We start from the raw sequence: 288358 nt of genomic DNA, 5'->3' as shown, positions 1-288358 counted from the left end.
ATCTCTCACTGTAGAGGAGACTGCATCAGGTGTAGGTGCTAGGGACGTCTTATCCCTCACTGTAGAGGTAACTGCATCAGATGTATGTACTAGGGCCATCTTATCTATCACTGTAGAGGAGACGGCATCAGATGTAGGTGCTAGGGACGTCTTATCCCTCACTGTAGAGGTGACTGCATCAGATGCAGGAGCTAGGGACATCTTATCTCTCACCGTAGAGGTGACTGCATCAGATGTAGGTACTAGGGCCAACTTATCTTTCACTGTAGTGAAGACGGCATCAGATGTAGGTGCTAGGGACATGTTATCTATTACTGTAGAGGAGACTGCATCAGATGTAGGAGCTAGGGACGTGTTATCGCTCACTGTAGAGGAGACTGCATCAGATGTAGGAGCTAGGGACGTGTTATCTATTACTGTAGAGGAGACTGCATCAGATGTAGGAGCTAGGGACGTGTTATCGCTCACTGTAGAGAATACTGCATCAGATGTAGGAGCTAGGGACGTGTTATCTCTCACTGTAGAGGTGACTGCATCAGATGTAGGATCTAGGGACGTCTTATCTCTCACTGTAGAGGTGACTGCATCAGATGTATGAGCTATGGACGTCTTATCTCTCACTGTAGAGGTGACTGCATCAGATGTAGGAGCTAGGGTCATCTTATCTCTCACTGTAGAGGAGACTGCTTCAGATGTAGGAGCTAGGGACGTCTCATCTCTCACTGTAGAGGACACTGCATTAGATGTAGGCACTAGGGACGTCTTATCTCTCACTGTAGTGGTAACTGCATCAGATGTAGGCGCTAGGGACATCTTATCTCTCACTGTAGAGGTGACTGCATCAGATGTAGGCACTAGGGACATCTTATCTCTCACTGTAGAGGAGACTGTATCAGATGTAGGAGCTAGGGACGTCTTATCTCTCACTGTAGAGGTAACTGCATCAGATGTAGGCGCTATTGACATCTTATCTCTCACTGTAGAGGAGACTGCATCAGATGTAGGCACTAGGGACACCTTATCTCTCACTGTAGAGAAGACTGCATCAGATGTAGGTGCTAGGGACATCTTATCTCTCACTGTAGAGGAGACTGTATCAGATGTAGGAGCTAGGGACGTCTTATCTCTCACTGTAGAGGTAACTGCATCAGATGTAGGCGCTATTGACATCTTATCTCTCACTGTAGAGGAGACTGCATCATATGTACGCACTAGGGACACCTTATCTCTCACTGTAGAGAAGAGTGCATCAGATGTAGGAGCTAGGGACGTCTTATCTCTCACTGTAGAGGTGACTGCATCAGATATAGGAGCTAGGGACATCTTATCTCTCACTGTAGAGGAGACGGCATCAGATATAGGAGCTATGGACGTCTTATCTCTCACTGTAGAGGAGACTGCATCAGATGTAGGTGCTAGGGACGTCTTATCTCTCACTGTAGAGGTGACTGCATCAGATGTAGGAGCTAGGGATGTCTTATCTCTCACTGTAGAGGAGACTGCATCAGATGTAGGAGCTAGGGACGTCTTATCTCTCACTGTAGAGGTGACTGCTTCAGATGTAGGAGCTAGGGACATCTTATCTCTCACTGTAGAGGAGACGGCATCAGATGTAGGAGCTAGGGACGTCTTATCTCTCACTGTAGAGGAGACTGCATCAGATGTAGGTGCTAGGGACGTCTTATCCCTCACTGTAGAGGAGACTGTATCAGATGTAGGAGCTAGGGACGTCTTATCTCTCACTGTAGAGGAGACTGCTTCAGATGTAGGAGCTATGGACGTCTTATCTGTCACTGTAGAGGAGACTGCATCAGATGTAGGAGCTAGGGACGTGTTATCTATTACTGTAGAAGAGACTGCATCAGATGTAGGAGCTAGGGACGTGTTATCGCTCACTGTAGAGAAGACTGCATCAGATGTAGGAGCTAGGGACGTGTTATCTCTCACTGTAGAGGTGACTGCATCAGATGTAGGATCTAGGGACGTCTTATCTCTCACTGTAGAGGTGACTGCATCAGATGTAGGAGCTAGGGACGTCTTATCTCTCACTGTAGAGGTGACTGCATCAGATGTAGGAGCTAGGGTCATCTTATCTCTCACTGTAGAGGAGACTGCATCAGATGTATGAGCTAGGGACGTCTCATCTCTCACTGTAGAGGAGACTGCATTAGATGTAGGCACTAGGGACGTCTTATCTCTCACTGTAGAGGTAACTGCATCAGATGTAGGCGCTAGGGACATCTTATCTCTCACTGTAGAGGTGACTGCATCAGATGTAGGCACTAGGGACATCTTATCTCTCACTGTAGAGGAGACTGTATCAGATGTAGGAGCTAGGGACGTCTTATCTCTCACTGTAGAGGTAACTGCATCAGATGTAGGCGCTATTGACATCTTATCTCTCACTGTAGAGGAGACTGCATCAGATGTAGGCACTAGGGACACCTTATCTCTCACTGTAGAGAAGACTGCATCAGATGTAGGAGCTAGGGACGTCTTATCTCTCACTGTAGAGAAGACTGCATCAGATGTAGGAGCTACGGACGTCTTATCTCTCACTGCAGAGGTGACTGCATCAGATGTAGGAGCTAGGGATGTCTTAGCTCTCACTGTAGAGGAGAGTGCATCAGATGTAGGAGCTAGGGACGTCTTATCTCTCACTGTAGAGGTGACTGCATCAGATATAGGAGCTAGGGACATCTTATCTCTCACTGTAGAGGAGACGGCATCAGATATAGGAGCTAGGGACGTCTTATCTCTCACTGTAGAGGAGACTGCATCAGATATAGGAGCTAGGGACGTCTTATCTCTCACTGTAGAGGAGACTGCATCAGATGTATGCTCTAGGGACGTCTTATCTCTCACTGTAGAGGTGACTGCATCAGATGTAGGAGCTAGGGATGTCTTATCTCTCACTGTAGAGGAGACTGCATCAGATGTAGGAGCTAGGGACGTCTTATCTCTCACTGTAGAGGTGACTGCATCAGATATAGGAGCTAGGGACATCTTATCTCTCACTGTAGAGGAGACTGCATCAGGTGTAGGTGCTAGGGACGTCTTATCCCTTACTGTAGAGGTAACTGCATCAGATGTATGTACTAGGGCCATCTTATCTATCACTGTAGAGGAGATGGCATCAGATGTAGGTGCTAGGGACGTCTTATCCCTCACTGTAGAGGTGACTGCATCAGATGCAGGAGCTATTGACATCTTATCTCTCACCGTAGAGGTGACTGCATCAGATGTAGGTACTAGGGCCAACTTATCTTTCACTGTAGAGAAGACGGCATCAGATGTAGGTGCTAGGGACATGTTATCTATTACTGTAGAGGAGACTGCATCAGTTGTAGGAGATAGGGACGTGTTATCGCTCACTGTAGAGGAGACTGCATCAGATGTAGGAGCTAGGGACGTATTATCGCTCACTGTTGAGAATACTGCATCAGATGTAGGAGCTAGGGACGTGTTATCTCTCACTGTAGAGGTGACTGCATCAGATGTAGGATCTAGGGACGTCTTATCTCTCACTGTAGAGGTGACTGCATCAGATGTTTGAGCTAGGGACGTCTTATCTCTCACTGTAGAGGTGACTGCATCAGATGTAGGAGCTAGGGTCATCCTATCTCTCACTGTAGAGGAGACTGCATCAGATGTAGGAGCTAGGGACGTCTCATCTCTCACTGTAGAGGAGACTGCATTAGATGTAGGCACTAGGGACGTCTTATCTCTCACTGTAGAGGTAACTGCATCAGATGTAGGCGCTAGGGACATCTTATCTCTCACTGTAGAGGTGACTGCATCAGATGTAGGCACTAGGGACATCTTATCTCTCACTGTAGAGGAGACTGTATCAGATGTAGGAGCTAGGGACGTCTTATCTCTCACTGTAGAGGTAACTGCATCAGATGTAGGCGCTATTGACATCTTATCTCTCACTGTAGAGGAGACTGCATCAGATGTAGGCACTAGGGACACCTTATCTCTCACTGTAGAGAAGACTGCATCAGATGTAGGAGCTAGGGACGTCTTATCTCTCACTGTAGAGAAGACTGCATCAGATGTAGGAGCTACGGACGTCTTATCTCTCACTGTAGAGGTGACTGCATCAGATGAAGGAGCTAGGGATGTCTTAGCTCTCACTGTAGAGGAGAGTGTATCAGATGTAGGAGCTAGGGACGTCTTATCTCTCACTGTAGAGGTGACTGCATCAGATATAGGAGCTAGGGACATCTTATCTCTCACTGTAGAGGAAACGGCATCAGATATAGGAGCTAGGGACGTCTTATCTCTCACTGTAGAGGAGACTGCATCAGATGTAGGTGCTAGGGACGTCTTATCTCTCACTGTAGAGGTGACTGCATCAGATGTAGGAGCTAGGGATGTCTTATCTCTCACTGTAGAGGAGACTGCATCAGATGTAGGAGCTAGGGACGTCTTATCTCTCACTGTAGAGGTGACTGCATCAGATATAGGAGCTAGGGACATCTTATCTCTCACTGTAGAGGAGACGGCATCAGATATAGGAGCTAGGGACGTCTTATCTCTCACTGTAGAGGAGACTGCATCAGATGTAGGTGCTAGGGACATCTTATCCCTCACTGTAGAGGAGACTGTATCAGATGTAGGAGCTAGGGACGTCTTATCTCTCACTGTAGAGGAGACTGCTTCAGATGTAGGAGCTAGGGACGTCTTATCTCTCACTGTAGAGGAGACTGCATCAGATGTAGGAGCTAGGGACGTGTTATCTATTACTGTAGAGGAGACTGCATCAGATGTAGGAGCTAGGGACGTGTTATCGCTCACTGTAGAGAAGACTGCATCAGATGTAGGAGCTAGGGACGTGTTATCTCTCACTGTAGAGGTGACTGCATCAGATGTAGGATGTAGGGACGTCTTATCTCTCACTGTAGAGGTGACTGCATCAGATGTAGGAGCTAGGGACGTCTTATCTCTCACTGTAGAGGTGACTGCATCAGATGTAGGAGCTAGGGTCATCTTATCTCTCACTGTAGAGGAGACTGCATCAGATGTAGGAGCTAGGGTCATCTTATCTCTCACTGTAGAGGTGACTGCATCAGATGTAGGAGCTAGGGACGTCTTACCTCTCACTGTAGAGGTAACTGCATCAGATGTAGGTGCTAGGGACGTTTTATCTCTCACTGTAGAGGTGACTGCATCAGATGTAGGAGCTAGGGACGTCTTATCTCTCACTGTAGAGGAGACTGCATCAGATGTAGGAGCTAGGGTCATCTTATCTCTCACTGCAGAGGTGACTGCGTCAGATGTAGGAGCTAGGGACGTCTCATCTCTCACTGTAGAGGAGACTGCATTAGATGTAGGCACTAGGGACGTCTTATCTCTCACTGTAGAGGTAACTGCATCAGATGTAGGTGCTAGGGACGTCTTATCTCTCACTGTAGAGGTGACTGCATCAGATATAGGAGCTAGGGACATCTTATCTCTCACTGTAGAGGAGACGGCATCAGATATAGGAGCTAGGGACGTCTTATCTCTTACTGTAGAGGAGACTGCATCAGATGTAGGTGCTAGGGACATCTTATCCCTCACTGTAGAGGAGACTGTATTAGATGTAGGAGCTAGGGACGTCTTATCTCTCACTGTAGAGGAGACTGCTTCAGATGTAGGCACTAGGGATGTCTTATCTCTCACTGTAGAGGAGACTGCATCAGATGTAGGAGCTAGGGACGTCTTATCTCTCACTGTAGAGGTGACTGCATCAGATGTAGGAGCTAGGGACGTCTTATCTCTCACTGTAGAGGTGACTGCATCAGATGTAGGTGCTAGGAACATCTTATCTCACTGTAGAGGTGACTGCATCAGATGTAGGAGCTAGGGACGTCTTATCTCTCACTGTAGAGAAGACTGCATCAGATATAGGAGCTAGGGACGTCTTATCTCTCACTGTAGAGAAGACTGCATCAGATGTAGGAGCTAGGGATGTCTTAGCTCTCACTGTAGAGGTGACTGCATCAGATATAGGAGCTAGGGACATCTTATCCCTCACTGTAGAGGAGACTGTATCAGATGTAGGAGCTAGGGACGTCTTATCTCTCACTGTAGAGGAGACTGCTTCAGATGTAGGCACTATGGACGTCTTATCTCTCACTGTAGAAGAGACTGCATCAGATGTAGGAGCTAGGGACGTCTTATCTCTCACTGTAGAGGTGACTGCATCAGATGTAGGAGCTAGGGACGTGTTATCTCTCACTGTAGAGGTGACTGCATCAGATGTAGGCGCTATGGACGTCTTATCTCTCCCTGTAGTGGTGACTGCATTAGATGTAGGTGCTAGGGTTGCCGTATCTCTCACTGTAGAGGACATTACATCAGATGTAGGTGCTAGGGACGTCTTATCTCTCACTGTAGAGGAGACTGGATCAGATGTAGGCGCTAGGGACGTCTTATCTCTCACTGTAGAGGAGACTGCATCAGATGTAGGAGCTAGGGACGTCTTATCTCTCACTGTAGAGGTGACTGCATCAGATGTAGGAGCTAGGGACGTGTTATCTCTCACTGTAGAGGTGACTGCATCAGATGTAGGCGCCAGGGACATATTTCTCACTGTAGAGTAGACTGCATGAGATGTAGAAGCTTGGGACATCTTATCTATCACTGTATAGGAGACTGCATCAGATGTAGGAGCTACGGACGTGTTATCTCTCACTGTAGAGGCAACTGCATCGGATGTAGAGGTGAATGCATCAGATGTAGGCATCACTCAATGTAGAGGTGAATGCATAAGATGTAGGCGCTAGGGAAATTTTATCTCTCATCGTAGAGGAAACTTCATCAGATGTAGGCGCTAGGGTCATCTTATCCCTCACTGTAGAGAAGACTGCATCAGATGTAGGAGCTAACGACGTCTTATCTCTCACTGTAGAGGAGACTGCATCAGATGTAGGAGCTAGGGACGTGTTATCGCTCACTGTAGAGAAGACTGCATCAGATGTAGGAGCTAGGGACGTGTTATCTCTCACTGTAGAGGTGACTGCATCAGATGTAGGATGTAGGGACGTCTTATCTCTCACTGTAGAGGTGACTGCATCAGATGTAGGAGCTAGGGACGTCTTATCTCTCACTGTAGAGGTGACTGCATCAGATGTAGGAGCTAGGGTCATCTTATCTCTCACTGTAGAGGAGACTGCATCAGATGTAGGATCTAGGGTCATCTTATCTCTCACTGTAGAGGTGACTGCATCAGATGTAGGAGCTAGGGACGTCTTACCTCTCACTGTAGAGGTAACTGCATCAGATGTAGGTGCTAGGGACGTTTTATCTCTCACTGTAGAGGTGACTGCATCAGATGTAGGAGCTAGGGACGTCTTATCTCTCACTGTAGAGGAGACTGCATCAGATGTAGGAGCTAGGGTCATCTTATCTCTCACTGCAGAGGTGACTGCGTCAGATGTAGGAGCTAGGGACGTCTCATCTCTCACTGTAGAGGAGACTGCATTAGATGTAGGCACTAGGGACGTCTTATCTCTCACTGTAGAGGTAACTGCATCAGATGTAGGTGCTAGGGACGTCTTATCTCTCACTGTAGAGGTGACTGCATCAGATATAGGAGCTAGGGACATCTTATCTCTCACTGTAGAGGAGACGGCATCAGATATAGGAGCTAGGGACGTCTTATCTCTCACTGTAGAGGAGACTGCATCAGATGTAGGTGCTAGGGACATCTTATCCCTCACTGTAGAGGAGACTGTATTAGATGTAGGAGCTAGGGACGTCTTATCTCTCACTGTAGAGGAGACTGCTTCAGATGTAGGCACTAGGGATGTCTTATCTCTCACTGTAGAGGAGACTGCATCAGATGTAGGAGCTAGGGACGTCTTATCTCTCACTGTAGAGGTGACTGCATCAGATGTAGGAGCTAGGGACGTCTTATCTCTCACTGTAGAGGTGACTGCATCAGATGTAGGTGCTAGGAACATCTTATCTCACTGTAGAGGTGACTGCATCAGATGTAGGAGCTAGGGACGTCTTATCTCTCACTGTAGAGGTGACTGCATCAGATGTAGGTGCTAGGAACATCTTATCTCACTGTAGAGGTGACTGCATCAGATGTAGGAGCTAGGGACGTCTTATCTCTCACTGTAGAGAAGACTGCATCAGATATAGGAGCTAGGGACGTCTTATCTCTCACTGTAGAGAAGACTGCATCAGATGTAGGAGCTAGGGATGTCTTAGCTCTCACTGTAGAGGTGACTGCATCAGATATAGGAGCTAGGGACATCTTATCCCTCACTGTAGAGGAGACTGTATCAGATGTAGGAGCTAGGGACGTCTTATCTCTCACTGTAGAGGAGACTGCTTCAGATGTAGGCACTATGGACGTCTTATCTCTCACTGTAGAGGAGACTGCATCAGATGTAGGAGCTAGGGACGTCTTATCTCTCACTGTAGAGGTGACTGCATCAGATGTAGGAGCTAGGGACGTGTTATCTCTCACTGTAGAGGTGACTGCATCAGATGTAGGCGCTATGGACGTCTTATCTCTCCCTGTAGTGGTGACTGCATTAGATGTAGGTGCTAGGGTTGCCGTATCTCTCACTGTAGAGGACATTACATCAGATGTAGGTGCTAGGGACGTCTTATCTCTCACTGTAGAGGAGACTGGATCAGATGTAGGCGCTAGGGACGTCTTATCTCTCACTGTAGAGGAGACTGCATCAGATGTAGGAGCTAGGGACGTCTTATCTCTCACTGTAGAGGTGACTGCATCAGATGTAGGAGCTAGGGACGTGTTATCTCTCACTGTAGAGGTGACTGCATCAGATGTAGGCGCCAGGGACATATTTCTCACTGTAGAGTAGACTGCATGAGATGTAGAAGCTTGGGACATCTTATCTATCACTGTATAGGAGACTGCATCAGATGTAGGAGCTACGGACGTGTTATCTCTCACTGTAGAGGCAACTGCATCGGATGTAGAGGTGAATGCATCAGATGTAGGCATCACTCAATGTAGAGGTGAATGCATAAGATGTAGGCGCTAGGGAAATTTTATCTCTCATCGTAGAGGAAACTTCATCAGATGTAGGCGCTAGGGTCATCTTATCCCTCACTGTAGAGAAGACTGCATCAGATGTAGGAGCTAACGACGTCTTATCTCTCACTGTAGAGGAGACTGCATCAGATGTAGGAGCTAGGGACGTGTTATCGCTCACTGTAGAGAAGACTGCATCAGATGTAGGAGCTAGGGACGTGTTATCTCTCACTGTAGAGGTGACTGCATCAGATGTAGGATGTAGGGACGTCTTATCTCTCACTGTAGAGGTGACTGCATCAGATGTAGGAGCTAGGGACGTCTTATCTCTCACTGTAGAGGTGACTGCATCAGATGTAGGAGCTAGGGTCATCTTATCTCTCACTGTAGAGGAGACTGCATCAGATGTAGGAGCTAGGGTCATCTTATCTCTCACTGTAGAGGTGACTGCATCAGATGTAGGAGCTAGGGACGTCTTACCTCTCACTGTAGAGGTAACTGCATCAGATGTAGGTGCTAGGGACGTTTTATCTCTCACTGTAGAGGTGACTGCATCAGATGTAGGAGCTAGGGACGTCTTATCTCTCACTGTAGAGGAGACTGCATCAGATGTAGGAGCTAGGGTCATCTTATCTCTCACTGCAGAGGTGACTGCGTCAGATGTAGGAGCTAGGGACGTCTCATCTCTCACTGTAGAGGAGACTGCATTAGATGTAGGCACTAGGGACGTCTTATCTCTCACTGTAGAGGTAACTGCATCAGATGTAGGTGCTAGGGACGTCTTATCTCTCACTGTAGAGGTGACTGCATCAGATATAGGAGCTAGGGACATCTTATCTCTCACTGTAGAGGAGACGGCATCAGATATAGGAGCTAGGGACGTCTTATCTCTCACTGTAGAGGAGACTGCATCAGATGTAGGTGCTAGGGACATCTTATCCCTCACTGTAGAGGAGACTGTATTAGATGTAGGAGCTAGGGACGTCTTATCTCTCACTGTAGAGGAGACTGCTTCAGATGTAGGCACTAGGGATGTCTTATCTCTCACTGTAGAGGAGACTGCATCAGATGTAGGAGCTAGGGACGTCTTATCTCTCACTGTAGAGGTGACTGCATCAGATGTAGGAGCTAGGGACGTCTTATCTCTCACTGTAGAGGTGACTGCATCAGATGTAGGTGCTAGGAACATCTTATCTCACTGTAGAGGTGACTGCATCAGATGTAGGAGCTAGGGACGTCTTATCTCTCACTGTAGAGAAGACTGCATCAGATATAGGAGCTAGGGACGTCTTATCTCTCACTGTAGAGAAGACTGCATCAGATGTAGGAGCTAGGGATGTCTTAGCTCTCACTGTAGAGGTGACTGCATCAGATATAGGAGCTAGGGACATCTTATCCCTCACTGTAGAGGAGACTGTATCAGATGTAGGAGCTAGGGACGTCTTATCTCTCACTGTAGAGGAGACTGCTTCAGATGTAGGCACTATGGACGTCTTATCTCTCACTGTAGAGGAGACTGCATCAGATGTAGGAGCTAGGGACGTCTTATCTCTCACTGTAGAGGTGACTGCATCAGATGTAGGAGCTAGGGACGTGTTATCTCTCACTGTAGAGGTGACTGCATCAGATGTAGGCGCTATGGACGTCTTATCTCTCCCTGTAGTGGTGACTGCATTAGATGTAGGTGCTAGGGTTGCCGTATCTCTCACTGTAGAGGACATTACATCAGATGTAGGTGCTAGGGACGTCTTATCTCTCACTGTAGAGGAGACTGGATCAGATGTAGGCGCTAGGGACGTCTTATCTCTCACTGTAGAGGAGACTGCATCAGATGTAGGAGCTAGGGACGTCTTATCTCTCACTGTAGAGGTGACTGCATCAGATGTAGGAGCTAGGGACGTGTTATCTCTCACTGTAGAGGTGACTGCATCAGATGTAGGCGCCAGGGACATATTTCTCACTGTAGAGTAGACTGCATGAGATGTAGAAGCTTGGGACATCTTATCTATCACTGTATAGGAGACTGCATCAGATGTAGGAGCTACGGACGTGTTATCTCTCACTGTAGAGGCAACTGCATCGGATGTAGAGGTGAATGCATCAGATGTAGGCATCACTCAATGTAGAGGTGAATGCATAAGATGTAGGCGCTAGGGAAATTTTATCTCTCATCGTAGAGGAAACTTCATCAGATGTAGGCGCTAGGGTCATCTTATCCCTCACTGTAGAGAAGACTGCATCAGATGTAGGAGCTAACGACGTCTTATCTCTCACTGTAGAGGAGACTGCATCAGATGTAGGAGCTAGGGATGTCTTATCTCTCACTGTAGAGGAGACTGCATCAGATGTAGGAGCAAGGGCCGTCTTACCTCTCACTGTAGAGGAGACTGCATTAGATGTAGGCGCTAGGGACATCTTATCCCTCACTGTAGAGGAGACTGCATCAGATGTAAGAGCTAGGGACGTCTTATCCCTCACTGTAGAGGAGACTGCATCAGATGTAGGAGCTAGGGACGTCTTATCTCTCACTGTAGAGACTGCTTCAGATGTAGGCGCTAGGGACGTGTTATCTCTCACTGTAGAGGTGACTGCATCAGATGTAGGAGCTACGGACGTCTTATCTCTCACTGTAGAGGTGACTGCATCAGATGTAGGTGCTAGTGACGTCTTATTTCTCACTGTAGAGGTGACTGCATCAGATGTAGGAGCTAGGGTCATCTTATCTCTCACTGTAGAGGAGACTGCATCAGATGTAGGTTCTAGGGACGTCTTATCTCTCACTGTAGAGGAGACTGCATCAGATGTAGGCACTAGGGACGTCTTATCTCTCACAGTAGAGGTGACTGCATCAGATGCAGGAGCTAGGGAAGTATTATCTCTCACTGTAGAAGTGACTGCATCAGATGTTGGCGCTAGGGAAGTCTTATCGCTCACTGTAGAGGAGACTGCATCAGATGTAGGAGCTACGGACGTCTTATCTCTCACTGTAGAAGTGACTGCATCAGATGTTGGCGCTAGGGAAGTCTTATCGCTCACTGTAGAGGAGACTGCATCAGATGTAGGAGCTAGGGTCATCTTATCTCTCACTGTAGAGGAGACTGCATCAGATGTAGGTTCTAGGGACGTCTTATCTCTCACTGTAGAGGAGACTGCATCAGATGTAGGCACTAGGGACATCTTATCTCTCACTGTAGAGGAGACTGCATCAGATGCAGGAGCTAGGGAAGTCTTATCGCTCACTGTAGAGGTGACTGCATCAGATGTAGGAGCTAGGGATGTCTTATCTCTCACTGTAGAGGTGACTGCATCAGATGTAAGAGCTAGGGACGTCTTATCTCTCACTGTAGAGGAGACTGCATCAGATGTAGGTGCTAGGGACGTCTTATCTATCACTGTAGAGGAGACTGCATCAGATGTAGGTGCTAGGGAAGTCTTATCGCTCACTGTAGAGGTGACTGCATCAGATGTAGGTGCTAGGGACGTCTTATCTATCACTGTAGAGGAGACTGCATCAGATGTAGGTGCTAGGGACATCTTATCTCTCACTGTAGAGGTGACTGCATCAGATGTAGGAGCTAGGGCTTCTTATCTCTCACTGTAGAGGAGACTACATCAGATGTAGGAGCTAGGGCTTCTTATCTCTCACTGTAGAGGTGACTGCATCAGATGTAGGAGCTAGGGCCATCTTATCCCTCACTGTAGAGAAGACTGCATCAGATGTAGGAGCTAGGGACGTGTTATCTCTCACTGTAGAGGTGACTGCATCAGATGTAGGAGCTAGGGATGTTTTATCTCTCACTGTAGAGGAGACTGCATCAGATGTAGGTGCTAGTGACATCTTATCTCTCACTGTAGAGGAGACTGCATCAGATGTAGGAGCTAGGGACGTCTTATCTATCACTGTAGAGGTGACTGCATCAGATGTAGGAGCTAGGGACATCTTATCTCTCACTGTAGAGGAGACTGCATCAGATGTAGGTGCTAGGGACATCTTATCTCTCACTGTAGAGGTGACTGCATCAGATGTAGGAGCTAGGGACGTCTTATCTCTCACTGTAGAGGTGACTGCATCAGATGCAGGCGCTAGGGAAGTATTATCTCTCACTGTAGAAGTGACTGCATCAGATGTAGGAGCTAGGGACGTCTTATCTCTCACTGTAGAGGTGACTGCATCAGATATAGGAGCTAGGGACATCTTATCTCTCACTGTAGAGGAGACGGCATCAGATATAGGAGCTAGGGACGTCTTATCTCTCACTGTAGAGGAGACGGCATCAGATGTATGTGCTAGGGACATCTTATCCCTCACTGTAGAGGAGACTGTATCAGATGTAGGAGCTAGGGACGTCTTATCTCTCACTGTAGAGGAGACTGCTTCAGATGTAGGCACTATGGACGTCTTATCTCTCACTGTAGAGGAGACTGCATCAGATGTAGGAGCTAGGGACGTCTTATCTCTCACTGTAGAGGTGACTGCATCAGATGTAGGAGCTAGGGACGTGTTATCTCTCACTGTAGAGGTGACTGCATCAGATGTAGGCGCTATGGACGTCTTATCTCTCCCTGTAGTGGTGACTGCATTAGATGTAGGTGCTAGGGTTGCCGTATCTCTCACTGTAGAGGACATTACATCAGATGTAGGTGCTAGGGACGTCTTATCTCTCACTGTAGAGGAGACTGGATCAGATGTAGGCGCTAGGGACGTCTTATCTCTCACTGTAGAGGAGACTGCATCAGATGTAGGAGCTAGGGACGTCTTATCTCTCACTGTAGAGGTGAGTGCATCAGATGTAGGAGCTAGGGACGTGTTATCTCTCACTGTAGAGGTGACTGCATCAGATGTAGGCGCTAGGGACATATTTCTCACTGTAGAGTAGACTGCATGAGATGTAGAAGCTTGGGACATCTTATCTATCACTGTATAGGAGACTGCATCAGATGTAGGAGCTACGGACGTGTTATCTCTCATTGTAGAGGCAACTGCATCGGATGTAGAGGTGAATGCATCAGATGTAGGCATCACTCAATGTAGAGGTGAATGCATAAGATGTAGGCGCTAGGGAAATTTTATCTCTCATCGTAGAGGAAACTTCATCAGATGTAGGCGCTAGGGTCATCTTATCCCTCACTGTAGAGAAGACTGCATCAGATGTAGGAGCTAGCGACGTCTTATCTCTCACTGTAGAGGAGACTGCATCAGATGTAGGAGCTAGGGATGTCTTATCTCTCACTGTAGAGGAGACTGCATCAGATGTAGGAGCTAGTGACGTCTTACCTCTCACTGTAGAGGAGACTGCATCAGATGTAGGAGCAAGGGCCGTCTCATCTCTCACTGTAGAGGAGACTGCATTAGATGTAGGCACTAGGGACGTCTTATCTCTCACTGTAGAGGTAACTGCATCAGATGTAGGTGCTAGGGACGTCTTATCTCTCACTGTAGAGGTGACTGCATCAGATATAGGAGCTAGGGACATCTTATCTCTCACTGTAGAGGAGACGGCATCAGATATAGCAGCTAGGGACGTCTTATCTCTCACTGTAGAGGAGACTGCATCAGATGTAGGTGCTAGGGACATCTTATCCCTCACTGTAGAGGAGACTATCAGATGTAGGAGCTAGGGACGTCTTATCTCTCACTGTAGAGGAGACTGCTTCAGATGTAGGCACTAGGGACGTCTTATCTCTCACTGTAGAGGAGACTGCATCAGATGTAGGAGCTAGGGACGTCTTATCTCTCACTGTAGAGGTGACTGCATCAGATGTAGGAGCTAGGGACGTCTTATCTCTCACTGTAGAGGTGACTGCATCAGATGTAGGTGCTAGGAACATCTTATCTCACTGTAGAGGTGACTGCATCAGATGTAGGAGCTAGGGACGTCTTATCTCTCACTGTAGAGAAGACTGCATCAGATGTAGGAGCTAGGGACGTCTTATCTCTCACTGTAGAGAAGACTGCATCAGATGTAGGAGCTACGGACGTCTTATCTCTCACTGTAGAGGTGACTGCATCAGATGTAGGAGCTAGGGATGTCTTAGCTCTCACTGTAGAGGAGAGTGCATCAGATGTAGGAGCTAGGGACGTCTTATCTCTCACTGTAGAGGTGACTGCATCAGATATAGGAGCTAGGGTCATCTTATCTCTCACTGTAGAGGAGACGGCATCAGATATAGGAGCTAGGGACGTCTTATCTCTCACTGTAGAGGAGACTGCATCAGATGTAGGTGCTAGGGACGTCTTATCTCTCACTGTAGAGGTGACTGCATCAGATGTAGGAGCTAGGGATGTCTTATCTCTCACTGTAGAGGAGACTGCATCAGATGTAGGAGCTAGGGACGTCTTATCTCTCACTGTAGAGGTGACTGCATCAGATATAGGAGCTAGGGACATCTTATCTCTCACTGTAGAGGAGACGGCATCAGATATAGGAGCTAGGGACGTCTTATCTCTCACTGTAGAGGAGACTGCATCAGATGTAGGTGCTAGGGACATCTTATCCCTCACTGTAGAGGAGACTGTATCAGATGTAGGAGCTAGGGACGTCTTATCTCTCACTGTAGAGGAGACTGCTTCAGATGTAGGAGCTAGGGACGTCTTATCTCTCACTGTAGAGGAGACTGCATCAGATGTAGGAGCTAGGGACGTGTTATCTATTACTGTAGAGGAGACTGCATCAGATGTAGGAGCTAGGGACGTGTTATCGCTCACTGTAGAGAAGACTGCATCAGATGTAGGAGCTAGGGACGTGTTATCTCTCACTGTAGAGGTGACTGCATCAGATGTAGGATCTAGGGACGTCTTATCTCTCACTGTAGAGGTGACTGCATCAGATGTAGGAGCTAGGGACGTCTTATCTCTCACTGTAGAGGTGACTGCATCAGATGTAGGAGCTAGGGTCATCTTATCTCTCACTGTAGAGGAGACTGCATCAGATGTAGGAGCTAGGGTCATCTTATCTCTCACTGTAGAGGAGACTGCATCAGATGTAGGAGCTAGGGTCATCTTATCTCTCACTGTAGAGGTGACTGCATCAGATGTAGGAGCTAGGGACGTCTTACCTCTCACTGTAGAGGTAACTGCATCAGATGTAGGTGCTAGGGACGTTTTATCTCTCACTGTAGAGGTGACTGCATCAGATGTAGGAGCTAGGGACGTCTTATCTCTCACTGTAGAGGAGACTGCATCAGATGTAGGAGCTAGGGTCATCTTATCTCTCACTGCAGAGGTGACTGCATCAGATGTAGGAGCTAGGGACGTCTCATCTCTCACTGTAGAGGAGACTGCATTAGATGTAGGCACTAGGGACGTCTTATCTCTCACTGTAGAGGTAACTGCATCAGATGTAGGTGCTAGGGACGTCTTATCTCTCACTGTAGAGGTGACTGCATCAGATATAGGAGCTAGGGACATCTTATCTCTCACTGTAGAGGAGACGGCATCAGATATAGGAGCTAGGGACGTCTTATCTCTCACTGTAGAGGAGACTGCATCAGATGTAGGTGCTAGGGACATCTTATCCCTCACTGTAGAGGAGACTATCAGATGTAGGAGCTAGGGACGTCTTATCTCTCACTGTAGAGGAGACTGCTTCAGATGTAGGCACTAGGGACGTCTTATCTCTCACTGTAGAGGAGACTGCATCAGATGTAGGAGCTAGGGACGTCTTATCTCTCACTGTAGAGGTGACTGCATCAGATGTAGGAGCTAGGGACGTCTTATCTCTCACTGTAGAGGTGACTGCATCAGATGTAGGTGCTAGGAACATCTTATCTCACTGTAGAGGTGACTGCATCAGATGTAGGAGCTAGGGACGTCTTATCTCTCACTGTAGAGAAGACTGCATCAGATGTAGGAGCTAGGGACGTCTTATCTCTCACTGTAGAGAAGACTGCATCAGATGTAGGAGCTACGGACGTCTTATCTCTCACTGTAGAGGTGACTGCATCAGATGTAGGAGCTAGGGATGTCTTAGCTCTCACTGTAGAGGAGAGTGCATCAGATGTAGGAGCTAGGGACGTCTTATCTCTCACTGTAGAGGTGACTGCATCAGATATAGGAGCTAGGGTCATCTTATCTCTCACTGTAGAGGAGACGGCATCAGATATAGGAGCTAGGGACGTCTTATCTCTCACTGTAGAGGAGACTGCATCAGATGTAGGTGCTAGGGACGTCTTATCTCTCACTGTAGAGGAGACTGCATCAGATGTAGGTGCTAGGGACATCTTATCCCTCACTGTAGAGGAGACTGTATCAGATGTAGGAGCTAGGGACGTCTTATCTCTCACTGTAGAGGAGACTGCTTCAGATGTAGGAGCTAGGGACGTCTTATCTCTCACTGTAGAGGAGACTGCATCAGATGTAGGAGCTAGGGACGTGTTATCTATTACTGTAGAGGAGACTGCATCAGATGTAGGAGCTAGGGACGTGTTATCGCTCACTGTAGAGAAGACTGCATCAGATGTAGGAGCTAGGGACGTGTTATCTCTCACTGTAGAGGTGACTGCATCAGATGTAGGATCTAGGGACGTCTTATCTCTCACTGTAGAGGTGACTGCATCAGATGTAGGAGCTAGGGACGTCTTATCTCTCACTGTAGAGGTGACTGCATCAGATGTAGGAGCTAGGGTCATCTTATCTCTCACTGTAGAGGAGACTGCATCAGATGTAGGAGCTAGGGTCATCTTATCTCTCACTGTAGAGGTGACTGCATCAGATGTAGGAGCTAGGGACGTCTTACCTCTCACTGTAGAGGTAACTGCATCAGATGTAGGTGCTAGGGACGTTTTATCTCTCACTGTAGAGGTGACTGCATCAGATGTAGGAGCTAGGGACGTCTTATCTCTCACTGTAGAGGAGACTGCATCAGATGTAGGAGCTAGGGTCATCTTATCTCTCACTGCAGAGGTGACTGCATCAGATGTAGGAGCTAGGGACGTCTCATCTCTCACTGTAGAGGAGACTGCATTAGATGTAGGCACTAGGGACGTCTTATCTCTCACTTTAGAGGTAACTGCATCAGATGTAGGTGCTAGGGACGTCTTATCTCTCACTGTAGAGGTGACTGCATCAGATATAGGAGCTAGGGACATCTTATCTCTCACTGTAGAGGAGACGGCATCAGATATAGGAGCTAGGGACGTCTTATCTCTCACTGTAGAGGAGACTGCATCAGATGTAGGTGCTAGGGACATCTTATCCCTCACTGTAGAGGAGACTGTATCAGATGTAGGAGCTAGGGACGTCTTATCTCTCACTGTAGAGGAGACTGCTTCAGATGTAGGCACTAGGGACGTCTTATCTCTCACTGTAGAGGAGACTGCATCAGATGTAGGAGCTAGGGACGTCTTATCTCTCACTGTAGAGGTGACTGCATCAGATGTAGGAGCTAGGGACGTCTTATCTCTCACTGTAGAGGTGACTGCATCAGATGTAGGTGCTAGGAACATCTTATCTCACTGTAGAGGTGACTGCATCAGATGTAGGAGCTAGGGACGTCTTATCTCTCACTGTAGAGAAGACTGCATCAGATGTAGGAGCTAGGGACGTCTTATCTCTCACTGTAGAGAAGACTGCATCAGATGTAGGAGCTACGGACGTCTTATCTCTCACTGTAGAGGTGACTGCGTCAGATGTAGGAGCTAGGGATGTCTTAGCTCTCACTGTAGAGGAGAGTGCATCAGATGTAGGAGCTAGGGACGTCTTATCTCTCACTGTAGAGGTGACTGCATCAGATATAGGAGCTAGGGTCATCTTATCTCTCACTGTAGAGGAGACGGCATCAGATATAGGAGCTAGGGACGTCTTATCTCTCACTGTAGAGGAGACTGCATCAGATGTAGGTGCTAGGGACGTCTTATCTCTCACTGTAGAGGTGACTGCATCAGATGTAGGAGCTAGGGATGTCTTATCTCTCACTGTAGAGGAGACTGCATCAGATGTAGGAGCTAGGGACGTCTTATCTCTCACTGTAGAGGTGACTGCATCAGATATAGGAGCTAGGGACATCTTATCTCTCACTGTAGAGGAGACGGCATCAGATATAGGAGCTAGGGACGTCTTATCTCTCACTGTAGAGGAGACTGCATCAGATGTAGGTGCTAGGGACATCTTATCCCTCACTGTAGAGGAGACTGTATCAGATGTAGGAGCTAGGGACGTCTTATCTCTCACTGTAGAGGAGACTGCTTCAGATGTAGGAGCTAGGGACGTCTTATCTCTCACTGTAGAGGAGACTGCATCAGATGTAGGAGCTAGGGACGTGTTATCTATTACTGTAGAGGAGACTGCATCAGATGTAGGAGCTAGGGACGTGTTATCGCTCACTGTAGAGAAGACTGCATCAGATGTAGGAGCTAGGGACGTGTTATCTCTCACTGTAGAGGTGACTGCATCAGATGTAGGATCTAGGGACGTCTTATCTCTCACTGTAGAGGTGACTGCATCAGATGTAGGAGCTAGGGACGTCTTATCTCTCACTGTAGAGGTGACTGCATCAGATGTAGGAGCTAGGGTCATCTTATCTCTCACTGTAGAGGAGACTGCATCAGATGTAGGAGCTAGGGTCATCTTATCTCTCACTGTAGAGGTGACTGCATCAGATGTAGGAGCTAGGGACGTCTTACCTCTCACTGTAGAGGTGACTGCATCAGATGTAGGTGCTAGGGACGTTTTATCTCTCACTGTAGAGGTGACTGCATCAGATGTAGGAGCTAGGGACGTCTTATCTCTCACTGTAGAGGAGACTGCATCAGATGTAGGAGCTAGGGTCATCTTATCTCTCACTGCAGAGGTGACTGCATCAGATGTAGGAGCTAGGGACGTCTCATCTCTCACTGTAGAGGAGACTGCATTAGATGTAGGCACTAGGGACGTCTTATCTCTCACTGTAGAGGTAACTGCATCAGATGTAGGTGCTAGGGACGTTTTATCTCTCACTGTAGAGGTGACTGCATCAGATATAGGAGCTAGGTACATCTTATCTCTCACTGTAGAGGAGACGGCATCAGATATAGGAGCTAGGGACGTCTTATCTCTCACTGTAGAGGAGATTGCATCAGATGTATGTGCTAGGGACATCTTATCCCTCACTGTAGAGGAGACTGTATCAGATGTAGGAGCTAGGGACGTCTTATCTCTCACTGTAGAGGAGACTGCTTCAGATGTAGGCACTATGGACGTCTTATCTCTCACTGTAGAGGAGACTGCATCAGATGTAGGAGCTAGGGACGTCTTATCTCTCACTGTAGAGGTGACTGCATCAGATGTAGGAGCTAGGGACGTGTTATCTCTCACTGTAGAGGTGACTGCATCAGATGTAGGCGCTATGGACGTCTTATCTCTCCCTGTAGTGGGGACTGCTTTAGATGTAGGTGCTAGGGTTGCCGTATCTCTCACTGTAGAGGACATTACATCAGATGTAGGTGCTAGGGACGTCTTATCTCTCACTGTAGAGGAGACTGGATCAGATGTAGGCGCTAGGGACGTCTTATCTCTCACTGTAGATGAGACTGCATCAGATGTAGGAGCTAGGGACGTCTTATCTCTCACTGTAGAGGTGACTGCATCAGATGTAGGAGCTAGGGACGTGTTATCTCTCACTGTAGAGGTGACTGCATCAGATGTAGGCGCCAGGGACATATTTCTCACTGTAGAGTAGACTGCATGAGATGTAGAAGCTTGGGACATCTTATCTATCACTGTATAGGAGACTGCATCAGATGTAGGAGCTACGGACGTGTTATCTCTCACTGTAGAGGCAACTGCATCGGATGTAGAGGTGAATGCATCAGATGTAGGCATCACTCAATGTAGAGGTGAATGCATAAGATGTAGGCGCTAGGGAAATTTTATCTCTCATCGTAGAGGAAACTTCATCAAATGTAGGCGCTAGGGTCATCTTATCCCTCACTGTAGAGAAGACTGCATCAGATGTAGGAGCTAGCGACGTCTTATCTCTCACTGTAGAGGAGACTGCATCAGATGTAGGAGCTAGGGATGTCTTATCTCTCACTGTAGAGGAGACTGCATCAGATGTAGGAGCTAGTGACGTCTTACCTCTCACTGTAGAGGAGACTGCATCAGATGTAGGAGCAAGGGCCGTCTTACCTCTCACTGTAGAGGAGACTGCATTAGATGTAGGCGCTAGGGACATCTTATCCCTCACTGTAGAGGAGACTGCATCAGATGTAAGAGCTAGGGACGTCTTATCCCTCACTGTAGAGGAGACTGCATCAGATGTAGGAGCTAGGGACGTCTTATCTCTCACTGTAGAGACTGCTTCAGATGTAGGCGCTAGGGACGTGTTATCTCTCACTGTAGAGGTGACTGCATCAGATGTAGGAGCTACGGACGTCTTATCTCTCACTGTAGAGGTGACTGCATCAGATGTAGGTGCTAGTGACGTCTTATTTCTCACTGTAGAGGTGACTGCATCAGATGTAGGAGCTAGGGTCATCTTATCTCTCACTGTAGAGGAGACTGCATCAGATGTAGGTTCTAGGGACGTCTTATCTCTCACTGTAGAGGAGACTGCATCAGATGTAGGCACTAGGGACGTCTTATCTCTCACAGTAGAGGTGACTGCATCAGATGCAGGAGCTAGGGAAGTATTATCTCTCACTGTAGAAGTGACTGCATCAGATGTTGGCGCTAGGGAAGTCTTATCGCTCACTGTAGAGGAGACTGCATCAGATGTAGGAGCTACGGACGTCTTATCTCTCACTGTAGAAGTGACTGCATCAGATGTTGGCGCTAGGGAAGTCTTATCGCTCACTGTAGAGGAGACTGCATCAGATGTAGGAGCTAGGGTCATCTTATCTCTCACTGTAGAGAAGACTGCATCAGATGTAGGTTCTAGGGACGTCTTATCTCTCACTGTAGAGGAGACTGCATCAGATGTAGGCACTAGGGACATCTTATCTCTCACTGTAGAGGAGACTGCATCAGATGCAGGAGCTAGGGACATATTATCTCTCACTGTAGAGGAGACTGCATCAGATGTAGGCACTAGGGACGTCTTATCTCTCACAGTAGAGGTGACTGCATCAGATGCAGGAGCTAGGGAAGTATTATCTCTCACTGTAGAGAAGACTGCATCAGATGTAGGCACTAGGGACGTCTTATCTCTCACTGTAGAGGTAACTGCATCAGATGTAGGCGCTAGGGACGTCTTATCGCTCACTGTAGAGGTGACTGCATCAGATGTAGGAGCTAGGGATGTCTTATCTCTCACTGTAGAGGTGACTGCATCAGATGTAAGAGCTAGGGACGTCTTATCTCTCACTGTAGAGGAGACTGCATCAGATGTAGGTGCTAGGGACGTCTTATCTATCACTGTAGAGGAGACTGCATCAGATGTAGGTGCTAGGGAAGTCTTATCGCTCACTGTAGAGGTGACTGCATCAGATGTAGGTGCTAGGGACGTCTTATCTATCACTGTAGAGGAGACTGCATCAGATGTAGGTGCTAGGGACATCTTATCTCTCACTGTAGAGGTGACTGCATCAGATGTAGGAGCTAGGGCTTCTTATCTCTCACTGTAGAGGAGACTACATCAGATGTAGGAGCTAGGGCTTCTTATCTCTCACTGTAGAGGTGACTGCATCAGATGTAGGAGCTAGGGCCATCTTATCCCTCACTGTAGAGAAGACTGCATCAGATGTAGGAGCTAGGGACGTGTTATCTCTCACTGTAGAGGTGACTGCATCAGATGTAGGAGCTAGGGACGTTTTATCTCTCACTGTAGAGGAGACTGCATCAGATGTAGGTGCTAGTGACATCTTATCTCTCACTGTAGAGGAGACTGCATCAGATGTAGGAGCTAGGGACGTCTTATCTATCACTGTAGAGGTGACTGCATCAGATGTAGGAGCTAGGGACATCTTATCTCTCACTGTAGAGGAGACTGCATCAGATGTAGGTGCTAGGGACGTCTTATCTCTCACTGTAGAGGTGACTGCATCAGATGTAGGAGCTAGGGACGTCTTATCTCTCACTGTAGAGGTGACTGCATCAGATGCAGGCGCTAGGGAAGTATTATCTCTCACTGTAGAAGTGACTGCATCAGATGTAGGAGCTAGGGACGTCTTATCTCTCACTGTAGAGGTGACTGCATCAGATATAGGAGCTAGGGACATCTTATCTCTCACTGTAGAGGAGACGGCATCAGATATAGGAGCTAGGGACGTCTTATCTATCACTGTAGAGGAGACTGCATCAGATGTATGTGCTAGGGACATCTTATCCCTCACTGTAGAGGAGACTGTATCAGATGTAGGAGCTAGGGACGTCTTATCTCTCACTGTAGAGGAGACTGCTTCAGATGTAGGCACTATGGACGTCTTATCTCTCACTGTAGAGGAGACTGCATCAGATGTAGGAGCTAGGGACGTCTTATCTCTCACTGTAGAGGTGACTGCATCAGATGTAGGAGCTAGGGACGTGTTATCTCTCACTGTAGAGGTGACTGCATCAGATGTAGGCGCTATGGACGTCTTATCTCTCCCTGTAGTGGTGACTGCATTAGATGTAGGTGCTAGGGTTGCCGTATATCTCACTGTAGAGGACATTACATCAGATGTAGGTGCTAGGGACGTCTTATCTCTCACTGTAGAGGAGACTGGATCAGATGTAGGCGCTAGGGACGTCTTATCTCTCACTGTAGAGGAGACTGCATCAGATGTAGGAGCTAGGGACGTCTTATCTCTCACTGTAGAGGTGACTGCATCAGATGTAGGAGCTAGGGACGTGTTATCTCTCACTGTAGAGGTGACTGCTTCAGATGTAGGCGCTAGGGACATATTTCTCACTGTAGAGTTGACTGCATGAGATGTAGAAGCTTGGGACATCTTATCTATCACTGTATAGGAGACTGCATCAGATGTAGGAGCTACGGACGTGTTATCTCTCACTGTAGAGGCAACTGCATCGGATGTAGAGGTGAATGCATCAGATGTAGGCATCACTCAATGTAGAGGTGAATGCATAAGATGTAGGCGCTAGGGAAATTTTATCTCTCATCGTAGAGGAAACTTCATCAGATGTAGGCGCTAGGGTCATCTTATCCCTCACTGTAGAGAAGACTGCATCAGATGTAGGAGCTAGCGACGTCTTATCTCTCACTGTAGAGGAGACTGCATCAGATGTAGGAGCTAGGGATGTCTTATCTCTCACTGTAGAGGAGACTGCATCAGATGTAGGAGCTAGTGACGTCTTACCTCTCACTGTAGAGGAGACTGCATCAGATGTAGGAGCAAGGGCCGTCTTACCTCTCACTGTAGAGGAGACTGCATTAGATGTAGGCGCTAGGGACATCTTATCCCTCACTGTAGAGGAGACTGCATCAGATGTAAGAGCTAGGGACGTCTTATCCCTCACTGTAGAGGAGACTGCATCAGATGTAGGAGCTAGGGACGTCTTATCTCTCACTGTAGAGACTGCTTCAGATGTAGGCGCTAGGGACGTGTTATCTCTCACTGTAGAGGTGACTGCATCAGATATAGGAGCTACGGACGTCTTATCTCTCACTGTAGAGGTGACTGCATCAGATGTAGGTGCTAGTGACGTCTTATTTCTCACTGTAGAGGTGACTGCATCAGATGTAGGAGCTAGGGTCATCTTATCTCTCACTGTAGAGGAGACTGCATCAGATGTAGGTTCTAGGGACGTCTTATCTCTCACTGTAGAGGAGACTGCATCAGATGTAGGCACTAGGGACGTCTTATCTCTCACAGTAGAGGTGACTGCATCAGATGCAGGAGCTAGGGAAGTATTATCTCTCACTGTAGAAGTGACTGCATCAGATGTTGGCGCTAGGGAAGTCTTATCGCTCACTGTAGAGGAGACTGCATCAGATGTAGGAGCTACGGACGTCTTATCTCTCACTGTAGAGGTGACTGCAACAGATGTAGGTGCTAGTGACGTCTTATTTCTCACTGTAGAGGTGACTGCATCAGATGTAGGAGCTAGGGTCATCTTATCTCTCACTGTAGAGGAGACTGCATCAGATGTAGGTTCTAGGGACGTCTTATCTCTGACTGTAGAGGAGACTGCATCAGATGTAGGCACTAGGGACATCTTATCTCTCACTGTAGAGGAGACTGCATCAGATGCAGGAGCTAGGGAAGTCTTATCGCTCACTGTAGAGGTGACTGCATCAGATGTAGGAGCTAGGGATGTCTTATCTCTCACTGTAGAGGTGACTGCATCAGATGTAAGAGCTAGGGACGTCTTATCTCTCACTGTAGAGGAGACTGCATCAGATGTAGGTGCTAGGGACGTCTTATCTATCACTGTAGAGGAGACTGCATCAGATGTAGGTGCTAGGGAAGTCTTATCGCTCACTGTAGAGGTGACTGCATCAGATGTAGGTGCTAGGGACGTCTTATCTATCACTGTAGAGGAGACTGCATCAGATGTAGGTGCTAGGGACATCTTATCTCTCACTGTAGAGGTGACTGCATCAGATGTAGGAGCTAGGGCTTCTTATCTCTCACTGTAGAGGAGACTACATCAGATGTAGGAGCTAGGGCTTCTTATCTCTCACTGTAGAGGTGACTGCATCAGATGTAGGAGCTAGGGCCATCTTATCCCTCACTGTAGAGAAGACTGCATCAGATGTAGGAGCTAGGGACGTGTTATCTCTCACTGTAGAGATGACTGCATCAGATGTAGGAGCTAGGGACATCTTATCTCTCACTGTAGAGGAGACTGCATCAGATGTAGGTGCTAGGGACGTCTTATCTCTCACTGTAGAGGTGACTGCATCAGATGTAGGAGCTAGGGACGTCTTATCTCTCACTGTAGAGGTGACTGCATCAGATGCAGGCGCTAGGGAAGTATTATCTCTCACTGTAGAAGTGACTGCATCAGATGTTGGCGCTAGGGATGTCTTATCCCTCACTGTAGAGGAGACTGCATCAGATGTAGGCACTAGGGACGTCTTATCGATCACTGCAGAGGTGACTGCATCAGATGTAGGCACTAGGGACATATTATCTCTCACTGTAGAGGTGACTGCATCAGATGTAGGTGCTAAGGCCGTCTTATCCCTCAAAATAGAGGTGAATGCATCAGATGTAGGAGCTAGGGACGTCTTATATCACTGGAGAGGTGACTGCATCAGATGTAGGTGCTAGGGCCATCTTATCCCTCACTATAGAGGTTACTGCATCAGATGTAGCCACTAGGGACGTCTTATCTCTCACTGTAGAGGAGACTGCATCAGATGTAGGAGCTGGGGCCATCTTAACCCTCACTGTACAGGTGACTGCATCAGATATAAGCGCTACAGATGTCGTATCCCTTACTGTAAAGGAGAGTGCATCAGATATAAGAGCTAGGAACATCTTTTCTCTCACTCTAGAGGAGATTGCATCAGATATAAGCGCTACAGATATCTTATTCCTCATTGTAAAGGATAAAGCATCAGATGTAGGTGCTAGGTAAGTCGTATCTCGCACTGTAGAGGAGACGGCATCAGACGTAGGAGCTAGGGACGTCTTATCCCTCACTGTAGAGGAGACTGCATCAGATGTAGGAGCTAGGGACGTCTTATCTCTCACTGTAGAGGAGACTGCATCAGATGTAGAAGCTAGGGACGTCTTATCTCTCACTGTAGAGGTGACAGCATCAGATGTAGGAGCTAGGTACGTCTTCTCTTTCACTACAGAGGAGACTGCATCAGAAATAGGAGCTAAGGACATCTTATTTTTCACTGTAGATGTGACTGTATCAGATGTAGGCACTAGGGCCATCTTATCTCTCAATGTAGAGAAGACTGCATCAGTTGTAGGCGCTAGCGCCATCTTATGTCTCACTGTAGAGGTGACTGCATCAGATGTAGGTACTAGGGCTTCTAATCTCTCACTGTAGAGTAGACTGCATGAGATGTAGGCGCTATGGACGTCTTATCTCTCCCTGTAGTGGTGACTGCATTAGATGTAGGTGCTAGGGTTGCCGTATCTCTCACTGTAGAGGACATTACATCAGATGTAGGTGCTAGGGACGTCTTATCTCTCACTGTAGAGGAGACTGGATCAGATGTAGGCGCTAGGGACGTCTTACCTCTCACTGTAGAGGAGACTGCATTAGATGTAGGAGCTAGGGAAATCTTATCCCTCACTGTAGAGGAGACTGCATCAGATGTAAGAGCTAGGGACGTCTTATCCCTCACTGTAGAGGAGACTGCATCAGATGTAGGAGCTAGGGACGTCTTATCTCTCACTGTAGAGACTGCTTCAGATGTAGGCGCTAGGGACGTGTTATCTCTCACTGTAGAGGAGATTGCATTAGATGTAGGAGCTATGGACGTCTTATCTCTCACTGTAGAGGAGACTGCATCAGATGTAGGTGCTATGGACGTCTTATCTCTCACTGTATAGGAGACTGCATCAGATGTAGGTGCTAAGGGGCGTCTTATCCCTCACTGTAGAGGAGACTGCTTCAGATGTAGGCGCTAGGGACATCTTATCTCTCACTGTAAAGGTGACTGCATCAGATGTAGGCGTTAGGGACGTCTTATCTCTCACTGTAGAGGAGACTGTATCAGATGTAGGAGCTAGGGACGTCTTACCTCTCACTGCAGAGGAGACTGCATTAGATGTAGGAGCTAGGGACATCTTATCCCTTACTGTAGAGGAGACTGCATCAGATGTAGGAGCTAGGGACATCTTATCCCTCACTGTAGAGGAGACTGCATCAGATGTAGGTGCTATGGACGTCTTATATTTCACTGTAGAGGAGACTGCATCAGTTGTAGGAGCTAGGGTCGTCTCATCTCTCACTGTAGAGGTGACTGCATTAGATGTAGGCGCTAGGGACATCTTATCTCTCACTGTAAAGGTGACTGCATCAGATGTAGGCATTAGGGACGTCTTATCTCTCACTGTAGAGGAGATTGTATCAGATGTAGGAGCTAGGGACGTCTTACCTCTCACTGTAGAGGAGACTGAATTAGATGTAGGAGCTATTGACATCTTATCCCTCACTGTAGAGGAGACTGCATCAGATGTAAGAGCTAGGGACATCTTATCTCTCACTGTAGAGGAGACTGCATCAGATGTAGGCGCTAGGGACGTCTTATCTCACTGTATAGGTGACTGCATCAGATGTAGGAGCTAGGGACATCTTATCTCTCACTGTAGAGGAGACTGCATTAGATGTAGGAGCTAGGGACATCTTATCTTTTACTGTAGAGGAGACTGCATCAGATGTAGGAGCTAGGGACGTCTTATCCCGCACTGTAGAGGAGACTGCATCAGATGTAGGAGCTAGGGACGTGTTATCTCTCACTGTAGAGGTGACTGCATTAGATGTAGGCACTAGGGACATCTTATCTCTCACTGTAGAGGTGACTGCATCAGATGTAGGCGTTAGGGACGTTTTATCTATCACTGTAGAGGAGACTGCTTCAGATGTAGGAGCTAGGGACGTGTTATCTCTCACTGTAGAGGACACTGCATCAGATGTAGGAGCTAAGGACATCTTATCTCTCACCATAGAGGAGACTGCATCAGATGTAGGCGTTAGGGACGTCTTATCTATCACTGTAGAGGAGACTGCATCAGATGTAGGTACTAGGGCTTCTAATCTCTCACTGTAGAGTAGACTGCATCAGATGTAGGCGCTATGGACGTCTTATCTCTCCCTGTAGTGGAGACTGCATCAGATGTAGGTTCTAGGGTTGCCTTATCTCTCCCTGTAGAGGAGACTGCATCAGATGTAGGAGCTAGTGACGTCTTACCTCTCACTGTAGAGGAGACTGCATCAGATGTAGGAGCTAGGGTCATCTTATCTCTCACTGTAGAGGTGACTGCATCAGATGTAGGAGCTAGGGACGTCTTACCTCTCACTGTAGAGGTGACTGCATCAGATGTAGGTGCTAGGGACGTTTTATCTCTCACTGTAGAGGTCACTGCATCAGATGTAGGAGCTAGGGACGTCTTATCTCTCACTGTAGAGGAGACTGCATCAGATGTAGGAGCTAGGGTCATCTTATCTCTCACTGCAGAGGTGACTGCATCTGATGTAGGAGCTAGGGACGTCTCATCTCTCACTGTAGAGGAGACTGCATTAGATGTAGGCACTAGGGACGTCTTATCTCTCACTGTAGAGGTAACTGCATCAGATGTAGGTGCTAGGGACGTTTTATCTCTCACTGTAGAGGTGACTGCATCAGATATAGGAGCTAGGTACATCTTATCTCTCACTGTAGAGGAGACGGCATCAGATATAGGAGCTAGGGACGTCTTATCTCTCACTGTAGAGGAGATTGCATCAGATGTATGTGCTAGGGACATCTTATCCCTCACTGTAGAGGAGACTGTATCAGATGTAGGAGCTAGGGACGTCTTATCTCTCACTGTAGAGGAGACTGCTTCAGATGTAGGCACTATGGACGTCTTATCTCTCACTGTAGAGGAGACTGCATCAGATGTAGGAGCTAGGTACGTCTTATCTCTCACTGTAGAGGTGACTGCATCAGATGTAGGAGCTAGGGACGTGTTATCTCTCACTGTAGAGGTGACTGCATCAGATGTAGGCGCTATGGACGTCTTATCTCTCCCTGTAGTGGTGACTGCATTAGATGTAGGTGCTAGGGTTGCCGTATCTCTCACTGTAGAGGACATTACATCAGATGTAGGTGCTAGGGACGTCTTATCTCTCACTGTAGAGGAGACTGGATCAGATGTAGGCGCTAGGGACGTCTTATCTCTCACTGTAGAGGAGACTGCATCAGATGTAGGAGCTAGGGACGTCTTATCTCTCACTGTAGAAGTGACTGCATCAGATGTAGGAGCTAGGGACGTGTTATCTCTCACTGTAGAGGTGACTGCATCAGATGTAGGCGCCAGGGACATATTTCTCACTGTAGAGTAGACTGCATGAGATGTAGAAGCTTGGGACATCTTATCTATCACTGTATAGGAGACTGCATCAGATGTAGGAGCTACGGACGTGTTATCTCTCACTGTAGAGGCAACTGCATCGGATGTAGAGGTGAATGCATCAGATGTAGGCATCACTCAATGTAGAGGTGAATGCATAAGATGTAGGCGCTAGGGAAATTTTATCTCTCATCGTAGAGGAAACTTCATCAGATGTAGGCGCTAGGGTCATCTTATCCCTCACTGTAGAGAAGACTGCATCAGATGTAGGAGCTAGCGACGTCTTATCTCTCACTGTAGAGGAGACTGCATCAGATGTAGGAGCTAGGGATGTCTTATCTCTCACTGTAGAGGAGACTGCATCAGATGTAGGAGCTAGTGACGTCTTACCTCTCACTGTAGAGGAGACTGCATCAGATGTAGGAGAAAGGGCCGTCTTACCTCTCACTGTAGAGGAGACTGCATTAGATGTAGGCGCTAGGGACATCTTATCCCTCACTGTAGAGGAGACTGCATCAGATGTAAGAGCTAGGGACGTCTTATCCCTCACTGTAGAGGAGACTGCATCAGATGTAGGAGCTAGGGACGTCTTATCTCTCACTGTAGAGACTGCTTCAGATGTAGGCGCTAGGGACGTGTTATCTCTCACTGTAGAGGTGACTGCATCAGATGTAGGTGCTAGTGACGTCTTATTTCTCACTGTAGAGGTGACTGCATCAGATGTAGGAGCTAGGGTCATCTTATCTCTCACTGTAGAGGAGACTGCATCAGATGTAGGTTCTAGGGACGTCTTATCTCTCACTGTAGAGGAGACTGCATCAGATGTAGGCACTAGGGACGTCTTATCTCTCACAGTAGAGGTGACTGCATCAGATGCAGGAGCTAGGGAAGTATTATCTCTCACTGTAGAAGTGACTGCATCAGATGTTGGCGCTAGGGAAGTCTTATCGCTCACTGTAGAGGAGACTGCATCAGATGTAGGAGCTACGGACGTCTTATCTCTCACTGTAGAAGTGACTGCATCAGATGTTGGCGCTAGGGAAGTCTTATCGCTCACTGTAGAGGAGACTGCAACAGATGTAGGAGCTAGGGTCATCTTATCTCTCACTGTAGAGGAGACTGCATCAGATGTAGGTTCTAGGGACGTCTTATCTCTCACTGTAGAGGAGACTGCATCAGATGTAGGCACTAGGGACATCTTATCTCTCACTGTAGAGGAGACTGCATCAAATGCAGGAGCTAGGGACATATTATCTCTCACTGTAGAGGAGACTGCATCAGATGTAGGCACTAGGGACGTCTTATCTCTCACAGTAGAGGTGACTGCATCAGATGCAGGAGCTAGGGAAGTATTATCTCTCACTGTAGAGAAGACTGCATCAGATGTAGGCACTAGGGACGTCTTATCTCTCACTGTAGAGGTAACTGCATCAGATGTAGGCGCTAGGGACGTCTTATCGCTCACTGTAGAGGTGACTGCATCAGATGTAGGAGCTAGGGATGTCTTATCTCTCACTGTAGAGGTGACTGCTTCAGATGTAAGAGCTAGGGACGTCTTATCTCTCACTGTAGAGGAGACTGCATCAGATGTAGGTGCTAGGGACGTCTTATCTATCACTGTAGAGGAGACTGCATCAGATGTAGGTGCTAGGGAAGTCTTATCGCTCACTGTAGAGGTGACTGCATCAGATGTAGGTGCTAGGGACGTCTTATCTATCACTGTAGAGGAGACTGCATCAGATGTAGGTGCTAGGGACATCTTATCTCTCACTGTAGAGGTGACTGCATCAGATGTAGGAGCTAGGGCTTCTTATCTCTCACTGTAGAGGAGACTACATCAGATGTAGGAGCTAGGGCTTCTTATCTCTCACTGTAGAGGTGACTGCATCAGATGTAGGAGCTAGGGCCATCTTATCTCTCACTGTAGAGAAGACTGCATCAGATGTAGAAGCTAGGGACGTGTTATCTCTCACTGTAGAGGTGACTGCATCAGATGTAGGAGCTAGGGACGTTTTATCTCTCACTGTAGAGGAGACTGCATCAGATGTAGGTGCTAGTGACATCTTATCTCTCACTGTAGAGGAGACTGCATCAGATGTAGGAGCTAGGGACGTCTTATCTATCACTGTAGAGGTGACTGCATCAGATGTAGGAGCTAGGGACATCTTATCTCTCACTGTAGAGGAGACTGCATCAGATGTAGGTGCTAGGGACGTCTTATCTCTCACTGTAGAGGTGACTGCATCAGATGTAGGAGCTAGGGACGTCTTATCTCTCACTGTAGAGGTGACTGCATCAGATGCAGGCGCTAGGGAAGTATTATCTCTCACTGTAGAAGTGACTGCATCAGATGTAGGAGCTAGGGACGTCTTATCTCTCACTGTAGAGGTGACTGCATCAGATATAGGAGCTAGGGACATCTTATCTCTCACTGTAGAGGAGACGGCATCAGATATAGGAGCTAGGGACGTCTTATCTCTCACTGTAGAGGAGACTGCATCAGATGTATGTGCTAGGGACATCTTATCCCTCACTGTAGAGGAGACTGTATCAGATGTAGGAGCTAGGGACGTCTTATCTCTCACTGTAGAGGAGACTGCTTCAGATGTAGGCACTATGGACGTCTTATCTCTCACTGTAGAGGAGACTGCATCAGATGTAGGAGCTAGGGACGTCTTATCTCTCACTGTAGAGGTGACTGCATCAGATGTAGGAGCTAGGGACGTGTTATCTCTCACTGTAGAGGTGACTGCATCAGATGTAGGCGCTATGGACGTCTTATCTCTCCCTGTAGTGGTGACTGCATTAGATGTAGGTGCTAGGGTTGCCGTATCTCTCACTGTAGAGGACATTACATCAGATGTAGGTGCTAGGGACGTCTTATCTCTCACTGTAGAGGAGACTGGATCAGATGTAGGCGCTAGGGACGTCTTATCTCTCACTGTAGAGGAGACTGCATCAGATGTAGGAGCTAGGGACGTCTTATCTCTCACTGTAGAGGTGACTGCATCAGATGTAGGAGCTAGGGACGTGTTATCTCTCACTGTAGAGGTGACTGCATAAGATGTAGGCGCTAGGGACATATTTCTCACTGTAGAGTAGACTGCATGAGATGTAGAAGCTTGGGACATCTTATCTATCACTGTATAGGAGACTGCATCAGATGTAGGAGCTACGGACGTGTTATCTCTCACTGTAGAGGCAACTGCATCGGATGTAGAGGTGAATGCATCAGATGTAGGCATCACTCAATGTAGAGGTGAATGCATAAGATGTAGGCGCTAGGGAAATTTTATCTCTCATCGTAGAGGAAACTTCATCAGATGTAGGCGCTAGGGTCATCTTATCCCTCACTGTAGAGAAGACTGCATCAGATGTAGGAGCTAGCGACGTCTTATCTCTCACTGTAGAGGAGACTGCATCAGATGTAGGAGCTAGGGATGTCTTATCTCTCACTGTAGAGGAGACTGCATCAGATGTAGGAGCTAGTGACGTCTTACCTCTCACTGTAGAGGAGACTGCATCAGATGTAGGAGCAAGGGCCGTCTTACCTCTCACTGTAGAGGAGACTGCATTAGATGTAGGCGCTAGGGACATCTTATCCCTCACTGTAGAGGAGACTGCATCAGATGTAAGAGCTAGGGACGTCTTATCCCTCACTGTAGAGGAGACTGCATCAGATGTAGGAGCTAGGGACGTCTTATCTCTCACTGTAGAGACTGCTTCAGATGTAGGCGCTAGGGACGTGTTATCTCTCACTGTAGAGGTGACTGCATCAGATGTAGGAGCTACGGACGTCTTATCTCTCACTGTAGAGGTGACTGCATCAGATGTAGGTGCTAGTGACGTCTTATTTCTCACTGTAGAGGTGACTGCATCAGATGTAGGAGCTAGGGTCATCTTATCTCTCACTGTAGAGGAGACTGCATCAGATGTAGGTTCTAGGGACGTCTTATCTCTCACTGTAGAGGAGACTGCATCAGATGTAGGCACTAGGGACGTCTTATCTCTCACAGTAGAGGTGACTGCATCAGATGCAGGAGCTGGGGAAGTATTATCTCTCACTGTAGAAGTGACTGCATCAGATGTTGGCGCTAGGGAAGTCTTATCGCTCACTGTAGAGGAGACTGCATCAGATGTAGGAGCTACGGACGTCTTATCTCTCACTGTAGAGGTGACTGCAACAGATGTAGGTGCTAGTGACGTCTTATTTCTCACTGTAGAGGTGACTGCATCAGATGTAGGAGCTAGGGTCATCTTATCTCTCACTGTAGAGGAGACTGCATCAGATGTAGGTTCTAGGGACGTCTTATCTCTCACTGTAGAGGAGACTGCATCAGATGTAGGCACTAGGGACATCTTATCTCTCACTGTAGAGGAGACTGCATCAGATGCAGGAGCTAGGGAAGTCTTATCGCTCACTGTAGAGGTGACTGCATCAGATGTAGGAGCTAGGGATGTCTTATCTCTCACTGTAGAGGTGACTGCATCAGATGTAAGAGATAGGGACGTCTTATCTCTCACTGTAGAGGAGACTGCATCAGATGTAGGTGCTAGGGACGTCTTATCTATCACTGTAGAGGAGACTGCATCAGATGTAGGTGCTAGGGAAGTCTTATCGCTCACTGTAGAGGTGACTGCATCAGATGTAGGTGCTAGGGACGTCTTATCTATCACTGTAGAGGAGACTGCATCAGATGTAGGTGCTAGGGACATCTTATCTCTCACTGTAGAGGTTACTGCATCAGATGTAGGAGCTAGGGCTTCTTATCTCTCACTGTAGAGGAGACTACATCAGATGTAGGAGCTAGGGCTTCTTATCTCTCACTGTAGAGGTGACTGCATCAGATGTAGGAGCTAGGGCCATCTTATCCCTCACTGTAGAGAAGACTGCATCAGATGTAGGAGCTAGGGACGTGTTATCTCCCACTGTAGAGGTGACTGCATCAGATGTAGGAGCTAGGGACGTTTTATCTCTCACTGTAGAGGAGACTGCATCAGATGTAGGTGCTAGTGACATCTTATCTCTCACTGTAGAGGAGACTGCATCAGATGTAGGAGCTAGGGACGTCTTATGTATCACTGTAGAGGTGACTGCATCAGATGTAGGAGCTAGGGACATCTTATCTCTCACTGTAGAGGAGACTGCATCAGATGTAGGTGCTAGGGACGTCTTATCTCTCACTGTAGAGGTGACTGCATCAGATGTAGGAGCTAGGGACGTCTTATCTCTCACTGTAGAGGTGACTGCATCAGATGCAGGCGCTAGGGAAGTATTATCTCTCACTGTAGAAGTGACTGCATCAGATGTTGGCGCTAGGGATGTCTTATCCCTCACTGTAGAGGAGACTGCATCAGATGTAGGCACTAGGGACGTCTTATCGATCACTGCAGAGGTGACTGCATCAGATGTAGGCACTAGGGACATATTATCTCTCACTGTAGAGGTGACTGCATCAGATGTAGGTGCTAAGGCCGTCTTATCCCTCAAAATAGAGGTGAATGCATCAGATGTAGGAGCTAGGGACGTCTTATATCACTGGAGTGGTGACTGCATCAGATGTAGGTGCTAGGGCCATCTTATCCCTCACTATAGAGGTTACTGCATCAGATGTAGCCACTAGGGACGTCTTATCTCTCACTGTAGAGGAGACTGCATCAGATGTAGGAGCTAGGGCCATCTTAACCCTCACTGTACAGGTGACTGCATCAGATATAAGCGCTACAGATGTCGTATCCCTTACTGTAAAGGAGAGTGCATCAGATATAAGAGCTAGGAACATCTTTTCTCTCACTCTAGAGGAGATTGCATCAGATATAAGCGCTACAGATATCTTATTCCTCACTGTAAAGGATAAAGCATCAGATGTAGGTGCTAGGTAAGTCGTATCTCGCACTGTAGAGGAGACGGCATCAGACGTAGGAGCTAGGGACGTCTTATCCCTCACTGTAGAGGAGACTGCATCAGATGTAGGAGCTAGGGACGTCTTATCTCTCACTGTAGAGGAGACTGCATCAGATGTAGAAGCTAGGGACGTCTTATCTCTCACTGTAGAGGTGACAGCATCAGATGTAGGAGCTAGGTACGTCTTCTCTTTCACTACAGAGGAGACTGCATCAGAAATAGGAGCTAAGGACATCTTATTTTTCACTGTAGATGTGACTGTATCAGATGTAGGCACTAGGGCCATCTTATCTCTCAATGTAGAGAAGACTGCATCAGTTGTAGGCGCTAGCGCCATCTTATGTCTCACTGTAGAGGTGACTGCATCAGATGTAGGTACTAGGGCTTCTAATCTCTCACTGTAGAGTAGACTGCATGAGATGTAGGCGCTATGGACGTCTTATCTCTCACTGTAGAGGAGACTGCATCAGATGTAGGAGCTAGGGATGTCTTATCTCTCACTGTAGAGGAGACTGCATTAGATGTAGGAGCTAGGGAAATCTTATCCCTCACTGTAGAGGAGACTGCATCAGATGTAAGAGTTAGGGACGTCTTATCCCTCACTGTAGAGGAGACTGCATCAGATGTAGGTGCTAGGGTTGCCGTATCTCTCACTGTAGAGGACATTACATCAGATGTAGGTGCTAGGGACGTCTTATCTCTCACTGTAGAGGAGACTGGATCAGATGTAGGCGCTAGGGACGTCTTACCTCTCACTGTAGAGGAGACTGCATTAGATGTAGGAGCTAGGGAAATCTTATCCCTCACTGTAGAGGAGACTGCATCAGATGTAAGAGCTAGGGACGTCTTATCCCTCACTGTAGAGGAGACTGCATCAGATGTAGGAGCTAGGGACGTCTTATCTCTCACTGTAGAGACTGCTTCAGATGTAGGCGCTAGGGACGTGTTATCTCTCACTGTAGAGGAGATTGCATTAGATGTAGCAGCTAGGGACGTCTTATCTCTCACTGTATAGGAGACTGCATCAGATGTAGGTGCTAAGGGGCGTCTTATCCCTCACTGTAGAGGAGACTGCATCAGATGTAGGAGCTAGGGACATCTTTCTCACTGTAGAGGAGACTGCATGAGTTGTAGAATCTAGGGACGTGTTATCTATCACTGTATAGGAGACTGCATCATATGTAGGAGCTAGGGACATCTTATCCCTCACTGTAGAGGAGACTGCATCAGATGTAGGTGCTAGGGACGTCTTATCCCTCAATGTAGAGGAGACTGCATCAGATGTAGGAGCTAGGGACGTCTTATCCCGTACTGTAGAGGAGACTGCATCAGATGTAGGAGCTAGGGACATGTTATCTCTCACTGTAGAGGTGACTGCATCAGATGTAGGCATTAGGGACGTCTTATCTATCACTGTAGAGGAGACTGCTACAGATGTAGGAGCTAGGGACGTGTTATCTCTCACTGTAGAGGACACTGCATCAGATGTAGAAGCTAGGGCTTCTAATCTCTCACTGTAGAGTAGACTGCATCAGATGTAGGCGTAGGCACTATGGACGTCTTATCTCTCCCTGTATTGGAGACTGCATCAGATGTAGGTGCTAGGGTTGCCTTATCTCTCACTGTAGAGGACATTGCATCAGATGTAGGCGCTAGGGACGTCTTATCTCTCACTGTAGAGGAGACTGGATCAGATGTAGGCGCTAGGGACATCTTTCTCACTGCAGAGGAGACTGCATGAGATGTAGAAGCTTGGGACATCTTATCTATCACTGTAGAGAAGACTGCATCAGATGTAGGAGCTAGCGACGTCTTAACTCTCACAGTAGAGGTGACTGCATCAGATGTCGGTGCTAGGGACGTGTTATCTATAACTGTAGAGGAGACTGCATCAGATGTAGGTGCTAGGGACGTCTTATATTTCACTGTAGAGGACACTGCATCAGATGTAGGAGCTCGCGTCGTCTCATCTCTCACTGTAGAGGTGACTGCATTAGATGTAGGCGTTATGGACGTCTTATCTCTCACTGTAGAGGAGACTGCATCAGATGTAGGAGCTAGGGACGTCTTACCTCTCACTGTAGAGGAGACTGCATTAGATGTAGGAGTTAGGGACATCTTATCCCTCACTATAGAGGTTACTGCATCAGATGTAGCCACTAGGGACGTCTTATCTCTCACTGTAGAGGAGACTGCATCAGATGTAGGAGCTAGGGCCATCTTAACCCTCACTGTACAGGTGACTGCATCAGATATAAGCGCTACAGATGTCGTATCCCTTACTGTAAAGGAGAGTGCATCAGATATAAGAGCTAGGAACATCTTTTCTCTCACTCTAGAGGAGATTGCATCAGATATAAGCGCTACAGATATCTTATTCCTCACTGTAAAGGATAAAGCATCAGATGTAGGTGCTAGGTAAGTCGTATCTCGCACTGTAGAGGAGACGGCATCAGACGTAGGAGCTAGGGACGTCTTATCCCTCACTGTAGAGGAGACTGCATCAGATGTAGGAGCTAGGGACGTCTTATCTCTCACTGTAGAGGAGACTGCATCAGATGTAGAAGCTAGGGACGTCTTATCTCTCACTGTAGAGGTGACAGCATCAGATGTAGGAGCTAGGTACGTCTTCTCTTTCACTACAGAGGAGACTGCATCAGAAATAGGAGCTAAGGACATCTTATTTTTCACTGTAGATGTGACTGTATCAGATGTAGGCACTAGGGCCATCTTATCTCTCAATGTAGAGAAGACTGCATCAGTTGTAGGCGCTAGCGCCATCTTATGTCTCACTGTAGAGGTGACTGCATCAGATGTAGGTACTAGGGCTTCTAATCTCTCACTGTAGAGTAGACTGCATGAGATGTAGGCGCTATGGACGTCTTATCTCTCACTGTAGAGGAGACTGCATCAGATGTAGGAGCTAGGGATGTCTTATCTCTCACTGTAGAGGAGACTGCATTAGATGTAGGAGCTAGGGAAATCTTATCCCTCACTGTAGAGGAGACTGCATCAGATGTAAGAGCTAGGGACGTCTTATCCCTCACTGTAGAGGAGACTGCATCAGATGTAGGTGCTAGGGTTGCCGTATCTCTCACTGTAGAGGACATTACATCAGATGTAGGTGCTAGGGACGTCTTATCTCTCACTGTAGAGGAGACTGGATCAGATGTAGGCGCTAGGGACGTCTTACCTCTCACTGTAGAGGAGACTGCATTAGATGTAGGAGCTAGGGAAATCTTATCCCTCACTGTAGAGGAGACTGCATCAGATGTAAGAGCTAGGGACGTCTTATCCCTCACTGTAGAGGAGACTGCATCAGATGTAGGTGCTAGGGACGTCTTATCTCTCACTGTAGAGACTGCTTCAGATGTAGGCGCTAGGGACGTGTTATCTCTCACTGTAGAGGAGATTGCATTAGATGTAGGAGCTATGGACGTCTTATCTCTCACTGTAGAGGAAACTGCATCAGATGTAGGAGCTAGTGACGTCTTACCTCTCACTGTAGAGGAGACTGCATTAGATGTAGGAGCTAGGGACATCTTATCCCTCACTGTAGAGGAGACTGCATCAGATGTAGGAGCTAGGGACATCTTATCCCTCACTGTAGAGGAGACTGCATCAGATGTAGGAGCTAGGGACGTCTTATCTCTCACTGTAGAGACTGCATCAGATGTAGGCACTAGGGACGTGTTATCTCTCACTGTAGAGGAGACTGCATTAGATGTAGCAGCTAGGGACGTCTTATCTCTCACTGTATAGGAGACTGCATCAGATGTAGGTGCTAAGGGGCGTCTTATCCCTCACTGTAGAGGAGACTGCATCAGATGTAGGAGCTAGGGACATCTTTCTCACTGTAGAGGAGACTGCATGAGTTGTAGAATCTAGGGACGTGTTATCTATCACTGTATAGGAGACTGCATCATATGTAGGAGCTAGGGACATCTTATCCCTCACTGTAGAGGAGACTGCATCAGATGTAGGTGCTAGGGACGTCTTATCCCTCAATGTAGAGGAGACTGCATCAGATGTAGGAGCTAGGGACGTCTTATCCCGTACTGTAGAGGAGACTGCATCAGATGTAGGAGCTAGGGACATGTTATCTCTCACTGTAGAGGTGACTGCATCAGATGTAGGCATTAGGGACGTCTTATCTATCACTGTAGAGGAGACTGCTACAGATGTAGGAGCTAGGGACGTGTTATCTCTCACTGTAGAGGACACTGCATCAGATGTAGAAGCTAGGGCTTCTAATCTCTCACTGTAGAGTAGACTGCATCAGATGTAGGCGTAGGCGCTATGGACGTCTTATCTCTCCCTGTATTGGAGACTGCATCAGATGTAGGTGCTAGGGTTGCCTTATCTCTCACTGTAGAGGACATTGCATCAGATGTAGGCGCTAGGGACGTCTTATCTCTCACTGTAGAGGAGACTGGATCAGATGTAGGCGCTAGGGACATCTTTCTCACTGCAGAGGAGACTGCATGAGATGTAGAAGCTTGGGACATCTTATCTATCACTGTAGAGAAGACTGCATCAGATGTAGGAGCTAGCGACGTCTTAACTCTCACAGTAGAGGTGACTGCATCAGATGTCGGTGCTAGGGACGTGTTATCTATAACTGTAGAGGAGACTGCATCAGATGTAGGTGCTAGGGACGTCTTATATTTCACTGTAGAGGACACTGCATCAGATGTAGGAGCTCGCGTCGTCTCATCTCTCACTGTAGAGGTGACTGCATTAGATGTAGGCGTTATGGACGTCTTATCTCTCACTGTAGAGGAGACTGCATCAGATGTAGGAGCTAGGGACGTCTTACCTCTCACTGTAGAGGAGACTGCATTAGATGTAGGAGTTAGGGACATCTTATCCCTCACTGTAGAGGAGACTGCATCAGATGTAGGAGCTAGGGACATCTTATCCCTCACTGTAGAGGAGACTGCATCAGATGTAGGAGCTAAGGACGTCTTATCTCTCACTGTAGAGGAGACTGCATCAGATGTAGGCGCTAGGGACGTGTTATCTCTCACTGTAGAGGAGACTGCATTAGATGTAGGAGCTAGGGACATCTTATCTCTCACTGTAGAGGAGACTGCATCAGATGTAGGTGCTAGGGACGTCTTATCTCTCACTGTAGAGGAGACTGCATCAGATGTAGGAGCTAGGGATGTCTTATCTCTCACTGTAGAGGAGACTGCATCAGATGTAGGAGCTAGGGACGTGTTATCTCTCACTGTAGAGGAGACTGCATCAGATGTAGGAGCTAGGGACATCTTATCTCTCACCATAGAGGAGACTGCATCAGATGTAGGCGCTAGGGACGTCTTATCTATCACTGTAGAGGTGACTGCATCAGATGTAGGTACTAGGGCCGTCTTATCTATCACTGTAGAGAAGACTGCTTCAGTTGTAGGCGCTAGCGCCATCTTATTTCTCACTGTAGACGTGACTGCATCAGATGTAGGTACTAGGGCTTCTAATCTCTCACTGTAGAGTAGACTGCATTAGATGTAGGAGCTAGGGACATCTTATCTCTCACTGTAGAGGAGACTGCATCAGATGTAGAAGTTAAGGACGTCTTATCCCTCACTGTAGAGGAGACTGCATCAGATGTAGGAGCTAGGGACGTGTTATTTCTCACTGTAGAGGAGACTGCATCAGATGTAGGAGCTAGGGACATCTTATCTCTCACCATAGAGGAGACTGCATCAGATGTAGGAGCTAGGGACGTGTTATCTCTCACTGTAGAGGTGACTGCATTAGATGTAGGCGCTAGGGACATCTTATCTCTCACTGTAGAGGTGACTGCATCAGATGTAGGAGCTAAGGACGTCTTATCCCTCACTGTAGAGGAGACTGCATCAGATGTAGGAGCTAGGGATGTGTTATCTTCTTACTGTAGAGGTGACTGCATTAGATGTAGGCGCTAGGGACATCTTATCTCTCACTGTAGAGGAGACTGCATCAGATGTAGGAGCTAGGGACATCTTATCTCTCACCATAGAGGAGACTGCATCAGATGTAGGAGCTAGCGACGTCTTAACTCTCACAGTAGAGGTGACTGCATCAGATGTCGCTGCTAGGGACGTGTTATCTATTACTGTAGAGGAGACTGCATCAGATGTAGGTGCTAGGGACGTCTTATATTTCACTGTAGAGGACACTGCATCAGATGTAGGAGCTCGGGTCGTCTCATCTCTCACTGTAGAGGTGACTGCATTAGATGTAGGCGTTAGGGACGTCTTATCTCTCACTGTAGAGGAGACTGCATCAGATGTAGGAGCTAGGGACGTCTTACCTCTCACTGTAGAGGAGACTGCATTAGATGTAGGAGCTAGGGACATCTTATCCCACACTGTAGAGGAGACTGCATCAGATGTAGGAGCTAGGGACATCTTATCCCTCACTGTAGAGGAGACTGCATCAGATGTAGGAGCTAAGGACGTCTTATCTCTCACTGTAGAGGAGACTGCATCAGATGTAGGCGCTAGGGACGTGTTATCTCTCACTGTAGAGGAGACTGCATTAGATGTAGGAGCTAGGGACATCTTATCTCTCACTGTAGAGGAGACTGCATCAGATGTAGGTGCTAGGGACGTCTTATCTCTCACTGTAGAGGAGACTGCATCAGATGTAGGTGCTAGGGACGTCTTATCCCTCAATGTAGAGGAGACTGCATCAGATGTAGGAGCTAAGGACGTCTTATCCATCACTGTAGAGGAGACTGCATCAGATGTAGGAGCTAGGGACATCTTATCTCTCACTGTAGAGGAGACTTCATCAGATGTAGTAGCTAGGGACGTGTTTTCTCTCACTGTAGAGGAGACTGCATCAGATGTAGGAGCTAGGGACATCTTATCTCTCACCATAGAGGAGACTGCATCAGATGTAGGCGCTAGGGACGTCTTATCTATCACTGTAGAGGTGACTGCATCAGATGTAGGTACTAGGGCCGTCATATCTATCACTGTAGAGAAGACTGCTTCAGTTGTAGGCGCTAGCGCCATCTTATTTCTCACTGTAGACGTGACTGCATCAGATGTAGGTACTAGGGATTCTAATCTCTCACTGTAGAGTAGACTGCATTAGATGTAGGAGCTAGGGACATCTTATATCTCACTATAGAGGAGACTGCATCAGATGTAGGAGCTAAGGACGTCTTATCCCTCACTGTAGAGGTGACTGCATCAGATGTAGGAGCTAGGGATGTGTTATCTCTCACTGTAGAGGTGACTGCATTAGATGTAGGCGCTAGGGACATCTTATCTCTCACTGTAGAGGTGACTGCATCAGATGTAGGAGCTAGGGACATCTTATCTCTCACTGTAGAGGTGACTGCATCAGATGTAGGAGCTAGGGACGTGTTATTTCTCACTGTAGAGGAGACTGCATCAGATGTAGGAGCTAGGGACATCTTATCTCTCACCATAGAGGAGACTGCATCAGATGTAGGTGCTAGGGACGTCTTATCTATCACTGTAGAGGTGACTGCATCAGATGTAGGTACTAGGGCTTCTAAACTCTCACTGTAGAGTAGACTGCATCAGATGTAGGCGCTTTGGACGTCTTACCTCTCACTGTAGAGGAGACTGCATCAGATGTAGGAGCTAGGGACATCTTTCTCACTGTAGAGGAGACTGTATGAGATGTAGAAGCTAGGGACATCTTATCTATCACTGTATAGGAGACTGCATCAGATGTAGGAGCTACGGACAAGTTAACTCTCACTGTAGAGGCAACTGCATTAGATGTAGAGGTGAAAGCATCAGATGTAGGCATCACTCAATGTAGAGGTGAATGCATCAGATGTAGGCGCTAGGGACATTTTATCTCTCATCGTAGAGGAGACTTCATCAGATGTAGGCGCTAAGGTCATCTTATCCCTCACTGTAGAGAAGACTGCATCAGATGTAAGAGCTAGTGATGTCTTATCTCTCCCTGTAGAGGTGACTGCATCAGATGTAGGTGCTAGGGACGTCTTATCTATCACTGTAGAGGAGACTGCTTCAGATGTAGGAGCTAGGGACGTGTTATCTCTCACTGTAGAGGAGACTGCATCAGATGTAGGCGCTAGGGACATCTTATCTCTCACTGTAGAGAAGACTGCATCAGATGTAGGTGCTAGGGACATCTTATCTTTCACTGTAGAGGTGACTGCATCAGATGTAGGCGCTAGGGACATCTTATCTCTCACTGTAGAGAAGACTGCATTAGATGTAGGCACTAGGGACATCTTATCTCTCACTGTAGAGGTCACTGCATCAGATGTAGGTACTAGGGCCGTCTTATCTCTCACTGTAGAGGTGATTGGATCAGATGTAGGCGCTAGGGACATCTTTCTCACTGCAGAGGAGACTGCATGAGATGTAGAAGCTTGGGACATCTTATCTCTCACTGTAGAGAAGACTGCATCAGATATAGGAGCTAGCGACGTCTTAACTCTCACAGTAGAGGTGACTGCATCAGATGTCGGTGCTAGGGACGTGTTATCTATTACTGTAGAGGAGACTGCATCAGATGTAGGTGCTAGGGACGTCTTATATTTCACTGTAGAGGACACTGCATCAGATGTAGGAGCTCGGGTTGTCTCATCTCTCACTGTAGAGGTGACTGCATTAGATGTAGGCGTTAGGGACGTCTTATCTCTCACTGTAGAGGAGACTGCATCAGATGTAGGAGCTAGGGACGTCTTACCTCTCACTGTAGAGGAGACTGCATTAGATGTAGGAGTTAGGGACATCTTATCCCACACTGTAGAGGAGACTGCATCAGATGTAGGAGCTAGGGACATCTTATCCCTCACTGTAGAGGAGACTGCATCAGATGTAGGAGCTAAGGACGTCTTATCTCTCACTGTAGAGGAGACTGCATCAGATGTAGGCGCTAGGGACGTGTTATCTCTCACTGTAGAGGAGACTGCATTAGATGTAGGAGCTAGGGACATCTTATCTCTTTCTGTAGAGGAGACTGCATCAGATGTAGGTGCTAGGGACGTCTTATCCCTCAAAGTAGAGGAGACTGCATCAGATGTAGGAGCTAAGGACGTCTTATCCCTCACAGTAGAGGAGACTGCATCAGATGTAGGAGCTAGGGACATCTTATCTCTCACTGTAGAGGAGACTGCATCAGATGTAGGAGCTAGGGACGTGTTTTCTCTCACTGTAGAGGAGACTGCATCAGATGTAGGAGCTAGGGACATCTTATCTCTCACCATAGAGGAGACTGCATCAGATGTAGGCGCTAGGGACGTCTTATCTATCACTGTAGATGTGACTGCATCAGATGTAGGTACTAGGGCCGTCTTATCTATCACTGTAGAGAAGACTGCTTCAGTTGTAGGCGCTAGCGCCATCTTATTTCTCACTGTAGACGTGACTGCATCAGATGTAGGTACTAGGGATTCTAATCTCTCACTGTAGAGTAGACTGCATTAGATGTAGGAGCTAGGGACATCTTATATCTCACTATAGAGGAGACTGCATCAGATGTAGGAGCTAAGGACGTCTTATCCCTCACTGTAGAGGAGACTGCATCAGATGTAGGAGCTAGGGACGTGTTATCTCTCACTGTAGAGGTGACTGCATTAGATGTAGGCGCTAGGGACATCTTATCTCTCACTGTAGAGGTGACTGCATCAGATGTAGTAGCTAGGGACATCTTATCTCTCACTGTAGAGGTGACTGCATCAGATGTAGGAGCTAGGGACGTGTTATTTCTCACTGTAGAGGAGACTGCATCAGATGTAGGAGCTAGGGACATCTTATCTCTCACCATAGAGGAGACTGCATCAGATGTAGGTGCTAGGGACGTCTTATCTATCACTGTAGAGGTGACTGCATCAGATGTAGGTACTAGGGCTTCTAAACTCTCACTGTAGAGTAGACTGCATCAGATGTAGGCGCTTTGGACGTCTTACCTCTCACTGTAGAGGAGACTGCATCAGATGTAGGAGCTAGGGACATCTTTCTCACTGTAGAGGAGACTGTATGAGATGTAGAAGCTAGGGACATCTTATCTATCACTGTATAGGAGACTGCATCAGATGTAGGAGCTACGGACAAGTTAACTCTCACTGTAGAGGCAACTGCATTAGATGTAGAGGTGAAAGCATCAGATGTAGGCATCACTCAATGTAGAGGTGAATGCATCAGATGTAGGCGCTAGGGACATTTTATCCCTCATCGTAGAGGAGACTTCATCAGATGTAGGCGCTAGGGTCATCTTATCCCTCACTGTAGAGAAGACTGCATCAGATGTAAGAGCTAGTGATGTCTTATCTCTCCCTGTAGAGGTGACTGCATCAGATGTAGGTGCTAGGGACGTCTTATCTATCACTGTAGAGGAGACTGCTTCAGATGTAGGAGCTAGGGACGTGTTATCTCTCACTGTAGAGGAGACTGCTTCAGATGTAGGCGCTAGGGACATCTTATCTCTCACTGTAGAGAAGACTGCATCAGATGTAGGTGCTAGGGACATCTTATCTTTCACTGTAGAGGTGACTGCATCAGATGTAGGCGCTAGGGACATCTTATCTCTCACTGTAGAGAAGACTGCATTAGATGTAGGCACGAGGGACATCTTATCTCTCACTGTAGAGGTCACTGCATCAGATGTAGGTACTAGGGCCGTCTTATCTCTCACTGTAGAGGTGATTGGATCAGATGTAGGCGCTAGGGACATCTTTCTCACTGCAGAGGAGACTGCATGAGATGTAGAAGCTTGGGACATCTTATCTCTCACTGTAGAGAAGACTGCATCAGATGTAGGAGCTAGCGACGTCTTAACTCTCACAGTAGAGGTGACTGCATCAGATGTCGGTGCTAGGGACGTGTTATCTATTACTGTAGAGGAGACTGCATCAGATGTAGGTGCTAGGGATGTCTTATATTTCACTGTAGATGACACTGCATCAGATGTAGGAGCTCGGGTCGTCTCATCTCTCACTGTAAAGGAGACTGCATTAGATGTATGAGCTAGGGACGTCTTACCTCTCACTGTAGAGGAGACTGCATTAGATGTAGGAGTTAGGGACATCTTATCCCTCACTGTAGAGGAGACTGCATCAGATGTAGGAGCTAGGGACATCTTATCCCTCACTGTAGAGGAGACTGCATCAGATGTAGGAGCTAGGGACGTCTTACCTCTCACTGTAGAGGAGACTGCATTAGATGTAGGAGTTAGGGACATCTTATCCCTCACTGTAGAGGAGACTGCATCAGATGTAGGAGCTAGGGACATCTTATCCCTCACTGTAGAGGAGACTGCATCAGATGTAGGCGCTAAGGACGTCTTATCTCTCACTGTAGAGGAGACTGCATCAGATGTAGGCGCTAGGGACGTGTTATCTCTCACTGTAGAGGAGACTGCATTAGATGTAGGAGCTAGGGACATCTTATCTCTCACTGTAGAGGAGACTGCATCAGATGTAGGTGCTAGGGACGTCTTATCTCTCACTGTAGAGGAGACTGCATCAGATGTAGGTGCTAGGGACGTCTTATCCCTCATTGTAGAGGAGACTGCATCAGATGTAGGAGCTAAGGACGTCTTATCCCACACTGTAGAGGAGACTGCATCAGATGTAGGAGCTAGGGACATTTTATCTCTCACTGTAGAGGAGACTATATCAGATGTAGGAGCTAGGGACGTGTTATCTCTCACTGTAGAGGAGACTGCAACAGATGTAGGAGCTAGGGACATCTTATCTCTCACCATAGAGGAGACTGCATCAGATGTAGGCGCTAGGGACGTCTTATCTATCACTGTAGAGGTGACTGCATCAGATGTAGGTACTAGGGCCGTCTTATCTATCACTGTAGAGAAGACTGCTTCAGTTGTAGGCGCTAGCGCCATCTTATTTCTCACTGTAGACGTGACTGCATCAGATGTAGGTACTAGGGCTTCTAATCTCTCACTGTAGAGTAGACTGCATTAGATGTAGGAGCTATGGACATCTTACCTCTCACTGTAGAGGAGACTGCATCAGATGTAGAAGCTAAGGACGTCTTATCCCTCACTGTAGAGGAGACTGCATCAGATGTAGGAGCTAGGGACGTGTTATCTCTCACTGTAGAGGTGACTGTATTAGATGTAGGCGCTAGGGACATCTTATCTCTCACTGTAGAGGTGACTGCATCAGATGTAGGAGCTAGGGACATCTTATCTCTCACTGTAGAGGTGACTGCATCAGATGTAGGAGCTAGGGATGTGTTATTTCTGACTGTAGAGGAGACTGCATCAGATGTAGGAGCTAGGGACATCTTATCTCTCACCATAGAGGAGACTGCATCAGATGTAGGCGCTAGGGACATCTTATCTCTCACTGTAGAGGTGACTGCATCAGATGTAGGCGCTAGGGACATCTTATCTCTCACTGTAGAGAAGACTGCATTAGATGTAGGCACTAGGGACATCTTATCTCTCACTGTAGAGGTCACTGCATCAGATGTAGGTACTAGGGCCGTCTTATCTCTCACTGTAGAGGTGATTGGATCAGATGTAGGCGCTAGGGACATCTTTCTCACTGCAGAGGAGACTGCATGAGATGTAGAAGCTTGGGACATCTTATCTCTCACTGTAGAGAAGACTGCATCAGATGTAGGAGCTAGCGACGTCTTAACTCTCACAGTAGAGGTGACTGCATCAGATGTCGGTGCTAGGGACGTGTTATCTATTACTGTAGAGGAGACTGCATCAGATGTAGGTGCTAGGGACGTCTTATATTTCACTGTAGATGACACTGCATCAGATGTAGGAGCTCGGGTCGTCTCATCTCTCACTGTAGAGGAGACTGCATTAGATGTATGAGCTAGGGACGTCTTACCTCTCACTGTAGAGGAGACTGCATTAGATGTAGGAGTTAGGGACATCTTATCCCTCACTGTAGAGGAGACTGCATCAGATGTAGGAGCTAGGGACATCTTATCCCTCACTGTAGAGGAGACTGCATCAGATGTAGGCGCTAAGGACGTCTTATCTCTCACTGTAGAGGAGACTGCATCAGATGTAGGCGCTAGGGACGTGTTATCTCTCACTGTAGAGGAGACTGCATTAGATGTAGGAGCTAGGGACATCTTATCTCTCACTGTAGAGGAGACTGCATCAGATGTAGGTGCTAGGGACGTCTTATCTCTCACTGTAGAGGAGACTGCATCAGATGTAGGTGCTAGGGACGTCTTATCCCTCATTGTAGAGGAGACTGCATCAGATGTAGGAGCTAAGGACGTCTTATCCCTCACTGTAGAGGAGACTGCATCAGATGTAGGAGCTAGGGACATCTTATCTCTCACTGTAGAGGAGACTGCATCAGATGTAGGAGCTAGGGACGTGTTATCTCTCACTGTAGAGGAGACTGCAACAGATGTAGGAGCTAGGGACATCTTCTCTCTCATCATAGAGGAGACTGCATCAGATGTAGGCGCTAGGGACGTCTTATCTATCACTGTAGAGGTGACTGCATCAGATGTAGGTACTAGGGCCGTCTTATCTATCACTGTAGAGAAGACTGCTTCAGTTGTAGGCGCTAGCGCCATCTTATTTCTCACTGTAGACGTGACTGCATCAGATGTAGGTACTAGGGCTTCTAATCTCTCACTGTAGAGTAGACTGCATTAGATGTAGGAGCTATGGACATCTTACCTCTCACTGTAGAGGAGACTGCATCAGATGTAGAAGCTAAGGACGTCTTATCCCTCACTGTAGAGGAGACTGCATCAGATGTAGGAGCTAGGGACGTGTTATCTCTCACTGTAGAGGTGACTGCATCAGATGTAGGAGCTAGGGACATCTTATCTCTCACTGTAGAGGTGACTGCATCAGATGTAGGAGCTAGGGATGTGTTATTTCTGACTGTAGAGGAGACTGCATCAGATGTAGGAGCTAGGGACATCTTATCTCTCACCATAGAGGAGACTGCATCAGATGTAGGAGCTAGGGACATCTTATCTCTCACTGTAGAGGAGACTGCATCAGATGTAGGAGCTAGGGACATCTTATCTCTCACCATAGAGGAGACTGCTTCAGATGTAGGAGCTAGCGACGTCTTAACTCTCACAGTAGTGGTGACTGCATCAGATGTCGGTGCTAGGGACGTGTTATCTATTACTGTAGAGGAGACTGCATCAGATATAGGTGCTAGGGACGTCTTATATTTCACTGTAGAGGACACTGCATCAGATGTAGGAGCTCGGGTCGTCTCATCTCTCACTGTAGAGGTGACTGCATCAGATGTAGGAGCTAGGGACATCTTATCTCTCACCATAGAGGAGACTGCATCAGATGTAGGTGCTAGGGACGTCTTATCTATCACTGTAGAGGTGACTGCATCAGATGTAGGTACTAGGGCCGTCTTATCTATCACTGTAGAGAAGACTGCTTCAGTTGTAGGAGCTAGGGACATCTTATCTCACCATAGAGGAGACCGCATCAGATGTAGGTGCTAGGGACGTCTTATCTATCACTGTAGAGGTGACTGCATCAGATGTAGATACTAGGGCTTCTAAACTCTCACTGTAGAGTAGACTGCATCAGATGTAGGCGCTTTGGACGTCTTACCTCTCACTGTAGAGGAGACTGCATCAGATGTAGGAGCTAGGGACATCTTTCTCACTGTAGAGGAGACTGCATGAGATGTAGAAGCTAGGGACATCTTATCTATCACTGTATAGGAGACTGCATCAGATGTAGGAGCTACGGACAAGTTAACTCTCACTGTAGAGGCAACTGCATCAGATGTAGAGGTGAAAGCATCAGATGTAGGCATCACTCAATGTAGAGGTGAATGCATCAGATGTAGGCGCTAGGGACATTTTATCTCTCATCGTAGAGGAGACTTCATCAGATGTAGGCGCTAGGGTCATCTTATCCCTCACTGTAGAGAAGACTGCATCAGATGTAAGAGCTAGTGATGTCTTATCTCTCCCTGTAGAGGTGACTGAATCAGATGTAGGTGCTAGGGAAGTCTTATCTATCACTGTAGAGGAGACTGCTTCAGATGTAGGAGCTAGGGACGTGTTATCTCTCACTGTAGAGGAGACTGCATCAGATGTAGGCGCTAGGGACATCTTATCTCTCACTGTAGAGGTGACTGCATCAGACGTAGGCACTAGGGAAGTCTTATCTCTCACTGTAGAGAAGACTGCATTAGATGTAGGCACTAGGGACATCTTATCTCTCACTGTAGAGGTCACTGCATCAGATGTAGGTACTAGGGCCGTCTTATCTCTCACTGTAGAGGTGACTGCATCAGATGAAGGCGCTAGGGACGTGTTATCTCTCACTGTAGAGGAGACTGCATTAGATGTAGTAGCTAGGGACATCTTATCTCTCACTGTAGAGGAGACTGCATCAGATGTAGGTGCTAGGGACATCTTATCTCTCACTGTAGAGGAGACTGCATCAGATGTAGGTGCTAGGGACGTCTTATCCCTCAATGTAGAGGAGACTGCATCAGAAGTAGGAGCTAAGGACGTCTTATCCCTCACTGTAGAGGAGACTGCATCAGATGTAGGAGCTAGGGACATCTTATCTCTCACTGTAGAGGTGACTGCATCAGATGTAGGCGCTAGGGACGTCTTATCTATCACTGTAGAGGTGACTGCATCAGATGTAGGTACTAGGGCCATCTTATCTATCACTGTAGAGAAGACTGCTTCAGTTGTAGGCGCTAGCGCCATCTTATTTCTCACTGTAGACGTGACTGCATCAGATGTAGGTACTAGGGCTTCTAATCTCTCACTGTAGAGTAGACTGCATTAGATGTAGGAGCTATGGACATCTTACCTCTCACTGTAGAGGAGACTGCATCAGATGTAGAAGCTAAGGACGTCTTATCCCTCACTGTAGAGGAGACTGCATCAGATGTAGGAGCTAGGGACGTGTTATCTCTCACTGTAGAGGTGACTGTATTAGATGTAGGCGCTAGGGACATCTTATCTCTCACTGTAGAGGTGACTGCATCAGATGTAGGAGCTAGGGACATCTTATCTCTCACTGTAGAGGTGACTGCATCAGATGTAGGAGCTAGGGATGTGTTATTTCTGACTGTAGAGGAGACTGCATCAGATGTAGGAGCTAGGGACATCTTATCTCTCACCATAGAGGAGACTGCATCAGATGTAGGCGCTAGGGACATCTTATCTCTCACTGTAGAGGTGACTGCATCAGATGTAGGCGCTAGGGACATCTTATCTCTCACTGTAGAGAAGACTGCATTAGATGTAGGCACTAGGGACATCTTATCTCTCACTGTAGAGGTCACTGCATCAGATGTAGGTACTAGGGCCGTCTTATCTCTCACTGTAGAGGTGATTGGATCAGATGTAGGCGCTAGGGACATCTTTCTCACTGCAGAGGAGACTGCATGAGATGTAGAAGCTTGGGACATCTTATCTCTCACTGTAGAGAAGACTGCATCAGATGTAGGAGCTAGCGACGTCTTAACTCTCACAGTAGAGGTGACTGCATCAGATGTCGGTGCTAGGGACGTGTTATCTATTACTGTAGAGGAGACTGCATCAGATGTAGGTGCTAGGGACGTCTTATATTTCACTGTAGATGACACTGCATCAGATGTAGGAGCTCGGGTCGTCTCATCTCTCACTGTAGAGGAGACTGCATTAGATGTATGAGCTAGGGACGTCTTACCTCTCACTGTAGAGGAGACTGCATTAGATGTAGGAGTTAGGGACATCTTATCCCTCACTGTAGAGGAGACTGCATCAGATGTAGGAGCTAGGGACATCTTATCCCTCACTGTAGAGGAGACTGCATCAGATGTAGGCGCTAAGGACGTCTTATCTCTCACTGTAGAGGAGACTGCATCAGATGTAGGCGCTAGGGACGTGTTATCTCTCACTGTAGAGGAGACTGCATTAGATGTAGGAGCTAGGGACATCTTATCTCTCACTGTAGAGGAGACTGCATCAGATGTAGGTGCTAGGGACGTCTTATCTCTCACTGTAGAGGAGACTGCATCAGATGTAGGTGCTAGGGACGTCTTATCCCTCATTGTAGAGGAGACTGCATCAGATGTAGGAGCTAAGGACGTCTTATCCCTCACTGTAGAGGAGACTGCATCAGATGTAGGAGCTAGGGACATCTTATCTCTCACTGTAGAGGAGACTGCATCAGATGTAGGAGCTAGGGACGTGTTATCTCTCACTGTAGAGGAGACTGCAACAGATGTAGGAGCTAGGGACATCTTCTCTCTCATCATAGAGGAGACTGCATCAGATGTAGGCGCTAGGGACGTCTTATCTATCACTGTAGAGGTGACTGCATCAGATGTAGGTACTAGGGCCGTCTTATCTATCACTGTAGAGAAGACTGCTTCAGTTGTAGGCGCTAGCGCCATCTTATTTCTCACTGTAGACGTGACTGCATCAGATGTAGGTACTAGGGCTTCTAATCTCTCACTGTAGAGTAGACTGCATTAGATGTAGGAGCTATGGACATCTTACCTCTCACTGTAGAGGAGACTGCATCAGATGTAGAAGCTAAGGACGTCTTATCCCTCACTGTAGAGGAGACTGCATCAGATGTAGGAGCTAGGGACGTGTTATCTCTCACTGTAGAGGTGACTGCATCAGATGTAGGAGCTAGGGACATCTTATCTCTCACTGTAGAGGTGACTGCATCAGATGTAGGAGCTAGGGATGTGTTATTTCTGACTGTAGAGGAGACTGCATCAGATGTAGGAGCTAGGGACATCTTATCTCTCACCATAGAGGAGACTGCATCAGATGTAGGAGCTAGGGACATCTTATCTCTCACTGTAGAGGAGACTGCATCAGATGTAGGAGCTAGGGACATCTTATCTCTCACCATAGAGGAGACTGCTTCAGATGTAGGAGCTAGCGACGTCTTAACTCTCACAGTAGTGGTGACTGCATCAGATGTCGGTGCTAGGGACGTGTTATCTATTACTGTAGAGGAGACTGCATCAGATATAGGTGCTAGGGACGTCTTATATTTCACTGTAGAGGACACTGCATCAGATGTAGGAGCTCGGGTCGTCTCATCTCTCACTGTAGAGGTGACTGCATCAGATGTAGGAGCTAGGGACATCTTATCTCTCACCATAGAGGAGACTGCATCAGATGTAGGTGCTAGGGACGTCTTATCTATCACTGTAGAGGTGACTGCATCAGATGTAGGTACTAGGGCCGTCTTATCTATCACTGTAGAGAAGACTGCTTCAGTTGTAGGAGCTAGGGACATCTTATCTCACCATAGAGGAGACCGCATCAGATGTAGGTGCTAGGGACGTCTTATCTATCACTGTAGAGGTGACTGCATCAGATGTAGATACTAGGGCTTCTAAACTCTCACTGTAGAGTAGACTGCATCAGATGTAGGCGCTTTGGACGTCTTACCTCTCACTGTAGAGGAGACTGCATCAGATGTAGGAGCTAGGGACATCTTTCTCACTGTAGAGGAGACTGCATGAGATGTAGAAGCTAGGGACATCTTATCTATCACTGTATAGGAGACTGCATCAGATGTAGGAGCTACGGACAAGTTAACTCTCACTGTAGAGGCAACTGCATCAGATGTAGAGGTGAAAGCATCAGATGTAGGCATCACTCAATGTAGAGGTGAATGCATCAGATGTAGGCGCTAGGGACATTTTATCTCTCATCGTAGAGGAGACTTCATCAGATGTAGGCGCTAGGGTCATCTTATCCCTCACTGTAGAGAAGACTGCATCAGATGTAAGAGCTAGTGATGTCTTATCTCTCCCTGTAGAGGTGACTGAATCAGATGTAGGTGCTAGGGAAGTCTTATCTATCACTGTAGAGGAGACTGCTTCAGATGTAGGAGCTAGGGACGTGTTATCTCTCACTGTAGAGGAGACTGCATCAGATGTAGGCGCTAGGGACATCTTATCTCTCACTGTAGAGGTGACTGCATCAGACGTAGGCACTAGGGAAGTCTTATCTCTCACTGTAGAGAAGACTGCATTAGATGTAGGCACTAGGGACATCTTATCTCTCACTGTAGAGGTCACTGCATCAGATGTAGGTACTAGGGCCGTCTTATCTCTCACTGTAGAGGTGACTGCATCAGATGAAGGCGCTAGGGACGTGTTATCTCTCACTGTAGAGGAGACTGCATTAGATGTAGTAGCTAGGGACATCTTATCTCTCACTGTAGAGGAGACTGCATCAGATGTAGGTGCTAGGGACATCTTATCTCTCACTGTAGAGGAGACTGCATCAGATGTAGGTGCTAGGGACGTCTTATCCCTCAATGTAGAGGAGACTGCATCAGAAGTAGGAGCTAAGGACGTCTTATCCCTCACTGTAGAGGAGACTGCATCAGATGTAGGAGCTAGGGACATCTTATCTCTCACTGTAGAGGTGACTGCATCAGATGTAGGCGCTAGGGACGTCTTATCTATCACTGTAGAGGTGACTGCATCAGATGTAGGTACTAGGGCCATCTTATCTATCACTGTAGAGAAGACTGCTTCAGTTGTAGGCGCTAGCGCCATCTTATTTCTCACTGTAGACGTGACTGCATCAGATGTAGGTACTAGGGCTTCTAATCTCTCACTGTAGAGTAGACTGCATTAGATGTAGGAGCTATGGACATCTTACCTCTCACTGTAGAGGAGACTGCATCAGATGTAGAAGCTAAGGACGTCTTATCCCTCACTGTAGAGGAGACTGCATCAGATGTAGGAGCTAGGGACGTGTTATCTCTCACTGTAGAGGTGACTGTATTAGATGTAGGCGCTAGGGACATCTTATCTCTCACTGTAGAGGTGACTGCATCAGATGTAGGAGCTAGGGACATCTTATCTCTCACTGTAGAGGTGACTGCATCAGATGTAGGAGCTAGGGATGTGTTATTTCTGACTGTAGAGGAGACTGCATCAGATGTAGGAGCTAGGGACATCTTATCTCTCACCATAGAGGAGACTGCATCAGATGTAGGCGCTAGGGACATCTTATCTCTCACTGTAGAGGTGACTGCATCAGATGTAGGCGCTAGGGACATCTTATCTCTCACTGTAGAGAAGACTGCATTAGATGTAGGCACTAGGGACATCTTATCTCTCACTGTAGAGGTCACTGCATCAGATGTAGGTACTAGGGCCGTCTTATCTCTCACTGTAGAGGTGATTGGATCAGATGTAGGCGCTAGGGACATCTTTCTCACTGCAGAGGAGACTGCATGAGATGTAGAAGCTTGGGACATCTTATCTCTCACTGTAGAGAAGACTGCATCAGATGTAGGAGCTAGCGACGTCTTAACTCTCACAGTAGAGGTGACTGCATCAGATGTCGGTGCTAGGGACGTGTTATCTATTACTGTAGAGGAGACTGCATCAGATGTAGGTGCTAGGGACGTCTTATATTTCACTGTAGATGACACTGCATCAGATGTAGGAGCTCGGGTCGTCTCATCTCTCACTGTAGAGGAGACTGCATTAGATGTATGAGCTAGGGACGTCTTACCTCTCACTGTAGAGGAGACTGCATTAGATGTAGGAGTTAGGGACATCTTATCCCTCACTGTAGAGGAGACTGCATCAGATGTAGGAGCTAGGGACATCTTATCCCTCACTGTAGAGGAGACTGCATCAGATGTAGGCGCTAAGGACGTCTTATCTCTCACTGTAGAGGAGACTGCATCAGATGTAGGCGCTAGGGACGTGTTATCTCTCACTGTAGAGGAGACTGCATTAGATGTAGGAGCTAGGGACATCTTATCTCTCACTGTAGAGGAGACTGCATCAGATGTAGGTGCTAGGGACGTCTTATCTCTCACTGTAGAGGAGACTGCATCAGATGTAGGTGCTAGGGACGTCTTATCCCTCATTGTAGAGGAGACTGCATCAGATGTAGGAGCTAAGGACGTCTTATCCCTCACTGTAGAGGAGACTGCATCAGATGTATGAGCTAGGGACATCTTATCTCTCACTGTAGAGGAGACTGCATCAGATGTAGGAGCTAGGGACGTGTTATCTCTCACTGTAGAGGAGACTGCAACAGATGTAGGAGCTAGGGACATCTTCTCTCTCATCATAGAGGAGACTGCATCAGATGTAGGCGCTAGGGACGTCTTATCTATCACTGTAGAGGTGACTGCATCAGATGTAGGTACTAGGGCCGTCTTATCTATCACTGTAGAGAAGACTGCTTCAGTTGTAGGCGCTAGCGCCATCTTATTTCTCACTGTAGACGTGACTGCATCAGATGTAGGTACTAGGGCTTCTAATCTCTCACTGTAGAGTAGACTGCATTAGATGTAGGAGCTATGGACATCTTACCTCTCACTGTAGAGGAGACTGCATCAGATGTAGAAGCTAAGGACGTCTTATCCCTCACTGTAGAGGAGACTGCATCAGATGTAGGAGCTAGGGACGTGTTATCTCTCACTGTAGAGGTGACTGCATCAGATGTAGGAGCTAGGGACATCTTATCTCTCACTGTAGAGGTGACTGCATCAGATGTAGGAGCTAGGGATGTGTTATTTCTGACTGTAGAGGAGACTGCATCAGATGTAGGAGCTAGGGACATCTTATCTCTCACCATAGAGGAGACTGCATCAGATGTAGGAGCTAGGGACATCTTATCTCTCACTGTAGAGGAGACTGCATCAGATGTAGGAGCTAGGGACATCTTATCTCTCACCATAGAGGAGACTGCTTCAGATGTAGGAGCTAGCGACGTCTTAACTCTCACAGTAGTGGTGACTGCATCAGATGTCGGTGCTAGGGACGTGTTATCTATTACTGTAGAGGAGACTGCATCAGATATAGGTGCTAGGGACGTCTTATATTTCACTGTAGAGGACACTGCATCAGATGTAGGAGCTCGGGTCGTCTCATCTCTCACTGTAGAGGTGACTGCATCAGATGTAGGAGCTAGGGACATCTTATCTCTCACCATAGAGGAGACTGCATCAGATGTAGGTGCTAGGGACGTCTTATCTATCACTGTAGAGGTGACTGCATCAGATGTAGGTACTAGGGCCGTCTTATCTATCACTGTAGAGAAGACTGCTTCAGTTGTAGGAGCTAGGGACATCTTATCTCACCATAGAGGAGACCGCATCAGATGTAGGTGCTAGGGACGTCTTATCTATCACTGTAGAGGTGACTGCATCAGATGTAGATACTAGGGCTTCTAAACTCTCACTGTAGAGTAGACTGCATCAGATGTAGGCGCTTTGGACGTCTTACCTCTCACTGTAGAGGAGACTGCATCAGATGTAGGAGCTAGGGACATCTTTCTCACTGTAGAGGAGACTGCATGAGATGTAGAAGCTAGGGACATCTTATCTATCACTGTATAGGAGACTGCATCAGATGTAGGAGCTACGGACAAGTTAACTCTCACTGTAGAGGCAACTGCATCAGATGTAGAGGTGAAAGCATCAGATGTAGGCATCACTCAATGTAGAGGTGAATGCATCAGATGTAGGCGCTAGGGACATTTTATCTCTCATCGTAGAGGAGACTTCATCAGATGTAGGCGCTAGGGTCATCTTATCCCTCACTGTAGAGAAGACTGCATCAGATGTAAGAGCTAGTGATGTCTTATCTCTCCCTGTAGAGGTGACTGAATCAGATGTAGGTGCTAGGGAAGTCTTAGCTATCACTGTAGAGGAGACTGCTTCAGATGTAGGAGCTAGGGACGTGTTATCTCTCACTGTAGAGGAGACTGCATCAGATGTAGGCGCTAGGGACATCTTATCTCTCACTGTAGAGGTGACTGCATCAGACGTAGGCACTAGGGAAGTCTTATCTCTCACTGTAGAGAAGACTGCATTAGATGTAGGCACTAGGGACATCTTATCTCTCACTGTAGAGGTCACTGCATCAGATGTAGGTACTAGGGCCGTCTTATCTCTCACTGTAGAGGTGACTGCATCAGATGAAGGCGCTAGGGACGTGTTATCTCTCACTGTAGAGGAGACTGCATTAGATGTAGTAGCTAGGGACATCTTATCTCTCACTGTAGAGGAGACTGCATCAGATGTAGGTGCTAGGGACATCTTATCTCTCACTGTAGAGGAGACTGCATCAGATGTAGGTGCTAGGGACGTCTTATCCCTCAATGTAGAGGAGACTGCATCAGAAGTAGGAGCTAAGGACGTCTTATCCCTCACTGTAGAGGAGACTGCATCAGATGTAGGAGCTAGGGACATCTTATCTCTCACTGTAGAGGTGACTGCATCAGATGTAGGCGCTAGGGACGTCTTATCTATCACTGTAGAGGTGACTGCATCAGATGTAGGTACTAGGGCCATCTTATCTATCACTGTAGAGAAGACTGCTTCAGTTGTAGGCGCTAGCGCCATCTTATTTCTCACTGTAGACGTGACTGCATCAGATGTAGGTACTAGGGCTTCTAATCTCTCACTGTAGAGTAGACTGCATTAGATGTAGGCGCTAGGGACATCTTATCTCTCACTGTAGAGGTGACTGCATCAGATCTAGGAGCTAAGGAAGTCTTATCCCTCACTGTAGAGGAGACTGCATCAGATGTAGGAGCTAGGGACGTGTTATCTCTCACTGTAGAGGTGACTGCATTAGATGTAGGCGCTAGGGACATCTTATCTCTCACTGTAGAGGTGACTGCATCAGATGTAGGAGCTAGGGACGTGTTATTTCTCACTGTAGAGGAGACTGCATCAGATGTAGGAGCTAGGGACATCTTATCTCTCACCATAGAGGAGACTGCTTCAGATGTAGGAGCTAGCGACGTCTTAACTCTCACAGTAGTGGTGACTGCATCAGATGTCGGTGCTAGGGACGTCTTATATTTCACTGTAGAGGACACTGCATCAGATGTAGGAGCTCGGGTCGTCTCATCTCTCACTGTAGAGGTGACTGCATTAGATGTAGGTGTTATGGACGTCTTATCTCTCACTGTAGAGGAGACTGCATCAGATGTAGGAGCTAGGGACGTCTTACCTCTCACTGTAGAGGAGACTGCATTAGATGTAGGAGTTAGGGACATCTTATCCCTCACTGTAGAGGAGACTGCATCAGATGTAGGAGCTAGGGACATCTAATCCCTCACTGTAGGGGAGACTGCATCAGATGTAGGAGCTAAGGACGTCTTATCTCTCACTGTAGAGGAGACTGCATCAGATGTAGGCGCTAGGGATGTGTTATCTCTCACTGTAGAGGAGACTGCATTAGATGTAGGAGCTAGGGACATCTTATCTCTCACTGTAGAGGAGACTGCATCAGATGTAGGAGCTAGGGACATCTTTCTCACTGTAGAGGAGACTGCATGAGATGTAGAAGCTAGGGACATCTTATCTATCACTGTATAGGAGACTGCATCAGATGTAGGAGCTACGGACAAGTTAACTCTCACTGTAGAGGCAACTGCATTAGATGTAGAGGTGAAAGCATCAGATGTAGGCATCACTCAATGTAGAGGTGAATGCATCAGATGTAGGCGCTAGGGACATTTTATCTCTCATCGTAGAGGAGACTTCATCAGATGTAGGCGCTAGGGTCATCTTATCCCTCACTGTAGAGAAGACTGCTTCAGATGTAAGAGCTAGTGATGTCTTATCTCTCCCTGTAGAGGTGACTGCTTCAGATGTAGGAGCTAGGGACGTGTTATCTCTCACTGTAGAGGAGACTGCATCAGATGTAGGCGCTAGGGACATCTTATCTCTCACTGTAGAGAAGACTGCATCAGATGTAGGTGCTAGGGACATCTTATCTTTCACTGTAGAGGTGACTGCATCAGATGTAGGCGCTAGGGACGTGTTATCTCTCACTGTAGAGGTGACTGCATTAGATGTAGGCGCTAGGGACATCTTATCTCTCACTGTAGAGGTGACTGCATCAGATGTAGGAGCTAGGGACGTGTTATTTCTCACTGTAGAGGAGACTGCATCAGATGTAGGAGCTAGGGACATCTTATCTCTCACCATAGAGGAGACTGCTTCAGATGTAGGAGCTAGCGACGTCTTAACTCTCACAGTAGTGGTGACTGCATCAGATGTCGGTGCTAGGGACGTGTTATCTATTACTGTAGAGGAGACTGCATCAGATGTAGGTGCTAGGGACATCTTATATTTCACTGTAGAGGACACTGCATCAGATGTAGGAGCTCGGGTCGTCTCATCTCTCACTGTAGAGGTGACTGCATTAGATGTAGGCGTTATGGACGTCTTATCTCTCACTGTAGAGGAGACTGCATCAGATGTAGGAGCTAGGGACGTCTTACCTCTCACTGTAGAGGAGACTGCATTAGATGTAGGAGTTAGGGACATCTTATCCCTCACTGTAGAGGAGACTGCATCAGATGTAGGAGCTAGGGACATCTTATCCCTCACTGTAGAGGAGACTGCATCAGATGTAGGAGCTAAGGACGTCTTATCTCTCACTGTAGAGGAGACTGCATCAGATGTAGGCGCTAGGGACGTGTTATCTCTCACTGTAGAGGAGACTGCATTAGATGTAGGAGCTAGGGACATCTTATCTCTCACTGTAGAGGAGACTGCATCAGATGTAGGAGCTAGGGACATCTTTCTCACTGTAGAGGAGACTGCATGAGATGTAGAAGCTAGGGACATCTTATCTATCACTGTATAGGAGACTGCATCAGATGTAGGAGCTACGGACAAGTTAACTCTCACTGTAGAGGCAACTGCATTAGATGTAGAGGTGAAAGCATCAGATGTAGGCATCACTCAATGTAGAGGTGAATGCATCAGATGTAGGCGCTAGGGACATTTTATCTCTCATCGTAGAGGAGACTTCATCAGATGTAGGCGCTAGGGTCATCTTATCCCTCACTGTAGAGAAGACTGCTTCAGATGTAAGAGCTAGTGATGTCTTATCTCTCCCTGTAGAGGTGACTGCATCAGATGTAGGTGCTAGGGACGTCTTATCTATCACTGTAGAGGAGACTGCTTCAGATGTAGGAGCTAGGGACGTGTTATCTCTCACTGTAGAGGAGACTGCATCAGATGTAGGCGCTAGGGACATCTTATCTCTCACTGTAGAGAAGACTGCATCAGATGTAGGTGCTAGGGACATCTTATCTTTCACTGTAGAGGTGACTGCATCAGATGTAGGCGCTAGGGACGTGTTATCTCTCACTGTAGAGGAGACTGCATCAGATGTAGGAGCTAGGGACATCTTATCTCTCACCATAGAGGAGACTGCATCAGATGTAGGCGCTAGGGACGTCTTATCTATCACTGTAGAGGTGACTGCATCAGATGTAGGTACTAGGGCCGTCTTATCTATCACTGTAGAGAAGACTGCTTCAGTTGTAGGCGCTAGCGCCATCTTATTTCTCACTGTAGACGTGACTGCATCAGATGTAGGTACTAGGGCTTCTATTCTCTCACTGTAGAGTAGACTGCATTAGATGTAGGAGCTAGGGACATCTTATCTCTCTTTGTAGAGGAGACTGCATCAGATGTAGGTGCTAGGGACGTCTTATCTCTCACTGTAGAGGAGACTGCATCAGATGTAGAAGCTAAGGACGTCTTATCCCTCACTGTAGAGGAGACTGCATCAGATGTAGGAGCTAGGGACGTGTTATCTCTCACTGTAGAGGTGACTGCATCAGATGTAGGAGCTAGGGACGTGTTATCTCTCACTGTAGAGGAGACTGCATCAGATGTAGGAGGTAGGGACATCTTATCTCTCACCATAGAGGAGACTGCATCAGATGTAGGAGCTAGGGCCGTCTTATCTCTCACAGTAGAGGTGACTGCATCAGATGTAGGCGCTAGGGACATCTTATCTCTCACTGTAGAGGAGGCTGCATCAGATGTAGGAGCTAGGGACGTGTTATCTCTCACAGTAGAGGTGACTGCATCAGATGTAGGCGCTAGGGACATTTTATCTCTCATCGTAGAGGAGACTTCATCAGATGTAGGCGCTAGGGACGTCTTATCTCTAACTGTAGAGGAGACTGCATCAGATGTAGGTACTAGGGACGTGTTATCTCTCACTGTAGAGGAGACGGCATCAGATGTAGGCGCTAGGGACGTCTTATCTCTCACTGTAGAGGAGACTGCATCAGATGTAGGCGCTAGGGACGTCTTATCTCTCACTGTAGAGGAGACTGCATCAGATGTAGGAGCTAGGGATGTCTTATCTCTCACTGTAAAGGTGACTGCATCAGATGTAGGTGCTAGGGACATTTTATCTCTCATCGTAGAGGAGACTGCATCAGATGAAGGAGCTAGCGACGTCTTATCTCTCACAGTAGAGGTGACTGCATCAGATGTAGGTGCTAGGGACGTGTTATCTATTACTGTAGAGGAGACTGCATCAGATGTAGGAGCTAGGGTCGTCTCATCTCTCACTGTAGAGGAGACTGCATCAGATGTAGGAGAAAAGGACGTCTTATCTCTCACTGTAGAGGTGACTGCATCAGATGTAGGAGATAGGGACATCTTATCTCTCACCATAGAGGAGACTGCATCAGATGTAGGAGCTAGGGACGTCTTATCCCTCACTGTAGAGGAGACTGCATCAGATATAGGAGCTAGGGACGTCTAATATTTCACTGTAGTGGAGACTGCATCAGATGTAGGAGCTAGGGACGTCTAATATTTCACTGTAGAGGAGACTGCATCAGATGTAGGAGCTAGGGACATCTTATCCCTCACTGTAGAGGAGACTGCATCAGATGTAGGTGCTAGGGACGTCTTATCTATCACTGTAGAGGTGACTGCATCAGATGTAGGAGCTAGGGACGTCTTATCTATCACTGTAGAGGAGACTGCATCAGATGTAAACGCTAGGGACATCTTATCTCTCACTGTAGAGGAGACTGCATCAGATGTAGGTGCTAGGGTCGTCTCATCTCTCACTGTAGAGGTGACTGCATCAGATGTAGGTGCTAGGGACGTCTTATCTCTCACTGTAGAGGAGACTGCATCAGATGTAGGTGCTAGGGACGTGTTATCTCTCACTGTAGAGGAGACTGCATTAGATGTAGGAGCTAGGGACATCTTATCTCTCACTGTAGAGGTGACTGCATCAGATGTAGGAGCTAGGGACATCTTATCTCTCACCATAGAGGACAAATATACACACAAAAAGTAGACAATAGAATGCGTCCTAGGTGCTTACAAGGTGACTAAACAAAAAATAATGTATACAATACGTTCCTTTGAAAGAAGGGTGATCTCGAAGTTGATTCACTCAACAGGGAAGAATTGTGATTTCATCCAGTAACAACATTACGTAGTTATCGGTACATGTAGAAAAAAATAATAATGACATACAATGTGTGATATTGTTTAAAGATGCAATATTCACAAGAAATATAGACAAATGGTATATTTGGTATGTTTTATGGATAATAGGGATCTTGTGATGTCTTGCGTACCCCACTCACACTGGAATAAGTGTCGATGTGTCCATAAAGGTATCTTTTAAATAGTGGTACGCACAACTTTCAGGTTATCAGACATCAATTTGAAGTGAACTAATCAAGCACAGGCGTACCCCAGACTCACACAAAAGGTATGGTGGGCACTCCTTGAAAGGTATCTTTGTGTTTGATATAGATGAAGCGTACCCCAACTCACACTGGAACTAGATGATCTGCTCCTATCAAGGTATCTTTATTCAATCGTGGAGCTCCTATCCAAACTTTGATGGTTTGACTCGATAGCTCACAAATATGCAGAAAAAAGAACACAATGGCGGACAATGTGTAGTATTATTATTGCAATTCCGAGTGCGCCAATTGAGAGGCACTGTTATCTTGGTGAATGATAGTGGATAGCCAATATCTCGCATACCCCACTAACACCACAGGATTTAGATGGTGATGTGCCCGTGAAGATGTCGACATTATCTGGACTGTGAGTAGCCTTATTCCATATTCTTTCTTGGAAGGATTCTTCTCGATAGAGAAAAAAAATTTTTTCACAGTGTTTTGATTTTTTTATGATTTTTTAATGCATTTTTCATGTATTTTATGCATTTTTTAAACTTTCTTTCTGGAATGGATTAAAAGCTTTTTTTATACTACCGTACATTTTTGAATTTCTTGGATATAATCACGCATTGGCATCAGTGAATATTACCAGATTTCCCTCATTGCCATGCACTGATTGATGAAATCTTTAAAAGACCGGGTAACCACACCAGTGCTAAAGATACCTTGATAGGATTCATCCGTACCCATCCAACGTGAGTTTGGGTACGCCTACTACTAAGAAATTTGGTGTAAAGATACCTTGATAGGAGTGTCTGACATGTATTTCTTGTGAGTTCGGTACGCCTGGGGGAATTAATACATTTTGGATATACTGTAATGTAAAGAACATCTTCACGTGCACATCATCATCTAAATCCTGTGGTGTTAGTGGGGTATGCGAGATATTGGCTATCCACTATCATTCACCAAGATAACAGTGCCTCTCAATTGGCGCACTCGGAATTGCAATAATAATACTACACATTGTCCGCCATTGTGTTCTTTTTTCTGCATATTTGTGAGCTATCGAGTCAAACCATCAAAGTTTGGATAGGAGCTCCACGATTGAATAAAGATACCTTGATAGGAGCAGATCATCTAGTTCCAGTGTGAGTTGGGGTACGCTTCATCTATATCAAACACAAAGATACCTTTCAAGGAGTGCCCACCATACCTTTTGTGTGAGTCTGGGGTACGCCTGTGCTTGATTAGTTCACTTCAAATTGATGTCTGATAACCTGAAAGTTGTGCCTACCACTATTTAAAAGATACCTTTATGGACACATCGACACTTATTCCAGTGTGAGTGGGGTACGCAAGACATCACAAGATCCCTATTATCCATAAAACATACCAAATATGCCATTTGTCTATATTTCTTGTGAATATTGAATCTTTAAACAATATCACACATTGTATGTCATTATTATTTTTTTCTACATGTACCGATAACTACGTAATGTTGTTACTGGATGAAATCACAATTCTTCCCTGTTGAGTGAATCAACTTCGAGATCACCCTTCTTTCAAAGGAACGTATTGTATACATTATTTTTTGTTTAGTCACCTTGTAAGCGCCTAGGACGCATTCTATTGTCTACTTTTTGTGTGTATATTTGTGTTTCATAAATGTGGTGACATTTATTCTTGACATTAGAAGTGTACAGGCGGGGCGTGGTTTGGCTAGCAGGGAAGGTGGCTGTGTTTCACCTCAGCTCCCTCGGTGATCACACAGACAAAGCCTAAAAAAACCCTTTACCTGCCTCACACACAGCCAAGAAGCTACCCAGCAGACCCTTTTTCCCCACAGCCAAGACCTTGGGAGACCCGCGGAGTCGGGAAGCGCTTTTAAGCGCTTCCTCGGACTGCGGCCCTCTCCCCGGGAGGAAGCCGGGGCCTGGAGTAGGAGGGGAGCCCGGATCGCATCACCCGGAAGCGGAGCTCCATTACGCGAAGGCGCCTGGAGGCTATCACCACGCCACTCGGACCCACTAAGCCTCGGTCGAGGTACAGAAGACGGGCCCTGCATCTGGGGGTAAGTCCGCTCCACGCTCGGAGCTCGAGCCTTGGACGCCGCGACGACTCCCGCCGGCCGTGACCCCCGTGATCCGGCTGTCACATACGCGGCCCCGCAGCGCAGCAAAGAACCCTCCGCTACGCAGACCGCCCGGCGGCTCCACTGAACGGACAGTGGTACCTGCTCCCCCTGAGTCCTGCGGACGCTGGCACTCTCCCCCCGGCCCTCAGTCACACCGCTCCAGGAGACCTCACCCTGCTTCCTGAGGCAACAGCCCCAGTGGGACTGACACCATTCCCACAGGCATATACTCCCTTCCCTTCAGTGCCCACCCATATTCTACTACTGAAGGGGTACCATTAATCGGACTCGCGGAGCGGGGGGAAGCCCTGACACCCCATCGCAGGTTGCGGCCTAGCCTCACCTTTGAAGCCGGGGACTCAATTAATCACTGAACCTGAGAAAGGCTCTCTTGTACACCCAGAATCTCTGCTCACACAGAAAACTCCCCCTGGTGGCTACTTCAAGTTAATTCACCACCGAAGTGCATTTCAACCCTCTCAAGGGAAATCACCTGAATGTTTTCCTGTATCCCTGAGTAATTGGTGATACCACCTATACACCACTTCTGGCTGTTGTAGCTACTGATACCGTAATATATTGCGGATACTAAACCGTGGGGAGCTGCTTTGCTGAAGGCATTCTTAAACTACTGGTGGTCATCCTAAGATAATGCACCAAAGACGTGCACTTAAACCCATCCAGGAGAAATCACCTAAACGTCTTCCTGCAATACTGTGTGAATGATGCCATCAACCATATATTCCATCTACCTGTCGATGCCACTAATACCGTAATGCACCGCTGAAGCCAACCCGAAGGGAACTGCTCTGCTGACGGCACTCATATGCGAGCTACATAAATAAATCTAAACGTCGTTGATCTGATTCCAGGAAACTAGATCCCCCTCCGCTGGCCAAGTGATGACCAGGAACAAAAGACCTATTAAAAAAGCCGACACATCAACCCCTCGAGGAAATATGTCACAATCCGCTTTAAGACCCTTCCTACAACCCACCCCGCCTGCCCAGACCGATAACACACCAGAGACAGATCATCCCGCACCCCCGCGGACACCTCATCCATCTCCCTCAGGCTCGGAAACACCACTTGAGAGCCCCCCAAGAAACAAAGATCTGCAAGAAATTCTGGCCTATATGAAAAACCTACCCACTAAGAAAGACCTGCAGGACACGGTGAGGCGTGAACTGGCGGCTGTGAGACAAGATATCTCCCACGTTTCAGACCGGGTGACGAGCTTAGAACACCATGACTCCTCAGATACATTTTTAATGTCAATGGCAACCATCATTGAAGCTCAATCTACAGAGATTCGTTCACTCCAGACCCGACTAACGGATTTAGATAACAGAGGGAGAAGAAATAACATCCGAGTACGGGGCCTGCCGGAAGATGTTACCCAAACAGGCCTAATAGATGCACTTACAAAAATCTTTAACGAGATCCTGGGCAACGACCCCGACGACAATATTACTTTCGACAGGGCCCACAGGGCCTTGAAGCCAAGGGGCCTCTCTTCAGATAGCCCACGTGATGTAATTTGCAGATTGCATTACTTCTCCCAAAAAGACGACATCATGCGCAAGGTCCGACAGCTCGATGGGGTTGACTTCAACGGCACATCAATCCAAATATATCAAGATCTGTCCTGGTTCACTCTCCAACAGCGGAAGGCCCTCAAACCCCTAATGGATGAACTCCGCAAACGCCAATTAAAATACAGATGGGGTTACCCTTTTAATCTCCAAGTCTCCTTGTCGGGGAAAACCCATACCCTCAACACGTTCACGGACCTCTCGGAATTCTGTGTGGGATTGGGTATCCCGAAACCCAACCTCCGCGACTGGGACTACCACATTCCGGAGCTACCACCTTTTCAGCCTTTGCACACTGGAGCCCCTTGGACAGAGGTACGAAAGAACGGGAAAAGAAACTCCAAAGGGGTCCCCCCAGACGAGGATTCACGAATCACCTGATGAAACACCAACGGAGGGTCACAGTTTCCTGCACACAGCGTGAGATTATCTTACACCTCTGGTGGACCTTTATTTGACATTTAGCAGTTGTGGGGTCTCGACCCCTCACCCCACCTCGAGGTGCGGCCTGCAAAATGAATCTCACTGGACATGAGACTTACTGCAACCAAACACTCGATGCAACTTACAGTTTAACGAGGTTTACAGTTTACAATTTATAGATTATACTTAACAGTTTACGACTAGCTAACATTATGTATGTTTAGTTACTTTAGCTCTACCTTTGATTAATAACCAGACGCCCTAGGCGGGAGTTCCCTTATCCGCCCTACACCCGCTCATGGCAGGATTGCCTCTTAGGTCTCCAACCCTTAATTGGCTTGGTGACCTCAATGCGGGTTATTCAAATGTTATTGTTATTGTTTACATTTTTTCCATGTTTTACCCTTCTCATGCCTCCCCCATACCTCCACTCCTTCCCTTCCTTGACCATTCCAGGAATGCAACCCCCCTTCATGACCCACATCCACCATGACGTCCCCCGGAAGAATTAAAATAACATTACTTAATGCGAAAGGCCTCAATGTCCCAGAGAAAAGATCATCTTTACTGCGGTCCCTATGGGCTGACAGAGTGGATGTTGCACTAATCCAAGAGACACACTTTAAAATTTCCGCTAAGAACCCACCCTTGACAAACTTCCGCTTCCCCCAGGCCTACTACAACAACAACCCAGATACCAAATCCAAGGGAGTAGCGATAATGTTCTCCAGGACTCTCCAACTGTCGGACATATCAGTCCACAAACCGATCCCAGGCCGCCTCCTGGTAGTCAATTGCAAAATTTGTATGTGTCCGTACACATTTGTGGTCCTGTATGCCCCAAACAAAGATCAGATCACATTCTTCCGCTCTGCCCTTTCCCTAATCGAGCCTTTACTTTCGGGGGTTGTGGTTGTAGGGGGTGACCTGAACTGGACAATGGACCCATCCCTAGACTCATCCTCTGGCTCACCCCGAACTTCCCAACGTCAACACCGACAGGCTAAGCGACTATTTCACGATCTGCAGTTGGTAGACTCCTGGAGAATACTCCACCCCTCTGACAGGGATTACTCCTTTTACTAGAACCCACACAATGTTTACTCACGTCTTGATTATATATTTTTGAGCCATAGGCACCTCCCTCAACTAATAGACTCCTCCATTGGCTCGATAACCTGGTCAGACCATGCCCCAATACATATGACCCTCTCAACCCCCCAAGCAGCTCCGGGCTAATGGACCTGGCGCCTAAATGAGTTACTTTTGCAGGACCAGTACTGCAAAGGCGAACTAGAAAAGGCCCTGACAGAATATTTTTCCCTTAATGACACCGACGAGGTCTCCAAGGTTACCCTGTGGAAAGCACACAAATGCACCATAAGAGGCAAACTCATCCAGCTGGGGACTTTCATGAAAAAACAGAGGTCAGCTCATATCACTAAACTACTAGAACGTCTCCACCGCCTCGAGGCCTCACACAAAAAATCCCTTTCAAAATCCGATTACCTTGACCTGATAGATACTCGTGCCCAATTGAAAAAAGCCCTCACAGATAGTATCCAGCTTTCTGTCCGCAAGTGTAACTCCAAATACTACCAGTGGGGTAATAAGCCCGGCCGCCTTTTGGCCCAAGCACTCAAAGCACAACGCTCATCCCTGTACATCAATAGCATAAAAGACGGAGGCGGAACTCCCCGATTTAAGTCCCCCGAAATAGCCGCGTGCTTTAAACAATACTACTCCCTCTTATACAACTTAGAGAACCAAGCCGACAACACATCCACCCCTTACAACCTCCTACAAGCAAAAGCATACCTAGAAAAAGTATCCTATCCAGTTCTAACCCTAGCAGATAGAGAATCACTAGAGCAACCCTTCACTCAGTTAGAGTTGGAAAGTGCCCTAGCCTCGACCCCTATTGGTAAAAGTCCGGGGCCAGATGGATTTACACTTACATATTACAAACAATTCAAAGACCTCCTCTCCCCCTTTCTCCTCCAGGCCTTCAACTCAATTTCTGCGGACTCCCATTTCTCGACCCAATCCCTGGAAGCCCACATTTCGGTGCTGCCTTAGCCCGGTAAGGACCCCTTGGTGTGCTCCAGCTACAGACCCATATCACTACTAAACATTGATGCCAAACTATTTGCAAAACTAATGGCAAACAGACTAAACGTACTCCTTCCATCCCTGATCCATAATGACCAGGTGGGCTTTGTCTTGAACCGCGAAGCCAAAGACAATACCACTAAGGTCCTAAGCCTAATCCATATAGCGTCTCAAGGAGGCCCCCCTACTGTGCTACTGTCCACTGACGCTGAAAAAGCCTTCGACAGAGTCAGCTGGGGCTTTATGAGGTCTGTTCTGGGGCACATAGGATTGGGTCCCCTGGCACTTGGCAGAATCATGGGACTCTATAGATCGCCCACAGCCCGAGTCCGAATTAACGGGACATTATCCGAGCCCTTTTGCATAAACAACGGGACACGACAGGGTTGCCCATTATCACCTCTACTGTTTATCCTATGCATTGAGGCTCTTGCAAGGGCCATTAGAGCTAATGGACACATCACGGGCCTGACAGTAGGAGATACAGAGCATAAACTCTCCCTTTTTGCTGACGACCTACTGGTCACAATAACACATCCGATCACCTCCCTTCCCCATTTCATGCAGGAACTGACCCACTTTGGACAACTTTCCAACTTTAAAATAAATGTGTCTAAGTCCTGTGCCTTGAACATATCCTCACCCCCCGACACTGTGAATAAACTTAAGCGATCCTTCCCATTCACCTGGAACACATCACACCTGCCCTACCTGGGCATACTGCTGCCGAAAGACTTATCCCGTTTGTTTACCCTGAACTTCACTCCCCTCCTCCAGACGATCAGAGCTGATTATAGTAGATGGTACCTTAAGCCACTATCATGGTTGGGGAGAGTGAACGTTGTAAAAATGAATACACTCCCTAAATTACTGTACAAATTACAAACCCTCCCAATACAAATCCCGGACTCTTGGTTTAGGTCCATACAACTCCTGACACAACAATTCATATGGTCTAGGAGAAGACCAAGAATTAGCAGATCCACAATGAGCCGCTCCACCCGGAGTGGAGGCTTTCAATTGCCAGACATCAAGGGCTATTACTGGGCGATATTGCTCAATAGAGTTTTGGACTGGACGAGGAGTCGGGACACTAAACAATGGGTGGCACTACATGCAGCAATTCCCGGAGATCTTTCCGTGGATCCCCTCCCTACCCAAGACCCATACCACCCACCCAACTATTAACGCGACCCTCTCTTTCTGGAAAAAAGCACGCAGTTGGCCAAACATTTCATCCGCTTTTGGCCCAATGACTTCTTTTCTAGCCAACCCCGACTTCCAACCCGGCTTAACGCCATCACATTTCGGTAACTGGGCCCTCACGGGTCTCTTCAGGGTAGGACAAATAGCAACCTCCACGGGGGTTAAGCAGTTTTCAGAAGTAAGACTAAAGTGGGACATCCCACAGTGAGATTTTTGGAAATACCTACAACTAAGACACTACATACACTCCGGACATAGACACCCCCAAGCCTCAAGGGAACTTACACAGTTTGAGAGGCTGTGTGATTCCAGATACACCCCCCAACATACAATCTCTACACTCTACAAACTAATACAAGACACTGAAGTCCAATCACCCACATCCTTCCAAAAGGCATGGGAGAGGGACCTGGAAATTCGACTGACGGATAAAGAGTGGCGAATGATATTTCTCAAAGCCCACAAAAGCTCAGTGTGCATACAAGTCAGGGAAACCCAATACAAACTGATAATGCGATGGTACAGACACCCCTCCCTCCTCCACCACATGTATCCGGGAGTGACGAACAAATGCTGGAGATGCCTTGTCACAATCGGTTCCCTAATGCACATTTGGTGGTCATGCCCCTTAATACGCCCTTTCTGGACAGAAGTCATCTCCATCTCTCAGGATATTGTCACAACTGAGTGCCCGAGCTGACGGGAGGCAGCCTCAGTTGTAGGGGCTGAGATGTAACGGAACCTGGGAGGTTGTATCAGACCCCTAGACATGTAAGTAACATGTAGAATAACTGCCCGAAGGCGTGACCACGACAACCAGGATAAAAGTCAATGATGTTTATTATGACAAACTCCGTAACACAGCAGCAGTAAAAGGAAACATAAAAGTCAACAGAGGATAAATACAATTCCTGGGTACTACAGGGTGGCAAGGGCCACAGGCACTGGTAGTGTGAGACAGTTCTTATAATCTTCTAGTTGGAAAGTCCTTACCAGGCCTGACTGTAGCAATGGAGAGAACCCAGGATCGTACCAGCTGATGTTCCAGGAAAGGCTGGGCTGCTGAAGGTAAAACGGCTGCTGTGGATACTGGCTGGAACCAGACTGTTGTTGGTACGGAGTGAATACTGGCTGGAACCAGTTAAATAATAAACGAACTTGAGAGCGATGAAATAATAATGAAGTTTGGAGTTTGAGAGCGGTGAAATAATAATACCGGTGGAGAGTGGTAAACTGCAGAAAAGGACACCGGCCCTTTAAGAGAAGCTATACACTGCTGGAAGCTAGGCTGGAAGCAGGTGATTGTTTGAGAGCGGTGAAATAATAATACCGGTGGAGAGTGGTAAACTGCAGAAAGGACACCGGCCCTTTAAGAGAAGCTGTACACTGCTGGAAGCTGGGCTGGAAGCAGGTGATTGTTGTAGCTGGAAACAGGTGAGTCCAAAATGGATCGGAGAGTCAGGCTACACCGCAGATGGAATGCTGGTGCGGGTCTCTATAGCAGAAGTCTGGAGACAGGAGCTGGAACCTGGAAGACAACCACAGGAGAGAGACAAACTGGAACTAGGTTAGACAACCAAAGCACTGACGCCTTCCTTGCTCAGGCACAGCTTACTTATACCTGCAGCAAGGAAGGGGTTGGCTAGGCAATTATGCAAATCAACAATACAGACAGCAGATTGGTGGAAATGATCAGATGACAAAATCCAAGATGGCTGCGCCCATGCAGACACTTGGAGGGAAGTTTGGTTTGTAATCCATGTGAGAATTGAAACAGTAATGGCGACGCCGGCCACAGGAGACAGGAGACGCCAGACTGACAAGCGCACATTTAACCACGCGGGCACAGCGGAGGCCGCGGCTGATGAAATCACCACTCTGACATTCTGCATGTGGAAACTCAGGAACAGCGGGATCCGGTCCTGGAACGCTGAGCCAGCCTTAGGAGGCATCTGAAGGGTAAGTAATGGCGTCCAGATACCCGGATCGTGACAGCACCCCCCCCTTTAGGAGTGGCCCCAGGACACTTCTTAGGCTTTAAAGGAAACTTTGCGTGGAAATTTCGGACCAAGGCAGGAGCATGGACGTCTGAGGCATTGGTCCAAGAGCGTTCTTCAGGACCATAGCCCTTCCAGTCAATGAGGTATTGTAACTGACCGTAACGGAAACGTGAGTCCAAAATCTTGGTCACCTCGTACTCGACTCCCCGTTGAGTCTGAACTTTGGGAGCTGGAGGAAGTGCGGAATGAAACCGATTCAGGATCAGCGGTTTCAACAAAGAAACATGAAATGTCCTGGGTATTTTCAAGAAGGATGGTAACTAACCTGTAGGCAACAGGATTGATGACTTGTTCAATCTTGAAGGGTCCGATGTAGCGAGGTGCAAATTTCATGCTGGGAACTCTCAACCTCAAATTCTTCGTGGACAGCCACACACGATCACCCACCTTGAGAGCAGGAACCGCTCTACGCTTCCTATCGGCAAACTTCTTATACCTGAATGAGGCTTTAAGCAGGGCTGCGCGGACGTTCCTCCAGTTATTTGAAAACTGACGCAAGGTGACATCCACTGCTGGAACAGAAGTTGCGGGAAGCGGTTGGAATTCTGGGACTTTAGGGTGGAATCCATAATTAATGAAGAATGGTGTAGAAGAAGATGAGGAATGGTATTGATTGTTGTGGCTGAACTCGGCCCAAGGAAGGAGTTGAACCCAGTCATCTTGAGAGGAAGACACATATATACGGAGGAAGGCCTCCAAGTCCTGATTCACCCTCTCGGTTTGACCATTGGTCTGAGGATGGTAAGCCGTGGAAAACTTTAACTTGACTTGGAGGGCTTGACACAAACTTCGCCAAAATTTGGCTACAAATTGTACTCCACGATCCGAGATGATCTCTTCAGGAAGACCGTGAAGTCGGAAGATCTCTTGTATAAACACTTGAGCCAACTTGGAAGCTGACGGAAGACCGGTGAGAGGGATGAAATGTGCCATCTTGGTGAACCGGTCAACTACCACCCAGATGGTATTAAACTTGTTGCAGATAGGTAGATCGGAAACAAAGTCCATCGACAAATGGGTCCAAGGTCGACGGGGAACAGATAATGGAACCAGTTGCCCCGCAGGCGACTGGCGGGAGACTTTGTGTTGGGCACACTTTGGGCAGGAGGCAATAAATTCCATAACGTCCTTCTTCAGAGTTGGCCACCAGTAGGACCTAGAAATAAATTCAAGGGTTTTCTGAATGCCTGTATGTCCAGCAAAACGGGAAGCATGGGCCCAATGCATGAGCTTCTTCCTTAGAACTGGCTTAACAAAACTTTTCCCTGGTGGAGGCGTAGAGTCCATCCCTACCGTGGAGAATGCCAACGGATTAATAATAGGATGCTTGTCTGCAGACTCGGACTCATTTTCTTGCTCCCATGAGCGGGAAAGGGCATCGGCCTTACGATTCTGAGAACCCGGACAGAACTGGAGTTTAAAGTCAAACCTAGAGAAGAAAAGTGCCCATCTGGCCTGACGAGGATTCAGACATTGTGCGCCTTTGAGATATAAAAGATTTTTGTGGTCGGTAAGTATGGTGATTGAGTGGGAAGCTCCCTCCAACAGGTATCTCCACTCCTCCAGAGCGAGCTTGATGGCTAGCAACTCCTGATCGCCAATGGCATAGTTGCGCTCAGCTGGGGAGAACTTCCGGGAGAAGAAACTGCAAGGATGTAGATGTCCATCTTTGGCCCTCTGGGATAACACTGCTCCTACTCCAACGGAGGAGGCATCTACCTCTAAGATAAAAGGAGAGTCGGTGTCGGGCTGTTTCAGAACTGGTGCAGAGATGAACCGTTGCTTCAGAAGGTGAAAGGCCTGTGTAGCTTCCTCGGACCACTTGGATGGATTAGCACCTTTCTTGGTTAATGCAGTGATAGGCGCCACAATGGTGGAAAAGTCTCGTATAAATTTTCTATAATAATTGGCGAACCCTAAGAACCTCTGGACCCGTTTGAGGCTTAAGGGTATAGGCCAATTCTGGATTGCTTGGAGTTTCTCAGGATCCATCTCTAGTCCGGAACCGGACACAATGTAACCTAGAAACGGAATGGTTTTAACTTCAAACACACACTTCTCCAATTTACAATAGAGGTGATTGACACGGAGACGGGAAAGAACCTCTTTTACCCAGAAACGATGATCTTCGAGATTATTAGCAAAGATGAGGATGTCGTCTAGATAAACCACGACATGGCGGTACAAGATGTCCCTGAAAATCTCATTCACGAAGTGCTGGAAGACTGCTGGAGCGTTGCTCAATCCGAAGGGCATGACGAGGTACTCATAATGTCCGTCACGGGTGTTAAAGGCGGTCTTCCACTCGTCACCCTCACGGATTCGGATGAGATTGTAGGCACCCCTCAAGTCCAGCTTTGTGAAAATAGTTGCACCACTAACTCTATCAAAGAGCTCGGTAATCAGGGGTAAAGGGTATCGGTTCTTGACGGTAATGTCGTTCAGACCTCTGTAGTCGATGCACGGACGCAGACCACCGTCTTTCTTCTTAACGAAGAAGAAGCCTGCGCCGGCTGGAGAAGAAGATGGTCGGATGAAACCCTTCGCCAGGTTCTCTTTGATGTACTCTTCCATGGAGTGTGTCTCAGGCAGAGACAACGGATAAGTTCGACCTCGCGGTGGAACCTTCCCTGGAATGAGGTCGATTGGGCAGTCCCATTCTCTATGAGGAGGAAGGATATCAGCAGAGGCTTTACTGAACACGTCCGTGAAGTCTTGATATGGAGGAGGCGGAACATCAGATGACCTGGGGAAGGAAGAACAAACAGGAAGAACTTTGGCTAAACAAGTCTCAGCACAGGAGGGACCCCATGCCAGTATTTGCGTAGTCGTCCAGTCAATTGATGGGTTGTGGAGACGGAGCCATGGAAGGCCTAAAACCACTGGATGTGTGGCTTTTGGAATCACTAAAAAAGAAATATACTCAGAATGAAGAACTCCCACTCTCAGACGAACTGGAAGAGTCCTTAAGGAAATGACTGCGTCAAAATTCTTGCTGCCATCCACGGCAGTCAAAGAGATGGACGAGGACAGTCTCTCGGTGGGTAGGGACCACCGTTTAACATAAGCTTCGGTTATGAAATTCCCAGCTGCTCCGGAATCAAGGAGGGCAATGACGTTCCTGTAACGTTGAGCAATTTGGAGCGACACTGGGAGGTTACAGTCATGAGGAGATGGAGAGGAGATCATTACTCCTAGCCGGCCCTCTCCTTGGCGAGCTAGGATCTGGAGTTTCCCGAACGTTTGGGACAGGCATTGATAGTGTGCGACGGAGCTGCACAGTAGAGACAGAGAGACTCAGAGAGACGTCTTCGGCGCTCAGCGGGAGATAGACGGGAACGACTAATTTGCATAGGCTCATCCTTGGATGGAGATGGTTGACGAGGAGGAGGAGCAGAAGATTTAGGAGTAGATGATCTTCCTCGCTCGGTTGCTCTCTCTCTGAAACGTAGATCAACCTTCGTGCAAAGAGAAATTAGCTCATCCAACTTAGAGGGCAAGTCTCTGGTAGCTAACTCATCCTTGATGCGTTCTGATAAGCCATGCCAGAATGCAGCATACAGGGCCTCGTCGTTCCATGCCAGTTCGGATGCCAGGATTTTAAACTGTATAAGATACTGTCCCACAGTACGTGTTCCCTGGCGTAAACGGAGAATCTCAGATGAAGCAGATGTTATCCGGCCTGGCTCGTCGAAGATGCGCCTGAATGTAGCTACAAAGTCAGTATAGGAGGATAGCAGGGGATCAGACTTCTCCCATAAAGGTGATGCCCAGTCAAGGGCTGAGCCACTGAGAAGGGAGATGATATAGGCAATTTTAGTACGGTCACTGAAGAAATTGCCAGGTAGAAGCTCAAAGTGGATTTCACATTGATTGAGAAATCCCCTGCAGAACCTTGGAGATCCATCAAATTTTGCTGGCGTTGGAAGATGAAGATATGGACTGGAAATGGGTAAGGTGGGTGGGGTTACGGCTGGTGTCACTGTAGTGGACGCACCGGACGTGCCAGGTCCACGGAGGGTCGTTTGAATCCCATCCAGCCGTGTAGAGAGATCCTGGAGACAGCGGATGATGTGGCCCTGTGCAGCCTCCTGATGTTCAAGTCGGGCTGCCAGTTCTTGCATCGGCCTGGCCGCTTGATCCTGGTCTCCGGCTGGATTCATTAGGTCAGTGCTTACTGTCACAACTGAGGGCCTGAGCTGACGGGAGGCAGCCTCAGTTGTAGGGGCTGAGATGTAACGGAACCTGGGAGGTTGTATCAGACCCCTAGACATGTAAGTAACATGTAGAATAACTGCCCGAAGGCGTGACCACGACAACCAGGATAAAAGTCAATGATGTTTATTATGACAAACTCCGTAACACAGCAGCAGTAAAAGGAAACATAAAAGTCAACAGAGGATAAATACAATTCCTGGGTACTACAGGGTGGCAAGGGCCACAGGCACTGGTAGTGTGAGACAGTTCTTATAATCTTCTAGTTGGAAAGTCCTTACCAGGCCTGACTGTAGCAATGGAGAGAACCCAGGATCGTACCAGCTGATGTTCCAGGAAAGGCTGGGCTGCTGAAGGTAAAACGGCTGCTGTGGATACTGGCTGGAACCAGACTGTTGTTGGTACGGAGTGGATACTGGCTGGAACCAGTTAAATAATAAACGAACTTGAGAGCGATGAAATAATAATGAAGTTTGGAGTTTGAGAGCGGTGAAATAATAATACCGGTGGAGAGTGGTAAACTGCAGAAAAGAACACCGGCCCTTTAAGAGAAGCTATACACTGCTGGAAGCTAGGCTGGAAGCAGGTGATTGTTTGAGAGCGGTGAAATAATAATACCGGTGGAGAGTGGTAAACTGCAGAAAGGACACCGGCCCTTTAAGAGAAGCTGTACACTGCTGGAAGCTGGGCTGGAAGCAGGTGATTGTTGTAGCTGGAAACAGGTGAGTCCAGAATGGATCGGAGAGTCAGGCTACACCGCAGATGGAATGCTGGTGCGGGTCTCTATAGCAGAAGTCTGGAGACAGGAGCTGGAACCTGGAAGACAACCACAGGAGAGAGACAAACTGGAACTAGGTTAGACAACCAAAGCACTGACGCCTTCCTTGCTCAGGCACAACTTACTTATACCTGCAGCAAGGAAGGGGTTGGCTAGGCAATTATGCAAATCAACAATACAGACAGCAGATTGGTGGAAATGATCAGATGACAAAATCCAAGATGGCTGCGCCCATGCAGACACTTGGAGGGAAGTTTGGTTTGTAATCCATGTGAGAATTGAAACAGTAATGGCGACGCCGGCCACAGGAGACAGGAGACGCCAGACTGACAAGCGCACATTTAACCACGCGGGCACAGCGGAGGCCGCGGCTGATGAAATCACCACTCTGACATTCTGCATGTGGAAACTCAGGAACAGCGGGATCCGGTCCTGGAACGCTGAGCCAGCCTTAGGAGGCATCTGAAGGGTAAGTAATGGCGTCCAGATACCCGGATCGTGACAGATATACTCCACACACCTGTCCATACTGATCCGGCCTTCTGGCTGCTTTCCCATTCCCCTACCCCACTGGCACAACACAAAACGTCACTGCTACGCCACTTATCCAATGCAGCACGGGCAATCATCCCCACACTATGGAGGTCCCCAAACCCACCCACAAGAAAACTTTGGTTTGAGAGGATTAACCACTACATGAATATGGAGAACATTCTCCTGAGCTCTAGAGACAAACTCTCTGAGTTCATGGCTATGTGGCTACCATGGATAGATTATACTACCTCCAAAGAGTACAGGGAGTACCTCTATGCAACCAAGTGAACTAGCAATATAATCAGCTCTCCATAATGAAGGCATCCCACCCTTCTTTTAACCTACGAATCCCCTGGTACTGGTCAACCCCCGACCCCTGTCCTTCTCACCCCCCCATTCCTTACCTCGCCCAATCCCCCTTCTTCTAATTACTTCACTATCTTTACCTAGATGTTATGATTAGGTTTCTTGTATAAACAGAAGGCGGATAGATAGCGTATTAAACGTTACAGGATGATAAATCAACGACTATACTTGTAATAACCCTCAGAACTTGTGACAACTTACTATTTTGATACCATAGATTGGATTGTACCTGATTCTAACCACATTTATAACTGCTTTCTGAACTTAAATGTGATGTAATCTTTGAATTTTCTTAAATAAAAACAGAATATACAAAAAAGAAGTGTACAGGCAGCTTTTGCGCCAAGAGAACTCGCTTTACTATTTTTTCTTACTTACCATAGAGGTGACTGCATCAGATGTAGGCGCTAGGGACTTCTTATGTATCACTGTAGAGGTGACTGCATCAGATGTAGGTGCTAGGGCCGTCTTATCTATCACTGTGGAGAAGACTGCTAAGTTGTAGGCGCTAGCGCCATCTTATGTCTCACTGTAGACGTGACTGCATCAGATGTAGGTACTAGGGCCGTCTAATCTCTCACTGTAGAGGTGACTGCATCAGATGTAGGTACTAGGGCCGTCTTATCTATCACTGTAGAGAAGACTGCTAAGTTGTAGGTGCTAGCGACATCTTATGTCTCACTGTAGACGTGACTGCATCAGATGTAGGTAATAGGGCTTCTAATCTCTCACTGTAGAGTAGACTGCATCAGATGTAGGCGCAATGGACGTCTTATCTCCCACTGTAGTAGTGACTGCATTAGATGTAGGTGCTAGGGTTGCCATATCTCTCACTGTAGAGGACATTGCATCAGATGTAGTCCTAGGGACGTCTTATCTCTCACTGTAGAGGAGACTGGATCAGATGTAGGCGCTAGGGACGTCTTATCTCTCACTGTAGAGGAGACTGCACCAGATGTAGGAGCAAGGGACATCTTTCTCACTGTAGAGGAGACTGCATAAGATGTAGAAGCTAGGGACATCTTATCTATCACTGTATAGGAGACTGCATCATATGTAGGAGCAACGGACGTGTTATCTCTCACTGTAGAGGCAACTGCATCAGATGTAGGCATCACTCAATGTAGAGGTGAATGCATCAGATGTAGGCGCTAGGGAAATTTTATCTCTCATTGTAGAGGAAACTTCATCAGATGTAGGCGCTAGGGTCATCTTATCCCTCACTGTAGAGAAGACTGCATCTGATGTAGGAGCTAGCGACGTCTTATCTCTCACAGTAGAGGTGACTGCATCAGATGTCGGTGCTAGGGACATCTTACCTCTCACTGTAGAGGAGACTGCATCAGATGTAGGAGCTAGGGATGTCTTATCTCTCACTGTAGAGGAGACTGCATCAGATGTAGGAGCTAGTGACGTCTTATCTCTCACTGTAGAGGAGACTGCTTCAGATGTAGGAGCAAGGGCCGTCTTACCTCTCACTGTAGAGGAGACTGCATTAGATGTAGGAGGTAGGGACATCTTATCCCTCACTGTAGAGGAGACTGCATCAGATGTAGGAGCTAGGGACGTCTTATCCCTCACTGTAGAGGAGACTGCATCAGATGTAGGAGCTAGGGACGTCTTATCTCTCATTGTAGAGACTGCTTCAGATGTAGGCGCTAGGGACGTGTTATCTCTCACTGTAGAGGAGACTGCATTAGATGTAGGAGCTATGGACGTCTTATCTCTCACTGTAGAGGAGACTGCATCAGATGTAGGTGCTATGGACGTCTTATCTCTCACTGTATAGGAGACTGCATCAGATGTAGGTGCTAAGGGGCGTCTTATCCCTCACTGTAGAGGAGACTGCTTCAGATGTAGGCGCTAGGGACATCTTATCTCTCACTGTAAAGGTGACTGCATCAGATGTAGGCGTTAGGGACGTCTTATCTCTCACTGTAGAGGAGACTGTATCAGATGTAGGAGCTAGGGACGTCTTACCTCTCACTGCAGAGGAGACTGCATTAGATGTAGGAGCTAGGGACATCTTATCCCTTACTGTAGAGGAGACTGCATCAGATGTAGGAGCTAGGGACATCTTATCCCTCACTGTAGAGGAGACTGCATCAGATGTAGGTGCTATGGACGTCTTATATTTCACTGTGGAGGAGACTGCATCAGATGTAGGAGCTAGGGTCGTCTCATCTCTCACTGTAGAGGTGACTGCATTAGATGTAGGCGCTAGGGACATCTTATCTCTCACTGTAAAGGTGACTGCATCAGATGTAGGCATTAGGGACGTCTTATCTCTCACTGTAGAGGAGATTGCATCAGATGTAGGAGCTAGGGACGTCTTACCTCTCACTGTAGAGGAGACTGCATTAGATGTAGGAGCTATTGACATCTTATCCCTCACTGTAGAGGAGACTGCATCAGATGTAAGAGCTAGGGACATCTTATCTCTCACTGTAGAGGAGACTGCATCAGATGTAGGCGCTAGTGACGTCTTATCTCACTGTATAGGTGACTGCATCAGATGTAGGAGCTAGGGACATCTTTTCTCTCACTGTAGAGGAGACTGCATTAGATGTAGGAGCTAGGGACATCTTATCTCTCACTGTAGAGGAGACTGCATCAGATGTAGGTGCTAGGGACGTCTTATCTCTCACTGTAGAGGAGACTGCATCAGATGTAGGAGCTAGGGACGTCTTATCCCGCACTGTAGAGGAGACTGCATTAGATGTAGGCGCTAGGGACATCTTATCTCTCACTGTAGAGGTGACTGCATCAGATGTAGGCGTTAGGTACGTTTTATCTATCACTGTAGAGGAGACTGCTTCAGATGTAGGAGCTAGGGACGTGTTATCTCTCACTGTAGAGGACACTGCATCAGATGTAGGAGCTAAGGACATCTTATCTCTCACCATAGAGGAGACTGCATCAGATGTAGGCGTTAGGGACGTCTTATCTATCACTGTAGAGGAGACTGCATCAGATGTAGGTACTAGGGCTTCTAATCTCTCACTGTAGAGTAGACTGCATCAGATGTAGGCGCTATGGACGTCTTATCTCTCCCTGTAGAGACTGCATCAGATGTAGGAGCTAGTGACGTCTTACCTCTCACTGTAGAGGAGACTGCATCAGATGTAGGAGCAAGGGCCGTCTTACCTCTCACTGTAGAGGAGACTGCATTAGATGTAGGAGCTAGGGACATCTTATCCCTCACTGTAGAGGAGACTGCATCAGATGTAGGAGCTAGGGACATCTTATCCCTCACTGTAGAGGAGACTGCATCAGATGTAGGAGCTAGGGACGTCTTATCTCTCACTGTAGAGACTGCATCAGATGTAGGCGCTACGGAGGGACGTGTTATCTCTCACTGTAGTGGAGACTGCATTAGATGTAGCAGCTAGGGACGTCTTATCTCTCACTGTATAGGAGACTGCATCAGATGTAGGTGCTAAAGGGCGTCTTAATCCTCACTGTAGAGGAGACTGCATCAGATGTAGGAGCTAGGGACATCTTTCTCACTGTAGAGGAGACTGCATGAGATGTAGAAGCTAGGGACGTGTTATCTATCACTGTATAGGAGACTGCATCAGATGTAGGAGCTAGGGACATCTTATCCCTCACTGTAGAGGAGACTGCATCAGATGTAGGAGCTAGGGACGTCTTATCTCTCACTGTAAAGGAGACTGCATCAGATGTAGGCGCTAGGGACGTCTTATCTCTCCCTGTAGTGGAGACTGCATCAGATGTAGGTGCTAGGGTTGCCTTATCTCTCACTGTAGAGGACATTGCATCAGATGTAGGCGCTAGGGACGTCTTATCTCTCACTGTAGTGGAGACTGGATCAGATGTAGGCGCTAGGGACATCTTTCTCACTGCAGAGGAGACTGCATGAGATGTAGAAGCTAGGGACATCTTATCTATCACTGTAGAGAAGACTGCATCAGATGTAGGAGCTAGCGACGTCTTATCTCTCACAGTAGAGGTGACTGCATCAGATGTCGGTGCTAGGGACGTGTTATCTATTACTGTAGAGGAGACTGCATCAGATGTAGGTGCTAGGGACGTCTTATATTTCACTGTAGAGGACACTGCATCAGATGTAGGAGCTCGGGTCGTCTCATCTCTCACTGTAGAGGTGACTGCATTAGATGTAGGCGTTAGGGACGTCTTATCTCTCACTGTAGAGGAGACTGCATCAGATGTAGGAGCTAGGGACATCTTATCTCTCAATGTAGAGGAGACTGCATTAGATGTAGGAGCTAGAGACGTCTTATCCCTCACTGTAGAGGTGACTGCATCAGATGTAGGCGCTAGGGATGTCTTATCTATCACTGCAGAGGTGACTGCATCAGATAAAGGCGCTAGGGCCATCTTATCACTCACTTGTAGAGGTGACTGCATCAGACATAGGCACTAGGGACGTCTTACCTCTTACTGTAGAGGTGACTACATCAGATGAAGGTGCTAGGGACGTCTTATCTCTCACTGTAGAGGAGACTGCATCAGATGTAGGAGCTAGGGCCGTATTATCTCTCACTGTAGAGGGAACTGCATCAGATATAAGTGCTACGGATGTCTTATCCCTCACTGTAGAGGTGACTGCATCAGATGTAGGTGCTAAGGACGTCTTATCTCTCACTGTAGAGGAGACTGCATCAGATGTGTCAGGAATCGGCGTTCAGCTGCGTCTCACTTACCAGCGCGCTGGTGTGCAGGCCTCCGGAGGTTATGGCCCCAGTTGCGGCTGCATGGATGCGCTGACCGCGAGTGTCATCTCCCATGTCGCTAAGTACCCCTTAGTCTGGTCCTGTGTGTGTATTCTGCTGTGTGCTGGCATCCGGCCTGTATGGACGCTGCCATGACATCTGCACTCAGTTGATCCCGGCATCCAATCCTGCGCTGTGCTTCCAGCCAGAGTTCAGTGACCAATCACTGCAGAGCAAGGGGTATAAGTTCCAGTCCGTGGCTCACTCACATTGCCTCAGACAATGAGTCACATACGGTGTGCCTAGTTCTCCTGGGTCCTGTTTCCAGCCTTCCCCTGTGGTTATCTTCATTGTTACAGTTACCATTTCTACAGCTCTCCTGTTACTCCAGACTCCAGCCACAGCCAGCCACAAACTCATCAGCAGTAAGAGACTCTCCTCAGGTGTTCATTTCATTACCTTACCTGTGCCCTTCATTATCAGCATACCATCTGTGCTTCTCAGCAGTTATACCAGCTTATTGCTTAGAGACTGTCTCCTGCTTAAGCCTAGTGTGGCTATATGGACTTGTGCTATATAGAGACTGTGTGTTTCTCAAATATAACGGAGTTCTGCTTTTCCAGACTGCTTCAGATGTAGGAGCTAGGGACGTCTTATCTATCACTGTAGAGGAGACTGCATCAGATGTAGGAGCTAGCGACGTCTTATCTCGCACAGTAGAGGTGACTGCATAAGATGTACAAGCTAGGGACGTCTTATCTATCACTGTAGAGGTGACTGCATCAGATGTAGGAGCTAGGGACGTCTTATCTCTCACTGTGAGAGGAGACTGCATCAGATGTAGGTGCTAGGGACGTCTTATCTCTCACTGTAGAGGAGACTGCATCAGATGTAGGTGCTAGGGACGTCTTATCTATCACTGTAGAGGTGACTGCATCAGATGTAGGAGCTAGGGACGTCTTATCTCTCACTGTAGAGGAGACTGCATCAGATGTAGGTGCTAGTGACGTCTTATCTATCACTGTAGAGGTGACTGCATCAGATGTAGGAGCTAGGGACGTCTTATCTCTCACTGTAGAGGAGACTGCATCAGATGTAGGTGCTAGGACGTCTTATCTCTCACTATAGAGGTGACTGCATCAGATGTAGGAGCTAGGGACGTCTTATCTCTCACTGTAGAGGTGACTGCATCAGATGTAGGAGCTAGGGACGTCTTATCCATCACTGTAGAGGTGACTGCATCAGATGTAGGAGCTAGGGACGTCTTATCTCTCACTGTAGAGGAGACTGCATCAGATGTAGGTGCTAGGGACATCTTATCTCTCACTGTAGAGGTGACTGCATCAGATGTAGGAGCTAGGGACGTCTTATCCATCACTGTAGAGAAGACTGCATGAGATGTAGTAGCTAGGTACGTCCTATCTCTCACTGTAGAGGAGACTGCATCAGATGTAGGAGCTAGGTACATCTTATCTCTCACTGTAGAGGTGACTGCATCAGATGTAGTCAATAGGGATGTCTTATCTCTCAATGTAGAGGCGACTGCATCAGATGTAGGTGCTAGGGACGTGTTATCTCTCACTGTAGAGGAGACTGCATCAGATGTAGGTGCTAGGGACGTGTTATCTCTCACTGTAGAGGAGACTGCATCAGATGTAGGCGCTAGGGACGTGTTATCTCTCACTGTAGAGGAGACTGCATCAGATTTAGGCGCTAGGGACATCTTATCTCTCACTGTAGAGGAGACTGCATCAGATGTAGGAGATAGGGCCATCTTATCTATCACTGTAGAGAAGACTGCATCAGATGTAGTAGCTAGGTACGTCTTATCTCTCACTGTAGAGGTGACTGTATCAGATGTAGGAGCTAGGGACGTCTTATCTCTCACTGTAGAGGTGACTGCATCAGATGTAGGAGCTAGGGACGTGTTATCTCTCACTGTAGAGAAGACTGCATCAGATGTAGTAGCTAGATACGTCTTATCTCTCGCTGTAGAGGTGACTGTATCAGATGTAGGAGCTAGGGACGTCTTATCTATCACTGTAGAGGAGACTGCATCAGATGTAGGTACTAGGGCCGTCTTATCTCTCACAGTAGAGGTGACTGCATCAGATGTAGGCACTAGCGATATATTATCTCTCACTGTAGAGGACACTACATCAGATGTAGGAGCTAGCGACGTCTTATCTCGCACAGTAGAGGTGACTGCATAAGATGTACAAGCTAGGGACGTCTTATCTATCACTGTAGAGGTGACTGCATCAGATGTAGGTGCTAGGGCCATCTTATCCCTCACTGTGGAGGTGACTGCATCAGATATAAGCGCTACGGATGTCTTATCCCTCACTATAAAGGAGACTGCATCAGATGTAGGAAGTAGGGACGTCTTATCTCTCACTGTAGAGGAGACTGCATCAGATGTAGTCGATAGGGATGTCTAATCTCTCACTGTAGAGGATACTGCATCAGATGTAGTTGAAAAGGATGTCTTATCTCTCACTGTAGAGGAAACTGCATCAGATGTAGGAGCTAGGGCCATCTTATACCTCACTATAGAGGACACTGCATCAGATATGGGCACAAGTGACATCTTATCTATCACTGTAGAGGTGACTGCATCAGATGTAGTAGCTATGGCCATCTTATCCCTCACTGTAGAGGTGACTGCATCAGATGTAGGCACTAGGGACGTCTTATCTCTCACTGTAGAGGAGACTGCATAAGATGTAGGCCAAAGGTTCTCAAACTCGGTCCTCTGGGGCACACATGGTGCATGTTTTGCAGGTAACCCAGCAGGTGCACAGGTGTATTAATTACTCACTGACACATTCTAAAAGTTCCACAGGTGGAGCTAATTATTTCACTTGCGATTCTGTGAGAACTGCAAAACATGCACTGTGTGTGCCCCCGAGGACCGAGTTTGAGAACCTCTGATGTAGGCACTAGGGACGTCTTATCTCTCAATGCAGAGGTGAATGCATTAGATATAGTCGCTAGGGACGTTTTATCTCTCATCGTAGAGGAGACTGCATCAGATAAGTGCACTAGGGACGTCTTATCTCTCACTGTAGAGGTGACTGCATCAGATATAGTCAATTGGAACGTCTTATCTGTCACTGTAGAGAAGACTGCATCAGATGTAGGCACTAGGGACATCTTATCTCTCACTGTAGAGGTGACTGCATCAGATGTAGGTGCTAGGAACAACTTATCTCTCACTGTAGAGGAGACTGCATCAGATGTAGGTGCTAGGAACAACTTATCTCTCACTGTAGAGGAGACTGCATAAGATGTAGGCGCTAGCGACGTATTATCTCTCAATGCAGAGGTGAATGCATCAGATGTAGTCGCTAGGGACGTTTTATCTCTCATCGTAGAGGAGACTGCATCAGATGTAGGCACCAAGGACGTCTTATCTCTCACAGTAGAGGTGACTGTATCAGATGTAGGTGCTAGGGACGTGTTATCTATAACTGTAGAGGTGACTGCATCAGATGTAGGCGCTAGGGACATCTTATTTCTCACTGTAGAGGTGACTGCATCAGATGTAGGTGCTAGGGACGTGTTATCTATAACTGTAGAGGTGACTGCATCAGATGTTGGCGCTAGGGACAACTTATATCTCACTGTAGAGGAGAAAGCATCAGATATAAGCGCTATGGATCTCTTATCTCTCACTGTAGAGGAGACTGCATCAGATGTAGGTGCTAGGGACATCTTATCTCTCACTGTAGAGGTGACTGCATCAGATGTAGGCACTAGGGACATCTTATCTCTCACTGTAGAGGTGACTGCAGCAAATATAGGCGCTAGGGACATCTTATCTCTCACTGTAGAGGAGACGGCATCAGATGTAGGAGCTAGGGCCATCTTATCTCTCACTCTAGAGGTAACTGCATCAGATTTAGGCGCTAGGGCCATCTTATACCTCACTATAGAGGACACTGCATCAGATATGGGCACAATGGACATCTTATCCCTCACTGTAGAGGTGACTGCATGAGATGTAGGCACTAGGGACGTCTTATCTCTCACTGTAGAGGAGACGGCATCAGATGTAGGAGCTAGGTACATCTTATCTCTCACTGTAGAGGTGACTGCATCAGATGTAGTCAATAGGGATGTCTTATCTTTCACTGTAGAGGTGACACTATCAGATGTAGGAGCTAGGGACGTCTTATCTCTCACTGTAGAGGAGACTGCATCAGATGTAGGTGCTAGGGACGTCTTCTCTTTCACTGTAGAGGAGACTGCATCAGAAATAGGAGCTAGGGACGTCTTATCTCCCTGTAGATGTGACTGCATCAGATGAGGTGCTAGGGCCATCTTATACCTCACTGTAGAGGTGACTGCATCAGATATAGTCAATTGGAACGTCTTATCTCTCACTATAGAGAAGACTGCATCAGATGTAGGCGATAGGGACATCTTATCTCTCACTATAAAGGTGACTCCATCAGATGTAGGCGCTAGGGACATTTTATCTCTCACTGTAGAGGTGACTGCATCAGATATACGAGCTAGGGCCATCTTATCAATCACTGTAGAGGAGACTGCATCAGATGTAGTAGCTAGGTACGTCTTATCTCTCACTGTAGAGGTGACTGCATCAGATGTAGGTGCTAGGGCCATCTTATCTATCACTGTAGAGAAGACTGCATCAGATGTAGGCGCTAGGGACGTCTTATCTCTCACTGTAGAGGTGACTGCATCAGATGTAGGAGCTAGGGACGTCTTATCTCTCACTGTAGAGGTGAATGCATCAGATGTAGGAGCTATGGACGTGTTATCTCTAACTGTAGAGAAGACTGCATCAGATGTAGTAGCAAGGTACGTCTTATCTATCACTGTAGAGGTGACTGCATAAGATGTACAAGCTAGGGACGTCTTATCTATCACTGTGGAGGTGACTGCATCAGATATAAGCGCTACGGATGTCTTATCCCTCACTATAAAGGAGACTGCATCAGATGTAGGAGCTAGGGCCATCTTATCTCTTACTCTAGAGGTAACTGCATCAGATTTAGGCGCTAGGGCCATCTTAAACCTGACTACAGAGGAGACTGAATCAGATATGGACACAAGGGACATCTTATCTATCACTGTAGAGGTGACTGCATCAGATGTAGTAGCTATGGCCACCTTATCCCTCACTGTAGAGGTGACTGCATCAGATGTAGGCACTAGGGACGTCTTATCTCTCACTGTAGAGGAGACGGCATCAGATGTAGGAGCTAGGTACATCTTATCTCTCACTGTAGAGGTGACTGCATCAGATGTAGTCAATAGGGATGTCTTATCTCTCAATGTAGAGGCGACTGCATCAGATGTAGGTGCTAGGGACGTGTTATCTATAACTGTAGAGGAGACTGCATCAGATGATGGCGCTAGGGACAACTTATATCTCACTGTAGAGGAGAAAGCATCAGATATAGGCGCTAGGGACATCTTATCTCTCACTGTAGAGGAGACGGCATCAGATGTAGTCAATAGGGACGTTTTATCTCTCACTGTAGAGAAGACTGCATCAGATTTAGTCGATAGGGATGTCTTATCTCTCACTGTAGAGGAAACTGCATCAGATGTAGGAGCTAGGGCCATCTTATCTCTCACTCTAGAGGTAACTGCATCAGATTTAGGCGCTAGGGCCATCTTATACCTCACTATAGAGGACACTGCATCAGATATGGGCACAAGTGACATCTTATCTATCACTGTAGAGGTGACTGCATCAGATGTAGTAGCTATGGCCATCTTATCCCTCACTGTAGAGGTGACTGCATCAGATGTAGGCACTAGGGACGTCTTATCTCTCACTGTAGAGGAGACGGCATCAGATGTAGGAGCTAGGTACATCTTATCTCTCACTGTAGAGGTGACTGCATCAGATGTAGTCAATAGGGATGTCTTATCTCTCAATGTAGAGGCGACTACATCAGATGTAGTCGATAGGGATATCTTATCTTTCACTGTAGAGGTGACACCATCAGATGTAGGAGCTATGGACGTCTTATCTCTTACTGTAGGAGAGACTGCATCAGATGTAGGAGCTAGGGACGTCTTTTCTCTCACTGTAGAGGAGACTGCATCAGATGTAGGTGCTAGGGACGTCTTCTCTTTCACTGTAGAGGAGACTGCATCAGAAATAGGAGCTAGGGACGTCTTATCTCACTGTAGATGTGACTGCATCAGATGAGATGCTAGGGCCATCTTATACCTCACTGTAGAGGTGACTGCATCAGATATAGGGGGTCATTCCGAGTTGTTCGCTCTCAAGGCGATTTTAGCAGTATTGCACACGCTAAGCCGCCGCCTACTGGGAGTGAATCTTAGCTTCTTAAAATTGCGAACGAAAGATTTGCAACATTGCGATAAGACATCTCTGTGTAGTTTCTGAGTAGCTCGAAACTTACTCTGCCAGTGTGATCAGTTCAGTGCTTGTCGTTCCTGGTTTGACGTCACAAACACACCCAGCGTTCGCCCAGACACTCCTCCGTTTCTCCAGCCACTCCCGCGTTTTTCCCAGAAACGGTAGCGTTTTTTCCCACACGCCCATAAAACGGCCTGTTTCCGCCCAGAAACACCCACTTCCTGTCAATCACATTACGATCGCCTGAGCGATGAAAAAGCCGTGAGTAAAAATCCAAACTTTTTTGCAAATTTACTTGGCGCCGTCGCAGTGCGGACATTGCGCATGCGCACTAAGCGGAAAATCGCTGCGATGCGAGGAAATTTTCCGAGCGAACGACTCGGAATGACCCCCATAGTCAATTGGAACGTCTTATCTCTCACTATAGAGAATACTGCATCAGATGTAGGCGATAGGGACATCTTATCTCTCACTATAAAGGTGACTCCATCAGATGTAGGCGCTAGGGACATTTTATCTCTCATCGTAGAGGAGACTGAATCAGATGTAGGTGCTAGAGACGTCTTATCTAACACTGTAGAGGAGACTGCATCATATGTAGGAGCTAGGGATGTCTTATCTATCACTGTAGACGTGACTGCATAAGATGTAGGTGCTAGGGACGTGTTATCTATAACTGTAGAGGTGACTGCATCAGATGTAGGAGCTAGCGACGTCTTATCTCACAGTAGAGGAGACTGCATCAGATGTAGGTGATAGGGACGTGTTATCTATAACTGTAGAGGTGACTGCATCAGATGTAGGCGCTAGGGACATCTTATCTCTTACTGTAGAGGAGACTGCATTAGATGTAGGCACCAGGGACATCTTATCTCTCACTGTAGAGGACAAAGCATCAGATTTAAGCACTACGGATGTCTTATCCCTCACTGTAAAGGAGGCTGCATCAGATGTAGGAGTTAGTGATGTCTTATATCTCACTGTAGAGGAGCTTGCATCAGATGTAGGAGCTAGGGACGTCTTATCTCTCACTGTAGAGGAGACTGCATCAGATGTAGGTGCTAGGGATGTCTTATCTCTCACTGTAGAGGAGACTGCATTAGATGTAGGAGCTAGGGATGTCTTATCTCTCACTGAAGAGGAGACTGCATCAGATGTAGGCGCTAGGGACGTGTTATCTCTCATTGTAGAGGAGACTGCATTAGATGTAGGAGCTAGGGCCATCTTATCCCTCACTGTGGACACGGCATCAGATGTAAGAGCTAGGGACGTATTACCTCTCACTGTAGAGGTGACTGCATCAGATGTAGTCAATAAGGACGTCTTAATTCTCACTGTAGAGGTGACTGAATCAGATGTAGGAGCTAGGAATGTCTTATCTCTCACTGAAAAGGTGACTGCATCAGATGTAGTCGATAGGGAAGTCTAATCTCTCACTGTAGAGGAGACTGCATCAGATGTAGTTGAAAAGGATGTCTTATCTCTCACTGTAGAGGAGACTGCATCAGATGTAGTCGATAGGGATGTCTTATCTCTCACTATGGAGGACACTGCATCAGATGTAGGAGCGTGGGCCATCTTATCTCTCACTGTAGAGGTAACTGCATCAGATGTAGGCGCTAGGGACATTTTATCTCTCACTGTAGAGGTGACTGCATCAGATATACGAGCTAGGGCCATCTTATCAATCACTGTAGAGGAGACTGCATCAGATGTAGTAGCTAGGTACGTCTTATCTCTCACTGTAGAGGTGACTGCATCAGATGTAGGTGCTAGGGCCATCTTATCTATCACTGTAGAGAAGACTGCATCAGATGTAGGCGCTAGGGACGTCTTATCTCTCACTGTAGAGGTGACTGCATCAGATGTAGGAGCTAGGGACGTCTTATCTCTCACTGTAGAGGTGAATGCATCAGATGTAGGAGCTATGGACGTGTTATCTCTAACTGTAGAGAAGACTGCATCAGATGTAGTAGCAAGGTACGTCTTATCTATCACTGTAGAGGTGACTGCATAAGATGTACAAGCTAGGGACGTCTTATCTATCACTGTGGAGGTGACTGCATCAGATATAAGCGCTACGGATGTCTTATCCCTCACTATAAAGGAGACTGCATCAGATGTAGGAGCTAGGGCCATCTTATCTCTTACTCTAGAGGTAACTGCATCAGATTTAGGCGCTAGGGCCATCTTAAACCTGACTACAGAGGAGACTGAATCAGATATGGACACAAGGGACATCTTATCTATCACTGTAGAGGTGACTGCATCAGATGTAGTAGCTATGGCCACCTTATCCCTCACTGTAGAGGTGACTGCATCAGATGTAGGCACTAGGGACGTCTTATCTCTCACTGTAGAGGAGACGGCATCAGATGTAGCAGCTAGGTACATCTTATCTCTCACTGTAGAGGTGACTGCATCAGATGTAGTCAATAGGGATGTCTTATCTCTCAATGTAGAGGCGACTGCATCAGATGTAGGTGCTAGGGACGTGTTATCTATAACTGTAGAGGAGACTGCATCAGATGATGGCGCTAGGGACAACTTATATCTCACTGTAGAGGAGAAAGCATCAGATATAGGCGCTAGGGACATCTTATCTCTCACTGTAGAGGAGACGGCATCAGATGTAGTCAATAGGGACGTTTTATCTCTCACTGTAGAGAAGACTGCATCAGATTTAGTCGATAGGGATGTCTTATCTCTCACTGTAGAGGAAACTGCATCAGATGTAGGAGCTAGGGCCATCTTATCTCTCACTCTAGAGGTAACTGCATCAGATTTAGGCGCTAGGGCCATCTTATACCTCACTATAGAGGACACTGCATCAGATATGGGCACAAGTGACATCTTATCTATCACTGTAGAGGTGACTGCATCAGATGTAGTAGCTATGGCCATCTTATCCCTCACTGTAGAGGTGACTGCATCAGATGTAGGCACTAGGGACGTCTTATCTCTCACTGTAGAGGAGACGGCATCAGATGTAGGAGCTAGGTACATCTTATCTCTCACTGTAGAGGTGACTGCATCAGATGTAGTCAATAGGGATGTCTTATCTCTCAATGTAGAGGCGACTACATCAGATGTAGTCGATAGGGATATCTTATCTTTCACTGTAGAGGTGACACCATCAGATGTAGGAGCTATGGACGTCTTATCTCTTACTGTAGGAGAGACTGCATCAGATGTAGGAGCTAGGGACGTCTTTTCTCTCACTGTAGAGGAGACTGCATCAGATGTAGGTGCTAGGGACGTCTTCTCTTTCACTGTAGAGGAGACTGCATCAGAAATAGGAGCTAGGGACGTCTTATCTCACTGTAGATGTGACTGCATCAGATGAGATGCTAGGGCCATCTTATACCTCACTGTAGAGGTGACTGCATCAGATATAGGGGGTCATTCCGAGTTGTTCGCTCTCAAGGCGATTTTAGCAGTATTGCACACGCTAAGCCGCCGCCTACTGGGAGTGAATCTTAGCTTCTTAAAATTGCGAACGAAAGATTTGCAACATTGCGATAAGACATCTCTGTGTAGTTTCTGAGTAGCTCGAAACTTACTCTGCCAGTGTGATCAGTTCAGTGCTTGTCGTTCCTGGTTTGACGTCACAAACACACCCAGCGTTCGCCCAGACACTCCTCCGTTTCTCCAGCCACTCCCGCGTTTTTCCCAGAAACGGTAGCGTTTTTTCCCACACGCCCATAAAACGGCCTGTTTCCGCCCAGAAACACCCACTTCCTGTCAATCACATTACGATCGCCTGAGCGATGAAAAAGCCGTGAGTAAAAATCCAAACTTTTTTGCAAATTTACTTGGCGCCGTCGCAGTGCGGACATTGCGCATGCGCACTAAGCGGAAAATCGCTGCGATGCGAGGAAATTTTCCGAGCGAACGACTCGGAATGACCCCCATAGTCAATTGGAACGTCTTATCTCTCACTATAGAGAATACTGCATCAGATGTAGGCGATAGGGACATCTTATCTCTCACTATAAAGGTGACTCCATCAGATGTAGGCGCTAGGGACATTTTATCTCTCATCGTAGAGGAGACTGAATCAGATGTAGGTGCTAGAGACGTCTTATCTAACACTGTAGAGGAGACTGCATCATATGTAGGAGCTAGGGATGTCTTATCTATCACTGTAGACGTGACTGCATAAGATGTAGGTGCTAGGGACGTGTTATCTATAACTGTAGAGGTGACTGCATCAGATGTAGGAGCTAGCGACGTCTTATCTCACAGTAGAGGAGACTGCATCAGATGTAGGTGATAGGGACGTGTTATCTATAACTGTAGAGGTGACTGCATCAGATGTAGGCGCTAGGGACATCTTATCTCTTACTGTAGAGGAGACTGCATTAGATGTAGGCACCAGGGACATCTTATCTCTCACTGTAGAGGACAAAGCATCAGATTTAAGCACTACGGATGTCTTATCCCTCACTGTAAAGGAGGCTGCATCAGATGTAGGAGTTAGTGATGTCTTATATCTCACTGTAGAGGAGCTTGCATCAGATGTAGGAGCTAGGGACGTCTTATCTCTCACTGTAGAGGAGACTGCATCAGATGTAGGTGCTAGGGATGTCTTATCTCTCACTGTAGAGGAGACTGCATTAGATGTAGGAGCTAGGGATGTCTTATCTCTCACTGAAGAGGAGACTGCATCAGATGTAGGCGCTAGGGACGTGTTATCTCTCATTGTAGAGGAGACTGCATTAGATGTAGGAGCTAGGGCCATCTTATCCCTCACTGTGGACACGGCATCAGATGTAAGAGCTAGGGACGTATTACCTCTCACTGTAGAGGTGACTGCATCAGATGTAGTCAATAAGGACGTCTTAATTCTCACTGTAGAGGTGACTGAATCAGATGTAGGAGCTAGGAATGTCTTATCTCTCACTGAAAAGGTGACTGCATCAGATGTAGTCGATAGGGAAGTCTAATCTCTCACTGTAGAGGAGACTGCATCAGATGTAGTTGAAAAGGATGTCTTATCTCTCACTGTAGAGGAGACTGCATCAGATGTAGTCGATAGGGATGTCTTATCTCTCACTATGGAGGACACTGCATCAGATGTAGGAGCGTGGGCCATCTTATCTCTCACTGTAGAGGTAACTGCATCAGATGTAGGCGCTAGGGACATTTTATCTCTCACTGTAGAGGTGACTGCATCAGATATACGAGCTAGGGCCATCTTATCAATCACTGTAGAGGAGACTGCATCAGATGTAGTAGCTAGGTACGTCTTATCTCTCACTGTAGAGGTGACTGCATCAGATGTAGGTGCTAGGGCCATCTTATCTATCACTGTAGAGAAGACTGCATCAGATGTAGGCGCTAGGGACGTCTTATCTCTCACTGTAGAGGTGACTGCATCAGATGTAGGAGCTAGGGACGTCTTATCTCTCACTGTAGAGGTGAATGCATCAGATGTAGGAGCTATGGACGTGTTATCTCTAACTGTAGAGAAGACTGCATCAGATGTAGTAGCAAGGTACGTCTTATCTATCACTGTAGAGGTGACTGCATAAGATGTACAAGCTAGGGACGTCTTATCTATCACTGTGGAGGTGACTGCATCAGATATAAGCGCTACGGATGTCTTATCCCTCACTATAAAGGAGACTGCATCAGATGTAGGAGCTAGGGCCATCTTATCTCTTACTCTAGAGGTAACTGCATCAGATTTAGGCGCTAGGGCCATCTTAAACCTGACTACAGAGGAGACTGAATCAGATATGGACACAAGGGACATCTTATCTATCACTGTAGAGGTGACTGCATCAGATGTAGTAGCTATGGCCACCTTATCCCTCACTGTAGAGGTGACTGCATCAGATGTAGGCACTAGGGACGTCTTATCTCTCACTGTAGAGGAGACGGCATCAGATGTAGCAGCTAGGTACATCTTATCTCTCACTGTAGAGGTGACTGCATCAGATGTAGTCAATAGGGATGTCTTATCTCTCAATGTAGAGGCGACTGCATCAGATGTAGGTGCTAGGGACGTGTTATCTATAACTGTAGAGGAGACTGCATCAGATGATGGCGCTAGGGACAACTTATATCTCACTGTAGAGGAGAAAGCATCAGATATAGGCGCTAGGGACATCTTATCTCTCACTGTAGAGGAGACGGCATCAGATGTAGTCAATAGGGACGTTTTATCTCTCACTGTAGAGAAGACTGCATCAGATTTAGTCGATAGGGATGTCTTATCTCTCACTGTAGAGGAAACTGCATCAGATGTAGGAGCTAGGGCCATCTTATCTCTCACTCTAGAGGTAACTGCATCAGATTTAGGCGCTAGGGCCATCTTATACCTCACTATAGAGGACACTGCATCAGATATGGGCACAAGTGACATCTTATCTATCACTGTAGAGGTGACTGCATCAGATGTAGTAGCTATGGCCATCTTATCCCTCACTGTAGAGGTGACTGCATCAGATGTAGGCACTAGGGACGTCTTATCTCTCACTGTAGAGGAGACGGCATCAGATGTAGGAGCTAGGTACATCTTATCTCTCACTGTAGAGGTGACTGCATCAGATGTAGTCAATAGGGATGTCTTATCTCTCAATGTAGAGGCGACTACATCAGATGTAGTCGATAGGGATATCTTATCTTTCACTGTAGAGGTGACACCATCAGATGTAGGAGCTATGGACGTCTTATCTCTTACTGTAGGAGAGACTGCATCAGATGTAGGAGCTAGGGACGTCTTTTCTCTCACTGTAGAGGAGACTGCATCAGATGTAGGTGCTAGGGACGTCTTCTCTTTCACTGTAGAGGAGACTGCATCAGAAATAGGAGCTAGGGACGTCTTATCTCACTGTAGATGTGACTGCATCAGATGAGATGCTAGGGCCATCTTATACCTCACTGTAGAGGTGACTGCATCAGATATAGGGGGTCATTCCGAGTTGTTCGCTCTCAAGGCGATTTTAGCAGTATTGCACACGCTAAGCCGCCGCCTACTGGGAGTGAATCTTAGCTTCTTAAAATTGCGAACGAAAGATTTGCAACATTGCGATAAGACATCTCTGTGTAGTTTCTGAGTAGCTCGAAACTTACTCTGCCAGTGTGATCAGTTCAGTGCTTGTCGTTCCTGGTTTGACGTCACAAACACACCCAGCGTTCGCCCAGACACTCCTCCGTTTCTCCAGCCACTCCCGCGTTTTTCCCAGAAACGGTAGCGTTTTTTCCCACACGCCCATAAAACGGCCTGTTTCCGCCCAGAAACACCCACTTCCTGTCAATCACATTACGATCGCCTGAGCGATGAAAAAGCCGTGAGTAAAAATCCAAACTTTTTTGCAAATTTACTTGGCGCCGTCGCAGTGCGGACATTGCGCATGCGCACTAAGCGGAAAATCGCTGCGATGCGAGGAAATTTTCCGAGCGAACGACTCGGAATGACCCCCATAGTCAATTGGAACGTCTTATCTCTCACTATAGAGAATACTGCATCAGATGTAGGCGATAGGGACATCTTATCTCTCACTATAAAGGTGACTCCATCAGATGTAGGCGCTAGGGACATTTTATCTCTCATCGTAGAGGAGACTGAATCAGATGTAGGTGCTAGAGACGTCTTATCTAACACTGTAGAGGAGACTGCATCATATGTAGGAGCTAGGGATGTCTTATCTATCACTGTAGACGTGACTGCATAAGATGTAGGTGCTAGGGACGTGTTATCTATAACTGTAGAGGTGACTGCATCAGATGTAGGAGCTAGCGACGTCTTATCTCACAGTAGAGGAGACTGCATCAGATGTAGGTGATAGGGACGTGTTATCTATAACTGTAGAGGTGACTGCATCAGATGTAGGCGCTAGGGACATCTTATCTCTTACTGTAGAGGAGACTGCATTAGATGTAGGCACCAGGGACATCTTATCTCTCACTGTAGAGGACAAAGCATCAGATTTAAGCACTACGGATGTCTTATCCCTCACTGTAAAGGAGGCTGCATCAGATGTAGGAGTTAGTGATGTCTTATATCTCACTGTAGAGGAGCTTGCATCAGATGTAGGAGCTAGGGACGTCTTATCTCTCACTGTAGAGGAGACTGCATCAGATGTAGGTGCTAGGGATGTCTTATCTCTCACTGTAGAGGAGACTGCATTAGATGTAGGAGCTAGGGATGTCTTATCTCTCACTGAAGAGGAGACTGCATCAGATGTAGGCGCTAGGGACGTGTTATCTCTCATTGTAGAGGAGACTGCATTAGATGTAGGAGCTAGGGCCATCTTATCCCTCACTGTGGACACGGCATCAGATGTAAGAGCTAGGGACGTATTACCTCTCACTGTAGAGGTGACTGCATCAGATGTAGTCAATAAGGACGTCTTAATTCTCACTGTAGAGGTGACTGAATCAGATGTAGGAGCTAGGAATGTCTTATCTCTCACTGAAAAGGTGACTGCATCAGATGTAGTCGATAGGGAAGTCTAATCTCTCACTGTAGAGGAGACTGCATCAGATGTAGTTGAAAAGGATGTCTTATCTCTCACTGTAGAGGAGACTGCATCAGATGTAGTCGATAGGGATGTCTTATCTCTCACTATGGAGGACACTGCATCAGATGTAGGAGCGTGGGCCATCTTATCTCTCACTGTAGAGGTAACTGCATCAGATGTAGGCGCTAGGGACATTTTATCTCTCACTGTAGAGGTGACTGCATCAGATATACGAGCTAGGGCCATCTTATCAATCACTGTAGAGGAGACTGCATCAGATGTAGTAGCTAGGTACGTCTTATCTCTCACTGTAGAGGTGACTGCATCAGATGTAGGTGCTAGGGCCATCTTATCTATCACTGTAGAGAAGACTGCATCAGATGTAGGCGCTAGGGACGTCTTATCTCTCACTGTAGAGGTGACTGCATCAGATGTAGGAGCTAGGGACGTCTTATCTCTCACTGTAGAGGTGAATGCATCAGATGTAGGAGCTATGGACGTGTTATCTCTAACTGTAGAGAAGACTGCATCAGATGTAGTAGCAAGGTACGTCTTATCTATCACTGTAGAGGTGACTGCATAAGATGTACAAGCTAGGGACGTCTTATCTATCACTGTGGAGGTGACTGCATCAGATATAAGCGCTACGGATGTCTTATCCCTCACTATAAAGGAGACTGCATCAGATGTAGGAGCTAGGGCCATCTTATCTCTTACTCTAGAGGTAACTGCATCAGATTTAGGCGCTAGGGCCATCTTAAACCTGACTACAGAGGAGACTGAATCAGATATGGACACAAGGGACATCTTATCTATCACTGTAGAGGTGACTGCATCAGATGTAGTAGCTATGGCCACCTTATCCCTCACTGTAGAGGTGACTGCATCAGATGTAGGCACTAGGGACGTCTTATCTCTCACTGTAGAGGAGACGGCATCAGATGTAGCAGCTAGGTACATCTTATCTCTCACTGTAGAGGTGACTGCATCAGATGTAGTCAATAGGGATGTCTTATTTCTCAATGTAGAGGCGACTGCATCAGATGTAGGTGCTAGGGACGTGTTATCTATAACTGTAGAGGAGACTGCATCAGATGATGGCGCTAGGGACAACTTATATCTCACTGTAGAGGAGAAAGCATCAGATATAGGCGCTAGGGACATCTTATCTCTCACTGTAGAGGAGACGGCATCAGATGTAGTCAATAGGGACGTTTTATCTCTCACTGTAGAGAAGACTGCATCAGATTTAGTCGATAGGGATGTCTTATCTCTCACTGTAGAGGAAACTGCATCAGATGTAGGAGCTAGGGCCATCTTATCTCTCACTCTAGAGGTAACTGCATCAGATTTAGGCGCTAGGGCCATCTTATACCTCACTATAGAGGACACTGCATCAGATATGGGCACAAGTGACATCTTATCTATCACTGTAGAGGTGACTGCATCAGATGTAGTAGCTATGGCCATCTTATCCCTCACTGTAGAGGTGACTGCATCAGATGTAGGCACTAGGGACGTCTTATCTCTCACTGTAGAGGAGACGGCATCAGATGTAGGAGCTAGGTACATCTTATCTCTCACTGTAGAGGTGACTGCATCAGATGTAGTCAATAGGGATGTCTTATCTCTCAATGTAGAGGCGACTACATCAGATGTAGTCGATAGGGATATCTTATCTTTCACTGTAGAGGTGACACCATCAGATGTAGGAGCTATGGACGTCTTATCTCTTACTGTAGGAGAGACTGCATCAGATGTAGGAGCTAGGGACGTCTTTTCTCTCACTGTAGAGGAGACTGCATCAGATGTAGGTGCTAGGGACGTCTTCTCTTTCACTGTAGAGGAGACTGCATCAGAAATAGGAGCTAGGGACGTCTTATCTCACTGTAGATGTGACTGCATCAGATGAGATGCTAGGGCCATCTTATACCTCACTGTAGAGGTGACTGCATCAGATATAGGGGGTCATTCCGAGTTGTTCGCTCTCAAGGCGATTTTAGCAGTATTGCACACGCTAAGCCGCCGCCTACTGGGAGTGAATCTTAGCTTCTTAAAATTGCGAACGAAAGATTTGCAACATTGCGATAAGACATCTCTGTGTAGTTTCTGAGTAGCTCGAAACTTACTCTGCCAGTGTGATCAGTTCAGTGCTTGTCGTTCCTGGTTTGACGTCACAAACACACCCAGCGTTCGCCCAGACACTCCTCCGTTTCTCCAGCCACTCCCGCGTTTTTCCCAGAAACGGTAGCGTTTTTTCCCACACGCCCATAAAACGGCCTGTTTCCGCCCAGAAACACCCACTTCCTGTCAATCACATTACGATCGCCTGAGCGATGAAAAAGCCGTGAGTAAAAATCCAAACTTTTTTGCAAATTTACTTGGCGCCGTCGCAGTGCGGACATTGCGCATGCGCACTAAGCGGAAAATCGCTGCGATGCGAGGAAATTTTCCGAGCGAACGACTCGGAATGACCCCCATAGTCAATTGGAACGTCTTATCTCTCACTATAGAGAATACTGCATCAGATGTAGGCGATAGGGACATCTTATCTCTCACTATAAAGGTGACTCCATCAGATGTAGGCGCTAGGGACATTTTATCTCTCATCGTAGAGGAGACTGAATCAGATGTAGGTGCTAGAGACGTCTTATCTAACACTGTAGAGGAGACTGCATCATATGTAGGAGCTAGGGATGTCTTATCTATCACTGTAGACGTGACTGCATAAGATGTAGGTGCTAGGGACGTGTTATCTATAACTGTAGAGGTGACTGCATCAGATGTAGGAGCTAGCGACGTCTTATCTCACAGTAGAGGAGACTGCATCAGATGTAGGTGATAGGGACGTGTTATCTATAACTGTAGAGGTGACTGCATCAGATGTAGGCGCTAGGGACATCTTATCTCTTACTGTAGAGGAGACTGCATTAGATGTAGGCACCAGGGACATCTTATCTCTCACTGTAGAGGACAAAGCATCAGATTTAAGCACTACGGATGTCTTATCCCTCACTGTAAAGGAGGCTGCATCAGATGTAGGAGTTAGTGATGTCTTATATCTCACTGTAGAGGAGCTTGCATCAGATGTAGGAGCTAGGGACGTCTTATCTCTCACTGTAGAGGAGACTGCATCAGATGTAGGTGCTAGGGATGTCTTATCTCTCACTGTAGAGGAGACTGCATTAGATGTAGGAGCTAGGGATGTCTTATCTCTCACTGAAGAGGAGACTGCATCAGATGTAGGCGCTAGGGACGTGTTATCTCTCATTGTAGAGGAGACTGCATTAGATGTAGGAGCTAGGGCCATCTTATCCCTCACTGTGGACACGGCATCAGATGTAAGAGCTAGGGACGTATTACCTCTCACTGTAGAGGTGACTGCATCAGATGTAGTCAATAAGGACGTCTTAATTCTCACTGTAGAGGTGACTGAATCAGATGTAGGAGCTAGGAATGTCTTATCTCTCACTGAAAAGGTGACTGCATCAGATGTAGTCGATAGGGAAGTCTAATCTCTCACTGTAGAGGAGACTGCATCAGATGTAGTTGAAAAGGATGTCTTATCTCTCACTGTAGAGGAGACTGCATCAGATGTAGTCGATAGGGATGTCTTATCTCTCACTATGGAGGACACTGCATCAGATGTAGGAGCGTGGGCCATCTTATCTCTCACTGTAGAGGTAACTGCATCAGATGTAGGCGCTAGGGAAGTCTTATCTATCACTGTAGAGTTGACTGCATAAGATGTAGGCACTAGGGACATCTTATCTATCACTGTAGAGTTGACTGCATAAGATGTAGGCACTAGAGACGTCTTATCTCTCACTGTAGAGGAGACTGCATAAGATGTAGGCCAGAGGTTCTCAAACTCGGCCCTCAGGGGCACATACAGTGCATGTTTTGCAGGTAACCCAGCAGGTGCACAGGTGAATTAATTACTCACTGACACATTTTAAAAGGTCCACAGGTGGAGCTAATTATTTCACTTGCGATTCTGTGAGGAGACCTGCAAAACATGCACTGTGTGTGCCCCCTATGACCGAGTTTAAGAACCTCTGATGTAGGTGCTAGGGACGTTTTATCTCTCAATGCAGAGGTGAATGCATTAGATGTAGTCGCTAGGGACGTTTTATCTCTCATCGTAGAGGAGACTGCATCAGATAAGTGCACTAGGGACGTCTTATCTCTCACTGTAGAGAAGACTGCATCAGATGTAGGCACTAGGGACATCTTCTCTCACTGTAGAGGTGAATGCATCAGATGTAGGCGCTAGGGACATCTTATCTCTCACTGTAGAGGTGACTACATCAGATGTAGGTGCTAGGAACAACTTATCTCTGTCACAACTGAGGTTTTAGGCTGACAGGAGGAAGCCTCAGTTGTAGGGGCTGAAATGAAATTAAACTTAGGTGGCTTAATCAGACCCCTGGACATGTAAGTGTAGGAGGATTACCCGAAGGTGTGACCATGACAACCAGGTTTAAAAGTCAATAAAAGTTTTATTAACAGATTCCGTGCAGAAACAACAGCATTCACAGTTGATAAAAAGCAGTGGCAAATAATACAGTGCCTGGATTACTTTAACCATAGAAGGTATCACAGAGCACTGGTAGGTTGAGGAACAGATGTAAAAGTCCTTTGATGGAATAACCTTACCAGGCCTGGCTGTAGTAGTGAAGAAAGCTGAGGAACACGCCAGTAGATGTATTAGATGAAGCTGGTAACTTGAATAGACTGTTGTAGATGCTGGATGGAACCAGCCAGGTGATGAATACACGGAGTGGATGCCGGATGGAACCAGCGAGGTGATGAAGACACGGAGTGGATGCTGGATGGAACCAGCCAGGTGATGAAGACACAGAGTGGATACTGTAAGATGCTAGGGAGCGTGGTAACTGGAGATTTGAGAAGAAATTACCGGTGGTTAGTGGATACTGCTGGTAAGTAAGGATCCGCTGGAACAACACTGGCACTTTAAAGAAACTAGATACTGCTGGAAGCTGACCGCTGGAAGCAGATGGATAATAGCTGGAAGCTGGAATAGCCACGGAGGACTGCAGAGTCAGGCTGCACCGCAGGATGGAAGGCAGTTGCGGGTCTCTTAGTGGATGCTGGAGACAGGAGCTGGAACCTGGAGAAACAACCACAGGAAAGAGAGACTGGAACTAGGTTTGACAACCAAAGCACTGACCATTTCCTGGTTCAGGCACAGGATACTTATACCTGCTGCAGGGTAGGCATTGGCTGGCCAATCGTGCAGATTCACAGTGCAGCGGATTGGTGGAGATTGAACATGTGACTGGAACCAACATGGCTGCGCCCATGTTAGTACTGGAGGGAAAGTTGGTTTGGAAAACCATGTGGAAACATAACAGCAATGGCGGCGCCGGCCACGGAGGACAGGAGACGCCAAACTGACAACTGCACACTGAGACACATGGATGACAGCGGAGGCCGCGGCAGGCATGTGACACCACTCTAACAACCTGCACACTGGAACACAGGAGCGGCGGCGGAGGCTGCGGAGGACGGGAGACGCCACACAGGATTCAAGCATGGCGCCGCTGCGACAGCGTCTCAGCGAGACAGGAGGGACATGCGGAGTGTAGACACAGATGAGATCCGGCCTTGGAATGCTGAGCCAGCCTTAGGAGACATCTAAAAGGCAAGTAATGGCGTCCAGATACCCGGATCATGACAGCACCCCCCCACCTTTAGGAGTGGCCCCAGGACACTTCTAAGGCTTTTGAGGACACTTCGAGTGGAAATTCCGGACCAAGGCAGGAGCATGGACATCTGGCGCATTGGTCCAAGAGCATTCTTCAGGACCATAGCCCTTCCAGTCAATAAGATACTGCAACTGACCGTAACGGGAACGTGAGTCCATAATCTTGGCAACTTCATACTCAACTCCCCGTTGAGTCTGGACCTTAGGAGCCGGAGGAAGTGCAGAATGAAACTGATTCAGGATCAGCGGTTTCAACAGGGAAACATGGAATGTCCTGGGTATTTTCAAGAAGGGAGGTAACTGGAGTCTGTAAACAACAGGATTGATGACTTGTTCAATTTTAAAAGGACCGATGTAACGAGGTGCAAATTTCATGCTGGGAACTCTCAACCTCAAATTCTTCGTGGACAACCACACACAATCACCCACTTTGAGAGCAGGAACCGCTCTACGCTTTCTATCTGCAAACTTCTTGTACCTGAACGAGGCTTTGAGCAGGACCGCTCGCACATTCTTCCAGTTATTTGAAAACTGACGCAAGGTGACATCCACTGCTGGAACAGAAGTTGCTGGAAGCGGTTGGAATTCTGGAACTTTAGGGTGGAATCCATAGTTGATGAAGAATGGTGTTGAAGAAGATGAGAAATGGTATTGGTTGTTGTGGATGAACTCGGCCCAGGGAAGGAGTTGAACCCAGTCATCTTGAGAGGAAGACACATAAATGCGGAGGAAGGCCTCCAAGTCCTGATTCACCCTCTCAGTTTGACCATTGGTCTGAGGATGGTAAGCTGTAGAAAACTTCAACTTGACTTGGAGGGCTTGACACAAACTTCGCCAAAATTTGGCTACAAATTGTACTCCTCGATCAGAGATGATCTCTTCAGGAAGACCGTGGAGTCGGAAGATCTCTTGAATAAACACTTGAGCCAACTTGGAAGCTGACCGGTCAACTACCACCCAGATGGTATTAAACTTGTTGCACGTAGGCAGGTCTGTAACAAAGTCCATCGACAAATGGGTCCACGGTCGACGGGGAACAGATAATGGAACCAGTTGCCCCGCAGGCGACTGGTGGGAGACTTTGTGTTGGGCACACTTTGGGCTAGAGGCAATAAACTCCATGACGTCCTTCTTCAGAGTTGGCCACCAATAGGACCTAGAGATAAACTCAAGGGTCTTCTGAATGCCTGTGTGCCCGGAAAAGCGGGAAGCATAGGCCCAATGCATGTGCTTCTTCCTTAACACCGGCTTCACAAAACTTTTCCCTGGTGGGGGCGTAGAGTCCATCCCTACCGTGGAGAATGCCAACGGATTAATAATAGGATGCTTGTCTGAAGACTCCGACTCATTTTCTTGCTCCCATGAGCGGGAAAGGGCATCGGCCTTGCGATTCTGAGAGCCCGGACAGAACTGGAGTTTAAAGTCGAACCTGGAAAAGAAATGTGCCCATCTAGCCTGACGAGGGTTGAGACATTGTGCGCTTTTCAGATATAAAAGATTCTTGTAGTCGGAAAGGATACTGATTGAATGAGAAGCTTCCTCCAACAGATATCTCCACTCCTCTAGAGCGAGCTTGATGGCTAGCAACTCCTGGTCGCCAATGGCATAGTTGCGCTCAGCTGGGGAGAACTTCCGGGAGAAGAAACTGCAAGGATGTAGATGACCATCTTTAACCCTCTGAGATAACACCGCTTCTACTCCAACGGAGGAGGCGTCCACCTCAAGGATGAAAGGAGAGTCGATGTCGGGCTGTTTCAGAACCAGTGCAGAGATGAACCGTTGCTTTAATAGATGAAAAGCTCGCGTAGCTTCTTCAGACCACTTGGACGGATTAGCACCCTTCTTGGTTAACGCAGTGATAGGCGCCACAATGGTGAAAAAGTCTCATATAAACTTTCTGTAGTAATTGGCGAACCCTAGGAACCTCTGGACCCCTTTGAGGGTTAGGGGTATCGTCCAATTCTGGATTGCTTGTAGTTTCTCAGGATCCATCTCTAGTCCGGAACCGGACACAATGTAACCTAGAAATGGAATGGATTTGACTTCAAAAACACATTTCTCTAATTTGCAATAGAGATGATTGACACGGAGACGGGACAGAACCTCCTTTACCCAGAGATGATGTTCCTCTAGATTACTGGTGAAGATAAGGATATCATCTAGATAAACCATGACATGGCGGTACAAGATGTCTCTGAAGATCTCATTCACGAAATGCTGGAAGACAGCTGGAGCGTTGCTCAAGCCGAAGGGCATGACGAGGTACTCATAATGTCCATCACGGGTGTTAAAGGCGGTCTTCCACTCGTCACCCTCACGGATCCGGATGAGATTGTAGCACCCCTCAAATCCAACTTTGTAAAGATGGTTTCTCTGCTAACTCTATCGAAGAGCTCTGTAATCAAGGGTAAAGGATAACGGTTCTTGATGGTAATGTCGTTCAGAACTCTGTAGTCGATGCACGGCCGCAGGCCACCGTCTTTCTTCTTAACGAAAAAGAAGCCTACGCCAGCTGGAGAAGAGGAAGGTCGAATGAAACCCTTCGCCAGGTTCTCCTTGATGTACTCCTCCATGGAATGCGTCTCTGGTAGAGACAATGGATAAGTTCTGCCTCGAGGTGGAACCTTCCCTGGGATGAGATCAATTGGACAGTCCCATTCTCTATGAGGAGGAAGGATATCAGCGGAAGCTTTACTGAACACGTCCGTGTAGTCTGGATATGGAGGAAAAAATAGAAAGAGACAATGGGAGGCGCAAATTTAATCTGTTTGTAGATTTTATTATATGATTATTGTATATTAAAACACAAATTCATACCGGCCAGTATGCGTAAATTACATATATTTAGAAATCTCAATAAAAATAACCTTAAAAAAACACAATATATAGTCTTCTCAAGCCTATATAAGATTAAATATACTTCAGGTGATACTTTATATTGCCTCTACTAGTATCTCACTTGCTATCTAGTGAATATATACCATGGTATCAAATAAGAAGTGCACTTCAGCGACTCTTTCCTGTGTATTTGATATTAGTCTGTGATTTAAATACTGCAATCGAATGTCTTGTTACCAAACACTTCAAATGTTCCATGCAATAATTATATGTATTCCTGTATGTCCATACAATATATTTATGGAAAGTTCCAAGCTCTTATGCAAACATCCAAATCACAGCGTGATGGTACTATTGAGCAAACCTATCACGACTCCCAGCAGGGTAAGCTATTCGTCCTCCCGGCTATTGGTCTCATTTTCAGCCTTGTCTGGAGTTCATGGAAAACTCACTTCGGATGTTGTCCCTCCCGGCTGTTTGTGTAGCCTTAGCCTTATCCGGAGTATGAGTACACTTCTGCTCCTCTGATATTTTTTAAGAGCTATAGATCACTCGTCAGCCGGCCGGCTAATAATTATGCAGCACTCGATCCCGTCAGTGGGAGAAAAACACAGACGCGTTTCCCCGCCTTCAAACCTCGGCGGCTTCCTCAGTGTGAATGGCTCTCCCTGACCGCACGGCTTTTTAAACACAGATATTTAATTAATAGAATTAATAGAAAATATCTGTGTTTAAAAAGCCGTGCGGTCAGGGAGAGCCATTCACACTGAGGAAGCCGCCGAGGTTGGAAGGCGGGGAAACGCGTCTGTGTTTTTCTCCCACTGACGGGATCGAGTGCTTCATAATTATTAGCCGGCCGGCTGACGAGTGATCTATAGCTCTTAAAAAATATCAGAGGAGCAGAAGTGTACTCATACTCCGGATAAGGCTAAGGCTACACAAACAGCCGGGAGGGACAACATCCGAAGTGAGTTTTCCATGAACTCCAGACAAGGCTGAAAGTGAGACCAATAGCCGGGAGAACGAATAGCTTACCCTGCTGGGAGTCATGATAGGTTTGCTCAATAGTACCATCACGCTGTGATTTGGATGTTTGCATAAGAGCTTGGAACTTTCCATAAATATATTGTATGGACATACAGGAATACATATAATTATTGCATGGAACATTTGAAGTGTTTGGTAACAAGACATTCGATTGCAGTATTTAAATCACAGACTAATATCAAATACACAGGAAAGAGTCGCTGAAGTGCACTTCTTATTTGATACCATGGTATATATTCACTAGATAGCAAGTGAGTTACTAGTAGAGGCAATATAAAGTATCACCTGAAGTATATTTAATCTTATATAGGCTTGAGAAGACTATATATTGTGGTTTTTTAAGGTTATTTTTATTGAGATTTCTAAATATATGTAATTTATGCACACTGGCCGGTATGAATTTGTGTTTTAATATACAATAATCATATAATAAAATCTACAAACAGATTAAATTTGCGCCTCCCATTGTCTCTTTCTATTTTTTCCTGGTAATAAGGGTTTTTTAAACCAATTACCCCTGGGAAGGCTGTTAGATTTTTTCTGAGCAATAAAGGCGCCGGGATTTTGCTGTGTCGTTTTTTTGGATATGGAGGAGGTGGAACATCAGACGACCTGGGGAAGGAAGAACAAACAGGAAGCACTTTGGACAAACAGGTCTCAGCACAGGAAGGACCCCATGCTAGTATTTGCGTAGTCGTCCAGTCAATCGATGGATTATGAAGACGGAGCCATGGAAGGCCCAAAACCACTGGATGTGTGGCTCTTGGAATCACTAAAAAAGAAATAAATTCTGAATGAAGAACTCCCACTCTCAGACGAACTGGTAGAGTCCTTAGAGAAATAACTGCGTCAAAAATCTTACTGCCATCCACGGCAGTCAAAGAAATGGACGAGGAAAGTCTCTCGGTGGATATGGACCACCGTTTAACATAAGCTTCGGTTATGAAATTCCCAGCTGCTACGGAATCTAGGAGGGCAATGACGTTCCTATAACGTTGAGCAATTTGAAGCGAGACTGTGAGAGTACAATCATGAGGAGATGGATAGGAGATCATTACTCCTAGCCGGCCCTCTCCTTGGCGAGCTAGGATTTGGAGTTTCCCGGACGTTTGGGACAGGCATTGATGGCGTGAGATGGAGCAGCACAGTCGAGACAGAGAGACTCATAGAGACGTCTTCGGCGCTCAGCGGAAGATAGACGAGAACGACCAATTTGCATGGGCTCATCTTTGGATGGAGACGGTTGACGAAGAGGAGGAGCAGAAGATTTTGGAATACATGATCTTCCTCGCTCAGTTGCTCTTTCTCTGAACCGTAGATCAACTTTTGTGCATAGTGAAATTAGCTCATCCAATTTAGAGGGCAAGTCTCTGGTAGCTAATTCATCCTTGACGCGTTCAGATAAGCCATGTCAGAATGCAGAATACAGGGCCTCGTCGTTCCATGCCAGTTCAGATGCCAGGATTTTGAACTGCATAAGATACTGTCCCACAGTACGTGTTCCCTGGCGTAAACGAGAATCTCAGATGAAGCAGAGGTTACCCAACCTGGCTCGTCGAAGATGCGCCTGAATGTTGCTACAAAGTCAGTATAGGAGGACAGCAGGGTATCAGACTTCTCCCATAAAGGTGATGCCCAGTCAAGGGCTGAGCCACTGAGAAGGGAAATAATATAGGCAACTTTAGTACGATCACTGGGGAAAATGCCAGGCTGTAGCTCAAAATGGATTTCACATTGGTTGAGGAATCCCCTGCAGAATCTTGGAGATCCGTCAAATTTTGCTGGCGTTGGAAGATGAAGACGTGGAGTAGAAATGGGAAAGGTGGGTGGGGAAACAGCTGGTGTCACTATTATACAGGGGAAGTGGCCCGTGGCGTCCTGTTATTATTATACAGGGGAGCAGCCTGTGGTGTCCTGTTATTATTATTACACAGGGGTAGCAGCTTGTGGTGTTCTGATATTATTATTATACAGGAGGAGCAGCCTGTGGTGTCCTCTTGTTGTTATTATACAGGGGAGCAGCCTAGTGGTATACTGTTGTTGTTATTATTATACAGGGGGAGCAGTCTGTGGTCCTGTTTATTATTATTAGTATACAGGGGGAGCAGCCTAGTGGTATCCTGTTGTTGTTGTTGTTGTTATTATTATTATTATACAGGGGGAGCAGCCTGTGATGTCCTATTATTATTACTATTATTATACAGGGGGAGAAGCCTGTGGTGTTCTGTTGTTATTATTATTATACAGGGGGAGCAAGCTGTGGTATCCTGTTGCTATTATTATTATTCAGGAAGAGCAGACTGTGGTGTCCTGTTGTTATTATTATTATTATACAGGGAGAGCAGCCTGTGGTATCCTGTTATTATAATACAGGGGGAGTGGCCTGTGGTATCCTGTTATTATTATTATTATTATACAGGGGGAGCAGCCTAGTGGTATCCTATTATTATTATACAGGGGGAGCAGCCTAGTGGTATCCTGATATTATTATTATACAGGGGGTGCAGGCTGTGATATCCTGTTGTTATTATTATTATACAGGGGGAGTGGCCTGTGGGATCCTGTTATTATTATAATACAGGGGGAGCAGCCTAGTGGTATCCTGTTATTATTATTATACAGGGGGAGCAGCATGTGGTGTCGTTATTATTAGTATTACACAGGAGGAGCAGCCTGTGGTGTCCTGTTATTATTATACAGGTGGAGCATCTGTGGTGTCTTATTATTATTATTATACAGGAGGAGCAGCCTGTGATGTCGTTACTATTATTATACAGGGGTAGCGGCATGTGGTGTCCTGTTATTATTATACAGGTGGAGCAGTCTGTGATGTCGTTACTATTATTATACAGGGGTAGCAGCCTGTGATGTCCTATTATTATTACTATTATTATTATTATACAGGGGGAGAAGCCTGTGGTGTTCTGTTGTTATTATTATTATACAGGGGGAGCAGGCTGTGGTATCCTGTTATTATTATTATTCAGGAAGAGCAGACTGTGGTGTCCTGTTATTATTATTATACAGGGAGAGCAGCCTGTGGTATCCTGTTATTATAATACAGGGGGAGCGGCCTGTGGTATCCTGTTATTATTATTATACAGGGGGAGCAGCCTAGTGGTATCCTGTTATTATTATTATACAGGGGGAGCAGCCTAGTGGTATCCTGTTATTATACAGGGGGTGCAGGCTGTGATATCCTGTTGTTATTATTATAATTATACAGGGGGAGTGGCCTGTGGGATCCTGTTATTATAATACAGGGGGAGCAGCCTAGTGGTATCCTGTTGTTATTATTATTATACAGGGGGAGCAGCATGTGGTGTCCTGTTATTATTATTATTACACAGGAGGAGCAGCCTGTGGTGTCCTGTTATTATTATACAGGTGGAGCATCTGTGGTGTCTTATTATTATTATACAGGAGAAGCAGGCTGTGATGTCGTTACTATTATTATACAGGGGTAGCGGCATGTGGTGTCCTGTTATTATTATACAGGTGGAGCAGTCTGTGGTATCATTATTTTTATTATTAGTAGTATACAGGGGTTGGGCCTGAGGTGTCCTGTTGTTATTATTATACAGGGGGAGCAGCATGTGGTGTCCTGCTATTATAATTATTATACAGGGGGAGCAACCTGTGGTGTTGCTATTATTATTATTATTATTATACAGGGGTAGCAGCCTGTGGTGTCGTTATTATTATACAGGTGGAGCAGTCTTTGGTTTCATTATTTTTATTAGTAGTATACAGGGGTTGGGCCTGAGGTGTCCTGTTGTTATTGTTATTATACAGGGGGAGCGGCCTGTGGTGTCCTCTTATTATTATACATGGGAGATGCATGTGGTGTCCTGTTATTATTATACAGGGGGAGCAGTCTGTGGTGTCCTGTTATTATAATTATTATACAGTGGGAGCAGCCTGTGGTGTTATTATTATTATACAGGAGGAGCAGCCTGTGGTGTCATTATAATTATTATACAGGGGGAGCAGCCTTTGGTGTCCTGTTATTATTACACAGGGGCCTTCATTCCGAGTTGATTGCTAGCTGCCGTTGTTCGCAGCGCAGCAATCAGGCTAAAAATTGGCACTTCTGCGCCTGCGAACGGGCTGCAGTACGCACGAGCGAAGTACTTTCACACAAAACTATGCAGTTTTACACAAGGGTGAGTGACGCTTTTCTGTCGCTCTGCTGATCAGTGAGTGATTGACAGGAAGTGGGTGTTTCTGGGTGGTAACAGACTGTTTTCTGGGAGTGTGCTAAAACATGTAGGCGTGATAGGTGAAAACGCAGGCGTGCCTGGGGAAACGGGTGGCCGAACGCAGGGCGTGTTTGTGACGTCAAAGCAGGAACTAAACAGATTGAAGTGATCGCAAGGTAGGAGTAGGTCTGGAGCTACTCAAAAACTGCATGGAAATTTTTACGAGCACTTCTCACTTCTGCTAAGCTAAGATACACTCCCAGAGGGCGGCTGCTTAGCGTTTGCACTGCTGCTAAAAGCAGCTAGCGAGCGATCAACTCGGAATAAGGGCCATGGAGAGCAGCCTGTGGTGTCCTGTTATTATTATACAGTGGGAGCAGCCTGTGGTGTCCTGTTATTAATATTATACAGGAGTACTCTGTGGTGTCGTTATTATAATACAGAGGGAGCAGCCTGTGGTGTCCTGTTATTATTATTATACAGTGGGAGCAGCCTAAGGTGTCCTGTTGTTATTATTATACAGGGGGTGCAGCCTGTGGTGTCCTTTTATTAATATTATACAGGGGGAGCAGCCCATGCTGTCCTGTTATTAATATTATCATACAGGGGAAGCAGCCTGTGGTGGACTGTAATTATTATTATACAGGGGGAGTGGCCTGTATCATCCTGTTATTATACAGGAGACGCAGCCTAGTGGTATCCTGTTATTATTATTATAAAGGGCAGCAGCCTATGGTATCCTGTTGTTATTATTATAAAGGGGGAACAGCCTATGGTATCCTGTTGTTATTATTATAAAGGGGGAGCAGCCTATGGTATCCTGTTGTTGTTATTATTATTATACAAGGGGAGCAGCCTAGTAATATCCTGTTGTTGTTGTTATTATGTAGGGTGAGCAGCTTGTGGTGTCATTATTATTATACAGGAGGAGCAGCCTAATGGTATCCTGTTGTTGTTATTATTATACAGGGGGAGCAGCCTGTGGTGTCCTGTTGTTATTATTATTATTATACAGGGATAGTGGACTGTGGTATCCTGTTATTATTATTATACAGGGGGAGGGGCCTGTGGTATCCTGTTATAATTATACAGGGGGAGCAGTGTGTGGTGTCCTGTTATTACACAGGTGAAGCAGCCTGTGGTGTCCTGTTATCATACAGGTGTAGCATCTGTGGTGTCTTGTTATTATTATTAGAAATACAAAAGGGATTTTTCCCACGCACTCTGCTGGCTGTTAGTAAGAAGAACTGTATACACTATGTAATAATATAAAATTTAGAGCTCTTCGTTACATATGTTTTGCAAAAGATATGATAAGCCTCCAGGCCACTTCACGGCTGCTCTATTACTGGAGGTCCCTAACTAAGCATAAGTCCAGGGCTAGGACCCCACAAAGTCGGCTCAGGCCCGACCACCCTAGGGCAGCACACCATTGAGATACTAAAGTGTTAATATGTGTTAAGAAAGAAGCAGAAGCTATGGGTTAGAAAGTGCTACAAAAATAAGGGTGTTAATAAAATACTCAAAAGAGTAATATTAGTGAAAAAATAGGAGTGTTACATAAGTGCTAAATAAATAATATGGTGTGCTACCCCAAGGTGGCCCAGCCCCACCAGACCCAGGGGGTACCACTCCCCAAACCCATACACAGCATAATAATAATAACATCCACTATGGGTCATACAATTGCTTAATGTATGGCCACATGATAATAGCACATACAAAACATATCCAGATTGAGAGCTAGTTTACCTGGAGACTACCCCTGTATCCTCCAAATGGCACCACAGGACCCAGCATGCCCTCCTAATGCTGGCTCCATCTATGCCTCACTGAACTGCAATAAATAGTGGAAACCCCCTCCCGCAGCACCTGGGGATTGTTACCAGCTTGATCAGAGCAGTTTTCCACTATTTTTTATTATTATTATTATTATTATTATACAGGTAAAGCAGCCTGTGGTATTATTATATACAGGGGTAGCGGCCTGTGGTGTCCTGTTATTATACAGGTGGAGCATCTGTGGTCTTGTTGTTGATATTATTATTATACAGGAAGAGCAGCCTGAGGTGTCGTTATTATATTATACAGGGGTAGCAGCCAGGGGTGTCCTGTTATTATTATACAGTAGGAGCAGCCTAAGGTGTACTGTTGTTATTATTATACAGGGGGTGCAGCCTGTGGTGTCCTTTTATTAATATTATCATACAGGGGGAGCAGCCTGTGGTGGACTGTAATAATTATTATACAGTGGGAGTGGCCTGTGGCGTCCTGTTATTATTATACAGGAGGAGCAGCCTAGTTGTATCCTATTATTATTATACATGGGGAGCAGCCTGTGGTGGTGTTATTATTATTATTATACAGGAGGATCAGTCTAGTGCTATCCTGTTGTTATTATACAGGGGGAGCAGCCTGTGGTGTCCTATTATTACTATTATTATACAGGGGGAGCAGCCTGTGGTGTCTTGCTATTATTATACAGGGGGAGCGGCCTGTGGTATCCTGTTATTATTATACAGGGGGAGCAGGCTGTGGTAGTATCCTGTTGTTATTATTATACAGGGGGAGCGGCCAGTGGTATCCTGTCATTATACAGGGGAGCAGCCTGTGGTGTCGTTATTATATAGGGGGAGCAGTGTGTGGTGTCATTATTACACAGGTGAAGCAGCCTATGCTGTCCTGTTTTTATACAGGTGGAGCATCTGTGGTGTCTTATTTGTATACAGGAGGAGCAACCTGTGGTGTCCTGTTATATACAGGGGTAGCGGCCTGTGGTTTCCTGTAATTATTATACAGGTGGAGCAGCCTGTGGTGTTGTTCTTATTATACAGGGGTAGCTGTCTGTGGTGTCCTATTACTATTATACAGTGGGAGCAGCCTGTGGTGTTATTATACAGGAGCAGCCTGTGGTGGTTATTATTCAGGGGAAGTGGCCTGTGGTGTCATTATTATTATACAGGAGCAGCCTGTGGTGTCCTGTTATTATAAATGAGCAGTTTGTGGTGTCCTGTTATTATTCAGGTGGAGCATCTGTGGTGTCTTATTATTATACAGCGACCTGTGGTGTCCTATTATTATTATTATAAAGGGGGAGCTATTGAGGATGTTCTTGCCCTTGATAAAAAGAAAGCTAATGTGATTGCTTTGCATGAGATAAAAAAAAGTCACCTCTTGGGTGTGGGATTATTTTTACCAAAATCCTGACAATGTTTGTAAAGGCATCTGCTCCAAAGTTAGTAGAGCTAGGGATGTTAACCATCTAGGCATCATCTCCATGTTTTGTCATTAGCGGCGTATTCATGAAATGTATTTTTAAAAATTAATGTAATAAACAGCCCCATCATCAACCTCCTCATTAGTGATCGGAGATTGTCCATTCAAAAAATTGGTTTGTGGGGCCTACACAATCGAAGCACTTCAGCCACAAAAGTAGCAATCCATATCGCTGAAGTGCTTGGTTTGTTAAACTGTGCATGACCTTCATAAAAGTGGGTGGACAGGCCCAAGGACACTTCTATTTTTCACCACTTTTCTTTACAAAGTCTTATCATTACCAATTTTCAACAAGAAATTGTGATGCCTCACACATTTTAATTTTAATCAATCATTCAAACGATAATTCTTTTACTTGACTTCTACTACATACTCCACCTCTATCTTCCTGTTCTGACCTCAGACCTCTGATCTAGTTCTTGATTAATGAAACATTCTTTGTAACTTTCTATAGGGTCATATAGTTTATTAATCTGCCATCTTTAATACTGCAGTGCCACTCCTAGGTATGCCATGTATGAAGTTAAACAACCATGTGTTTGTACCCACTACTGGTCACCTCTGACAAGTTCAAAAACATACTGGTAGATTAAGTGGTTTCTGACAAAAAATTATACTTGGTGTGTGATATGAAAGTTAGATTCTAAGCTTCATGGATTGTTGTAAATGCTTGGCTTCCTCACCTTAAACAAAAACGCAAAGTGCTTTTAATCCTATTGGGAGATAGGAACTAAATACACAAATTCTCTTAATACAGATTTATTATACGTAAACTATTAATGCAACCTTGTTTCATGTCTACCAATCAAGTCAATTCAACTGTGACTTTTCTGATATCTTACAATAGCTGGTACTCTCCTGTGTGACTTCTCTGATGTCTAAGAAGAGATGATTTCCGTGTAAAACATTTCCCACACTCACATGTGAATGGTCTCTCACCTGTGTGATTTCTCTCATGTATAACAAGATCTGATTTACTTGTAAAACATTTCCCACACTCAGAACATGGAAATGGTTTGTCACCTGTGTGTATTCTCTTATGTATAACAAGAGCTGAATTCTGTGAAAAAGATTTCCCACACTCAGAACATGGAAATGGTTTCTCACCTGTGTGACTTCTCTCATGGATAACAAGGGATGATTTGCGTGAAAAAGATTTCCCACACAGAGCATATAAATGGTTTCAAACCTGTGTGACTTCTGTCATGAATAATAAGATCTGATTTCAGGTTATAACATTTCCCACACTCTGAACATGTAAATGGTTTTTCACATGTATGACATTTCTCATGTCTAACTAGAGCTGATTTGTGTGAAAAACTTTTCCCACACTCAGAGCATGGAAATGGTTTCTCACCTGTGTGAATTATCTCATGTATAACAAGATCTGATTTCATTGAAAAACATTTCCCACATTCAGAACATGGAAATGGTTTCTCACCTGTGTGACTTCTCAGATGTACGACAAGAGCTAATTTGTATGTGAAACATTTCCCACACTCAGGACAGGTAAATAATTTCTCACCTGTGTGATTTCTCTTATGTATTACAAGATCTGATTTACATGTAAAACATTTCCCACACTCAGAGCATGGAAATGGTTTCTCACCTGTGTGTCTTCTTTCATGTATGACAAGTGCTGATGTGTGTGAAAAATATTTCCCACACTCAAGAGCATGGAAATGGTTTTTCACCTGTGTGACGTCTTTGATGCGTAACAAGATCTGATTTCTTTAGAAAACATTTCCCACACTCAGAACATGGAAATGGCTTCTCACCTGTGTGCCTTCTCTCATGAATAATAAGGGATGATTTGTCTGTAAAACATTTCCTGCACTCAGAGCAGGTAAATGGTTTCTCACCTGTGTGACGTCTCCTATGTATAACAAGAGCTGATTTCTGTGTAAAACATTTCCCACACTCAGAACATGAAAATGGTTTCTCACCTATATGAGTTCTCTGATGTCTAAGAAGAGATGATTTCCGTGTAAAACATTTCCCACACTCACATGTGAATGGTCTCTCACCTGTGTGATTTCTCTCATGTATAACAAGATCTGATTTACTTGTAAAACATTTCCCACACTCAGAACATGGAAATGGTTTCTCACCTGTGTGTATTCTCTTATGTATAACAAGAGCTGAATTCTGTGAAAAAGATTTCCCACACTCAGAACATGGAAATGGTTTCTCACCTGTGTGACTTCTCTCATGGATAACAAGGGATGATTTGCGTGAAAAAGATTTCTCACACTCAGAGCATATAAATGGTTTCAAACCTGTGTGACTTCTGTCATGAATAATAAGATCTGATTTCAGGTTATAACATTTCCCACACTCTGAACATGTAAATGGTTTTTCACATGTATGACATTTCTCATGTCTAACTAGAGCTGATTTGTGTGAAAAACTTTTCCCACACTCAGAGCATGGAAATGGTTTCTCACCTGTGTGAATTATCTCATGTATAACAAGATCTGATTTCATTGAAAAACATTTCCCACATTCAGAACATGGAAATGGTTTCTCACCTGTGTGACTTCTCAGATGTACGACAAGAGCTAATTTGTATGTGAAACATTTCCCACACTCAGGACAGGTAAATAATTTCTCACCTGTGTGATTTCTCTTATGTATTACAAGATCTGATTTACATGTAAAACATTTCCCACACTCAGAGCATGGAAATGGTTTCTCACCTGTGTGTCTTCTTTCATGTATGACAAGTGCTGATTTGTGTGAAAAATATTTCCCACACTCAGAGCATGGAAATGGTTTTTCACCTGTGTGACGTCTTTGATGCGTAACAAGATCTGATTTCTTTAGAAAACATTTCCCACACTCAGAACATGGAAATGGCTTCTCACCTGTGTGCCTTCTCTCATGAATAATAAGGCATGATTTGTCTGTAAAACATTTCCTGCACTCAGAGCAGGTAAATGGTTTCTCACCTGTGTGACGTCTCCTATGTATAACAAGAGCTGATTTCTGTGTAAAACATTTCCCACACTCAGAACATGAAAATGGTTTCTCACCTATATGAGTTCTCTGATGTCTAAAAAGAGCTAATTTATGTGTAAAACTCTTCCCACACTCAGAACATGGAAATGGCTCCTCACCTGTATGACTTCTACCAAGTCTAGCAAGAGCTGGGTTAGGTGTAAAACATTTTCCATATTCAGAAGAGGAAATGACTGTATCACAGCTATGATCTGTCCTATGTGCAGCAATCTGTGAGTTGCAAGGAGAACATTCCTCAGCAATACAGGTATCCGATGATATATCTGCACTATGAAGTGCTGGATGTATATTTAGGGTGATGCAGTTTTCTTCTGGAGACCCTCGTGTGATATTCTTATCTTCTAATTTAAAATCTGGAGACCAAACAAGATGTCCCTCCAAGGTATTCCTTGTATTACGTCCATCTGGTAGAAATAAAATAGTTAAGCAAATATCCCACAGCAAAGACATCATTAATTAACTAGTAACAAACCCGTCAAAATGACGGAACAACATAACAGTAATGTCAGAGCTGGAGGCTGTGCGAGCCGGAACAAAGCAATACTTAAATTGATCCATTGGGCACCATCTAGTGGCTGTTGGCATGCAAAACACTTGAATTCCAGAGTTAGTCTTTTATTATACAGGTTGAGTATCCCTTATCCAAAATGCTTGGGACCAGAGGTATTTTGGATATCGGATTTTTCCGTATTTTGGAATAATTGCATACCATAAAGAGATATCATGGTGATGGGACCTAAATCTAAGCACAGAATGCATTTATGTTACATATACACCGTATACACACAGCCTGAAGGTAATTTTAGCCAATATTTTTCATAACTTTGTGCATTAAACAAAGTGTGTGTACATTCACACAATTCATTTATGTTTCATATACACCTTATACACACAGCCTGAAGGTCATTTAATACAATATTTTTAATAACTTTGTGTATTAAACAAAGTTTGTGTACATTGAGCCATCAAAAAACAAAGGTTTCACTATATCACTCTCACTCAAAAAAGTCCGTATTTCGGAATATTCCGTATTTCGGAATATTTGGATATGGGATACTCAACCTGTATAGGCTGTTTGATCTCACTCATATTCCCATAGCTCTGTGGTTAGTACAGCCTCATGTGGAACACTCTGGGTGTGTTGCATTCCACACCCGATAAACATAATACTGGAGAAGAATGGAATCAAGGGTACCCATCAGAGTCCCCATGTAGCCAAGCAGATGCAAATGTTGGATCTAACAGTAAAATTCTCAAGTGTACTCCTCTCACACACAGGAACGCTCATCTAAACCAATCCTGTTCATGTGAATTTGTCAATACCCCTCTTTCACCAACCACACTTTCTATCAAATCATTATTTTTCAATGCGGACTCTCATCAGTGATTCCAGGGTCCACACACCCTATGGCGAAGGTATGAGTGTATACACACAAACCCCGGTCTAACGCTGACAACAGATACACGTACTACTGCCTTCTGCCTGGAGGAATACCCTACTCCAGTCCTATTTTCTCAACAACAAAAAAAAAATTATTCTGGTTTTCTCTTCCTCTTTACTTTTAACTTTACCTAATTCTTGCTAGAAACCTGCTAAGTGAACTCTCATCAGTAATCCCAGAGGAACGGACAATTGGAACTTTATAATCTACTACTACAGCACATGTAAACACCCAATACTGTCCGATCTTGGAAGCTAAGCAGTTGTGGGCTTGGCCAGTACCTGGATGGGAGACCTCCTGGGAAGACCAAGTGTTGTAGAAATCTGTGGGGACTTGGAACATTGTGCCTTACACCGACAGCAGAATCACAATTCCTTCCTACTAGGAACTACTACAAACAAAAGGCCTAGGAGCCTTGGACACCAACTAACTTCGTACATATCTTTTGCCTGTAATTCTCCAGCATCGCCATTATCCTATGCCAATATCTTTTTGCCCAGGTGTAACGAATGAACCTATAAAAAAGGGTATATAAGCAAGCACCATATATGCCCTACCTGAGGCTTTAAACTCATCAACCCAATATGAGTAACGATAGACTGTTATACTATTAATTTATCTAAGCAATGACCTCTCCATTAATGGTACACTGATAGAGATAGTAATATCAAACCGCAGATCATGGGGTTCATGAATATTTATTAATATTGACTGATACTCTTGTTACATAAATGTTGTTAGTCTTTGTTGAATACACCAATATATTAAATAACCAAATAAAAGTTATGTTTTAATAAATTCCATCTTTGATCCTTAAGAGTGCACCCAAAAGGAGTCTTCTTTTTCTTCCTGCTTTGTATGTTGCATGGAAGCTCGGCTTGTTTTGTAGTTGCTAGTAATGGATAATGGAGGGGTGGCTGAGCTTCTATCCCCCTGAAGGCACCACTGGGAACAGGTTTTATGTTAGGAGAGGCATTCTCTCCCCCGTGCACTGAGTACACTCTTTACATTTAATCATTTTGATTAATTAGGTTTACGCGGCATAGTGTTTAGAATTGCTTCTACACTGCACTGGATTCTCAGCTATGGTTCCCAAGGCCTATTTCTGTGGACTTTGCATGTTCTCTCCATACTGCCACAGGTCACCTCCCACAAGTTCAGACTGATAGATTAAGTGGTTTTTGGCACAATTGAAACCTGTCATCTCATATGGAAGGTAGATTGTAAGCTCCAATGGAGCAGGGATTGTTGTGAATGCTTTCTCAGAATAAAAACTGCACATACACAAAATTGCTGCCTCACCTTATACAATAATGCAAAGTGCTTTGAATTCTATTGGAAGGAACGAAATACACATTCTTATTACAGATTTATTATACAATTATTAATGCAACATTGTTTAATCAAGTCAATTCAACTGTGACTTGTCTTTCAATAGCTGGTTCTCTCCTGTGTGACTTCTCTGATGTCTAAGAAGAGATGATTTCCACATAAAACATTTCCCACACTCACATGTGAATGGTCTCTCACCTGTGTGACTTCTCTGATGTGTAACAAGATCTGATTTCTTTATAAAACATTTCCCACACTCACAGCATGTAAATGGCCTCTCACCTGTGTGACTTCTCTGATGTCTAACAACAGCTGATCTGCGTGAGAAACATTTCCCACACTCAGAACATGTAAATGGTTTTTCACCTGTGTGACTTCTCTCATGTCTAATAAGATCTGATTTGTGTATAAAATATTTCCCACACTCAGAGCATGGAAATGGTTTCTTACCTCCATGCATTATCTCATGTATAACAAGATCTGATTTGAGTGAAAAACATTTCCCACATTCAGCACATCTAAATGGTTTCTCACCTGTGTGTATTCTCTCATGCATAACAAGAGTTGATTTGCGTGAAAAACATTTCCCACACTCAGAGCATGTAAACGGTTTCTCACCTGTGTGATGTCTATGATGTGTAACAAGACCTGATTTATTCATAAAACATTTCCCACACTCAGAACACAGAAATGGCTTCTCACCTGTGTGACTTTTCTCATGTATAACAAGAGCTGCTTTGCATGAGAAACATTTCCCACAGTCAGAGCATGGAAATGGCTTTTCATCTGTATGGCATCTCTCATGTCTAACAAGAGCTGATTTGTGTGTAAAACATTTCCCACAATCATGGCATGGAAATGGCTTTTCACCTGTGTGAATTCTCTCATGTATAAGAAAACCTGATTTATGTGTATAACATCTTCCACACTCAGAGCAGGTAAATGGTTTCTCACCTGTGTGACGTCTCCTATGTATAACAAGAGCTGATTTCTGTGTAAAACATTTCCCACACTCAGAACATGGAAATGGTTTCTCACCTATATGAATTCTCTGATGGTTAACAAGAGCTAATTTATGTGTAAAACTTTTCCCACACTCACGGCATGGAAATGGCTTCTCACCAGTGTGAATTCTCTCATGTATAACAAGACCTGATTTATCTGTAAAACATTTCCCACACTCAGAACAGGTAAATGGTTTCTCACCTGTGTGACGTCTCCTGTGTATAAGAAGATCTGATTTCTGTATAAAACATTTCCCACATTCAGCACATTGAAATGGTTTCTCACCTGTATGACTTCTTTCATGTATAACAAGAGCTGATTTCTGTGTAAAACATTTCCCACACTTAGAGCATGGAAATGGTTTCTCACCTGTATGAGTTCTCTGATGTCTAACAAGAGCTAATTTATGTGTAAAACTTTTCCCACACTCAGAACATGTAAATGGCTTCTCACCTATGTGACTTTTACCATGTCCAGCAAGAGCTAGGTTACGTGTAAAACATTTTCCATATTCAGAAGAGGAAAGGACTGTATCACACCTATGATCTGTCCTATGTGCAGCAACCTGTGAGTTGCAAGGAGAACATTCCTCAGGAATACGGGTATCCGATGATATATCTGCACTATGAAGTGCTGGATGTATATTTAGGGTTATATTGTTTTCTTCTGGAGACTTTTGCATGATGTTCTTATCTTCTAATTTAAAATCTGGAGACCAAACAAGATGCCCCTCCGAGGTATTCCTTGTATTGCGTCCATCTGGTAGAAATAAAATAGTTAACCAAATATCCCACAGCAAAAGGCGTCATGAATTAACTAGTTACCAGCCTGGTAATGACAGAACAACATAACAGTAATGTCAGCACTGGAGGCTGTGCGCGCCGGAACAGAGCAATACTTGAATTGCTCCGTTGGGCACTATCTAGTGACTGCCAGTATGCAAAACATATAGGATATTTGGTCTCACTAATATTCCCCTAGCTCTGTGGTTAGTACAGCGTCATGTGGAACACTTTGGGTGTGCTGCTTTGAAACTAAAGATAAGCCAATCAGTGCCTCCAATTTCAAACATAGCATCCCTGGTTTGAAATAAGAGGCACTGCCAAGTAGACAGCTAATCTAGAGCAGTAGTGGTGAGCCATGACTGAGGAGAGAGCTCAGTTAAGGTATAGTGATTCAAGAAAGAAGAGTTTGTGGGAGGAAGAGTTCTGAGAGGCAAGAGAGGCCAGAAAAGGGCGAGGTCAAGAACAAGCAGCTAAGCATTGAGAACAGTGGGGTAAGGACCAGAGTGGTCAGTAGATGTGGGAAGCAAGAGAGAGATACAATGCTTCCCACTGCACCCTCTCCCTCTTGATCAGGTAGGCACCCTTGGAACCCCTCTAATTACTTTCAACTCCCTAGACTACCAGGAAGTATTGACACTGGTCAGTTTCTCACACTAAATTTACACTTGCACAGTTTTTGAAGGAACTTGGCAGGGAGGTTGTTCCAAACATCTTGGAAAACCACAGATCTTTTGTGATGTAGGATGGCTGAAATCCTTGTGTCTCTTCATGTAATCCCAGACAGACTTGATGATGGTGAGATTAGGGCTCTGTCATATCATCCCTTCCAGGACTCCTTGTTCTTCTTTTTGCTGAAGGGAATTTTTAATGACATTGGCTGTATGTTTGGGGTCGTTGTTCTGCTGCAGAATAAATTTAGAGCCAATAAGAAGCCTCCCTGATGGTACTGCCTGATGGCTAAGTATCTTCATGTATTTCTCAGCATTGAGGACATCATTAAACCTGATCAACAGGTTTATTCAGAGTTGTTAGCAACCCAAAAAGTAAGCATATGGGCAAAACCATGTGCACTGCAGTTGGGGCAGATGTAATATGTGCACAGGGAGTTAGATCTGAGTTGGGTGTGTTCAAACTGAAATCTAAATTGCAGTGTAAAAATAAAGTAGCCAGTATTTACCATGCACAGAAACAATATAACCCACCCAAATCTACCGCTCTCTGCACATGTTACATCAGCCCTACCTGCAGTGCAGCATGGTTTTGCCTAATTGCTAACTTTTTTAGTTTGCTAACTACTCTGAACACCCCCCTTCCAAATCCCCAACTCCATTTGCTGAAATGCAGCCCCAAACTTGCAAGGCACCTCCACCATGCGTCACTGTGGGTGTGGTATGGAAGGTCGACAGTAACTAGGTCAACAGGGTCTTTAGGTCGACATGTTCTAGGTCGACAGGTCAAAAGGTCGACATGAGTTTTTAATGTTTTTTTTTTGGTGTCGTTTTCTTCGTAGAATGACCGGGAACCCCAATTAGTGCACCGTGTCCCCTCACATGGCTCGCTTCGCTCGCCATGCTTCGGGCAAGGTGCTTCGCTCGGCACCGATTACTGTACCAATCGTAGTCCACATGGATCGTTAAGTATGAAAAGATTCAAAAAAAGGTAAAAATTGTGAAAAACTCATGTCTACCTTTTGACCTGTCGCCCTAGAACATGTCGACCTAAAGACCCTGTCGACCAATAGTGGTCGACCTAGACATTGTCGACCTAGTTACTGTCGACTTTTAGACCGGATCCCGTCACTGTTGCCTGCAGACACTCATTGTACCTCTCTCCAGCCATTCCGGTGAACAAACTGCCTTTTGTTACAGCCAAATATTTCACATTGTGACTCCGCAGTCCAGAGTACCTGCTGCTATTTTTCTGCACACCAGTTCCTATGTTTTTGTGCATAGTTGAGTCGCTTAGCCTTGTTTCACATTGCAGGTATGGCTTTTCTCTTACGTCCTAGAGGATGCTGGGGACTCCCTAAGGACCATGGGGAATAGACGGGCTCCACAGGAGACATGGGCGCCAAAAAGAACTTCAGGTATGGGGTGTGCACTGGCTCCTCCTTCTATGCCCCTCCTCCAGACCTCAGTTTAATACTGTGCCCAGAGGAGACTGGGTGCACTACAGGAAGCTCTCCTGAGCTTCCTGAAAAGAAAGTATATTTGTTAGGTTTTTTATTTTCAGGGAGCCTGCTGGCAACAGGCTCCCTGCATCGTGGGACTGAGCAGAAGCAGCCCTACTTATGCGAGTTTCAAGGCTCTGCTTCTTGGGCTACTGGACAATCATTAGTTCAGGAGGGAGTCAGAACGCAGGTCTCCCCTAGCGGTTCGTCCCGGAGCCGTGCCGCCGTCCTCCTCGCAGAGCCGGAAGATAGAAGCCGGGTGAGTATAGGAAGGCAGAAGACTTCAGAGGTGGCAGACGACTTCAGATCTTCACTGAGGTATTGCGCAGCGGTATCACTGCGCGCCATTGCTCCCACAGAACACAAACAGCGCACACTGTTGGGTGCAGGGTGCGAGGGGGGCGCCCTGGGCTGCAATGTATTCCTCTAGGGCTGGCTGTAAGTAAATATACACTTATTTGTGTGTTTTGGTATCCCCGCCAGTTTGTTCAAAGAGCAGGAACGAAGCCCGCCACTGAGGGGCGGGGCTTCTCCCTCAGCACTCACCAGAGCCATTTTCTCCACAAGCACATGCTGAGAAGCTGGCTCCCCAGACTCTACCCTGCTGATCACCGGTGACAGAGGGTTTTTTTTTTTTAAAGTTAGATTTTTTATTGAGAGTGATCGATAACCAAAACAGTAACAGTAACACAGTTGTACAGATTAAGGTATTGAACATAAGAACATGCAGTGTACATATTATACCATACCAATAAAGACAATTTTGTGGTGATATAGGCTAACAGGTAATAGCAATATGTGTTCTGTGTAAATCCGAGTGTGTACTTGATCAGTCTCATTTTATTTTTTCAAATATCGGATCTAGTCTATATCAAAACAGAGTATAATCCTGTGGTGAGTGGAAGCAAGAGAGAGAAAGAGGAGGAAAGGAGAGAAGAAGCAAGAAAACAAATGTTAATAAAGGAGGAACGTAATGAATGTTACCTATAGGGAAGTAAGAGGTTGGGAACAGTCCTCTGTATTGATAACAGAGGGAGGGACAATTGAAGTGCTAGAGGAAATAGTATTGTGAGCAGTGTTGGCAATGTTAGCAGAGTCCGGGCATCAATAAAGAGCGTGCGAGGTACCAAGGAGTCCAAACGTTGTGGAACTGAGCCACAGTATTATTCCTTAGGCTTGTAATATATTCCATATTGGCTATGTGGTTAATCTTGGTCAACAGTACAGCCTTTGAGGGTGGTTTCTGATCTTTCTAGCATTTAGCAATCAGTGATTTAGCCGCCATGCAAATTTGCATGGTAAGCTTGTCTTGGGTTTTGGGTAGTGACGGTGTGAGGGCGTGAAGCAAAGCGATTTCAGGGGAGAGGGCAAGGTTATGCCCGCAGGTTTGAGCAACAAGTGCTCCAACAGTGTTCCAGAAGGGGCGGACAGAGGGGCATGTCCACCATATGTGAAAAAAGGTGCCCTCCTCTCCACAGAGTCTCCAACACAAGTTTGATGTCGTAGGGAAAATGGAGTGAAGTCTGGAGGGAACCAGATACCACCTGGTGTAGACCTTATAACATGTTTCCCTAAGTGCCACACTCATAGAAGCTTTCGCTATGCGCGTTCTAATTTCCTCCCATTGATCATCTTCCAACGGATGGGAGAGATCTGATTCCCAAGCTAATTCATGGGGTTCACGGGTCGGGGGATCTGGAGCCAAGATTGAGTTGTATATTGTTGAGATATTCCCCTTTTTGCCAATTGAAAGTAGACACATATGTTCAAAGGAGGTGGGTGATTTCAAAGGGGTAGTTTTAAGCTGAGATTTGAGGAAGCTAAGAATTTGGACATAATGGTATTGACACGAGGAACGGATACCAAAGCGCTCTTGAAAATCTCCAAAAGAGGTCGGTGCTGAGTGGCCTTTAACATGGATAAATCTCGTGACACCCTGGGATTACCATGGGGCCGCTATTCTACGATCGCAGCCTGGGGGGAAGGCAGGGTGTCCCCAAATGAGCGATAAAGGTGAGGGGTATGAAGATAGGTTGTGAGTACTGCAGAGTTTGTCCCACAGCCCAAGGGTGAATTTAATCGTGGGGACTGAATAGGCCGAGGCTGGTCTGCAGGACCTGGGGAGCCATGGAAGAGAGTCGAGGGGTATACCCTGATATATTGAGTTCTCAATATCGACCCATTTTCTGTTCCCTTGGGGGGAATGCCAGGACACTATATGATTGAGGTGACAGGCGTTAAAGTAAGCCTGAAGGTCAGGGTATCCCAAACCACCTGAGGAGGCACTCTTAGTCAACAGTGTTCGTCTCAATCGAGATTTACGATGAGCCCAAATAAATTTGTTGCACATTGATTGTAGGGAAGCCAAAGTCACTTGGGGTACCATTATTGGAATGGTCTGAAACAGGTAAAGAATACGTGGTAGGAAATTCATTTTTAGGGCATTGATCCGTCCGATCCATGAAACAAATAAACGGTCCCATTTATCTAGATCTTGAGTGAGAGTTTTAATCATGGGAACATAATTAGCCTGGTATAGGCTGGTGTAGGATTTAGTAATAAATATGCCACGGTATTTAATAGCCGAAGGTCTCCAAAGAAAGGGAAAGGAGGAAGTTAAAATCAAACGGGTATGGGATGGAATATTAAATGTAAGGGCCTCAGATTTGGTGTGGGTTATTTTGTAACCAGATAGGGAACCATATAAGAGTAATACTTTCTGTAGATTAGGGAGAGAGATCAGAGGGTTAGAGAGAGTCAAGAACACGTCATCTGCAAACAAAGATATTTTATACGAGTTCTGTCCCACTGGAACACCCCCAATGTCAGTATTAAGTCTAATTCGGGCCGCAAGAGGTTCAATGCATAAGGCAAAAAGTAGGGGCGAGAGGGGGCAACCCTGCCGAGTACCATTCTTCAGGCTAAATCGAGGTGAGCTCAAGCCATTGGTCAAGACCGCAGATGAGGGGTTAGAATAGAGAGCCGCTATTGCAGTGATGAAATGACCGTGGAAGCTGAATGTAGATAAGGTAGAAAACAAAAAGGGCCAAGAGATGCGATCAAATGCCTTTTCGGCGTCTAGCGCCAAAGCAATCGCTGGTGTTTTCGTCAAGTTTATTTGATGAATCAAATTAACTATGCGTCTGGTGTTGTCCGAGGCCTGGCGGCCAGGAACAAATCCTACTTGATCAGGATCTATTAATGATGGCAGCACAGTGTTTAGACGTGATGCCAGTACATTGGCAAAAAGTTTGAGATCGGTATTTATCAAAGATATGGGTCTATAATTTGAGCAGTGCGAGGGATCCTTTCCGGGTTTCGGGATTACTATAATGCGGGACGTCGTGGAGTCAGTGTGAAAAGGTGTGCCCTGTAGTATTTTATTAAACAGAGAAACCATGTGAGGAATGAGTTGAGGGGCGAAGGTTTTATAGTACACCATCGGATAGCCATCCGGGCCAGGTGCTTTAGAAGGTTTCTGGGTTTTTAGTGCAGCTTCAATTTCCTCTACAGAGATTTCAGCATTAAGAGCTGAATTAGTCTCCTCGTCTAACCGAGGGAGAGCGCTCGAGTCTAGATATTGTTTTGCCTGGTCGGCTTGTGCTAAAGGGTCAGACGGGGGGTTCAAGATTATAGAGTGTCTTATAGTAATCAAAAAAGACACTATTAATTTTTTTGGGGTCGTAGGTAATGTTACCTGAGGGTTGTCTTATAGAATGGATGCATTGGTTAGCCTTTTTGGCACGTAAGCGATTGGCCAACAATGTGTGTGCTTTGTTACTTTTGTCATAAAACGATTGATTAGCCCATCGAAGCGAGCGCTCGATATTTTCCGCCAAAAGTGAGTGTAGGCCATCACGTGCTTTAGAAAGTTCGGCTAAAGTTTTTTTGGAGCGTGTACGTTTGTGTTCCTGATCCAATGTTGCAATGTTATTTGTTAACAGAGTAATTTGGTTTTCCTGGTTTCTCTTACTGCGGGATGCAAATTGGATAATGGATCCTCTGATGACCGCCTTATGGGCTTCCCATATAGTGGCTATACTGCAGTCACTTTCTACATTAACCTCAAAATATTCCCGAAGCTCAGTTTTAATTAGGTCTTGGAACTTAGGGATCTTCAATAATGTCTCGTTAAGTCTCCATGTCGGTCTACCGTCAGGGATATCAAAAATGTCAAATGTCGCAGCTAATGCTGCGTGGTCAGTCCAGGTAAGCGGAGTTATCGAGGAAGAGCTAGCGGTCCGGGAAAGAGGTGCACAACTCAAAAACATGTCAATGCGAGAGTACACATCGTGTGGATTGGAATAAAAAGTGTAGTCCCTGGTGGTCGGATTAAGAAAGCGCTATACATCGAACAAACCAGCCTCGGCCATGCTCCTGTGTAATACTGAGGAGTTTAGGGTTTGACTACTACGCAAGGGGCCGGATCTGTCCAGGTTTGTGAGAGCCATATTGAAGTCTCCGCAGACAAGTGTTTTGCCTCGCCTATATGAGTAAAGGTTGTGAAAAAAATTGCAGAAGAATTTGGACTGGGCAGTGTTTGGAGCGTACAGATTAGCGAAGGTCACCTCCTCGTGTCCAATTTTGCCTCTCACCATTATATAGCGACCTTCAGTGTCGCATTTACAGTCTAGGAATTGGAAAGGGACCGACCCCCTTACCAAGATGGCCACACCATGTCTTTTTGCTGTGTGATTGGAGTACCAGGCCATGGGAAATTGTTTAGATGTCAGGGAGGGATGGGAGTCTGATTTCAGGTGTGTCTCCTGTAAGAAAATTACGTCACCATTTAATGTTTTAAGAGACCTGTGGAGATGAGAGCGCTTCTGGGGAGTAGTCAGTCCCTTGGCATTAATGGACAGGCATGTCAACGGCATGGTTGAAGCAAGAGAGGGAGTAGTTTGCTGGAGATCTCTAGGGTCCCGGACTCTGCTAGGGTGTACGAGAAAAACAGAAAGGAAGAATAGAAAGGGAAAAATGGAAATGTATATTACTGTATACGATCAATATTTAATAAATAGGTCTATCTGTCTGTGAATACAGAGATGTCAACTTGCAGGTGTACTGTAACAGGGGTCTAAGAGAGGAAGAGAATAGAAGAAAGAGAAACAAATAAGAAAAAAGCAGACGTAGTATCCAATAGGCAGGATACTCGGCTGCCAAGATTGAGCTCTAGTAGAAAGAAAGAGCTCACTGGCGGGATACAAATGCACTATAGCAAGAGGGTATTAACCCACTATGTTTGAATGTAACTTTGATCCCTATGAGTCGGGGGAGGATGTATCAAGACAGGGCACTGACAACCCCCACCCGAAACCACTAATAAACAAAAAGAATGGACCGTCTTGTATCTAAGACCCAACACTGGGGCGGAACATCCTAGATACAGAGCGCTGTAGAAAAAGTGATCATATTACAGCTAGGATCAATAACATAATAACACTAGAGCATACAGTAAAGTCGCCGAACAGGCCGGCGCCCCGAGACAGGCCCCACGGCAGCGGCAAAGGAGTCAATCCAGAACCCCAACCATAAGGCCGTGCCCCCGACCTGCCGACCATGCCAGCGAAACAACAACGCAGCAAATTGTGAGGTATAAAGGTCCGCCAACAAGAACATTGTGGGAAAAAAGTAAAAAGGTTGTTAGTGTACAAAAATGGTATCTAAAACATGGATTACATAGCAGTTGAGCAAAGTAGAGAACAAAATCAAGTATACTAAACGTTCCAAAAACACAGAATTTAAACGTAACCGTAGGGAGCATCACATCTATGAAGTGGCAACTGGGGATAGCTGCAATTTTCGAAGAAGCTTGTCCCCTTCATCAGGAGAGCGGATGGTGTGAACTTTGCCATCAATCTCCACCATGAGGCGAAAAGGAAAACCCCAGCGGTACTTGTAACCATTGTCGCGCAGTGTTGAGGTAACGGACCGTAGATCACGCCGTTTGGCAATGGTCACCGGCGACAAGTCTTGGTAGATCTGTATCTGGGAGTCTTCGAATAAAATTGTGGTTGAATTCCTGCACGCCAGTGTGATGCTGTTTTTAATCATGAAGGACAGAAACCGGAGGATAACATCGCGGGGAGGGTCCGAGTCCTTCGGTTTAGGTCTCAGGGCGCGGTGTGCTCTCTCTATCGAGATGGCAGAATCCGAGAGCGACGGGACCAAGTGAAGAAACAAGCGTCGAAGGTATGCTTCCAGTTCGGAGGCAGAGACAGATTCGGGGATATTGCGGATGCGTAAATTATTCCGTCTCTCGCGATTTTTGCTGTCCTCAACTTTATCTTTAAGGAGTTCCGGCTCGCTGGATAGGTAGCTCATGTCCTCGCCCACTTGCTTACGGAAATTTTGTTGGTGGTCTTCCCGTGATTCCAGCGCGGTTGTGCGGGAGTCTAGAGCCGCCATATCAGATTTTAATTCCCCGATCGCTGACTGGAGAGCTGTCGTGAAGGAGTTCTTAAGGTCTAAGATCATGTTCTGAAGGGATTGAATGTCCGCCTTAGTTGAGGGTGCATCCGTCTGATCCATAATGGGGGTAGGCATCGGTGAGGGTGGAGATGAAGTTTCAGACAGTTTTTCCCGGCGTGAGAAATGTTGCGAGATATCTTGTGAAGCTCCCGGTTTTTTTGCTCTGGTGTTTGCTCTGCTCATAATATCTGGTAGGATTAAAACGACCGTTTAAGGAGTGGTAACAAGAATGATCCACTTGGATGTTACGTGTTCAACAGTTGGTCCGGGTGAGGGGGAAGTCAGGCATCCGCAGTGTTACATCATTTACAGGACCTGGGTCCTATTTATCCGTTAAATCAGTGAGAGGGATCACCAGGAGAGCGACCTGATCTATCACACGTCTGTCCGTGAGTGTATGGAAAGGTATATCCTCAGCTGTAGGGTTCAGGTTCTGGACTTATAAAACAATTAAAATAAGCCTGATAGAGCGATGAGCTCGTTTCCATTCAGCTCCAGCAGGGGCAGCACAGCTCAGAGTAGAGGGGTCTGTCCTGCCACCTCCAAGATGGCTGCCGTCAGCAATGTGTGAGGTGTGTCCCTACGGGATTTCACAACATTGATGCTCCTGGTCTCCCCAGCGCCCCCAGCTAAATTGCCCCCGCTGTTTTTGCGGCCAGCCGGCTGATCACTGTGATGCAGCGCCTGATTCCCTTCAGACGCCACATCCAAGATGGCGCTGCCACCGGACCTCCGCAGCGCTGCTCGGCTCCGACCCTGCAGTTTCCGCGGCACCCGGGCTTACTTCAGCCTCACGTCCCGTCCTTCCCAGGTGAGGGGCACACAGCTGGACAGCGGGGCAAGTTCCTGCTTGTTTTTTAAAGCGGCCGGGGGATGATCGTTCTCGGGCGGGGGTGGAGGCTAATTGAGGTCCCGGCTTCACTGCACAGGGAGGGCCGCAACCTGCAAGCACGGGGCAAGCCCGTGCTCTGGCTCCGCAACTCGCTCCCCAGGTGCCTCTAGTCGTAGGAGTTGGTGTAGGACAATATAGAGGGGGTTTAGGCAATGTGAGGGCTAATTTAATGAGCAGGAGCTCTCCAGGGACACGTCCTCTCAGTCAGGCCACAAGCCACGCCCCCCCGTGACAGAGGGTTTTAAAGAAGGGGGGGCACATAATTTGGCGCTGTCAATATACAAATAGCACTGTATCTGGGTAATTTTTTTCCCCCATGGTTATTGGCGCTGGGTGTGTGCTGGCTCTCCAAAGGGCATTGTGGGGAAACTGTCTCCAGATGGAGTCTTCCCTGAGTGTGTGGTGTGTCAGTACGTGCGTGTCGGCATGTCTGAAGCGGAAGGCTCTCCTAGGGATAAGGTGGAGCGCATGAGTGTGGTGTCTCCGTCGGCAACGCCGACACATGACTGGATGGAAATGTGGAATATTTTAAATACAAATGTGAATTTATTGCACAAACGTTTGGACAAAGCAGAGTCCAGGGACAGTGCAGAGGGTCATACCCTGCCTTTCCCTATGTCACAGGGGCCTTCGGAGTCTCAAAAACGCCCACTTTCTCCAGTAGTTGACACCGATATCGACACAGATTCTGAAACCAGTATCGATTATGATGATGCGAGGTTGCAGCCAAAATTGGCAAAGAGTATTCATTATATGATTATTGCTAATAAGGATGTGCTGCATATTATAGATGACCCCGCGGTGCCGAATCCAAAAATCCACATTTTTAAAGAAGCCTGAGGTTACTTTTCCGCCTTCTTTTGAATTAAATGAGTTATTTGAAAGTGCTTGGGAAACTCCAGACAAGAAACTGCAGATTCCCAAAAGGATTCTTATGACGTATCCTTTCCCGATCAAGGATAGGATACGGTGGGAATCCTCCCCAAGGGTGGACAAAGCGTAGACGCGCTTTTCCAAAAAGGTGGCACTGCCGTCTCAGGATACCGCTGCCCTCGGGGATCCTGCTGACCGCAAGCAGGAAACTACCTTGAAGTCAATTTACACACATACCAGTACATTGATCGGACCGGCAATAGCATCTGCTTGGGTTTGTAGCGCTGTAATAGCGTGGACTGATACCTTATCTGCCGACATGGATACAATGGATAAGGAAACTATTTTATTTACCCTGGGCCATATTAAGGATGCGGTCCTTCATATGAGATAGGCTCAGAGGGATGTAGGCATACTGGGGTCCAGAGCGAACGCTATGGCGATTTCTCTGTGAGCCTGACAGTGGACGGGTGATGTCGATTCAAAACGGTATATGGAGGTTTTAGCTTACAAGGGTGAAGAATTGTTTGGGGAAGGTATCGCGGACCTAGTTTCCACGGCTACTGCAGGTGAATCAACTTTTTTACCTTATGTTTCCTCATAGCCTAAGAAAGCGCCACATTATCAGATGCAGTCCTTTCGGTCGTATAAATCCAAGAGAGCTCGGGGATCTTCCTTTCTTGCCAGAGGTAAGGGCAAGGGGAAAAAGCTGCCAGCTACATCCAGTTCCCAGGAACAAAGGTCCTCCCCGGCTTCTACTAAATCCACCGCATGACGCTGGGGCTCCGTGGGAGGAGTCCGCTCCTGTGGGGGCACGTCTTCGTCTTTTCAGCCAAGTATGGGTTCACTCTCAGGTGGATCCCTGGGCAATAGACATTGTTTCCCAGAGGTACAAGCTGGAATTCGAAGAGGTGCCTCCTCGTCGGTTTTTTCAAATCGGCACTGCCGACTTCTTCCCCAGAGAGGGAGGTAGTTCTGGCAGCAATTCAAAAGTTGTGCCTTCAACAAGTGGTGGTCAAAGTTCCCCCGCTACAGCAGGGGATGGGCTATTACTCAACCCTGTTTGTGGTCCCAAAACCGGACGGTTCGGTCAGACCCATTCTGAATTTAAAATCCTTAAACCTATATTTGAAGAGGTTCAAGTTCAAGATGGAATCGCTCAGAGCGGTAATCGCAAGTCTGGAGGGGGGAGATTATATGGTGTCCCTAGACATAAAGGATGCATACCTTCATGTCCCCATATATCAACCTCATCAGGCGTTCCTGAGATTTGTGGTGCAGGATGGTCATTACCAATTTCAGACGTTGCCGTTTGGGCTTTCCACGGCCCGGAGGATTTTTACCAAATTAATGGCAGAGATGATGGTGCTCCTGCGCAAGCAGGGTGTCACAATTATCACATACGATCTCCTGATAAAAGCGAGATCGAGAAAACGATTGGTGGACAGCGTATCACTCTCCCTGAGGGTGTTGCAACAACACGGTTGGATCCTAAACCTACCAAAGTCACAGTTAGTTCCAACGACCCGATTGCCTTTCTTAGGCATGATTCTGGACACGGAACAAAAGAGGGTTTTTCTTCCAAAAGAAAAGGCCCAGGAATTTCAGAGCTTGGTCAAGGACGTGTTGAAGCCACAGGGTGTCGGTACATCACTGCACTCGAGTGCTGGGAAAAATTATGGCGTCTTACGAGGCCATTCCATTCGGCAGGTTCCATGACAGGACTTTTCAGTGGGACCTTCTGGACAAGTGGTCCAGGTCACATCTACAGATTCATCATATGATCCGCCTGTCCCCCAGGGCCAGGGTGTCTCTCCTGTGGTGGCTGCAGAGTACTCACCTTCTAGAGGGTCGCAGGTTCGGCATCCAGGACTGGGTTCTGGTGACCAAGGACACGAGACTCCGAGGATGGGGAGCAGTCACACAGGGAAGAAACTTGCAAGGTCTGTGGCCAAGCCAGGAGGATTGTCTACACATCAACATTCTGGAATTAAGGGCAATATACATCGGCCTTCGGCAGGCGCAGACCTTACTTCAAGGTCTACCGGTTCTGATTAAGTCAGACAACATCACAGCAGTGGCTCATGTAAACCTGCCAAGGCGGCACAAGGAGCAGAGCGGCAATGGCAGAAGCCTCAAAGATTCTTCGATGGGTGGAGAGTCATGTAAGTGATCTGACAGCAGTCTTCATTCCGGGAGTGGACAACTGGGAAGCAGACTTCCTCAGCAGACACGATCTGCATCCAGGAGAGTGGGGACTTCCTCAGCAAGTCTTTGCAAAGATTGCAAGTCAGTAGGGACTGCCCAAATAGACATGATGGCTTCACGTCTCAACAAGAAACTTCCGAGATATTGCGCCAGGTCAAGGGACCCTCAGGCGGTTGCAGTGGACGCACTGGTGACACTGTGGGTGTTTCAGTCGGTCTATGTGTTCCCTCCTCTTCCTCTCAAAAATACTGAGAATCATAAGACGAAGAGGGGTTCAGGCAATTCTCATTGTTCCAGATTGGCCTCGAAGGGCCTGGTATCCGGATCTGCAGGAAATGCTCACAGAAGATCCGTGGCCTCTTCCTCTCAGGGAAGACCTGTTACAACAAGGGCCCTGTCTGTTCCAGGACTTACCGCGACTGCGTTTGACGGCATGGCGGTTGAACACAGGATACTAGGGCATTCCGGAGGAGGTCATTCCTACTCTGATTAAGGCTAGGAAGGAGGTGACATCGAAACATTATCACCGTATCTGGAGGAAGTATGTGTCTTGGTGTGAAGCCAAGACTGCTCCTCCGGAAGAATTCCATCTGGGCCGTTTTCTACACTTCCTGCAAACTGGAGTGAATTTGGGCCCAAAGTTAGGCTCCATTAAGGTTCAGATTTCGGCCCTATCCATTTTCTTTCAAAAGGAATTGGCTTCTCTTCCGGAACTCCAGACTTTCCCCATAGTGTGTCCCTGCTCCCCCCATACTGTGTTTGTTCATTCCCCATAGCGTGTCCCTACTCCCCCCATACTATGCTTGTTCATTCCCCATAGCATTTCCCTGCTCCCCCGATACTGTGCTTGATCATTCCCCATAGCATCTCCCTGCTCCCCCCATACTGTGCTTGTTTATTCCCCATAGTGTGACCCTGCCCCCCCATACTGTGCTTGTTCATTCCCCATAGCATGTCCCTGCTCCCCCCCATATTGTGCTTGCTCATTCCCCATAGTGTGTCCCTGCCCCCTCCATACTGTGCTTGTTCATTCACCATAGCATGTCCCTCCTCACCCCCCATACTGTGCTTGATCATTCCCCATAGCATGTCCCTGCTCCCCCCCCATATTGTGCTTGCTCATTCCCCATAGTGTGTCCCTGCCCCCCCCATACTGTGCTTGTTCATTCACCATAGCGTGTCCCTCCTCACCCCCCCATACTGTGCTTGATCATTCCCCATAGCATGTCCCTGCTCCCCCCCATACTGTGCTTGTTCATTCACCATAGCGTGTCCCTGCTCCCCCATATTGTGCTTGCTCATTCCCCATAGTGTGTCCCTGCCCCCCCAATACTGTGCTTGTTCATTCCCCATAGCATCTCCCTGCTCCCCCCATATTGTGCTTGTTCATTCCCCATAGCATGTCCCTCCTCACCCCCCCATACTGTGCTTGATCATTCCCCATAGCATGTCCCTGCTCCCCCCCATACTGTGCTTATTCATTCCCCATAGTGTGTTCGTGCTCCCCCCCACTGTGCTTGATCATTCCCCACAGCGTGTCCCTGCTCCCCCCATACTGTGCTCGTACATTCCCCATAGCGTGTCCCTGCTCCCCCCATACTGTGCTCGTACATTCCCCATAGCGTGTCCCTGCTCCCCCCATACTGTGCTTGTTCATTCCCCATAGCGTGTCCCTGCTCCCCCCATACTGTGCTTGTTCATTCCCCATAGCGTGTCCCTGCTCCCCCATACTGTGCCTGTTCATTCCCCATAGCGTGTCCCTGCTCCCCCCATACTGTGATTGTTCATTCCCCATAACGTGTCCCTCCTCACCCCCCCATACTGTGCTTGCTCATTCCCCATAGTATGTCCCTGCTCCCCCATACTGTGCTTGCTCATTCCTCATAGTGTGTCCCACCCCCCATACTGTGCTTGCTCATTCCCCATAGTGTGCCCCTGCTCCCCCCATACTGTGCTTGTTCATTCCCCATAGCATGTCCCTGCTCCCCCATACTGTGCATGTTCATTCTCCATAGCGTGTCCCCGCTCCCCCCATACTGTGCTTGTTCATTCCCCATAGCATGTCCCTGCTCCCCCATACTGTGCATGTTCATTCCCCATAGCGTGTCCCTGCTCACCCCCATACTGTGCTTGCTCATTCCCCATAGCGTGTCCCTGCTCCCCCATACTGTGCTTGCTCATTCCCCATAGCATGTCCCTCCTCACCCCCCCATACTGTGCTTGCTCATTCCCCATAGCGTGTCCCTGCTCCCCCCATACTGTGCTTGATCATTCCCCATAGCATGTCCCTCCTCACCCCCCCATACTGTGCTTGCTCATTCCCCATAGCGTGTCCCTGCCCCCCCCCCATACTGTGCTTGTTCATTCCCTATAGCATGTCCCTGCTCACCCCCATACTGTGCTTGCTCATTCCCCATAGCGTGTCCCTCCTCACCCCCCCATACTGTGCTTGTTCATTCACCATAGCGTGTCCCTGCTCCCCCCATACTGTGCTTGTTCATTCCCTATAGCATGTCCCTGCTCACCCCCATACTGTGCTTGCTCATTCCCCATAGCGTGTCCCTGCTCCCCCCATACTGTGCTTGCTCATTCCCCATAGCGTGTCCCTGCTCCCCCCATACTGTGCTTGCTCATTCCCCATAGTGTGTCCCTGCCCCCCCCCAATACTGTGCTTGTTCATTCCCCATAGCGTGTCCCTGCTCCCCCATACTGTGCTTGTTCATTCCCCATAGCATGTCCCTCCTCACCCCCCCATACTGTGCTTGATCATTCCCCATAGCATGTTCCTGCTCCCCCCCATACTGTGCTTGATCATTCCCCATAGCATGTTCCTGCTCCCCCCCATACTGTGCTTGTTCATTCCCCATAGCGTGTCCCTGCTCCCCCCATACTGTGATTGTTCATTCCCCATAGCGTGCCCCTGCTCCCCCCATACTGTGCTTGCTCATTCCCCATAGCATGTCCCTGCTCCCCCCCAAACTGTGCTTGTTCAATCCCCATAGCGTGTCCCTGCTCCCCCCATACTGATTGTTCATTCCCCATAGCGTGTTCCTGCTCCCCCCATACTGTGATTGTTCATTCCCCATAACGTGTCCCTCCTCACCCCCCCATACTGTGCTTGCTCATTCCCCATAGCGTGTCCCTGCTCCCCCCATACTGTGCTTGCTCATTCCTCATAGTGTGTCCCTCCCCCCATACTGTGCTTGCTCATTCCCCATAGTGTGCCCCTGCTCCCCCCATACTGTGCTTGTTCATTCCCCATAGCATGTCCCTGCTCCCCCATACGGTGCATGTTCATTCTCCATAGTGTGCCCCTGCTCCCCCCATACTGTGCTTGTTCATTCCCCATAGCATGTCCCTGCTCCCCCATACTGTGATGTTCATTCCCCATAGCGTGTCCCTGCTCCCCCCATACTGTGCTTGCTCATTCCCCATAGCGTGTCTCTGCTCCCCCATACTGTGCTTTCTCATTCCCCATAGCATGTCCCTCCTCACCCCCCCATATTGTGCTTGCTCATTCCCCATAGCGTGTCCCTGCTCCCCCCATACTGTGCTTGTTCATTCCCTATAGCATGTCCCTGCTCACCCCCATACTGTGCTAGCTCATTCCCCATAGCGTGTCCCTGCTCACCACCATACTGTGCTTGATCATTCCCCATAGCGTGTCCCTGCTCATTCCCCATAGCGTGTCCCTGCTCCCCCCCCATACTGTGCTTGTTCATTCCCTATAGCATGTCCCTGCTCACCCCCATACTGTGCTTGCTCATTCCCCATAGCGTGTCCCTGCTCACCACCATACTGTGCTTGATCATTCCCCATAGCGTGTCCCTGCTCCCCCCACTGTGCTTGATCATTCCCCATAGCGTGTCCTTGCTCCCCCCCCATACTGTGCTTGCTCATTCCCCATAGCGTGTCCCTCCTCACCCCCCCCATACTGTGCTTGCTCATTCCCCATAGCGTGTCCCTGCTCCCCCCATATTGTGCTTATTCATTCCCCATAGCATGCTTGCTCATTCCCCAGTGTGTCCCTGCTCCCCCCATACTGTTTGATCATTCCCCATAGCATGTCCCTGCTCCCCCATACTGTGCTTGTTCATTCCCCATAGCGTGTCCCTGCTCCCCCCATACTGTGCTTGATCATTCCCCATAACGTGTCCCTCCTCACCCCCCCATACTGTGCTTGCTCATTCCCCATAGCATGTCCCTGCTCCCCCATACTGTGCTTGCTCATTCCTCATAGTGTGTCCCTCCCCCCATACTGTGCTTGCTCATTCCCCATAGTGTGCCACTGCTCCCCCCATACTGTGCTTGTTCATTCCCCATAGCGTGTCCCTGCTCCCCCCATACTGTGATTGTTCATTCCCCATAACGTGTCCCTCCCCACCCCCCCATACTGTGCTTGATCATTCCCCATAGCATGTCCCTGTTCCCCCATACTGTGCTTGTTCATTCCCCATAGTGTGTCCCTGCTCCCCCCATACTGTGATTGTTCATTCACCATAACGTGTCCTCTTCACCCCCCCATACTGTGCTTGCTCATTCCCCATAGCATGTCCCTGCTCCCCCATACTGTGCTTGCTCATTCCTCATAGTGTGTCCCTCCCCCCATACTGTGCTTGCTCATTCCCCATAGTGAGCCCCTGCTCCCCCCATACTGTGCTTGTTCATTCCCCATAGCATGTCCCTGCTCCCCCATACTGTGCATGTTCATTCCCCATAGCGTGTCCCCGCTCCCCCCATACTGTGCTTGCTCATTCCCCATAGCGTGTCCCTGCTCCCCCATACTGTGCTTGCTCATTCCCCATAGCATGTCCCTCCTCACCCCCCCATACTGTGCTTGCTCATTCCCCATAGCGTGTCCCTGCTCCCCCCATACTGTGCTTGCTCATTCCCCATAGTGTGCCCCTGCTCCCCCATACTGTGCTTGTTCATTCCCCATAGTGTGTCCCTGCTCACCCCCATACTGTGCTTGCTCATTCCCCATAGTGTCCCTGCTCAGCCCCATACTGTGCTTGCTCATTCCCCATAGCGTGTCCCTGCTCCCCCCATACTGTGCTTGTTCATTCACCATAGCGTGTCCCTGCTCACCCCCATACTGTGATTGTTCATTCCCTATAGCATGTCCCTGCTCCCCCCCTACTGTGCTTGCTCATTCCCCATAGCATGTCCCTGCTCCCCCCATACTGTGCTTGTTCATTCCCCATAGCGTGTCCCCGCTCCCCCCATACTGTGCTTGCTCATTCCCCATAGCGTGTCCCTGCTCCCCATACTGTGCTTGCTCATTCCCCATAGCATGTCCCTCCTCACCCCCCCATACTGTGCTTGATCATTCCCCATAGCGTGTCCCTGCTCCCCCCATACTGTGCTTGTTCATTCCCCATAGCATGTCCCTCCTCACCCCCCCATACTGTGCTTGCTCATTCCCCAGTGTGTCCCTGCTCCCCCCATACTGTTTGATCATTCCCCAAAGCATGTCCCTCCTCACCCCCCATACTGTGCTTGCTCATTCCCCAGTGTGTCCCTGCTCCCCCCATACTGTTTGATCATTCCCCATAGCATGTCCCTCCTCACCCCCCCATACTGTGCTTGCTCATTCCCCAGTGTGTCCCTGCTCCCCCCATACTGTTTGATCATTCCCCATAGCATGTCCCTGCTCCCCCATACTGTGCTTGCTCATTCCCCATAGCATGTCCCTGCTCCCCCCATACTGTGCTTGCTCATTCCCCATAGCGTGTCCCTGCTCCCCCATACTGTGCTTGCTCATTCCTCATAGTGTGTCCCTCCCCCCATACTGTGCTTGCTCATTCCCCATAGTGTGCCCCTGCTCCACCCATACTGTGCTTGCTCATTCCCCATAGCATCTCCCTGCTGCCCCCATACTGTGCTTGTACATTCCCCATAGCGTGTCCCTGCTCCCCCCCATACTGTGCTTGCTCATTCCCCATAGTGTGCCCCTGCTCCCCCATACTGTGCTTGCTCATTCCCCATAGCATCTCCCTGCTCCCCCCATACTGTGCTTGCTCATTCCCCATAGCATGTCCCTCCTCACCCCCCCCCATACTGTGCTTGCTCATTCCCCATAGCGTGTCCATGCTCCCCCCATACTGTGCTTGCTCGTTCCCCATAGCGTGTCCCTGCTCACCCCCATACTGTGCTTGCTCATTCCCCATAGTGTGTCCCTGCTCCCCCCATACTGTGCTTGCTCATTCCCCATAGTGTGTCCCTGCTCCCCCTATACTGTGCTTGCTCATTCCCCATAGTGTGTCCCTCCTCACCCCCCCCATACTGTGCTTGCTCATTCCCCATAGTGTGTCCCTGCTCCCCCCATACTGTGCTTGCTCATTCCCCATAGTGTGTCCCTCCTCACCCCCCCATACTGTGCTTGCTCATTCCCCATAGTGTGTCCCTGCTCCCCCCATACTGTGCTTGCTCATTCCCCATAGTGTGTCCCTGCTCCCCCCATACTGTGCTTGCTCATTCCCCATAGTGTGTCCCTCCTCACCCCCCCATACTGTGCTTGCTCATTCCCCATAGCGTGTCCCTGCTCTCCCCATACTGTGCTTGCTCGTTCCCCATAGCATGTCCCTCCTCACCCCCCCCATACTGTGCTTATTAATTCCCCATAGCATGTCCATGCTCCCCCCATACTGTGCTTGCTCATTCCCCATAGCGTGTCCCTGCTCACCCCATACTGTGCTTGCTCATTCCCCATAGTGTGTCCCTGCTCCCCCCATACTGTGCTTGCTCATTCCCCATAGTGTGTCCCTCCTCACCCCCCCATACTGTGCTTGCTCATTCCCCATAGCGTGTCCCTGCTCCCCCATACTGTGCTTGCTCGTTCCCCATAGCATGTCCCTCCTCACCCCCCCACATACTGTGCTTGCTCATTCCCCATAGCGTGTCCCTGCTCCCCCCATACTGTGCTTGATCATTCCCCATAGCATGTCCCTCCTCACCCCCCCCATACTGTGCTTGCTCATTCCCCATAGCGTGTCCCTGCTCCCCCCATACTGTGCTTGATCATTCCCCAAAGCATGTCCCTCCTCACCCCCCCATACTGTGCTTGCTCATTCCCCATAGCGTGTCCCTGCTCCCCCCATACTCTGATCATTCCCCATACTGTGTCCCTGCTCACCCCCATACTGTGCTTGCTCATTCCCCATAGTGTGTCCCTGCTCCCCCCCCATACTGTGCTTGTTCATTCCCTATAGCGTGTCCCTGCTCACCCCATACTGTGCTTGCTCATTCCCCATAGCGTGTCCCTGCTCACCCCCATACTGTGCTTGCTCATTCCCCATAGCGTGTCCCTGCTCCCCCCATACTGTGCTTGCTCATTCCCCATAGTGTGTCCCTGCTCACCCCCATACTGTGCTTGCTCATTCCCCATAGTGTGTCCCTGCTCCCCCCATACTGTGCTTGCTCATTCCCCATAGCGTGTCCCTGCTCACCCCCATACTGTGCTTGCTCATTCCCCATAGCGTGTCCCTGCTCACCACCATACTGTGCTTGCTCATTCCCCATAGCGTGTCCCTGCTCACCCCCCATACTGTGCTTGCTCATTCCCCATAGCGTGTCCCTGCTCCCCCCATACTGTGCTTGCTCATTCCCCATAGCGTGTCCCTGCTCACCACCATACTGTGCTTGTTCATTCCCCATAGCGTGTCCCTGCTCCCCCATACTGTGATTGTTCATTCCCCATAACGTGTCCCTCCTCACCCCCCCATACTGTGCTTGATCATTCCCCATAGCATGTCCCTGCTCCCCCATACTGTGCTTGTTCATTCCCCATAGCGTGTCCCTGCTCCCCCATACTGTGATTGTTCATTCCCCATAACGTGTCCCTCCTCACCACCCCATACTGTGCTTGCTCATTCCCCATAGTGTGTCCCTGCTCCCCCATACTGTGCTTGCTCATTCCTCATAGTGTGTCCCTCCCCCCATACTGTGCTTGCTCATGCCCCATAGTGTGCCCCTGCTCCCCCCATACTGTGCTTGTTCATTCCCCATAGCGTGTCCCTGCTCCCCCATACTGTGATTGTTCATTCCCCATAACGTGTCCCTCCTCACCCCCCCATACTGTGCTTGATCATTCCCTATAGCATGTCCCTGCTCCCCCATACTGTGCTTGTTCATTCCCCATAGCGTGTCCCTGCTCCCCCCATACTATGATTGTTCATTCCCCATAACGTGTCCCTCCTCACCCCCCATACTGTGCTTGCTCATTCCCCATAGCATGTCCCTGCTCCCCCATACTGTGCTTGCTCATTCCTCATAGTGTGTCCCTCCCCCCCATACTGTGCTTGCTCATTCCCCATAGTGTGCCCCTGCTCCCCCCATACTGTGCTTGTTCATTCCCCATAGCATGTCCCTGCTCCCCCATACTGTGCATGTTCATTCCCCATAGCGTGTCCCCACTCCCCCCATACTGTGCTTGTTCATTCCCCATAGCATGTCCCTGCTCCCCCATACTGTGCATGTTCATTCCCCATAGCGTGTCCCTGCTCCCCCCATACTGTGCTTGCTCATTCCCCATAGCGTGTCCCTGCTCCCCCATACTGTGCTTGCTCATTCCCCATAGCATGTCCCTGCTCACCCCATACTGTGCTTGTTCATTCCCCATAGCGTGTCCCTCCTCACCACCCCATACTGTGCTTGCTCATTCCCCATAGCGTGTCCCTGCTCCCCTCATACTGTGCTTGCTCATTCCCCATAGCGTGTCCCTGCTCCCCCCATACTGTGCTTGTTCATTCCCCATAGCATGTCCCTGCTCACCCCCATACTGCGCTTGCTCATTCCCCATAGCGTGTCCCTGCTCCCCCCCATACTGTGCTTGCTTATTCCCCATAGTGTGTCCCTGCTCCCCCCCATACTGTGCTTGATCATTCCCGATAGTGTGTCCCTGCTCCCCCCATACTGTGCTTGCTCATTCCCCATAGCATGTCCCTGCTCCCCCCATACTGTGCTTGATCATTCCCCATAGCATGTCCCTGCTCCCCCCCATACTGTGCTTGCTTATTCCCCATAGTGTGTCCCTGCTCCCCCCCATACTGTGCTTGATCATTCCCCATAGTGTGTCCCTGCTCCCCCCATACTGTGCTTGCTCATTCCCCATAGCATGTCCCTGCTCCCCCCCCATACTGTGCTTGCTCATTCCCCATAGCATGTCCCTGCTCCCCCCATACTGTGCTTGTTCATTCCCCATAGTGTGTCCCTGCTCACCCCCATACTGTGCTTGCTCATTCCCCATAGCATGTCCCTGCTCACCCCCATACTGTGCTTGTTCATTCCCCACAGCGTGTCCCTGCTCCCCCATACTGTGCTTGTTCATTTCCCCATAGCATCTCCCTGCTCCCCCCATACTGTGATTGTTCATTCCCCATAACGTGTCCCTCCTAACCCCCCCATACTGTGCTTGCTCATTCCCCATAGCATGTCCCTGCTCCCCCCCATACTGTGCTTGTTCATTCCCCATAGCATGTCCCTGCTCACCCCATACTGTGCTTGTTCATTCCCCATAACGTGTCCCTCCTCACCCCCCCATACTGTGCTTGCTCATTCCCCATAGCATGTCCCTGCTCCCCCATACTGTGCTTGCTCATTCCTCATAGTGTGTCCCTCCCCCCATACTGTGCTTGCTCATTCCCCATAGCATGTCCCTGCTCCCCCATACTGTACTTGTTCATTCCCCATAGTGTGTCCCTGCTCCCCCCATACTGTGATTGTTCATTCCCCATAGCATGTCCCTGCTCCCCCCATACTGTGCTTGTTCATTCCCCATAGTTTGTCCCTGCTCCCCCCATACTGTGCTTGTTCATTCCCCATAGCGTGTCCCTGCTCCCCCCATACTGTGCATGTTCATTCCCCATAGTGTGTCCCTGCTCCCCCCCATACTGTGCTTGCTCATTCCCCATAGCATGTCCCTGCTCCCCCCATACTGTGCTTATTCATTCCCCATAGCGTGTCCCTGCTCACCCCCCATACTGTGCTTATTCATTCCCCATAGCGTGTCCCTGCTCACCCCCCATACTGTGCTCGATCATTCCCCATAGCGTGTCCCTGCTCACCCCCATACTGTGCTTGCTCATTCCCCATAGCATGCCCCTGCTCCCCCATACTGTGCTTGTTCATTCCCCATAGCATGTCCCTCCTCACCCCCCCATACTGTGCTTATTAATTCCCCATAGCATGTCCATGCTCCCCCCATACTGTGCTTGCTCATTCCCTATAGCGTGTCCCTGCTCCCCCCATACTGTGCTTGCTCATTCCCCATAGTGTGTCCCTCCTCACCCCCCCATACTGTGCTTGCTCATTCCCCATAGTGTGTCCCTGCTCCCCCCATACTGTGCTTGCTCGTTCCCCATAGCATGTCCCTCCTCACCCCCCCATACTGTGCTTGCTCATTCCCCATAGCGTGTCCCTGCTCCCCCCATACTGTGCTTGATCATTCCCCATAGCGTGTCCCTCCTCACCCCCCCATACTGTGCTTGCTCATTCCCCATAGCGTGTCCCTGCTCCCCCCATACTGTGCTTGCTCATTCCCCATAGCATGTCCCTGCTCCCCACATACTGTGCTTGCTCATTCCCCATAGCATGTCCCTCCTCACCCCCCCATACTGTGCTTGCTCATTCCCCATAGCGTGTCCCTGCTCCCCCCATACTGTGCTTGATCATTCCCCATAGCATGTCCCTCCTCACCCCCCCCCCATACTGTGCTTGCTCATTCCGCATAGCGTGTCCCTGCTCCCCCCATACTCTGTTTGATCATTCCCCATAGCGTGTCCCTGCTCCCCAAAACTCTGTTTGATCATTCCCCATAGTGTGTCCCTGCTCACCCCCATACTGTGTCCCTGCTCACCCCCATACTGTGCTTGCTCATTCCCCATAGTGTGTCCCTGCTCCCCCCCCATACTGTGCTTGTTCATTCCCTATAGCATGTCCCTGCTCACCCCCATACTGTGCTTGCTCATTCCCCATAGCGTCCCTGCTCCCCCCATACTGTGCTTGCTCATTCCCCATAGCGTGTCCCTGCTCACCACCATACTGTGCTTGCTCATTCCCTATAGCGTGTCCCTGCCCCCCCCCAATACTGTGCTTGCTCATTCCCCATAGCGTGTCCCTGCTCCACCCATACTGTGCTTGCTCATTCCCCATAGCGTGTCCCTGCTCCCCCCATACTGTGCTTGCTCATTCCCCATAGCGTGTCCCTGCTCACCACCATACTGTGCTTGTACATTCCCCATAGCGTGTCCCTGCTCCCCCCATACTGTGCTTGCTCATTCCCCATAGCATGTCCCTACTCCCCCCATACTGTGCTTTCTCATTCCCCATAGCGTGTCCCTGCTCACCCCATACTGTGCTTGCTCATTCCCCATAGCATGTCCCTGCTCCCCCATACTGTGCTTGCTCATTCCCCATAGCATGTCCCTGCTCCCCCCATACTGTGCTTGTTCATTCCCCATAGTGTGTCCCTGCTCCCCCATACTGTGCTTGCTCATTCCCCATAGCGTGTCCCTGCTCACCCCATACTGTGCTTGTTCATTCCCCATAGTGTGTCCCTGCTCCCCCATACTGTGCTTGCTCATTCCCCATAGCGTGTCCCTGCTCCTCCATACTGTGCTTGTTCATTCCCCATAGTGTGTCCCTGCTCCCCCCATACTGTGCTTATTTATTCCCCATAGCGTGTCCCTGCTCACCCACCATACTGTGCTTATTCATTCCCCATAGCGTGTCCCTGCTCACCCCCATACTGTGCTTGCTCATTCCCCATAGCATGTCCCTGCTCCCCCCATACTGTGTTTGTTCATTCCCCATAGCGTGTCCCTACTCCCCCCATACTATGCTTGTTCATTCCCCATAGCATTTCCCTGCTCCCCCGATACTGTGCTTGATCATTCCCCATAGCATCTCCCTGCTCCCCCCATACTGTGCTTGTTTATTCCCCATAGTGTGTCCCTGCCCCCCCATACTGTGCTTGTTCATTCCCCATAGCATGTCCCTGCTCCCCCCTATATTGTGCTTGCTCATTCCCCATAGTGTGTCCCTGCCCCCTCCATACTGTGCTTGTTCATTCACCATAGCATGTCCCTCCTCACCCCCCATACTGTGCTTGATCATTCCCCATAGCATGTCCCTGCTCCCCCCCCATATTGTGCTTGCTCATTCCCCATAGTGTGTCCCTGCCCCCCCATACTGTGCTTGTTCATTCACCATAGCGTGTCCCTCCTCACCCCCCCATACTGTGCTTGATCATTCCCCATAGCATGTCCCTGCTCCCCCCTATACTGTGCTTGTTCATTCACCATAGCGTGTCCCTGCTCCCCCATATTGTGCTTGCTCATTCCCCATAGTGTGTCCCTGCCCCCCCAATACTGTGCTTGTTCATTCCCCATAGCATCTCCCTGCTCCCCCCATATTGTGCTTGTTCATTCCCCATAGCATGTCCCTCCTCACCCCCCCATACTGTGCTTGATCATTCCCCATAGCATGTCCCTGCTCCCCCCCATACTGTGCTTATTCATTCCCCATAGTGTGTTCGTGCTCCCCCCCACTGTGCTTGATCATTCCCCACAGCGTGTCCCTGCTCCCCCCATACTGTGCTCGTACATTCCCCATAGCGTGTCCCTGCTCCCCCCATACTGTGCTCGTACATTCCCCATAGCGTGTCCCTGCTCCCCCCATACTGTGCTTGTTCATTCCCCATAGCGTGTCCCTGCTCCCCCCATACTGTGCTTGTTCATTCCCCATAGCGTGTCCCTGCTCCCCCATACTGTGCTTGTTCATTCCCCATAGCGTGTCCCTGCTCCCCCCATACTGTGATTGTTCATTCCCCATAACGTGTCCCTCCTCACCCCCCCATACTGTGCTTGCTCATTCCCCATAGTATGTCCCTGCTCCCCCATACTGTGCTTGCTCATTCCTCATAGTGTGTCCCACCCCCCATACTGTGCTTGCTCATTCCCCATAGTGTGCCCCTGCTCCCCCCATACTGTGCTTGTTCATTCCCCATAGCATGTCCCTGCTCCCCCATACTGTGCATGTTCATTCTCCATAGCGTGTCCCCGCTCCCCCCATACTGTGCTTGTTCATTCCCCATAGCATGTCCCTGCTCCCCCATACTGTGCATGTTCATTCCCCATAGCGTGTCCCTGCTCACCCCCATACTGTGCTTGCTCATTCCCCATAGCGTGTCCCTCCTCACCCCCCCATACTGTGCTTGCTCATTCCCCATAGCGTGTCCCTGCTCCCCCCATACTGTGCTTGATCATTCCCCATAGCATGTCCCTCCTCACCCCCCCATACTGTGCTTGCTCATTCCCCATAGCGTGTCCCTGCTCCCCCCCCATACTGTGCTTGTTCATTCCCTATAGCATGTCCCTGCTCACCCCCATACTGTGCTTGCTCATTCCCCATAGCGTGTCCCTCCTCACCCCCCCATACTGTGCTTGTTCATTCACCATAGCGTGTCCCTGCTCCCCCCATACTGTGCTTGTTCATTCCCTATAGCATGTCCCTGCTCACCCCCATACTGTGCTTGCTCATTCCCCATAGCGTGTCCCTGCTCCCCCCATACTGTGCTTGCTCATTCCCCATAGCGTGTCCCTGCTCCCCCCATACTGTGCTTGCTCATTCCCCATAGTGTGTCCCTGCCCCCCCCCAATACTGTGCTTGTTCATTCCCCATAGCGTGTCCCTGCTCCCCCATACTGTGCTTGTTCATTCCCCATAGCATGTCCCTCCTCACCCCCCCATACTGTGCTTGATCATTCCCCATAGCATGTTCCTGCTCCCCCCCATACTGTGCTTGATCATTCCCCATAGCATGTTCCTGCTCCCCCCCATACTGTGCTTGTTCATTCCCCATAGCGTGTCCCTGCTCCCCCCATACTGTGATTGTTCATTCCCCATAGCGTGCCCCTGCTCCCCCCATACTGTGCTTGCTCATTCCCCATAGCATGTCCCTGCTCCCCCCCAAACTGTGCTTGTTCATTCCCCATAGCGTGTTCCTGCTCCCCCCATACTGTGATTGTTCATTCCCCATAACGTGTCCCTCCTCACCCCCCCATACTGTGCTTGCTCATTCCCCATAGCGTGTCCCTGCTCCCCCCATACTGTGCTTGCTCATTCCTCATAGTGTGTCCCTCCCCCCATACTGTGCTTGCTCATTCCCCATAGTGTGCCCCTGCTCCCCCCATACTGTGCTTGTTCATTCCCCATAGCATGTCCCTGCTCCCCCATACGGTGCATGTTCATTCTCCATAGTGTGCCCCTGCTCCCCCCATACTGTGCTTGTTCATTCCCCATAGCATGTCCCTGCTCCCCCATACTGTGATGTTCATTCCCCATAGCGTGTCCCTGCTCCCCCCATACTGTGCTTGCTCATTCCCCATAGCGTGTCTCTGCTCCCCCATACTGTGCTTTCTCATTCCCCATAGCATGTCCCTCCTCACCCCCCCATACTGTGCTTGCTCATTCCCCATAGCGTGTCCCTGCTCCCCCCATACTGTGCTTGTTCATTCCCTATAGCATGTCCCTGCTCACCCCCATACTGTGCTAGCTCATTCCCCATAGCGTGTCCCTGCTCACCACCATACTGTGCTTGATCATTCCCCATAGCGTGTCCCTGCTCATTCCCCATAGCGTGTCCCTGCTCCCCCCCATACTGTGCTTGTTCATTCCCTATAGCATGTCCCTGCTCACCCCCATACTGTGCTTGCTCATTCCCCATAGCGTGTCCCTGCTCACCACCATACTGTGCTTGATCATTCCCCATAGCGTGTCCCTGCTCCCCCCACTGTGCTTGATCATTCCCCATAGCGTGTCCTTGCTCCCCCCCATACTGTGCTTGCTCATTCCCCATAGCGTGTCCCTCCTCACCCCCCCCATACTGTGCTTGCTCATTCCCCATAGCGTGTCCCTGCTCCCCCCATATTGTGCTTATTCATTCCCCATAGCATGCTTGCTCATTCCCCAGTGTGTCCCTGCTCCCCCCATACTGTTTGATCATTCCCCATAGCATGTCCCTGCTCCCCCATACTGTGCTTGTTCATTCCCCATAGCGTGTCCCTGCTCCCCCCATACTGTGCTTGATCATTCCCCATAACGTGTCCCTCCTCACCCCCCCATACTGTGCTTGCTCATTCCCCATAGCATGTCCCTGCTCCCCCATACTGTGCTTGCTCATTCCTCATAGTGTGTCCCTCCCCCCATACTGTGCTTGCTCATTCCCCATAGTGTGCCACTGCTCCCCCCATACTGTGCTTGTTCATTCCCCATAGCGTGTCCCTGCTCCCCCATACTGTGATTGTTCATTCCCCATAACGTGTCCCTCCCCACCCCCCCATACTGTGCTTGATCATTCCCCATAGCATGTCCCTGTTCCCCCATACTGTGCTTGTTCATTCCCCATAGTGTGTCCCTGCTCCCCCCATACTGTGATTGTTCATTCACCATAACGTGTCCTCTTCACCCCCCCATACTGTGCTTGCTCATTCCCCATAGCATGTCCCTGCTCCCCCATACTGTGCTTGCTCATTCCTCATAGTGTGTCCCTCCCCCCATACTGTGCTTGCTCATTCCCCATAGTGTGCCCCTGCTCCCCCCATACTGTGCTTGTTCATTCCCCATAGCATGTCCCTGCTCCCCCATACTGTGCATGTTCATTCCCCATAGCGTGTCCCCGCTCCCCCCATACTGTGCTTGCTCATTCCCCATAGCGTGTCCCTGCTCCCCCATACTGTGCTTGCTCATTCCCCATAGCATGTCCCTCCTCACCCCCCCATACTGTGCTTGCTCATTCCCCATAGCGTGTCCCTGCTCCCCCCATACTGTGCTTGCTCATTCCCCATAGTGTGCCCCTGCTCCCCCATACTGTGCTTGTTCATTCCCCATAGTGTGTCCCTGCTCACCCCCATACTGTGCTTGCTCATTCCCCATAGTGTGTCCCTGCTCAGCCCCATACTGTGCTTGCTCATTCCCCATAGCGTGTCCCTGCTCCCCCCATACTGTGCTTGTTCATTCACTATAGCGTGTCCCTGCTCACCCCCATACTGTGATTGTTCATTCCCTATAGCATGTCCCTGCTCCCCCCCTACTGTGCTTGCTCATTCCCCATAGCATGTCCCTGCTCCCCCCATACTGTGCTTGTTCATTCCCCATAGCGTGTCCCCGCTCCCCCCATACTGTGCTTGCTCATTCCCCATAGCGTGTCCCTGCTCCCCCATACTGTGCTTGCTCATTCCCCATAGCATGTCCCTCCTCACCCCCCCATACTGTGCTTGATCATTCCCCATAGCGTGTCCCTGCTCCCCCCATACTGTGCTTGTTCATTCCCCATAGCATGTCCCTCCTCACCCCCCCATACTGTGCTTGCTCATTCCCCAGTGTGTCCCTGCTCCCCCCATACTGTTTGATCATTCCCCAAAGCATGTCCCTCCTCACCCCCCATACTGTGCTTGCTCATTCCCCAGTGTGTCCCTGCTCCCCCCATACTGTTTGATCATACCCCATAGCATGTCCCTCCTCACCCCCCCATACTGTGCTTGCTCATTCCCCAGTGTGTCCCTGCTCCCCCCATACTGTTTGATCATTCCCCATAGCATGTCCGTGCTCCCCCATACTGTGCTTGCTCATTCCCCATAGCATGTCCCTGCTCCCCCCATACTGTGCTTGCTCATTCCCCATAGCGTGTCCCTGCTCCCCCATACTGTGCTTGCTCATTCCTCATAGTGTGTCCCTCCCCCCATACTGTGCTTGCTCATTCCCCATAGTGTGCCCCTGCTCCACCCATACTGTGCTTGCTCATTCCCCATAGCATCTCCCTGCTGCCCCCATACTGTGCTTGTACATTCCCCATAGCGTGTCCCTGCTCCCCCCCATACTGTGCTTGCTCATTCCCCATAGTGTGCCCCTGCTCCCCCATACTGTGCTTGCTCATTCCCCATAGCATCTCCCTGCTCCCCCCATACTGTGCTTGCTCATTCCCCATAGCATGTCCCTCCTCACCCCCCCATACTGTGCTTGCTCATTCCCCATAGCGTGTCCATGCTCCCCCCATACTGTGCTTGCTCGTTCCCCATAGCGTGTCCCTGCTCACCCCCATACTGTGCTTGCTCATTCCCCATAGTGTGTCCCTGCTCCCCCCATACTGTGCTTGCTCATTCCCCATAGTGTGTCCCTGCTCCCCCTATACTGTGCTTGCTCATTCCCCATAGTGTGTCCCTCCTCACCCCCCCATACTGTGCTTGCTCATTCCCCATAGTGTGTCCCTGCTCCCCCCATACTGTGCTTGCTCATTCCCCATAGTGTGTCCCTCCTCACCCCCCCATACTGTGCTTGCTCATTCCCCATAGTGTGTCCCTGCTCCCCCCATACTGTGCTTGCTCATTCCCCATAGTGTGTCCCTGCTCCCCCCATACTGTGCTTGCTCAATTCCCATAGTGTGTCCCTCCTCACCCCCCCATACTGTGCTTGCTCATTCCCCATAGCGTGTCCCTGCTCTCCCCATACTGTGCTTGCTCGTTCCCCATAGCATGTCCCTCCTCACCCCCCCCATACTGTGCTTATTATTTCCCCATAGCATGTCCATGCTCCCCCCATACTGTGCTTGCTCATTCCCCATAGCGTGTCCCTGCTCACCCCATACTGTGCTTGCTCATTCCCCATAGTGTGTCCCTGCTCCCCCCATACTGTGCTTGCTCATTCCCCATAGTGTGTCCCTCCTCACCCCCCCATACTGTGCTTGCTCATTCCCCATAGCGTGTCCCTGCTCCCCCATACTGTGCTTGCTCGTTCCCCATAGCATGTCCCTCCTCACCCCCCCACATACTGTGCTTGCTCATTCCCCATAGCGTGTCCCTGCTCCCCCCATACTGTGCTTGATCATTCCCCATAGCATGTCCCTCCTCACCCCCCCCATACTGTGCTTGCTCATTCCCCATAGCGTGTCCCTGCTCCCCCCATACTGTGCTTGATCATTCCCCATAGCATGTCCCTCCTCACCCCCCCATACTGTGCTTGCTCATTCCCCATAGCATGTCCCTGCTCCCCCATACTGTGCATGTTCATTCCCCATAGCGTGTCCCTGCTCCCCCCATACTGTGCTTGCTCATTCCCCATAGCGTGTCCCTGCTCCCCCATACTGTGCTTGCTCATTCCCCATAGCATGTCCCTGCTCACCCCATACTGTGCTTGTTCATTCCCCATAGCGTGTCCCTCCTCACCACCCCATACTGTGCTTGCTCATTCCCCATAGCGTGTCCCTGCTCCCCTCATACTGTGCTTGCTCATTCCCCATAGCGTGTCCCTGCTCCCCCCATACTGTGCTTGTTCATTCCCCATAGCATGTCCCTGCTCACCCCCATACTGCGCTTGCTCATTCCCCATAGTGTGTCCCTGCTCACCACCATACTGTGCTTGCTTATTCCCCATAGTGTGTCCCTGCTCCCCCCCCATACTGTGCTTGATCATTCCCCATAGTGTGTCCCTGCTCCCCCCATACTGTGCTTGCTCATTCCCCATAGCATGTCCCTGCTCCCCCCATACTGTGCTTGATCATTCCCCATAGCATGTCCCTGCTCCCCCCCATACTGTGCTTGCTTATTCCCCATAGTGTGTCCCTGCTCCCCCCCATACTGTGCTTGATCATTCCCCATAGTGTGTCCCTGCTCCCCCCATACTGTGCTTGCTCATTCCCCATAGCATGTCCCTGCTCCCCCCCCATACTGTGCTTGCTCATTCCCCATAGCATGTCCCTGCTCCCCCCATACTGTGCTTGTTCATTCCCCATAGTGTGTCCCTGCTCACCCCCATACTGTGCTTGCTCATTCCCCATAGCATGTCCCTGCTCACCCCCATACTGTGCTTGTTCATTCCCCACAGCGTGTCCCTGCTCCCCCATACTGTGCTTGTTCATTTCCCCATAGCATCTCCCTGCTCCCCCCATACTGTGATTGTTCATTCCCCATAACGTGTCCCTCCTAACCCCCCCATACTGTGCTTGCTCATTCCCCATAGCATGTCCCTGCTCCCCCCCATACTGTGCTTGTTCATTCCCCATAGCATGTCCCTGCTCACCCCATACTGTGCTTGTTCATTCCCCATAACGTGTCCCTCCTCACCCCCCCATACTGTGCTTGCTCATTCCCCATAGCATGTCCCTGCTCCCCCATACTGTGCTTGCTCATTCCTCATAGTGTGTCCCTCCCCCCATACTGTGCTTGCTCATTCCCCATAGCATGTCCCTGCTCCCCCATACTGTACTTGTTCATTCCCCATAGTGTGTCCCTGCTCCCCCCATACTGTGATTGTTCATTCCCCATAGCATGTCCCTGCTCCCCCCATACTGTGCTTGTTCATTCCCCATAGTTTGTCCCTGCTCCCCCCATACTGTGCTTGTTCATTCCCCATAGCGTGTCCCTGCTCCCCCCATACTGTGCATGTTCATTCCCCATAGTGTGTCCCTGCTCCCCCCCATACTGTGCTTGCTCATTCCCCATAGCATGTCCCTGCTCCCCCCATACTGTGCTTATTCATTCCCCATAGCGTGTCCCTGCTCACCCCCCATACTGTGCTTATTCATTCCCCATAGCGTGTCCCTGCTCACCCCCCATACTGTGCTTATTAATTCCCCATAGCATGTCCATGCTCCCCCCATACTGTGCTTGCTCATTCCCTATAGCGTGTCCCTGCTCCCCCCATACTGTGCTTGCTCATTCCCCATAGTGTGTCCCTCCTCACCCCCCCATACTGTGCTTGCTCATTCCCCATAGTGTGTCCCTGCTCCCCCCATACTGTGCTTGCTCGTTCCCCATAGCATGTCCCTCCTCACCCCCCCATACTGTGCTTGCTCATTCCCCATAGCGTGTCCCTGCTCCCCCCATACTGTGCTTGATCATTCCCCATAGCGTGTCCCTCCTCACCCCCCCATACTGTGCTTGCTCATTCCCCATAGCGTGTCCCTGCTCCCCCCATACTGTGCTTGCTCATTCCCCATAGCATGTCCCTGCTCCCCCCATACTGTGCTTGCTCATTCCCCATAGCATGTCCCTCCTCACCCCCCCATACTGTGCTTGCTCATTCCCCATAGCGTGTCCCTGCTCCCCCCATACTGTGCTTGATCATTCCCCATAGCATGTCCCTCCTCACCCCCCCCCCATACTGTGCTTGCTCATTCCCCATAGCGTGTCCCTGCTCCCCCCATACTCTGTTTGATCATTCCCCATAGCGTGTCCCTGCTCCCCAAAACTCTGTTTGATCATTCCCCATAGTGTGTCCCTGCTCACCCCCATACTGTGTCCCTGCTCACCCCCATACTGTGCTTGCTCATTCCCCATAGTGTGTCCCTGCTCCCCCCCCATACTGTGCTTGTTCATTCCCTATAGCGTGTCCCTGCTCACCCCCATACTGTGCTTGCTCATTCCCCATAGCGTCCCTGCTCCCCCCATACTGTGCTTGCTCATTCCCCATAGCGTGTCCCTGCTCACCACCATACTGTGCTTGCTCATTCCCTATAGCGTGTCCCTGCCCCCCCCCCCAATACTGTGCTTGCTCATTCCCCATAGCGTGTCCCTGCTCCACCCATACTGTGCTTGCTCATTCCCCATAGCGTGTCCCTGCTCCCCCCATACTGTGCTTGATCATTCCCCATAGCGTGTCCCTGCTCACCACCATACTGTGCTTGTACATTCCCCATAGCGTGTCCCTGCTCCCCCCATACTGTGCTTGCTCATTCCCCATAGCATGTCCCTACTCCCCCCATACTGTGCTTTCTCATTCCCCATAGCGTGTCCCTGCTCACCCCATACTGTGCTTGCTCATTCCCCATAGCATGTCCCTGCTCCCCCATACTGTGCTTGCTCATTCCCCATAGCATGTCCCTGCTCCCCCCATACTGTGCTTGTTCATTCCCCATAGTGTGTCCCTGCTCCCCCATACTGTGCTTGCTCATTCCCCATAGCGTGTCCCTGCTCACCCCATACTGTGCTTGTTCATTCCCCATAGTGTGTCCCTGCTCCCCCATACTGTGCTTGCTCATTCCCCATAGCGTGTCCCTGCTCCCCCATACTGTGCTTGTTCATTCCCCATAGTGTGTCCCTGCTCCCCCCATACTGTGCTTATTTATTCCCCATAGCGTGTCCCTGCTCACCCACCATACTGTGCTTATTCATTCCCCATAGCATGTCCCTGCTCACCCCATACTGTGCTTGCTCATTCCCCATAGCGTGTCCCTGCTCACCCCATACTGTGCTTGCTCATTCCCCATAGCGTGTCCCTGCTCACCACCATACTGTGCTTGCTCATTCCCCATAGCGTGTCCCTGCTCACCCCATACTGTGCTTGCTCATTCCCCATAGCGTGTCCCTGCTCACCACCATACTGTGCTTGCTCATTCCCCATAGCGTGTCCCTGCTCACCCCATACTGTGCTTGCTCATTCCCCATAGCGTGTCCCTGCTCACCACCATACTGTGCTTGCTCATTCCCCATAGCGTGTCCCTGCTCACCACCATACTGTGCTTGCTCATTCCCCATAGCGTGTCCCTGCTCCCCCCATACTGTGCTTGCTCATTCCCCATAGCGTGTCCCTGCTCACCCCATACTGTGCTTGCTCATTCCCCATAGCGTGTCCCTGCTCACCCCCATACTGTGCTTGCTCATTCTCCATAGCGTGTCCCTGCTCACCCCATACTGTGCTTGCTCATTCCCCATAGCGTGTCCCTGCTTCCCCCATACTGTGCTTGCTCATTCCCCATAGCGTGGCCCTGCTCACCCCCATACTGTGCTTGCTCATTCCCCATAGCGTGTCCCTGCTCACCCCATACTGTGCTTGCTCATTCCCCATAGCGTGTCCCTGCTCACCCCATACTGTGCTTGTACATTCTCCATAGCGTGTCCCTGCTCCCCCCCATACTGTGCTTGCTCATTCCCCATAGCGTGTCCCTGCTCACCCCATACTGTGCTTGCTCATTCCCCATAGCGTGTCCCTGCTCACCACCATACTGTGCTTGCTCATTCCCCATAGCGTGTCCCTGCTCACCACCATACTGTGCTTGCTCATTCCCCATAGCGTGTCCCTGCTCCCCCCATACTGTGCTTGCTCATTCCCCATAGCGTGTCCCTGCTCACCCCATACTGTGCTTGCTCATTCCCCATAGCGTGTCCCTGCTCACCACCATACTGTGCTTGCTCATTCCCCATAGCGTGTCCCTGCTCACCACCATACTGTGCTTGCTCATTCCCCATAGCGTGTCCCTGCTCCCCCCATACTGTGCTTGCTCATTCCCCATAGCGTGTCCCTGCTCACCCCATACTGTGCTTGCTCATTCCCCATAGCGTGTCCCTGCTCACCCCCATACTGTGCTTGCTCATTCTCCATAGCGTGTCCCTGCTCACCCCATACTGTGCTTGCTCATTCCCCATAGCGTGTCCCTGCTCCCCCCATACTGTGCTTGCTCATTCCCCATAGCGTGGCCCTGCTCACCCCATACTGTGCTTGCTCATTCCCCATAGCGTGTCCCTGCTCACCCCCATACTGTGCTTGCTCATTCCCTATAGCATGTCCCTGCTCACCCCCATACTGTGCTTGCTCATTCCCCATAGCGTGTCCCTGCTCCCCCCATACTGTGCTTGCTCATTCCCCATAGCGTGTCCCTGCTCCCCCCATACTGTGCTTGCTCATTCCCCATAGCGTGGCCCTGCTCACCCCATACTGTGCTTGCTCATTCCCCATAGCGTGTCCCTGCTCCCCCCATACTGTGCTTGCTCATTCCCCATAGCGTGTCCCTGCTCACCCCCATACTGTGCTTGCTCATTCCCTATAGCATGTCCCTGCTCACCCCCATACTGTGCTTGCTCATTCTCCATAGCGTGTCCCTGCTCACCCCATACTGTGCTTGCTCATTCCCCATAGCGTGTCCCTGCTCCCCCCATACTGTGCTTGCTCATTCCCCATAGCGTGGCCCTGCTCACCCCATACTGTGCTTGCTCATTCCCCATAGTGTGTCCCTGCTCCCCCCATACTGTGCTTGCTCATTCCCCATAGCGTGTCCCTGCTCCACCCATACTGTGATTGTTCATTCCCTACAGCGTGTCCCTGCTCACTCCCATACTGTGCTTGCTCATTCCCCATAGCGTGTCCCTGCTCACTCCCATACTGTGCTTGCTCATTCCCCATAGCATGTCCCTGCTCACTCCCATACTGTGCTTGCTCATTCCCTATAGCGTGTCCCTGCTCACCCCCCCATACTGTGCTTGATCATTCCCCATAGCATGTCCCTGCTCCCCCCCATACTGCTTGCTCATTACCCATAGCATGTCCCTGCTCCCCCATACTGTGCTTGCTCATTCCCCATAGCATGTCCCTGCTCACCACCCCATACTGTGCTTGCTCATTCCCCATAGCGTGTCCCTGCTCCCCCCATACTGTGCTTGCTCATTCCCCATAGCGTGTCCCTGCTCACCACCATACTGTGCTTGCTCATTCCCCATAGCGTGTCCCTGCTCCCCCCATACTGGGCTTGCTCATTCCCCATAGCGTGTCTGTGCTCACCCCCATACTGTGCTTGCTCATTCCCCATAGCGTGTCCCTGCTCCCCCCCATACTGTGCTTGTTCATTCCCCATAGTGTCCCTGCTCCCCCATACTGTGCTTGCTCATTCCCCATAGCGTGTCCCTGCACCCCCATACTGTGCTTGTTCATTCCCCATAGTGTGTCCCTGCTCCCCCCATACTGTGCTTATTTATTCCCCATAGCGTGTCCCTGCTCACCCACCATACTGTGCTTATTCATTCCCCATAGCGTGTCCCTGCTCACCCCCATACTGTGCTTGCTCATTCCCCATAGCGTGTCCCTGCTCACCCCATACTGTGCTTGCTCATTCCCCATAGCGTGTCCCTGCTCACCCCATACTGTGCTTGCTCATTCCCCATAGCGTGTCCCTGCTCACCACCATACTGTGCTTGCTCATTCCCCATAGCGTGTCCCTGCTCACCCCATACTGTGCTTGCTCATTCCCTATAGCGTGTCCCTGCTCACCCCATACTGTGTTTGCTCATTCCCCATAGCGTGTCCCTGCTCACCACCATACTGTGCTTGCTCATTCCCTATAGCGTGTCCCTGCTCACCCCCCCATACTGTGCTTGTTCATTCCCCATAGTGTGTCCCTGCTCCCCCCCCATACTGTGCTTGTACATTCCCCATAGTGTGTCCCTGCTACCACCATACTGTGCTTTCTCATTCCCCATAGCGTGTCCCTGCTCCCCCCCATACTGTGCTTGCTCATTCCCCATAGCGTGTCCCTGCTCCCCCCATACTGTGCTTGATCATTCCCCATAGCATGTCCCTCCTCACCCCCCCCCCATACTGTGCTTGCTCATTCCCCATAGCGTGTCCCTGCTCCCCACATACTCTGTTTGATCATTCCCCATAGCGTGTCCCTGCTCCCCAAAACTCTGTTTGATCATTCCCCATAGTGTGTCCCTGCTCACCCCCATACTGTGTCCCTGCTCACCCCCATACTGTGCTTGCTCATTCCCCATAGTGTGTCCCTGCTCCCCCCCCATACTGTGCTTGTTCATTCCCTATAGCATGTCCCTGCTCACCCCCATACTGTGCTTGCTCATTCCCCATAGCGTCCCTGCTCCCCCCATACTGTGCTTGCTCATTCCCCATAGCGTGTCCCTGCTCACCACCATACTGTGCTTGCTCATTCCCTATAGCGTGTCCCTGCCCCCCCCCCCAATACTGTGCTTGCTCATTCCCCATAGCTTGTCCCTGCTCCACCCATACTGTGCTTGCTCATTCCCCATAGCGTGTCCCTGCTCCCCCCATACTGTGCTTGCTCATTCCCCATAGCGTGTCCCTGCTCACCACCATACTGTGCTTGTACATTCCCCATAGCGTGTCCCTGCTCCCCCCATACTGTGCTTGCTCATTCCCCATAGCATGTCCCTACTCCCCCCATACTGTGCTTTCTCATTCCCTATAGCGTGTCCCTGCTCACCCCATACTGTGCTTGCTCATTCCCCATAGCATGTCCCTGCTCCCCCATACTGTGCTTGCTCATTCCCCATAGCATGTCCCTGCTCCCCCCATACTGTGCTTGTTCATTCCCCATAGTGTGTCCCTGCTCCCCCATACTGTGCTTGCTCATTCCCCATAGCGTGTCCCTGCTCACCCCATACTGTGCTTGTTCATTCCCCATAGTGTGTCCCTGCTCCCCCATACTGTGCTTGCTCATTCCCCATAGCGTGTCCCTGCTCCCCCATACTGTGCTTGTTCATTCCCCATAGTGTGTCCCTGCTCCCCCCATACTGTGCTTATTTATTCCCCATAGCGTGTCCCTGCTCACCCACCATACTGTGCTTATTCATTCCCCATAGCGTGTCCCTGCTCACCCCCATACTGTGCTTGCTCATTCCCCATAGCATGTCCCTGCTCACCCCATACTGTGCTTGCTCATTCCCCATAGCGTGTCCCTGCTCACCCCATACTGTGCTTGCTCATTCCCCATAGCGTGTCCCTGCTCACCACCATACTGTGCTTGCTCATTCCCCATAGCGTGTCCCTGCTCACCCCATACTGTGCTTGCTCATTCCCCATAGCGTGTCCCTGCTCACCACCATACTGTGCTTGCTCATTCCCCATAGCGTGTCCCTGCTCACCACCATACTGTGCTTGCTCATTCCCCATAGCGTGTCCCTGCTCCCCCCATACTGTGCTTGCTCATTCCCCATAGCGTGTCCCTGCTCACCCCATACTGTGCTTGCTCATTCCCCATAGCGTGTCCCTGCTCACCACCATACTGTGCTTGCTCATTCCCCATAGCGTGTACCTGCTCACCACCATACTGTGCTTGCTCATTCCCCATAGCGTGTCCCTGCTCCCCCCATACTGTGCTTGCTCATTCCCCATAGCGTGTCCCTGCTCACCCCATACTGTGCTTGCTCATTCCCCATAGCGTGTCCCTGCTCACCCCCATACTGTGCTTGCTCATTCTCCATAGCGTGTCCCTGCTCACCCCATACTGTGCTTGCTCATTCCCCATAGCGTGTCCCTGCTTCCCCCATACTGTGCTTGCTCATTCCCCATAGCGTGGCCCTGCTCACCCCCATACTGTGCTTGCTCATTCCCCATAGCGTGTCCCTGCTCACCCCATACTGTGCTTGCTCATTCCCCATAGCGTGTCCCTGCTCACCCCATACTGTACTTGTACATTCTCCATAGCGTGTCCCTGCTCCCCCCCATACTGTGCTTGCTCATTCCCCATAGCGTGTCCCTGCTCACCCCATACTGTGCTTGCTCATTCCCCATAGCGTGTCCCTGCTCACCACCATACTGTGCTTGCTCATTCCCCATAGCGTGTCCCTGCTCACCACCATACTGTGCTTGCTCATTCCCCATAGCGTGTCCCTGCTCCCCCCATACTGTGCTTGCTCATTCCCCATAGCGTGTCCCTGCTCACCCCATACTGTGCTTGCTCATTCCCCATAGCGTGTCCCTGCTCACCACCATACTGTGCTTGCTCATTCCCCATAGCGTGTCCCTGCTCACCACCATACTGTGCTTGCTCATTCCCCATAGCGTGTCCCTGCTCCCCCCATACTGTGCTTGCTCATTCCCCATAGCGTGTCCCTGCTCACCCCATACTGTGCTTGCTCATTCCCCATAGCGTGTCCCTGCTCACCCCCATACTGTGCTTGCTCATTCTCCATAGCGTGTCCCTGCTCACCCCATACTGTGCTTGCTCATTCCCCATAGCGTGTCCCTGCTCCCCCCATACTGTGCTTGCTCATTCCCCATAGCGTGGCCCTGCTCACCCCATACTGTGCTTGCTCATTCCCCATAGCGTGTCCCTGCTCACCCCCATACTGTGCTTGCTCATTCCCTATAGCATGTCCCTGCTCACCCCCATACTGTGCTTGCTCATTCCCCATAGCGTGTCCCTGCTCCCCCCATACTGTGCTTGCTCATTCCCCATAGCGTGTCCCTGCTCCCCCCATACTGTGCTTGCTCATTCCCCATAGCGTGGCCCTGCTCACCCCATACTGTGCTTGCTCATTCCCCATAGTGTGTCCCTGCTCCCCCCATACTGTGCTTGCTCATTCCCCATAGCGTGTCCCTGCTCACCCCCATACTGTGCTTGCTCATTCCCTATAGCATGTCCCTGCTCACCCCCATACTGTGCTTGCTCATTCTCCATAGCGTGTCCCTGCTCACCCCATACTGTGCTTGCTCATTCCCCATAGCGTGTCCCTGCTCCCCCCATACTGTGCTTGCTCATTCCCCATAGCGTGGCCCTGCTCACCCCATACTGTGCTTGCTCATTCCCCATAGTGTGTCCCTGCTCCCCCCATACTGTGCTTGCTCATTCCCCATAGCGTGTCCCTGCTCCACCCATACTGTGATTGTTCATTCCCTACAGCGTGTCCCTGCTCACTCCCATACTGTGCTTGCTCATTCCCCATAGCGTGTCCCTGCTCACTCCCATACTGTGCTTGCTCATTCCCCATAGCATGTCCCTGCTCACTCCCATACTGTGCTTGCTCATTCCCTATAGCGTGTCCCTGCTCACCCCCCCATACTGTGCTTGATCATTCCCCATAGCATGTCCCTGCTCCCCCCCCATACTGCTTGCTCATTCCCCATAGCATGTCCCTGCTCCCCCATACTGTGCTTGCTCATTCCCCATAGCATGTCCCTGCTCACCACCCCATACTGTGCTTGCTCATTCCCCATAGCGTGTCCCTGCTCCCCCCATACTGTGCTTGCTCATTCCCCATAGCTTGTCCCTGCTCACCACCATACTGTGCTTGCTCATTCCCCATAGCGTGTCCCTGCTCCCCCCATACTGGGCTTGCTCATTCCCCATAGCGTGTCTGTGCTCACCCCCATACTGTGCTTGCTCATTCCCCATAGCGTGTCCCTGCTCCCCCCCATACTGTGCTTGTTCATTCCCCATAGTGTGTCCCTGCTCCCCCATACTGTGCTTGCTCATTCCCCATAGCGTGTCCCTGCACCCCCATACTGTGCTTGTTCATTCCCCATAGTGTGTCCCTGCTCCCCCCATACTGTGCTTATTTATTCCCCATAGCATGTCCCTGCTCACCCACCATACTGTGCTTATTCATTCCCCATAGCGTGTCCCTGCTCACCCCCATACTGTGCTTGCTCATTCCCCATAGCGTGTCCCTGCTCACCCCATACTGTGCTTGCTCATTCCCCATAGCGTGTCCCTGCTCACCACCATACTGTGCTTGCTCATTCCCCATAGCGTGTCCCTGCTCACCCCATACTGTGCTTGCTCATTCCCTATAGCGTGTCCCTGCTCACCCCATACTGTGTTTGCTCATTCCCCATAGCGTGTCCCTGCTCACCACCATACTGTGCTTGCTCATTCCCTATAGCGTGTCCCTGCTCACCCCCCCATACTGTGCTTGTTCATTCCCCATAGTGTGTCCCTGCTCCCCCCCCATACTGTGCTTGCTCATTCCCCATAGCGTGTCCCTGCTCCCCCCATACTGTGCTTGCTCATTCCCCATAGCGTGGCCCTGCTCACCCCATACTGTGCTTGCTCATTCCCCATAGCGTGTCCCTGCTCACCCCCATACTGTGCTTGCTCATTCCCTATAGCGTGTCCCTGCTCACCCCCATACTGTGCTTGCTCATTCCCCATAGCGTGTCCCTGCTCCCCCCATACTGTGCTTGCTCATTCCCCATAGCGTGTCCCTGCTCCCCCCATACTGTGCTTGCTCATTCCCCATAGCGTGGCCCTGCTCACCCCATACTGTGCTTGCTCATTCCCCATAGTGTGTCCCTGCTCCCCCCATACTGTGCTTGCTCATTCCCCATAGCGTGTCCCTGCTCACCCCCATACTGTGCTTGCTCATTCCCTATAGCATGTCCCTGCTCACCCCCATACTGTGCTTGCTCATTCTCCATAGCGTGTCCCTGCTCACCCCATACTGTGCTTGCTCATTCCCCATAGCGTGTCCCTGCTCCCCCCATACTGTGCTTGCTCATTCCCCATAGCGTGGCCCTGCTCACCCCATACTGTGCTTGCTCATTCCCCATAGTGTGTCCCTGCTCCCCCCATACTGTGCTTGCTCATTCCCCATAGCGTGTCCCTGCTCCACCCATACTGTGATTGTTCATTCCCTACAGCGTGTCCCTGCTCACTCCCATACTGTGCTTGCTCATTCCCCATAGCGTGTCCCTGCTCACTCCCATACTGTGCTTGCTCATTCCCCATAGCATGTCCCTGCTCACTCCCATACTGTGCTTGCTCATTCCCTATAGCGTGTCCCTGCTCACCCCCCCATACTGTGCTTGATCATTCCCCATAGCATGTCCCTGCTCCCCCCCCATACTGCTTGCTCATTCCCCATAGCATGTCCCTGCTCCCCCATACTGTGCTTGCTCATTCCCCATAGCATGTCCCTGCTCACCACCCCATACTGTGCTTGCTCATTCCCCATAGCGTGTCCCTGCTCCCCCCATACTGTGCTTGCTCATTCCCCATAGCTTGTCCCTGCTCACCACCATACTGTGCTTGCTCATTCCCCATAGCGTGTCCCTGCTCCCCCCATACTGGGCTTGCTCATTCCCCATAGCGTGTCTGTGCTCACCCCCATACTGTGCTTGCTCATTCCCCATAGCGTGTCCCTGCTCCCCCCCATACTGTGCTTGTTCATTCCCCATAGTGTGTCCCTGCTCCCCCATACTGTGCTTGCTCATTCCCCATAGCGTGTCCCTGCACCCCCATACTGTGCTTGTTCATTCCCCATAGTGTGTCCCTGCTCCCCCCATACTGTGCTTATTTATTCCCCATAGCGTGTCCCTGCTCACCCACCATACTGTGCTTATTCATTCCCCATAGCGTGTCCCTGCTCACCCCCATACTGTGCTTGCTCATTCCCCATAGCGTGTCCCTGCTCACCCCATACTGTGCTTGCTCATTCCCCATAGCGTGTCCCTGCTCACCACCATACTGTGCTTGCTCATTCCCCATAGCGTGTCCCTGCTCACCCCATACTGTGCTTGCTCATTCCCTATAGCGTGTCCCTGCTCACCCCATACTGTGTTTGCTCATTCCCCATAGCGTGTCCCTGCTCACCACCATACTGTGCTTGCTCATTCCCTATAGCGTGTCCCTGCTCACCCCCCCATACTGTGCTTGTTCATTCCCCATAGTGTGTCCCTGCTCCCCCCCCATACTGTGCTTGTACATTCCCCATAGTGTGTCCCTGCTACCACCATACTGTGCTTTCTCATTCCCCATAGCGTGTCCCTGCTCCCCCCCATACTGTGCTTGCTCATTCCCCATAGCATGTCCCTGCTCCCCCCATACTGTGCTTGCTCATTCCCCATAGCGTGTCCCTGCTCCCCCCCATACTGTGCTTGCTCATTCCCCATAGCGTGTCCCTGCTCCCCCCCATACTGTGCTTGCTCATTCCCCATAGCATGTCCCTGCTCCCCCCATACTGTGCTTGCTCATTCTCCATAGCGTGTCCCTGCTCACCCCCATACTGTGCTTGCTCATTCCCCATAGCGTGTCCCTGCTCACCCCATACTGTGCTTGCTCATTCCCTATAGCGTGTCCCTGCTCACCCCATACTGTGCTTGCTCATTCCCCATAGCGTGTCCCTGCTCACCACCATACTGTGCTTGCTCATTCCCCATAGCGTGTCCCTGCTCACCACCATACTGTGCTTGCTCATTCCCCATAGCATGTCCCTGCTCCCCCCATACTGTGCTTGCTCATTCCCCATAGCGTGTCCCTGCTCACCCCATACTGTGCTTGCTCATTCCCCATAGCGTGTCCCTGCTCACCCCCATACTGCGCTTGCTCATTCTCCATAGCGTGTCCCTGCTCACCCCATACTGTGCTTGCTCATTCCCAATAGCGTGTCCCTGCTCCCCCCATACTGTGCTTGCTCATTCCCCATAGTGTGGCCCTGCTCACCCCATACTGTGCTTGCTCATTCCCCATAGCGTGTCCCTGCTCACCCCCATACTGTGCTTGCTCATTCCCTATAGCATGTCCCTGCTCACCCCTATACTGTGCTTGCTCATTCCCCATAGCGTGTCCCTGCACCCCATACTGTGCTTGCTCATTCCCCATAGTGTGTCCCTGCTCCCCCCATACTGTGCTTGCTCATTCCCCATAGCGTGTCCCTGCTCCACCCATACTGTGATTGTTCATTCCCTACAGCGTGTCCCTGCTCACTCCCATACTGTGCTTGCTCATTCCCCATAGCATGTCCCTGCTCACTCCCATACTGTGCTTGCTCATTCCCTATAGCGTGTCCCTGCTCACCCCCCCATACTGTTCTTGATCATTCCCCATAGCATGTCCCTGCTCCCCCCCATACTGTGCTTGCTCATTCCCCATAGCATGTCCCTGCTCCCCCATACTGTGCTTGCTCATTCCCCATAGCATGTCCCTGCTCACCACCCCATACTGTGCTTGCTCATTCCCCATAGCGTGTCCCTGCTCCCCCATACTGAGCTTGCTCATTCCCCATAGCGTGTCCCTGCTCACCACCATACTGTGCTTGCTCATTCCCCATAGCGTGTCCCTGCTCCCCCCATACTGTGCTTGCTCATTCCCCATAGCGTGTCTATGCTCACCCCCATTCTGTGCTTGCTCATTCCCCATAGCGTGTCCCTGCTCCACCCATACTGTGCTTGTTCATTCCCCATAGCGTGTCCCTGCTCACCCCATACTGTGCTTGCTCATTCCCCATAGCGTGTCTGTGCTCACCCCCATACTGTGCTTGCTCATTCCCCATAGCGTGTCCCTGCTCACCCCATACTGTGCTTGCTCATTCCCCATAGCGTCCCTGCTCACCCCCATACTGTGCTTGCTCATTCTCCATAGCGTGTCCCTGCTCACCCCATACTGTGCTTGCTCATTCCCCATAGCGTGTCCCTGCTCACCACCATACTGTGCTTGCTCATTCCCCATAGCATGTCCCTGCTCCCCCCATACTGTGCTTGCTCATTCCCCATAGCGTGTCCCTGCTCACCACCATACTGTGCTTGCTCATTCCCCATAGCGTGTCCCTGCTCCCCCCATACTGTGCTTGCTCATTCCCCATAGCGTGTCTGTGCTCACCCCCATACTGTGCTTGTACATTCCCCATAGCGTGTCCCTGCTCCCCCCATACTGTGCTTGCTCATTCCCCATAGCGTGTCCCTGCTCACCCCATACTGTGCTTGCTCATTCCCCATAGCGTGTCCCTGCTCCCCCATGCTGTGCTTGCTCATTCCCTATAGCGTGTCCCTGCTCACCCCCCCATACTGTTCTTGATCATTCCCCATAGCATGTCCCTGCTCCCCCCCATACTGTGCTTGCTCATTCCCTATAGCATGTCCCTGCTCACCCCCATACTGTGCTTGCTCATTCCCCATAGCGTGTCCCTGCTCCCCCATACTGTGCTTGCTCATTCCCCATAGTGTCCCTGCTCACCCCATACTGTGCTTGCTCATTCCCCATAGCGTGTCCCTGCTCCACCCATACTGTGATTGTTCATTCCCTACAGCGTGTCCCTGCTCACTCCCATACTGTGCTTGCTCATTCCCCATAGCATGTCCCTGCTCACTCCCATACTGTGCTTGCTCATTCCCTATAGCGTGTCCCTGCTCACCCCCCCATACTGTTCTTGATCATTCCCCATAGCATGTCCCTGCTCCCCCCCATACTGTGCTTGCTCATTCCCCATAGCATGTCCCTGCTCCCCCATACTGTGCTTGCTCATTCCCCATAGCATGTCCCTGCTCACCACCCCATACTGTTCTTGCTCATTCCCCATAGCGTGTCCCTGCTCCACCCATACTGTGATTGTTCATTCCCTACAGCGTGTCCCTGCTCACTCCCATACTGTGCTTGCTCATTCCCCATAGCATGTCCCTGCTCACTCCCATACTGTGCTTGCTCATTCCCTATAGCGTGTCCCTGCTCACCCCCCCATACTGTTCTTGATCATTCCCCATAGCATGTCCCTGCTCCCCCCCATACTGTGCTTGCTCATTCCCTATAGCATGTCCCTGCTCACCCCCATACTGTGCTTGCTCATTCCCCATAGCGTGTCCCTGCTCACCCCATACTGTGCTTGCTCATTCCCCATAGCGTGTCCCTGCTCCCCCCATACTGTGCTTGCTCATTCCCCATAGCGTGTCTGTGCTCACCCCCATACTGTGCTTGCTCATTCCCCATAGTGTGTCCCTGCTCCCCCATACTGTGCTTGCTCATTCCCCATAGCGTGTCCCTGCTCACCCCCATACTGTGCTTGTCATTACGCATAGCATGTCCCTCCACACCCCCATATTATATAGTGGTCACTGTGCTGGTATCTGTATTACATGTTGGTAACTGATCCTCTCTGTATTATATGGATGTCACTGATCCATTCTCCACTATATGGCAGTGTGACCGGACGGTCCCGTACGTAAACCCTCACCGCCTTTTGCGTTCCGCCCTCAGTCACTGTATGGAGTTTAGGTCACACGGGACCTGGCCAATTAGGGGATTCCCGCTTACCATCAGTAACTACCTGTTACTGGCTCCACCCAATACGCAGTGGGCAGGTACTACGCTGCCACCCCCATACTCCTCCGTGGCATCTGGAACAATGGTTCTGCTCTGTATGCGTCAACACGCTGTCTTACCACACCTGTGAGGTGTTGACGAGTCCCCAATAGTCACTTGACTAGGCCTCTGCCGGTAGCTGCCTGGAGGCGGACATTGGAGACGCTGGCTGTATCCTGGACAGCTGGAAAACGGATCTAGGTTTCGCCTAGCCCTGCAGGTCACAAGATGAAGCGGTCTTCTTGAGGCAGATGATGTTTATTCGCCCAAACAGTTCTAAAGAGAACTCTTCCCTGTTGCTAGGGGAAACAGCAATACAGCAAGAGGTAACAGCAGAAAGTAGTTGGTATAATACAACTCTGAAGCTCACAGGCCTCCTCTTTTTATACAGTAAAACCAGAATGCATCTCAGGGGGTAGTAGTACCCCCCCCCCCCCCCTCCTCCCAGAGTATTTTCCATCCAATCAGGACATCTTACAAAATATAAATAAATTACATTTTAAAAAGGATATAAGTACATGAAGCAATTTCCTCCTTCCTGTCACACACAAAGTTTGGTCTCCTTTAAAGTCCAGTCCTTACCACCAGGGAGTTTACAATTCGCCTATGATACATTTATCACATAGCTTCAAAATACGGTTTATATTTGATTGCCCAAACAAATGTTCCTCATCCTTCCTGCATCTACCATTCAGGATTTGTATATCACTCAAACCAGCTACATAAATAAATACAGGTTCCAAACCCAATCTGACACTTGACTTTACATATGTAATAAGGAAACCACCAGTGATTAACGCCTTTGTCTAAGGAACTCACACTCTCTGCCATTACCTGCCGTGACCTGTCCAACATCAAAAAGGTTTTGTCATTCACCCGATCTGCTAGGAGAGGGCAATTAGCATCCCATTTCCTAGTCACAGAAGATAGGGGACCCCTATTCAGTTTATATATACACACACATATATATATATATATATATATATATACACATACACACACTGCATTTTTCCCTTTAAGATATATTTGACCACATCTTAAATATATACATTTGAAACATGCAATCCTACAACTGTGCACAGAGCACTACATATGACATGTTAGAACACACCATTAAACAGTCCGCGCCTGGCGCCGTAAGTACATTTAACAGTGGTGCCAAGCACCTATTGTCATTAAAACATCGCCATGCACTTAAGGGTTAACCCTTTACGTGCCTTGGCTGCCAGGGTCTCTGGCCACAGGCAGTCACTGTGATGGTGTCTGTATTATTTACCAGTCACTGATCCTATCTTTATTATGTGTCAGTCACTGATTCTTTATGTATTTTAAATGTTTACATCTACATTCAAATAAGCCATGGGTGACTACTAATTACGGTGGTGGAGGTGGTATGTGGGGGAGTGCACCTCTGTAGACGAGTCCCACAGGTGCCTGTCTACCTAGGTTCAAAAGACTTGTTTCCACCCCCCCTCCTGTAAGTGTAGGGCCTCAGAAAAGGGCTCTTTGGAAAGACGGGGTCTACCAGCTGTAATAAATTACCAGCTAATCCCTGGATAGTAACTTTGGGTTCAATTTCCTGGGTGACCACTAAGACTAGAAAAAAAAAGCTTCTAAATGTCTGCCATAGAGGGGTTTTCAGGACAAAAAAAATCTGCATTTTTGGGGTCCAGCATCATTCTGTGCACACCCTGGATTTTAATCTGGCTAAGGGTGATTTCTTTGCTTCAAAAGGTTTCTTCTACTTGTCTAAGATATCATAGGTCATGGATTTTGTGTTCAATTTTATACGGTCTCACTAAGACTAAAACTTAATACTATCAGGCCCCTAAATTTCTCGAATATTGGGGTCTACCATCATTAGTAGGCCACTCAGGATTCAAATCCAGGTAGTACTCCCCAACTTTGTTTATGTAGGGTTTAAAGGTTAGATATTCTACTTTCATCTGGTCTACAGGATGGGCCAAGCATGGCTTATGCAGAGGTAAAAGGCCACAGACTTCATCACTATCAAATTGGATCAAGATGGGATTCAAAGCTGTCAAGGGGCAAACTGGTACCCAATGGCCTAGAGATTGTATCTGACATACTGCCGTTGGGGAGCTCTAGCTTCCCCTGGTAGTGGCATAAAGACTCCGCAAAGGAGGTACCTAGCTACTAGGATCCAAGGAACCGAATGTACCAGGTGTCCAAATTTCTAAACTTTAAACACCATTCTATCTTGGGGTGGCTGGGGTCAAAATACTAATGGGATCTGTCAACACTAAAAATGCAGTGGAGTTCAGGAACCACCAACCTTGTTGCTGGTCCCAATTTTAAGGTAGGTGGTACCACTTTTATTTGGAGTCTAATTGGGGGCAGATAGTTTGCACTGACAGATGAGGGAATAGAATCAGAGATTGATGTAGCGACTGAGCAAGGAGGTCTAATCAATGGGTGTAGAGGTAAGAGAGCCCTGCTCGTAAGCTTACAATCTATAGGGAATTAGGCAATGATACACAAGTATAGATGTTACTTATTGCATAAGGGTCCCCCAGATTGCAAAGGTTCTTGGTGGGCTGTATGATATGGTCACCCAGCAATGCTGGCCAAGGGTGTAAAGAAAGACAAAATATGTGAGGTTATGTGTACTATACAGAGGTTGTAATTAGATAGGGAGCTTATGTGGGCAGGTCAGGAATGTGATGGGCTTGTCTGAAGAGGTCAGATTTCAGAGAATGCTTGAAGGTTTGGAGACTAGAGGAGAGTCTTATTGTGCGTGGGAGGGCATTCCACAGAGTGGGTGCAGCACAGAAAAAGTCCTGTGATTTTAAGTGAGAGCAATTAATGCATGTGGATGAGAGACGTAGATCTTGTGAAAAGCAAAGAGGACGGGTTGGGAAATATTTTGAGATAAGATTGGTGAAGTTTTGTTATTAGCCTTGTGTGTAAGTATTTTATATTGGATACGGTAGAACACCGGCAACTAATGAAGGGACTGACAGAGCGGATCGGCAGACGATGAACGTCTAGCGAGGAAGATTAGCCTCGCCACTGCATTCAGAATGGATTGTAGTGGTGAGAGTCTCATTTTGATAAGACCAGTTAGGAGACTAATGCAGAAGATAATGAGAGCGTGGATAAGAGTTTTAGCAGTGTCTTGTGTAAGGTATGGGTGTATTTAGGATATGTTTCTTACATGCATGTAACAGATTGCATGTGGTGAACAAATGACTAACATTTGTAAGGGCTACATGCAAAAACCAGCCAGTATTTACCCTGCATAGAAAAAATTACATGGCAACATGGTTACTTGCTTGTTTTGCTTTACATACAAACATGAATTCCGCCCAGTATTCTGTAATAAGTGATTATTACTCACCTGTGCTGATATCTGTAGGGATTTCTTCATCCTTACACTGCTGATCACCCCTCACATACGTCTCTTCTTCTCCGTCTATATCTTCTGCCTTTATAACAGTTATATACGTCTCCTCTTCTCCCTCTATATCTTCTGCCTTTATATCAGTCACATACGTCTCTTCTTTTCCCTCTGTATCTTCTGCCTTTATATCAGTCACATACGTCTCTTCTTTTCCCTCTGTATCTTCTGCCTTTATATCAGTCACATACGTCTCTTCTTCTCCCTCCATATCTTCAGCCTTTATATCAGTCATATACGTCTCTTCTTCTCCCTCTGTATCTTCTGCCTTTATATCAGTCACATACGTCTCTTCTTCTCCCTCTATATCTTCTGCCTTTATATCAGTCACATACGTCTCTTCTTCTCCCTCTATATCTTCTGCCTTTATATCAGTCACATACGTCTCTTCTTCTCCCTCCATATCAGTCACATACGTCTCTTCTTCTCCCTCTATATCTTCTGCCTTTATATCAGTCACATACGTCTCTTCTTCTCCCTCTATATCTTCTGACTTAATAGTATTCAAGTGGTCAACACCCTACATAAAACAGCAATAAAATAAGACATTACTCATTTTTTATTCAAGTAAAAGCTTAGGCAACAAAAATAATTGGATACACACACAGCATCTCTACAATTTACACCTACCTGATCCTCCTGTGGGATCCTGTGATTCTCCTCTGTACAGTCCTGGGAATACAGAGGACGGGGACATCTCTCTGGGGTATCTCTGTTACTGGGTCCATCTGTAGGAGACACACAGTGACTAAGTACAGTGTATATATGTGATTATCAGATGATGTGTGTATATAGGGGGCCCCCATACCTGCTCTCCCCTGTACAATACATGACAGTCTCCTCTTACCCAGTGATGTGAGGGGCCGGTGATTCTCCATCATCACGTCCTTGTACAGACCCCTGTGTTCCTCTATATACTCCTCCTCCTGCATGGAGACATAGACAGTGACATCCTGACACCTTATAGGAACCTGACACACACAGTGATACAGTCATCACCCAGACACATCCCCTGGTGTTACTGTATAATGCCCCATTCCCAGCAGTCACCTCTCCAGTCATCACCCAGACACATCCCCTGGTGTTACTGTATAATATCCCATTCCCAGCAGTCACCTCTCCAGTCATCACCCAGACACGTCCCCTGATGTTACTGTATAATGTCCCATTCCCAGCAGTCACCTCTCCAGTCATCACCCAGACACATCCCCCAGTGTTACTGTATAATGCCCCATTCCCAGCAGTCACGTCTCCAGTCATCACCCAGACACATCCCCTGGTGTTACTGTATAATGCCCCATTCCCAGCAGTCACCTCTCCAGTCATCACCCAGACACGTCCCCCGGTGTTACTGTATAATGTCCCATTCCCAGCAGTCACCTCTCCAGTCATCACCCAGACACATCCCCTGGTGTTACTGTATAATGTCCCATTCCCAGCAGTCACCTCTCTAGCCATCACCCAGACACATCCCCCAGTGTTACTGTATAATGCCCCATTCCCAGCAGTCACCTCTCCAGTCATCACCCAGACACATCCCCCGGTGTTACTGTATAATGTCCCATTCCCAGCAGTCACCTCTCCAATCATCACCCAGACACGCCCCCGATGTTACTGTATAATGTCCCATTCCCAGCAATCACCTCTCCAGTCATCACCCAGACACGCCCCCCGGTGTTACTGTATAATGCCCCATTCCCAGCAGTCACCTCTCCAGTCATCACCCATACACGTCCCCTGGTGTTACTGTATAATGTCCCATTCCCAGCAGTCACCTCTCCAGTCATCACCCAGACACATCTCTGGTGTTACTGTATAATGTCCCATTCCCAGCAATCACCTCTCCAGTCATCACCCAGACACGCCCCCCGGTGTTACTGTATAATGCCCCATTCCCAGCAGTCACCTCTCCAGTCATCACCCAGACACGTCCCCTGGTGTTACTGTATAATGCCCCATTCTCAGCATTCACCTCTCCAGTCATCACCCAGACACATCCCTCAGTGTTACGGTATAATGTCCCATTCCCAGCAGTCACCTCTCCAGTCATCACCCAGACACATCCACTGGTGTTACTGTATAATGCCCCATTCTCAGCATTCACCTCTCCAGTCATAACCCAGACACGTCCCCAGGTGTTACTGTATAATGTCCCATTCCCAGCAGTCACCTCTCCAGTCATCACCCAGACACATCCCCTGGTGTTACTGTATAATATCCCATTCCCAGCAGTCACCTCTCCAGTCATCACCCAGACACATCTCCTGGTGTTACTGTATAATGCCCCATTCGAAGCAATCACCTCTCCAGTCATCACCCAGACACGTCCCCTAGTGTTACTGTATAATGGCGCTCATTCCGAGTTGTTCGCTCTGAAAATTTCTTCGCATTGCAGCGATTTCTCACTAAGTGCGCATGCGCAATGTCCGCACTGCGACAAGTAAATTTGCTAAGAAGTTTGGAGTTTTACTCACTGCCTTTTCATCGCTCAGGCAATCGGAGTGAGATAGACAGGAAGTGGGTGTTTCTGGGCGGAAACAGGCCGTTTTATGGGCGTGTGTGAAAAAACGCTACCGTTTCTGGGAAAAACGCGGGAGTGGCTGGAGAAACGGGGGAGTGTCTGGGCGAACGCTGGGTGTGTTTGTGACGTCAAACCAGGAACGACAAGCACTGAACTGATCGCACTGGCAGAGTAAGTCTCGAGCTACTCAGAAACTGCACAGAGATGTCTTATCGCAATATTGCGAATCTTTCGTTCGCAATTTTAAGAAGCTAAGATTCACTCCCAGTAGGCGGGAGCGAACAACTCGGAATGACCCCCCATGTCCCATTCCCAGCAGTCATCACCCAGAACATCCCCTAGTGTTACTGTATAATGTCTCATTCCAGGCAGTCACCTCTCCAGTCATCACCCAGACACATCCCCTGGTGTTACTGTATAATGTCTCATTCCAGGCAGTCACCTCTCCAGTCATCACCCAGACACGTCCCATGGTGTTACTGTATAATGTCGCATCCCCGGCAGTCACCTCTCCAGTCATCACCCAGACACGTCCCCTGGTGTTACTGAATAATGGCCCTCATTCCGAGTTGTTCGCTCGGAAAATGTCATCGCATTGCAGCGATTTTCCGCTTAATGCGCATGCGCAATGTCCGCACTGCGACTGCGCCAAGTAAATTTGCTAAGAAGTTTGGATTTTTACTCACGGCTTTTTCATCGCTCAGGCGATCGGAGTGAGATTGACAGAAAGTGGGTGTTTCTGGGCGGAAACAGGCCGTTTTATGGGCGTGCGGGGAAAAACGCTACCGTTTCTGGGAAAAACGCGGGAGTGGCTGGAGAAACGGAGGAGTGTCTGGGCGAACGCTAGGTGTGTTTGTGACGTCAAACCTGGAACGACAAGCACTGAACTGATCGCAGATGCCGAGTAAGTGTCGAGCTACTCAGAAACTGCACAGAGATGTCTTATCGCAATATTGCGAATCTTTCGTTCGCAATTTTACTATGCTAAGATTCACTCCCAGTAGGCGGTGGCTTAGCGTGTGCAATGCTGCTAAAAGCAGCTTGCGAGCGAACAACTCGGAATGACCACCAATGTCCCATTCCCAGCAGTCACCTCTCCAGTCATCACCCAGACTCGTCCCCTAGTGTTACTGTATAATGTCCCATTCCCAGCAGTCACCTCTCCGGTCATCACCCAGACACATTGCCGGTGTTACTGTATAATACCCCATTGCCGGCAGTCACCTCTCCACACATCACCCAGACACATCCCCTGGTGGTAGTACTGTATAATGCCCCATTTCCAGCATTCACCTCTCCAATCATCAACCAGACATGTCCCCCGGTGTTACTGTATAATATCCCATTCCTGGAAGCCATCTGTCCAGTTATCACCCAGACACGTCCCCTGGTGTTACTGTATAATATTCCATTCCCGGCAGCCACTTCTCCGGTCATTACCCAGACACGTCCCATGGTGTTACTGTATAATGTCACATTCCCAGCAGTCACCTCTCCAGTCATCACCCAGACACATCCCCTGGTGTAACTGTATAATGCCCCATTCCCGGCAGCCACCTCTCTGGTCATCACCCAAACACATTCCCCAGTGTTACTGTATAATGCCCCATTCCCAGTAGTCACCTCTCTAGTCATCATCCAGACAAATACCCCTGTGTTACTGTATAAATGTCACATTCCCGGCAGTCACCTCTCCAGTCATCACCCAGACACATCCCCCGGTGTTACTGTATAATGTCCTATTCCCAGCAGTCATCACCCAGACACACCCCCTAGTGTTACTGTATAATGCCCCATTCCCAGCAGTCACCTCTCCAGTCATCACCCAGACACATCCCCTGGTGTTACTGTATAATGTCCCATTCCCAGCAGTCACCTCTCCAGTCATCACCCAGACACATCCCCTGGTGTTACTGTATAATGCCCCATTCCCAGCGGTCACTGTATAATGCCCCATTCCCAGCAGTCACCTCTCCAGTCATCACCCAGACACATCCCCTGGTGTTACTGTATAATGCCCCATTCCCAGTAGTCACCTCTCCAGTCATCACCCAGACACATCCCCCGGTGTTACTGTATAATGTCCTATTCCCAGCAGTCATCACCCAGACACACCCCCTAGTGTTACTGTATAATGTATCATTCCAGTCAGTCACCTCTCCAGTCATCACCCAGACACGTCCCATGGTGTTACTGTATAATGTCCCATCCCCGGCAGTCACCTCTCCAGTCATCACCCAGACACATCCCCTGGTGTTACTGTATAATGTCCCATTCACTGCAGTAACCTCTCCAGTCATCACCCAGACTCGCCCCCTGGTGTTACTGTATAATGTCCCATTCCCAGCAGTCATCTCTCCAGTCATCACCCAAACACATCCCACGGTATTACTGTATAATGTCCCATTCCCAGCAGTCACCTATCCAGTCATCACCCAGACACATCCCCCAGTGTTACTGTATAATGTCCCATTCCCAGCAGCCACCTCTCCGGTCATCACCTAGACACATTCCCTGGTATTACTGTATTATGACCCATTCCCAGAAGTCACCTCTCCACACATCACCCAGACACATACCCCGGTGTTACTGTATAATGTCCCATTCCCGGTAGCCATCTGTCCAGGCATCACCCAGACACATCCCCTGGTGTAACTGTATAATGCCCCATTCCCGGCAGTCACCTCTCTGGTCATCACCCAGACACGTTCCCCCGGTGTTACTGTATAATGTCCCATTCCCAGCAGTCACCTCTCCGGTCATCACCCAAACACGTCCCCTGGTGTTACTGTATAATGCCCTATTCCCAGCAGTCACCTCTCCAGTCATCACCCAGACACATCCCCACGGTGTTACTGTATAATGTCCCATTCCCAGCAGTCACCTCTCCAGTCATCACCAAGACACATCCCCTGGTGATACTGTATAATGCCCCATTCCCAGCAGTCACTGTATAATGCCCCATTCCCAGCAGTCACCTCTATAGTCATCACCCAGACACATCCCCCGGTATTACTGTATAATGTCCCATTCCCAGCAGTCACCTCTCCGGTCATCACCCAGACACGTCCCCCGGTGTTATTGTATAATGCCCCATTCCCAGCAGTCACCTCTACAGTCATCACCCAGACACGTCCCCTGGTGTTACTGTATAATGTCCCATTCCCAGCAGTCACCTCTCCAGTCATCACCCAAACACATCCCCCGGTATTACTGTATAATGTCCCATTCCCAGCAGTCACCTCTCCATTCATCACCCAGACACATCCCCAAGTGTTACTGTATAATGCCCCATTCCTGGCAGCCACCTCTTCGGTCATTACCCAGACACGTCCCCTGGTGTTACTGTACAATGTCACATTCCCAGCAGTCACCTCTCCAGTCATCACCCAGACACATCCCCTGGTGTAACTGTATAATGCCCCATTCCCGGCAGTCACCTCTCCGGTCATCACCCAGACACATCCCCCAGTGTTACTGTATAATGCCCCATTCTCAGCATTCACCTCTCCAGTCATAACCCAGACACATCCACTGGTGTTATTGTATAATACTCCATTCCCAGCAGTCACCTCTCCAGTCATCACCCAGACACATCCCCTGGTGTTACTGTATAATGTCCCATTCCCAGCAGTCACCTCTCCGGTCATCACCCAGACACATCCCCCAGTGTTACTGTATAATGCCCCATTCCCGGCAGCCACTTCTCCGGTCATCACCCAGACACATTCCCCGCTGTTACTGTATAATGCCCCATTCCCGGCAGTCACCTCTCCAGTCATCACCCAGCCACGACCCCTGGTATTACTGTATCATGCCCCATTCCCAGGAGTCACCTCACCGCACATCACCCAGACACATCCCCCAGTGTTACTGTACAATGTCACATTCCCAGCAGTCACCTCTCCAGTCATCACCCAGACACATCCCCTGGTGTAACTGTATAATGCCCCATTCCCGGCAGTCACCTCTCCGGTCATCACCCAGACACATCCCCCAGTGTTACTGTATAATGCCCCATTCCCAGCAGTCACCTCTCCAATCATCAACCAGACATGTCCCCAGGTGTTACTGTATCATGCCCCATTCCCAGCAGTTACCTCTCCACACATCACCCAGACACATCCCCCGGTGTTACTGTATAATGTCCTATTCCCAGCAGTCACCTCTCCAGTCATCACCCAGACACATCCCCCGGTGTTACTGTATAATGTCCTATTCCCAGCAGTCACCTCTCCAGTCATCACCCAGACACATCCCCTGGTGTTACTGTATAATGTCCTATTCCCAGCAGTCACCTCTCCAGTCATCACCCAGACACATAACCCTGGTGTTACTGTATAATGCCCTATTCCCAGCAGTCACCTCTCCAGTCATCACCCAGACACATAACCCTGGTGTTACTGTATAATGCCCTATTCCCAGCAGTCACCTCTCCAGTCATCACCCAGACACATCCCCCGGTGTTACTGTATAATGTCCTATTCCCAGCAGTCACCTCTCCAGTCATCACCCAGACACATCCCCTGGTGTTACTGTATAATGTCCCATTCCCAGCAGTCACCTCTCCAGTCATCACCCAGACACATCCCCCGGTGTTACTGTATAATGCCTCATTCCCAGCAGTCACCTCTCCAGTCATCACCCAGACACATCACCTGGTGTTACTGTATAATGTCCCATTCCCAGCAGTCACCCCTCCAGTCATCACCCAGACACATCCCCCAGTGTTACTGTATAATGTCCCATTCCCAGCAGTCACCTCTCCAGTCATCACCCAGACACATCCCCTTGTGTTACTGTATAATTTCCCATTACCAGCAGTCACCTCTCCAGTCATCACCCAGACACATCCCCCGGTGTTACTGTATAATGCCTCATTCCCAGCAGTCACCTCTCCAGTCATCACCCAGACACATCACCTGGTGTTACTGTATAATGTCCCATTCCCAGCAGTCACCCCTCCAGTCATCACCCAGACACATCCCCTGGTGTTACTGTATAATGTCCCATTCCCAGCAGTCACCTCTCCAGTCATCACCCAGACACATAACCCTGGTGTTACTGTATAATGTCCCATTCCCAGCAGTCACCTCTCCAGTCATCACCCAGACACATACCCTGGTGTTACTGTATAATGTCCCATTCCCAGCAGTCACCTCTCCAGTCATCACCCAGACACGTCCCCCGGTGTTACTGTATAATGTCCCATTCCCAGCAGTCACCTCTCCAGTCATCACCCAGACACATACTCCGGTGTTACTGTATAATGCCCCATTCCCAGCAGTCACCTCTCCAGTCATCACCCAGACACGTCCCCTGGTGTTACTGTATAATGACCCATTCCCAGCATTCACCTCTCCAGTCATAACCCAGACACATACTCCGGTGTTACTGTATAATGCCCCATTCCCAGCAGTCACCTCTCCAGTCATCACCCAGACACGTCCCCTGGTGTTACTGTATAATGACCCATTCCCAGCAGTCACCTCTCCAGTCATCACCCAGACACGTCCCCCGGTGTTACTGTATAATGCCCCATTCCCAGCAGTCACCTCTCCAGTCATCACCCAGATACATCCCCCGGTGTTACTGTATAATGTCCCATTCCCAGCAGTCACCTCTCCAGTCATCACCCAGACACGTCCCCTGGTGTTACTGTATAAATGCCCCATTCCCAGCAGTCACCTCTCCAGTCATCACCCAGACACATCCCCTGGTGTTACTGTATAATGTCCTATTCCCAGCAGTCACCTCTCCGGTCATCACCCAGACACATCCCCCGGTGTTACTGTATAATGCCCTATTCCCAGCAGTCACCTCTCCAGTCATCACCCAGACACATAACCCTGGTGTTACTGTATAATGCCCTATTCCCAGCAGTCACCTCTCCAGTCATCACCCAGACACATCCCCCGGTGTTACTGTATAATGTCCTATTCCCAGCAGTCACCTCTCCAGTCATCACCCAGACACATCACCTGGTGTTACTGTATAATGTCCCATTCCCAGCAGTCACCTCTCCAGTCATCACCCAGACACATCCCCTGGTGTTACTGTATAATGTCCTATTCCCAGCAGTCACCTCTCCAGTCATCACCCAGACACATAACCCTGGTGTTACTGTATAATGCCCTATTCCCAGCAGTCACCTCTCCAGTCATCACCAAGACACATAACCCTGGTGTTACTGTATAATGCCCTATTCCCAGCAGTCACCTCTCCAGTCATCACCCAGACACATCCCCCGGTGTTACTGTATAATGTCCCATTCCCAGCAGTCACCTCTCCAGTCATCACCCAGACACATCCCCTGGTGTTACTGTATAATGTCCCATTCCCAGCAGTCACCTCTCCAGTCATCACCCAGACACATCCCCTGGTGTTACTGTATAATGCCCCATTCCCAGCATTCACCTCTCCAGTCATAACCCAGACACATACTCCGGTGTTACTGTATAATGCCCCATTCCCAGCAGTCACCTCCCCAGTCATCAGCCCCACACGTCCCCTGGTGTTACTGTATAATGTCCCATTCCCAGCAGTCACCTCTCCAGTCATCACCCAGACACATCCCCTGGTGTTACTGTATAATGTCCCATTTCCAGCAGTCACCTCTCCAGTCATCACCCAGACACATCCCCTGGTGTTACTGTATAATGTCCCATTCCCGGCAGTCACCTCTCCAGTCATCACCCAGACACATCACCCGGTATTACTGTATACTGTCCCATTCCCAGCAGTCACCTCTCCAGTCATCACCCAGACACATCCCCTGGTGTTACTGTATAATGCCCCATTCTCAGCATTCACCTCTCCAATCATAACCCAGACACATCCACTGGTGTTATTGTATAATACTCCATTCCCAGCAGTCACCTCTCCAGTCATCACCCAGACACATCCCCTGGTGTAACTGTATAATGCCCCATTCCCGGCAGCCACCTCTCCAGTCATCACCCAGACAAATACCCCTGTGTTACTGTATAATGTCACATTCCCGGCAGTCACCTCTCCAGTCATCACCCAGACACATCCCCTGGTGTAACTGTATAATGCCCCATTCCCGGCAGCCACCTCTCCAGTCATCACCCAGACAAATACCCCTGTGTTACTGTATAATGTCACATTCCCGGCAGTCACCTCTCCAGTCATCACCCAGACACATCCCCTGGTGTAACTGTATAATGCCCCATTCCCGGCAGTCACCTCTCTAGTCATCATCCAGACACATCCCCCGGTGTTACTGTATAATGTCCTATTCCCAGCAGTCATCACCCAGACACGTCCCCCTGTGTTACTGTATAATGTCACATTCCCGGCAGTCACCTCTCCAGTCATCACCCAGACACATCCCCCGGTGTTACTGCATAATGTCCTATTCCCAGCAGTCATCACCCAGACACACCCCCTAGTGTTACTGTATAATGTCCCATTCCCAGCAGTCACCTCTCCAGTCATCACCCAGACACGTCCCCTGGTGTTACTGTATAATGGCCCTCATTCCGAGTTGTTCGCTCGGAAAATGTCATCGCATTGCAGCGATTTTCCGCTTAGTGCGCATGCGCAATGTCCGCACTGCGACTGCGCCAAGTAAATTTGCTAAGAAGTTTGGATTTTTACTCACGGCTTTTTCATCGCTCAGGCGATCGGAGTGAGATTGACAGAAAGTGGGTGTTTCTGGGCGGAAACAGGCCGTTTTATGGGCGTGCGGGGAAAAACGCTACCGTTTCTGGGAAAAACGCGGGAGTGGCTGGAGAAACGGAGGAGTGTCTGGGCGAACGCTAGGTGTGTTTGTGACGTCAAACCTGGAACGACAAGCACTGAACTGATCGCAGATGCCGAGTAAGTGTCGAGCTACTCAGAAACTGCACAGAGATGTCTTATCGCAATATTGCAAATCTTTTGTTCGCAATTTTACTATGCTAAGATTCACTCCCAGTAGGCGGCGGCTTAGCGTGTGCAATGCTGCTAAAAGCAGCTTGCGAGCTAACAACTCGGAATGACCACCAATGTCCCATTCCCAGCAGTCACCTCTCCAGTCATCACCCAGACTCGTCCCCTAGTGTTACTGTATAATGTCCCATTCCCAGCAGTCACCTCTCCGGTCATCACCCAGACACATTGCCGGTGTTACTGTATAATACCCCATTGCCGGCAGTCACCTCCCCACACATCACCCAGACACATCCCCTGGTGGTAGTACTGTATAATGCCCCATTTCCAGCATTCACCTCTCCAATCATCAACCAGACATGTTCCCCGGTGTTACTGTATAATATCCCATTCCTGGCAGCCATCTGTCCAGTTATCACCCAGACACGTCCTCTGGTGTTACTGTATAATATTCCATTCCCGGCAGCCACTTCTCCGGTCATTACCCAGACACGTCCCCTGGTGTTACTGTATAATGTCACATTCCCAGCAGTCACCTCTCCAGTCATCACCCAGACACATCCCCTGGTGTAACTGTATAATGCCCCATTCCCGGCAGTCAACTCTCCGGTCATCACCCAGACACGTCCCCCGGTGTTACTGTATAATGTCCCATTCCCGGCAGCCACCTCTCTGGTCATCACCCAAACACATTACCCAGTGTTACTGTATAATGCCCCATTCCCAGTAGTCACCTCTCTAGTCATCATCCAGACAAATACCCCTGTGTTACTGTATAATGTCACATTCCCGGCAGTCACCTCTCCAGTCATCACCCAGACACATCCCCTGGTGTTACTGTATAATGTCCTATTCCCAGCTGTCATCACCCAGACACACCCCCTAGTGTTACTGTATAATGCCCCATTCCCAGCAGTCACCTCTCCAGTCATCACCCAGACACATCTCCTGGTGTTACTGTATAATGTCCCATTCCCAGCAGTCACCTCTCCAGTCATCACCCAGACACATCCCCTGGTGTTACTGTATAATGCCCCATTCCCAGCAGTCACTGTATAATGCCCCATTCCCAGCAGTCACCTCTCCAGTCATCACCCAGACACATCCCCTGGTGTTACTGTATAATGTCCCATTCCCGGCAGTCACCTCTCCAGTCATCACCCAGACACATCACCCGGTATTACTGTATACTGTCCCATTCCCAGCAGTCACCTCTCCAGCCATCACCCAGACGCATCCCCTGGTGTTACTGTATAATGCCCCATTCCCAGCAGTCACTGTATAATGCCCCATTCCCAGCAGTCACCTCTCCAGTCATCACACAGACACATCCCCTGGCGTTACTGTATAATGTCCCATTCCCAGCAGTCACCTCTCCAGTCATCACCCAGACACATTCCCCGCTGTTACTGTATAATGCCCCATTCCCGACAGTCACCTCTCCAGTCATCACCCAGCCACGACCCCTGGTATTACTGTATCATGCCCCATTCCCAGGAGTCACCTCTCCACACATCACCAAGACACATGCCCCAGTGTTACTGTATAATGTCCCATTCCCAACAGTCACCTCTCCAATCATCAACCAGACACATCCCCTGGTGGTACTGTATAATGCCCTATTCCCAGCAGTCACCTCTCCAGTCATCACCCAGACACCTCCCCCGGTGTTACTGTATTATGTCCAATTCCCAGCAGACACCCCTCCAGTCATCACCCAGACACATCCCCCAGTGTTACTGTATAATGTCCCATTCCCGGCAGACACCTCTCTGGTCATCACCCAAACACATTCCCCAGTGTTACTGTATAATGCCCCATTCCCAGTAGTCACCTCTCCAGTCATCACCCAGACACATCCCCCGGTGTTACTGTATAATGTCCTATTCCCAGCAGTCATCACCCAGACACACCCCCTAGTGTTACTGTATAATGTATCATTCCAGGCAGTCACCTCTCCAGTCATCACCAAGACACGTCCCATGGTGTTACTGTATAATGTCCCATCCCCGGCAGTCACCTCTCCAGTCATCACCCAGACACGTCCCCTGGTGTTACTGTATAATGTCCCATTCCCTGCAGTAACCTCTCCAGTCATCACCCAGACTCGTCCCCGGGTTTTTCTGTATAATGTCCCATTCCCAGCAGTCATCTCTCCAGTCATCACCCAAACACATCCCCCGGTATTACTGTATAATGTCCCATTCCCAGCAGTCACCTATCCAGTCATCACCCAGACACATCCCCCAGTGTTACTGTATAATGCCCCATTCCCGGCAGCCACCTCTCCGGTCATCACCTAGACACATTCCCTGGTATTACTGTATTATGACCCATTCCCAGAAGTCACCTCTCCACACATCACCCAGACACATACCCCGGTGTTACTGTATAATGTCCCATTCCCGGTAGCCACCTGTCCAGGCATCACCCAGACACGTCCCCTGGTGTTACTGTATAATATTCCATTCCCGGCAGTCACCTCTCTGGTCATCACCCAGACACATCCCCCGGTGTTACTGTATAATGTCCCATTCCCAGCAGCCACCTCTCCGGTCATCACCCAGACACATTCCCCGCTGTTACTGTATAATGCCCCATTCCCGGCAGTCACCTCTCCAGTCATCACCCAGCCACAACCCCTGGTATTACTGTATCATGCCCCATTCCCAGGAGTCACCTCTTCGCACATCACCCAGACACATCCCCCAGTGTTACTGTATAATGTCCCATTCCCAGCAGTCACCTCTCCAATCATCAACCAGACATGTCCCCAGGTGTTACTGTATCATGCCCCATTCCCAGCAGTTACCTCTCCACACATCACCCAGACACATCCCCTGGTGGTACTGTATAATGCCCTATTCCCAGCAGTCACCTCTCCAGTCATCACCCAGACACATCCCCTGGTGTTACTGTATAATGCCCTATTCCCAGCAGTCACCTCTCCAGTCATCACCCAGACACATCCCCCGGTGTTACTGTATAATGTCCTATTCCCAGCAGTCATCACCCAGACACACCCCCTAGTGTTACTGTATAATGCCCCATTCCCAGCAGTCACCTCTCCAGTCATCACCCAGACACATCCCCTGGTGTTACTGTATAATGTCCCATTCCCAGCAGTCACCTCTCCAGTTATCACCCAGACACATCCCCTGGTGTTACTGTATAATGCCCCATTCCCAGCAGTCACTGTATAATGCCCCATTCCCAGCAGTCACCTCTCCAGTCATCACCCAGACACATCCCCTGGTGTTACTGTATAATGTCCCATTCCCGGCAGTCACCTCTCCAGTCATCACCCAGACACATCACCCGGTATTACTGTATACTGTCCCATTCCCAGCAGTCACCTCTCCAGTCATCACCCAGACGCATCCCCTGGTGTTACTGTATAATGCCCCATTCCCAGCAGTCACTGTATAATGCCCCATTCCCAGCAGTCACCTCTCCAGTCATCACACAGACACATCCCCTGGCGTTACTGTATAATGTCCCATTCCCAGCAGTCACCTCTCCAGTCATCACCCAGACACATTCCCCGCTGTTACTGTATAATGCCCCATTCCCGACAGTCACCTCTCCAGTCATCACCCAGCCACGACCCCTGGTATTACTGTATCATGCCCCATTCCCAGGAGTCACCTCTCCAGTCATCACCCAGACACATCCACTGGTGTTACTGTATAATGCCCCATTCTCAGCATTCACCTCTCCAGTCATAACCCAGACACATCCACTGGTGTTATTGTATAATACTCCATTCCCAGCAGTCACCTCTCCAGTCATCACCCAGACACGTCCCATGGTGTTACTGTATAATGTCCCATCCCCGGCAGTCACCTCTCCAGTCATCACCCAGACACGTCCCCTGGTGTTACTGTATAATGGCCCTCATTCCGAGTTGTTCGCTCGGAAAATGTCATCGCATTGCAGCGATTTTCCGCTTAGTGCGCATGCGCAATGTCCGCACTGCGACTGCGCCAAGTAAATTTGCTAAGAAGTTTGGATTTTTACTCACGGCTTTTTCATCGCTCAGGCGATCGGAGTGAGATTGACAGAAAGTGGGTGTTTCTGGGCGGAAACAGGCCGTTTTATGGGCGTGCGGGGAAAAACGCTACCGTTTCTGGGAAAAACGCGGGAGTGGCTTGAGAAACGGAGGAGTGTCTGGGCGAACGCTAGGTGTGTTTGTGACGTCAAACCTGGAACGACAAGCACTGAACTGATCGCAGATGCCGAGTAAGTGTCGAGCTACTCAGAAACTGCACAGAGATGTCTTATCGCAATATTGCGAATCTTTCGTTCGCAATTTTACTATGCTAAGATTCACTCCCAGTAGGCGGCGGCTTAGCGTGTGCAATGCTGCTAAAAGCAGCTTGCGAGCGAACAACTCGGAATGACCACCAATGTCCCATTCCCAGCAGTCACCTCTCCAGTCATCACCCAGACGCGTCACCTAGTGTTACTGTATAATGTCCCATTCCCAGCAGTCACCTCTCCGGTCATCACCCAGACACATTGCCGGTGTTACTGTATAATACCCCATTGCCGGCAGTCACCTCTCCACACATCACCCAGACACATCCCCTGGTGGTAGTACTGTATAATGCCCCATTTCCAGCATTCACCTCTCCAATCATCAACCAGACATGTCCCCCGGAGTTACTGTATAATATCCCATTCCTGGCAGCCATCTGTCCAGTTATCACCCAGACACGTCCCCTGGTGTTACTGTATAATATTCCATTCCCGGCAGCCACTTCTCCGGTCATTACCCAGACACGTCCCCTGGTGTTACTGTATAATGTCCCATTCCCGGCAGTCACCTCTCCGGTCATCACCCAGACACATCCCCCAGTGTTACTGTAAAATGTCCCATTCCCGGCAGACACCTCTCTGGTCATCACCCAAACACATTCCCCAGTGTTACTGTATAATGCCCCATTCCCAGCAGTCACCTCTCCAGTCATCACCCAGACACATCCCATGGTGTAACTGTATAATGCCCCATTCCCGGCAGTCACCTCTCCGGTCATCACCCAGACACGTCCCCCGGTGTTACTGTATAATGTCCCATTCCCGGCAGCCACCTCTCTGGTCATCACCAAAACACATTCCCCAGTGTTACTGTATAATGCCCCATTCCCAGTAGTCACCTCTCTAGTCATCATCCAGACAAATACCCCTGTGTTACTGTATAATGTCACATTCCCGGCAGTCACCTCTCCAGTCATCACCCAGACACATCCCCCGGTGTTACTGTATAATGTCCTATTCCCAGCAGTCATCACCCAGACACAGCCCCTAGTGTTACTGTATAATGCCCCATTCCCAGCAGTCACCTCTCCAGTCATCACCCAGACACATCTCCTGGTGTTACTGTATAATGTCCCATTCCCAGCAGTCACCTCTCCAGTCATCACCCAGACACATCCCCTGGTGTTACTGTATAATGCCCCATTCCCAGCAGTCACTGTATAATGCCCCATTCCCAGCAGTCACCTCTCCAGTCATCACCCAGACACATCCCCTGGTGTTACTGTATAATGTCCCATTCCCGGCAGTCACCTCTCCAGTCATCACCCAGACACATCACCTGGTATTACTGTATACTGTCCCATTCCCAGCAGTCACCTCTCCAGCCATCACCCAGACGCATCCCCTGGTGTTACTGTATAATGTCCCATTCCCAGCAGTCATCTCTCCAGTCATCACCCAAACACATCCCCCGGTATTACTGTATAATGTCCCATTCCCAGCAGTCACCTATCCAGTCATCACCCAGACACATCCCCCAGTGTTACTGTATAATGCCCCATTCCCGGCAGCCACCTCTCCGGTCATCACCTAGACACATTCCCTGGTATTACTGTATTATGACCCATTCCCAGAAGTCACCTCTCCACACATCACCCAGACACATACCCCGGTGTTACTGTATAATGTCCCATTCCCGGTAGCCACCTGTCCAGGCATCACCCAGACACGTCCCCTGGTGTTACTGTATAATATTCCATTCCCGGCAGCCACCTCTTCGGTCATTACCCAGACACGTCCCCTGGTGTTACTGTACAATGTTACATTCCCAGCAGTCACCTCTCCAGTCATCACCCAGACACATCCCCTGGTGTAACTGTATAATGCCCCATTCCCGGCAGTCACCTCTCTGGTCATCACCCAGACACGTTCCCCTGGTGTTACTGTATAATGTCCCATTCCCAGCAGTCACCTCTCCGGTCATCACCCAAACACGTCCCCTGGTGTTACTGTATAATGCCCTATTCCCAGCAGTCACCTCTCCAGTCATCACCCAGACACATCCCCCGGTGTTACTGTATAATGTCCCATTCCCAGCAGTCACCTCTCCAGTCATCACCAAGACACATCCCCTGGTGATACTGTATAATGCCCCATTCCCAGCAGTCACTGTATAATGCCCCATTCCCAGCAGTCACCTCTATAGTCATCACCCAGACACATCCCCCGGTATTACTGTATAATGTCCCATTCCCAGCAGTCACCTCTCCGGTCATCACCCAGACACGTCCCCCGGTGTTATTGTATAATGCCCCATTCCCAGCAGTCACCTCTACAGTCATCACCCAGACACGTCCCCTGGTGTTACTGTATAATGTCCCATTCCCAGCAGTCACCTCTCCAGTCATCACCCAGACTCGTCCCCTAGTGTTACTGTATAATGTCCCATTCCCAGCAGTCATCTCTCCAGTCATCACCCAAACACATCCCCCGGTATTACTGTATAATGTCCCATTCCCAGCAGTCACCTCTCTAGTCATCATCCAGACACATCCCCCAGTGTTACTGTATAATGCCCCATTCCTGGCAGCCACCTCTTCGGTCATTACCCAGACACGTCCCCTGGTGTTACTGTACAATGTCACATTCCCAGCAGTCACCTCTCCAGTCATCACCCAGACACATCCCCTGGTGTAACTGTATAATGCCCCATTCCCGGCAGTCACCTCTCCAATCATCACCCAGACACGTCCCCCGGTGTTACTGTATAATGCCCCATTCCCAGCAGTCACCTCTCTAGTCATCATCCAGACACATCCCCCAGTGTTACTGTATAATGCCCCATTCCTGGCAGCCACCTCTTCGGTCATCACCCAGACACGTTCCCCCGGTGTTACTGTATAATGTCCCATTCCCAGCAGTCACCTCTCCGGTCATCACCCAAACACGTCCCCTGGTGTTACTGTATAATGCCCTATTCCCAGCAGTCACCTCTCCAATCATCACCCAGACACGTCCCCCGGTGTTACTGTATAATGCCCCATTCCCAGCAGTCACCTCTCCAGTCATCACCCAGACACATCCCCTGGTGTTACTGTATAATGTCCCATTCCCAGCAGTCACCTCTCCGGTCATCACCCAGACACATCCCCCAGTGTTACTGTATAATGCACCATTCCCGGCAGCCACCTCTCCGGTCATCACCCAGACACATTCCCCGCTGTTACTGTATAATGCCCCATTCCCGGCAGTCACCTCTCCAGTCATCACCCAGCCACGACCCCTGGTATTACTGTATCATGCCCCATTCCCAGGAGTCACCTCTCCGCACATCACCCAGACACATCCCCCAGTGTTACTGTACAATGTCACATTCCCAGCAGTCACCTCTAAAGTCATCACCCAGACACATCCCCTGGTGTAACTGTATAATGCCCCATTCCCGGCAGTCACCTCTCCGGTCATCACCCAGACACGTTCCCCCGGTGTTACTGTATAATGTCCCATTCCCAGCAGTCACCTCTCCGGTCATCACCCAAACACGTCCCCTGATGTTACTGTATAATGCCCTATTCCCAGCAGTCACCTCTCCAGTCATCACCCAGACACGTCCCCCGGTGTTACTGTATAATGCCCCATTCCCAGCAGTCACCTCTCCAGTCATCACCCAGACACATCCCCTGGTGTTACTGTATAATGTCCCATTCCCAGCAGTCACCTCTCCGGTCATCACCCAGACATATCCCCCAGTGTTACTGTATAATGCCCCATTCCCGGCAGCCACCTCTCCGGTCATCACCCAGACACATTCCCTGCTGTTACTGTATAATGCCCCATTCCCGGCAGTCACCTCTCCAGTCATCACCCAGCCACAACCCCTGGTATTACTGTATCATGCCCCATTCCCACGAGTCACCTCTCCGCACATCACCCAGACACATCCCCCAGTGTTACTGTATAATGTCCCATTCCCAGCAGTCACCTCTCCAATCATCAACCAGACATGTCCCCAGGTGTTACTGTATCATGCCCCATTCCCAGCAGTTACGTCTCCACACATCACCCAGACACATCCCCTGGTGGTACTGTATAATGCCCTATTCCCAGCAGTCACCTCTCCAGTCATCACCCAGACACATCCCCTGGTGTTACTGTATAATGCCCTATTCCCAGCAGTCACCTCTCCAGTCATCACCCAGACACGTCCCCCGGTGTTACTGTATTATGTCCAATTCCCAGCAGACACCCCACCAGTCATCACCCAGACACATTCCCCAGTGTTACTGTATAATGCCCCATTCCCAGCAGTCACCTCTCTAGTCATCATCCAGACAAATACCCCGGTGTTACTGTATAATGCCCCATTCCCGGCAGTCACCTCTCCAGTCATCACCCAGACACATCCCCTGGTGTAACTGTATAATATTCCATTCCCGGCAGCCACCTCTCCGGACATCACCCAGACACGTCCCCTGGTGTTACTGTATAATACCCCATTCCCAGCAGTCACCTCTCCAGTCATCACCCAGACACATCCCCTGGTGTAACTGTATAATATTCCATTCCCGGCAGCCACCTCTCCGGACATCACCCAGACACGTCCCCTGGTGTTACTGTATAATACCCCATTCCCGGCAGTCACCTGTCCGGTCATCACCCAGACACGTTACCCCGGTGTTACTGTATAATGCCCCATTCCCGGCAGTCACCTCTCCAGTCATCACCCAGACACATCCCCTGGTGTAACTGTATAATATTCCATTCCCGGCAGCCACCTCTCCGGACATCACCCAGACACGTCCCCTGGTGTTACTGTATAATACCCCATTCCCAGCAGTCACCTCTCCAGTCATCACCCAGACACATCCCCTGGTGTAACTGTATAATATTCCATTCCCGGCAGCCACCTCTCCGGACATCACCCAGACACGTCCCCTGGTGTTACTGTATAATACCCCATTCCCGGCAGTCACCTGTCCGGTCATCACCCAGACACGTTACCCCGGTGTTACTGTATAATGCTACATTTCCGGCAGTCACCTCTCCAGTCATTATCAACCAGACACATACCCTGGTGTTACTGTATAATGTTCCATTCCCAGTAGTCACCTCTCCAGTCATCACCCAGACACATCCCCTGGTGTTACTGTATAATGCCCTATTCCCAGCAGTCACCTCTCCAGTCATCACCCAGACACGTCCCCCGGTGTTACTGTATTATGTCCAATTCCCAGCAGACACCCCACCAGTCATCACCCAGACACATTCCCCAGTGTTACTGTATAATGCCCCATTCCCAGCAGTCACCTCTCTAGTCATCATCCAGACAAATACCCCGGTGTTACTGTATAATGCCCCATTCCCGGCAGTCACCTCTCCAGTCATCACCCAGACACATCCCCTGGTGTAACTGTATAATATTCCATTCCCGGCAGCCACCTCTCCGGACATCACCCAGACACGTCCCCTGGTGTTACTGTATAATACCCCATTCCCAGCAGTCACCTCTCCAGTCATCACCCAGACACATCCCCTGGTGTAACTGTATAATATTCCATTCCCGGCAGCCACCTCTCCGGACATCACCCAGACACGTCCCCTGGTGTTACTGTATAATACCCCATTCCCGGCAGTCACCTGTCCGGTCATCACCCAGACACGTTACCCCGGTGTTACTGTATAATGCCCCATTCCCGGCAGTCACCTCTCCAGTCATCACCCAGACACATCCCCTGGTGTAACTGTATAATATTCCATTCCCGGCAGCCACCTCTCCGGACATCACCCAGACACGTCCCCTGGTGTTACTGTATAATACCCCATTCCCAGCAGTCACCTCTCCAGTCATCACCCAGACACATCCCCTGGTGTAACTGTATAATATTCCATTCCCGGCAGCCACCTCTCCGGACATCACCCAGACACGTCCCCTGGTGTTACTGTATAATACCCCATTCCCGGCAGTCACCTGTCCGGTCATCACCCAGACACGTTACCCCGGTGTTACTGTATAATGCTACATTTCCGGCAGTCACCTCTCCAGTCATTATCAACCAGACACATACCCTGGTGTTACTGTATAATGTTCCATTCCCAGTAGTCACCTCTCCAGTCATCACCCAGGCACATCCCCCAGTGTTACTGTATAATGCCCCATTCCTAGCAGTCACCTCTCCAGTCATCACCCAGACATATCCCCCACTGTTACTGTATAATGCCCCATTCCCGACCGCCACCTCACCGGTCATCACCCAGACACATTGCCCGGTGTTACTGTATAATGTCCCATTCCCACTAGTTACCTCTCCAATCATCACCTAGACACATCCACCAGTGTTACTGTATAATGTCCCATTCCCAGCAGTCACCTCTCCAATCAGCAACTAGACATGTCCCCCGGTGTTACTGTATAATGTCCCATTCCCAGCGGTCATCTCTCCAGTCATCACCCAGACACACCCCCTAGTGTTACTGTATAATGCCCCATTCCGGGCAGTCACCTCTCCAGTCATCAACCAGACACATCCCGTGGTGTTAGTGTATAAGGCTCCATTTCCGGTAGTCACCTCTCCAGTCATCACCCAGACACATACCCCGGTGTTACTGTATAATTTCCCATTTCCGGCAGTCACATCTCCAGTCATCACCCAGACACATCCCCTGGTGTTATTGCATAATGTCCCATTCCCAGCAGACACCTCTCCAGTCATCACCCAGACACATCCCCTAGTGTTACTGTATAATGTCCCATTGCCGGCAGTCACCTCTCCAGTCATCATCCAGACACAGCTCCTGGTGTAACTGTATAATATTCCATTCCCGGCAGCCACTTCTCCAGGTATCACCCAAGCAGTTCCTTTGTTACTGTATAATGTCCCATTCCCAGCAGTCACCTCTCCAGTCATCACCCAGGCACATCCCCTGGTGTTACTGTATAATGCTCAATTCCCGGCAGTCACCTCTCCGGTCATCACCCAGACACATTGCCCGGTGTTACTGTATAATGCCCCATTGCCGGCAGTCACCTCTCCAGTCCTCACCCAGATACGTCCCCTGGTATTACAGTATAATGCCCCATTCCCAGAAGTCACCTCTCCACACATCACCCAGACACATCCCCTGGTGGTACTGTATAATGCCCCATTTCCAGCAGTCACCTCTCCAATCATCAGCCAGACATGTCCCCCGGTGTTACTGCATAATATCCCATTCCCGGCAGCCACCTGTCCAGTCATCACCCAGACACATTCCCTGGTGTTACTGTATAATATTCCATTCCCGGTAGCCACCGCTCCGGTCATTACCCAGACACGTACCCTGGTGTTACTGTATAATGCCCCATTCCCGGCAGTCACCTATCCAGTCATTATCTAGACACATCACCTGGTGTTACTGTATTATGTACCATTCCCAGCAGTCACCTCTCCAGTCATCACCCAGACACATCCCCTGGTGTAACTGTATTATATTCCATTCCCGGCAGCCGTCTCTCCGGACATCACCCAGACACGTCCCCTGGTGTTACTGTATCATGCCTCATTCCCAGAAGTCATCTCTCCACACATCACCCAGACACATCCCCCATTGTTACTGTATAATGTCCCATTCCCAGCAGTCACCTCTCCAATCATCAACCAGCATGTCCCCTGGTGTTACTGTATCATGCCCCATTCCCAGCAGTCACCTCTCCACACATCACCCAGACACATCCCCTGGTGGTAATGTATAATGCCCTATTCCCAGCAGTCACCTCTCCAATCACCACCCAGACACATCCCCTGGTGTTACTGTATAATGTCCCACTCCCAGCAGACACCTCTCCAGTCATCACCCAGACACATCCCCCAGTGTTACTGTATAATGTCCCATTCCCAGCACTAACCTCTCCAATCATCAACCAGGCATGTCCCCCGGTGTTACTGTATAATGTTCCATTCCCAGCAGTCACCTCTCCAGTCATCACCCAGACACATCCCCCGTGTTACTGTATAATGCCCCATTGCCGGCAGTCACCTCTCCGGTCATCACCCAGACACATTACCCGGTGTTACTGTATAATGCCCCATTTCCAGCAGTCACCTCTCCAGTCATCACCCAGACACATCCACCAGTGTTACTGTATAATGTCCCATCCCCAGCAGTCACCTCTCCAGTCATCACCCAGACACGTCCCCTGGTGTTACTGTATAATGCCCCATTGCCGGCAGTCACCTCTCCAGTCCTCACCCAGATACGTCCCCTGGTATTACTGTATAATGCCCCATTCCCAGAAGTCACCTCTCCACACATCACCCAGACACATCCCCTAGTGTTACTGTATAATGCCCCATTCCCGGCAGTCACCTCTCCAGTCATCACCCAGACACGTCCCCTGGGGTTACTGTATAATGCCCCATTCCCAGCAGTCACCTCTTCAGTCATCACCCAGACACATCCCCCAGTGTTACTGTATAATGTCCCATTCCCAGCAGTCACCACTCAAGTCATCACACAGACACCCCCCCGGTGTTACTGTATAATGTCCCATTCCCGGCAGTCACCCCTCCAGTCATCACCCAGACACATCCCCTAGTGTTACTGTATAATGCCCCATTCCCGGCAGTCACCTCTCCAGTCATTATCTAGACACGTCACCTGGTGTTACTGTATAATGTCCCATTCCCAGCAGTCACCTCTCCAGTCATCACCCAGACACATCCCCTGGTGTAACTGTGTAATATTCCATTCCCGGCAGCCGTCTCTCCGGACATCACCCAGACACGTTACCCTGGTGTTACTGTATAATGCCCCATTCCCGGCAGTCACATCTCCAGTCATCACCCAGACACATACTCCGGTGTTACTGTATAATGCCCCATTCCCGGCAGTCACCTCTCCAGTCATCACCCAGACATATCCCCCACTATTACTGTATAATGCCCCATTCCCGACCGCCACCTCACCGGTCATCACCCAGACACATTGCCCTGTGTTAATGTATAATGACCCATTCCCAGCAGTCACCTCTCCAATCAGCAACCAGACATGTCCCCCGGTGTTACTGTATAATGTCCCATTCCCAGCAGTCATCTCTCCAGTCATCACCCAGACACCCCCTAGTGTTACTGTATAATGCCCCATTCCCGGCAGTCACCTCTCCAGTCATCAACCAGACACGTTTCCCTGGTGTAACTGTATAATATTCCATTCCCGGCAGCCACCTCTCCGGACATCACCCAGACACGTTTCCCTGGTGTTACTGTATAATGCTCCATTTCCGGTAGTCACCTCTCCAGTCATCACCCAGACACATCCCCTGGTGTTATTGCATAATGTCCCATTCCTAGCAGACACCTCTCCAGTCATCATCCAGACACAGCTCCTGGTGTTACTGTATAATGCTCAATTCCCGGCAGTCACCTCTCCGGTCATCACCCAGACACATTGCCCGGTGTTACTGTATAATGTCCCATTCCCAGCATTCACCTCTCCGGTCATCACCCAGACACATCCCCTGGTGGTACTGTATAATGCCCCATTTCCAGCAGTCACCTCTCCCATCAACAACCAGACATGTCCCCCAGTGTTACTGTATAATATCCCATTCCTGGCAGCCACCTCTCCGGTCATTACCCAGACACGCCCCCTGGTGTTACTGTATAATGCCCCATTCCCGGCAGTCACCTCTCCAGTCATTATCTAGACACGTCACCTGGTGTTACTGTATAATGTCCCATTTCCAGCAGTCACCTCTCCAGTCATCACCCAGACACATCCCCTGGTGTAACTGTATAATATTCCATTCCCGGCAGCCGTCTCTCCGGACATCACCCAGACACGTCCCCTGGTGTTACTGTATCATGCCTCATTCCCAGAAGTCACCTCTCCACACATCACCCAGACACATCCCCCATTGTTACTGTATAATGTCCCATTCCCAGCAGACACCTCTCCAATCATCAAACAGACATGTCCCCTGGTGTTACTGTATCATGCCCCATTCCCAGCAGTCACCTCTCCACACATCACCCAGACACATCCCCTGGTGGTAATGTATAATGCCCTATTCCCAGCAGTCACCTCTCCAATCACCACCCAGACACATCCCCTGGTGTTACTGTATAATGTCCCATTCCCAGCAGACACCTCGCCAGTCATCACCCAGACACATCCCCCAGTGTTACTGTATAATGTCCCATTCCCAGCAGTCACCTCTCCAGGTCATCACCCAGACACATCCCCTTGTGTTACTGTATAATACCCCATTACCGACCGCCACCTCACCGGTCATCACCCAGACACATTGCCCGGTGTTACTGTATAATGCCCCATTCCCAGAAGTCACCTCTCCACAAATCACCCAGACACATCCCCTTGTGGTACTGTATAATGCCCCATTTCCAGCAGTCACCTCTCTAGTCATCACCCAGACACATCCACCAGTGTTACTGTATAATGTCCCATCCCCAGCAGTCACCTCTCCAGTCATCACCCAGACACGTCCCCTGGTGTTACTGTATAATGCCCTATTCCCAGCAGTCACCTCTCCAATCATCAGCCAGACACATCCCCTGGTGTTACTGTATAATGTCCCATTCCCAGCAGACACCTCTCCAGTCATCGCCCAGACACATACCCTAGTGGTACTGTATAATGCCCCATTCCCGGCAGTCACCTCTCCAGTCATCACCCAGACACATCCCCTGGGGTTATTGTATAATGTCCCATTCCCGGCAGTCACCCCTCCAGTCATCAACCAGACATATACCCCGGTGTTACTGTGTAATGTCCCATTCCCGGCAGTCACCCCTCCAGTCATGACCCAGACACATCCTCTAGTGTTACTGTATAATGCCCCATTTCCAGAAGCCACATATCTGGTCATCACCCAAACACATTCCCCGGTGTTACTGTATAATGCCCCATTTCCAGCAGTCACCTCTTCAGTCATCACCTAGACACATCCACCAGTGTTACTGTATAATGTCCCATTACCAGCAGTCACCTCTCCAGGTCATCACCCAGACACATCCCCTTGTGTTACTGTATAATGCCCCATTACCGACCGCCACCTCACCGGTCATCACCCAGACACATTGCCCGGTGTTACTGTATAATGCCCCATTCCCAGAAGTCACCTCTCCACACATCACCCAGACACATCCCCTTGTGGTACTGTATAATGCTCAATTCCCGGCAGTCACCTCTCCGGTCATCACCCAGACACATTGCCCGGTGTTACTGTATAATGTCCCATTCCCAGCATTCACCTCTCCGGTCATCACCCAGACACATCCCCTGGTGGTACTGTATAATGCCCCATTTCCAGCAGTCACCTCTCCAATCATCAACCAGACATGTCCCCCGGTGTTACTGTATAATATCCCATTCCTGGCAGCCACCTCTCCGGGCATTACCCAGACACGCCCCCTGGTGTTACTGTATAATGCCCCATTCCCGGCAGTCACCTCTCCAGTCATTATCTAGACACGTCACCTGGTGTTACTGTATAATGTCCCATTCCCAGCAGTCACCTCTCCAGTCATCACCCAGACACATCCCCTGGTGTAACTGTATAATATTCCATTCCCGGCAGCGGTCTCTCCAGACATCACCCAGACACGTCCCCTGGTGTTACTGTATCATGCCTCATTCCCAGAAGTCACCTCTCCACACATCACCCAGACACATCCCCCATTGTTACTGTATAATGTCCCATTCCCAGCAGTCACCTCTCCAATCATCAACCAGACATGTCCCCTGGTGTTACTGTATCATGCCCCATTCCCAGCAGTCACCTCTCCACACATCACCCAGACACATCCCCTGGTGGTAATGTATAATGCCCTATTCCCAGCAGTCACCTCTCCAATCACCACCCAGACACATCCCCTGGTGTTATTGTATAATGTCCCATTCCCAGCAGACACCTCGCCAGTCATCACCCAGACACATCCCCCAGTGTTACTGTATAATGTCCCATTCCCAGCAGTCACCTCTCCAGGTCATCACCCAGACACATCCCCTGGTGTTACTGTATAATGCCCTATTCCCAGCAGTCACCTCTCCAGTCATCACCCAGACACGTCCCCCGGTGTTACTGTATTATGTCCAATTCCCAGCAGACACCCCACCAGTCATCACCCAGACACATTCCCCAGTGTTACTGTATAATGCCCCATTCCCAGCAGTCACCTCTCTAGTCATCATCCAGACAAATACCCCGGTGTTACTGTATAATGCCCCATTCCCGGCAGTCACCTCTCCAGTCATCACCCAGACACATCCCCTGGTGTAACTGTATAATATTCCATTCCCGGCAGCCACCTCTCCGGACATCACCCAGACACGTCCCCTGGTGTTACTGTATAATACCCCATTCCCAGCAGTCACCTCTCCAGTCATCACCCAGACACATCCCCTGGTGTAACTGTATAATATTCCATTCCCGGCAGCCACCTCTCCGGACATCACCCAGACACGTCCCCTGGTGTTACTGTATAATACCCCATTCCCGGCAGTCACCTGTCCGGTCATCACCCAGACACGTTACCCCGGTGTTACTGTATAATGCTACATTTCCGGCAGTCACCTCTCCAGTCATTATCAATCAGACACATAACCTGGTGTTACTGTATAATGTTCCATTCCCAGTAGTCACCTCTCCAGTCATCACCCAGGCACATCCCCCAGTGTTACTGTATAATGCCCCATTCCTAGCAGTCACCTCTCCAGTCATCACCCAGACATATCCCCCACTGTTACTGTATAATGCCCCATTCCCGACCGCCACCTCACCGGTCATCACCCAGACACATTGCCCGGTGTTACTGTATAATGTCCCATTCCCACTAGTTACCTCTCCAATCATCACCTAGACACATCCACCAGTGTTACTGTATAATGTCCCATTCCCAGCAGTCACCTCTCCAATCAGCAACTAGACATGTCCCCCGGTGTTACTGTATAATGTCCCATTCCCAGCGGTCATCTCTCCAGTCATCACCCAGACACACCCCCTAGTGTTACTGTATAATGCCCCATTCCGGGCAGTCACCTCTCCAGTCATCAACCAGACACATCCCGTGGTGTTAGTGTATAATGCTCCATTTCCGGTAGTCACCTCTCCAGTCATCACCCAGACACATACCCCGGTGTTACTGTATAATTTCCCATTTCCGGCAGTCACATCTCCAGTCATCACCCAGACACATCCCCTGGTGTTATTGCATAATGTCCCATTCCCAGCAGACACCTCTCCAGTCATCACCCAGACACGTCCCCTAGTGTTACTGTATAATGTCCCATTGCCGGCAGTCACCTCTCCAGTCATCATCCAGACACAGCTCCTGGTGTAACTGTATAATATTCCATTCCCGGCAGCCACTTCTCCAGTCATCACCCAAGCAGTTCCTTTGTTACTGTATAATGTCCCATTCCCAGCAGTCACCTCTCCAGTCATCACCCAGGCACATCCCCTGGTGTTACTGTATAATGCTCAATTCCCGGCAGTCACCTCTCCGGTCATCACCCAGACACATTGCCCGGTGTTACTGTATAATGCCCCATTGCCGGCAGTCACCTCTCCAGTCCTCACCCAGATACGTCCCCTGGTATTACTGTATAATGCCCCATTCCCAGAAGTCACCTCTCCACACATCACCCAGACACATCCCCTAGTGGTACTGTATAATGCCCCATTTCCAGCAGTCACCTCTCCAATCATCAGCCAGACATGTCCCCCGGTGTTACTGCATAATATCCCATTCCCGGCAGCCACCTGTCCAGTCATCACCCAGACACATTCCCTGGTGTTACTGTATAATATTCCATTCCCGGTAGCCACCGCTCCGGTCATTACCCAGACACGTACCCTGGTGTTACTGTATAATGCCCCATTCCCGGCAGTCACCTATCCAGTCATTATCTAGACACGTCACCTGGTGTTACTGTATTATGTACCATTCCCAGCAGTCACCTCTCCAGTCATCACCCAGACACATCCCCTGGTGTAACTGTATTATATTCCATTCCCGGCAGCCGTCTCTCCGGACATCACCCAGACACGTCCCCTGGTGTTACTGTATCATGCCTCTTTCCCAGAAGTCACCTCTCCACACATCACCCAGACACATCCCCCATTGTTACTGTATAATGTCCCATTCCCAGCAGTCACCTCTCCAATCATCAACCAGACATGTCCCCTGGTGTTACTGTATCATGCCCCATTCCCAGCAGTCACCTCTCCACACATCACCCAGACACATCCCCTGGTGGTAATGTATAATGCCCTATTCCCAGCAGTCACCTCTCCAATCACCACCCAGACACATCCCCTGGTGTTACTGTATAATGTCCCACTCCCAGCAGACACCTCTCCAGTCATCACCCAGACACATTACCCGGTGTTACTGTATAATGCCCCATTTCCAGCAGTCACCTCTCCAGTCATCACCCAGACACATCCACCAGTGTTACTGTATAATGTCCCATCCCCAGCAGTCACCTCTCCAGTCATCACCCAGACACGTCCCCTAGTGTTACTGTATAATGCCCCATTCCCGGCAGTCACCTCTCCAGTCATCACCCAGACACGTCCCCTGGGGTTACTGTATAATGCCCCATTCCCAGCAGTCACCTCTTCAGTCATCACCCAGACACATCCCCCAGTGTTACTGTATAATGTCCCATTCCCAGCAGTCACCACTCCAGTCATCACACAGACACCCCCCCGGTGTTACTGTATAATGTCCCATTCCCGGCAGTCACCCCTCCAGTCATCACCCAGACACATCCCCTAGTGTTACTGTATAATGCCCCATTCCCGGCAGTCACCTCTCCAGTCATTATCTAGACATGTCACCTGGTGTTACTGTATAATGTCCCATTCCCAGCAGTCACCTCTCCAGTCATCACCCAGACACATCCCCTGGTGTAACTGTGTAATATTCCATTCCCGGCAGCCGTCTCTCCGGACATCACCCAGACACGTTACCCTGGTGTTACTGTATAATGCCCCATTCCCGGCAGTCACATCTCCAGTCATCACCCAGACACATACTCCGGTGTTACTGTATAATGCCCCATTCCCGGCAGTCACCTCTCCAGTCATCACCCAGACATATCCCCCACTATTACTGTATAATGCCCCATTCCCGACCGCCACCTCACCGGTCATCACCCAAACACATTGCCCTGTGTTAATGTATAATGACCCATTCCCAGCAGTCACCTCTCCAATCAGCAACCAGACATGTCCCCCGGTGTTACTGTATAATGTCCCATTCCCAGCAGTCATCTCTCCAGTCATCACCCAGACACCCCCCCTAGTGTTACTGTATAATGCCCCATTCCCGGCAGTCACCTCTCTAGTCATCATCCAGACAAATACCCCGGTGTTACTGTATAATGCCCCATTCCCGGCAGTCACCTCTCCAGTCATCACCCAGACACATCCCCTGGTGTAACTGTATAATATTCCATTCCCGGCAGCCACCTCTCCGGACATCACCCAGACACGTCCCCTGGTGTTACTGTATAATACCCCATTCCCAGCAGTCACCTCTCCAGTCATCACCCAGACACATCCCCTGGTGTAACTGTATAATATTCCATTCCCGGCAGCCACCTCTCCGGACATCACCCAGACACGTCCCCTGGTGTTACTGTATAATACCCCATTCCTAGCAGACACCTCTCCAGTCATCATCCAGACACAGCTCCTGGTGTTACTGTATAATGCTCAATTCCCGGCAGTCACCTCTCCGGTCATCACCCAGACACATTGCCCGGTGTTACTGTATAATGTCCCATTCCCAGCATTCACCTCTCCGGTCATCACCCAGACACATCCCCTGGTGGTACTGTATAATGCCCCATTTCCAGCAGTCACCTCTCCAATCATCAACCAGACATGTCCCCCAGTGTTACTGTATAATATCCCATTCCTGGCAGCCACCTCTCCGGTCATTACCCAGACACGCCCCCTGGTGTTACTGTATAATGCCCCATTCCCGGCAGTCACCTCTCCAGTCATTATCTGGACACGTCACCTGGTGTTACTGTATAATGTCCCATTTCCAGCAGTCACCTCTCCAGTCACCCCCAGACACATCCCCTGGTGTAACTGTATAATATTCCATTCCCGGCAGCCGTCTCTCCGGACATCACCCAGACACGTCCCCTGGTGTTACTGTATAATGTCCCATTCCCAGCAGTCACCTCTCCAATCATCAAACAGACATGTCCCCTGGTGTTACTGTATCATGCCCCATTCCCAGCAGTCACCTCTCCACACATCACCCAGACACATCCCCTGGTAGTAATGTATAATGCCCTATTCCCAGCAGTCACCTCTCCAATCACCACCCAGACACATCCCCTGGTGTTACTGTATAATGTCCCATTCCCAGCAGACACCTCTCCAATCATCAACCAGACATGTCCCCTGGTGTTACTGTATAATGTCCCATTCCCAGCAGTCACCTCTCCAGGTCATCACCCAGACACATCCCCTTGTGTTACTGTATAATGCCCCATTACCGACCGCCACCTCACCGGTCATCACCCAGACACATTGCCCGGTGTTACTGTATAATGCCCCATTCCCAGAAGTCACCTCTCCACACATCACCCAGACACATCCCCTTGTGGTACTGTATAATGCCCCATTTCCAGCAGTCCAATCATCAACCAAGCATGTCCCCCGGTGTTACTGTATAATGTCCCATTCCCAGCAGTCACCTCTCCAGTCATCACCCAGCCACATCCCCTTGTGGTACTGTATAATGCCCCATTTCCAGCAGTCACCTCTCCAGTCATCACCCAGACACATCCCCCAGTGTTACTGTATAATGCCCCATTCCCGACCGCCACCTCACCGGTCATCACCCAGACACATTGCCCGGTGTTACTGTATAATGCCCCATTCCCAGAAGTCACCTCTCCAGTCATCACCCATATATGCCACCTGGTGTTACTGTATCCTACCCCATTCCCAGCAGTCACCTCTCCCCACATCACCCAGACACATTCCCCGGTGGTACTGTATAATGCCCTATTCCCAGCAGTCACCTCTCCAATCATCAACCAGACATGTTCCCCGGTGTTACTGTACAATGCCCCATTCCCGGCAGCCACCTCTCCGGACATCACCCAGACACGTTCCCCGCTTTTACTGTATAATGTCCCATTTCCGTCAGTCACATCTCCAGTCATCACCCAGACACATCCTCTGGTGTTATTGCATAATGTCCCATCCACAGCAGACACCTGTCCAGTCATCACCCAGACACATTCCCTGGTGTAACTGTATAATATTCCATTCCCGGCAGCCACTTCTCCAGTCATCACCCAAACAGTTCCTTTGTTACTGTATAATGTCCCATTCCCAGCAGTCACCTCTCCAGGTCATCACCCAGACACATCCCCTGGTGTTACTGTATAATGCCCTATTCCCAGCAGTCACCTCTCCAGTCATCACCCAGACACGTCCCCCGGTGTTACTGTATTATGTCCAATTCCCAGCAGACACCCCACCAGTCATCACCCAGACACATTCCCCAGTGTTACTGTATAATGCCCCATTCCCAGCAGTCACCTCTCTAGTCATCATCCAGACAAATACCCCGGTGTTACTGTATAATGCCCCATTCCCGGCAGTCACCTCTCCAGTCATCACCCAGACACATCCCCTGGTGTAACTGTATAATATTCCATTCCCGGCAGCCACCTCTCCGGACATCACCCAGACACGTCCCCTGGTGTTACTGTATAATACCCCATTCCCAGCAGTCACCTCTCCAGTCATCACCCAGACACATCCCCTGGTGTAACTGTATAATATTCCATTCCCGGCAGCCACCTCTCCGGACATCACCCAGACACGTCCCCTGGTGTTACTGTATAATACCCCATTCCCGGCAGTCACCTGTCCGGTCATCACCCAGACACGTTACCCCGGTGTTACTGTATAATGCTACATTTCCGGCAGTCACCTCTCCAGTCATTATCAATCAGACACATACCCTGGTGTTACTGTATAATGTTCCATTCCCAGTAGTCACCTCTCCAGTCATCACCCAGGCACATCCCCCAGTGTTACTGTATAATGCCCCATTCCTAGCAGTCACCTCTCCAGTCATCACCCAGACATATCCCCCACTGTTACTGTATAATGCCCCATTCCCGACCGCCACCTCACCGGTCATCACCCAGACACATTGCCCGGTGTTACTGTATAATGTCCCATTCCCACTAGTTACCTCTCCAATCATCACCTAGACACATCCACCAGTGTTACTGTATAATGTCCCATTCCCAGCAGTCACCTCTCCAATCAGCAACTAGACATGTCCCCCGGTGTTACTGTATAATGTCCCATTCCCAGCGGTCATCTCTCCAGTCATCACCCAGACACACCCCCTAGTGTTACTGTATAATGCCCCATTCCGGGCAGTCACCTCTCCAGTCATCAACCAGACACATCCCGTGGTGTTAGTGTATAATGCTCCATTTCCGGTAGTCACCTCTCCAGTCATCACCCAGACACATACCCCGGTGTTACTGTATAATTTCCCATTTCCGGCAGTCACATCTCCAGTCATCACCCAGACACATCCCCTGGTGTTATTGCATAATGTCCCATTCCCAGCAGACACCTCTCCAGTCATCACCCAGACACATCCCCTAGTGTTACTGTATAATGTCCCATTGCCGGCAGTCACCTCTCCAGTCATCATCCAGACACAGCTCCTGGTGTAACTGTATAATATTCCATTCCCGGCAGCCACTTCTCCAGTCATCACCCAAGCAGTTCCTTTGTTACTGTATAATGTCCCATTCCCAGCAGTCACCTCTCCAGTCATCACCCAGGCACATCCCCTGGTGTTACTGTATAATGCTCAATTCCCGGCAGTCACCTCTCCGGTCATCACCCAGACACATTGCCCGGTGTTACTGTATAATGCCCCATTGCCGGCAGTCACCTCTCCAATCATCAGCCAGACATGTCCCCCGGTGTTACTGCATAATATCCCATTCCCGGCAGCCACCTGTCCAGTCATCACCCAGACACATTCCCTGGTGTTACTGTATAATATTCCATTCCCGGTAGCCACCGCTCCGGTCATTACCCAGACACGTACCCTGGTGTTACTGTATAATGCCCCATTCCCGGCAGTCACCTATCCAGTCATTATCTAGACACGTCACCTGGTGTTACTGTATTATGTACCATTCCCAGCAGTCACCTCTCCAGTCATCACCCAGACACATCCCCTGGTGTAACTGTATTATATTCCATTCCCGGCAGCCGTCTCTCCGGACATCACCCAGACACGTCCCCTGGTGTTACTGTATCATGCCTCATTCCCAGAAGTCACCTCTCCACACATCACCCAGACACATCCCCCATTGTTACTGTATAATGTCCCATTCCCAGCAGTCACCTCTCCAATCATCAACCAGCATGTCCCCTGGTGTTACTGTATCATGCCCCATTCCCAGCAGTCACCTCTCCACACATCATCCAGACACATCCCCTGGTGGTAATGTATAATGCCCTATTCCCAGCAGTCACCTCTCCAATCACCACCCAGACACATCCCCTGGTGTTACTGTATAATGTCCCACTCCCAGCAGACACCTCTCCAGTCATCACCCAGACACATTACCCAGTGTTACTGTATAATGCCCCATTTCCAGCAGTCACCTCTCCAGTCATCACCCAGACACATCCACCAGTGTTACTGTATAATGTCCCATCCCCAGCAGTCACCTCTCCAGTCATCACCCAGACACGTCCCCTGGTGTTACTGTATAATGCCCCATTGCCGGCAGTCACCTCTCCAGTCCTCACCCAGATACGTCCCCTGGTATTACTGTATAATGCCCCATTCCCAGAAGTCACCTCTCCACACATCACCCAGACACATCCCCTAGTGTTACTGTATAATGCCCCATTCCCGGCAGTCACCTCTCCAGTCATCACCCAGACACGTCCCCTGGGGTTACTGTATAATGTCCCATTCCCAGCAGTCACCACTCCAGTCATCACACAGACACCCCCCAGGTGTTACTGTATAATGTCCCATTCCCGGCAGTCACCCCTCCAGTCATCACCCAGACACATCCCCTAGTGTTACTGTATAATGCCCCATTCCCGGCAGTCACCTCTCCAGTCATTATCTAGACACGTCACCTGGTGTTACTGTATAATGTCCCATTCCCAGCAGTTACCTCTCCAGTCATCACCCAGACACATCCCCTGGTGTAACTGTGTAATATTCCATTCCCGGCAGCCGTCTCTCCGGACATCACCCAGACACGTTACCCTGGTGTTACTGTATAATGCCCCATTCCCGGCAGTCACATCTCCAGTCATCACCCAGACACATACTCCGGTGTTACTGTATAATGCCCCATTCCCGGCAGTCACCTTTCCAGTCATCACCCAGACATATCCCCCACTATTACTGTATAATGCCCCATTCCCGACCGCCACCTCACCGGTCATCACCCAGACACATTGCCCTGTGTTAATGTATAATGACCCATTCCCAGCAGTCACCTCTCCAATCAGCAACCAGACATGTCCCCCGGTGTTACTGTATAATGTCCCATTCCCAGCAGTCATCTCTCCAGTCATCACCCAGACACCCCCCCTAGTGTTACTGTATAATGCCCCATTCCCGGCAGTCACCTCTCCAGTCATCAACCAGACACGTTTCCCTGGTGTAACTGTATAATATTCCATTCCCGGCAGCCACCTCTCCGGACATCACCCAGACACGTTTCCCTGGTGTTACTGTATAATGCTCCATTTCCGGTAGTCACCTCTCCAGTCATCACCCAGACACATCCCCTGGTGTTATTGCATAATGTCCCATTCCTAGCAGACACCTCTCCAGTCATCATCCAGACACAGCTCCTGGTGTTACTGTATAATGCTCAATTCCCGGCAGTCACCTCTCCGGTCATCACCCAGACACATTGCCCGGTGTTACTGTATAATGTCCCATTCCCAGCATTCACCTCTCCGGTCATCACCCAGACACATCCCCTGGTGGTACTGTATAATGCCCCATTTCCAGCAGTCACCTCTCCAATCATCAACCAGACATGTCCCCTGGTGTTACTGTATAATATCCCATTCCTGGCAGCCACCTCTCCGGTCATTACCCAGACACGCCCCCTGGTGTTACTGTATAATGCCCCATTCCCGGCAGTCACCTCTTTAGTCATTATCTGGACACGTCACCTGGTGTTACTGTATAATGTCCCATTTCCAGCAGTCACCTCTCCAGTCATCACCCAGACACATCCCCTGGTGTAACTGTATAATATTCCATTCCCGGCAGCCGTCTCTCCGGACATCACCCAGACATGTCCCCTGGTGTTACTGTATAATGTCCCATTCCCAGCAGTCACCTCTCCAATCATCAAACAGACATGTCCCCTGGTGTTACTGTATCATGCCCCATTCCCAGCAGTCACCTCTCCACACATCACCCAGACACATCCCCTGGTGGTAATGTATAATGCCCTATTCCCAGCAGTCACCTCTCCAATCACCACCCAGACACATCCCCTGGTGTTACTGTATAATGTCCCATTCCCAGCAGACACCTCGCCAGTCATCACCCAGACACATCCCCCAGTGTTACTGTATAATGTCCCATTCCCAGCAGTCACCTCTCCAGGTCATCACCCAGACACATCCCCTTGTGTTACTGTATAATGCCCCATTACCGACCGCCACCTCACCGGTCACCACCCAGACACATTGCCCGGTGTTACTGTATAATGCCCCATTCCCAGAAGTCACCTCTCCACACATCACCCAGACACATCCCCTTGTGGTACTGTATAATGCCCCATTTCCAGCAGTCCAATCATCAACCAAGCATGTCCCCCGGTGTTACTGTATAATGTCCCATTCCCAGCAGTCACCTCTCCAGTCATCACCCAGCCACATCCCCTTGTGGTACTGTATAATGCCCCATTTCCAGCAGTCACCTCTCCAGTCATCACCCAGACACATCCCCCAGTGTTACTGTATAATGCCCCATTCCCGACCGCCACCTCACCGGTCATCACCCAGACACATTGCCCGGTGTTACTGTATAATGCCCCATTCCCAGAAGTCACCTCTCCAGTCATCACCCATATATGCCCCCTGGTGTTACTGTATCCTACCCCATTCCCAGCAGTCACCTCTCCCCACATCACCCAGACACATTCCCCGGTGGTACTGTATAATGCCCTATTCCCAGCAGTCACCTCTCCAATCATCAACCAGACATGTTCCCCGGTGTTACTGTACAATGCCCCATTCCCGGCAGCCACCTCTCCGGACATCACCCAGACACGTTCCCCGCTTTTACTGTATAATGTCCCATTTCCGGCAGTCACATCTCCAGTCATCACCCAGACACATCCTCTGGTGTTATTGCATAATGTCCCATCCACAGCAGACACCTGTCCAGTCATCACCCAGACACATCCCCTGGTGTTGCTGTATAATGTCCCATTCCCTGCAGTCACCTCTCCAGTCATCACCCAGACACGTCCCCTGGTGTTACTGTATAATGCCCCATTCCCGGCAGTCACCTCTCCAGTCATCATCCAGACACATATCCCGGTGTTATTGTATAATGTCCCATCCACAGCAGACACCTCTCCAGTCATCACCCAGACACATCCCCTAGTGTTACTTTATAATGTCCCATCCCTGGCAGTCACCTCTCCAGTCATCAACCAGACACATCCCCTGGTGTTATTGTATAATGTCCCATTCCCAGCAGTCACCTCTCCAGTCATCACCCAGACACGTTCCCCCTGTGTTACTGCATAATGTCCCATTTCCGGCAGCCACCTCTCCAGTCATCACCCAGACACATTCCCTGGTGTAACTGTATAATATTCCATTCCCGGCAGCCACTTCTCCAGTCATCACCCAAACAGTTCCTTTGTTACTGTATAATGTCCCATTCCCAGCAGCCACCTCTCCAGTCATCACCCAGCCACATCCCCTGGTGTTACTGTATAATGTCCCATTCCGGGCAGTCACCCCTCTAGTCATCACACAGACACGTCCCCTGGTGTTACGGTCAGCGTGTTACCCATGAGCTGTGTTATTCCCACTCATATATCACTGAACGATCCCGTCCCCTATATAATAATAATACGACATATCAGCGTGTGCCGGTAGCTGTGTTATTCCCCCTCATATATCACTGTACGGTTCCCTCTCCCCTATATAATAATAATACCACATATCAGCGTGTGCCGGGAGCTGTGTTATTCCCCCTCATATATCACTGTACGGTCCCCTCTCCCCTATATAATAATAATACCACATATCAGCGTGTACCGGGAGCTGTGTTATTCCCCCTCATATCACTGTACGGTCCCCTCTCCCCTATATAATAATAATACCACATATCAGTGTGCGGGGAGCTGTGTTATTCCTCCTCATATATCACTGTACGGTCACCTCTCCCCTATATAATAATAATACCACATATCAGCGTGTGCCAGGAGCTGTGTTATTCCCCCTCATATCACTGTACGGTCCCCTCTCCCCTATATAATAATAATACCACATATCAGTGTGTCGGGAGCTGTGTTATTCCTCCTCATATATCACTGTACGGTCCCCTCTCCCCTATATAATAATACCACATATCAGCGTGTGCCGGGAGCTGTGTTATTCCCCCTCATATATCACTGTACGGTCCCCTCTCCCCTATATAACAATAATACCACATATCAGCGTGTACCGGGAGCTGTGTTATTCCCCCTCATATCACTGTACGGTCCCCTATATAATAATAATACCACATATCAGTGTGCGGGGAGCTGTGTTATTCCTCCTCATATATCACTGTACGGTCACCTCTCCCCTATATAATAATAATACCACATATCAGCGTGTGCCAGGAGCTGTGTTATTCCCCCTCATATATCACTGTACGGTCCCCTCTCCCCTATATAATAATAATACCACATATCAGCGTGTGCCGGGAGCTGTGTTATTCCCCCTCATATCACTGTACGGTCCCCTCTCCCCTATATAATAATACCACATATCAGTGTGCGGGGAGCTGTGTTATTCCTCCTCATATATCACTGTACGGTCCCCTCTCCCCTATATAATAATAATACCACATATCAGTGTGTGCCGGGATCTGTGTTATTCCCCCTCATATATCACTGTACGGTCCCCTCTCATCTATATAATAAAAATACCACATATCAGTGTGTGCCAGGAGCTGTGTTATTCCCCCTCATATATCACTGTACGGTCCACTCTCCCCTATATAATAATAATACCACATATCAGCGTGTGCCGGGAGCTATGTTATTCCCCCTCATATATCACTGTACGGTCCCCTATCATCTATATAATAATAATACCACATATCAGTGTGTGCCGGGACCTGTGTTATTCCTCCTCATATATCACTGTACGGTCCCCTCTCCCCTATATAATAATACCACATATCAGCGTGTGCCAGGAGCTGTGTTATTCCCCCTCATATATCACTGTACGGTCCCCTCTCCTCTATATAATAATACCACATATCAGTGTGTGCCGGGAGCTGTGTTATTCCCCCTCATATATTACTGTATGGTCCCCTCTCCCCTATATAATAATAATATCACATATCAGCGTGTTGCGGGAGCTGTGTTATTCCCCCTCATATATCACTGTACGGTCCCCTCTCCCCTATATAATAATAATACCACATATCAGTGTGTGCCGGGAGCTGTTATTCCCCCTCATATATCACTGTACGGTGCCCTCTCCCCTATATAATAATAATACCACATATCAGTGTGTGCCGGGAGCTGTGTTATTCCCCCTCATATATCACTGTACGGTCCCCTCTCCTCTATATAATAATAATACCACATATCAGTGTGTGCCGGGAGCTGTGTTATTCCTCCTCATATATCACTGTACGGTCCCCTCTCCCCTATATAATAATAATACCACATATCAGTGTGTGCCGGGAGCTGTGTTATTCCCCTCATATATCACTGTACGGTCCCCTCTCCCCTATATAATAATAATACCACATATCAGTGTGTGCCGGGAGCTGTGTTATTCCCCCTCATATATCACTGTACGGTCCCCTCTCCCCTATATAATAATAATACCACATATCAGTGTGTGCCGGTAGCTGTGTTATTCCCCCTCATATATCACTGTACGGTCCCCTCTCCCCTATATAATAATAATACCACATATCAGTGTGTGCCGGGAGCTGTGTTATTCCCCCTTATATATCACTGTGCGGTCCCCTCTACCCTATATAATAATAATACCACATATCAGTGTGTGCCGGGAGCTGTGTTATTCCCCCTCATATATCACTGTACGGTCCCATCTCCTCTATATAATAATAATACCACATATCAGTGTGTGCCGGGAGCTGTGTTATTCCTCCTCATATATCACTGTACGGTCCCCTCTCCCCTATATAATAATAATACCACATATCAGTGTGTGCCGGGAGCTGTGTTATTCCCCTCATATATCACTGTACGGTCCCCTCTCCCCTATATAATAATAATACCACATATCAGTGTGTGCCGGGAGCTGTGTTATTCCCCCTCATATATCACTGTACGGTCCCCTCTCCCCTATATAATAATAATACCACATATCAGTGTGTGCCGGTAGCTGTGTTATTCCCCCTCATATATCACTGTACGGTCCCCTCTCCCCTATATAATGATAATACCACATATCAGTGTGTGCCGGGAGCTGTGTTATTCCCCCTCATATATCACTGTACGGTCCCCTCTCCCCTATATAATAATAATACCACATATCAGTGTGTGCCGGGAGCTGTGTTATTCCCCCTCATATATCACTGTACGGTCCCCTCTCCCCTATATAATAATAATACCACATATCAGTGTGTGCCGGGAGCTGTGTTATTCCCCCTCATATATCACTGTACGGTCCCCTCTCCTCTATATAATAATAATACCACATATCAGTGTGTGCCGGGAGCTGTGTTATTCCCCCTCATATATCACTGTATGGTCCCCTCTCCCCTATATAATAATAATACCACATATCAGTGTGTGCCGGGAGCTGTGTTATTCCTCCTCATATATCACTGTACGGTCCCCTCTCCTCTATATAATAATAATACCACATATCAGCGTGTGCCGGGAGATGTGTTATTCCTCCTCATATATCACTGTACGGTCCCCTCTCCCCTATATAATAATAATACCACATATCAGTGTGTGCCGGGGGCTGTGTTATTCCTCCTCATATATCACTGTACGGTCCCCTCCCCCCTATATAATAATAATACTACATATCAGTGTGTGCCGGAAGCTGTGTTATTCCTCCTCATATATCACTGTACGGTCCCCTCTCCCCTATATAATAATAATACCACATATCAGTGTGTGCCGGGAGCTGTGTTATTCCCCTCATATATCACTGTACGGTCCCCTCTCACCTATATAATAATAATACCACAATCAGTGTGTGCCGGGAGCTGTGTTATTCCCCCTCATATATCACTGTACGGTCCCCTCTCCCCTATATAATAATAATACCACATATCAGTGTGTGCCAGGGAGCTGTGTTATTCCCCGTCATATATCACTGTACGGTCCCCTCTCCCCTATATAATAATAATACCACATATCAGTGTGTGCCGGGAGCTGTGTTATTCACCCTCATATATCACTGTACGGTCCCCTCTCCCCTATATAATAATAATACCACATATCAGTGTGTGGCGGGAGCTGTGTTATTCCTCCTTATATATCACTGTACGGTCCCCTCTCCCCTATATAATAATAATACCACATATCAGTGTGTGCCGGGAGCTGTGTTATTCCCCCTCATATATCACTGTATGGTCCCATCTCCCCTATACAATAATAATAGCACATATCAGCGTGTGCCGGGACCTGTGTTATTCCTCCTCATATATCACTGTAAGGTCCCCTCTCCCCTATATAGTAATAATACCACATATCAGCGTGTGCCGGGAGCTGTGTTATTCCTCCTCATATATCACTGTACGGTCCTCTCCCCTATACAATAATAATACCACATATCAGCGTGTGCGGGGAGCTGTGTTATTCCTCCTCATATATCACTGTACGGTCCCCTCTCCTCTATATAATAATAATAATACCACATATCAGCGTGTGCCGGGAGCTGTGTTATTCCCCCTCATATATCACTGTACGGTCCCCTCTCCCCTATATAATAATAATACCACATATCAGTGTGTGCCGGGAGCTGTGTTATTCCCCCTCATATATCACTGTACGGTCCCCTCTCACCAATATAATAATAATACCACATATCAGCGTGTGCCGGGAGCTGCGTTATTCCTCCTCATATATCACTGTACGGTCCCCTCTCCCCTATATAATAATAATAATACCACATATCAGTGTGTGTCGGGATCTGTGTTATTCCCCCTCATATATCACTGTACGGTCCCCTCTCCCCTATATAATAATAATACCACATATCAGTGTGTGCCGGGAGCTGTGTTATTCCTCCTCATATATCACTGTACGGTCCCCTCTCCCCTATATAATAATAATACCACATATCAGTGTGTGCCGGGAGCTGTGTTATTCCCCTCATATATCACTGTACGGTCCCCTCTCCCCTATATAATAATAATACCACATATCAGTGTGTGCCGGGAGCTGTGTTATTCCCCCTCATATATCACTGTACGGTCCCCTCTCCCCTATATAATAATAATACCACATATCAGCATGTGCCGGGAGCTGTGTTATTCCCCCTCATATATCACTGTACGGTCCCCTCTCCCCTATATAATAATAATACCACATATCAGCGTGTGCCGGGAGCTGTGTTATTCCTCCTCATATATCACTGTACGGTCCCCTCTCCCCTATATAATAATACCACATATCAGAGTGTGCCGGGAGCTGTGTTATTCCCCTCATATATCACTGTACTGTCCCCTCTCCTCTATATAATAATAATACCACATATCAGAGTGTGCCGGGAGCTGTGTTATTCCCCTCATATATCACTGTACTGTCCCCTCTCCCCTATATAATAATAATACCACATATCAGTGTGTGCCGGGAGCTGTGTTATTCCTCCTCATATATCACTGTATGGCCCCCTCTCCCCTATATAATAATAATACCACATATCAGCGTGTGCCGGGAGCTGTGTTATTCCCCCTCATATATCACTGTACGGTCTCCTCTCTCCTATATAATAATAATACCACATATCAGCGTGTGCTGGGAGCTGTGTTATTCCCCCTCATATATCACTGTACGGTCCCCTCTCTCCTATATAATAATAATACCACATATCAGTGTGTGCCGGGAGCTGTGTTATTCCCCCTCATATATCACTGTACTGTCCCCTCTCCCCTATATAATAATAATACCACATATCAGTGTGTGCCGGGAGCTGTGTTATACCCCTCATACATTACTGTACGGTCCCCTCTCCCCTATATAATAATAATACCACATAGCAGTGTGTGCCGGGAGCTGTGTTATTCCTCTCATATATCACTGTACGGTCCCCTCTCCTCTATATAATAATAATACCACATATCAGTGTGTGCCGGGAGCTGTGTTATTCCCCCTCATATATCACTGTACGGTCCCCTCTCCCCTATATAATAATAATACCACATATCAGCGTGTGCCGGGAGCTGTGTTATCCCCCTCATATATCACTGTACGGTCCCCTCTCCCCTATATAATAATAATACCACATATCAGTGTGTGCCGGGAGCTGTGTTATTCCTCCTCATATATCACTGTACGGTCCTCTCTCCCCTATATAATAATAATACCACATATCAGCGTGTGCCGGGAGCTGTGTTATTCCCCCTCATATATCACTGTACGGTCCCCTCTCCTCTATATAATAATAATAATAATATCACATAGCGTGTGCCGGGAGCTGTGTTATTCCTCCTCATATATCACTGTACGGTCCCCTCTCTCCTATATAATAATAATACCACATATCAGCGTGTGCTGGGAGCTGTGTTATTCCCCCTCATATATCACTGTACGGTCTCCTCTTTCCTATATAATAATAATACCACATATCAGTGTGTGCCGGGGGCTGTGTTATTCCTCCCCAATATAATAATAATACCACATATCAGCGTGTGAAGGGGGCTGTGTTATTCCTCCTCATATATCGCTGTACGGTCCCATCTCCCCTATATAATAATAATACCACATATCAGCGTGTGCCGGGAGCTGTGTTATTCCTCCTCATATATCACTGTACGGTCCCCTCTCCCCTATATAATAATAATACCACATATCAGTGTGTGCCGGGAGCTGTGTTATTCCCCCTCATATATCACTGTACGGTCCCCTCTACCCTATATAATAATAATACCACATATCAGTGTGTGCCGGGAGCTGTGTTATTCCCCCTCATATATCACTGTACGGTCCCCTCTCCCCTATATAATATTAATACCACATATCAGCGTGTGCCGGGAGCTGTGTTATTCCCCCTCATATATCACTGTACGGTCCCCTCTCCTCTATATAATAATAATACCACATATCAGTGTGTGCCGGGAGCTGTGTTATTCCTCCTCATATATCACTGTACGGTCCCCTCTCCCCTATATAATAATAATACCACATATCAGTGTGTGCCGGGAGCTGTGTTATTCCCCTCATATATCACTGTACGGTCCCCTCTCCCCTATATAATAATAATACCACATATCAGTGTGTGCCGGGAGCTGTGTTATTCCCCCTCATATATCACTGTACAGTCCCCTCTCCCCTATATAATAATAATACCACATATCAGTGTGTGCCGGGAGCTGTGTTATTCCCCCTTATATATCACTGTACGGTCCCCTCTCCCCTATATAATAATAATACCACATATCAGTGTGTGCCGGGATCTGTGTTATTCCCCCTCATATATCACTGTACGGTCCCCTCTCATCTATATAATAAAAATACCACATATCAGTGTGTGCCAGGAGCTGTGTTATTCCCCCTCATATATCACTGTACGGTCCACTCTCCCCTATATAATAATAATACCACATATCAGCGTGTGCCGGGAGCTATGTTATTCCCCCTCATATATCACTGTACGGTCCCCTATCATCTATATAATAATAATACCACATATCAGTGTGTGCCGGGAGCTGTGTTATTCCTCCTCATATATCACTGTACGGTCCCCTCTCCCCTATATAATAATAATACCACATATCAGTGTGTGCCGGGAGCTGTGTTATTCCCCTCATATATCACTGTACGGTCACCTCTCCCCTATATAATAATAATACCACATAGTGTGTGCCGGGAGCTGTGTTATTCCCCCTCATATATCACTGTACGGTCCCCTCTCCTCTATATAATAATAATACCACATATCAGTGTGTGCCGGGAGCTGTGTTATCCCCCTCATATATCACTGTACGGTCCCCTCTCCCCTATATAATAATAATAATACCACATATCAGTGTGTGCCGGGAGCTGTGTTATTCCTCCTCATATATCACTGTACGGTCCTCTCTCCCCTATATAATAATAATACCACATATCAGCGTGTGCCGGGAGCTGTGTTATCCCCCTCATATATCACTGTACGGTCCCCTCTCCCCTATATAATAATAATAATACCACATATCAGTGTGTGCCGGGAGCTGTGTTATTCCTCCTCATATATCACTGTACGGTCCTCTCTCCCCTATATAATAATAATACCACATATCAGCGTGTGCCGGGAGCTGTGTTATTCCCCCTCATATATCACTGTACGGTCCCCTCTCCTCTATATAATAATAATAATATCACATAGCGTGTGCCGGGAGCTGTGTTATTCCTCCTCATATATCACTGTACGGTACCCTCTCTCCTATATAATAATAATACCACATATCAGCGTGTGCTGGGAGCTGTGTTATTCCCCCTCATATATCACTGTACGGTCTCCTCTTTCCTATATATTAATAATACCACATATCAGTGTGTGCCGGGGGCTGTGTTATTCCCCCTCATATATCACTGTACGGTCCCCTCTCCTCTATATAATAATAATACCACATATCAGCGTGTGCCGGGAGCTGTGTTATTCCTCCTCATATATCACTGTACGGTCCCCTCTCCCCTATATAATAATACCACATATCAGAGTGTGCCGGGAGCTGTGTTATTCCCCTCATATATCACTGTACTGTCCCCTCTCCTCTATATAATAATAATACCACATATCAGAGTGTGCCCGGAGCTGTGTTATTCCCCTCATATATCACTGTACTGTCCCCTCTCCCCTATATAATAATAATACCACATATCAGTGTGTGCCGGGAGCTGTGTTATTCCTCCTCATATATCACTGTATGGCCCCCTCTCCCCTATATAATAATAATACCACATATCAGCGTGTGCCGGGAGCTGTGTTATTCCCCCTCATATATCACTGTACGGTCTCCTCTCTCCTATATAATAATAATACCACATATCAGCGTGTGCTGGGAGCTGTGTTATTCCCCCTCATATATCACTGTACGGTCCCCTCTCTCCTATATAATAATAATACCACATATCAGTGTGTGCCGGGAGCTGTGTTATTCCCCCTCATATATCACTGTACTGTCCCCTCTCCCCTATATAATAATAATACCACATATCAGTGTGTGCCGGGAGCTGTGTTATACCCCTCATACATTACTGTACGGTCCCCTCTCCCCTATATAATAATAATACCACATAGCAGTGTGTGCCGGGAGCTGTGTTATTCCTCTCATATATCACTGTACGGTCCCCTCTCCTCTATATAATAATAATACCACATATCAGTGTGTGCCGGGAGCTGTGTTATTCCCCCTCATATATCACTGTACGGTCCCCTCTCCCCTATATAATAATAATACCACATATCAGCGTGTGCCGGGAGCTGTGTTATCCCCCTCATATATCACTGTACGGTCCCCTCTCCCCTATATAATAATAATACCACATATCAGTGTGTGCCGGGAGCTGTGTTATTCCTCCTCATATATCACTGTACGGTCCTCTCTCCCCTATATAATAATAATACCACATATCAGCGTGTGCCGGGAGCTGTGTTATTCCCCCTCATATATCACTGTACGGTCCCCTCTCCTCTATATAATAATAATAATATCACATAGCGTGTGCCGGGAGCTGTGTTATTCCTCCTCATATATCACTGTACGGTCCCATCTCTCCTATATAATAATAATACCACATATCAGCGTGTGCTGGGAGCTGTGTTATTCCCCCTCATATATCACTGTACGGTCTCCTCTTTCCTATATAATAATAATACCACATATCAGTGTGTGCCGGGGGCTGTGTTATTCCTCCCCTATATAATAATAATACCACATATCAGCGTGTGACGGGGGCTGTGTTATTCCTCCTCATATATCACTGTACGGTCCCATCTCCCCTATATAATAATAATACCACATATCAGCGTGTGCCGGGAGCTGTGTTATTCCTCCTCATATATCACTGTACGGTCCCCTCTCCCCTATATAATAATAATACCACATATCAGTGTGTGCCGGGAGCTGTGTTATTCCCCCTCATATATCACTGTACGGTCCCCTCTCCCCTATATAATAATAATACCACATATCAGTGTGTGCCGGGAGCTGTGTTATTCCCCCTCATATATCACTGTACGGTCCCCTCTCCCCTATATAATAATAATACCACATATCAGCGTGTGCCGGGAGCTGTGTTATTCCCCCTCATATATCACTGTACGGTCCCCTCTCCTCTATATAATAATAATACCACATATCAGTGTGTGCCGGGAGCTGTGTTATTCCTCCTCATATATCACTGTACGGTCCCCTCTCCCCTATATAATAATAATACCACATATCAGTGTGTGCCGGGAGCTGTGTTATTCCCCTCATATATCACTGTACGGTCCCCTCTCCCCTATATAATAATAATACCACATATCAGTGTGTGCCGGGAGCTGTGTTATTCCCCCTTATATATCACTGTACGGTCCCCTCTCCCCTATATAATAATAATACCACATATCAGTGTGTGCCGGGATCTGTGTTATTCCCCCTCATATATCACTGTACGGTCCTCTCTCCCCTATATAATAATAATACCACATATCAGTGTGTGCCGGGAGCTGTGTTATTCCCCCTTATATATCACTGTACGGTCCCCTCTCCCCTATATAATAATAATACCACATATCAGTGTGTGCCGGGATCTGTGTTATTCCCCCTCATATATCACTGTACGGTCCTCTCTCCCCTATATAATAATAATACCACATATCAGCGTGTGCCGGGAGCTGTGTTATTCCCCCTCATATATCACTGTACGGTCCCCTCTCCTCTATATAATAATAATAATATCACATAGCGTGTGCCGGGAGCTGTGTTATTCCTCCTCATATATCACTGTACGGTCCCATCTCTCCTATATAATAATAATACCACATATCAGCGTGTGCTGGGAGCTGTGTTATTCCCCCTCATATATCACTGTACGGTCTCCTCTTTCCTATATAATAATAATACCACATATCAGTGTGTGCCGGGGGCTGTGTTATTCCTCCCCTATATAATAATAATACCACATATCAGCGTGTGACGGGGGCTGTGTTATTCCTCCTCATATATCACTGTACGGTCCCATCTCCCCTATATAATAATAATACCACATATCAGCGTGTGCCGGGAGCTGTGTTATTCCTCCTCATATATCACTGTACGGTCCCCTCTCCCCTATATAATAATAATACCACATATCAGTGTGTGCCGGGAGCTGTGTTATTCCCCCTCATATATCACTGTACGGTCCCCTCTCCCCTATATAATAATAATACCACATATCAGTGTGTGCCGGGAGCTGTGTTATTCCCCCTCATATATCACTGTACGGTCCCCTCTCCCCTATATAATAATAATACCACATATCAGCGTGTGCCGGGAGCTGTGTTATTCCCCCTCATATATCACTGTACGGTCCCCTCTCCTCTATATAATAATAATACCACATATCAGTGTGTGCCGGGAGCTGTGTTATTCCTCCTCATATATCACTGTACGGTCCCCTCTCCCCTATATAATAATAATACCACATATCAGTGTGTGCCGGGAGCTGTGTTATTCCCCTCATATATCACTGTACGGTCCCCTCTCCCCTATATAATAATAATACCACATATCAGTGTGTGCCGGGAGCTGTGTTATTCCCCCTTATATATCACTGTACGGTCCCCTCTCCCCTATATAATAATAATACCACATATCAGTGTGTGCCGGGATCTGTGTTATTCCCCCTCATATATCACTGTACGGTCCCCTCTCATCTATATAATAAAAATACCACATATCAGTGTGTGCCAGGAGCTGTGTTATTCCCCCTCATATATCACTGTACGGTCCACTCTCCCCTATATAATAATAATACCACATATCAGCGTGTGCCGGGAGCTATGTTATTCCCCCTCATATATCACTGTACGGTCCCCTCTCCTCTATATAATAATAATACCACATATCAGTGTGTGCCGGGAGCTGTGTTATTCCCCTCATATATCACTGTACGGTCACCTCTCCCCTATATAATAATAATACCACATATCAGTGTGTGCCGGGAGCTGTGTTATTCCCCCTCATATATCACTGTACGGTCCCCTCTCCTCTATATAATAATAATACCACATATCAGTGTGTGCCGGGAGCTGTGTTATTCCCCCTCATATATCACTGTACGGTCCCCTCTCCCCTATATAATAATAATACCACATATCAGCGTGTGCCGGGAGCTGTGTTATCCCCCTCATATATCACTGTACGATCCCCTCTCCCCTATATAATAATAATAATACCACATATCAGTGTGTGCCGGGAGCTGTGTTATTCCTCCTCATATATCACTGTACGGTCCCCTCTCCTCTATAGAATAATAATACCACATATCAGCGTGTGCCGGGAGCTGTGTTATTCCCTCTCATATATCACTGTACGGTCCTCTCTCCCCTATATAATAATAATACCACATATCAGCGTGTGCCGGGAGCTGTGTTATTCCCCCTCATATATCACTGTACGGTCCCCTCTCCTCTATATAATAATAATATCACATAGCGTGTGCCGGGAGCTGTGTTATTCCTCCTCATATATCACTGTACGGTACCCTCTCTCCTATATAATAATAATACCACATATCAGCGTGTGCTGGGAGCTGTGTTATTCCCCCTCATATATCACTGTACGGTCTCCTCTTTCCTATATAATAATAATACCACATATCAGTGTGTGCCGGGGGCTGTGTTATTCCTCCTCATATATCACTGTACGGTCCCCTCTCCTCTATATAATAATAATACCACATATCAGCGTGTGCCGGGAGCTGTGTTATTCCCCTCATATATCACTGTACGGTCTCCTCTCTCCTATATAATAATAATACCACATATCAGTGTGTGCCGGGAGCTGTGTTATTCCCCTCATATATCACTGTACGGTCCCCTCTCCCCTATATAATAATAATACCACATATCAGTGTGTGCCGAGTGCTGTGTTATTCCCCCTCATATATCACTGTACGGTCCCCTCTCCCCTATATAATAATAATACTACATATCAGTGTGTGCAGGGAGCTGTGGTATTCCCCCTCATATATCACTGTACGGTCCCCTCTCCCCTATATAATAATAATACCACATATCAGTGTGTGCCGGGAGCTGTGTTATTCCTCCTCATATATCACTGTACGGTCCCCTCTCCCCTATATAATAATAATACCACATATCAGCGTGTGCTGGGAGCTGTGTTATTCCCCCTCATATATCACTGTACGGTCCCCTCTCCCCTATATAATAATAATACCACATATCAGTGTGTGCGGGGGCTGTGTTATTCCCCCTCATATATCACTGTACGGTCCCCTCTCCCCTATATAATAATAATACCACATATCAGCGTGTGCTGGGACCTGTGTTATTCTCCCTCATATATCACTGTACGGTGCCCTCTCCCCTATATAATAATAATAACAACACATATCAGCGTGTGCCGGGAGCTGTGTTATTCCCCCTCATATATCACTGTACGGTCCCCTCTCCCCTATATAATAATAATACCACATATCAGCGTGTGCCGGGAGCTGTGTTATTCCCCCTCATATATCACTGTACGGTCCCCTCTACTCTATAAAATCATAATACCACATATCAGTGTGTGCAGGGAGCTGTGTTATTCCCCTCATATATCACTGTACGGTCTACTCTCCTCTATATAATAATAATACCACATATCAGTGTGTGCCGGGAGCTGTGTTATTCCTCCTCATATATCACTGTACGGTCCCCTCTCCCCTATATAATAATAATACCACATATCAGAGTGTACCGGGAGCAGTGTTATTCCTCCTCATATATCACTGTATGGCCCCCTCTCCCCTATATAATATTAATACCACATATCAGAATGTGCCAGGAGCTGTGTTATTCCCGCTCATAAATCACTGTATGGCCCCCTCTCCCCTATATAATAATAATACCACATATCAGCGTGTGCCGGGAGCTGTGTTATTTCTCTCATATATCACTGTACGGTCCCCTCTCCCTATATAATAATACCACATATCAGAGTGTGCCGGGAGCTGTGTTATTCCCCTCATATATCACTGTACTGTCCCCTCTCCTCTATATAATAATAATACCACATATCAGAGTGTGCCGGGAGCTGTGTTATTCCCCTCATATATCACTGTACTGTCCCCTCTCCCCTATATAATAATAATACCACATATCAGTGTGTGCTGGGAGCTGTGTTATTCCTCCTCATATATCACTGTATGGCCCCCTCTCCCCTATATAATAATAATACCACATATCAGCGTGTGCCGGGAGCTGTGTTATTCCCCCTCATATATCACTGTACGGTCTCCTCTCTCCTATATAATAATAATACCACATATCAGCGTGTGCTGGGAGCTGTGTTATTCCCCCTCATATATCACTGTACGGTCCCCTCTCTCCTATATAATAATAATACCACATATCAGTGTGTGCCGGGAGCTGTGTTATTCCCCCTCATATATCACTGTACTGTCCCCTCTCCCCTATATAATAATAATACCACATATCAGCGTGTGCCGGGAGCTGTGTTATCCCCCTCATATATCACTGTACGGTCCCCTCTCCCCTATATAATAATAATACCACATATCAGTGTGTGCCGGGAGCTGTGTTATTCCTCCTCATATATCACTGTACGGTCCTCTCTCCCCTATATAATAATAATACCACATATCAGCGTGTGCCGGGAGCTGTGTTATTCCCCCTCATATATCACTGTACGGTCCCCTCTCCTCTATATAATAATAATATCACATAGCGTGTGCCGGGAGCTGTGTTATTCCTCCTCATATATCACTGTACGGTCCCCTCTCTCCTATATAATAATAATACCACATATCAGCGTGTGCTGGGAGCTGTGATATTCCCCCTCATATATCACTGTACGGTCTCCTCTTTCCTATATAATAATAATACCACATATCAGTGTGTGCCGGGGGCTGTGTTATTCCTCCCCTATATAATAATAATACCACATATCAGCGTGTGACGGGGGCTGTGTTATTCCTCCTCATATATCACTGTACGGTCCCATCTCCCCTATATAATAATAATACCACATATCAGCGTGTGCCGGGAGCTGTATTATTCCTCCTCATATATCACTGTACGGTCCCCTCTCCCCTATATAATAATAATACCACATATCAGTGTGTGCCGGGAGCTGTGTTATTCCCCCTCATATATCACTGTACGGTCCCCTCTCCCCTATATAATAATAATACCACATATCAGTGTGTGCCGGGAGCTGTGTTATTCCCCCTCATATATCACTGTACGGTCCCCTCTCCCCTATATAATAATACCACATATCAGCGTGTGCCGGGAGCTGTGTTATTCCCCCTCATATATCACTGTACGGTCCCCTCTCATCTATATAATAATAATACCACATAACAGTGTGTGACGGGAGCTGTGTTATTCCCCCTCATATATCACTGTACTGTCCCCTCTCCCCTATATAATAATAATACCACATATCAGTGTGTGCCAGGAGCTGTGTTATTCCCCCTCATATATCACTGTACGGTCCCCTCTCCCCTATATAATAATAATACCACATATCAGTGTGTGCCGGGAGCTGTGTTATTCCCCCTCATATATCACTGTATGGTCCCCTCTCCCCTATATAATAATAATACCACATATCAGCGTGTGCCGGGAGCTGTGTTATTCCCCCTCATATATCACTGTACGGTCCCCTCTCCTCTATATAATAATAATACCACATATCAGTGTGTGCCGGGAGCTGTGTTATTCCTCCTCATATATCACTGTACGGTCCCCTCTCCCCTATATAATAATAATACCACATATCAGTGTGTGCCGGGAGCTGTGTTATTCCCCCTTATATATCACTGTACGGTCCCCTCTCCCCTATATAATAATAATACCACATATCAGTGTGTGCCGGGAGCTGTGTTATTCCCCCTTATATATCACTGTACGGTCCCCTCTCCCCTATATAATAATAATACCACATATCAGTGTGTGCCGGGATCTGTGTTATTCCCCCTCATATATCACTGTACGGTCCCCTCTCATCTATATAATAATAATACCACATATCAGTGTGTGCCGGGAGCTGTGTTATTCCCCTCATATATCACTGTACGGTCACCTCTCCCCTATATAATAATAATACCACATATCAGTGTGTGCCGGGAGCTGTGTTATTCCCCCTCATATATCACTGTACGGTCCCCTCTCCTCTATATAATAATAATACCACATATCAGTGTGTGCCGGGAGCTGTGTTATTCCCCCTCATATATCACTGTACGGTCCCCTCTCCCCTATATAATAATAATACCACATATCAGCGAGTGCCGGGAGCTGTGTTATCCCCCTCATATATCACTGTACGGTCCCCTCTCCCCTATATAATAATAATAATACCACATATCAGTGTGTGCCGGGAGCTGTGTTATTCCTCCTCATATATCACTGTACGGTCCCCTCTCCTCTATATAATAATAATACCACATATCAGCGTGTGCCGGGAGCTGTGTTATTCCCTCTCATATATCACTGTACGGTCCTCTCTCCCCTATATAATAATAATACCACATATCAGCGTGTGCCGGGAGCTGTGTTATTCCCCCTCATATATCACTGTACGGTCCCCTCTCCTCTATATAATAATAATATCACATAGCGTGTGCCGGGAGCTGTGTTATTCCTCCTCATATATCACTGTACGGTCCCCTCTCTCCTATATAATAATAATACCACATATCAGCGTGTGCTGGGAGCTGTGTTATTCCCCCTCATATATCACTGTACGGTCTCCTCTTTCCTATATAATAATAATACCACATATCAGTGTGTGCCGGGGGCTGTGTTATTCCTCCTCATATATCACTGTACGGTCCCCTCTCCTCTATATAATAATAATACCACATATCAGCGTGTGCCGGGAGCTGTGTTATTCCCCCTCATATATCACTGTACGGTCTCCTCTCTCCTATATAATAATAATACCACATATCAGTGTGTGCCGGGAGCTGTGTTATTCCCCTCATATATCACTGTACGGTCCCCTCTCCCCTATATAATAATAATACCACATATCAGTGTGTGCCGAGTGCTGTGTTATTCCCCCTCATATATCACTGTACGGTCCCCTCTCCCCTATATAATAATAATACTACATATCAGTGTGTGCAGGGAGCTGTGGTATTCCCCCTCATATATCACTGTACGGTCCCCTCTCCCCTATATAATAATAATACCACATATCAGTGTGTGCCGGGAGCTGTGTTATTCCTCCTCATATATCACTGTACGGTCCCCTCTCCCCTATATAATAATAATACCACATATCAGCGTGTGCCGGGAGCTGTGTTATTCCCCCTCATATATCACTGTACGGTCCCCTCTCCCCTATATAATAATAATACCACATATCAGTGTGTGCCGGGGGCTGTGTTATTCCCCCTCATATATCACTGTACGGTCCCCTCTCCCCTATATAATAATAATACCACATATCAGCGTGTGCTGGGACCTGTGTTATTCTCCCTCATATATCACTGTACGGTCCCCTCTCCCCTATATAATAATAATAACAACACATATCAGCGTGTGCGGGGAGCTGTGTTATTCCCCCTCATATATCACTGTACGGTCCCCTCTCCCCTATATAATAATAATACCACATATCAGCGTGTGCCGGGAGCTGTGTTATTCCCCCTCATATATCACTGTACGGTCCCCTCTACTCTATAAAATCATAATACCACATATCAGTGTGTGCAGGGAGCTGTGTTATTCCCCTCATATATCACTGTACGGTCTACTCTCCTCTATATAATAATAATACCACATATCAGTGTGTGCCGGGAGCTGTGTTATTCCTCCTCATATATCACTGTACGGTCCCCTCTCCCCTATATAATAATAATACCACATATCAGAGTGTACCGGGAGCAGTGTTATTCCTCCTCATATATCACTGTATGGCCCCCTCTCCCCTATATAATATTAATACCACATATCAGAGTGTGCCGGGAGCTGTGTTATTCCCGCTCATATATCACTGTATGGCCCCCTCTCCCCTATATAATAATAATACCACATATCAGCGTGTGCCGGGAGCTGTGTTATTCCTCTCATATATCACTGTACGGTCCCCTCTCCCTATATAATAATACCACATATCAGAGTGTGCCGGGAGCTGTGTTATTCCCCTCATATATCACTGTACTGTCCCCTCTCCTCTATATAATAATAATAATACCACATATCAGCGTGTGCTGGGAGCTGTGTTATTCCCCCTCATATATCACTGTACGGTCCCCTCTCTCCTATATAATAATAATACCACATATCAGTGTGTGCCGGGAGCTGTGTTATTCCCCCTCATATATCACTGTACTGTCCCCTCTCCCCTATATAATAATAATACCACATATCAGTGTGTGCCGGGAGCTGTGTTATACCCCTCATACATTACTGTACGGTCCCCTCTCCCCTATATAATAATAATACCACATAGCAGTGTGTGCCGGGAGCTGTGTTATTCCCCTCATATATCACTGTACGGTCCCCTCTCCTCTATATAATAATAATACCACATATCAGTGTGTGCCGGGAGCTGTGTTATTCCCCCTCATATATCACTGTACGGTCCCCTCTCCCCTATATAATAATAATACCACACATCAGCGTGTGCCGGGAGCTGTGTTATCCCCCTCATATATCACTGTACGGTCCCCTCTCCCCTATATAATAATAATACCACATATCAGTGTGTGCCGGGAGCTGTGTTATTCCTCCTCATATATCACTGTACGGTCCTCTCTCCCCTATATAATAATAATACCACATATCAGCGTGTGCCGGGAGCTGTGTTATTCCCCCTCATATATCACTGTACGGTCCCCTCTCCTCTATATAATAATAATATCACATAGCGTGTGCCGGGAGCTGTGTTATTCCTCCTCATATATCACTGTACGGTCCCCTCTCTCCTATATAATAATAATACCACATATCAGCGTGTGCTGGGAGCTGTGTTATTCCCCCTCATATATCACTGTACGGTCTCCTCTTTCCTATATAATAATAATACCACATATCAGTGTGTGCCGGGGGCTGTTATTCCTCCCCTATATAATAATAATACCACATATCAGCGTGTGACGGGGGCTGTGTTATTCCTCCTCATATATCACTGTACGGTCCCATCTCCCCTATATAATAATAATACCACATATCAGCGTGTGCCGGGAGCTGTGTTATTCCTCCTCATATATCACTGTACGGTCCCCTCTCCCCTATATAATAATAATACCACATATCAGTGTGTGCCGGGAGCTGTGTTATTCCCCCTCATATATCACTGTACGGTCCCCTCTCCCCTATCTAATAATAATACCACATATCAGTGTGTGCCGGGAGCTGTGTTATTCCCCCTCATATATCACTGTACGGTCCCCTCTCCTCTATATAATAATAATACCACATATCAGTGTGTGCCGGGAGCTGTGTTATTCCTCCTCATATATCACTGTACAGTCCCCTCTCCCCTATATAATAATAATACCACATATCAGTGTGTGCCGGGAGCGGTGTTATTCCCCTCATATATCACTGTACGGTCCCCTCTCCCCTATATAATAATAATACCACATATCAGTGTGTGCCGGGAGCTGTGTTATTCCCCCTCATATATCACTGTACGGTCCCCTCTCCCCTATATAATAATAATACCACATATCAGTGTGTGCCGGGAGCTGTGTTATTCCCCCTTATATATCACTGTACGGTCCCCTCTCCCCTATATAATAATAATACCACATATCAGTGTGTGCCGGGAGCTGTGTTATTCCCCCTTATATATCACTGTACGGTCCCCTCTCCCCTATATAATAATAATACCACATATCAGTGTGTGCCGGGATCTGTGTTATTCCCCCTCATATATCACTGTACGGTCCCCTCTCATCTATATAATAATAATACCACCACATATCAGTGTGTGACGGGAGCTGTGTTATTCCCCCTCATATATCACTGTACTGTCCCCTCTCCCCTATATAATAATAATACCACATATCAGAGTGTGCCGGGAGCTGTGTTATTCCCCTCATATATCCCTGTACTGTCCCCTCTCCCCTATATAATAATAATACCACATATCAGTGTGTGCCAGGAGCTGTTATTCCCCCTCATATATCACTGTACGGTCCCCTCTCCCCTATATAATAATAATACCACATATCAGCGTGTGCCGGGAGCTGTGTTATTCCCCCTCATATATCACTGTACGGTCCCCTCTCCCCTATATAATAATAATACCACATATCAGCGTGTGCCGGGAGCTGTGTTATTCCCCCTCATATATCACTGTACGGTCCCCTCTCCTCTATATAATAATAATACCACATATCAGTGTGTGCCGGGAGCTGTGTTATTCCTCCTCATATATCACTGTACGGTCCCCTCTCCCCTATATAATAATAATACCACATATCAGTGTGTGCCGGGAGCTGTGTTATTCCCCTCATATATCACTGTATGGTCACCTCTCCCCTATATAATAATAATACCACATATCAGTGTGTGCCGGGAGCTGTGTTATTCCCCCTCATATATCACTGTACGGTCCCCTCTCCCCTATATAATAATAATACCACATATCAGCGTGTGCCGGGAGCTGTGTTATCCCCCTCATATATCACTGTACGGTCCCCTCTCCCCTATATAATAATAATAATACCACATATCAGTGTGTGCCGGGATCTGTGTTATTCCTCCTCATATATCACTGTACGGTCCCCTCTCCTCTATATAATAATAATACCACATATCAGTGTGTGCCGGGGGCTGTGTTATTCCTCCTCATATATCACTGTACGGTCCCCTCTCCTCTATATAATAATAATACCACATATCAGCGTGTGCCGGGAGCTGTGTTATTCCCCCTCATATATCACTGTACGGTCTCCTCTCTCCTATATAATAATAATACCACATATCAGTGTGTGCCGGGAGCTGTGTTATTCCCCTCATATATCACTGTACGGTCCCCTCTCCCCTATATAATAATAATACCACATATCAGTGTGTGCCGAGTGCTGTGTTATTCCCCCTCATATATCACTGTACGGTCCCCTCTCCCCTATATAATAATAATACTACATATCAGTGTGTGCAGGGAGCTGTGGTATTCCCCCTCATATATCACTGTACGGTCCCCTCTCCCCTATATAATAATAATACCACATATCAGTGTGTGCCGGGAGCTGTGTTATTCCTCCTCATATATCACTGTACGGTCCCCTCTCCCCTATATAATAATAATACCACATATCAGCGTGTGCCGGGAGCTGTGTTATTCCCCCTCATATATCACTGTACGGTCCCCTCTCCCCTATATAATAATAATACCACATATCAGTGTGTGCCGGGGGCTGTGTTATTCCCCCTCATATATCACTGTACGGTCCCCTCTCCCCTATATAATAATAATACCACATATCAGCGTGTGCTGGGACCTGTGTTATTCTCCCTCATATATCACTGTACGGTCCCCTCTCCACTATATAATAATAATAACAACACATATCAGCGTGTGCCGGGAGCTGTGTTATTCCCCCTCATATATCACTGTACGGTCCCCTCTCCCCTATATAATAATAATACCACATATCAGCGTGTGCCGGGAGCTGTGTTATTCCCCCTCATATATCACTGTACGGTCCCCTCTACTCTATAAAATCATAATACCACATATCAGTGTGTGCAGGGAGCTGTGTTATTCCCCTCATATATCACTGTACGGTCTACTCTCCTCTATATAATAATAATACCACATATCAGTGTGTGCCGGGAGCTGTGTTATTCCTCCTCATATATCACTGTACGGTCCCCTCTCCCCTATATAATAATAATACCACATATCAGAGTGTACCGGGAGCAGTGTTATTCCTCCTCATATATCACTGTATGGCCCCCTCTCCCCTATATAATATTAATACCACATATCAGAGTGTGCCGGGAGCTGTGTTATTCCCGCTCATATATCACTGTATGGCCCCCTCTCCCCTATATAATAATAATACCACATATCAGCGTGTGCCGGGAGCTGTGTTATTCCTCTCATATATCACTGTACGGTCCCCTCTCCCTATATAATAATACCACATATCAGAGTGTGCCGGGAGCTGTGTTATTCCCCTCATATATCACTGTACTGTCCCCTCTCCTCTATATAATAATAATACCACATATCAGAGTGTGCCGGGAGCTGTGTTATTCCCCTCATATATCACTGTACTGTCCCCTCTCCCCTATATAATAATAATACCACATATCAGTGTGTGCCGGGAGCTGTGTTATTCCTCCTCATATATCACTGTATGGCCCCCTCTCCCCTATATAATAATAATACCACATATCAGCGTGTGCCGGGAGCTGTGTTATTCCCCCTCATATATCACTGTACGGTCTCCTCTCTCCTATATAATAATAATACCACATATCAGCGTGTGCTGGGAGCTGTGTTATTCCCCCTCATATATCACTGTACGGTCCCCTCTCTCCTATATAATAATAATACCACATATCAGTGTGTGCCGGGAGCTGTGTTATTCCCCCTCATATATCACTGTACTGTCCCCTCTCCCCTATATAATAATAATACCACATATCAGTGTGTGCCGGGAGCTGTGTTATACCCCTCATACATTACTGTACGGTCCCCTCTCCCCTATATAATAATAATACCACATATCAGTGTGTGCCGGGAGCTGTGTTATTCCTCCTCATATATCACTGTATGGTCCTCTCTCCCCTATATAATAATAATACCACATATCAGCGTGTGCCGGGAGCTGTGTTATTCCCCCTCATATATCACTGTACGGTCCCCTCTCCTCTATAGAATAATAATATCACATAGCGTGTGCCGGGAGCTGTGTTATTCCTCCTCATATATCACTGTACGGTCCCCTCTCTCCTATATAATAATAATAACACATATCAGCGTGTGCTGGGAGCTGTGTTATTCCCCCTCATATATCACTGTACGGTCTCCTCTTTCCTATATAATAATAATACCACATATCAGTGTGTGCCGGGGGCTGTGTTATTCCTCCCCTATATAATAATAATACCACATATCAGCGTGTGACGGGGGCTGTGTTATTCCTCCTCATATATCACTGTACGGTCCCATCTCCCCTATATAATAATAATACCACATATCAGCGTGTGCCGGGAGCTGTGTTATTCCTCCTCATATATCACTGTACGGTCCCCTCTCCCCTATATAATAATAATACCACATATCAGTGTGTGCCGGGAGCTGTGTTATTCCCCCTCATATATCACTGTACGGTCCCCTCTCCCCTATATAATAATAATACCACATATCAGTGTGTGCCGGGAGCTGTGTTATTCCCCCTCATATATCACTGTACGGTCCCCTCTCATCTATATAATAATAATACCACATAACAGTGTGTGACGGGAGCTGTGTTATTCCCCCTCATATATCACTGTACTGTCCCCTCTCCCCTATATAATACCACATATCAGAGTGTGCCGGGAGCTGTGTTATTCCCCTCATATATCACTGTACTGTCCCCTCTCCCCTATATAATAATAATACCACATATCAGTGTGTGCCAGGAGCTGTGTTATTCCCCCTCATATATCACTGTACGGTCCCCTCTCCCCTATATAATAATAATACCACATATCAGTGTGTGCCGGGAGCTGTGTTATTCCCCCTCATATATCACTGTACGGTCCCCTCTCCCCTATATCATAATAATGCCACATATCAGTGTGTGCCGGGAGCTGTGTTATTCCCCCTCATATATCACTGTACGGTCCCCTCTCCCCTATATAATAATAATACCACATATCAGTGTGTGCCGGGAGCTGTGTTATTCCCCCTCATATATCACTGTACGGTCCCCTCTCATCTATATAATAATAATACCACATAACAGTGTGTGACGGGAGCTGTGTTATTCCCCCTCATATATCACTGTACTGTCCCCTCTCCCCTATATAATACCACATATCAGAGTGTGCCGGGAGCTGTGTTATTCCCCTCATATATCACTGTACTGTCCCCTCTCCCCTATATAATAATAATACCACATATCAGTGTGTGCCAGGAGCTGTGTTATTCCCCCTCATATATCACTGTACGGTCCCCTCTCCCCTATATAATAATAATACCACATATCAGTGTGTGCCGGGAGCTGTGTTATTCCCCCTCATATATCACTGTACGGTCCCCTCTCCCCTATATCATAATAATACCACATATCAGCGTGTGCCGGGAGCTGTGTTATTCCCCCTCATATATCACTGTACGGTCCCCTCTCCTCTATATAATAATAATACCACATATCAGTGTGTGCCGGGAGCTGTGTTATTCCTCCTCATATATCACTGTACAGCCCCCTCTCCCCTATATAATAATAATACCACATATCAGTGTGTGCCGGGAGCGGTGTTATTCCCCTCATATATCACTGTACGGTCCCCTCTCCCCTATATAATAATAATACCACATATCAGTGTGTGCCGGGAGCTGTGTTATTCCCCCTCATATATCACTGTACGGTCCCCTCTCCCCTATATAATAATAATACCACATATCAGTGTGTGCCGGGAGCTGTGTTATTCCCCCTTATATATCACTGTACGGTCCCCTCTCCCCTATATAATAATAATACCACATATCAGTGTGTGCCGGGAGCTGTGTTATTCCCCTTTATATATCACTGTACGGTCCCCTCTCCCCTATATAATAATAATACCACATATCAGTGTGTGCCGGGATCTGTGTTATTCCCCCTCATATATCACTGTACGGTCCCCTCTCATCTATATAATAATAATACCACATATCAGTGTGTGACGGGAGCTGTGTTATTCCCCCTCATATATCACTGTACTGTCCCCTCTCCCCTATATAATAATAATACCACATGTCAGAGTGTGCCGGGAGCTGTGTTATTCCCCTCATATATCCCTGTCCTGTCCCCTCTCCCCTATATAATAATAATACCACATATCAGTGTGTGCCGGGAGCTGTGTTATTCCCCCTCATATATCACTGTACGGTCCCCTCTCCCCTATATAATAATAATACCACATATCAGCGTGTGCCGGGAGCTGTGTTATTCCCCCTCATATATCACTGTACGGTCCCCTCTCCCCTATATAATAATAATACCACATATCAGCGTGTGCCGGGAGCTGTGTTATTCCCCCTCATATATCACTGTACGGTCCCCTCTCCTCTATATAATAATAATACCACATATCAGTGTGTGCCGGGAGCTGTGTTATTCCTCCTCATATATCACTGTACGGTCCCCTCTCCCCTATATAATAATAATACCACATATCAGTGTGTGCCGGGAGCTGTGTTATTCCCCTCATATATCACTGTATGGTCACCTCTCCCCTATATAATAATAATACCACATATCAGTGTGTGCCGGGAGCTGTGTTATTCCTCCTCATATATCACTGTACGGTCCCCTCTCCCCTATATAATAATAATACCACATATCAGCGTGTGCCGGGAGCTGTGTTATTCCTCCTCATATATCACTGTACGGTCCCCTCTCCTCTATATAATAATAATACCACATATCAGCGTGTGCCGGGAGCTGTGTTATTCCCCCTCATATATCACTGTACGGTCTGCTCTCTCCTATATAATAATAATACCACATATCAGTGTGTGCCGGGAGCTGTGTTATTCCCCTCATATATCACTGTACGGTCCCCTCTCCCCTATATAATAATAATATCACATATCAGTGTGTGCCGAGTGCTGTGTTATTTCCCCTCATATATCACTGTACGGTCCCCTCTCCACTATATAATAATAATACTACATATCAGTGTGTGCAGGGAGCTGTGGTATTCTCCCTCATATATCACTGTACGGTCCCCTCTCCCCTATATAATAATAATACCACATATCAGTGTGTGCCGGGAGCTGTGTTATTCCTCCTCATATATCACTGTACGGTCCCCTCTCCCCTATATAATAATAATACCACATATCAGCGTGTGCCGGGAGCTGTGTTATTCCCCCTCATATATCACTGTACGGTCCCCTCTCCCCTATATAATAATAATACCACATATCAGTGTGTGCCAGGGGCTGTGTTATTCCCCCTCATATATCACTGTACGGTCCCCTCTCCCCTATATAATAATAATACCACATATCAGCGTATGCTGGGACCTGTGTTATTCTCCCTCATATATCACTGTACGGTCCCCTCTCCCCTATATAATAATAATAACAACACATATCAGCGTGTGCCGGGAGCTGTGTTATTCCCCCTCATATATCACTGTACGGTCCCCTCTCCCCTATATAATAATAATACCACATATCAGTGTGTGCAGGGAGCTGTGTTATTCCCCTCATATATCACTGTACGGTCTACTCTCCTCTATATAATAATAATACCACATATCAGTGTGTGCCGGGAGCAGTGTTATTCCTCCTCATATATCACTGTATGGCCCCCTCTCCCCTATATAATATTAATACCACATATCAGAGTGTGCCGGGAGCTGTGTTATTCCCGCTCATATATCACTGTATGGCCCCCTCTCCCCTATATAATAATAATACCACATATCAGCGTGTGCCAGGAGCTGTGTTATTCCTCTCATATATCACTGTACGGTCCCCTCTCCCTATATAATAATAATACCACATATCAGTGTGTGCCGGGAGCTGTGTTATTCCTCCTCATATATCACTGTACGGTCCCCTCTCCCCTATATAATAATAATACCACATATCAGTGTGTGCCGGGAGCTGTGTTATACCCCTCATATATCACTGTACGGTCCCCTCTCCTCTATATAATAATAATACCACATATCAGCGTGTGCCGGGAGCTGTGTTATTCCCCCTCATATATCACTGTACGGTCTCCTCTCCCCTATATAATAATAATACCACATATCAGTGTGTGCCGGGAGCTGCGTTATTTCTCCTCATATATCACTGTACGGTCCCCTCTCCTCTATATAATAATAATACCACATATCAGCGTGTGCCGGGAGCTGTGTTATTCCTCCTCATATATCACTGTACTGTCCCCTCTCCCCTATATAATAATAATACCACATATCAGCGTGTGCCGGGAGCTGTGTTATTCCTCTCATATATCACTGTACGGTCCCCTCTCCCTATATAATAATAATACCACATATCAGCGTGTGCCGGGAGATGTGTTATTCCTCCTCATATATCACTGTACGGTCCCCTCTCCCCTATATAATAATAATACCACATATCAGCGTGTGCCGGGAGCTGTGTTATTCCTCCTCATATATCACTGTACGGTCCCCTCTCCCCTATATAATTATAATACCACATATCAGTGTGTGCCGGGAGCTGTGTTATTCCCCCTCATATATCACTGTACGGTCTCCTCTTTCCTATATAATAATAATACCACATATCAGTGTGTGCCGGGGGCTGTGTTATTCCTCCTCATATATCACTGTACGGTCCCCTCTCCCCTATATAATAATAATACCACATATCAGCGTGTGCCGGGAGCTGTGTTATTCCTCCTCATATATCACTGTACGGTCCCCTCTCCTCTATATAATAATAATACCACATATCAGCGTGTGCCGGGAGCTGTGTTATTCCCCCTCATATATCACTGTACGGTCTCCTCTCTCCTATATAATAATAATACCACATATCAGTGTGTGCCGGGAGCTGTGTTATTCCCCTCATATATCACTGTACGGTCCCCTCTCCCCTATATAATAATAATACCACATATCAGTGTGTGCCGAGTGCTGTGTTATTCCCCCTCATATATCACTGTACGGTCCCCTCTCCCCTATATAATAATAATACTACATATCAGTGTGTGCAGGGAGCTGTGGTATTCCCCCTCATATATCACTGTACGGTCCCCTCTCCCCTATATAATAATAATACCACATATCAGTGTGTGCCGGGAGCTGTGTTATTCCTCCTCATATATCACTGTACGGTCCCCTCTCCCCTATATAATAATAATACCACATATCAGCGTGTGCCGGGAGCTGTGTTATTCCCCCTCATATATCACTGTACGGTCCCCTCTCCCCTATATATTAATAATACCACATATCAGTGTGTGCCGGGAGCTGTGTTATTCTCCCTCATATATCACTGTACGGTCCCCTCTCCCCTATATAATAATACCACATATCAGCGTATGCTGGGACCTGTGTTATTCTCCCTCATATATCACTGTACGGTCCCCTCTCCCCTATATAATAATAATAACAACACATATCAGCGTGTGCCGGGAGCTGTGTTATTCCCCCTCATATATCACTGTACTGTCCCCTCTCCCCTATATAATAATAATACCACATATCAGAGTATGCCGGGAGCTGTGTTATTCCCCTCATATATCCCTGTCCTGTCCCCTCTCCCCTATATAATAATAATACCACATATCAGTGTGTGCCAGGAGCTGTGTTATTCCCCCTCATATATCACTGTACGGTCCCCTCTCCCCTATATAATAATAATACCACATATCAGCGTGTGCCGGGAGCTGTGTTATTCCCCCTCATATATCACTGTACGGTCCCCTCTCCCCTATATAATAATAATACCACATATCAGCGTGTGCCGGGAGCTGTGTTATTCCCCCTCATATATCACTGTACGGTCCCCTCTCCTCTATATAATAATAATACCACATATCAGTGTGTGCCGGGAGCTGTGTTATTCCTCCTCATATATCACTGTACGGTCCCCTCTCCCCTATATAATAATAATACCACATATCAGTGTGTGCCGGGAGCTGTGTTATTCCCCTCATATATCACTGTATGGCCCCCTCTCCCCTATATAATAATAATACCACATATCAGCGTGTGCCGGGAGCTGTGTTATTCCTCCTCATATATCACTGTACGGTCCCCTCTCCCCTACATAATAATAATATCACATATCAGTGTGTGCCGGGAGCTGCGTTATTCCTCCTCATATATCACTGTACGGTCCCCTCTCCTCTATATAATAATAATACCACATATCAGCGTGTGCCGGGAGCTGTGTTATTCCTCCTCATATATCACTGTACTGTCCCTTCTCCCCTATATAATAATAATACCACATATCAGCGTGTGCCGGGAGCTGTGTTATTCCTCTCATATATCACTGTACGGTCCCCTCTCCCTATATAATAATAATACCACATATCAGCGTGTGCCGGGAGATGTGTTATTCCTCCTCATATATCACTGTACGGTCCCCTCTCCCCTATATAATAATAATACCACATATCAGCGTGTGCCGGGAGCTGTGTTATTCCTCCTCATATATCACTGTACGGTCCCCTCTCCCCTATATAATTATAATACCACATATCAGTGTGTGCCGGGAGCTGTGTTATTCCCCCTCATATATCACTGTACGGTCCACTCTCCCCTATATAATAATAATACCACATATCAGTGTGTGCCGGGAGCTGTGTTATTCCTCTCATATATCACTGTACGGTCCCCTCTCCCTATATAATAATAATACCACATATCAGCGTGTGCCGGGAGCTGTGTTATTCCTCCTCATATATCACTGTACTGTCCCCTCTCCTCTATATAATAATAATACCACATATCAGCGTGTGCCGGGAGCTGTGTTATTCCTCCTCATATATCACTGTACGGTCCCCTCTCCCCTATATAATAATAATACCACATATCAGTGTGTGCCGGGAGCTGTGTTATTCCTCCTCATATATCACTGTACTGTCCCCTCTCCCCTATATAATAATAATACCACATATCAGCGTGTGCCGGGAGCTGTGACATTCCCCTCATTTATCACTGTACGGTCCCCTCTCCTCTATATAATAATAATACCACATATCAGCATGTGCCGGGAGCTGTGTTATTCCTCCTCATATATCACTGTACGGACCCCTCTCCCCTATATAATAATATCACATATCAGTGTGTGCCGGGAGCTGTGTTATTCCCCCTCATATATCACTGTACGGTCCCCTCTCCCCTATATAATAATAATAATACCACATATCAGCGTGTGCCGGGAGCTGTGTTATTCCTCCTCATATATCACTGTACTGTCCCCTCTCCTCTATATAATAATAATACCACATATCAGCGTGTGCCGGGAGCTGTGTTATTCCTCCTCATATATCACTGTACGGTCCCCTCTCCGCTATATAATAATAATACCACATATCAGTGTGTGCCGGGAGCTGGGTTATTCCCCCTCATATATCACTGTACGGTCCCCTCTCCCTATATAATAATAATACCACATATCAGCGTGTGCCGGGAGGTGTGTTATCCCCCTCATATATCACTGTACGGTCCCCTCTCCCCTATATAATAATAATACCACATATCAGTGTGTGCCGGGAGCTGTGTTATTCCTCCTCATATATCACTGTACGGTCCCCTCTCCTCTATATAATAATAATACCACATATCAGCGTGTGCCGGGAGCTGTGTTATTCCCTCTCATATATCACTGTACGGTCCTCTCTCCCCTATATAATAATAATACCACATATCAGCGTGTGCCGGGAGCTGTGTTATTCCCCCTCATATATCACTGTACGGTCCCCTCTCCTCTATATAATAATAATATCACATAGCGTGTGCCGGGAGCTGTGTTATTCCTCCTCATATATCACTGTACGGTCCCCTCTCTCCTATATAATAATAATACCACATATCAGCGTGTGCTGGGAGCTGTGTTATTCCCCCTCATATATCACTGTACGGTCTCCTCTTTCCTATATAATAATAATACCACATATCAGTGCGTGCCGGGGGCTGTGTTATTCCCCCTCATATATCACTGTACGGTCCCCTCTCCCCTATATAATAATAATACCACATATCAGCGTGTGCCGGGAGCTGTGTTATTCCTCCTCATATATCACTGTACGGTCCCCTCTCCCCTATATAATAATAATACCACATATCAGCGTGTGCCGGGAGCTGTGTTATTCCCCCTCATATATCACTGTACGGTCTCCTCTCTCCTATATAATAATAATACCACATATCAGTGTGTGCCGGGAGCTGTGTTATTCCCCTCATATATCACTGTACGGTCCCCTCTCCCCTATATAATAATACCACATATCAGTGTGTGCCGAGTGCTGTGTTATTCCCCCTCATATATCACTGTACGGTCCCCTCTCCCCTATATAATAATAATACTACATATCAGTGTGTGCAGGGAGCTGTGGTATTCCCCCTCATATATCACTGTACGGTCCCCTCTCCCCTATATAATAATAATACCACATATCAGTGTGTGCCGGGAGCTGTGTTATTCCTCCTCATATATCACTGTACGGTCCCCTCTCCCCTATATAATAATAATACCACATATCAGCGTGTGCCGGGAGCTGTGTTATTCCCCCTCATATATCACTGTACGGTCCCCTCTCCCCTATATAATAATAATACCACATATCAGTGTGTGCCGGGAGCTGTGTTATTCTCCCTCATATATCACTGTACGGTCCCCTCTCCCCTATATAATAATACCACATATCAGCGTATGCTGGGACCTGTGTTATTCTCCCTCATATATCACTGTACGGTCCCCTCTCCCCTATATAATAATAATAACAACACATATCAGCGTGTGCCGGGAGCTGTGTTATTCCCCCTCATATATCACTGTACGGTCCCCTCTCCCCTATATAATAATAATACCACATATCAGCGTGTGCCGGGAACTGTGTTATTCCCCCTCATATATCACTGTACGGTCCCCGCTACTCTATAAAATCATAATACCACATATCAGTGTGTGCAGGGAACTGTGTTATTCCCCTCATATATCACTGTACGGTCTACTCTCCTCTATATAATAATAATACCACATATCAGTGTGTGCCGGGAGCTGTGTTATTCCTCCTCATATATCACTGTACGGTCCCCTCTCCCCTATATAATAATAATACCACATATCAGAGTGTACCGGGAGCAGTGTTATTCCTCCTCATATATCACTGTATGGCCCCCTCTCCCCTATATAATATTAATACCACATATCAGAGTGTGCCGGGAGCTGTGTTATTCCCGCTCATATATCACTGTATGGCCCCCTCTCCCCTATATAATAATAATACCACATATCAGCGTGTGCCGGGAGCTGTGTTATTCCTCTCATATATCACTGTACGGTCCCCTCTCCCTATATAATAATAATACCACATATCAGTGTGTGCCGGGAGCTGTGTTATTCCTCCTCATATATCACTGTACGGTCCCCTCTCCCCTATATAATAATAATACCACATATCAGTGTGTGCCGGGAGCTGTGTTATACCCCTCATATATCACTGTACGGTCCCCTCTCCTCTATATAATAATAATACCACATATCAGCGTGTGCCGGGAGCTGTGTTATTCCCCCTCATATATCACTGTACGGTCCCCTCTCCCCTATATAATAATAATACCACATATCAGTGTGTGCGGGAGCTGTGTTACTCCTCCTCATATACCACTGTACTGTCCCCTCTCCTCTATATAATAATAATACCACATATCAGCGTGTGCCGGGAGCTGTGTTATTCCTCCTCATATATCACTGTACGGTCCCCTCTCCCCTATATAATAATAATATCACATATCAGTGTGTGCCGGGAGCTGCGTTATTCCTCCTCATATATCACTGTACGGTCCCCTCTCCTCTATATAATAATAATACCACATATCAGCGTGTGCCGGGAGCTGTGTTATTCCTCCTCATATATCACTGTACTGTCCCCTCTCCCCTATATAATAATAATACCACATATCAGCGTGTGCCGGGAGATGTGTTATTCCTCCTCATATATCACTGTACGGTCCCCTCTCCCCTATATAATAATAATACCACATATCAGCGTGTGCCGGGAGCTGTGTTATTCCTCCTCATATATCACTGTACGGTCCCCTCTCCCCTATATAATTATAATACCACATATCAGTGTGTGCCGGGAGCTGTGTTATTCCCCCTCATATATCACTGTACGGTCCACTCTCCCCTATATAATAATAATACCACATATCAGTGTGTGCCGGGAGCTGTGTTATTCCTCTCATATATCACTGTACGGTCCCCTCTCCCTATATAATAATAATACCACATATCAGCGTGTGCCGGGAGCTGTGTTATTCCTCCTCATATATCACTGTACTGTCCCCTCTCCTCTATATAATAATAATACCACATATCAGCGTGTGCCGGGAGCTGTGTTATTCCTCCTCATATATCACTGTACGGTCCCCTCTCCCCTATATAATAATAATACCACATATCAGTGTGTGCCGGGAGCTGTGTTATTCCTCCTCATATATCACTGTACTGTCCCCTCTCCCCTATATAATAATAATACCACATATCAGCGTGTGCCGGGAGCTGTGACATTCCCCTCATTTATCACTGTACGGTCCCCTCTCCTCTATATAATAATAATACCACATATCAGCATGTGCCGGGAGCTGTGTTATATCTCCTCATATATCACTGTACGGACCCCTCTCCCCTATATAATAATATCACATATCAGTGTGTGCCGGGAGCTGTGTTATTCCCCCTCATATATCACTGTACGGTCCCCTCTCCCCTATATAATAATAATAATACCACATATCAGCGTGTGCCGGGAGCTGTGTTATTCCTCCTCATATATCACTGTACTGTCCCCTCTCCTCTATATAATAATAATACCACATATCAGCGTGTGCCGGGAGCTGTGTTATTCCTCCTCATATATCACTGTACGGTCCCCTCTCCGCTATATAATAATAATACCACATATCAGTGTGTGCCGGGAGCTGTGTTATTCCCCCTCATATATCACTGTACGGTCCCCTCTCCCTATATAATAATAATACCACATATCAGCGTGTGCCGGGAGGTGTGTTATCCCCCTCATATATCACTGTACGGTCCCCTCTCCCCTATATAATAATAATACCACATATCAGTGTGTGCCGGGAGCTGTGTTATTCCTCCTCATATATCACTGTACGGTCCCCTCTCCTCTATATAATAATAATACCACATATCAGCGTGTGCCGGGAGCTGTGTTATTCCCTCTCATATATCACTGTACGGTCCTCTCTCCCCTATATAATAATAATACCACATATCAGCGTGTGCCGGGAGCTGTGTTATTCCCCCTCATATATCACTGTACGGTCCCCTCTCCTCTATATAATAATAATATCACATAGCGTGTGCCGGGAGCTGTGTTATTCCTCCTCATATATCACTGTACGGTCCCCTCTCTCCTATATAATAATAATACCACATATCAGCGTGTGCTGGGAGCTGTGTTATTCCCCCTCATATATCACTGTACGGTCTCCTCTTTCCTATATAATAATAATACCACATATCAGTGCGTGCCGGGGGCTGTGTTATTCCCCCTCATATATCACTGTACGGTCCCCTCTCCCCTATATAATAATAATACCACATATCAGCGTGTGCCGGGAGCTGTGTTATTCCTCCTCATATATCACTGTACGGTCCCCTCTCCCCTATATAATAATAATACCACATATCAGCGTGTGCCGGGAGCTGTGTTATTCCCCCTCATATATCACTGTACGGTCTCCTCTCTCCTATATAATAAGAATACCACATATCAGTGTGTGCCGGGAGCTGTGTTATTCCCCTCATATATCACTGTACGGTCCCCTCTCCCCTATATAATAATACCACATATCAGTGTGTGCCGAGTGCTGTGTTATTCCCCCTCATATATCACTGTACGGTCCCCTCTCCCCTATATAATAATAATACTACATATCAGTGTGTGCAGGGAGCTGTGGTATTCCCCCTCATATATCACTGTACGGTCCCCTCTCCCCTATATAATAATAATACCACATATCAGTGTGTGCCGGGAGCTGTGTTATTCCTCCTCATATATCACTGTACGGTCCCCTCTCCCCTATATAATAATAATACCACATATCAGCGTGTGCCGGGAGCTGTGTTATTCCCCCTCATATATCACTGTACGGTCCCCTCTCCCCTATATAATAATAATACCACATATCAGTGTGTGCCGGGAGCTGTGTTATTCTCCCTCATATATCACTGTACGGTCCCCTCTCCCCTATATAATAATACCACATATCAGCGTATGCTGGGACCTGTGTTATTCTCCCTCATATATCACTGTACGGTCCCCTCTCCCCTATATAATAATAATAACAACACATATCAGCGTGTGCCGGGAGCTGTGTTATTCCCCCTCATATATCACTGTACGGTCCCCTCTCCCCTATATAATAATAATACCACATATCAGCGTGTGCCGGGAACTGTGTTATTCCCCCTCATATATCACTGTACGGTCCCCGCTACTCTATAAAATCATAATACCACATATCAGTGTGTGCAGGGAACTGTGTTATTCCCCTCATATATCACTGTACGGTCTACTCTCCTCTATATAATAATAATACCACATATCAGTGTGTGCCGGGAGCTGTGTTATTCCTCCTCATATATCACTGTACGGTCCCCTCTCCCCTATATAATAATAATACCACATATCAGAGTGTACCGGGAGCAGTGTTATTCCTCCTCATATATCACTGTATGGCCCCCTCTCCCCTATATAATATTAATACCACATATCAGAGTGTGCCGGGAGCTGTGTTATTCCCGCTCATATATCACTGTATGGCCCCCTCTCCCCTATATAATAATAATACCACATATCAGCGTGTGCCGGGAGCTGTGTTATTCCTCTCATATATCACTGTACGGTCCCCTCTCCCTATATAATAATAATACCACATATCAGTGTGTGCCGGGAGCTGTGTTATTCCTCCTCATATATCACTGTACGGTCCCCTCTCCCCTATATAATAATAATACCACATATCAGTGTGTGCCGGGAGCTGTGTTATACCCCTCATATATCACTGTACGGTCCCCTCTCCTCTATATAATAATAATACCACATATCAGCGTGTGCCGGGAGCTGTGTTATTCCCCCTCATATATCACTGTACGGTCCCCTCTCCCCTATATAATAATAATACCACATATCAGTGTGTGCGGGAGCTGTGTTACTCCTCCTCATATACCACTGTACTGTCCCCTCTCCTCTATATAATAATAATACCACATATCAGCGTGTGCCGGGAGCTGTGTTATTCCTCCTCATATATCACTGTACGGTCCCCTCTCCCCTATATAATAATAATATCACATATCAGTGTGTGCCGGGAGCTGCGTTATTCCTCCTCATATATCACTGTACGGTCCCCTCTCCTCTATATAATAATAATACCACATATCAGCGTGTGCCGGGAGCTGTGTTATTCCTCCTCATATATCACTGTACTGTCCCCTCTCCCCTATATAATAATAATACCACATATCAGCGTGTGCCGGGAGCTGTGTTAATCCTCTCATATATCACTGTACGGTCCCCTCTCCCTATATAATAATAATACCACATATCAGCGTGTGCCGGGAGATGTGTTATTCCTCCTCATATATCACTTTACGGTCCCCTCTCCCCTATATAATAATAATACCACATATCAGCGTGTGCCGGGAGCTGTGTTATTCCTCCTCATATATCACTGTACGGTCCCCTCTCCCCTATATAATTATAATACCACATATCAGTGTGTGCCGGGAGCTGTGTTATTCCCCCTCATATATCACTGTACGGTCCACTCTCCCCTATATAATAATAATACCACATATCAGTGTGTGCCGGGAGCTGTGTTATTCCTCTCATATATCACTGTACGGTCCCCTCTCCCTATATAATAATAATACCACATATCAGCGTGTGCCGGGAGCTGTGTTATTCCTCTCATATATCACTGTACGGTCCCCTCTCCCTATATAATAATAATACCACATATCAGCGTGTGCCGGGAGCTGTGTTATTCCTCCTCATATATCACTGTACTGTCCCCTCTCCTCTATATAATAATAATACCACATATCAGCGTGTGCCGGGAGCTGTGTTATTCCTCCTCATATATCACTGTACTGTCCCCTCTTCCCTATATAATAATAATACCACATTTCAGCGTGTGCCGGGAGCTGTGACATTCCCCTCATTTATCACTGTACGGTCCCCTCTCCTCTATATAATAATAATACCACATATCAGCATGTGCCGGGAGCTGTGTTATTCCTCCTCATATATCACTGTACGGACCCCTCTCCCCTATATAATAATATCACATATCAGTGTGTGCCGGGAGCTGTGTTATTCCCCCTCATATATCACTGTACGGTCCCCTCTCCCCTATATAATAATAATACCACATATCAGCGTGTGCCGGGAGCTGTGTTATTCCTCCTCATATATCACTGTACTGTCCCCTCTCCTCTATATAATAATAATACCACATATCAGCGTGTGCCGGGAGCTGTGTTATTCCCCCTCATATATCACTGTACGGTCCACTCTCCCCTATATAATAATAATACCACATATCAGTGTGTGCCGGGAGCTGTGTTTTTCCTCTCATATATCACTGTACGGTCCCCTCTCCCTATATAATAATAATACCACATATCAGCGTGTGCCGGGAGCTGTGTTATTCCTCCACATATATCACTGTACGGTCCCCTCTCCTCTTTATAATATTAATACCACATATCAGCGTGTGCCGGGAGCTGTGTTATTCCTCCTCATATATCACTGTACGGTCCCCTCTCCCCTATATAATAATAATACCACATATCAGTGTGTGCCGGGAGCTGTGTTATTCCTCCTCATATATCACTGTACTGTCCCCTCTCCCCTATATAATAATAAATAAGATTTTACTTACCGATAAATCTATTTCTCGTAGTCCGTAGTGGATGCTGGGACTCCGTAAGGACCATGGGGAATAGCGGCTCCGCAGGAGACAGGGCACAAAATAAAAGCTTAAGGATCAGGTGGTGTGTACTGGCTCCTCCCCCTATGACCCTCCTTCAAGCCTCAGTTAGGATACTGTGCCCGGACGAGCGTACATAATAAGGAAGGATATTGAATCCCGGGTAAGACTCATACCAGCCACACCAATCACACCGTACAACTCGTGATCTGAACCCAGTTAACAGTATGATAAACGCAAAGGAGCCTCTGAAAAGATGGCTCATAACAATAATAACCCGAATTTTTGTAACAATAACTATATACAAGTATTGCAGACAATCCGCACTAGGGATGGGCGCCCAGCATCCACTACGGACTACGAGAAATAGATTTATCGGTAAGTAAAATCTTATTTTCTCTGACGTCCTAGTGGATGCTGGGACTCCGTAAGGACCATGGGGATTATACCAAAGCTCCCAAACGGGCGGGAGAGTGCGGATGACTCTGCAGCACCGAATGAGAGAACTCCAGGTCCTCCTCAGCCAGGGTATCAAATTTGTAGAATTTAGCAAACGTGTTTGCCCCTGACCAAGTAGCTGCTCGGCAAAGTTGTAAAGCCGAGACCCCTCGGGCAGCCGCCCAAGATGAGCCCACTTTCCTTGTGGAATGGGCTTTTACTGATTTTGGCTGTGGCAATCCTGCCACAGAATGTGCAAGCTGAATTGTACTACAAATCCAACGAGCAATCGTCTGCTTTGAAGCAGGAGCACCCAGCTTGTTGGGTGCATACAGGATAAACAGCGAGTCAGATTTTCTGACTCCAGCCGTCCTGGAAACATATTTTCAAGGCCCTGACAACGTCAAGCAACTTAGAGTCCTCTAAGTCCCTGGTAGCCGCAGGTACCACAATAGGTTGGTTCATGTGAAATGCAGAAACCACCTTAGGTAGAAATTGAGGACGAGTCCTCAATTCCGCCCTGTCAGAATGAAAAATTAAGTAAGGGCTTTTATATGATAAAGCCGCCAATTCTGACACACGCCTGGCTGAAGCCAAGGCTAACAGCATCGACACCTTCCATGTGAGATATTTTAAGTCCACAGTGGAAAGTGGTTCAAACCAATGTGACTTTAGAAAACTCAACACAACATTGAGATCCCAAGGTGCCACTGGAGGCACAAAAGGAGGCTGTATGTGCAGCACCCCTTTTACAAATGTCTGAACTTCAGGTACTGAAGCCAGTTCTTTCTGGAAGAAAATCGACAGGGCCGAAATTTGAACCTTAATGGACCCTAATTTTAGGCCCATAGACAGTCCTGTTTGCAGGAAATGAAGGAAACGACCCAGTTGAAATTCCTCTGTAGGGGCCTTCTTGGCCTCACACCACGCAACATATTTACGCCAAATGCGGTGATAATGTTTTGCGGTTACGTCCTTCCTGGCTTTGACCAGAGTAGGGATGACTTCTTCTGGAATGCCTTTTTCCCTCAGGATCCGGCGTTCAACCGCCATGCCGTCAAACGCAGCCGCGGTAAGTCTTGGAACAGACAAGGTCCCTGCAGTAGCAGGTCCTTTCTTAGAGGTAGAGGCCATGGTTCGTCCGTGAGCATCTCTTGAAGTTCCGGGTACCAAGTCCTTCTTGGCCAATCCGGAACCACGAGTATAGTTCTTACTCCTCTCCTTCTTATGATTCTCAGTACTTTTGGTATGAGAGGCAGAGGAGGGAACACATACACTGACTGGTACACCCACGGCGTTACCAGAGCGTCCACTGCTATTGCCTGAGGGTCCCTTGACCTGGCGCAATATCTGTCCAGTTTTTTGTTTAGACGTGACGCCATCATGTCCACCTTTGGTTTTTCCCAACGGTTTACAATCAGGTGGAAGACTTCTGGGTGAAGTCCCCACTCTCCCGGGTGAAGGTCGTGTCTGCTGAGGAAGTCTGCTTCCCAGTTGTCCACTCCCGGAATGAACACTGCTGACAGTGCTATCACATGATTTTCCGCCCAGCGAAGAATCCTTGCAGCTTCTGCCATTGCCCTCCTGCTTCTCGTGCCGCCCTGTCTGTTTACGTGGGCGACTGACGTGATGTTGTCCGATTGGATCAACACCGCCTGACCCTGAAGCAGAGGTTTTGCTTGACTTAGGGCATTGTAAATGGCCCTTAGTTCCAGAATTTTATATGAAGAGATGTTTCCATGCTTGACCACAAGCCCTGGAAATTCCTTCCCTGTGTGACTGCTCCCCAGCCTCTCAGGCTGGCATCCGTGGTTACCAGGATCCAATCCTGAATGCCAAATCTGCGGCCCTCTAGTAGATGAGCACTCTGCAGCCACCACAGGAGAGACACCCTTGTCCTTGGCGACAGGGTTATCCGCTGATGCATCTGCAGATGCGATCCGGACCATTTGTCCAGTAGATCCCACTGAAACGTTCTTGCATGGAATCTTCCGAATGGAATCGCTTCGTAAGAAGCCACCATTTTTCCCAGGACCCTCGTGCACTGATGCACTGAGACCTGGCCTGGTTTTAGGAGGTTCCTGACTAGCTCGGATAACTCCCTGGCCTTCTCCTCCGGGAGAAACACCTTCTTCTGGACTGTGTCCAGAATCATTCCTAGGAACAGTAGACGTGTCGTTGGAATCAGCTGCGATTTTGGAATATTTAGAATCCACCCGTGCTGACGTAACACTACCTGAGATAGTGCTACTCCGACTTCTAACTGTTCCCTGGATCTTGCCCTTATCAGGAGATCGTCCAAGTAAGGGATGATTAAAATGCCTTTTCTTCGTAGAAGAATCATCATTTCGGCCATTACCTTGGTAAAGACCCGAGGTGCCGTGGACAATCCAAACGGCAGCGTCTGAAACTGATAATGACAGTTTTGTACTACAAACCTGAGGTACCCTTGGTGAGAAGGGTATATTGGGACGTGGAGATAAGCATCTTTGATGTCCAGAGACACCATATAGTCCCCTTCTTCCAGGTTCGCTATCACTGCTCTGAGTGACTCCATCTTGAATTTGTACCTTTTTATGTAAGTGTTCAAGGATTTCAGATTTAAAATTGGTCTCACCGAGCCGTCCGGCTTCGGTACCACAAACAGCGTGGAATAATACCCCTTTCCCTGTTGCAGGAGGGGTACCTTGATTATCACCTGCTGGGAATACAGCTTGTGAATGGCTTCCAAAACTGCCTCCCTGTCGGAGGGAGACTTTGGTAAAGCAGACTTCAGGAACCGACGAGGGGGAAACGCCTCGAATTCCAGTTTGTACCCCTGCGATACTACCTGTAGAATCCAGGGATCCACTTGCGAGTGAGCCCACTGCGCGTTGAAATTCTTGAGACGGGCCCCCACCATATCTGAGTCTGCTTGTAAAGCCCCAGCGTCATGCTGAAGACTTGGCAGAAGCAGGGGAGGGCTTCTGCTCCTGGGAAGCGGCTGCACGGTGCAGTCTTTTTCCTCTTCCTCTGCCCCGGGGCAGAAAGGAGTGGCCTTTTGCTCGCTTGTACTTATGGGAACGAAAGGACTGAGTTTGAAAAGACGGTGTCCTTTTCTGCTGATGTGAAGTGACCTGGGGTAAAAAGGTGGATTTCCCAGCCGTTGCCGTGGCCACCAGGTCCGATAGACCAGCCCCAAATAACTCCTCCCCTTTATACGGCAATACTTCCATGTGCCGTTTGGAATCCGCATCCCCTGACCACTGTCGCGTCCATAACGCTCTTCTGGCAGAGATGGACATAGCACTTACTCTTGATGCCAGGGTGCAAATATCCCTCTGTGCATCACGCATATATAGCAATGCATCCTTTAAATGTTCTATAGTTAACAAAATATTGTCCCTATCCAGGGTATCAATATTCTCAGTCAGGGAATCCGACCATGCGACTCCAGCACTGCACATCCAGGCTGAGGCGATTGCTGGTCGCAGTATAACACCAGTATGTGTGTATATACTTTTTAGGATATTTTCCAGCCTTCTATCAGCTGGTTCTTTGAGGGTGGCCGTATCAGGAGACGGTAACGCTACTTGTTTAGATAAACGTGTGAGCGCCTTATCTACCCTAGGGGGTGTTTCCCAACGCGCCCTAACCTCTGGCGGGAAGGGATATAATGCTAATAATTTATTAGAAATTAGCTGTTTTTTATCGGGGGAAACCCACGCTTTATCACACACCTCATTTATTTCCTCAGACTCAGGAAAAAATAAGAATTTACTTACCGATAATTCTATTTCTCGGAGTCCGTAGTGGATGCTGGGGTTCCTGAAAGGACCATGGGAATAGCGGCTCCGCAGGAGACAGGGCACAAAAAGTAAAGCTTTAGGATCAGGTGGTGTGCACTGGCTCCTCCCCCTATGACCCTCCTCCAAGCCAGTTAGGTACTGTGCCCGGACGAGCGTACACAATAAGGGAGGAATTATGAATCCCGGGTAAGACTCATACCAGCCACACCAATCACACCGTACAACTTGTGATCTAAACCCAGTTAACAGTATGATAACAGCGGAGCCTCTGAAAAGATGGCTCACAACAATAATAACCCGATTTTTGTAACTATGTACAAGTATTGCAGATAATCCGCACTTGGGATGGGCGCCCAGCATCCACTACGGACTCCGAGAAATAGAATTATCGGTAAGTAAATTCTTATTTTCTCTATCGTCCTAGTGGATGCTGGGGTTCCTGAAAGGACCATGGGGATTATACCAAAGCTCCCAAACGGGCGGGAGAGTGCGGATGACTCTGCAGCACCGAATGAGAGAACTCCAGGTCCTCTTTTGCCAGGATATCAAATTTGTAGAATTTTACAAACGTGTTCTCCCCTGACCACGTAGCTGCTCGGCAGAGTTGTAATGCCGAGACCTCTCGGGCAGCCGCCCAAGATGAGCCCACCTTCCTTGTGGAATGGGCCTTAACCGATTTAGACTGTGGCAGGCCTGCCTCAGAATGTGCAAGTTGAATTGTGTTACAAATCCAACGAGCAATCGCCTGCTTAGAAGCAGGCGCACCCAACTTGTTGGGTGCATACAGTATAAACAGCGAGTCAGATTTTCTGACTCCAGCTGTCCTGGAACATATTTTCAGGGCCCTGACAACTCCTAGCAACTTGGAGTCCTCCAAGTCCCTAGTAGGTGCAAGGCACCACAATAAGCTGGTTCAGGTGAAACACTGACACCACCTTAGGGAGAGAACTGGGGACGAGTCCGCAGCTCTGCCCTGTCCGAATGGACAAACAGATATGGGCTTTTTTTAAGAAAAAACCACCAATTTGACACTCGCCTGGTCCAGGCCAGGGCCAAGAGCATGGTCACTTTTTATGTGAGATGCTTCAAATCCACATATTTGACTGGTTTTAAACCAATGTGATTTGAGGAATCCCAGAACTACGTTGAGATCCCACAGTGCCACTGGAGGCACAAAAAAGGGGTTTGTATATGCAATACTCCCTTGACAAACTTCTGGACTTCAGGAACTGAAGCCAATTCTTTCTGGAAGAAAATTTACAGGGCCGAATTTGAACCTTAATGGACCCCAATTTGAGGCCCATAGACACTCCTGTTTGCAGGAAATGCAGGAAACGACCGAGTTGAAATTTCTTTGTGGGGCCTTCCTGGCCTCACACCACGCAACATATTTTCGCCACACGTGGTGATAATGTTGTGCGGTCACCTCCTTTCTGGCTTTGACCAGGGTAGGAATGACCTCTTCCGGAATGCCTTTTTTCCCTTAGGATCCGGCTTTCCATCGCCATGCCGACAAACGCAGCTGCGGTAAGTCTTGGAACAGACATGGTACTTGCTGAAGCAAGTCCCTTCTTAGCGGCAGAGGCCATAAGACCTCTGTAAGCATCTCTTGAAGTTCCGGGTACCAAGTCCTTCTTGGCCAATCCGGAGCCATGAGTATAGTTCTTACTCCTCTACGTCTTATAATTCTCAGCACCTTAGGTATGAGAAGCAGAGGAGGGAACACATACACCGACTGGTACACCCACGGTGTTACCAGAACGTCCACATCTATTGCCTGAGGGTCTCTTGACCTGGCGCAATACCTGTCCCGTTTTTTGTTCAGACGGGACGCCATCATGTCCACCTTTGGTATTTCCCAACGGTTTACAATCATGTGGAAAAAAACTTCTCAATGAAGTTTCCACTCTCCCGGGTGGAGGTCGTGCTGAGGAAGTCTGCTTCCCAGTTTCCATTCCCGGGATGAAAAACTGCTGACAGTGTTATCACATGATTTTCCGCCCAGCGAAAAGTCCTTGCAGTTTCTGCCATTGCCCTCCTGCTTCTTGTGTCGCCCTGTCTGTTTACGTGGGCGACTGCCGTGATGTTTTTCCCACTGGATCAATACCGGCTGACCTTGAAGCAGAGGTCTTGCTAAGCTTAGAGCATTATAAATTTACCCTTAGCTCCAGTATATTTATGTGGAGAAAAGTCTCCATACTTGATCACACTCCCTGGAAATTTTTTCCTTGTGTGACTGCTCCCCAGCCTCTCAGGCTGGGCTCCGTGGTTACCAGCATCCAATCCTGAATGCCGAATCTGCTGCCCTCTAGAAGATGAGCACTCTATAACCACCACAGGAGAGACACCCTTGTCCTTGGATATTGGGTTATCCGCTGATGCATCTGAAGATGCGATCCGGACCATTTGTCCAGCAGATCCCACTGAAAAGTTCTTACGTGAAATCTGCCGAATGGAATTGCTTCGTAGGAAGCCACCATTTTTACCAGGACCCTTGTGCAATGATGCACTGTTTTTAGGAGGTTCCTGACTTGCTCGGATAACTCCCTGGCTTTCTCTTCCGGGAGAAACACCTTTTTCTGGACTGTGTCCAGAATCATCCCTAGGCACAGCAGACGTGTCGTCGGGATCAGCTGCGATTTTGGAATATTTAGAATCCACCCGTGCTGATTGTAGCAGTATCCGAGATAGTGCTACTCCGACCTCCAACTGTTCCCTGGACTATGCCCCTATCAGGAGATCGTCCAAGTAAGGGATAATTAAGACGCCTTTTCTTCGAAGAAGAATCATCAATTCGGCCATCACCTTGGTAAAGACCCCAGGGTGCCGTGGACAATCCAAACGGCAGCGTCTGAAACTGATAGTGACAGTTCTGCACCACGAACCTGAGGTACCCTTAGTGAGAAGGGCAAATTTGGGACATAGAGGTAAGCATCCCTGATGTCCCGGGACACTATATAGTCCCCTTATTCCTGGTTCGTTATCACTGCTCTGAGTGACTTCATCTTAATTTGAACCTTTGTAAGTGTTCAAAAACAAATTTTTAGAATAAGTCTCACCTAGCCTTCTGGCTTCAGTACCACAATATAGTGTGGAATAATACCCCTTTTCTGTAGTAGGAGGGGTAATTTAATTATCACCTGCTGGGAATACAGCTTGTGAATTTTTTCCCATACTACCTCCTTGTCGGAGGGAGACTTGGTAAAGCAGACTTCAGGAGCCTGCGAAGGGGAAACGTCTCGACATTCCCATCTGTACCCCCGGGATACTACTTGTAGGATCCAGGGGTCCTGTACGGTCTCAGCGCCATGCTGAGAACTTGTCAGACGCGGTGGAACGCTTCTGTTCCTGGGAATGGGCTGCCTGCTGCAGTCTTCTTCCCTTTCCTCTATCCCTGGGCAGATATGATCTTATAGGGACGAGAGGACTGAGGCCGAAAAGACGGTGTCTTTTTCTGCAGAGATGTGACTTAGGGTAAAAAACGGTGGATTTTCCAGCAGTTGCCGTGACCACCAGGTCCGATGGACCGACCCCAAACAAGTCCTCTTCCTGTATACGGCCATACTGTGCCGTTTGGAATCTGCATCACCTGACCACTGTCGTGTCCATAACATCTTCTGGCAGTTATGGACATCGCGTTTATTCATGATGCCAGAGTGCAAATATCCCTCTGTGCATCTCGCATATATAGAAATGCTCTATAGTCAATAAAATACTGTCCCTGTCAAGGGTATCAATATTTTTAGTCAGGGAATCCGACCAAGCCACCCTAGCTCTGCACATCCAGGCTGAGGCGATCGCTGGCCGCAGTATAACACCAGTATGTGTGTATATACTTTTTATTATATTTTCCAGCCTTGTCAGCTGGTCCTTGAGGACGGCCCTATCTATAGACGGTACCGCCACTTGTTTTGATAAGCGTGTGAGCGCCTTATCCACCTTAAAGGGTGTTTCCCAACGCGCCCTAACTTCTGGCGGGAAAGGGTATACCGCCCATAATTTTCTATCGGGGGGAACCCATGCATCATCACACACTTTATTTAATTTATCTGATTCAGGAAAAACTATGGTAGTTTTTTCACATCCCACATAATACCCTCTTTTGTGGTACTTGTAGTATCAGAAATACGTAACACCTCCTTCATTGCCTTTAACGTGTGGCCCTAATAAGGAATACGTTTGTTTATTCACCGTCGACACTGGATTCAGTGTCCCTGTCTGTGTCTGTGTCGACCGACTAAAGTAAACGGGCGTTTTAAAACCCTTGACGGTGTTTTTGAGACGTCTGGACCGTACTAATTGTTTGTCGGCCGTCTCATGTCGTCAACCGACCTTGCAGCGTGTTGACATTATCACGTAATTTCCTAAATAAGCCATCCATTCCGGTGTCGACTCCCTAGAGAGTGACATCACCATTACAGGCAATTGCTCCGCCTCCTCACCAACATCGTCCTCCTACCTGTCGACACACACGTACCGACACACAGCACACACACAGGGAATGCTCTGATAGAGGACAGGACCCACTAGCCCTTTGGAGAGACAGAGGGAGAGTTTGCCAGCACACACCAAAAACGCTATAATTATATAGGGACAACCTTATATAAGTGTTTTCCCTTATAGCATCTTAATATATATATAAGCATATCGCCAAATTAGTGCCCCCCCTCTCTGTTTTAACCCTGTTTCTGTAGTGCAGTGCAGGGGAGAGCCTGGGAGCCTTCCCTCCAGCCTTTCTGTGAGGGAAAATGGCGCTGTGTGCTGAGGAGATAGGCCCCGCCCCTTTTTCGGCGGCCTCGTCTCCCGCTCTTAACGGATTCTGGCAGGGGTTAAATATCTCCATATAGCCTCCGGAGGCTATATGTGAGGTATTTTTAGCCAAAATAGGTATTCATTTGCCTCCCAGGGCGCCCCCCTCCCAGCGCCCTGCACCCTCAGTGACTGCCGTGTGAAGTGTGCTGAGAGGAAAATGGCGCACAGCTGCAGTGCTGTGCGCTACCTTTAGAAGACTGAGGAGTCTTCTGCCGCCGATTCTGGACCTCTTCTTACTTCAGCATCTGCAAGGGGGCCGGCGGCAAGGCTCCGGTGACCATCCAGGCTGTACCTGTGATCGTCCCTCTGGAGCTGATGTCCAGTAGCCAAGAAGCCAATCCATCCTGCACGCAGGTGAGTTCACTTCTTCTCCCCTAAGTCCCTCGTTGCAGTGATCCTGTTGCCAGCAGGACTCACTGTAAAATAAAAAACCTAAGCTAAACTTTCCTAAGCAGCTCTTTAGGAGAGCCACCTAGATTGCACCCTTCTCGGCCGGGCACAAAAATCTAACTGGCTTGGAGGAGGGTCATAGGGGGAGGAGCCAGTGCACACCACCTGATCCTAAAGCTTTACTTTTTGTGCCCTGTCTCCTGCGGAGCCGCTATTCCCATGGTCCTTTCAGGAACCCCAGCATCCACTAGGACGATAGAGAAACTATTGGTAGTTTTTTCACACCCCACATAATACCCTTCTTTGTGGTACTTGTAGTGTCAGAAAGGTTCAATGCCTCTTTCATTGCCGTGATCATGTAACGTGTGGCCCTACTGGACATTACGTTTGTCTCGTCACCGTCGACACTAGACTCAGTATCTGTGTCAGGGTCTGTGTCGACCCACTGAGGTAACGGGCGTTTTAGCGCCCCTGACGGTGTCTGAGACGCCTGGACAGGCACTAATTGATTTGCCGGCTGTCTCATGTCGTCAACAGTTTTTTGCAAATTGCTGACATTATCACTTAATTGTTTAAATACAATCATCCAGTCAGGTGTCGACTCCCTAGGGGGTGACATCACCAACACAGGCAACTGCTCCGCCTCCACATCATTTTCCTCCTCATACATGTCGACACACGCGTACCGACACACAGCACACACACCGGGAATGCTCTGATAGAGGACAGGACCCCACTTAGCCCTTTGGAGAGACAGAGGGAGAGTCTGCCAGCACACACCCAGCGCTATATATATACAGGGATAACCTTATATAAGTGTTATTCCCTTATAGCTGCTGTTATTATCGTTATTTGCTGCCAAAAATGCCCCCCCTTCTCTTTTTTACCCTGATTCTGAAGCAGGACTGCAGGGGAGAGTCAGGGAGCCGTCCTTCCAGCGGAGCTGTGAGGGAAAATGGCGCTTGTGTGCTGAGGAGATAGGCTCCGCCCCTTCACGTCATCCTTATCTCCCGCTTTTTTGTGTAAAAAATGGCAGGGGTTAAAATACATCCATATAGCCCAGGAGCTATATGTGATGTATTCTTTTTGCCACCTAAGGTATATACTGTTATATTGCGTCTCAGGGCGCTCCCCCCCAGCGCCCTGCACCCTCAGTGACCGGAGTGTGAAGTGTGCTGAGAGCAATGGCGCACAGCTGCGGTGCTGTGCGCTACCTTAGTCTGAAGACAGGATGTCTTCTGCCGCCGATTTCACCGGACCTCTTCGTCTCTTCTGGCTCTGTAAGGGGGACGGCGGCGCGGCTCCGGAGACCCATCCAGGCTGTACCTGTGATCGTCCCTCTGGAGCTAATGTCCAGTAGCCTAAGAAGCCCAATCCACTCTGCACGCAGGTGAGTTCGCTTCTTCTCCCCTTAGTCCCACGATGCAGTGAGCCTGTTGCCAGCAGGACTCACTGAAAATAAAAAAAACCTAAACTAAACTTTTATTCTAAGCAGCTCAGGAGAGCCACCTAGATTGCACCCTTCTCGGCCGGTCACAAAAATCTAACTGAGGCTTGGAGGAGGGTCATAGGGGGAGGAGCCAGTACACACCACCTGATCCTTAAGCTTTTATTTTGTGCCCTGTCTCCTGCGGAGCCGCTATTCCCCATGGTCCTTACGGAGTCCCAGCATCCACTAGGACGTCAGAGAAATACCACATATCAGTGTGTGCCGGGAGCTGTGTTATTCCTCCTCATATATCACTGTACGGTCCCCTCTCCTCTATATAATAATAATACCACATATCAGTGTGTGCCGGGAGCTGTGTTATTCCACCTCATATATCACTGTACGGTCCACTCTCCCCTATATAATAATAATACCACATATCAGTGTGTGCCGGGAGCTGTGTTTTTCCTCTCATATATCACTGTACGGTCCCCTCTCCCTATATAATAATAATACCACATATCAGCGTGTGCCGGGAGCTGTGTTACTCCTCCTCATATATCATTGTACGGTCCCCTCTCCCCTATATAATAATAATACCACATATCAGTGTGTGCCGGGAGCTGTGTTATTCCTCCTCATATATCACTGTACGGTCCCCTCTCCCCTATATAATAATAATACCACATATCAGTGTGTGCCGGGAGCTGTGTTATTCCCCCTCATATATCACTGTACGGTCCCCTCTCCTCTATATAATAATAATACCACATATCAGTGTGTGCCGGGAGCGGTGTTATTCCCCCTCATATATCACTGTACTGTCCCCTCTCCCCTATATAATAATAATAATAATAATACCACATATCAGTGTGTGCCGGGAGCAGTGTTATTCCTCCTCATATATCACTGTACGGTCCCCTCTCCTCTATATAATAATAATACCACATATCAGTGTGTGCCGGGAGCTGTGTTATTCCCCCTCATATATCACTGTACTGTCCCCTCTCATCTATATAATAATAATACCACATATCAGTGTGTGACCGGGAGCTGTGTTATTCCTCCTCATATATCACTGTACGGTCCCCTCTCCTCTATATAATAATAATACCACATATCAGTGTGTGCCGGGAGCGGTGTTATTCCTCCTCATATATCACTGTACGGTCCCCTCTCCCCTACATAATAATAATAATACCACATATCAGCGAGTGCCGGGAGCTGTGTTATTCCCCCTCATATATCACTGTATGGTCCCCTCTCCCCTATATAATAATAATACCACATATCAGTGTGTGCTGGGAGCTGTGTTATTCCCCCTCATATATCACTGTACGGTCCCCTCTCCCCTATATAATAATAATACCACATATCAGCGTGTGCCGGGAGCTGTGTTATTCCTCCTCATATATCACTGTACGTTCCCCTCTCCCCTATATAATAATAATACCACATATCAGCGTGTGCCGGGAGCTGTGTTATTCCCTCTCATATATCACTGTACTGTCCCCTCTCCACTATATAATAATAATACCACATATCAGTGTGTGCCGGGAGCTGTGTTATTCCCCCTCATATATCACTGTACGGTCCCCTCTCCCCTATATAATAATAATACCACATATCAGCGTGTGTCGGGAGCTGTATTATTCCCCCTCATATATCACTGTACTGTCCCCTCTCCCCTATATAATAATAATACCACATATCAGTATGCCGGGAGCTGTGTTATTCCCCCTCATATATCACTGTATGGTCCCCTCTCCCCTATATAATAATAATACCACATATCAGTGTGTGCCGGGAGCTGTGTTATTCCCCCTTATATATCATTGTACGGTCCCCTCTCCCCTATATAATAATAATACCACATATCAGTGTGTGCCCGGAGCTGTGTTATTCCCCCTTATATATCACTGTACGGTCCCCTCTCCCCTATATAATAATAATACCACATATCAGTGTGTGCCGGGAGCTGTGTTATTCCTCCTCATATATCACTGTACGGTCCCCTCTCCCCTATATAATAATAATATCACATATCAGCGTGTGCCGGGAGCTGTGTTATTCCTCCTCATATATCACTGTACGGTCCCCTCTCCCCTATATAATAATAATACCACATATCAGCGTGTGCCGGGAGCTGTGTTATTCCCCTCATATATCACTGTACGGTCCCCTCTCCCCTATATAATAATACCAAATATCAGTATGTGCCGGGAGCTGTGTTATTCCTCCTCATATATCACTGTACGGTCACCTCTCCCCTATATAGTAATAATACCACATATTAGTGTGTGCCGGGAGCTGTGTTATTTCCCCTTATATATCACTGTACTGTCCCCTCTCCCCTATATAATAATAATACCACATATCAGTGTGTGCCGGGGGCTGTGTTATTCCCCCTCATATATCACTGTACTGTCCCCTCTCCTCTATATAATAATAATACCACATATCAGCGTGTGCCGGGAGCTGTGTTATTCCCCTCATATATCACTGTACGGTCCCCTCTCCCTACATAATAATAATACCACATATCAGTGTGCCGGGAGCTGTGTTATTCCTCCTCATATATCACTGTACTGTCCCCTCTCCTCTATATAATAATAATACCATATATCAGTGTGTGCCGGGAGCTGTGTTATTCCTCCTCATATATCACTGTACGGTCCCCTCTCCCCTATATAATAATAATACCACATATCAGCGTGTGCCGGGAGCTGTGTTATTCCTCCTCATATATCACTGTACGGTCCCCTCTCCCCTATATAATAATAATACCACATATCAGCGTGTGCCGGGAGCTGTGTTATTCCCCTCATATATCACTGTACGGTCCCCACTCCTCTATATAATAATAATACTACATATCAGCGTGTGCCGGGAGCTGTGTTATTCCCCCTCATATATCACTGTACGGTCCCCTCTCCCCTATATAATAATACCACATATCAGCGTGTGCCGGGAGCTGTGTTATTCCTCCTCATATATCACTGTACGTTCCCCTCTCCCCTATATAATAATAATACCACATATCAGCGTGTGCCGGGAGCTGTGTTATTCCCTCTCATATATCACTGTACTGTCCCCTCTCCCCTATATAATAATAATACCACATATCAGTGTGTGCCGGGAGCTGTGTTATTCCCCCTCATATATCACTGTACGGTCCCCTCTCCCCTATATAATAATAATACCACATATCAGCGTGTGTCGGGAGCTGTGTTATTCCCCCTCATATATCACTGTACTGTCCCCTCTCCCCTATATAATAATAATACCACATATCAGCGTGTGCCGGGAGCTGTGTTATTCCCTCTCATATATCACTGTACTGTCCCCTCTCCCCTATATAATAATAATACCACATATCAGTGTGTGCCGGGAGCTGTGTTATTCCCCCTCATATATCACTGTACGGTCCCCTCTCCCCTATATAATAATAATACCACATATCAGCGTGTGTCGGGAGCTGTGTTATTCCCCCTCATATATCACTGTACTGTCCCCTCTCCCCTATATAATAATAATACCACATATCAGTATGCCGGGAGCTGTGTTATTCCCCCTCATATATCACTGTACGGTCCCCTCTCCCCTATATAATAATAATACCACATATCAGTGTGTGCCGGGAGCTGTGTTATTCCCCCTTATATATCACTGTACGGTCCCCTCTCCCCTATATAATAATACCACATATCAGTGTGTGCCCGGAGCTGTGTTATTCCCCCCTATATATCACTGTACGGTCCCCTCTCCCCTATATAATAATAATACCACATATCAGTGTGTGCCGGGAGCTGTGTTATTCCTCCTCATATATCACTGTACTGTCCCCTCTCCTCTATATAATAATAATACCACATATCAGCGTGTGCCGGGAGCTGTGTTATTCCTCCTCATATATCACTGTACGGTCCCCTCTCCCCTATATAATAATACCACATATCAGCGTGTGTCGGGAGCTGTGTTATTCCCCTCATATATCACTGTACGGTCCCCTCTCCTCTATATAATAATAATACTACATATCAGCGTGTGCCGGGAGCTGTGTTATTCCCCCTCATATATCACTGTACGGTCCCCTCTCCCCTATATAATAATACCACATATCAGCGTGTGCCGGGAGCTGTGTTATTCCCCCTCATATATCACTGTACGGTCCCCTCTCCCCTATATAATAATAATACCACATACCAGCGTGTGCCGGGAGCTGTGTTATTCCCCCTCATATATCACTGTACGGTCCCCTCTCCTCTATATAATAATAATATCACATATCAGTGTGTGCCGGGGGCTGTGTTATTCCCCCTCATATATCACTGTACGGTCCCCTCTCCTCTATATAATATTAATAATACCACATATCAGCGTGTGCCGGGAGCTGTGTTATTCCTCCTCATATATCACTGTACTGTCCCCTCTCCTCTATATAATAATAATATCACATATCAGTGTGTGCCGGGGGCTGTGTTATTCCCCCTCATATATCACTGTACGGTCCCCTCTCCTCTATATAATATTAATAATACCACATATCAGCGTGTGCCGGGAGCTGTGTTATTCCTCCTCATATATCACTGTACTGTCCCCTCTCCTCTATATAATATTAATAATACCACATATCAGCGTGTGCCGGGAGCTGTGTTATTCCTCCTCATATATCACTGTACTGTCCCCTCTCCTCTATATAATAATAATACCACATATCAGCGTGTGCCGGGAGCTGTGTTATTCCTCCTCATATATCACTGTACGGTCCCCTCTCCCCTATATAATAATAATACCACATATCAGCGTGTGCCGGGAGCTGTGTTATTCCCCTCATATATCACTGTACGGTCCCCTCTCCTCTATATAATAATAATACTACATAGCGTGTGCCGGGAGCTGTGTTATTCCCCCTCATATATCACTGTACGGTCCCCTCTCCCCTATATAATAATACCACATATCAGCGTGTGCCGGGAGCTGTGTTATTCCCCCTCATATATCACTGTACGGCCCCCTCTCCCCTATATAATAATAATACCACATACCAGCGTGTGCCGGGAGCTGTGTTATTCCCCCTCATATATCACTGTACGGTCCCCTCTCCTCTATATAATAATATTATCACATATCAGTGTGTGCCGGGGGCTGTGTTATTCCCCCTCATATATCACTGTACGGTCCCCTCTCCTCTATATAATATTAATAATACCACATATCAGCGTGTGCCGGGAGCTGTGTTATTCCTCCTCATATATCACTGTACTGTCCCCTCTCCTCTATATAATAATAATACCACATATCAGCGTGTGCCGGGAGCTGTGTTATTCCCCCTCATATATCACTGTACGGTCCCCTCTCCCCTATATAATAATAATACCACATATCAGCGTGTGCCGGGAGCAGTGTTATTCCCCTCATATATCACTGTACTGTCCCCTCTCCCCTATATAATAATAATAATAATACCACATATCAGTGTGTGCCGGGAGCAGTGTTATTCCTCCTCATATATCACTGTACGGTACCCTCTCCCCTATATAATAATAATACCACATATTAGCGTGTGCTGGGAGCTGTGTTATTCCTCCTCATATATCACTGTAGTGTCCCCTCTCCTCTATATAATAATAATACCACATATCACTGTGTGCCGGGAGCTGTGTTATTCCCCCTCATATATCACTGTACTGTCCCCTCTCCTCTATATAATAATAATACCACATATCAGTGTGTGCCGGGAGCTGTGTTATTCCTCCTCATATATCCCTGTATGGTCCCCTCTCCTCTATATAATAATAATACCACATATCAGTGTGTGCCGGGAGCTGTGTTATTCCTCCTCATATATCACTGTACGGTCCCCTCTCCCCTACATAATAATAATAATACCACATATCAGCGTGTGCTGGGAGCTGTGTTATTCCCCCTCATATATCACTGTACGGTCTCCTCTCCCCTATATAATAATAATACCACATATCAGTGTGTGCCGGGAGCTGTGTTATTTCCCCTCATATATCACTGTACTGTCCCCTCTCCCCTATATAATAATAATACCACATATCAGCGTGTGCCGGGAGCTGTGTTATTCTCCCTCATATATCACTGTACGGTCCCCTCTCCCCTATATAATAATAATACCACATATCAGCGTGTGCCGGGAGCTGTGTTATTCCTCCTCATATATCACTGTACGTTCCCCTCTCCCCTATATAATAATAATACCACATATCAGCGTGTGCCGGGAGCTGTGTTATTCCCTCTCATATATCACTGTACTGTCCCCTCTCCCCTATATAATAATAATACCACATATCAGTGTGTGCCGGGAGCTGTGTTATTCCCCCTCAAATATCACTGTATGGTCCCCTCTCCCCTATATAATAATAATACCACATATCAGCGTGTGTCGGGAGCTGTGTTATTCCCCCTCATATATCACTGTACTGTCCCCTCTCCCCTATATAATATTAATACCACATATCAGTATGCCGGGAGCTGTGTTATTCCCTTTCATATATCACTGTACGGTCCCCTCTCCCCTATATAATAATAATACCACATATCAGTGTGTGCCGGAAGCTGTGTTATTCCCCCTTATATATCACTGTACGGTCCCCTCTCCCCTATATAATAATAATACCACATATCAGTGTGTGCCGGGAGCTGTGTTATTCCTCCTCATATATCACTGTACTGTCCCCTCTCCTCTATATAATAATAATACCATATATCAGTGTGTGCCGGGAGCTGTGTTATTCCTCCTCATATATCATTGTACGGTCCCCTCTCCCCTATATAATAATAATACCACATTTCAGCGTGTGCCGGGAGCTGTGTTATTCCTCCTCATATATCACTGTACGGTCCCCTCTCCCCTATATAATAATACCACATATCAGCGTGTGTCGGGAGCTGTGTTATTCCCCTCATATATCACTGTACGGTCCCCTCTCCTCTATATAATAATAATACTACATATCAGCGTGTGCCGGGAGCTGTGTTATTCCCCCTCATATATCACTGTACGGTCCCCTCTCCCCTATATAATAATACCACATATCAGCGTGTGCCGGGAGCTGTGTTATTCCCCCTCATATATCACTGTACGGTCCCCTCTCCCCTATATAATAATAATATCACATACCAGCGTGTGCCGGGAGCTGTGTTATTCCCCCTCATATATCACTGTACGGTCCCCTCCTCTATATAATAATAATATCACATATCAGTGTGTGCCGGGAGCTGTGTTATTCCCCCTCATATATCACTGTACGGTCCCCTCTCCTCTATATAATATTAATAATACCACATATCAGCGTGTGCCGGTAGCTGTGTTATTCCTCCTCATATATCACTGTACTGTCCCCTCTCCTCTATATAATAATAATATCACATATCAGTGTGTGCCGGGGGCTGTGTTATTCCCCCTCATATATCACTGTACGGTCCCCTCTCCTCTATATAATATTAATAATACCACATATCAGCGTGTGCCGGGAGCTGTGTTATTCCTCCTCATATATCACTGTACTGTCCCCTCTCCTCTATATAATAATAATACCACATATCAGCGTGTGCCGGGAGCTGTGTTATTCCCCCTCATATATCACTGTACGGTCCCCTCTCCCCTATATAATAATAATACCACATATCAGCGTGTGCCGGGAGCAGTGTTATTCCCCTCATTTATCACTGTACTGTCCCCTCTCCCCTATATAATAATAATAATAATAATACCACATATCAGTGTGTGCCGGGAGCTGTGTTATTCCTCCTCATATATCACTGTACGGTCCCCTCTCCCCTATATAATAATAATACCACATATCAGCGTGTGCCGGGAGCTGTTATTCCTCCTCATATATCACTGTACGGTCCCCTCTCCCCTATATAATAATAATACCACATATCAGCGTGTGCCGGGAGCTGTGTTATTCCCCTCATATATCACTGTACGGTCCCCTCTCCTCTATATAATAATAATACTACATATCAGCGTGTGCCGGGAGCTGTGTTATTCCCCCTCATATATCACTGTACTGTCCCCTCTCCTCTATATAATAATAATACCACATATCAGCGTGTGCCGGGAGCTGTGTTATTCCTCCTCATATATCACTGTACGGTCCCCTCTCCCCTATATAATAATAATACCACATATCAGCGTGTGCCGGGAGCTGTGTTATTCCCCTCATATATTACTGTACGGTCCCCTCTCCTCTATATAATAATAATACTACATAGCGTGTGCCGGGAGCTGTGTTATTCCCCCTCATATATCACTGTACGGTCCCCTCTCCCCTATATAATAATACCACATATCAGCGTGTGCCGGGAGCTGTGTTATTCCTCCTCATATATCACTGTACGGTCCCCTCTCCCCTATATAATAATAATACCACATATCAGCGTGTGCCGGGAGCTGTGTTATTCCCCTCATATATCACTGTACGGTCCCCTCTCCTCTATATAATAATAATACTACATAGCGTGTGCCGGGAGCTGTGTTATTCCCCCTCATATATCACTGTACGGTCCCCTCTCCCCTATATAATAATACCACATATCAGCGTGTGCCGGGAGCTGTGTTATTCCCCCTCATATATCACTGTACGGCCCCCTCTCCCCTATATAATAATAATACCACATACCAGCGTGTGCCGGGAGCTGTGTTATTCCCCCTCATATATCACTGTACGGTCCCCTCTCCTCTATATAATAATATTATCACATATCAGTGTGTGCCGGGGGCTGTGTTATTCCCCCTCATATATCACTGTACGGTCCCCTCTCCTCTATATAATATTAATAATACCACATATCAGCGTGTGCCGGGAGCTGTGTTATTCCTCCTCATATATCACTGTACTGTCCCCTCTCCTCTATATAATAATAATACCACATATCAGCGTGTGCCGGGAGCTGTGTTATTCCCCCTCATATATCACTGTACGGTCCCCTCTCCCCTATATAATAATAATACCACATATCAGCGTGTGCCGGGAGCAGTGTTATTCCCCTCATATATCACTGTACTGTCCCCTCTCCCCTATATAATAATAATAATAATACCACATATCAGTGTGTGCCGGGAGCAGTGTTATTCCTCCTCATATATCACTGTACGGTACCCTCTCCCCTATATAATAATAATACCACATATTAGCGTGTGCTGGGAGCTGTGTTATTCCTCCTCATATATCACTGTAGTGTCCCCTCTCCTCTATATAATAATAATACCACATATCACTGTGTGCCGGGAGCTGTGTTATTCCCCCTCATATATCACTGTACTGTCCCCTCTCCTCTATATAATAATAATACCACATATCAGTGTGTGCCGGGAGCTGTGTTATTCCTCCTCATATATCCCTGTATGGTCCCCTCTCCTCTATATAATAATAATACCACATATCAGTGTGTGCCGGGAGCTGTGTTATTCCTCCTCATATATCACTGTACGGTCCCCTCTCCCCTACATAATAATAATAATACCACATATCAGCGTGTGCTGGGAGCTGTGTTATTCCCCCTCATATATCACTGTACGGTCTCCTCTCCCCTATATAATAATAATACCACATATCAGTGTGTGCCGGGAGCTGTGTTATTTCCCCTCATATATCACTGTACTGTCCCCTCTCCCCTATATAATAATAATACCACATATCAGCGTGTGCCGGGAGCTGTGTTATTCTCCCTCATATATCACTGTACGGTCCCCTCTCCCCTATATAATAATAATACCACATATCAGCGTGTGCCGGGAGCTGTGTTATTCCTCCTCATATATCACTGTACGTTCCCCTCTCCCCTATATAATAATAATACCACATATCAGCGTGTGCCGGGAGCTGTGTTATTCCCTCTCATATATCACTGTACTGTCCCCTCTCCCCTATATAATAATAATACCACATATCAGTGTGTGCCGGGAGCTGTGTTATTCCCCCTCAAATATCACTGTATGGTCCCCTCTCCCCTATATAATAATAATACCACATATCAGCGTGTGTCGGGAGCTGTGTTATTCCCCCTCATATATCACTGTACTGTCCCCTCTCCCCTATATAATATTAATACCACATATCAGTATGCCGGGAGCTGTGTTATTCCCTTTCATATATCACTGTACGGTCCCCTCTCCCCTATATAATAATAATACCACATATCAGTGTGTGCCGGAAGCTGTGTTATTCCCCCTTATATATCACTGTACGGTCCCCTCTCCCCTATATAATAATAATACCACATATCAGTGTGTGCCGGGAGCTGTGTTATTCCTCCTCATATATCACTGTACTGTCCCCTCTCCTCTATATAATAATAATACCATATATCAGTGTGTGCCGGGAGCTGTGTTATTCCTCCTCATATATCATTGTACGGTCCCCTCTCCCCTATATAATAATAATACCACATTTCAGCGTGTGCCGGGAGCTGTGTTATTCCTCCTCATATATCACTGTACGGTCCCCTCTCCCCTATATAATAATACCACATATCAGCGTGTGTCGGGAGCTGTGTTATTCCCCTCATATATCACTGTACGGTCCCCTCTCCTCTATATAATAATAATACTACATATCAGCGTGTGCCGGGAGCTGTGTTATTCCCCCTCATATATCACTGTACGGTCCCCTCTCCCCTATATAATAATACCACATATCAGCGTGTGCCGGGAGCTGTGTTATTCCCCCTCATATATCACTGTACGGTCCCCTCTCCCCTATATAATAATAATATCACATACCAGCGTGTGCCGGGAGCTGTGTTATTCCTCCTCATATATCACTGTACTGTCCCCTCTCCTCTATATAATAATAATATCACATATCAGTGTGTGCCGGGGGCTGTGTTATTCCCCCTCATATATCACTGTACGGTCCCCTCTCCTCTATATAATATTAATAATACCACATATCAGCGTGTGCCGGGAGCTGTGTTATTCCTCCTCATATATCACTGTACTGTCCCCTCTCCTCTATATAATAATAATACCACATATCAGCGTGTGCCGGGAGCTGTGTTATTCCCCCTCATATATCACTGTACGGTCCCCTCTCCCCTATATAATAATAATACCACATATCAGCGTGTGCCGGGAGCAGTGTTATTCCCCTCATTTATCACTGTACTGTCCCCTCTCCCCTATATAATAATAATAATAATAATACCACATATCAGTGTGTGCCGGGAGCTGTGTTATTCCTCCTCATATATCACTGTACGGTCCCCTCTCCCCTATATAATAATAATACCACATATCAGCGTGTGCCGGGAGCTGTTATTCCTCCTCATATATCACTGTACGGTCCCCTCTCCCCTATATAATAATAATACCACATATCAGCGTGTGCCGGGAGCTGTGTTATTCCCCTCATATATCACTGTACGGTCCCCTCTCCTCTATATAATAATAATACTACATATCAGCGTGTGCCGGGAGCTGTGTTATTCCCCCTCATATATCACTGTACTGTCCCCTCTCCTCTATATAATAATAATACCACATATCAGCGTGTGCCGGGAGCTGTGTTATTCCTCCTCATATATCACTGTACGGTCCCCTCTCCCCTATATAATAATAATACCACATATCAGCGTGTGCCGGGAGCTGTGTTATTCCCCTCATATATCACTGTACGGTCCCCTCTCCTCTATATAATAATAATACTACATAGCGTGTGCCGGGAGCTGTGTTATTCCCCCTCATATATCACTGTACGGTCCCCTCTCCCCTATATAATAATACCACATATCAGCGTGTGCCGGGAGCTGTGTTATTCCCCCTCATATATCACTGTACGGTCCCCTCTCCCCTATATAATAATAATACCACATACCAGCGTGTGCCGGGAGCTGTGTTATTCCCCCTCATATATCACTGTACGGTCCCCTCTCCTCTATATAATAATAATATCACATATCAGTGTGTGCCGGGGGCTGTGTTATTCCCCCTCATATATCACTGTACGGTCCCCTCTCCTCTATATAATATTAATAATACCACATATCAGCGTGTGCCGGGAGCTGTGTTATTCCTCCTCATATATCACTGTACGGTCCCCTCTCCCCTATATAATAATACCACATATCAGCGTGTGCCGGGAGCTGTGTTATTCCCCCTCATATATCACTGTACGGTCCCCTCTCCCCTATATAATAATACCACATATCAGCGTGTGCCGGGAGCTGTGTTATTCCCCCTCATATATCACTGTACGGTCCCCTCTCCCCTATATAATAATAATACCACATACCAGCGTGTGCCGGGAGCTGTGTTATTCCCCCTCATATATCACTGTACGGTCCCCTCTCCTCTATATAATAATAATATCACATATCAGTGTGTGCCGGGGGCTGTGTTATTCCCCCTCATATATCACTGTACGGTCCCCTCTCCTCTATATAATATTAATAATACCACATATCAGCGTGTGCCGGGAGCTGTGTTATTCCTCCTCATATATCACTGTACTGTCCCCTCTCCTCTATATAATATTAATAATACCACATATCAGCGTGTGCCGGGAGCTGTGTTATTCCTCCTCATATATCACTGTACTGTCCCCTCTCCTCTATATAATAATAATACCACATATCAGCGTGTGCCGGGAGCTGTGTTATTCCTCCTCATATATCACTGTACGGTCCCCTCTCCCCTATATAATAATAATACCACATATCAGCGTGTGCCGGGAGCTGTGTTATTCCCCTCATATATCACTGTACGGTCCCCTCTCCTCTATATAATAATAATACTACATAGCGTGTGCCGGGAGCTGTGTTATTCCCCCTCATATATCACTGTACGGTCCCCTCTCCCCTATATAATAATACCACATATCAGCGTGTGCCGGGAGCTGTGTTATTCCCCCTCATATATCACTGTACGGTCCCCTCTCCCCTATATAATAATAATACCACATACCAGCGTGTGCCGGGAGCTGTGTTATTCCCCCTCATATATCACTGTACGGTCCCCTCTCCTCTATATAATAATAATATCACATATCAGTGTGTGCCGGGGGCTGTGTTATTCCCCCTCATATATCACTGTACGGTCCCCTCTCCTCTATATAATATTAATAATACCACATATCAGCGTGTGCCGGGAGCTGTGTTATTCCTCCTCATATATCACTGTACTGTCCCCTCTCCTCTATATAATAATAATACCACATATCAGCGTGTGCCGGGAGCTGTGTTATTCCCCCTCATATATCACTGTACGGTCCCCTCTCCCCTATATAATAATAATACCACATATCAGCGTGTGCCGGGAGCAGTGTTATTCCCCTCATATATCACTGTACTGTCCCCTCTCCCCTATATAATAATAATAATAATACCACATATCAGTGTGTGCCGGGAGCAGTGTTATTCCTCCTCATATATCACTGTACGGTACCCTCTCCCCTATATAATAATAATACCACATATTAGCGTGTGCTGGGAGCTGTGTTATTCCTCCTCATATATCACTGTACTGTCCCCTCTCCTCTATATAATAATAATACCACATATCAGTGTGTGCCGGGAGCTGTGTTATTCCCCCTCATATATCACTGTACTGTCCCCTCTCCTCTATATAATAATAATACCACATATCAGTGTGTGCCGGGAGCTGTGTTATTCCTCCTCATATATCCCTGTATGGTCCCCTCTCCTCTATATAATAATAATATCACATATCAGTGTGTGCCGGGGGCTGTGTTATTCCCCCTCATATATCACTGTACGGTCCCCTCTCCTCTATATAATATTAATAATACCACATATCAGCGTGTGCCGGGAGCTGTGTTATTCCATCTCATATATCACTGTACGGTCCCCTCTCCCCTATATAATAATAATACCACATATCAGCGTGTGCCGGGAGCAGTGTTATTCCTCTCATATATCACTGTATGGTCCCCTCTCCTCTATATAATAATAATACAACATATCAGCGTGTGCCGGGAGGTGTGTTATTCCCCCTCATATATCACTGTACGGTCCCCTCTCCCCTATATAATAATAATACCACATATCAGTGTGTACCGGGAGCTGTTATTCCTCCTCATATATCACTGTACTGTCCTCTCCCCTATATAATAATAATACCACATATCAGTGTGTGCCGGGAGCTGTGTTATTCCCCCTCATATATCACTGTACTGTCCCCTCTCCCCTATATAATAATAATACCACATATCAGTGTGTGCCGGGAGCTGTGTTATTCCCACTCATATATCACTGTACGGTCCCCTCTCCCCTATATAATCATAATACCACATATCAGTGTGTGCCGGGAGCTGTGTTATTCCCCCTCATATATCACTGTACGGTCCCCTCTCCTCTATATAATAATAATACCACATATCAGTGTGCCGGGAGATGTGTTATTCCCCCTCATATATCACTGTACAGTCCCCTCTCCCCTATATAATAATAATAATACCACATATCAGCGTGTGCAGGGAGCTGTGTTATTCCCCCTCATATATCACTGTACTGTCCCCTCTCCTCTATATAATAATAATACCACATATCAGTGTGCTGGGAGCTGTATTATTCCTCCTCATATATCACTGTACGGTCCCCTCTCCTCTATATAATAATAATACCACATATCAGTGTGTGCCGGGAGCTGTGTTATTCCCCCTCATATATCACTGTACGGTCCCCTCTCCCCTATATAATAATAATACCACATATCAGTGTGCCGGGAGCTGTGTTATTCCTCCTCATATATCACTGTACGGTCCCCTCTCCCCTATATAATAATAATAATACCACATATCAGTGTGTGCCGGGAGCTGTGTTATTCCTCCTCATATATCACTGTACGGTCCCCTCTTCCCTGTATAATAATAATACCACATATCAGTGTGTGCCGGGAGCTGTGTTATTCCCCTCATATATCACTGTACAGTCCCCTCTCCTCTATATAATAATAATACCACATATCAGTGTGTGCGGGGAGCTGTGTTATTCCTCCTCATATATCACTGTACGGTCCCCTCTCCCCTATATAATAATAATACCACATATCAGTGTGTGCCGGGAGATGTGTTATTCCCCCTCATATATCACTGTACGGTCCCCTCCCCCCTATATAATAATAATACCACATATCAGCGTGTGCCGGGAGCTGTGTTATTCCCCCTCATATATCACTGTACTGTCCTCTCTCCCCTATATAATAATAATACCACATATCAGTGTGTGCCGGGAGCTGTGTTATTCCCCTCATATATCACTGTACGGTCCCCTGTCCCCTATATAATAATACCACATATCAGAGTGTGCCGGGAGCTGTGTTATTCCTCCTCATATATCACTGTACGGTCCCCTCTCCTCTATATAATAATAATACCACATATTAGTGTGTGCCGGGAGCTGTGTTATTCCTCCTCATATATCACTGTACGGTCCCCTCTCCCCTATATAATAATAATACCACATATCAGTGTGTGCCGGGAGCTGTGTTATTCCTCCTCATATATCACTGTACGATCCCCTCTTCCCTGTATAATAATAATACCACATATCAGCGTGTGCCGGGAGCTGTGTTATTCCCCCTCATATATCACTGTACGGTCCTCTCTCCCCTATATAATAATAATACCACATATCAGTGTGTGCCGGGAGCTGTGTTAGTCCTCCTCATATATCACTGTACAGTCCCCTCTCCCCTATATAATAATAATACCACATATCAGTGTGTGCCGGGAGCTGTGTTATTCCCCTCATATATCACTGTACGGTCCCCTGTCCCCTATATAATAATACCACATATCAGAGTGTGCCGAGAGCTGTGTTATTCCCCCTCATATATCACTGTACAGTCCCCTCTCCCCTATATAATAATAATACCACATATCAGCATGTGCCGGGAGCTGTGTTATTCCCCTCATATATCACTGTACGGTCCCCTGTCCCCTATATAATAATACCACATATCAGTGTGTGCCGGGAGCTGTGTTATTCCTCCTCATATATCACTGTACGGTCCCCTCTCCCCTATATAATAATAATACCACATATCAGTGTGTGCCGGGAGCTGTGTTATTCCCCTCATATATCACTGTACTGTCCCCTCTCCTCTATATAAAAATAATACCACATATCAGTGTGTGCCGGGAGCTGTGTTATTCCTTCTCATATATCACTGTACGGTTCCCTCTCCACTATATAATAATAACACCACATATCAGCATGTGCCGGGAGCTGTGTTATTCCTCCTCATATATCACTGTACGGTCCCCTCTCTCCTATATAATAATAATACCACATATCAGTGTGTGCCGGGAGCTGTGTTATTCCCCTCATATATCACTGTACGGTCCCCTCTCTCCTATATAATAATAATACCACATATCAGCGTGTGCCGGGAGCTGTGTTATTCCCGTCATATATCACTGTACGGTCCCCTCTCCCCTATATAATAATAATACCACATATCAGCGTGTGCCGGGAGCTGTGTTATTACTCCTCATATATCACTGTACTGTCCCCTCTCCCCTATATAATAATAATACCACATATCAGCGTGTGCCGGGGGCTGTGTTATTCCCCCTCATATATCACTGTACTGTCCCCTCTCCTCTATATAATAATAATACCACATATCAGCGTGTGCCGGGAGCTGTGTTATTCCCCTCATATATCACTGTACGGTCCCCTCTCCCTACATAATAATAATACCACATATCAGTGTGCCGGGAGCTGTGTTATTCCTCCTCATATATCACTGTACTGTCCCCTCTCCTCTATATAATAATAATACCATATATCAGTGTGTGCCGGGAGCTGTGTTATTCCTCCTCATATATCACTGTACGGTCCCCTCTCCCCTATATAATAATAATACCACATATCAGCGTGTGCCGGGAGCTGTGTTATTCCTCCTCATATATCACTGTACGGTCCCCTCTCCCCTATATAATAATAATACCACATATCAGCGTGTGCCGGGAGCTGTGTTATTCCCCTCATATATCACTGTACGGTCCCCTCTCCTCTATATAATAATAATACTACATATCAGCGTGTGCCGGGAGCTGTGTTATTCCCCCTCATATATCACTGTACGGTCCCCTCTCCCCCATATAATAATACCACATATCAGCGTGTGCCGGGAGCTGTGTTATTCCCCCTCATATATCACTGTACGGTCCCCTCTCCCCTATATAATAATAATACCACATACCAGCGTGTGCCGGGAGCTGTGTTATTCCCCCTCATATATCACTGTACGGTCCCCTCCTCTATATAATAATAATATCACATATCAGTGTGTGCCGGGGGCTGTGTTATTCCCCCTCATATATCACTGTACGGTCCCCTCTCCTCTATATAATATTAATAATACCACATATCAGCGTGTGCCGGGAGCTGTGTTATTCCTCCTCATATATCACTGTACGGTCCCCTCTCCCCTATATAATAATAATACCACATATCAGCGTGTGCCGGGAGCAGTGTTATTCCTCTCATATATCACTGTATGGTCCCCTCTCCCCTATATAATAATAACACCACATATCAGCGTGTGCCGGGAGGTGTATTATTCCCCCTCATATATCACTGTACGGTCCCCTCTCCTCTATATAATAATAATACCAAATATCAGTGTGTACCGGGAGCTGTTATTCCTCCTCATATATCACTGTACTGTCCTCTCCCCTATATAATAATAATACCACATATCAGTGTGTGCCGGGAGCTGTGTTATTCCCCCTCATATATCACTGTACTGTCCCCTCTCCCCTATATAATAATAATACCACATATCAGTGTGTGCCGGGAGCTGTGTTATTCCCACTCATATATCACTGTACGGTCCCCTCTCCCCTATATAATAATAATACCACATATCAGTGTGTGCCGGGAGCTGTGTTATTCCCCCTCATATATCACTGTACGGTCCCCTCTCCTCTATATAATAATAATACCACATATCAGTGTGCCGGGAGATGTGTTATTCCCCTTCATATATCACTGTACAGTCCCCTCTCCCCTATATAATAATAATACCACATATCAGCGTGTGCAGGGAGCTGTGTTATTCCCCCTCATATATCACTGTACTGTCCCCTCTCCTCTACATAATAATAATACCACATATCAGTGTGCTGGGAGCTGTATTATTCCTCCTCATATATCACTGTACGGTCCCCTCTCCTCTATATAATAATAATACCACATATCAGTGTGTGCCGGGAGCTGTGTTATTCCCCCTCATATATCACTGTACGGTCCCCTCTCCCCTATATAATAATAATACCACATATCAGTGTGCCGGGAGCTGTGTTATTCCTCCTCATATATCACTGTACGGTCCCCTCTCCCCTATATAATAATAATACCACATATCAGTGTGTGCCGGGATCAGTGTTATTCCTCTCATATATCACGGTATGGTCCCCTCTCCCCTATATAATAATAATACCACATATCAGCGTGTGCCGGGAGGTGTGTTATTCCCCCTCATATATCACTGTACGGTCCCCTCTCCTCTATATAATAATAATACCACATATCAGTGTGTACCGGGAGCTGTTATTCCTCCTCATATATCACTGTACGGTCCCCTCTCCCCTATATAATAATAATACCACATATCAGTGTGTGCCGGGAGCTGTGTTATTCCTCCTCATATATCACTGTACGGTCCCCTCTTCCCTATATAATAATAATACCACATATCAGTGTGTGCCGGGAGCTGTGTTATTCCCCCTCATATATCACTGTACGGTCCCCTCCCCCCTATATAATAATAATACCACATATCAGCGTGTGCCGGGAGCTGTGTTATTCCCCCTCATATATCACTGTACTGTCCCCTCTCCCCTATATAATAATAATACCACATATCAGTGTGTGCCGGGAGCTGTGTTATTCCCCTCATATATCACTGTACGGTCCCCTGTCCCCTATATAATAATACCACATATCAGAGTGTGCCGGGAGCTGTGTTATTCCTCCTCATATATCACTGTATGGTCCCCTCTCCTCTATATAATAATAATACCACATATCAGTGTGTGCCGGGAGCTGTGTTATTCCTCCTCATATATCACTGTACGGTCCCCTCTCCTCTATATAATAATAATACCACATATCAGTGTGTGCCGGGAGCTGTGTTATTCCTCCTCATATATCACTGTACAGTCCCCTCTCCCCTATATAATAATAATACCACATATCAGTGTGTGCCGGGAGCTGTGTTATTCCCCCTCATATATCACTGTACGGTCCCCTCTCCCCTATATAATAATAATACCACATATCAGCATGTGCCGAGAGCTGTGTTATTCCCCTCATATATCACTGTACGGTCCCCTGTCCCCTATATAATAATACCACATATCAGTGTGTGCCGGGAGCTGTGTTATTCCTCCTCATATATCACTGTACGGTCCCCTCTCCCCTATATAATAATAATACCACATATCAGTGTGTGCCGGGAGCTGTGTTATTCCCCTCATATATCCCCTCTCCTCTATATAATAATAATACCACATATCAGTGTGTGCTGGGAGCTGTGTTATTCCCCCTCATATATCACTGTACGGTCCCCTGTCCCCTATATAATAATACCACATATCAGAGTGTGCCGGGAGCTGTGTTATTCCTCCTCATATATCACTGTACGGTCCCCTCTCCTCTATATAATAATAATACCACATATTAGTGTGTGCCGGGAGCTGTGTTATTCCCCCTCATATATCACTGTACAGTCCCCTCTCCCTTATATAATAATAATACCACATATCAGTGTGTGCCGGGAGCTGTGTTATTCCCCCTCATATATCACTGTACGGTCCCCTCTCCCCTATATAATAATAATACCACATATCAGTGTGTGCCGGGAGCTGTGTTATTCCTCCTCATATATCACTGTACGGTCCTCTCTCCCCTATATAATAATAATACCACATATCAGTGTGTGCCGGGAGCTGTGTTAGTCCTCCTCATATATCACTGTACAGTCCCCTCTCCCCTATATAATAATAATACCACATATCAGTGTGTGCCGGGAGCTGTGTTATTCCCCTCATATATCACTGTACGGTCCCCTGTCCCCTATATAATAATACCACATATCAGAGTGTGCCGAGAGCTGTGTTATTCCCCCTCATATATCACTGTACAGTCCCCTCTCCCCTATATAATAATAATACCACATATCAGTGTGTGCCGGGAGCTGTGTTATTCCCCCTCATATATCACTGTACGGTCCCCTCTCCCCTATATAATAATAATACCACATATCAGCATGTGCCGGGAGCTGTGTTATTCCCCTCATATATCACTGTACGGTCCCCTATATAATAATACCACATATCAATGTGTGCCGGGAGCTGTGTTATTCCTCCTCATATATCACTGTACGGTCCCCTCTCCCCTATATAATAATAATACCACATATCAGTGTGTGCCGGGAGCTGTGTTATTCCCCTCATATATCACTATACTGTCCCCTCTCCTCTATATAATAATAATACCACATATCAGTGTGTGCTGGGAGCTGTGTTATTCCTTCTCATATATCACTGTACGGTTCCCTCTCCACTATATAATAATAACACCACATATCAGCATGTGCCGGGAGCTGTGTTATTCCTCCTCATATATCACTGTACGGTCCCCTGTCCCCTATATAATAATACCACATATCAGTGTGTGCCGGGAGCTGTGTTATTCCCCCTCATATATCACTGTACGGTCCCCTCTCCCCTATATAATAATAATACCACATATCAGCATGTGCCGGGAGCTGTGTTATTCCCCTCATATATCACTGTACGGTCCCCTGTCCCCTATATAATAACACCACATATCAGTGTGTGCCGGGAGCTGTGTTATTCCCCCTCATATATCACTGTACGGTCCCCTCTCCTCTATATAATAATAATACCACATATCAGAGTGTGCCGGGAGATGTGTTATTCCTCCTCATATATCACTGTACGGTCCCCTCTCTCCTATATAATAATAATACCACATATCAGTGTGTGCCGGGAGCTGTGTTAGTGTTATTCCCCTCATATATCACTGTACGGTCCCCTCTCTCCTATATAATAATAATACCACATATCAGCGTGTGCCGGGAGCTGTGTTATTCCCCTCATATATCACTGTACGGTCCCCTCTCCCCTATATAATAATAATACCACATATCAGCGTGTGCCGGGAGCTGTGTTATTACTCCTCATATATCACTGTACTGTCCCCTCTCCCCTATATAATAATAATACCACATATCAGTGTGTGCCGGGGGCTGTGTTATTCCCCCTCATATATCACTGTACTGTCCCCTCTCCTCTATATAATAATAATACCACATATCAGCGTGTGCCGGGAGCTGTGTTATTCCCCTCATATATCACTGTACGGTCCCCTCTCCCTACATAATAATAATACCACATATCAGTGTGCCGGGAGCGGTGTTATTCCTCCTCATATATCACTGTACTGTCCCCTCTCCTCTATATAATAATAATACCATATATCAGTGTGTGCCGGGAGCTGTGTTATTCCTCCTCATATATCACTGTACGGTCCCCTCTCCCCTATATAATAATAATACCACATATCAGCGTGTGCCGGGAGCTGTGTTATTCCTCCTCATATATCACTGTACGGTCCCCTCTCCCCTATATAATAATAATACCACATATCAGCGTGTGCCGGGAGCTGTGTTATTCCCCTCATATATCACTGTACGGTCCCCTCTCCTCTATATAATAATAATACTACATAGCAGCGTGTGCCGGGAGCTGTGTTATTCCCCCTCATATATCACTGTACGGTCCCCTCTCCCCTATATAATAATACCACATATCAGCGTGTGCCGGGAGCTGTGTTATTCCCCCTCATATATCACTGTACGGTCCCCTCTCCCCTATATAATAATAATACCACATACCAGCGTGTGCCGGGAGCTGTGTTATTCCCCCTCATATATCACTGTACGGTCCCCTCTCCTCTATATAATAATAATATCACATATCAGTGTGTGCCGGGGGCAGTGTTATTCCCCCTCATATATCACTGTACGGTCCCCTCTCCTCTATATAATATTAATAATACCACATATCAGCGTGTGCCGGGAGCTGTGTTATTCCTCCTCATATATCACTGTACGGTCCCCTCTCCCCTATATAATAATAATACCACATATCAGCGTGTGCCGGGAGCAGTGTTATTCCTCTCATATATCACTGTATGGTCCCCTCTCCCCTATATAATAATAACACCACATATCAGCGTGTGCCGGGAGGTGTGTTATTCCCCCTCATATATCACTGTACGGTCCCCTCTCCTCTATATAATAATAATACCACATATCAGTGTGTACCGGAAGCTGTTATTCCTCCTCATATATCACTGTACTGTCCTCTCCCCTATATAATAATAATACCACATATCAGTGTGTGCCGGGAGCTGTGTTATTCCCCCTCATATATCACTGTACTGTCCCCTCTCCCCTATATAATAATAATACCACATATCAGTGTGTGCCGGGAGCTGTGTTATTCCCACTCATATATCACTGTAGGGTCCCCTCTCCCCTATATAATAATAATACCACATATCAGTGTGTGCCGGGAGCTGTGTTATTCCCCCTCATATATCACTGTACGGTCCCCTCTCCCCTATATAAATAATAATACCACATATCAGTGTGCCGGGAGATGTGTTATTCCCCCTCATATATCACTGTACAGTCCCCTCTCCCCTATATAATAATAATACCACATATCAGCGTGTGCAGGGAGCTGTGTTATTCCCCCTCATATATCACTGTACTGTCCCCACTCCTCTATATAATAATAATACCACATATCAGTGTGCTGGGAGCTGTGTTATTCCTCCTCATATATCACCGTACGGTCCCCTCTCCCCTATATAATAATAATACCACATATCAGTGTGTGCCGGGAGCAGTGTTATTCCTCTCATATATCACTGTATGGTCCCCTCTCCCCTATATAATAATAATACCACATATCAGCGTGTGCCGGGAGGTGTGTTATTCCCCCTCATATATCACTGTACGGTCCCCTCTCCTCTATATAATAATAATACCACATATCAGTGTGTGCCGGGAGCTGTGTTATTCCCCCTCATATATCACTGTACGGTCCCCTCTCCCCTATATAATAATAATACCACATATCAGTGTGCCGGGAGCTGTGTTATTCCTCCTCATATATCACTGTACGGTCCCTCTCCCCTATATAATAATAATACCACATATCAGTGTGTGCCAGGAGCAGTGTTATTCCTCTCATATATCACTGTATGGTCCCCTCTCCCCTATATAATAATAATACCACATATCAGCGTGTGCCGGGAGGTGCGTTATTCCCCCTCATATATCACTGTACGGTCCCCTCTCCTCTATATAATAATAATACCACATATCAGTGTGTACCGGGAGCTGTTATTCCTCCTCATATATCACTGTACGGTCCCCTCTCCCCTATATAATAATAATACCACATATCAGTGTGTGCCGGGAGCTGTGTTATTCCTCCTCATATATCACTGTACGGTCCCCTCTTCCCTATATAATAATAATACCACATATCAGTGTGTGCCGGGAGCTGTGTTATTCCCCCTCATATATCACTGTACGGTCCCCTCCCCCCTATATAATAATAATACCACATATCAGCGTGTGCCGGGAGCTGTGTTATTCCCCCTCATATATCACTGTACTGTCCCCTCTCCCCTATATAATAATAATACCACATATCAGTGTGTGCCGGGAGCTGTGTTATTCCCCTCATATATCACTGTACGGTCCCCTGTCCCCTATATAATAATACCACATATCAGAGTGTGCCGGGAGCTGTGTTATTCCTCCTCATATATCACTGTACGGTCCCCTCTCCTCTATATAATAATAATACCACATATCAGTGTGTGCCGGGAGCTGTGTTATTCCTCCTCATATATCACTGTACGATCCCCTCTTCCCTGTATAATAATAATACCACATATCAGCGTGTGCCGGGAGCTGTGTTATTCCCCTTCATATATCACTGTACGGTCCTCTCTCCCCTATATAATAATAATACCACATATCAGTGTGTGCCGGGAGCTGTGTTATTCCTCCTCATATATCACTGTACAGTCCCCTCTCCCCTATATAATAATAATACCACATATCAGTGTGTGCCGAGAGCTGTGTTATTCCCCTCATATATCACTGTACGGTCCCCTGTCCCCTATATAATAATACCACATATCAGAGTGTGCCGGGAGCTGTGTTATTCCCCCTCATATATCACTGTACAGTCCCCTCTCCCTTATATAATAATAATACCACATATCAGTGTGTGCCGGGAGCTGTGTTATTCCCCCTCATATATCACTGTACGGTCCCCTCTCCCCTATATAATAATAATACCACATATCAGCATGTGCCGGGAGCTGTGTTATTCCCCTCATATATCACTGTACGGTCCCCTGTCCCCTATATAATAATACCACATATCAGTGTGTGCCGGGAGCTGTGTTATTCCTCCTCATATATCACTGTACGGTCCGCTCTCCCCTATATAATAATAATACCACATATCAGTGTGTGCCGGGAGCTGTGTTATTCCCCTCATATATCACTGTACTGTCCCCTCTCCTCTATATAATAATAATACCACATATCAGTGTGTGCTGGGAGCTGTGTTATTCCTTCTCATATATCACTGTACGGTTCCCTCTCCCCTATATAATAATAACACCACATATCAGCATGTGCCGGGAGCTGTGTTATTCCTCCTCATATATCACTGTACGGTCCCCTGTCCCCTATATAATAATACCACATATCAGTGTGTGCCGGGAGCTGTGTTATTCCCCCTCATATATCACTGTACGGTCCCCTCTCCCCTATATAATAATAATACCACATATCAGAGTGTGCAGGGAGCTGTGTTATTCCCCTCATATATCACTGTACGGTCCCCTCTCCCCTATATAATAATAATACCACATATCAGCGTGTGCCGGGAGCTGTGTTATATTACTCCTCATATATCACTGTACTGTCCCCTCTCCCCTATATAATAATAATACCACATATCAGTGTGTGCCGGGAGCTGTGTTATTCCCCTCATATATCACTGTACGGTCCCCTCCCCTATATAATAATAATACCACATATCAGTGTGTGCCGGGAGCTGTGTTATTCCCCCTCATATATCACTGTACGGTCCCCTCTCCCCTATATAATAATACCACATATCAGTGTGTGCCGGGAGCTGTGTTATTCCCCTCATATATCACTGTACGGTCCCCTCTCCCCTATATAATAATAATACCACATATCAGTGTGTGCCGGTAGCTGTGTTATTCCTCCTCATATATCACTGTACTGTCCCCTCTCCCCTATATAATAATAATACCACATATCAGAATGTGCCGGGAGCTGTGTTATTCCTCCTCATATCACTGTACTGTCCCCTCTCCCCTATATAATAATAATACCACATATCAGTGTGTGCGGGGAGCTGTGTTATTCCCCTCATATATCACTGTACGGTCCCCTCCCCTATATAATAATAATAACACATATCAGTGTGTGCCGGGAGCTGTGTTATTCCCCTCATATATCACTGTACGGTCCCCTCCCCTATATAATAATAATAACAACACATATCAGTGTGTGCCGGGAGCTGTGTTATTCCTCCTCATATATCACTGTACGGTCCACTCTCCTCTATATAATAATAATACCACATATCAGTGTGTACCGGGAGCTGTGTTATTCCCCCTCATATATCACTGTACGGTCCCCTCTCCCCTATATAATAATAATACCACATATCAGCGTGTGCCGGGAGCTGTGTTATTCCCCCTCATATATCACTGTACGGTCCACTCTCCTCTATATAATAATAATACCACATATCAGTGTGTACCGGGAGCTGTGTTATTCCCCCTCATATATCACTGTACGGTCCCCTCTCTCCTATATAATAATAATACCACATATCAGCGTGTGCCGGGAGCTGTGTTATTCCCCCTCATATATCACTGTACGGTCCACTCTCCTCTATATAATAATAATACCACATATCAGTGTGTACCGGGAGCTGTGTTATTCCCCCTCATATATCACTGTACGGTCCCCTCTCTCCTATATAATAATAATACCACATATCAGTGTGTACCGGGAGCTGTGTTATTCCCCCTCATATATCACTGTACGGTCCTCTCTCCCCTATATAATAATAATACCACATATCAGTGTGTGCCGGGAGCTGTGTTATACCCCTCATACATTACTGTACGGTCCTCTTAACTCTATATAATAATAATACCACATATCAGTGTGTGCCGGGAGCTGTGTTATTCCCCCTCATATATCACTGTACGGACCCCTCTCCCTATATAATAATAATACCACATATCAGTGTGTGCCGGGAGCTGTGTTATTCCCCCTCATATATCACTGTACGGTCCCCTCTCCCCTATATAATAATAATACCACATAGCAGTGTGTGCCGGGAGCTGTGTTATTCCCCCTCATATATCACTGTACGGTCCCCTCTCCCCTATATAATAATAATAGCACATATCAGTGTGTGCCGGGAGCTGTGTTATTCCTCCTCATATATCACTGTACGGTCCCCTCTCCCCTATATAATAATAATACCACATATCAGTGTGTACCGGGAGCTGTGTTATTCCCCCTCATATATCACTGTACAGTCCCCTCTCCCCTATATAATAATAATACCACATATCAGTGTGTGCCGGGAGCTGTGTTATTCCCCCCTCATATATCACTGTACGGTCACCTCTCCCCTATATAATAATAATACCACATATCAGCGTGTGCCGGGAGCTGTGTTATTCCTCCTCATATATCACTGTACTGTCCCCTCTCCCCTATATAATAATAATACCACATATCAGTGTGCCGGGAGCTGTATTATTCCCCCTCATATATCACTGTACGGTCCCCTCTCCCCTATATAATAATAATACCACATATCAGTGTGTGCCGGGAGCTGTGTTATTCCCCCTCATATATCACTGTACGGTCCCCTCTCCCCTATATAATAATAATACCACATATCAGTGTGTGCCGGGAGCTGTGTTATTCCCCCTCATATATCACTGTACGGTCCCCTCTCCCCTATATAATAATAATACCACATATCAGGGTGTGCCGGGAGCTGTGTTATTCCTCCTCATATATCACTGTACGGTCCCCTCTCCCCTATATAATAATAATACCACATATCAGGGTGTGCCGGGAGCTGTGTTATTCCTCCTCATATATCACTGTACTGTCCCCTCTCCCCTATATAATAATAATACCACATATCAGTGTGTGCCGGGAGCTGTGTTATTCCCCTCATATATCACTGTACGGTCCCCTCTCCCCTATATAATAATAATACCACATATCAGCGTGTGCCGGGAGCTGTGTTATTCCCCCTCATATATCACTGTAGGTCACCTCTCCCCTATATAATAATAATACCACATATCAGCGTGTGCCGGGAGCTGTGTTATTCCCCCTCATATATCACTGTACGGTCCCCTCTCCTCTATATAATAATAATAATACCACATATCAGTGTGTGCCGGGAGCTGTGTTATTCCTCCTCATATATCACTGTACTGTCCCCTCTCCCCTATATAATAATAATACCACATATCAGTGTGTGCCGGGAGCTGTGTTATTCCTCCTCATATATCACTGTACGGTCCCCTCTCTCCTATATAATAATAATACCACATATCAGCGTGTGCCGGGAGCTGTGTTATTCCTCCTCATATATCACTGTACGGTCCCCTGTCCCCTATATAATAATAATACCACATATCAGCGTGTACCGGGAGCTGTGTTATTCCTCCTCATATATCACTGTACGGTCCCCTCTCCTCTATATAATAATAATACCACATATCAGTGTGCCGGGAGCTGTGTTATTCCCCCTCATATATCACTGTACGGTCCCCTCTCCTATATATAACACTATGGGGGGATATACATCACCTCTGGGGTCTCTGGGTAACATCAGCTTGTAGACCACCAGATCGGATAATGGCTGCTGGAAGGGATTGTGGCCCCGCCCCCGGCTGTATCACGTGCTGTAATCCTGCAGATGTGATTCGACATAACGACTGGGAGACAACAACAAGATGGCCGCCGCCTGACATGTCATAATGTAATGTGTGCTACTCTAGTGATTTTTTTGTCAGTGTGTGATTGGATGTCTTGTAGTCACATGACACTCGTGGTATGTTGCTATAGAAACAGCATAAGTCAGCTATGCATCACGAGAAAATGGCCGCCGCTGCCATAAGGAGCTGTAATATGTCTGTCATATGTTTCCAAGGGGAGTCTCACAGCAGCACAGGGGGGAATCTCACAGCAGCACAGGGGGGGGTCGCACAGCAGCACAGAGGGATATCACACAGCAGCACAGAGGGATATCACACAGCAGCACAGGGGGTTCTCACAGCAGCACAGAGGGGGGTCACACAGCAGCACAGAGGGGGGGTCACACAGCAGCACAGGGGGAGATCTCACAGCAGCACAGAGGCGGATCACACAGCAGCACAGATGGATATCACACAGCAGCACAGAGGGATATCACACAGCAGCACAGAGGGGGATCACACAGCAGCACGGGAGGGGGTCTCACAGCAGCACAGAGGGATATCACACAGCAGCACAGAGGGATATCACACAGCAGCACAGGGGTCTCACAGCAGCACAGGGGGTTCACACAGCAGCACAGAGGGAGATCACACAGCAGCACTGGGGTCTCACAGCAGCACAGAGGGAGATCACACA

The 288358-nt window shown here is 47.7% G+C and overlaps 3 protein-coding genes across 4 annotated transcripts; all 3 read right to left on the bottom strand.

Moving 5' to 3' along the window:
* Positions 1-117002: 117002 nt before the first annotated feature.
* Positions 117003-117919, bottom strand: LOC134984175 (gastrula zinc finger protein XlCGF17.1-like). The gene has a single exon (XM_063949799.1). The coding sequence runs from the start codon at positions 117654-117656 to the stop codon at positions 117381-117383; it is 276 nt and encodes a 91-aa protein (XP_063805869.1). The 5' UTR covers positions 117657-117919; the 3' UTR covers positions 117003-117380.
* Positions 117003-287678, bottom strand: LOC134984173 (oocyte zinc finger protein XlCOF6-like). 2 transcript variants are annotated; one of them, XM_063949797.1, is made up of 6 exons: positions 287555-287678; positions 174312-174390; positions 174095-174192; positions 173405-173984; positions 123513-123818; positions 117003-119684 (listed from the first exon to the last, which is right to left on the bottom strand). In XM_063949797.1, exons 2-6 carry the CDS (start codon positions 174343-174345, stop codon positions 117928-117930), a joined length of 2775 nt encoding a protein of 924 aa, XP_063805867.1. In that variant the 5' UTR covers positions 174346-174390; positions 287555-287678; the 3' UTR covers positions 117003-117927. The 2 variants fall into 2 exon arrangements, with proteins under 2 accessions (XP_063805867.1, XP_063805868.1); XM_063949798.1 differs by lacking the exon at positions 123513-123818 and having other exon boundaries at positions 287555-287677.
* On the bottom strand, positions 121412-123507 carry LOC134984200 (gastrula zinc finger protein XlCGF26.1-like; the record flags this gene model as incomplete). Its single annotated transcript, XM_063949835.1, has 1 exon — positions 121412-123507. A coding segment is annotated over one exon (1377 nt), but the record flags the coding sequence as incomplete, so codon positions are not given.
* Positions 287679-288358: the final 680 nt, after the last annotated feature.

The sequence above is a fragment of the Pseudophryne corroboree genome (assembly GCF_028390025.1).
Source record: "Pseudophryne corroboree isolate aPseCor3 chromosome 3 unlocalized genomic scaffold, aPseCor3.hap2 SUPER_3_unloc_4, whole genome shotgun sequence".
Classification (NCBI taxonomy): domain Eukaryota; kingdom Metazoa; phylum Chordata; class Amphibia; order Anura; family Myobatrachidae; genus Pseudophryne; species Pseudophryne corroboree.
Note: the sequence above shows the minus strand (reverse complement) of the source record. Positions and strands in the feature narration are given on the sequence as shown.

Excerpts from the sequence above, each read along its gene's own strand:
- LOC134984173 (XM_063949797.1), bottom strand. The coding sequence starts at position 174,345 with ATGATGGAGAATCACCGGCCCCTCACATCACTGG. Across the intron at positions 174,193-174,311 it reads CCGGCCCCTCACATCACTGG|ATGGACCCAGTAACAGAGAT; the intron begins GTAAGAGGAGAC and ends TGTCTCCTACAG. Across the intron at positions 119,685-123,512 it reads ACATGGTAAAAGTCACATAG|ATGGACGTAATACAAGGAAT; the intron begins GTGAGAAGCCAT and ends TATTTCTACCAG.
- LOC134984175 (XM_063949799.1), bottom strand. The coding sequence starts at position 117,656 with ATGAAATCAGATCTTGTTATACATGAGATAATTCACACAGGTGAGAAA.